General features: G+C 39.5%; 11 protein-coding genes, 42 non-coding genes and 4 pseudogenes across 64 annotated transcripts in view; 27 read left to right on the top strand and 30 right to left on the bottom strand.

Moving 5' to 3' along the window:
* Positions 1-6,122: 6,122 nt before the first annotated feature.
* jak3 (Janus kinase 3 (a protein tyrosine kinase, leukocyte)) lies at positions 6,123-21,517 on the top strand. 2 transcript variants are annotated; one of them, XM_074634638.1, is made up of 24 exons: positions 6,123-6,254; positions 8,224-8,430; positions 8,604-8,721; positions 8,992-9,109; positions 9,567-9,712; positions 9,905-10,208; positions 10,632-10,751; positions 10,873-11,030; positions 11,117-11,228; positions 11,718-11,898; positions 12,600-12,724; positions 13,564-13,695; positions 13,793-13,880; positions 14,297-14,421; positions 14,570-14,708; positions 14,969-15,120; positions 15,399-15,549; positions 15,869-15,996; positions 16,503-16,692; positions 17,386-17,510; positions 18,600-18,772; positions 18,876-18,993; positions 19,132-19,245; positions 19,698-21,517. In XM_074634638.1, exons 2-24 carry the CDS (start codon positions 8,232-8,234, stop codon positions 19,809-19,811), a joined length of 3,330 nt encoding a protein of 1,109 aa, XP_074490739.1. In that variant the 5' UTR covers positions 6,123-6,254; positions 8,224-8,231; the 3' UTR covers positions 19,812-21,517. The 2 variants fall into 2 exon arrangements, with proteins under 2 accessions (XP_074490739.1, XP_074490738.1); XM_074634637.1 differs by having other exon boundaries at positions 9,905-10,206; positions 10,627-10,751.
* Positions 21,512-24,025, bottom strand: LOC141767393 (N-acetyllactosaminide beta-1,3-N-acetylglucosaminyltransferase 3 pseudogene; annotated as a pseudogene).
* A 1,183-nt stretch (positions 24,026-25,208) lies between these two features.
* LOC141768691 (5S ribosomal RNA) lies at positions 25,209-25,327 on the bottom strand. Its single transcript, XR_012594185.1, has one exon. It is a non-coding gene; the product is annotated as a 5S ribosomal RNA (ribosomal RNA).
* A 602-nt stretch (positions 25,328-25,929) lies between these two features.
* LOC141768662 (5S ribosomal RNA) lies at positions 25,930-26,048 on the top strand. Its single transcript, XR_012594157.1, has one exon. It is a non-coding gene; the product is annotated as a 5S ribosomal RNA (ribosomal RNA).
* Positions 26,049-27,389: 1,341 nt separating this feature from the next.
* LOC141768673 (5S ribosomal RNA) lies at positions 27,390-27,508 on the bottom strand. Its single transcript, XR_012594168.1, has one exon. It is a non-coding gene; the product is annotated as a 5S ribosomal RNA (ribosomal RNA).
* Positions 27,509-28,032: 524 nt separating this feature from the next.
* Positions 28,033-28,151, top strand: LOC141768685 (5S ribosomal RNA). Its single transcript, XR_012594179.1, has one exon. It is a non-coding gene; the product is annotated as a 5S ribosomal RNA (ribosomal RNA).
* A 1,349-nt stretch (positions 28,152-29,500) lies between these two features.
* LOC141768693 (5S ribosomal RNA) lies at positions 29,501-29,619 on the bottom strand. Its single transcript, XR_012594187.1, has one exon. It is a non-coding gene; the product is annotated as a 5S ribosomal RNA (ribosomal RNA).
* Positions 29,620-30,143: 524 nt separating this feature from the next.
* On the top strand, positions 30,144-30,262 carry LOC141768689 (5S ribosomal RNA). The gene has a single exon (XR_012594183.1). It is a non-coding gene; the product is annotated as a 5S ribosomal RNA (ribosomal RNA).
* Positions 30,263-31,626: 1,364 nt separating this feature from the next.
* Positions 31,627-31,745, bottom strand: LOC141768646 (5S ribosomal RNA). The gene has a single exon (XR_012594142.1). It is a non-coding gene; the product is annotated as a 5S ribosomal RNA (ribosomal RNA).
* A 704-nt stretch (positions 31,746-32,449) lies between these two features.
* Positions 32,450-36,269, top strand: LOC141768580 (uncharacterized). The gene is made up of 8 exons (XM_074636974.1): positions 32,450-32,477; positions 33,592-34,293; positions 34,483-34,554; positions 34,693-34,931; positions 35,327-35,380; positions 35,495-35,605; positions 35,770-35,847; positions 35,955-36,269. Exons 2-4 carry the CDS (start codon positions 33,597-33,599, stop codon positions 34,755-34,757), a joined length of 834 nt encoding a protein of 277 aa, XP_074493075.1. The 5' UTR covers positions 32,450-32,477; positions 33,592-33,596; the 3' UTR covers positions 34,758-34,931; positions 35,327-35,380; positions 35,495-35,605; positions 35,770-35,847; positions 35,955-36,269.
* A 1,335-nt stretch (positions 36,270-37,604) lies between these two features.
* LOC141768640 (5S ribosomal RNA) lies at positions 37,605-37,723 on the top strand. Its single transcript, XR_012594136.1, has one exon. It is a non-coding gene; the product is annotated as a 5S ribosomal RNA (ribosomal RNA).
* Positions 37,724-39,090: 1,367 nt separating this feature from the next.
* LOC141768652 (5S ribosomal RNA) lies at positions 39,091-39,209 on the bottom strand. The gene has a single exon (XR_012594148.1). It is a non-coding gene; the product is annotated as a 5S ribosomal RNA (ribosomal RNA).
* Positions 39,210-39,811: 602 nt separating this feature from the next.
* On the top strand, positions 39,812-39,930 carry LOC141768653 (5S ribosomal RNA). Its single transcript, XR_012594149.1, has one exon. It is a non-coding gene; the product is annotated as a 5S ribosomal RNA (ribosomal RNA).
* Positions 39,931-41,298: 1,368 nt separating this feature from the next.
* Positions 41,299-41,417, bottom strand: LOC141768654 (5S ribosomal RNA). Its single transcript, XR_012594150.1, has one exon. It is a non-coding gene; the product is annotated as a 5S ribosomal RNA (ribosomal RNA).
* A 602-nt stretch (positions 41,418-42,019) lies between these two features.
* Positions 42,020-42,138, top strand: LOC141768656 (5S ribosomal RNA). Its single transcript, XR_012594151.1, has one exon. It is a non-coding gene; the product is annotated as a 5S ribosomal RNA (ribosomal RNA).
* Positions 42,139-43,503: 1,365 nt separating this feature from the next.
* LOC141768657 (5S ribosomal RNA) lies at positions 43,504-43,622 on the bottom strand. The gene has a single exon (XR_012594152.1). It is a non-coding gene; the product is annotated as a 5S ribosomal RNA (ribosomal RNA).
* A 602-nt stretch (positions 43,623-44,224) lies between these two features.
* Positions 44,225-44,343, top strand: LOC141768658 (5S ribosomal RNA). Its single transcript, XR_012594153.1, has one exon. It is a non-coding gene; the product is annotated as a 5S ribosomal RNA (ribosomal RNA).
* Positions 44,344-45,705: 1,362 nt separating this feature from the next.
* On the bottom strand, positions 45,706-45,824 carry LOC141768659 (5S ribosomal RNA). The gene has a single exon (XR_012594154.1). It is a non-coding gene; the product is annotated as a 5S ribosomal RNA (ribosomal RNA).
* Positions 45,825-46,426: 602 nt separating this feature from the next.
* LOC141768660 (5S ribosomal RNA) lies at positions 46,427-46,545 on the top strand. Its single transcript, XR_012594155.1, has one exon. It is a non-coding gene; the product is annotated as a 5S ribosomal RNA (ribosomal RNA).
* A 1,365-nt stretch (positions 46,546-47,910) lies between these two features.
* Positions 47,911-48,029, bottom strand: LOC141768661 (5S ribosomal RNA). The gene has a single exon (XR_012594156.1). It is a non-coding gene; the product is annotated as a 5S ribosomal RNA (ribosomal RNA).
* A 602-nt stretch (positions 48,030-48,631) lies between these two features.
* Positions 48,632-48,750, top strand: LOC141768663 (5S ribosomal RNA). Its single transcript, XR_012594158.1, has one exon. It is a non-coding gene; the product is annotated as a 5S ribosomal RNA (ribosomal RNA).
* Positions 48,751-50,112: 1,362 nt separating this feature from the next.
* LOC141768664 (5S ribosomal RNA) lies at positions 50,113-50,231 on the bottom strand. Its single transcript, XR_012594159.1, has one exon. It is a non-coding gene; the product is annotated as a 5S ribosomal RNA (ribosomal RNA).
* A 602-nt stretch (positions 50,232-50,833) lies between these two features.
* Positions 50,834-50,952, top strand: LOC141768665 (5S ribosomal RNA). The gene has a single exon (XR_012594160.1). It is a non-coding gene; the product is annotated as a 5S ribosomal RNA (ribosomal RNA).
* Positions 50,953-52,314: 1,362 nt separating this feature from the next.
* Positions 52,315-52,433, bottom strand: LOC141768666 (5S ribosomal RNA). Its single transcript, XR_012594161.1, has one exon. It is a non-coding gene; the product is annotated as a 5S ribosomal RNA (ribosomal RNA).
* A 602-nt stretch (positions 52,434-53,035) lies between these two features.
* LOC141768667 (5S ribosomal RNA) lies at positions 53,036-53,154 on the top strand. The gene has a single exon (XR_012594162.1). It is a non-coding gene; the product is annotated as a 5S ribosomal RNA (ribosomal RNA).
* Positions 53,155-54,519: 1,365 nt separating this feature from the next.
* Positions 54,520-54,638, bottom strand: LOC141768668 (5S ribosomal RNA). Its single transcript, XR_012594163.1, has one exon. It is a non-coding gene; the product is annotated as a 5S ribosomal RNA (ribosomal RNA).
* A 602-nt stretch (positions 54,639-55,240) lies between these two features.
* Positions 55,241-55,359, top strand: LOC141768669 (5S ribosomal RNA). The gene has a single exon (XR_012594164.1). It is a non-coding gene; the product is annotated as a 5S ribosomal RNA (ribosomal RNA).
* Positions 55,360-56,721: 1,362 nt separating this feature from the next.
* Positions 56,722-56,840, bottom strand: LOC141768670 (5S ribosomal RNA). The gene has a single exon (XR_012594165.1). It is a non-coding gene; the product is annotated as a 5S ribosomal RNA (ribosomal RNA).
* Positions 56,841-57,442: 602 nt separating this feature from the next.
* Positions 57,443-57,561, top strand: LOC141768671 (5S ribosomal RNA). The gene has a single exon (XR_012594166.1). It is a non-coding gene; the product is annotated as a 5S ribosomal RNA (ribosomal RNA).
* Positions 57,562-58,923: 1,362 nt separating this feature from the next.
* Positions 58,924-59,042, bottom strand: LOC141768672 (5S ribosomal RNA). Its single transcript, XR_012594167.1, has one exon. It is a non-coding gene; the product is annotated as a 5S ribosomal RNA (ribosomal RNA).
* A 602-nt stretch (positions 59,043-59,644) lies between these two features.
* Positions 59,645-59,763, top strand: LOC141768674 (5S ribosomal RNA). The gene has a single exon (XR_012594169.1). It is a non-coding gene; the product is annotated as a 5S ribosomal RNA (ribosomal RNA).
* Positions 59,764-61,125: 1,362 nt separating this feature from the next.
* Positions 61,126-61,244, bottom strand: LOC141768675 (5S ribosomal RNA). Its single transcript, XR_012594170.1, has one exon. It is a non-coding gene; the product is annotated as a 5S ribosomal RNA (ribosomal RNA).
* A 602-nt stretch (positions 61,245-61,846) lies between these two features.
* On the top strand, positions 61,847-61,965 carry LOC141768676 (5S ribosomal RNA). Its single transcript, XR_012594171.1, has one exon. It is a non-coding gene; the product is annotated as a 5S ribosomal RNA (ribosomal RNA).
* A 1,362-nt stretch (positions 61,966-63,327) lies between these two features.
* LOC141768677 (5S ribosomal RNA) lies at positions 63,328-63,446 on the bottom strand. The gene has a single exon (XR_012594172.1). It is a non-coding gene; the product is annotated as a 5S ribosomal RNA (ribosomal RNA).
* Positions 63,447-64,048: 602 nt separating this feature from the next.
* On the top strand, positions 64,049-64,167 carry LOC141768678 (5S ribosomal RNA). Its single transcript, XR_012594173.1, has one exon. It is a non-coding gene; the product is annotated as a 5S ribosomal RNA (ribosomal RNA).
* A 1,362-nt stretch (positions 64,168-65,529) lies between these two features.
* LOC141768679 (5S ribosomal RNA) lies at positions 65,530-65,648 on the bottom strand. Its single transcript, XR_012594174.1, has one exon. It is a non-coding gene; the product is annotated as a 5S ribosomal RNA (ribosomal RNA).
* A 602-nt stretch (positions 65,649-66,250) lies between these two features.
* On the top strand, positions 66,251-66,369 carry LOC141768692 (5S ribosomal RNA). Its single transcript, XR_012594186.1, has one exon. It is a non-coding gene; the product is annotated as a 5S ribosomal RNA (ribosomal RNA).
* A 1,536-nt stretch (positions 66,370-67,905) lies between these two features.
* LOC141768581 (uncharacterized) lies at positions 67,906-71,351 on the top strand. The gene is made up of 7 exons (XM_074636975.1): positions 67,906-68,004; positions 69,114-69,812; positions 70,002-70,073; positions 70,212-70,450; positions 70,842-70,895; positions 71,010-71,120; positions 71,285-71,351. Exons 1-4 carry the CDS (start codon positions 67,944-67,946, stop codon positions 70,274-70,276), a joined length of 897 nt encoding a protein of 298 aa, XP_074493076.1. The 5' UTR covers positions 67,906-67,943; the 3' UTR covers positions 70,277-70,450; positions 70,842-70,895; positions 71,010-71,120; positions 71,285-71,351.
* Positions 71,352-72,980: 1,629 nt separating this feature from the next.
* Positions 72,981-76,945, top strand: LOC141768582 (uncharacterized). The gene is made up of 8 exons (XM_074636977.1): positions 72,981-73,158; positions 74,260-74,961; positions 75,151-75,222; positions 75,361-75,599; positions 76,003-76,056; positions 76,171-76,281; positions 76,446-76,523; positions 76,631-76,945. The coding sequence occupies exons 1-4, from the start codon at positions 72,996-72,998 to the stop codon at positions 75,423-75,425; spliced, it is 1,002 nt and encodes a 333-aa protein (XP_074493078.1). The 5' UTR covers positions 72,981-72,995; the 3' UTR covers positions 75,426-75,599; positions 76,003-76,056; positions 76,171-76,281; positions 76,446-76,523; positions 76,631-76,945.
* Positions 76,946-78,281: 1,336 nt separating this feature from the next.
* LOC141768680 (5S ribosomal RNA) lies at positions 78,282-78,400 on the top strand. The gene has a single exon (XR_012594175.1). It is a non-coding gene; the product is annotated as a 5S ribosomal RNA (ribosomal RNA).
* Positions 78,401-79,767: 1,367 nt separating this feature from the next.
* On the bottom strand, positions 79,768-79,886 carry LOC141768682 (5S ribosomal RNA). The gene has a single exon (XR_012594176.1). It is a non-coding gene; the product is annotated as a 5S ribosomal RNA (ribosomal RNA).
* A 602-nt stretch (positions 79,887-80,488) lies between these two features.
* Positions 80,489-80,607, top strand: LOC141768683 (5S ribosomal RNA). The gene has a single exon (XR_012594177.1). It is a non-coding gene; the product is annotated as a 5S ribosomal RNA (ribosomal RNA).
* A 1,368-nt stretch (positions 80,608-81,975) lies between these two features.
* LOC141768684 (5S ribosomal RNA) lies at positions 81,976-82,094 on the bottom strand. The gene has a single exon (XR_012594178.1). It is a non-coding gene; the product is annotated as a 5S ribosomal RNA (ribosomal RNA).
* Positions 82,095-82,696: 602 nt separating this feature from the next.
* On the top strand, positions 82,697-82,815 carry LOC141768686 (5S ribosomal RNA). Its single transcript, XR_012594180.1, has one exon. It is a non-coding gene; the product is annotated as a 5S ribosomal RNA (ribosomal RNA).
* A 1,349-nt stretch (positions 82,816-84,164) lies between these two features.
* On the bottom strand, positions 84,165-84,283 carry LOC141768687 (5S ribosomal RNA). The gene has a single exon (XR_012594181.1). It is a non-coding gene; the product is annotated as a 5S ribosomal RNA (ribosomal RNA).
* Positions 84,284-90,388: 6,105 nt separating this feature from the next.
* LOC141768688 (5S ribosomal RNA) lies at positions 90,389-90,507 on the bottom strand. Its single transcript, XR_012594182.1, has one exon. It is a non-coding gene; the product is annotated as a 5S ribosomal RNA (ribosomal RNA).
* Positions 90,508-91,109: 602 nt separating this feature from the next.
* On the top strand, positions 91,110-91,228 carry LOC141768690 (5S ribosomal RNA). Its single transcript, XR_012594184.1, has one exon. It is a non-coding gene; the product is annotated as a 5S ribosomal RNA (ribosomal RNA).
* Positions 91,229-95,247: 4,019 nt separating this feature from the next.
* Positions 95,248-99,762, bottom strand: LOC141767381 (N-acetyllactosaminide beta-1,3-N-acetylglucosaminyltransferase 3 pseudogene; annotated as a pseudogene).
* A 3,607-nt stretch (positions 99,763-103,369) lies between these two features.
* LOC141767382 (N-acetyllactosaminide beta-1,3-N-acetylglucosaminyltransferase 3 pseudogene) lies at positions 103,370-107,871 on the bottom strand (annotated as a pseudogene).
* A 1,842-nt stretch (positions 107,872-109,713) lies between these two features.
* LOC141767383 (N-acetyllactosaminide beta-1,3-N-acetylglucosaminyltransferase 3-like) lies at positions 109,714-116,156 on the bottom strand. 2 transcript variants are annotated; one of them, XM_074634627.1, is made up of 3 exons: positions 116,035-116,114; positions 115,907-115,967; positions 109,714-112,038 (listed from the first exon to the last, which is right to left on the bottom strand). In XM_074634627.1, exon 3 carries the CDS (start codon positions 112,026-112,028, stop codon positions 110,892-110,894), a length of 1,137 nt encoding a protein of 378 aa, XP_074490728.1. In that variant the 5' UTR covers positions 112,029-112,038; positions 115,907-115,967; positions 116,035-116,114; the 3' UTR covers positions 109,714-110,891. The 2 variants fall into 2 exon arrangements, with proteins under 2 accessions (XP_074490728.1, XP_074490727.1); XM_074634626.1 differs by lacking the exon at positions 115,907-115,967 and having other exon boundaries at positions 116,035-116,156.
* Positions 116,157-120,974: 4,818 nt separating this feature from the next.
* On the bottom strand, positions 120,975-125,985 carry LOC141767397 (potassium voltage-gated channel subfamily V member 2-like; annotated as a pseudogene).
* Positions 125,986-127,739: 1,754 nt separating this feature from the next.
* On the bottom strand, positions 127,740-157,072 carry LOC141767390 (low-density lipoprotein receptor-related protein 8-like). Of its 2 annotated transcripts, XM_074634641.1 has the most exons (15): positions 155,768-157,072; positions 155,182-155,260; positions 152,413-152,547; positions 149,533-149,913; positions 146,819-146,938; positions 146,517-146,642; positions 144,972-145,143; positions 144,004-144,219; positions 141,417-141,535; positions 141,049-141,188; positions 139,097-139,238; positions 138,667-138,834; positions 136,300-136,460; positions 130,076-131,165; positions 127,740-130,040 (listed from the first exon to the last, which is right to left on the bottom strand). In XM_074634641.1, exons 2-14 carry the CDS (start codon positions 155,240-155,242, stop codon positions 131,130-131,132), a joined length of 1,977 nt encoding a protein of 658 aa, XP_074490742.1. In that variant the 5' UTR covers positions 155,243-155,260; positions 155,768-157,072; the 3' UTR covers positions 127,740-130,040; positions 130,076-131,129. The 2 variants fall into 2 exon arrangements, with proteins under 2 accessions (XP_074490742.1, XP_074490741.1); XM_074634640.1 differs by lacking the exon at positions 155,768-157,072 and having other exon boundaries at positions 155,182-155,335.
* Positions 157,073-157,365: 293 nt separating this feature from the next.
* On the bottom strand, positions 157,366-160,217 carry ndufa7 (NADH:ubiquinone oxidoreductase subunit A7). Its single transcript, XM_074634650.1, has 4 exons — positions 160,100-160,217; positions 159,791-159,840; positions 158,401-158,538; positions 157,366-157,584 (listed from the first exon to the last, which is right to left on the bottom strand). Exons 1-4 carry the CDS (start codon positions 160,148-160,150, stop codon positions 157,497-157,499), a joined length of 327 nt encoding a protein of 108 aa, XP_074490751.1. The 5' UTR covers positions 160,151-160,217; the 3' UTR covers positions 157,366-157,496.
* A 1,303-nt stretch (positions 160,218-161,520) lies between these two features.
* On the bottom strand, positions 161,521-202,915 carry mast3b (microtubule associated serine/threonine kinase 3b). 4 transcript variants are annotated; one of them, XM_074634632.1, is made up of 28 exons: positions 202,598-202,897; positions 199,337-199,426; positions 187,922-188,010; positions 185,693-185,765; positions 182,985-183,005; positions 182,590-182,668; positions 179,601-179,758; positions 177,840-177,915; positions 177,514-177,723; positions 175,048-175,149; positions 174,344-174,476; positions 174,022-174,083; positions 173,372-173,463; positions 172,413-172,621; positions 172,119-172,257; positions 171,651-171,783; positions 171,045-171,210; positions 170,637-170,738; positions 170,328-170,450; positions 169,984-170,096; positions 169,227-169,393; positions 168,808-168,929; positions 168,501-168,701; positions 168,155-168,381; positions 166,747-166,869; positions 166,492-166,628; positions 165,842-166,026; positions 161,521-165,594 (listed from the first exon to the last, which is right to left on the bottom strand). In XM_074634632.1, exons 1-28 carry the CDS (start codon positions 202,642-202,644, stop codon positions 164,507-164,509), a joined length of 4,467 nt encoding a protein of 1,488 aa, XP_074490733.1. In that variant the 5' UTR covers positions 202,645-202,897; the 3' UTR covers positions 161,521-164,506. The 4 variants fall into 4 exon arrangements, with proteins under 4 accessions (XP_074490733.1, XP_074490735.1, XP_074490734.1 ...); XM_074634634.1 differs by lacking the exon at positions 202,598-202,897 and adding an exon at positions 193,038-194,289 and having other exon boundaries at positions 199,337-199,400; XM_074634633.1 differs by lacking the exon at positions 182,985-183,005 and having other exon boundaries at positions 202,598-202,915.
* Positions 202,916-203,079: 164 nt separating this feature from the next.
* Positions 203,080-220,546, top strand: LOC141767394 (uncharacterized). 4 transcript variants are annotated; one of them, XM_074634648.1, is made up of 5 exons: positions 203,080-203,504; positions 214,074-214,391; positions 214,918-215,067; positions 217,893-217,942; positions 218,038-220,546. In XM_074634648.1, exons 2-5 carry the CDS (start codon positions 214,139-214,141, stop codon positions 218,188-218,190), a joined length of 606 nt encoding a protein of 201 aa, XP_074490749.1. In that variant the 5' UTR covers positions 203,080-203,504; positions 214,074-214,138; the 3' UTR covers positions 218,191-220,546. The 4 variants fall into 4 exon arrangements, 3 of the variants coding, with proteins under 3 accessions (XP_074490749.1, XP_074490748.1, XP_074490747.1); XM_074634647.1 differs by lacking the exon at positions 203,080-203,504 and adding an exon at positions 212,013-212,359; XM_074634646.1 differs by lacking the exon at positions 203,080-203,504 and adding an exon at positions 212,030-212,397.
* Positions 220,547-242,161: 21,615 nt separating this feature from the next.
* On the bottom strand, positions 242,162-254,605 carry il12rb1 (interleukin 12 receptor subunit beta 1). 2 transcript variants are annotated; one of them, XM_074634629.1, is made up of 16 exons: positions 254,510-254,605; positions 254,148-254,355; positions 252,702-253,657; positions 252,329-252,477; positions 252,039-252,181; positions 251,913-251,946; positions 250,118-250,240; positions 249,684-249,760; positions 247,298-247,526; positions 247,053-247,199; positions 246,132-246,230; positions 245,801-245,956; positions 244,620-244,775; positions 244,451-244,520; positions 244,004-244,079; positions 242,162-242,781 (listed from the first exon to the last, which is right to left on the bottom strand). In XM_074634629.1, the coding sequence occupies exons 3-16, from the start codon at positions 252,785-252,787 to the stop codon at positions 242,446-242,448; spliced, it is 1,881 nt and encodes a 626-aa protein (XP_074490730.1). In that variant the 5' UTR covers positions 252,788-253,657; positions 254,148-254,355; positions 254,510-254,605; the 3' UTR covers positions 242,162-242,445. The 2 variants fall into 2 exon arrangements, with proteins under 2 accessions (XP_074490730.1, XP_074490729.1); XM_074634628.1 differs by lacking the exon at positions 254,510-254,605 and having other exon boundaries at positions 253,510-253,657; positions 254,148-254,343.
* Positions 254,606-257,591: 2,986 nt separating this feature from the next.
* klhl26 (kelch-like family member 26) overlaps positions 257,592-264,581 on the top strand; it is an 8,764-nt gene continuing 1,774 nt past the window's right edge. The window contains exons 1-3 of one of the 2 annotated variants that reach the window (XM_074634642.1): positions 257,593-257,867; positions 261,039-261,221; positions 262,260-264,581. The exon at positions 262,260-264,581 is cut by the window's right edge and continues 1,774 nt beyond it. In XM_074634642.1, coding sequence (XP_074490743.1) covers positions 257,818-257,867; positions 261,039-261,221; positions 262,260-263,841 — 1,815 coding nt within the window. In that variant the 5' untranslated portion in view covers positions 257,593-257,817 and the 3' untranslated portion in view covers positions 263,842-264,581. Of the gene's footprint in view, positions 257,868-261,038; positions 261,222-262,259 lie in introns of both variants that reach the window. The other variant, XM_074634643.1, reaches the window with a different exon arrangement.

The raw sequence follows: 264,581 nt of genomic DNA on the forward strand, positions 1-264,581 counted from the left end.
GAATGATGATGGCAATAAATATGAGGATGATGATGACATAAAGCCAAGTGATAGCATCTCAGAGGTCATCAGTCGCACATCCAAGAGAAGCTCTGCGCTTAGCCATGCATCACAAGCATCCAGTGCAAGTTCTGCTCGTTTGAAGCTGCAGGCAGAGCGGGAAGAACTGTTAGCACGTGCTGCCTTTCTTAAGAAACGTCAAGACATTGAGATGGAAGAAACACGCTTAAAGGCGCGCAAAGAGCAAGTGGAGCTAGATGCCAAGATTGCTGCATCAGACGCCAAGATAAAGGTGTATGCAGATTATGAAGATGGTCAAGATGGCATGAATGAATATTACGAGTCAAAAAGCAAGTACAAAGTGGGTTTAAAGGACATGTATGTTAAAGATGAAGATGGTGAGACACAAGTGAGTTTCCCAGCACCTGTAGGCCCAAAGCACCCAGCTCAGACTGCTAATGTTCATCACAGAGCTTCGCCTTATAAAGCAGCCAGGTCAGCAGTACCTCCCCCTCAGAGAGCAGCTAGTTCAGTAGTACCTCCAGACCCCTCACAGCAAGCAGGTTCCTCTGATGGCATCTCCAAAATAATGCAGCGCCAAAATGAGATAACAGAAATGCTAGTCAAGCAGCAAAACATGTCACAACTCCCACAGAGAGAGGTTCCAACTTTCTCAGGAGATCCACTTAGCTACCGTTCGTTTATAAGGGCATTCGAACAGACTATTGAGAACAAGACTGCTACTGCACAAGATAGGTTGTTCTACCTGCAGCAGTTCACAAGTGGAGAACCTCTTAACCTTGTTCGTAGTTGTGAACACATGTGGCCAGATGAAGGTTACAGAGAAGCTAGGAGGCTCCTTCAACAACAGTATGGAGATGAGCTGCGAATCGCCACAGCCTTGACGAATAAAGCTCTTGAATGGCCTCAGATAAAATCAGAAGACAGGAAAGCATTAAATGCATATGCTTTGTTCCTCATAGGATGTCGAAACACTATGAGCGACGTGGATTACATGGATGAGATGGACAACCCTAGCAATATGAAGACTGTCATCTCAAAACTCCCCTTCAAACTAAAAGAACGGTGGAGAAATCGAGCATATGAAATCCAAACAAAAACAGGAAGAAGAGCCAGATTTTCCGACCTGGTGGATTTCATCAACTGGCAAGCAAAGGTCAGCAACGACCCACTTTTTGGAGATATTTTGGATGTCAGCGTAGAAGGAAAGGGGAAGCCTAACATAAACATTAAGAAAATTAACCCCAAGAGCATCAGTTTTGCTACATGTGTCTCTCCGGCTGGAAGACACAGTGGTGTTCAACAACCACAAGAGAAGAAGTATGGTTCAGCCAAACTATCTGAGGTTTTCCAAAAACCCTGCATGTACTGTCATAAAAGCCACACCTTGGAGTTTTGTGAGAAGATAAAAGAACAGACTCCCAAAGACAGAATCAAATTCTTAACATCACAAGGACTCTGTTTTGGATGCCTCACACCAGGTCACATGAGTAAATATTGTCGTAAGAGAATGCAATGCCAGGAGTGTTCAGGAAAACACCCAAGCATTTTGCATGTTGTGAAGGAATTCCCAGTTCTGTCCGAAAAGGATGAAAATAGGAATACAGAAACCACTAACGAGGTCACAAGCGCCTTCGTAGGAACAGAACACGAAAGCAGCAGAGACACTGGGGCAGGTAATGGAGAAAATATCCTCTCCATAGTACCAGTGAAAATAAAGTCCAAAAGAAGTGATAAGGTGATCCAGGTCTATGCGTTTTTAGACCAAGGAAGCACAGCAACCTTCTGTACCGATGAGGTCATGCAGCAGCTTAACCTCCGAGGAAGGAAAGCGGAACTCTTACTCACTACTATGGGATCAGAAAAGAAGGTGAGCACTCATGTTCTGTCAGATCTGGAAGTATGCAGCCTGGAAGGGAAGAATTACATAGACCTTCCGCAGGCGTTCACTCAACCAAGTATACCAGTGAAAAAAGACAACATTCCTCTCCAGAAAGACGTAGATCGATGGTCTTATTTGCATGAAGTTCGCATCTCGCATATCGAAGCAGAAGTCGGCTTGCTTATTGGTACCGATGCCTTTAAAGCTATGGAGCCCCAGCAGATAATAAACAGCAGATGTGATGGGCCGTATGCAGTGAAGACTCCTCTTGGATGGGTCATCAACGGTCCACTCAGAGGCACACCTACAGCCAACCTAGAAATGGTGAGTCACTCAGTCAATCGCATTTCAGTATCCAATGTGGAAAACCTGTTGACTCAGCTGTACAATGCAGACTTCCCAGAAAGAGGATACGATGATAAGACTGAGATGTCACAGGAGGACCGTCAGTTCCTTGACTCAGTGAAGGGATCAACACAGCTAGTTGATGGTCACTACTGCATCGGACTACCACTGAAAGACGAAGACTTAAAAATGCCTGACAACAGATCTCTAGCTGAGCAGCGCCTTACAAGCCTCAAAAGGAAGCTTCACATGAATCCTGACTTCCATAAGGAGTACAATGTGTTTATGAAAGATCTGCTGAAAAAAGGATATGCCACAAGAATACCTGAAGAGCAGCTAGACAGCAATGGTGGTAGAGGATGGTTTATTCACCACCACGGAGTATACCATTCCAAAAAGAAGAAATTAAGAGTTGTTTTCGACTGTACGGCATCGTATCGAGGAGTATCACTGAACAATCAACTCCTCCAAGAACCCAAACCATTTACTACTGATGAGGACACAGCCAAACATCCCCCCAGGTGTCTTTTCAAAGGACGACATATATGTTCGTCGCCGCTGGAGACAAATTCAGTATATGGCGGACCTATTCTGGCGCAGATGGACTCAGGAGTATCTGCCTCTCCTGCAGGAAAGACAAAAATGGAGCACAACAAGAAGGAATTTCAACCTTGGAGACGTTGTTCTCATCGTAGACTCCTCCGCTCCACGAAACTCTTGGCTACTGGGAAAAATTGTCAAGATAATGCCCGACTCGAAAGGAACATTCCGCAGTGTCTGTGTTCAGACGAAGACAAGCACATTGGAGAGACCCATAACTAAGATATGCCTCTTGGAGGAGGCATTGTGAAGATCAAAAGAGACGGAATAAGTTAAATACATTTATCTGTTAGGTTAAATCAAATATGTATCTTTAAAACCTGAAAAAAGGATTTATAGTTTGTTGTATAAGTATTAGTATTAGTATTGTATAAGTGGAAAATGTCTCTAAGCATTTATGTTTGATAATTGATATGCTAACAGCCTAGTCAATTAGGGGCAGGTTATGTTAGAGCCATTTGTTCAGTAGAAATATCTGTGGTTAATTTACATTTTGTTTTATTTGCTTGAGATAAATAACTCTGTAGTTTCACTGCAGTGTGCTCAATAAGGACCAATTGTGACTGCAGCCAGTCCTGTATTCTGATTGGGCGAAAGCTAAATTGTGCTGCATGTGCTCCTTAAACGATTCAGTTGAAGCCATGGAGCCTGGAGAGCACACTAGTCTTTGACCGTGCTTAATATATCGTGCTTAATATTACTGTTCTTACCTTTTTACTGCTTACGTTTTTGATATTTTGTTACCATTTTTGTATTTGAAGACTAAAGAAAGATTTTCAGTAAACGGTTGAAATGAAGAACATGGACTACGGAGTTTTATTGAAACACGCGTCAACTACATGCTTGGACTCTATAGCTTAAGTGGGCATCTAAAGAAATAGACGGAGCCACACTTACAAATAATAAAAGTGATCTTGTGGTTCTGAGTGCCTCTTTGAGGATGATACAAAGCTCCGAGTCTTTGACTATAAGACATCTGATATCTATGTTCTTTATCTTGGACCTTGAGATAACCACAACTCCACTGTTATCGGAACTAAGGCTGCATGTCTGTTACTGTAAATAAGGTGGGAGGAAAGGGGAGTGAAAGAGGGGTTATGTGTTAAATCTTGAAATCAATTATGAGTTAATAAAGCAAAAAGGAAACCATTGCAGTGAGGAAAAATTGACATATGATTCATATTGAATTGTAAAAGAGTGTAGGAACAATAAATAACTATTGGGATAGAGAAGGATATTGTGTGACCTTCCAGTGGTTGGCTGTTACAAACAGGGCGAATTAACTTCTTTAACAACCCCACTTCCTTGTAGATACTTTAATGATTGTTAGACGTAACTTACCCCTCCTCTGGTATAACATAAGATAAGATAAGATTGTCCTTTATTAGCCCCACAGCTGGATATTTGCAGTATTAGAGCAGCACAGGGGATAGTGCAAATAACAGAAGTATCAGGAAAAAACAAAACAAGATAAAATCAATAAGTAATACGTAATAAGTAAGACACCAGATATCTTCCCAACAAACCCCACCAAACAACAAGGCAAAAGTGAGCATGGCTCACATAACCCCGCTCACTGCTTGACCCCTACTAAAGTAGAAACCAAAGTGTGACACGCGAACGGAAAGACACACCGAGCGCTATATACCCCCGACTACTTTGTCGCGGGGGGTATAATTATCATTTTGAGGGCTTGCAGTGTTTCTAAAAATTACCAATATTTCTTACAAAATAACAGAAATCCTTCAAATGCATCATACATTTTCTGAAAAGCGAATTCATTTCAGGCCACAAGAGTGACAAAAAAAGTCTTCCTGGGATCACGTTGGGTCCTGTTGACTAACTGACCTGCAGAAGGTGCTAAAGAGAAGCATCCAAGGCAGCATAAATAGCAATAATTTGATGGCAATCTGCTTGTTAGATTTAGATAGTATGTACAAGTAGGACTACCTCTCAGTGGCACTAGATGAAAGACACACGGTTTCACCAAATCATTAGTCATGTTTAAGACCGACAGACAGACCAACAATGCATGGCAATGTGTTAAATGTAATGGTACCTAAAAGCTAAACTTGGACTTCTATGTTATGTTTCATGCTGACATGCTACATACCTGCTAAACATCAGCATGTTAGCATTTAGCTCAAATCACCATGCACTGTGCCTAATTACAGCCTCACAGAGCAGCTGGCACGGCTGTAGTCTAGCTTAAACTTTTCAAGAGAGAAAATATGACAGCTTGAATTGGGGATTTCAGGGTTTAAAAATGATCCAAATGATCATAGAAACATCTCAACCTACTCCTGCATCATAATAAACCCCTCCACTGTCCATCAGGGTGCTCAATGCCTTAGAAACAATCATTACTTTTCCAAAATCTATCTAAATATGAGAAATGGGTTGAACTGCATGAGAAGTTTGAAAAGTTTATGTGGATGTTGGGTTTAATGTCTTGATATTCAAAAGAGAGACTGTGGATGGCGTGTCACTTAAATATGTTTACCAAAACTATCATTTAATGTGTACCTTTGAAATATACAAAACAAAACATCTTCAAGAGGAATAACGTGAAAAAAAGTGGGACAAAACTGTAGTATAAAATGGATCTGAAGGAAATTAAAGGTGTAACTAAAGTAACATTTAATACTAACATTAAAATGTTTGCAGTTTAGACTAGGTGGTTTTCTAACAGCTACAACAGGAAACTGCTAAAAACTCTCACAGACTGAACACGGAAACCACAGTCAGCTGGTTATCTTTTCCTGTAATGTCAGATGAGACTGAACTGTATTCACTTTAGATTCACATTAAATACGTTAAAGTCTTCCCTTATGAAAGCAGTCCTTGAATGTACACATATCAACACTGGTGACAGTTTGACCACTATTGATTCAAAGACAGGTGTCTTTAATTGTGGCAGAGAGGATTTTTAGGATTTTAAGAATGTTTTTGAGGGATTTTTATCTAATTGGATTCATGTTTGTCTCTCCCCCCCTACTGTCCTTCCTCCCAAATAGTACCTACAAATGTATTTAGACTAAGCACCTGTACATGAAAGATGTGTGTGTTTTTGTGTGTGTTTTGCACACTGATTTCCTCCCAAATCAAGAAGCCAATGAAGATTTTGTTCTTAATCAACCTGTTAATCTAAATTAATGTAAAACAAGATTTGCGTTTAAAACTCCACTATGGGAGACTGATGAAAACAGTTTGGCAGAGATGACAAGAAACTGTTGATAGTGTTGCATCTGTTTGTGTAAATCAGGAAGTGAAGTCTTATTGAACTTCCTGTCAGAAACAGACGCACACACAAACATACAGCATCAACGTAGAAGTGAAAGAAGAAAGTCCTGGATTACAGGAAGAAATGATCGCGATTAGGATTTCTGCTGTATAAATGTAAAAGGTAACAGTAACAAATATCTACAATAACGTAATATTGATCTTTAGCTCTTAAAATCTGTAAGTTTAAAGCCGTGTGAAGCTGGTTTGTCGTGTTAAGAAATGACAGTTTCATTTTATATAACGACAAGACAAAACACTATGGAAAACGTGCTTCTATGTTTTAGCTCCGTCTGTAGCTACTTTGCTAAAGTGTTCACCGTGTATTGTAATAGGTTACAGTGATAATTCATACTTTATTATATTCATACTTTGTTTGTGTTGATGATTTGCCAAGTGAAAATAATCAGATCTGAATTGTTATCAAAGTAAACAAAGTAAAGTATTTGAAAGCCAATTATGGAAATGTGAAACACTATTATGTATTATTACAGAGTATACTGTGTTCCTGATTCAGCTACAGCAGATCACAGTATCGTCTGACATAATAATGGAAATCCCCACAAATCTACATTCGACATTCAAAACTATTTTAAAGTCATAGTGGCAACTCTCCACGTGTGATAACACAAACTTTAGTATACAAATGTACAAAGTTCTATACTTAAACAACATGACACTTATACACTGTAAACATTATGATACATGACACTACAGTAACAGTCTTTTGTGATTAGGTTTTTGTAGGCTTGCTCATAAAGATATGGTGGGGGACGTGACTCTGAATCACTTGTCCTTTTCTCAATAACTGGTGACGTGTCTGTTAGCAAGTCATACCACAGATAAATGTATGAATTCATATCAGTTCAGCAAACCTGCCAGAGCTAAATGATGTTGCAGAATGCTACTGAAAGAAGTTCAAATTAATGTGAACATTTGGTAGTAAAAGTACATTTACTGCACTTAAGTACAATATTAAGGTGCCTGTACTTCCATTTTTATGTTACTCTATCTAGTCCACCTTTCAAAAGGAAAATATTTTTTGTATTCTTACTCCACCACAGCTATAGTTACTAGTTATTTTTCAGATTTTGTAAAATCGTCAGATTAAAAAATATGCAATGTTTATTGGTACTTTAATTAAAGGTGCAATGCGTAACGTGTAGTCACGTGCTCCAAACAAATAGAGGTCAGCATTTCATCTCCACTTCTGGGTCCACACTATCTAAATTTACAATCATCAGTTATATATAAAAAAACAGCCAACTACTAACTAACAAAAGGGCAATAATTTGCAAAATTCAACCAAACTGCTGAAACTTTGAGAGCCGGTCAAAATAACACTGCTATCTTACAAAACTTCCGGCGGGGAACCGGGGCAGTTTCCCGGGATCAGACCCCTGGTGCTGGGGATTGCACTGGCTTAATTTGATCTAACTGCTAACCGGGGGGAACTACGTCGCTCGCTCTAATCCCGGCGAAGCAGCCTCCCGACGGCGGGAGGACGAGGCAAGGATGCGAGTTGTTTTCTTGTTTTTGCCACTTTGGATTTTATCCAATAAACAAACTTTCAGCTATTTAGCATGCTCATTTAGTAGATATATCTGCAACACAATACCTAGACATCTTTGACAATACGTCAACACTGTAACCTCTTCACATTCTGTTGATAACGTTAGTTCAGTTTTTGAATGAAAAATAATGAAAATGAATGAATGAAGAAGTTGAGACGGACGAGAACATCTGATAGTTAGCTACTGTTCACTGCGGTGACCGCCTGTAGATCGGAACTCTTTAACTCTGGAAAAAAGTGAAAAGTTGCAAACACACAGCATGTTTATTAAAGAAGCACTTGCTGCTGTTGCATTTTCCTCTTGTTTTGATTTCAGTTTTATAGCATTATCACTTCCTGTGGGCAGAGATGATGCAACTTTAACAAACTACTACAAATATTTACGTATTTTCATGAACCTTTGAATATATTTATGAATATCGAAACCACTCAAATTATATCACACCAATCTAAGTATCAGCTGTTTGAAAATGAATAGTGATGAAAGTGAATAATGAAAGTCTGTTGATTTGGTCCTCAGAAGTACCCATGAATCTCAGCGAGGAGGACTTGGCCCCTCTGGTGATCAGAGACCGGGGAGGCAGCCAGAGGTCCAGTTCTAGCACTGGTCCCAGTTTACAAGTACACCTCTACTTCTTCCCAGCCACAAAGGATGCCACAACAATTCACATTTCATCTGGCCAAATCTCTGCTGAAAATGTCTGCATTGAAGCAGGCAAAAAATGTGGTAAGATTTCACTGGCAAAACATGGATCTGACTGAAGGCTTCTTACCACATTATGCTCAAATATTTAAAGTTTCTCTTGTATTTATTCTTACAAGTGTGCAAAAGTCTAATTGAATGGGAAGTCATTATATCATTGCCTGGTCCATGATGATATTTGTGATCTCTTTCTCCAGGAATCTTACCCGTGTACCAAAGTCTTTTTGGCTTGGCATCTGCCGATCTTTCGTTTTGGTATCCTCCATCGCACATGTTCAACACAGAAGAAAACTTACAAGTCCACTTTAGAGTCAGGTAGGGGGAAAATAACTGAAGCATCATACATTCGCTCATTTACTTCAGAAACTAGTGTACATTATACTATGTTAAGATTGTGGAATGAGATGTACCCCTGATTTTTTTTTTTTTTTGGAAGACCGTAAATAAAGAATTTTGTAGTATCACATTCAAACCTGCATACACAATGTATGTCAAAAAGTCACTATGCATATTTTATGAAGTTAACTTAGTGGTTTATAATAATGTCATGCTATGCTGAATAATGGAGTTATTTTTGGTATGCAGGTTTTTCTTTGGAAACTGGTTTGGACAGGGACCAAGAACATCGTACCGCTACAGTCTGACCAGAGACAGTGTCAGTCCAGTGCTTGACTACAGTGTCATTGATTATCTCTTTACTCAGGTAAAGTATAAAACATTTAAAAACATGTTATTCATTGATTCACTGACATACATAATTTCATGGTATATTTTATTTTAATTCAGTACAATGCATATTCGGTATTTGTGAATTTTTGGGATATATACAATCTATATTGTTATAGCCATCCATCCATCCATCCAATTGACATTGATCTATAAGATGGCTTGATAAATCGTTATCACACTAAATTTGGGACACTGGCTTAATGTGCAAGACAATCCTGAACTGCTATACAAAACAAAGAATGATCACTTAAAGGGAGAAAGTACAAAATCGTATTCATTCCAATATCTCAAAATGATATTTGCTTCCAAGTGCATCAAAAGTGTCACTTGTTTGTAATATGTAAGTGTCAAACAGTTAAATGCCAGAAGTAGTTGTATGCATTGACCATATATTAAAGTCTACGTCATCACTGATTTCTTTTGGTACATAGTTGCGAAGTGACTTTATTGCTAGTGAGGCAGGAGTGTGTCCACCTTTGAGTACCCAAGAGGAATGCCTCGGCCTTGCAGTGCTGGACTTGTGGAGAATGGCTAAAGAGCGCCATCAGAGTGTAAGAGAGCTCTGCAAAAGTGTCAGGTATTTACATTTGGATAATGTTTCTTTTTGCTTAAGCTGTGCTTCACCAGTTAAAGTTTAAACAACCAAGAACTTTATAGAATTACATTTTTCTCTTTCAGAAATTACCTTCTTAGATTTCTTTTCAAATGATTTGTTATATTTGTTGTAGCTAGCAGTCATTATGACATCATTATACCCTTCATCTTTCAGCTACAAATCATGCCTTCCTAAGTCACATCGCCATGACATCCAGAGACGAAACCGCCTGGATCGTTATCGAATCCGAAACACCCTCAAGCGTTTCTTAAAGAAGCTTGGCAGCTGCTCGGTTGATGAGTGTTGCTTGAAGCTGAAGTACCTGATTGAATTGGCTGGCATCGAGCCCTCTCTAGGGAGCGAAACGTTCCAAGTGAATCCTTCTTCCTCCCCTTCAAAGTCAACTTTCTCTCATGTGCGGGTCACCGGGGAAGGTGGAATTGAAACCGGTGGAAGTTGTAATCCTGATGATGCCCTGGTAAGAAGACATTCAATTTAAGAATGGGTGGGAATGAGGCATAGTGGTTAGTTAATCTTTCATCCCACCGATGACCTGCATGGTACCCCGTTACAATATGAATCTATCTGGCATTGCTTTATTTTGCTTTGCTTTGTTATCTCATTTTATGGAAAATACTGTCTATTATATTGTTTTCTCCTGGCACCTATTGCACTGTTAGCCATCCAGGGGAAATCTGCTTTTAACTGGCAAACCCAAGGTTTTTACTTTCTTGTTTTCCTTGTAAACTGCATTGCACTGTTTTATGATTTAGTGTCCATATGCAAAATGTAACCCAACATGCTCCAGTGGCCATACTCCCTACCCTGAGTAAAGAGATGTTGTGGAATAATCAGCTTCCTTTTTTCTACTTATTCTTCTTTCTTTTTTTGTTTTTTGGAGTGGCAAACCTTCTGTGATTTTAAAGAAATCATCGACATCAGTATAAACAGGGTATGCCATGAGCAGGTTCCCCAAGACAGCAGGATGGTGACAATAACTCGTAAAGATGACATATGCTTGGTAAAAGACACATTTTACATTCAACATTTCCCCAATCATCATTCTAATATTTTTCCAAAGATTTTACTGTTTTGATTTGATGCAAAAGATGACGTCTAGTTATTCTTGATTTGCACAACAGGAAGCCAACTTCCAGAGTCTCAAGGAAGCACTTTCATTTGTGTCTCTTGTTGATGGCTACTTCAGACTGACCACAGACTCTAGCCACTACTTCTGTCAAGACATTGCTCCTCCAAGTATTCTGGAGGGGATCAAAAACCACTGTCACGGCCCAATCACGTGAGTCATTTTGATAAATACTGAATCCAATACCACCATTCACACGCACCTGTTTTAGTTATTTCCTTTATATCTTGTTTTATCAGATCAGAGTTTGCAGTCAACAAGTTGAAAAAGTCAGGATTTAAAGGTGGGACATTCCTTCTCCGACAGAGTCCCAAAATCTATGACAACTTCTTCCTCACTGTTTGTGTTCAGGTAAAGTAAAGGTTCCTGTTGAAGCAAACTAATAAACATAGAAAAAGACTGATTTTGAATTTTCTCTAAGAAGTAATTTACTAGTTATGTCTGTACATGTTTTATGTACTTCATGAACCTGATGACCAACAAAGATGTTCTGATACCCTTTAATTATTCAGTATGTGGCAAGTTTAGCACAATAACATTAATTTAAAAAGCTTGAGATTGCAAGTACCGCCTCTGAAAATCACAGGTCTCTGTCTGTTTCATAAAGGTTTATCAATATGCAGATGATGCACTTGTTTTTCCTGAACATTGTTTCTGAACAGAAATAAACTTGAGAGAAGTTTCTACATACTAAAATGTGTACAAAAGTAATTCTCACCCATGTCACTCAACATTTTGCACTCACAATTTTTGCATTTTTTCTGAAGTCTACTCAAGTATGTCATTATAACAACCTCTTCAGTGTTGTGAAGATTTGAAGTAACATTTATATTTCTGCAGACTCCACTTGGACTTGACTATAAAGACTGTCTCATTATCAAGAATGAGCAATACAGTCTTCCTGGTGTCCACAAATCATTTCCCAGCTTGAGAGAGCTCACCAGCTATTACCAACACAACAAGCTGTTACTGGCTGAAGTACCTGTCAAGTTGACCCGCTGCTGTCCACCCCGACCCAAAGGTGTGTTTCCAAAGCTACGGATATGGACTTGCATTTTTATATAACGTTTTTCTAGTCTTCCGACCACTCAAAGCGCTTTACACTACATGTCAGCATTCACCCATTCATACACACATTCATACACTGATGGCAGAGACTGCTAAGGTGCCAACTTTGCACATCAGGATCTAATCTAAATACTCATTCACACACTGATGGCTAAGCCTTCGAGAGCAATTTGGGGTTAAGAGTCTTGCTCAAGGACACATCGACATGTGACCCGGACATGTGACCCGTTCGTGTCCCTTGTTGTAAACAAGGGACACGAACAACGGTCTCCTGGATGAAAGCCTTGTGTTGTTGGACCCATAAAACTCCCCTCCCGCCTGCCCCGTGTGTGTCTTTCGCTCTTTAAACTATATCACCACAACATGTTGTGTCGCATACCGGCTCTAATTGAACACAGACAGATATTTTTGAGCATGTAGACATGGTCATAGCCACATGCTGTATGTTGTATGCATGTTTTGTGAAACCCAATACTAGCTACTGTATGTTATTTCGAAAGACACCAGCATACTGTTGCAATTGGCTTATAACTATTTAACTCACTATCACTCTATAATAATTACGTATCAAGTTAACACTTCAATTTCCTTGCTTTAACTGAGTTATGTGCCTTAGTATTTGCAACTTTAACATATTCTCTGCTATTTATACAGAGCTCACAAATCTGATCATCATACGCAGCAGCAGCTCTCTAGAAGCTCAAGGGTCTCCAACACCTGAAAGGAACAAATTCAGTCATATCCAGTTCCACATGATCAAATATGAAGACTTGGAATGGGTAAGTGTGTAGAGGTAATACTTAGGGCTGCAATTTTCAAATCGCAGGAGGTGCAATACTTGTTAAAGGGGAAATGGGTATAAAAATACCATTTTAAATTAAAATTATTTGTCGTGCGGAGATATCCTGGCGTACAGATCATATTCTACAGACTTAAGAAAACATGTTTGTTTTGTATAGATCCCCTGCAAAAAATCCCAACATAAACATTTTAATATGTTTTTCAATGAAAATGAGAATGATTATGTAAAAAATTATCATTCCCTCAGATATCACAAATCATATCGCAATGCAAAATTAGTCAAAAATAATTGCAATTATATCATTTTATTATGGACCGGGGTGATACGGAAGGGCTCTTCGGATCGATTTCATCAGTCACTCAGCACTTTAAGCGTCTGGATGCGGAAAAATTACAGCTACGTTGCCACCGGCCGCTGTGTACAACCTTGGTTGGCTGGGGCCCCAACTTCTCCATTGTGGTGGTCTAGGTTATAAAGAAGTAGATGGGCTGTGGCAACTAACTGTCACGGTAGGGTGTGCATTCATCGGGCTTCACCCATAGAGTCCAGTAGAGGGCAGAGCATGGGTGAGTTATAACGAAAGTACCATATAGTATAGTATATAGTATAGTACCACTTATATGAATATCAATACTAGTCAACATAATTTTTACAACTCTCTTTCCAGATATTCTACTACACTATTCTCACTGTTGCTCCAACTAATCCTACCACCATTACAACTACTATCATGCGACAAATGTTGCTATTTCTGCTACTATATATAATATGAAAGGTACTTCATGTTATCATTTAGTATGTGTTTTTTTCTGTTAGGATGAAAGCCTCGGACAGGGATCCTTCACTCGAATTTTCAAAGGCTACAAAACAGACATTCGCGATGGGAAGAAACACGTGACAGATGTTTTCCTGAAAGAGCTCGACAGCGGTCATAAAAGCTGCTGGGAGGTAGGTTTCTTCAGATTTAATATACACTGAAACATTAAGTATTTTTGTGGATTATTCGTAGATATAACACATTCATGCTGCTTTTTCCTTCTCTCAGTCATTCTTTGAAGCTGCCAGCTTGATGAGTCAGATTTCACACAAACACCTCCTCCATGTATATGGTGTTAGTATTCATGGAGTCAAAAGTAAGTTCAACCCAAACTGCAGGTTCTTCCAGACAATCTCTTCATTTGCTACAGTTTGAAGATTGTTTTCCTGTCAGCTTCATGAAGCTAATGTGCTTTATGTTTTCAAGATGTGTTAATGTTCTGTGAATAATGTACAGATATAAGTACAAGGGGAGATTGAAATCACATTGTATTTGGTGTCACTTTGTCTCAGTTACAAAGCATTTGCAGGCTCTGTTCCTCTATTCTGCAAACAACAAAAAAACAAAGAATAAATGAAAATATTCAATAATTCTCTTCATACTGAGCAAAAATAATTAACTTCACATGAAATCCTGACCCCTGACTCAGTCCCTTGTCTGTGGGTAAGCATTTCTGACCCGGTGTTTGGTTTGAAGTACAGCTGTAGAAACAAACAATGCTGTGCCTTACAGACATCATGGTGCAGGAGTTTGTTGAGTATGGGGCCCTCGACCTTTACTTGAAAAGAGGGAGATCTGTGTCAGTGAGCTGGAAACTTGACGTAGCCAAACAGCTCGCGTCTGTCCTCAATTTTCTGGTAAGATAAACCTTCTGATGTTACTGCTAGATCTTACAAAAGTAATGACAAAAAAAAAAAAATCTACAGCAGGCTGGTTAAACTTTGTCAAAGTTGACCCATGCAGCCCGCTATAATGAGTCAACATTAACATGTAACTGTCTTGCAGGAAGAAAAGAACATTGTTCATGGAAATATCTGCGCCAAAAATCTGCTGCTGGCCAGAGAAGGTGACCCATCGCAGGGCAGCTCTCCTTTCATCAAGCTGAGCGACCCGGGTATCAGTGTGGCCATGCTGGGCAAGGATGGTAAATGGAGGAGGGTTTTTCAATCCCACTGTAACCATGTCTGACACCATCAGGTCCAGTTCTAGTACATATACTGTATATAAGAGGAGAGGAAGAAATACCTGATGAATGATGTTGTACTTATAGATTAATTCAGTAACACTCAAATAAGAAATTTACAACATAAACAAAATTACATTTGCAAGTACAACATTTAAAAAAGCATACCTATTTCCTATTCATGTGTGTGTCAATATGCATTTCTGTGTGCATTTGTTTAGTGATCCTGGACAGGATCCCCTGGGTGGCACCTGAGGTGGTGGACAACCCGGACAACCTGACGCTGGAGTGTGATAAGTGGAGCTTTGGTGCCACTGTGTGGGAAATCTTCAACAGTGGGAACACTCCGCTGCGAGGCTGGGACTTGGACCTGGTACTCCCACTTCTTTCCTGATAAGTCAAATAAACTGGCAGGGTAACAGGTTGTCAATGTATTGTCCATTTAAACAAGCTGCCTGTGAGTCCAAGTGACTAGGACTATTTCGGAAAAAGGAAAATGTATTGAAGGTGTTGAGTGCTTATGGGTTTAAACCTGTAGAAAATATCTCAATTGCAAACATGCAGTTTACTATCTAGGCTTTTCGGCAAACAGACAGTAGACAGACAGTTAATTGCAGTGAATGATGTGAGCTACTGATGTGTTTTCTGTAGAAGCGGGAGTTTTATGAGAACTTCCAGCAGCTACCTCCCTCCCAGTGGACAGAGCTAGCTGATCTGGTCAGTCAGTGTATGGACTACCAGGCAGCCTTCAGACCCTCCTGTCGCAGTATCATCCGTCAACTCAACAGTCTGATCACTTCAGGTAATCATGCATATCACTACTCAGCTGATAATTAACACGGCCAGTATGATGAAAATGAAAAATGTCAAGTTCACTTTCAGTTCAATAAATAAACTGAATTTATAAATTGACCCAGATAAATGGGTGATCAGTTTCCTTTGATCGTTTGAAAATAAATCAGATCCCAGCCCATCATTTGCACAAATTAATTAATTAATTAATCTTAAATGCTTCTTTGTCCTTATGTTTTGTCCTAAATAACTCAAAATGAGTAGTGTTTTTGGAATCATGCTATTCAATTACATCAGAAAACCAAAAAAAATTACTTGTTTCATGGCAGACTACGTGATACTTCACGCCACTGAGCCCGTCACACAGAGCCCTATGTGGAGAACCCTCAGCCCTGCTAAACACGACCAGCCATTGTTTGAGGAGAGACACCTACGCTACATCTCCCCTCTGGGGAAAGTAAGTCTGCAGCACCATAACAACCAGAAGACCAAAATATTTATAATGGGCCAATCAGTGCACTTTAATAATCATGATCTTATGTTTTTAGAAGATCTGATAAGTATGGTCCAAGATACTGTGCTAGGTCATTGTCTGTATATGTATGCCCATGATGTATATGCAATTAAAATTACACTGCCTATTTTCTATTTAATATGACTCACAATAAACCCAGAATTTGTATTAATAATTCATTAGTGGTGTTCAAGACATTGTGTTTGATAGACCAACAGAATAAACAGGACAGAGCAGATATTGTGGAGGACAGGTTTAACTAAAGCCACTATCTGTTCATATAATGTAAAAAAAAAAGTATTTTATTATAAGCTGTCTCTTTGTACCTTTTACCTTAATGCCTCACAGAATCGTATCTATCATGTGCCCAGCAGTGGCAGGTATATGGTGAAGTTTATTTAAATATTTTTGGATGTGACCGAGAACTGATTGGATCAAAACTTTTGCAGGGAAACTTTGGCAGCGTTGAACTTTGCCGTTATGACCCGTTCGGCGATAACACCGGTGAGCTAGTCGCTGTGAAGAAGCTGCAGACCAACAAGCAGTTGACCATGGAGGATTTCAAGAAAGAGGTCCACACCCTCAGCGTTTTTCACTCTGACTACATCGTCAAATACAGAGGAGTCTGCTACAGCGCAGGTAATAAAAACACTCACTGCAAACATAGCACACAATGTACTAAAATAATCAACTTCAGTAAAAGAACAAAATTGTTAAACTGCTTAGATTTAAAAGTTGCTTTTTTTATTTTAATGTCTTCTGTTTGGAAAGAGTCTGTTTTTGATCACTGTTAAAAGATGTATGAGCTCTGATTTTTTAATATAAGTACTCATTAGCCACAACTGTATATTCCTCATACAGTTTTGTTTACCAATTGGGTGTTTAATTAAAAATATTTTAGCCATAAGCCCCCACGCTACAAATATATGCATTGTGTGTAATCTCATAATTCATTTAAATAAATCTACTCATCTTTTAAGATGAACTCGGTGCCGTTTAATAACTTTATCAGTTTCATGTCAGGTGCATTTTGGGGTTATTACATACATAGAACCATCTCAGAACTCAAGTTCAGTCTTGTAACTTAAAACATGAAAGAACAAAATATCATAATAACTAAAACAGTTGTTTGGTGAACTTGTTTTCTTCTTTCTTTATACCTTTAGAATATATGCGTTCTCTGTGTGATCCTAGATTTAAATCAGTGACACTGTTGTCAAGAGTGACTGGCTGATCCAAGGAATGAGATATGATTGGAAATATCTGTTTTCTGGGTTTGTAAAGTTTTCCTCTGCTGAATGATTTTAATGTTTAATGTTTGCCTGTTCACAGGTCGCCTCACTATGAGTTTGGTGATGGAGTACCTGCCCCACGGCAGTCTTATTGGCTACTTGGAGAGTAACCGACATAACGTCAACACCAGGCGGATGCTGCTTTTTGCTTCTCAGATCTGTATGGTAAGAGTCACATATGAGCTTAACTCCTGCAAATGGGTGTCATCACAAAATGTTAAAATAAGCTTTTGTTTGAATGGACTGATTTAATTATTGGTTGAAAAAATGTTGAAACTTTTAGATTGATCATTCAAGTACTGTGACTTTGAGTCATTTCCTGAACATGTATTCACTCTAATATTACTGTTGCCCAAAAATGTGGATGTCTCATTTATCAAAATGATGTGAATTCACGTGTCCCTATAGTCCTATAAGAACCCTCCAGAAAAATGTAAAGGTCATTCCTCCTGGAAAACTGTGATAGAAGTAATAATAAGTTCCATCCATCCATTTGCTTCCGCTTAGCAGGCTTAATTTCAGACGTACCTCTCCCCAGCAACGTTTTCCAGCTCTTCCTGGGGGACCCCGAGGCGTTCATTTTGGCCACTTTGACCATAGGTGAGGGTTGGAACATCGACGTTTGCCTTCTGGATCAGCTCCCTCTTCACCACAACGGTCCGGTACAGCGCCCGCATAACTGCTGACGCTACACCGAACCGCCTGTCCATCTCCCGCTCCATTTTAAATTCACTTGTGAACAAGACCTCGAGATACTTGAACTCCCTCGCTTGGGGCAGTGACTCACTCCCAACCCGGAGGGCACAGTCCACCGTTTTCTGGCAGAGAATCATGGCCTCAGACTTGGAGGGACTGACTGTCATCCCAACCGCTTCACACCCGGCTGCAAACCGCCCCAGTGATTGCTGAAGTTCACGGTCTGATGAAGCCAACGGCCAATAAATGATTATTTTTGGAGAAATCCAATTAAGACTGAATCCTGAAGGAACTGCAAATTGCTTTGGCAATCCCTGCATGACGGCATTCTTGAAAGGACTGTGAACCACCTTGCATGCTTCACAAACATTACATTCAAACCACTAGTAAAGAGTTCAAGGGTCAAGGCCACAGCTGAGCCTATATCTTATCTTGTGTATCCATAAATCAACTTCATTTTCACTACCTGTAAGATAGTACCAAAGATTGATTGCACCAAAGGGACAGGGACAAGATTATTTACATTTTCTTATGTTTTGTTGTTTTTCATTTTCCCAGGGGATGGAATACCTGCAGAACCTGCGTTATGTGCACAGAGACCTCGCAGCCAGAAATATCCTTGTGGCCAGTGAGTCGCTGGTGAAAATCGCTGATTTTGGGTTGACCAAGGTTATTCCTTTTGACAAGGAGTACTACAGAGTCGCACAGCCTGGAGAGAGCCCCATTTTCTGGTAGCTTTCCTAATGTTTGAAAAATTAATCCAAAGTGTTAAAGCAGAAATGTATAACTTTCTGCAGTTCGTCAACCCCTACATACACTGCTCATTAAATACAGGTATGCTCCAGAGTCCATCAATGAGTCCAGATTTTCCCACAAGTCAGATGTCTGGAGTTTTGGAGTCGTTCTTCATGAGCTCTTCTGCTACTGCGACACAAACTCCAACCCAAAAAGAGTAAGAAGGTTTACTATCGGTACATACATGCATGGACAATATTTCAATATTTTTAAATGATCACTAATTGTTTCATCACACTGCAACACCATTGTGGCTTTCCCCATTTTAAATGTTTCTTTAATGTCACTGTTTTAGCTATGTATGCAGGGGATTGGACACAATGTGCAGGGTCCATCCATTTCGATGCGTCTGGCAAATATTCTTAAGGATAACTGGAGGTTGCCGGCTCCTCCAAACTGCCCACCCAAGGTATGTTACACTCTAAATGGTTCAATAGTTGAAATGCAGTAGTCTTTTGAGAGGACTCTTATGTTGATCATAATTCAATTAAAGGAATTTGATTTGCCATTTTTCTGCATTCACATATCCATAACAAATATGCTGTGATGTTATGATAATTTCTCTGTAAATCACCATTGATGAGATGATTGTGGCCTCTGTGTTACTTCAGTAGCAATGGCAGTGGAAGGGTTTCTCAAAATTAAGACACTTCTTTTGCAATGATTTTATCTTTTGTCTTGACTGTCTGCTGTAAATTCTGGAAGAGGCTGACAATCTTCTTCGTCATGATAAACATTTTAAACATCTTATTTTAACCTTCAGCTCACCAAAGTAGTCACTGCAACTGTCATAATATACCACGCAAGTATCAACAGTTCTTTGCTCTGTCGATCATTGCATTTTTGTCATTGTAACACCAGGTGTACAGTTTGATGAAGCAGTGCTGGGCATACGACTTTGAGGAGCGGCCAAGTTTCTCTGACCTGGGAAACCAAATTGAAACTATCATGCAGGATGAGAGAGAGAACCTTTGAGTCTGACAAAGATCATTGTTGCACATCGCAGTTCAGTTCACACAGGTATCACACTCAGCAGTGGACAATATCCAGTTGTGTAAGCATTTACATGCTGACTTGTTATCGACCATCTTATAGGCCACTCCCTAAACACACAGGTATGCTCACTTTATGCCCCTCTCCCAGTCCTATAATGTACAAAGACCAGTGGTGGAATGAAACTCATTTACGCATTTACTCAAGTACAAGTACAAATTTGAGGTAGGCTACTTGAACTTTACTTTGTATTTCCATTTTATGCAACTTAATACTTCTACTCTACTACATCTCTGTAGTGTATATTGTACTTTTTACTCCACTACATTTGCCTGCCAGCAAATTAGTTAATTTACAGATTACATTTTTATTTTTTTGTTACAACTTTTCATGTCCAGGGGGAACAAAAAGAAGTTGATTTTGAATGTTTGTGATAAACTGAAGGATGAAGTGTTCCTTTATGTGTTGAGAAAATTCTCCTAGTTCTTAAGTTAAACTATTTAAAACCCCTTTTGGATCAGCTGGAAAATGCATTGCCACAAAGCTGAAAATGGCTGTTTTTTCTGAGCTCAGAAAAATTTGACTTTTTAGAGAGAAGCGGTTCTCACAGGACAGTGGCGCTACAAACATATGCTGATCGTATAGAATATGATGCAATGCTGCAGATTAAACTGCCCAACAGTAAATAAAGGAGTTAAAATTAGCACAAACTCTAACATCTACAGCAGTAAAATGCAATATACACTTTAACGCAGCAGTCATAATAATCCAAAAATACCATAATAGTAAAACACTGACAGGGAACATTTTGCTCAAGGCTCACATTTCTAAAGAATCAATTATGAAATTATTTTGGGCAACAACAGTTCAACAATGATATTTAGCTTGAACTCGTTCCTCAAGCCAGAATTATATTAGTATAAATACAATACTGTATATTTTATAAAATGCAAGGTACACTTTATTGGGCACTGCAAAGCATGTATTAGACAAAATGTATGACTTTTACATCGGTGTCTAAAGTGGTCAAAGTATTACAGAAACTGAAAACTGCATTGGCATTTAATATTTTCCTTTTTGCATTTATACTGTAGTAGTGTAGTATTGCAGTGAATCATTTGTTGTATTTTGTAGTCTTACTTACATCCTCTAATTTACACAGTGTTTTAAAAAAAGCAATTCTGTGGCGGCAGCGTTTGTAAATATTTATTGACAACACTGAATCCAGTTCTTCAGACTGGTCCAACAACACAAGGCTTTCATCCAGGGGCCCGCTGTTCATGTCCTGTGCGTCATGTTACAATCAGCTGTTCATTAGGGTCCCGTGCTCACAACGCTTAGTGTCATTTTCACTGTACAAACGTAGTAGTTTTAAGCCCAACCATGTCTTTCTTTCCTAAACCTAACTATAGTGGTTTTGTTGCCTAATCCTAAAGCGACGCCATGGGTAACTATAGTGGTTTTGATGCCGAAAATAAAGTGACGCCAAGGGGTGTAACAAAGCGGTGGTATGTGACGAGTTGGGATGAGAACGCTGCAACTACTGAAATCTTAACAACCAGAAGTTTTCACTTTGCATAAAGCTTTTCATAGGTTTAGGACCACTGACAAGAGACAATGTTCTAATATCTTATTATCCATTTTGTCATTGTAATACAACAAACAATAAAGATGATTATATGAATGAATGAATGATGAGTATGTATTAAATTGTGTCTATTTCAAAGAGCATTAAAATACAGTAGGTTAGATTGTGTGCCTTGGAAAGCCCTGAGCAATGATTCTGAGACATCATATTGTTGTACGACAGATGATACCACAACTTAATCTAGTACAGTGAACTCACTGCAAAGCTGAAACTCCACCAGTTACACAAATCAGTAACATATCATTTTTACATAAGTCAAAGAATAATTTTCTCTAGAGTGTCTATTGATACGCTAAAGCGCTTTGAGTGGTCGGAAGACTAGAAAGGCACTATATAAAAGCAAGTCCATTTACCATTTACCATTAATACCACATTTCAGATTTGGATCATCTATTTTGTGCCACATAAAATACATTGTAGCTGGTAGGAATCTGTGTACCAATAAAAGTTCTCTATAATAACAAGGGTCATATAGATCTACTTTCTTTGAGGGGATGTGCAGTCCATAAGTCTTGAAGCCCATGTGGGAAGCAGGGCCAAGTCCTGCTTTGGCCAGACACATTCCCATGTAAACATCGTCAATTGGATGAATGGTAATGGACTGTGACACATTGTATATGACCAAAGCTGTATAACCAGATAAGAGGAAGCCCCCACCCCCACAGTAAGGAGGGTATGAGTCTGACTCCTGCACCTGAACTGGGACATAGTACTTGCTCTTTGACCATCGAACAGGCCCTTGGTCCTGGATCAGATGGCCGGTAAAGAGGTGCTTGCTTCCATTGTTGTCCTTGAGGCCTTGGAGATACTCAACCATGATGTCTGTGTTGGCAAAGACGTCATCATCGCCATTTAGCAGGAAGCGAGCGTTTGGACAGTTTCTTTCCATCCATTCCAGGAACAGTATCTGCTTCAAGGTGAGGTTGTAGAATCCTTCATTGAAGTCCCATTGGATGATGTCATTGTACTCTCGCTGCTCCAGTTCGAGGATTGTGTTCAGTCTACTTCTCTCAAAACCAGTATCCATCGTTCCTGAGAGGAAGATCCTTCGGATCCACACACCATTGTGTAACCTCTCTTTAGCCCAGGTTTTACGCAGCACTTCTCGGCGGTCGTAGTTCACAGGGGAGCTTTTAATGACCAGCAGAAGGAAGACTTCTGCAGAATTATCAGCTCCTCCACATTTGTCAGGAAGGTCCAGTAGCATGGGGAAATGGCGACAGTGTTGATAATAGAGAAAGTCTTGGAAGTGCTGAGGAATAGTTCTGAAGCCTGTGATGTTGGCAGCAGACATATTTTGTTGACATTTTGGCCAGGAATAAACAAAGGAGTTAGTCTTTTGACTGTCCTCCCTTCTCACATTCACTTGTAAGTGGTTGGTTGCATGGTGAGTAAAAACATATTTCCAGAGATGGAAAACCAACAGACCAAGAACTCCAAATATTAGGACTGTTTTTACCCTGTTTGTTCTCATTCTTCGAACCCTGCAAAACAAAACACTCTTTTTTTATATCAAAACGTTTCACAACAGAAAAGCAATTACCATAGATATACATTTAAGAAATAAAGGTTCTTTTATGTAGACCAACACTTAACAATAGAGTCAACAAAATTCTGTATAATTACTAAGAAACACGTAAGAAACTTAAGTTCCTGAATAGATAACAGGTGTTTCCTGAATAATTCTCAATCAAAGACTGTACAGTAAATACTGATTACCTAAAGTAGATACTGATTACCAGAGCAGCTTGGAGGATACAGTGAATCAGTGACTAATGATTAGTTCCCTCTACTTTCTTGAATCATTTGTAATAATTCACTCTCAATCAGGTGCTAAATTGTACGATGATATTGTATTAATTGTTACCTATACATGAACGTGCATCAAAATCAAGGATAACAAATTATCATCATTCATTTGTTTAGAGAAGAATTAAAACCTTTTTCTGAGAACACAGCCTTTAATTATGTAAAGACTTTATTTACTACTTTTAACTATAAAACGTTAAAACCGACACAAATATGACCTGGAAGCATTTATTTACTGCTTCAAAGGCTTCACAACCTTAAACATATTACACATTTATCAGCAGCATTAAGATTACTATTTTACGTTTAAATTAAATTCTCTACTTATTTGAGTGTTGAAAAATCTCCTCATAAATGAATACGTTAATTTGATTTTAACTCCTTTAAAACGTAAAATTGTACAAACCTTAAATGTGTTGAGCTCTGATGTGATATGAAGCATCCGCTGGTGCTTTTAATAAAAAATTAATCCAATCTTGCATTTCCCACCACACATAGTATGTTGGCTACTGTTTGCCTGCTGCTTACTATAAAACAAATGATCGCTGGCATGAAGGTTTCTTCTATTGCCTCTCCCATAAGTTTATCATTAACTATGCTGCAGTGACTGCAGTGTTTGCTGTGTGATACATGAAGAGGCATTAACAATTACTGTGTATTGTAATGTGTTATGGTGTGGTGTTTTTTGAATGTGGAATGACGCACCGACAGCCAGGAGGAGTCCAAAAAACGGCACACAGAAGCCTGAGTGAAAGGAGAGAGGGACAAAAGCACACAGCAGTGATTGTGGGACATAAACAATAGAGGGTTATTGAGAGGCAGTGGCTTAAAGTTAATATTATTCTCGTCGGCAGGACTACTAGGTTTAGACACATACATTGAGACTGCGACCGACCCGCCAGACGAATAATAAAAGAATAATTAACCATTATCATATTACAAGAATGTTGGACGCTGGCCCTTTTATGACGCTGCTACACTCCCCTATAATTAATCACACCTGCCTTTATCTTGCACTACATCTAAACTGTACAATTATGCAGCTGCTGAGTCATTTCCATTGGCTTATCTTTATTGGATACAAAGTGTCTGGAAATAGTTAATAAATACAACATTTTAAGAGTTATTGATTAGGTTAATAGTATACTCTCCTATGCTTCTATTAACTGCTAGATAGACATTTTGGGAAATATGCCTATTCAACTTCTTGCCAAGAGAGACGATCAATACCCCTCTATACCTTTATATCTAGGGAGTGGTATCGATCTTCTCATCAGTGTTGGAAGAGTGAATATGTGTATTTGCAAAGACTAGTTTTGTTTTGTTTTATTTAAGAGAGCCATTGTCCCATTTACAGTTTAATGTATGTAGCCTACAAATGCATAGTAAATACACTTTTACAGTTTTTTATAACGAGTCAGTTAGAGATTTCCACAATACTCACAGACTTGCCATTTTTTTACAGAGCTACAATAAAGTTCCAGTGACCATTATCATGTCAGTAAAAGTCAGCTAAAATGAAAAAGCCTGATTCTGTTTTGTTATGTATTTATCAGAGACGCACTATTCGCTATTTTCTTGGCCAATTACGATTTCTTAGCAATATGACCTGACCTGAAGTCTGACCTGATTCAGATTTTCCCCAGTATTTTATTAGAATTGTTAAAACATACTGTACATATACTATTGGGTAAGCGGACTGCAATATGTAGCTTCATTTCAATATGCACACCGTAAGCTTCTGCATAGTAGAGGTAGATATGGTTTCTTTGTGAATGTTTTTCTCTTTTTGAAAAAGGAAGTGATTTTTGTAGGAGCGAAAAATGATGAAATTCAACGTCCAGAGACGAGCTGCTCTGATTTTCAAAGTGTCCACCGGAGAAGCAGCAGTGTCCTCTGCTGTTTGTAAAGAGAAGTGCAAAAGCTTACAGCACCTGGTATTCCCAGGCAGTCTCCCATCCAAGTACTGACCAGGCCCGACCCTGCTTAGCTTCCGAGATCAGACGAGATCGGGCGTGTTCAGGGTGGTATGGCCGTAAGCAACAACTGCATCAACAAAAGGGCCCTTTATAGATGCTGTAACACCAAGTCTTCTTATTCTGTCTATACAGGTAGCAGCTGCAGATTGTCAGGAACACAAACAAATATTCTCACTATAATGACAAAAATGGCCTGTGTAACAAACTCTGTCAGTGTTACCTTGTTACAGGCTGTGTTATAAAACTATTATTGGATTATTATCACTGATGTATTGCTGTGTAAGCAGCATTTTCAAGTATCACACTGCGCCATATTTTATGAAATAATCACATTTTAAATGTCAAATCTGAATCTGCAAAGTCACAATAGCAATCACAACCGTAGTGGAGTAAAAACTACAATCTATCCCTGTAAAATGAAGTATAAAGTAGCATAAAATTGAAGAAATCACCTCAAACCTGCACTCAAGCAGCTTAGTCACAATCTCACCTCTGTAATAGATAGTCTTTATCATTCATGTGGGGAAACTGTATCACTGTAATCAGAGCTCCTTGCCCACAACTTATAGAAATATGTTAACGTCCCTATGGACAGAAATGGACACAGGCGTTCACGGTGGGAGTGATCGACATCTATAAAGGGCCTTTTCTTACAAGTACTGTTGCTTACGGCCATACCACCCTGAACACGCCCGATCTCGTCTGATCTCGGAAGCTAAGCAGGGTCGGGCCTGGTCAGTACTTGGATGGGAGACCGCCTGGGAATACCAGGTGCTGTAAGCTTTTTCACTTCTCTTTACAAACAGCAGAGGACACTGCTGCTTCTCCGGTGGACACTTTGAAAATCAGAGCAGCTCATCTCTGGACGTTAAATTTTTTCGCTCCTACAAAAATCACTTCCTTTTTCAAAAAGAGAAAAACATTCACAAGGAAACCATATCTACCTCTACTATCTAGAAGCTTACGGTGTGAATATTGAAATGAAGCTACATATTGCAGTTCGCTTACCCAATATTTACTTTGTGATTCCCTTGAAAGTGAGAAAATAGCCCTATAACTGCACTGTAATTACAGTGAAAAAGGATGAAGGAGGGACTACTTTATTTCACAGCTTGCATACCCAGTTCTTACGCTGAACTACGGGGCCTTTCTCACACATTGTCAACGCTTTGTCCTGATGCTAGTGTGCTGTCACCAAAGAGTAACGGCCATTACTTCAGCTCGAATCACTTCTGCATGCTTTTCAAAAAAAGTTGAAAACTGACGTGTCGTTTGTGAGTGATGAATATCTTGCTGCACTATTCTTTACACTGTATGTTGTCCAATAAACTTAAATAAAGGTTTGTTTGTTTTTCTGAGTGAAATTAATCAGCTTCTAATTAGTTTATGATGTAATGATATGAAAGGACGAGAAAGGTGGCTTAGGTTCTTCTCTGAAATCAGTATTGATCGTCAGGTGGATGCTACGTTAGATCCCAAAACTGCCTCACTTTTCCCCAGTATTTTATTAGAATTGTTAAAACGTACTGTACACATATTTCTACAGATATAGCTGTAAAAGAAACACCCTTCTTGTTTTACTCCCAAGCACTGATAATGTACACTACTGTATATTCCTAACAATACGTACTCTACATTTGGAAACTTCTCACAATGTCATTTCCCAAATTATTTTTTTTTGTAAGCACATCATCATTTGAAAATAATATAAATGATACTATAGCTAATTTCATTGCAATATGGACACTGTTACCCCTTATTTTCCCTGCCTTGTTACCCAGTAACAACACGACTGTACCCCAGACAGATGTCTTGCACGTGTATGGACATGTGAGGACAGAGGCCCAAGAAAATTGCTTGGCCTTCCAGCATTTGATATTTACAGCAACACGACATAAGTAAATGTTTGCAAGGAAATGATCAGTGAGTTTAGGAATGCAGAAAGCATTCATCTAATTGGACTTCTATCTGCCATGTCTACACCTGTAACTCCTGATCTGCTCTTTGAAAAATATTTGAAAAGCATTGACATTGTGTGTGCACCATTCTCTTGACTTTCATCTGTGCCTGTCAGTGTCCAATGAAGCAGCAGCGTCCTCTGCTGTTTGTAAAGAGAAGTGCAAAAGCTTACAGCACCTGGTATTCCCAGGCGGTCTCCCATCCAAGTACTGACCAGGCCCGACCCTGCTTAGCTTCCGAGATCAGACGAGATCGGGCGTGTTCAGGGTGGTATGGCCGTAAGCAACAGTACTTGTAAGAAAAGGCCCTTTATAGATGTCGATCACTACCACCGTGAACGCCTGTGTGCATTTCTGTCCATAGGGACATTAACATATTTCTATAAGTTGTGGGCAAGGAGCTCTGATTACAGTGATACAGTTTCCCCACATGAATGATAAAGACTATCTATTACAGAGGTGAGATTGTAACTAAGCTGCTTGAGTGCAAGTTTGAGGTGTTTTTTCAATTTTATGCTACTTTATACTTCATTTTACAGGGATAGATTGTAGTTTTTACTCCACTACGGTTGTGATTGCTATTGAGACTTTGTAGATTGAGATTTGACATTTAAAACGTGATTGTTTCATAAAATATGGCGCAGTATGATACTTGAAAATGCTGCTTACACAGCAATACATCAGTGATAATAATCCAATAATAGTTTTACAACAAAGCCTGTAACAAGGTAACACTGACAGAGTTTGTTACAAAGGCCATTTTTGTCATTACAGCATCTTTAAAGGGCCCTTTTGTTGATGCAGTTGTTGCTTACGGCCATACCACCCTGAACACGCCCGATCTCGTCTGATCTCGGAAGCTAAGCAGGGTCGGGCCTGGTCAGTACTTGGATGGGAGACCGCCTGGGAATACCAGGTGCTGTAAGCTTTTTCACTTCTCTTTACAAACAGCAGAGGACGCCGCTGCTTCTCCGGTGGACACTTTGAAAATCAGACCAGCTCGTCTCTGGACGTTGAATTTCATAATTTTTTCGCTCCTACAAAAATCACTTTCTTTTTCAAAAACAGAAAATCCTTCACAAGGAAACCATATCTACCTCTACTATCTAGAAGCTTATGGTGTGCATATTGAAATGAAGCTACATATTGCAGTTCGCTTACCCAATATTTACTTTGTGATTCCCTTGAAAGTGAGAAAATAGCCCTATAACTGCACTGTAATTACAGTGAAAAAGGATGAAGGAGGGACTACTTTATTTCACAGCTTGCATACCCAGTTCTTACGCTGAACTACGGGGCCTTTCTCACACATTGTCAACGCTTTGTCCTGATGCTAGTGTGCTGTCACCAAAGAGTAACGGCCATTACTTCAGCTCGAATCACTTCTGCATGCTTTTCAAAAAAAGTTGAAAACTGACGTGTCGTTTGTGAGTGATGAATATCTTGCTGCACTATTCTTTACACTGTATGTTGTCCAATAAACTTAAATAAAGGTTTGTTTGTTTTTCTGAGTGAAATTAATCAGCTTCTAATTAGTTTATGATGTAATGATATGAAAGGACGAGAAAGGTGGCTTAGGTTCTTCTCTGAAATCAGTATTGATCGTCAGGTGGATGCTACGTTAGATCCCAAAACTGCCTCACTTTTCCCCAGTATTTTATTAGAATTGTTAAAACGTACTGTACACATATTTCTGCAGATATAGCTGTAAAAGAAACACCCTTCTTGTTTTACTCCCAAGCACTGATAATGTACACTACTGTATATTCCTAACAATACGTACTCTACATTTGGAAACTTCTCACAATGTCATTTCCCAAAGTATTTTTTTTTGTAAGCACATCATCATTTGAAAATAATATAAATGATACTATAGCTAATTTCATTGCAATATGGACACTGTTACCCCTTATTTTCCCTGCCTTGTTACCCAGTAACAACACGACTGTACCCCAGACAGATGTCTTGCACGTGTATGGACATGTGAGGACAGAGGCCCAAGAAAATTGCTTGGCCTTCCAGCATTTGATATTTACAGCAACACGACATAAGTAAATGTTTGCAAGGAAATGATCAGTGAGTTTAGGAATGCAGAAAGCATTCATCTAATTGGACTTCTATCTGCCATGTCTACACCTGTAACTCCTGATCTGCTCTTTGAAAAATATTTGAAAAGCATTGACATTGTGTGTGCACCATTCTCTTGACTTTCATCTGTGCCTGTCAGTGTCCAATGAAGCAGCAGCGTCCTCTGCTGTTTGTAAAGAGAAGTGCAAAAGCTTACAGCACCTGGTATTCCCAGGCGGTCTCCCATCCAAGTACTGACCAGGCCCGACCCTGCTTAGCTTCCGAGATCAGACGAGATCGGGCGTGTTCAGGGTGGTATGGCCGTAAGCAACAGTACTTGTAAGAAAAGGCCCTTTATAGATGTCGATCACTACCACCGTGAACGCCTGTGTGCATTTCTGTCCATAGGGACGTTAACATATTTCTATAAGTTGTGGGCAAGGAGCTCTGATTACAGTGATACAGTTTCCCCACATGAATGATAAAGACTATCTATTACAGAGGTGAGATTGTAACTAAGCTGCTTGAGTGCAAGTTTGAGGTGTTTTTTCAATTTTATGCTACTTTATACTTCATTTTACAGGGATAGATTGTAGTTTTTACTCCACTACGGTTGTGATTGCTATTGAGACTTTGTAGATTGAGATTTGACATTTAAAACGTGATTGTTTCATAAAATATGGCGCAGTATGATACTTGAAAATGCTGCTTACACAGCAATACATCAGTGATAATAATCCAATAATAGTTTTACAACACAGCCTGTAACAAGGTAACACTGACAGAGTTTGTTACAAAGGCCATTTTTGTCATTACAGCATCTTTAAAGGGCCCTTTTGTTGATGCAGTTGTTGCTTACAGCCATACCACCCTGAACACGCCCGATCTCGTCTGATCTCGGAAGCTAAGCAGGGTCGGGCCTGGTCAGTACTTGGATGGGAGACCGCCTGGGAATACCAGGTGCTGTAAGCTTTTTCACTTCTCTTTACAAACAGCAGAGGACGCCGCTGCTTCTCCGGTGGACACTTTGAAAATCAGACCAGCTCGTCTCTGGACGTTGAATTTCATAATTTTTTCGCTCCTACAAAAATCACTTTCTTTTTCAAAAACAGAAAATCCTTCACAAGGAAACCATATCTACCTCTACTATCTAGAAGCTTATGGTGTGCATATTGAAATGAAGCTACATATTGCCGTCCGCTTACACAATATTTACTTTGTGATTCCCTTGAAAGTGAGAAAATAGATCTATAACTGCACTGTAATTACAGTGAAAAAGGATGAAGGAGGGACTACTTTATTTCACAGCTTGCATACCCAGTTCTTACGCTGAACTACGGGGCCTTTCTCACACATTGTCAACGCTTTGTCCTGATGCTAGTGTGCTGTCACCAAAGAGTAACGGCCATTACTTCAGCTTGAATCACTTCTGCATGCTTTTCAAAAAAAGTTGAAAACTGACGTGTCGTTTGTGAGTGATGAATATCTTGCTGCACTATTCTTTACACTGTATGTTGTCCAATAAACTTAAATAATGGTTTGTTTTTCTTCTGAGTGAAATTGATCAGCTTCTAATTAGTTTATGATGTAATGATATGAAAGGACGAGAAAGGTGGCTTAGGTTCTTCTCTGAAATCAGTATTGATCGTCAGGTGGATGCTACGTTAGATCCCAAAACTGCCTCACTTTTCCCCAGTATTTCATTAGAATTGTTAAAACATACTGTACACATATTTCTACAGATATAGCTATAAAGGAACACCCTACTTGTTTTGTTCCCAAGCACTAATAATGTACACTACTGTGTATTCCTAACAATACGTACTCTACATTTGGAAACTTCTCACAATGTCATTCCCAAAGTATTTTTTTTTTTTAGCACATCATCATTTGAAAATAATATAAATGATACTATAGCTAATTTCATTGCAATATGGACACTGTTACCCCTTATTTTCCCTGCCTTGTTACCCAGTAACAACACGACTGTACCCCAGACAGATGTCTTGCATGTGTATGGACATGTGAGGACAGAGGCCCAAGAAATTGGCTACACCACCGGAGAATTGCTTGGCCTTCCAGCATTTGACATTTACATCAACAAGATATAAGTAAATGTTTGCAAAGAAATGATCAGTGAGTTTAGAATGCAGAAAGCATTCATCTAATTGAACTTCTATCTGCCATGTCTACACCTGTAACTCCTGATCTGTTCTTTAAAAAATATTAGAAAAGCATTGACATTGTGTGTGCACCATTCTATTGACTTTCATCTGTGCCTGTCAGTGTCCAATGAAGCAGCAGCGTCCTCTGCTGTTTGTAAAGAGAAGTGCAAAAGCTTACAGCACCTGGTATTCCCAGGCGGTCTCCCATCCAAGTACTGACCAGGCCCGACCCTGCTTAGCTTCCGAGATCAGACGAGATCGGGCGTGTTCAGGGTGGTATGGCCGTAAGCAACAACTGCATCAACAAAAGGGCCCTTTATAGATGCTGTAACACAAAGTCTTCTTATTCTGTCTATACAGGTAGCAGCTGCAGATTGTCAGGAGCACAAACAAATATTCTCACTTTGATGACAAAAATGGCCTGTGTAACAAACTCTGTCAGTGTTACCTTGTTACAGGCTGTGTTATAAAACTATTATTGGATTATTATCACTGATGTATTGCTGTGTAAGCAGCATTTTCAAGTATCATACTGCGCCATATTTTATGAAATAATCACGTTTTAAATGTCAAATCTCAATCTACAAAGTCTCAATAGCATTCACAACCGTAGTGGAGTAAAAACTACAATCTATCCCTGTAAAATGAAGTATAAAGTAGCATAAAATTGAAAAAAGCACCTCAAAAATGCATTCAAGCAGCTTAGTTACAATCTCACCTCTGTAATAGATAGTCTTTATCATTCATGTGGGGAAACTGTATCACTGTAATCAGAGCTCCTTGCCCACAACTTATAGAAATATGTTAATGTCAATATGGACAGAAATGCACACAGGCGTTCACGGTGGTAGTGATCGACATCTATAAAGGGCCTTTTCTTACAAGTACTGTTGCTTACGGCCATACCACCCCGCGAGGAGGAGTTGTTGTTTCCTTCGCCACTCTGGCAGTGTTGGTCTGGATGAGCTACACTTCTCATCGACTTGAGCTTGAGCTGCGCTGTGTGGACATTACGCCAAACGGTGAGTTATATTTAGATAAATAAAGATTACCGACATGTTACTATAATGTATCCTGGCGCTGTGTGGCGTGTTCTTGCTTGTGTGGACGCTATAAAGTTAACGTTAGCCGTGTTTCTTCAGTTTATTGTGTCGCCGCGGCCGTGTTGGCGACTTTGGGATGAACTACAAGCTAACGTAACATTATTAACAATGAACCAACATGTTATTATAATGTATCCTGGCGCTGTCTGACGTGTTATAAAGTTGTCATTAGCCGTGTTTCCTCAGTTTATTGTGTCGAGCTGCTGCGGTATATTCGGATGAATTACAAGCTAACGAAACTTAACATTCCTTAGGTTGAAAGCATCACGTTGTTAGTTAACATTAATGTCTAATGTAGCGTTAATTACGGTATATCAGCAGCTTACATCAGCAGTAAGGTTAGATATAACGTTACTCTGGACACACTAACGTTACTTTACATACACACATTGACAGAATGATAAATGAACAAGCTTCATATGAATCATAAAGTCGTCGTGTTTGCACTTAACGCTGTTGTCACAGCATGTACTTATACTTAAGGTTTTTAATGCAGGACTTTTACTTGTAGCAGAGTATTTCTACACTGTGGTATCAGTACTATCACTGAAGTACAAGATCAGAGTACTTCTTCCACCTCTGTTAAAATGAGAGAACACCAGAATATTGTTTATTAATTGAGAACCAATGTCTCAGGGTTTTTCATACTTTGTCATGTTGTGTACAACGTACTATTCATGCTTAATTTTAACACTTATTATATGCTTCTATACCATGTCTATCTTTGAGGTGTAAATAGTCTGCCTCAACAACCAGAGCTCATCGTTAAGACATACACAAAGGCAGGCACTTAATCAAGGTACTATACAAAGTAGTAAAGGTAATATTAAAGTAAAGGTATTTGATATCATTTTTTTTTTCTTCAAAACCCTGATAAATACAGTGAGAATATGTAGACAGTAAAGGGGCTAGAGCTGAGATGTGAACCGCCTAATTCCTGCTCTCCCTTGAGACCCTCACTATTAACATTTGTTATGAAAACAATGCCTGTCTATAACATATTAATAGATCAATATGCTTTTCTTCATTACAGGTAAAATGCAGAAAACGTTTTTTTTCCCTGGGAGAATGAGTGTCACATTCCGCAAGGGACCACTCGGATATCTCCGTCAGGATCCAACGGATGCAGCCAAACTCCTTAAAGACAACCCCTCTCTACAGGACAAGTCTGCACCCGTGAAGGAGGAGCTGGTCAGGAAAAATGCACTGACTGTGATCATTTTAAGAGGAGGGGATGCTTCAGATAAAACTGATGTGGCTGGAGAATACATCCTGCAGTTTGGGAAATATAAAGGGAAGTCCTTCCGCTGGCTCCTTGAAAATGACATTGGGTATACCATCTACCTAATCAAGAACCAGCAAAAGGAGGAGACTGCAGGAGTGTTCATGGCAGGGGGGCACATCAAGGACAGCCTGCTGTCATTTGTGAGCTATGCCCTCAGCTTTCAAGAAATCCAGTCTCTTCTCAATTATGAGGAACAAAAGCCAGTTGTGACAGCAGCAGCAGCAGCATCAGAGGATGACCAGCTGGTTGGTTTTGGCTCTCGTGCCAAAAGCACCTGGAGAGAGATTTGGGACAGCAGGGATGATGGCTATGCAGCCTTTATTATGAGGAAAAGCTGTGCTCCAGGAACAAAGATGCACAAACTACAAGTGTACCTGCAGAAGAAGCTGCCCTCCCCCTCTGGCTCCTCTCTGGTGACACATGCCTCACAGGCCCCTGCTGAAGCCATGGGTGGGTCTTGTTTTCCATTTGTTTTGTCAAAAAAATGTATATGCTGTCATGGTATCCAGTGTATTTTAGTACACCAAAGGGAGTAAACTTCGTCTTCCATTATTTCAGTGGTGATTTTATTCATACTATCCTAAGTGCAGTAAAGCCATATTTTTAGTACATTCTAATTCTTGTCTGTTTGCATCACAGTGATGGATGAAGATGAAGAGCTGGAGAGAGCGATGCTGGGTATCTGTCCTTCTAAGCAACATGTGCAGAGCTGTAAGTAAACATTTGTTGTCTTATATTGGTTTGTTTCTACTGCCTGAAGATTCAAAATAATTTACAGTTCAGCCTGTTTAATATTAATTGTGTATTCTATATAGTTTATATTTAATTGTTTTTGTTTGTGTTTTACAGCTGTTTCTGCACCATCAGCATCAACTGCCAGACGACAGGCTTCGGGAACAGAAAGAGGTTCTTAACCAAACAAAAACGTCCTGTCGTCGACAGAGACTCTGGGACCATGAATTCTTATCCCAAACCGAAGCATGACATAAACCGTTCCTTCTCATGTTGACCATGTTCTGGTCATGTTTGTGTTTTGCTGTTCAACTTGTTGTCCTAGTGACTATGAATTGATTCCAGTCATGGCGAGGGTAAGTAGCACTCTTTATTCCAGTTTTTAGACTTATATGATGAATATATATATATATATATATATATATATATATATGTATATATATATATATATATACATATAGGACTGCTGTGGTTACTAACACTTGTATGCATGTGTTTGCAGTGTGCCATGTTGCTTCCCCTGCTTAGGCTAAATTGTAATGACTGACTACTAAATATTTATCCATACAGAACTAAACTGCATGTGTATGAATGAAATTCTTTATACCTTAATGTAACAAACAGTCTGTTTAACTATATAAGGCTGAGATAAGCAGGTGAAGTAAAAGATGGATAATGTATGCCTTTACTAACACCAGTTTTTTTTATATTGTCAAAATATAAATGACTGACAAGATTTTTTCTGTTGTAGTACCATCTGCTACACTGTCCACACCAACTGAACTGACGGGTTCACAAGTAGATGGTAAATGCATTATATTTCTTTTTATCCATTTAAACCTTTCTGTCATATTCCCTCTGATTATGTCCGTTATAAACCAATAATTGATTACTTTTTGTGGTCCTTATCTCCTTGCAGCCCCTGCTCTGCCGATGGTAAAGAGACCTGTGCCCCTTCCTCAGGAGCTGATGTTCCTGATGCCAGAAACACCAGGACCCTTGCCAACAGAGACAACTGTCACTGTTCCAGGTGTGTATTATTTTAACTGTATTTGCATCTTAAAAATATCCATATGTAGTGTCCATCGGAACTGTTCTCATTGATGTAAATCAGATACTGGTGCACAATGTCATAGTCAAGTTTTTTATTTATCTTACTGTGAATAATAATGAAATGTTTAATATTCTATATAGTGTCAGAGGCACTTCCGATTTCTCCTGAGACGTCTGCAGAGCCCATTCAACCGCCGCTGCAACCGCCAAGAGCTCAAAGTAAGTATTTGAATGTTCTTGATTTGGTTGTGTGCGTGTCAAAGAGATAGAATCAAGTCAACACACAATCTTAATAATTTGCTATGTCTTTCTTCTTGCCTGACCAGGTCAGCCATTACCCAGGCCATCAGCTGTCCCCAGCTGTCCTCCTCCACAGCTTAAACAGCATTTGCATAGGAATGATTCTGTCCCAAGCTTTTTGATCCATATTTTATTTATTTGTTTTTACCTTTATTTTATTCAGGGGGAGGTTCACTGAGGGCAATGCTCTCTTTTTCAGGAACGCCCTGATCACATTCACACAGTTACACATTCACACCTGGAAGCTGCCCAGTACAACCACAGTCTGATCTGCTGGTCACTGAGCAACTCCACTGGAGCGGTTGGGGGGGCCTTGCTCAAGGGCATCTCAGTGGTGGTAATGAGGGAGGGCCACCACTGCCCCATATAAGCGGTTTATCAATGTAACCGTGATCACTGTAACTGGTTTCCACTGTATATACTGTATATTTTGCTCATGTAAATAATTATTACATTTATTATATACAATATTATATTTACTTTACCTTACATTTTTGTGTGATATATGTGTGACCTTGCAATATGGGCTCTGTTGAATATTTACTGTTACAGTTGTGGTTAATAAATACATTTCATTCACTAATGTCTACATGTCTCATTAATAAATTAATAATTTATAATGAACAGTAAAGTCTCTAATTGAAGTAATTAAGTAATTGCAATTTAAATGTTACACATAGGAAGAAAACTCTAATATAATTGGTTAATAGCTTTAAGTAAGTCAAGAACTTGATATAACCAGACTAGTCTAATCTAATGATAATCAGAAGAAGTAAATAACAAACTAAGACTCACATTTCTTGATTCCCAAATAGCTCATTATCTTTGATAATGTATCACAGACTTTGTACCAAGTGGGATTCGAACCAGCTCCAGATAATCATTCTTAAATATTCAGGAGAAAACTGCTGGACCAAAGCCGCGTTTTCAGCACCTTGGACAGCGTTAATAAGTCTGCAATTTCATTGGCTGTCAGTGTATGCCACCTATACGCGACTTGCCCCCGCGGCCCGACCCTGCTTAGCTTCCGAGATCAGACGAGATCGGGCGTGTTCAGGGTGGTATGGCCGTAAGCAACAGTACTTGTAAGAAAAGGCCCTTTATAGATGTCGATCACTACCACCGTGAACGCCTGTGTGCATTTCTGTCCATAGGGACGTTAACATATTTCTATAAGTTGTGGGCAAGGAGCTCTGATTACAGTGATACAGTTTCCCCACATGAATGATAAAGACTATCTATTACAGAGGTGAGATTGTAACTAAGCTGCTTGAGTGCAAGTTTGAGGTGTTTTTTCAATTTTATGCTACTTTATACTTCATTTTACAGGGATAGATTGTAGTTTTTACTCCACTACGGTTGTGAATGCTATTGAGACTTTTCAGATTCAGATTTGACATTTAAAACGTGATTGTTTCATAAAATATGGCGCAGTATGATACTTGAAAATGCTGCTTACACAGCAATACATCAGTGATAATAATCCAATAATAGTTTTATAACATAGCCTGTATCAAGGTAACACTGACAGAGTTTGTTACACAGGCCATTTTTGTCATCAAAGTGAGAATATTTGTTTGTGCTCCTGACAATCTGCAGCTGCTACCTGTATAGACAGAATAAGAAGACTTTGTGTTACAGCATCTATAAAGGGCCCTTTTGTTGATGCAGTTGTTGCTTACGGCCATACCACCCTGAACACACCCGATCTCGTCTGATCTCGGAAGCTAAGCAGGGTCGGGCCTGGTCAGTACTTGGATGGGAGACCGCCTGGGAATACCAGGTGCTGTAAGCTTTTTCACTTCTCTTTACAAACAGCAGAGGACGCCGCTGCTTCTCCGGTGGACACTTTGAAAATCAGAGCAGCTCGTCTCTGGACGTTGAATTTCATAATTTTTTCGCTCCTACAAAAATCACTTTCTTTTTCAAAAACAGAAAATCCTTCACAAGGAAACCATATCTACCTCTACTATCTAGAAGCTTATGGTGTGCATATTGAAATGAAGCTACATATTGCCGTCCGCTTACACAATATTTACTTTGTGATTCCCTTGAAAGTGAGAAAATAGCCCTATAACTGTACTGTTATTACAGTGAAAAAGGATGAAGGAGGGACTACTTTATTTCACAGCTTGCATACCCAGTTCTTACGCTGAACTACGGGGCCTTTCTCACACATTGTCAACGCTTTGTCCTGATGCTAGTGTGCTGTCACCAAAGAGTAACGGCCATTACTTCAGCTTGAATCACTTCTGCATGCTTTTCAAAAAAAGTTGAAAACTGACATGTTGTTTGTGAGTGATGAATATCTTGCTGCACTATTCTTTACACTGTATGTTGTCCAATAAACTTAAATAATGGTTTGTTTTTCTTCTGAGTGAAATTGATCAGCTTCTAATTAGTTTATGATGTAATGATATGAAAGGACGAGAAAGGTGGCTTAGGTTCTTCTCTGAAATCAGTATTGATCGTCAGGTGGATGCTACGTTAGATCCCAAAACTGCCTCACTTTTCCCCAGTATTTCATTAGAATTGTTAAAACATACTGTACACATACTTCTACAGCTATAGCTGTAAAGGAACACCCTACTTGTTTTGTTCCCAAGCACTAATAATGTACACTACTGTGTATTCCTAACAATACGTACTCTACATTTGGAAACTTCTCACAATGTCATTCCCAAAGTATTTTTTTTTGTAAGCACATCATCATTTGAAAATAATATAAATGATACTATAGCTAATTTCATTGCAATATGGACACTGTTACCCCTTATTTTCCCTGCCTTGTTACCCAGTAACAACACGACTGTACCCCAGACAGATGTCTTGCATGTGTATGGACATGTGAGGACAGAGGCCCAAGAAATTGGCTACACCACCGGAGAATTGCTTGGCCTTCCAGCATTTGACATTTACATCAACAAGATATAAGTAAATGTTTGCAAAGAAATGATCAGTGAGTTTAGAATGCAGAAAGCATTCATCTAATTGAACTTCTATCTGCCATGTCTACACCTGTAACTCCTGATCTGTTCTTTAAAAAATATTAGAAAAGCATTGACATTGTGTGTGCACCATTCTCTTGACTTTCATCTGTGCCTGTCAGTGTCCAATGAAGAAGCGGCGGCGCTCTCTGCTGTTTGTAAAGAGAAGTGCAAAAGCTTACAGCACCTGGTATTCCCAGGCGGTCTCCCATCCAAGTACTGACCAGGCCCGACCCTGCTTAGCTTCCGAGATCAGACGAGATCGGGCGTGTTCAGGGTGGTATGGCCGTAAGCAACAACTGCATCAACAAAAGGGCCCTTTATAGATGCTGTAACACAAAGTCTTCTTATTCTGTCTATACAGGTAGCAGCTGCAGATTGTCAGGAGCACAAACAAATATTCTCACTTTGATGACAAAAATGGCCTGTGTAACGAACTCTGTCAGTGTTATCTTGTTACAGGCTGTGTTATAAAACTATTATTGGATTATTATCACTGAAGTATTGCTGTGTAAGCAGCATTTTCAAGTATCATACTGCGCCATATTTTATGAAATAATCACGTTTTAAATGTCAAATCTGAATCTACAAAGTCTCAATAGCAATCACAACCGTAGTGGAGTAAAAACTACAATCTATCCCTGTAAAATGAAGTATAAAGTAGCATAAAATTGAAAAAAGCACCTCAAAAATGCATTCAAGCAGCTTAGTTACAATCTCACCTCTGTAATAGATAGTCTTTATCATTCATGTGGGGAAACTGTATCACTGTAATCAGAGCTCCTTGCCCACAACTTATAGAAATATGTTAATGTCAATATGGACAGAAATGCACACAGGCGTTCACGGTGGTAGTGATCGACATCTATAAAGGGCCTTTTCTTACAAGTACTGTTGCTTACGGCCATACCACCCTGAACACGCCCGATCTCGTCTGATCTCGGAAGCTAAGCAGGGTCGGGCCTGGTCAGTACTTGGATGGGAGACCGCCTGGGAATACCAGGTGCTGTAAGCTTTTGCACTTCTCTTTACAAACAGCAGAGAGCGCCGCTGCTTCTTCATTGGACACTGACAGGCACAAATGAAAGTCAAGAGAATGGTGCACACACAATGTCAATGCTTTTCTAATATTTTTTAAAGAACAGATCAGGAGTTACAGGTGTAGACATGGCAGATAGAAGTTCAATTAGATGAATGCTTTCTGCATTCTAAACTCACTGATCATTTCTTTGCAAACATTTACTTATATCTTGTTGATGTAAATGTCAAATGCTGGAAGGCCAAGCAATTCTCCGGTGGTGTAGCCAATTTCTTGGGCCTCTGTCCTCACATGTCCATACACGTGCAAGACATCTGTCTGGGGTACAGTCGTGTTGTTACTGGGTAACAAGGCAGGGAAAATAAGGGGTAACAGTGTCCATATTGCAATGAAATTAGCTATAGTATCATTTATATTATTTTCAAATGATGATGTGCTTACAAAAAAAAATACTTTGGGAAATGACATTGTGAGAAGTTTCCAAATGTAGAGTACGTATTGTTAGGAATATACAGTAGTGTACATTATCAGTGCTTGGGAGTAAAATAAGAAGAGTGTTTCTTTTACAGCTATAGCTGTAGAAGTATGTGTACAGTACGTTTTAACAATTCTAATAAAATACTGGGGAAAAGTGAGGCAGTTTTGGGATCTAACGTAGCATCCACCTGACGATCAATACTGATTTCAGAGAAGAACCTAAGCCACCTTTCGCGTCCTTTCATATCATTACATCATAAACTAATTAGAAGCTGATCAATTTCACTCAGAAGAAAAACAAACCATTATTTAAGTTTATTGGACAACATACAGTGTAAAGAATAGTGCAGCAAGATATTCATCACTCATAAACGACAAGTCAGTTTTCAACTTTTTTTGAAAAGCATGCAGAAGTGATTCAAGCTGAAGTAATGGCCGTTACTCTTTGGTGACAGCACACTAGCATCAGGACAAAGCGTTGACAATGTGGGAGAAAGGCCCCGTAGTTCAGCGTAAGAACTGGGTATGCAAGCTGTGAAATAAAGTATTCCCTCCTTCATCCTTTTTCACTGTAATTACAGTGCAGTTATAGGGCTATTTGCTCACTTTCAAGGGAATCACAAAGTAAATATTGGGTAAGCGAACTGCAATATGTAGCTTCATTTCAATATGCACACCGTAAGCTTCTAGATAGTAGAGGTAGATATGGTTTCCTTGTGAATGTTTTTCTCTTCTTGAAAAAGGAAGTGATTTTTGTAGGAGCGAAAAATTATAAAATTCAAAGTCCAGAGATGAGCTGCTCTGATTTTCAAAGTGTCCACCGGAGAAGCAGCAGTGTCCTCTGCTGTTTGTAAAGAGAAGTGCAAAAGCTTACAGCACCTGGTATTCCCAGGCGGTCTCCCATCCAAGTACTGACCAGGCCCGACCCTGCTTAGCTTCCGAGATCAGACGAGATCGGGCGTGTTCAGGGTGGTATGGCCGTAAGCAACAGTACTTGTAAGAAAAGGCCCTTTATAGATGTCGATCACTACCACCGTGAACGCCTGTGTGCATTTCTGTCCATATTGACATTAACATATTTCTATAAGTTGTGGGCAAGGAGCTCTGATTACAGTGATACAGTTTCCCCACATGAATGATAAAGACTATCTATTACAGAGGTGAGATTGTAACTAAGCTGCTTGAATGCATTTTTGAGGTGCTTTTTTCAATTTTATGCTACTTTATACTTCATTTTACAGGGATAGATTGTAGTTTTTACTCCACTACGGTTGTGATTGCTATTGAGACTTTGTAGATTGAGATTTGACATTTAAAACGTGATTATTTCATAAAATATGGCGCAGTATGATACTTGAAAATGCTGCTTACACAGCAATACATCAGTGATAATAATCCAATAATAGTTTTATAACACAGCCTGTAACAAGGTAACACTGACAGAGTTTGTTACACAGGCCATTTTTGTCATCAAAGTGAGAATATTTGTTTGTGCTCCTGACAATCTGCAGCTGCTACCTGTATAGACAGAATAAGAAGACTTTGTGTTACAGCATCTATAAAGGGCCCTTTTGTTGATGCAGTTGTTGCTTACGGCCATACCACCCTGAACACGCCCGATCTCGTCTGATCTCGGAAGCTAAGCAGGGTCGGGCCTGGTCAGTACTTGGATGGGAGACCGCCTGGGAATACCAGGTGCTGTAAGCTTTTGCACTTCTCTTTACAAACAGCAGAGGACGCTGCTGCTTCATTGGACACTGACAGGCACAGATGAAAGTCAAGAGAATGGTGCACACACAATGTCAATGCTTTTCTAATATTTTTTAAAGAACAGATCAGGAGTTACAGGTGTAGACATGGCAGATAGAAGTTCAATTAGATGAATGCTTTCTGCATTCTAAACTCACTGATCATTTCTTTGCAAACATTTACTTATATCTTGTTGATGTAAATGTCAAATGCTGGAAGGCCAAGCAATTCTCCGGTGGTGTAGCCAATTTCTTGGGCCTCTGTCCTCACATGTCCATACACGTGCAAGACATCTGTCTGGGGTACAGTCGTGTTGTTACTGGGTAACAAGGCAGGGAAAATAAGGGGTAACAGTGTCCATATTGCAATGAAATTAGCTATAGTATCATTTATATTATTTTCAAATGATGATGTGCTTACAAAAAAAAATACTTTTGGAAATGACATTGTGAGAAGTTTCCAAATGTAGAGTACGTATTGTTAGGAATATACAGTAGTGTACATTATCAGTGCTTGGGAGTAAAATAAGAAGAGTGTTTCTTTTACAGCTATAGCTGTAGAAGTATGTGTACAGTACGTTTTAACAATTCTAATAAAATACTGGGGAAAAGTGAGGCAGTTTTGGGATCTAACGTAGCATCCACCTGACGATCAATACTGATTTCAGAGAAGAACCTAAGCCACCTTTCGCGTCCTTTCATATCATTACATCATAAACTAATTAGAAGCTGATCAATTTCACTCAGAAGAAAAACAAACCATTATTTAAGTTTATTGGACAACATACAGTGTAAAGAATAGTGCAGCAAGATATTCATCACTCATAAACGACAAGTCAGTTTTCAACTTTTTTTGAAAAGCATGCAGAAGTGATTCAAGCTGAAGTAATGGCCGTTACTCTTTGGTGACAGCACACTAGCATCAGGACAAAGCGTTGACAATGTGGGAGAAAGGCCCCGTAGTTCAGCGTAAGAACTGGGTATGCAAGCTGTGAAATAAAGTATTCCCTCCTTCATCCTTTTTCACTGTAATTACAGTGCAGTTATAGGGCTATTTGCTCACTTTCAAGGGAATCACAAAGTAAATATTGGGTAAGCGAACTGCAATATGTAGCTTCATTTCAATATGCACACCGTAAGCTTCTAGATAGTAGAGGTAGATATGGTTTCCTTGTGAATGTTTTTCTCTTCTTGAAAAAGGAAGTGATTTTTGTAGGAGCGAAAAATTATAAAATTCAAAGTCCAGAGATGAGCTGCTCTGATTTTCAAAGTGTCCACCGGAGAAGCAGCAGTGTCCTCTGCTGTTTGTAAAGAGAAGTGCAAAAGCTTACAGCACCTGGTATTCCCAGGCGGTCTCCCATCCAAGTACTGACCAGGCCCGACCCTGCTTAGCTTCCGAGATCAGACGAGATCGGGCGTGTTCAGGGTGGTATGGCCGTAAGCAACAGTACTTGTAAGAAAAGGCCCTTTATAGATGTCGATCACTACCACCGTGAACGCCTGTGTGCATTTCTGTCCATATTGACATTAACATATTTCTATAAGTTGTGGGCAAGGAGCTCTGATTACAGTGATACAGTTTCCCCACATGAATGATAAAGACTATCTATTACAGAGGTGAGATTGTAACTAAGCTGCTTGAATGCATTTTTGAGGTGCTTTTTTCAATTTTATGCTACTTTATACTTCATTTTACAGGGATAGATTGTAGTTTTTACTCCACTACGGTTGTGATTGCTATTGAGACTTTGTAGATTGAGATTTGACATTTAAAACGTGATTATTTCATAAAATATGGCGCAGTATGATACTTGAAAATGCTGCTTACACAGCAATACATCAGTGATAATAATCCAATAATAGTTTTATAACACAGCCTGTAACAAGGTAACACTGACAGAGTTTGTTACACAGGCCATTTTTGTCATCAAAGTGAGAATATTTGTTTGTGCTCCTGACAATCTGCAGCTGCTACCTGTATAGACAGAATAAGAAGACTTTGTGTTACAGCATCTATAAAGGGCCCTTTTGTTGATGCAGTTGTTGCTTACGGCCATACCACCCTGAACACGCCCGATCTCGTCTGATCTCGGAAGCTAAGCAGGGTCGGGCCTGGTCAGTACTTGGATGGGAGACCGCCTGGGAATACCAGGTGCTGTAAGCTTTTTCACTTCTCTTTACAAACAGCAGAGGACGCTGCTGCTTCATTGGACACTGACAGGCACAGATGAAAGTCAATAGAATGGTGCACACACAATGTCAATGCTTTTCTAATATTTTTTAAAGAACAGATCAGGAGTTACAGGTGTAGACATGGCAGATAGAAGTTCAATTAGATGAATGCTTTCTGCATTCTAAACTCACTGATCATTTCTTTGCAAACATTTACTTATATCTTGTTGATGTAAATGTCAAATGCTGGAAGGCCAAGCAATTCTCCGGTGGTGTAGCCAATTTCTTGGGCCTCTGTCCTCACATGTCCATACACATGCAAGACATCTGTCTGGGGTACAGTCGTGTTGTTACTGGGTAACAAGGCAGGGAAAATAAGGGGTAACAGTGTCCATATTGCAATGAAATTAGCTATAGTATCATTTATATTATTTTCAAATGATGATGTGCTTACAAAAAAAAATACTTTGGGAATGACATTGTGAGAAGTTTCCAAATGTAGAGTACGTATTGTTAGGAATACACAGTAGTGTACATTATTAGTGCTCGGGAACAAAACAAGTAGGGTGTTCCTTTACAGCTATAGCTGTAGAAGTATGTGTACAGTATGTTTTAACAATTCTAATAAAATACTGGGGAAAAGTGAGGCAGTTTTGGGATCTAACGTAGCATCCACCTGACGATCAATACTGATTTCAGAGAAGAACCTAAGCCACCTTTCGCGTCCTTTCATATCATTACATCATAAACTAATTAGAAGCTGATTAATTTCACTCAGAAAAAAACAAACCTTTATTTAAGTTTATTGGACAACATACAGTGTAAAGAATAGTGCAGCAAGATATTCATCACTCACAAACGACACGTCAGTTTTCAACTTTTTTTGAAAAGCATGCAGATGTGATTCGAGCTGAAGTAATGGCCGTTACTCTTTGGTGACAGCACACTAGCATCAGGACAAAGCGTTGAAAATGTGGGAGAAAGGCCCCGTAGTTCAGCGTAAGAACTGGGTATGCAAGCTGTGAAATAAAGTAGTCCCTCCTTCATCCTTTTTCACTGTAATAACAGTACAGTTATAGGGCTATTTGCTCACTTTCAAGGGAATCACAAAGTAAATATTGGGTAAGCGGACTCCAATATGTAGCTTCATTTCAATATGCACACCATAAGCTTCTAGATAGTAGAGGTAGATATGGTTTCCTTGTGAATGTTTTTCTCTTCTTGAAAAAGGAAGTGATTTTTGTAGGAGCGAAAAATTATAAAATTCAAAGTCCAGAGATGAGCTGCTCTGATTTTCAAAGTGTCCACCGGAGAAGCAGCGGCGCTCTCTGCTGTTTGTAAAGAGAAGTGAAAAAGCTTACAGCACCTGGTATTCCCAGGCGGTCTCCCATCCAAGTACTGACCAGGCCCGACCCTGCTTAGCTTCCGAGATCAGACGAGATCGGGCGTGTTCAGGGTGGTATGGCCGTAAGCAACAGTACTTGTAAGAAAAGGCCCTTTATAGATGTCGATCACTACCACTGTGAACGCCTGTGTGCATTTCTGTCCATATTGACATTAACATATTTCTGTAAGTTGTGGGCAAGGAGCTCTGATTACAGTGATACAGTTTCCCCACATGAATGATAAAGACTATCTATTACAGAGGTGAGATTGTAACTAAGCTGCTTGAATGCATTTTTGAGGTGCTTTTTTCAATTTTATGCTACTTTATACTTCATTTTACAGGGATAGATTGTAGTTTTTACTCCACTACGGTTGTGAATGCTATTGAGACTTTGTAGATTGAGATTTGACATTTAAAACGTGATTATTTCATAAAATATGGCGCAGTATGATACTTGAAAATGCTGCTTACACAGCAATACATCAGTGATAATAATCCAATAATAGTTTTATAACACAGCCTGTAACAAGGTAACACTGACAGAGTTTGTTACACAGGCCATTTTTGTCATCAAAGTGAGAATATTTGTTTGTGCTCCTGACAATCTGCAGCTGCTACCTGTATAGACAGAATAAGAAGACTTTGTGTTACAGCATCTATAAAGGGCCCTTTTGTTGATGCAGTTGTTGCTTACGGCCATACCACCCTGAACACGCCCGATCTCGTCTGATCTCGGAAGCTAAGCAGGGTCGGGCCTGGTCAGTACTTGGATGGGAGACCGCCTGGGAATACCAGGTGCTGTAAGCTTTTTCACTTCTCTTTACAAACAGCAGAGAGCGCCGCTGCTTCTTCATTGGACACTGACAGGCACAGATGAAAGTCAATAGAATGGTGCACACACAATGTCAATGCTTTTCTAATATTTTTTAAAGAACAGATCAGGAGTTACAGGTGTAGACATGGCAGATAGAAGTTCAATTAGATGAATGCTTTCTGCATTCTAAACTCACTGATCATTTCTTTGCAAACATTTACTTATATCTTGTTGATGTAAATGTCAAATGCTGGAAGGCCAAGCAATTCTCCGGTGGTGTAGCCAATTTCTTGGGCCTCTGTCCTCACATGTCCATACACATGCAAGACATCTGTCTGGGGTACAGTCGTGTTGTTACTGGGTAACAAGGCAGGGAAAATAAGGGGTAACAGTGTCCATATTGCAATGAAATTAGCTATAGTATCATTTATATTATTTTCAAATGATGATGTGCTTACAAAAAAAAATACTTTGGGAATGACATTGTGAGAAGTTTCCAAATGTAGAGTACGTATTGTTAGGAATACACAGTAGTGTACATTATTAGTGCTCGGGAACAAAACAAGTAGGGTGTTCCTTTACAGCTATAGCTGTAGAAGTATGTGTACAGTATGTTTTAACAATTCTAATAAAATACTGGGGAAAAGTGAGGCAGTTTTGGGATCTAACGTAGCATCCACCTGACGATCAATACTGATTTCAGAGAAGAACCTAAGCCACCTTTCTCGTCCTTTCATATCATTACATCATAAACTAATTAGAAGCTGATTAATTTCACTCAGAAAAAAACAAACCTTTATTTAAGTTTATTGGACAACATACAGTGTAAAGAATAGTGCAGCAAGATATTCATCACTCACAAACGACACGTCAGTTTTCAACTTTTTTTGAAAAGCATGCAGATGTGATTCGAGCTGAAGTAATGGCCGTTACTCTTTGGTGACAGCACACTAGCATCAGGACAAAGCGTTGAAAATGTGGGAGAAAGGCCCCGTAGTTCAGCGTAAGAACTGGGTATGCAAGCTGTGAAATAAAGTAGTCCCTCCTTCATCCTTTTTCACTGTAATAACAGTACAGTTATAGGGCTATTTGCTCACTTTCAAGGGAATCACAAAGTAAATATTGGGTAAGCGGACTCCAATATGTAGCTTCATTTCAATATGCACACCATAAGCTTCTAGATAGTAGAGGTAGATATGGTTTCCTTGTGAATGTTTTTCTCTTCTTGAAAAAGGAAGTGATTTTTGTAGGAGCGAAAAATTATAAAATTCAAAGTCCAGAGATGAGCTGCTCTGATTTTCAAAGTGTCCACCGGAGAAGCAGCGGCGCTCTCTGCTGTTTGTAAAGAGAAGTGAAAAAGCTTACAGCACCTGGTATTCCCAGGCGGTCTCCCATCCAAGTACTGACCAGGCCCGACCCTGCTTAGCTTCCGAGATCAGACGAGATCGGGCGTGTTCAGGGTGGTATGGCCGTAAGCAACAGTACTTGTAAGAAAAGGCCCTTTATAGATGTCGATCACTACCACCGTGAACGCCTGTGTGCATTTCTGTCCATATTGACATTAACATATTTCTGTAAGTTGTGGGCAAGGAGCTCTGATTACAGTGATACAGTTTCCCCACATGAATGATAAAGACTATCTATTACAGAGGTGAGATTGTAACTAAGCTGCTTGAATGCATTTTTGAGGTGCTTTTTTCAATTTTATGCTACTTTATACTTCATTTTACAGGGATAGATTGTAGTTTTTACTCCACTACGGTTGTGAATGCTATTGAGACTTTGTAGATTGAGATTTGACATTTAAAACGTGATTATTTCATAAAATATGGCGCAGTATGATACTTGAAAATGCTGCTTACACAGCAATACATCAGTGATAATAATCCAATAATAGTTTTATAACACAGCCTGTAACAAGGTAACACTGACAGAGTTTGTTACACAGGCCATTTTTGTCATCAAAGTGAGAATATTTGTTTGTGCTCCTGACAATCTGCAGCTGCTACCTGTATAGACAGAATAAGAAGACTTTGTGTTACAGCATCTATAAAGGGCCCTTTTGTTGATGCAGTTGTTGCTTACGGCCATACCACCCTGAACACGCCCGATCTCGTCTGATCTCGGAAGCTAAGCAGGGTCGGGCCTGGTCAGTACTTGGATGGGAGACCGCCTGGGAATACCAGGTGCTGTAAGCTTTTGCACTTCTCTTTACAAACAGCAGAGGACGCTGCTGCTTCATTGGACACTGACAGGCACAGATGAAAGTCAATAGAATGGTGCACACACAATGTCAATGCTTTTCTAATATTTTTTAAAGAACAGATCAGGAGTTACAGGTGTAGACATGGCAGATAGAAGTTCAATTAGATGAATGCTTTCTGCATTCTAAACTCACTGATCATTTCTTTGCAAACATTTACTTATATCTTGTTGATGTAAATGTCAAATGCTGGAAGGCCAAGCAATTCTCCGGTGGTGTAGCCAATTTCTTGGGCCTCTGTCCTCACATGTCCATACACATGCAAGACATCTGTCTGGGGTACAGTCGTGTTGTTACTGGGTAACAAGGCAGGGAAAATAAGGGGTAACAGTGTCCATATTGCAATGAAATTAGCTATAGTATCATTTATATTATTTTCAAATGATGATGTGCTTACAAAAAAAAATACTTTGGGAATGACATTGTGAGAAGTTTCCAAATGTAGAGTACGTATTGTTAGGAATACACAGTAGTGTACATTATTAGTGCTCGGGAACAAAACAAGTAGGGTGTTCCTTTACAGCTATAGCTGTAGAAGTATGTGTACAGTATGTTTTAACAATTCTAATAAAATACTGGGGAAAAGTGAGGCAGTTTTGGGATCTAACGTAGCATCCACCTGACGATCAATACTGATTTCAGAGAAGAACCTAAGCCACCTTTCGCGTCCTTTCATATCATTACATCATAAACTAATTAGAAGCTGATTAATTTCACTCAGAAAAAAACAAACCTTTATTTAAGTTTATTGGACAACATACAGTGTAAAGAATAGTGCAGCAAGATATTCATCACTCACAAACGACACGTCAGTTTTCAACTTTTTTTGAAAAGCATGCAGATGTGATTCGAGCTGAAGTAATGGCCGTTACTCTTTGGTGACAGCACACTAGCATCAGGACAAAGCGTTGAAAATGTGGGAGAAAGGCCCCGTAGTTCAGCGTAAGAACTGGGTATGCAAGCTGTGAAATAAAGTAGTCCCTCCTTCATCCTTTTTCACTGTAATAACAGTACAGTTATAGGGCTATTTGCTCACTTTCAAGGGAATCACAAAGTAAATATTGGGTAAGCGGACTCCAATATGTAGCTTCATTTCAATATGCACACCATAAGCTTCTAGATAGTAGAGGTAGATATGGTTTCCTTGTGAATGTTTTTCTCTTCTTGAAAAAGGAAGTGATTTTTGTAGGAGCGAAAAATTATAAAATTCAAAGTCCAGAGATGAGCTGCTCTGATTTTCAAAGTGTCCACCGGAGAAGCAGCGGCGCTCTCTGCTGTTTGTAAAGAGAAGTGAAAAAGCTTACAGCACCTGGTATTCCCAGGCGGTCTCCCATCCAAGTACTGACCAGGCCCGACCCTGCTTAGCTTCCGAGATCAGACGAGATCGGGCGTGTTCAGGGTGGTATGGCCGTAAGCAACAGTACTTGTAAGAAAAGGCCCTTTATAGATGTCGATCACTACCACCGTGAACGCCTGTGTGCATTTCTGTCCATATTGACATTAACATATTTCTGTAAGTTGTGGGCAAGGAGCTCTGATTACAGTGATACAGTTTCCCCACATGAATGATAAAGACTATCTATTACAGAGGTGAGATTGTAACTAAGCTGCTTGAATGCATTTTTGAGGTGCTTTTTTCAATTTTATGCTACTTTATACTTCATTTTACAGGGATAGATTGTAGTTTTTACTCCACTACGGTTGTGAATGCTATTGAGACTTTGTAGATTGAGATTTGACATTTAAAACGTGATTATTTCATAAAATATGGCGCAGTATGATACTTGAAAATGCTGCTTACACAGCAATACATCAGTGATAATAATCCAATAATAGTTTTATAACACAGCCTGTAACAAGGTAACACTGACAGAGTTTGTTACACAGGCCATTTTTGTCATCAAAGTGAGAATATTTGTTTGTGCTCCTGACAATCTGCAGCTGCTACCTGTATAGACAGAATAAGAAGACTTTGTGTTACAGCATCTATAAAGGGCCCTTTTGTTGATGCAGTTGTTGCTTACGGCCATACCACCCTGAACACGCCCGATCTCGTCTGATCTCGGAAGCTAAGCAGGGTCGGGCCTGGTCAGTACTTGGATGGGAGACCGCCTGGGAATACCAGGTGCTGTAAGCTTTTGCACTTCTCTTTACAAACAGCAGAGGACGCTGCTGCTTCATTGGACACTGACAGGCACAGATGAAAGTCAATAGAATGGTGCACACACAATGTCAATGCTTTTCTAATATTTTTTAAAGAACAGATCAGGAGTTACAGGTGTAGACATGGCAGATAGAAGTTCAATTAGATGAATGCTTTCTGCATTCTAAACTCACTGATCATTTCTTTGCAAACATTTACTTATATCTTGTTGATGTAAATGTCAAATGCTGGAAGGCCAAGCAATTCTCCGGTGGTGTAGCCAATTTCTTGGGCCTCTGTCCTCACATGTCCATACACATGCAAGACATCTGTCTGGGGTACAGTCGTGTTGTTACTGGGTAACAAGGCAGGGAAAATAAGGGGTAACAGTGTCCATATTGCAATGAAATTAGCTATAGTATCATTTATATTATTTTCAAATGATGATGTGCTTACAAAAAAAAATACTTTGGGAATGACATTGTGAGAAGTTTCCAAATGTAGAGTACGTATTGTTAGGAATACACAGTAGTGTACATTATTAGTGCTCGGGAACAAAACAAGTAGGGTGTTCCTTTACAGCTATAGCTGTAGAAGTATGTGTACAGTATGTTTTAACAATTCTAATAAAATACTGGGGAAAAGTGAGGCAGTTTTGGGATCTAACGTAGCATCCACCTGACGATCAATACTGATTTCAGAGAAGAACCTAAGCCACCTTTCGCGTCCTTTCATATCATTACATCATAAACTAATTAGAAGCTGATTAATTTCACTCAGAAAAAAACAAACCTTTATTTAAGTTTATTGGACAACATACAGTGTAAAGAATAGTGCAGCAAGATATTCATCACTCACAAACGACACGTCAGTTTTCAACTTTTTTTGAAAAGCATGCAGATGTGATTCGAGCTGAAGTAATGGCCGTTACTCTTTGGTGACAGCACACTAGCATCAGGACAAAGCGTTGAAAATGTGGGAGAAAGGCCCCGTAGTTCAGCGTAAGAACTGGGTATGCAAGCTGTGAAATAAAGTAGTCCCTCCTTCATCCTTTTTCACTGTAATAACAGTACAGTTATAGGGCTATTTGCTCACTTTCAAGGGAATCACAAAGTAAATATTGGGTAAGCGAACTGCAATATGAAGCTTCATTTCAATATGCACACCATAAGCTTCTAGATAGTAGAGGTAGATATGGTTTCCTTGTGAATGTTTTTCTCTTCTTGAAAAAGGAAGTGATTTTTGTAGGAGCGAAAAATTATAAAATTCAAAGTCCAGAGATGAGCTGCTCTGATTTTCAAAGTGTCCACCGGAGAAGCAGCGGCGCTCTCTGCTGTTTGTAAAGAGAAGTGAAAAAGCTTACAGCACCTGGTATTCCCAGGCGGTCTCCCATCCAAGTACTGACCAGGCCCGACCCTGCTTAGCTTCCGAGATCAGACGAGATCGGGCGTGTTCAGGGTGGTATGGCCGTAAGCAACAGTACTTGTAAGAAAAGGCCCTTTATAGATGTCGATCACTACCACCGTGAACGCCTGTGTGCATTTCTGTCCATATTGACATTAACATATTTCTGTAAGTTGTGGGCAAGGAGCTCTGATTACAGTGATACAGTTTCCCCACATGAATGATAAAGACTATCTATTACAGAGGTGAGATTGTAACTAAGCTGCTTGAATGCATTTTTGAGGTGCTTTTTTCAATTTTATGCTACTTTATACTTCATTTTACAGGGATAGATTGTAGTTTTTACTCCACTACGGTTGTGAATGCTATTGAGACTTTGTAGATTGAGATTTGACATTTAAAACGTGATTATTTCATAAAATATGGCGCAGTATGATACTTGAAAATGCTGCTTACACAGCAATACATCAGTGATAATAATCCAATAATAGTTTTATAACACAGCCTGTAACAAGGTAACACTGACAGAGTTTGTTACACAGGCCATTTTTGTCATCAAAGTGAGAATATTTGTTTGTGCTCCTGACAATCTGCAGCTGCTACCTGTATAGACAGAATAAGAAGACTTTGTGTTACAGCATCTATAAAGGGCCCTTTTGTTGATGCAGTTGTTGCTTACGGCCATACCACCCTGAACACGCCCGATCTCGTCTGATCTCGGAAGCTAAGCAGGGTCGGGCCTGGTCAGTACTTGGATGGGAGACCGCCTGGGAATACCAGGTGCTGTAAGCTTTTTCACTTCTCTTTACAAACAGCAGAGAGCGCCGCTGCTTCTTCATTGGACACTGACAGGCACAGATGAAAGTCAATAGAATGGTGCACACACAATGTCAATGCTTTTCTAATATTTTTTAAAGAACAGATCAGGAGTTACAGGTGTAGACATGGCAGATAGAAGTTCAATTAGATGAATGCTTTCTGCATTCTAAACTCACTGATCATTTCTTTGCAAACATTTACTTATATCTTGTTGATGTAAATGTCAAATGCTGGAAGGCCAAGCAATTCTCCGGTGGTGTAGCCAATTTCTTGGGCCTCTGTCCTCACATGTCCATACACATGCAAGACATCTGTCTGGGGTACAGTCGTGTTGTTACTGGGTAACAAGGCAGGGAAAATAAGGGGTAACAGTGTCCATATTGCAATGAAATTAGCTATAGTATCATTTATATTATTTTCAAATGATGATGTGCTTACAAAAAAAAATACTTTGGGAATGACATTGTGAGAAGTTTCCAAATGTAGAGTACGTATTGTTAGGAATACACAGTAGTGTACATTATTAGTGCTCGGGAACAAAACAAGTAGGGTGTTCCTTTACAGCTATAGCTGTAGAAGTATGTGTACAGTATGTTTTAACAATTCTAATAAAATACTGGGGAAAAGTGAGGCAGTTTTGGGATCTAACGTAGCATCCACCTGACGATCAATACTGATTTCAGAGAAGAACCTAAGCCACCTTTCTCGTCCTTTCATATCATTACATCATAAACTAATTAGAAGCTGATTAATTTCACTCAGAAAAAAACAAACCTTTATTTAAGTTTATTGGACAACATACAGTGTAAAGAATAGTGCAGCAAGATATTCATCACTCACAAACGACACGTCAGTTTTCAACTTTTTTTGAAAAGCATGCAGATGTGATTCGAGCTGAAGTAATGGCCGTTACTCTTTGGTGACAGCACACTAGCATCAGGACAAAGCGTTGAAAATGTGGGAGAAAGGCCCCGTAGTTCAGCGTAAGAACTGGGTATGCAAGCTGTGAAATAAAGTAGTCCCTCCTTCATCCTTTTTCACTGTAATAACAGTACAGTTATAGGGCTATTTGCTCACTTTCAAGGGAATCACAAAGTAAATATTGGGTAAGCGGACTCCAATATGTAGCTTCATTTCAATATGCACACCATAAGCTTCTAGATAGTAGAGGTAGATATGGTTTCCTTGTGAATGTTTTTCTCTTCTTGAAAAAGGAAGTGATTTTTGTAGGAGCGAAAAATTATAAAATTCAAAGTCCAGAGATGAGCTGCTCTGATTTTCAAAGTGTCCACCGGAGAAGCAGCGGCGCTCTCTGCTGTTTGTAAAGAGAAGTGAAAAAGCTTACAGCACCTGGTATTCCCAGGCGGTCTCCCATCCAAGTACTGACCAGGCCCGACCCTGCTTAGCTTCCGAGATCAGACGAGATCGGGCGTGTTCAGGGTGGTATGGCCGTAAGCAACAGTACTTGTAAGAAAAGGCCCTTTATAGATGTCGATCACTACCACCGTGAACGCCTGTGTGCATTTCTGTCCATATTGACATTAACATATTTCTGTAAGTTGTGGGCAAGGAGCTCTGATTACAGTGATACAGTTTCCCCACATGAATGATAAAGACTATCTATTACAGAGGTGAGATTGTAACTAAGCTGCTTGAATGCATTTTTGAGGTGCTTTTTTCAATTTTATGCTACTTTATACTTCATTTTACAGGGATAGATTGTAGTTTTTACTCCACTACGGTTGTGAATGCTATTGAGACTTTGTAGATTGAGATTTGACATTTAAAACGTGATTATTTCATAAAATATGGCGCAGTATGATACTTGAAAATGCTGCTTACACAGCAATACATCAGTGATAATAATCCAATAATAGTTTTATAACACAGCCTGTAACAAGGTAACACTGACAGAGTTTGTTACACAGGCCATTTTTGTCATCAAAGTGAGAATATTTGTTTGTGCTCCTGACAATCTGCAGCTGCTACCTGTATAGACAGAATAAGAAGACTTTGTGTTACAGCATCTATAAAGGGCCCTTTTGTTGATGCAGTTGTTGCTTACGGCCATACCACCCTGAACACGCCCGATCTCGTCTGATCTCGGAAGCTAAGCAGGGTCGGGCCTGGTCAGTACTTGGATGGGAGACCGCCTGGGAATACCAGGTGCTGTAAGCTTTTGCACTTCTCTTTACAAACAGCAGAGGACGCTGCTGCTTCATTGGACACTGACAGGCACAGATGAAAGTCAATAGAATGGTGCACACACAATGTCAATGCTTTTCTAATATTTTTTAAAGAACAGATCAGGAGTTACAGGTGTAGACATGGCAGATAGAAGTTCAATTAGATGAATGCTTTCTGCATTCTAAACTCACTGATCATTTCTTTGCAAACATTTACTTATATCTTGTTGATGTAAATGTCAAATGCTGGAAGGCCAAGCAATTCTCCGGTGGTGTAGCCAATTTCTTGGGCCTCTGTCCTCACATGTCCATACACATGCAAGACATCTGTCTGGGGTACAGTCGTGTTGTTACTGGGTAACAAGGCAGGGAAAATAAGGGGTAACAGTGTCCATATTGCAATGAAATTAGCTATAGTATCATTTATATTATTTTCAAATGATGATGTGCTTACAAAAAAAAATACTTTGGGAATGACATTGTGAGAAGTTTCCAAATGTAGAGTACGTATTGTTAGGAATACACAGTAGTGTACATTATTAGTGCTCGGGAACAAAACAAGTAGGGTGTTCCTTTACAGCTATAGCTGTAGAAGTATGTGTACAGTATGTTTTAACAATTCTAATAAAATACTGGGGAAAAGTGAGGCAGTTTTGGGATCTAACGTAGCATCCACCTGACGATCAATACTGATTTCAGAGAAGAACCTAAGCCACCTTTCGCGTCCTTTCATATCATTACATCATAAACTAATTAGAAGCTGATTAATTTCACTCAGAAAAAAACAAACCTTTATTTAAGTTTATTGGACAACATACAGTGTAAAGAATAGTGCAGCAAGATATTCATCACTCACAAACGACACGTCAGTTTTCAACTTTTTTTGAAAAGCATGCAGATGTGATTCGAGCTGAAGTAATGGCCGTTACTCTTTGGTGACAGCACACTAGCATCAGGACAAAGCGTTGAAAATGTGGGAGAAAGGCCCCGTAGTTCAGCGTAAGAACTGGGTATGCAAGCTGTGAAATAAAGTAGTCCCTCCTTCATCCTTTTTCACTGTAATAACAGTACAGTTATAGGGCTATTTGCTCACTTTCAAGGGAATCACAAAGTAAATATTGGGTAAGCGGACTCCAATATGTAGCTTCATTTCAATATGCACACCATAAGCTTCTAGATAGTAGAGGTAGATATGGTTTCCTTGTGAATGTTTTTCTCTTCTTGAAAAAGGAAGTGATTTTTGTAGGAGCGAAAAATTATAAAATTCAAAGTCCAGAGATGAGCTGCTCTGATTTTCAAAGTGTCCACCGGAGAAGCAGCGGCGCTCTCTGCTGTTTGTAAAGAGAAGTGAAAAAGCTTACAGCACCTGGTATTCCCAGGCGGTCTCCCATCCAAGTACTGACCAGGCCCGACCCTGCTTAGCTTCCGAGATCAGACGAGATCGGGCGTGTTCAGGGTGGTATGGCCGTAAGCAACAGTACTTGTAAGAAAAGGCCCTTTATAGATGTCGATCACTACCACCGTGAACGCCTGTGTGCATTTCTGTCCATATTGACATTAACATATTTCTGTAAGTTGTGGGCAAGGAGCTCTGATTACAGTGATACAGTTTCCCCACATGAATGATAAAGACTATCTATTACAGAGGTGAGATTGTAACTAAGCTGCTTGAATGCATTTTTGAGGTGCTTTTTTCAATTTTATGCTACTTTATACTTCATTTTACAGGGATAGATTGTAGTTTTTACTCCACTACGGTTGTGAATGCTATTGAGACTTTGTAGATTGAGATTTGACATTTAAAACGTGATTATTTCATAAAATATGGCGCAGTATGATACTTGAAAATGCTGCTTACACAGCAATACATCAGTGATAATAATCCAATAATAGTTTTATAACACAGCCTGTAACAAGGTAACACTGACAGAGTTTGTTACACAGGCCATTTTTGTCATCAAAGTGAGAATATTTGTTTGTGCTCCTGACAATCTGCAGCTGCTACCTGTATAGACAGAATAAGAAGACTTTGTGTTACAGCATCTATAAAGGGCCCTTTTGTTGATGCAGTTGTTGCTTACGGCCATACCACCCTGAACACGCCCGATCTCGTCTGATCTCGGAAGCTAAGCAGGGTCGGGCCTGGTCAGTACTTGGATGGGAGACCGCCTGGGAATACCAGGTGCTGTAAGCTTTTGCACTTCTCTTTACAAACAGCAGAGGACGCTGCTGCTTCATTGGACACTGACAGGCACAGATGAAAGTCAATAGAATGGTGCACACACAATGTCAATGCTTTTCTAATATTTTTTAAAGAACAGATCAGGAGTTACAGGTGTAGACATGGCAGATAGAAGTTCAATTAGATGAATGCTTTCTGCATTCTAAACTCACTGATCATTTCTTTGCAAACATTTACTTATATCTTGTTGATGTAAATGTCAAATGCTGGAAGGCCAAGCAATTCTCCGGTGGTGTAGCCAATTTCTTGGGCCTCTGTCCTCACATGTCCATACACATGCAAGACATCTGTCTGGGGTACAGTCGTGTTGTTACTGGGTAACAAGGCAGGGAAAATAAGGGGTAACAGTGTCCATATTGCAATGAAATTAGCTATAGTATCATTTATATTATTTTCAAATGATGATGTGCTTACAAAAAAAAATACTTTGGGAATGACATTGTGAGAAGTTTCCAAATGTAGAGTACGTATTGTTAGGAATACACAGTAGTGTACATTATTAGTGCTCGGGAACAAAACAAGTAGGGTGTTCCTTTACAGCTATAGCTGTAGAAGTATGTGTACAGTATGTTTTAACAATTCTAATAAAATACTGGGGAAAAGTGAGGCAGTTTTGGGATCTAACGTAGCATCCACCTGACGATCAATACTGATTTCAGAGAAGAACCTAAGCCACCTTTCGCGTCCTTTCATATCATTACATCATAAACTAATTAGAAGCTGATTAATTTCACTCAGAAAAAAACAAACCTTTATTTAAGTTTATTGGACAACATACAGTGTAAAGAATAGTGCAGCAAGATATTCATCACTCACAAACGACACGTCAGTTTTCAACTTTTTTTGAAAAGCATGCAGATGTGATTCGAGCTGAAGTAATGGCCGTTACTCTTTGGTGACAGCACACTAGCATCAGGACAAAGCGTTGAAAATGTGGGAGAAAGGCCCCGTAGTTCAGCGTAAGAACTGGGTATGCAAGCTGTGAAATAAAGTAGTCCCTCCTTCATCCTTTTTCACTGTAATAACAGTACAGTTATAGGGCTATTTGCTCACTTTCAAGGGAATCACAAAGTAAATATTGGGTAAGCGAACTGCAATATGAAGCTTCATTTCAATATGCACACCATAAGCTTCTAGATAGTAGAGGTAGATATGGTTTCCTTGTGAATGTTTTTCTCTTCTTGAAAAAGGAAGTGATTTTTGTAGGAGCGAAAAATTATAAAATTCAAAGTCCAGAGATGAGCTGCTCTGATTTTCAAAGTGTCCACCGGAGAAGCAGCGGCGCTCTCTGCTGTTTGTAAAGAGAAGTGAAAAAGCTTACAGCACCTGGTATTCCCAGGCGGTCTCCCATCCAAGTACTGACCAGGCCCGACCCTGCTTAGCTTCCGAGATCAGACGAGATCGGGCGTGTTCAGGGTGGTATGGCCGTAAGCAACAGTACTTGTAAGAAAAGGCCCTTTATAGATGTCGATCACTACCACCGTGAACGCCTGTGTGCATTTCTGTCCATATTGACATTAACATATTTCTGTAAGTTGTGGGCAAGGAGCTCTGATTACAGTGATACAGTTTCCCCACATGAATGATAAAGACTATCTATTACAGAGGTGAGATTGTAACTAAGCTGCTTGAATGCATTTTTGAGGTGCTTTTTTCAATTTTATGCTACTTTATACTTCATTTTACAGGGATAGATTGTAGTTTTTACTCCACTACGGTTGTGAATGCTATTGAGACTTTGTAGATTGAGATTTGACATTTAAAACGTGATTATTTCATAAAATATGGCGCAGTATGATACTTGAAAATGCTGCTTACACAGCAATACATCAGTGATAATAATCCAATAATAGTTTTATAACACAGCCTGTAACAAGGTAACACTGACAGAGTTTGTTACACAGGCCATTTTTGTCATCAAAGTGAGAATATTTGTTTGTGCTCCTGACAATCTGCAGCTGCTACCTGTATAGACAGAATAAGAAGACTTTGTGTTACAGCATCTATAAAGGGCCCTTTTGTTGATGCAGTTGTTGCTTACGGCCATACCACCCTGAACACGCCCGATCTCGTCTGATCTCGGAAGCTAAGCAGGGTCGGGCCTGGTCAGTACTTGGATGGGAGACCGCCTGGGAATACCAGGTGCTGTAAGCTTTTGCACTTCTCTTTACAAACAGCAGAGGACGCTGCTGCTTCATTGGACACTGACAGGCACAGATGAAAGTCAATAGAATGGTGCACACACAATGTCAATGCTTTTCTAATATTTTTTAAAGAACAGATCAGGAGTTACAGGTGTAGACATGGCAGATAGAAGTTCAATTAGATGAATGCTTTCTGCATTCTAAACTCACTGATCATTTCTTTGCAAACATTTACTTATATCTTGTTGATGTAAATGTCAAATGCTGGAAGGCCAAGCAATTCTCCGGTGGTGTAGCCAATTTCTTGGGCCTCTGTCCTCACATGTCCATACACATGCAAGACATCTGTCTGGGGTACAGTCGTGTTGTTACTGGGTAACAAGGCAGGGAAAATAAGGGGTAACAGTGTCCATATTGCAATGAAATTAGCTATAGTATCATTTATATTATTTTCAAATGATGATGTGCTTACAAAAAAAAATACTTTGGGAATGACATTGTGAGAAGTTTCCAAATGTAGAGTACGTATTGTTAGGAATACACAGTAGTGTACATTATTAGTGCTCGGGAACAAAACAAGTAGGGTGTTCCTTTACAGCTATAGCTGTAGAAGTATGTGTACAGTATGTTTTAACAATTCTAATAAAATACTGGGGAAAAGTGAGGCAGTTTTGGGATCTAACGTAGCATCCACCTGACGATCAATACTGATTTCAGAGAAGAACCTAAGCCACCTTTCGCGTCCTTTCATATCATTACATCATAAACTAATTAGAAGCTGATTAATTTCACTCAGAAAAAAACAAACCTTTATTTAAGTTTATTGGACAACATACAGTGTAAAGAATAGTGCAGCAAGATATTCATCACTCACAAACGACACGTCAGTTTTCAACTTTTTTTGAAAAGCATGCAGATGTGATTCGAGCTGAAGTAATGGCCGTTACTCTTTGGTGACAGCACACTAGCATCAGGACAAAGCGTTGAAAATGTGGGAGAAAGGCCCCGTAGTTCAGCGTAAGAACTGGGTATGCAAGCTGTGAAATAAAGTAGTCCCTCCTTCATCCTTTTTCACTGTAATAACAGTACAGTTATAGGGCTATTTGCTCACTTTCAAGGGAATCACAAAGTAAATATTGGGTAAGCGAACTGCAATATGAAGCTTCATTTCAATATGCACACCATAAGCTTCTAGATAGTAGAGGTAGATATGGTTTCCTTGTGAATGTTTTTCTCTTCTTGAAAAAGGAAGTGATTTTTGTAGGAGCGAAAAATTATAAAATTCAAAGTCCAGAGATGAGCTGCTCTGATTTTCAAAGTGTCCACCGGAGAAGCAGCGGCGTCCTCTGCTGTTTGTAAAGAGAAGTGAAAAAGCTTACAGCACCTGGTATTCCCAGGCGGTCTCCCATCCAAGTACTGACCAGGCCCGACCCTGCTTAGCTTCCGAGATCAGACGAGATCGGGCGTGTTCAGGGTGGTATGGCCGTAAGCAACAGTACTTGTAAGAAAAGGCCCTTTATAGATGTCGATCACTACCACTGTGAACGCCTGTGTGCATTTCTGTCCATATTGACATTAACATATTTCTGTAAGTTGTGGGCAAGGAGCTCTGATTACAGTGATACAGTTTCCCCACATGAATGATAAAGACTATCTATTACAGAGGTGAGATTGTAACTAAGCTGCTTGAATGCATTTTTGAGGTGCTTTTTTCAATTTTATGCTACTTTATACTTCATTTTACAGGGATAGATTGTAGTTTTTACTCCACTACGGTTGTGAATGCTATTGAGACTTTGTAGATTGAGATTTGACATTTAAAACGTGATTATTTCATAAAATATGGCGCAGTATGATACTTGAAAATGCTGCTTACACAGCAATACATCAGTGATAATAATCCAATAATAGTTTTATAACACAGCCTGTAACAAGGTAACACTGACAGAGTTTGTTACACAGGCCATTTTTGTCATCAAAGTGAGAATATTTGTTTGTGCTCCTGACAATCTGCAGCTGCTACCTGTATAGACAGAATAAGAAGACTTTGTGTTACAGCATCTATAAAGGGCCCTTTTGTTGATGCAGTTGTTGCTTACGGCCATACCACCCTGAACACGCCCGATCTCGTCTGATCTCGGAAGCTAAGCAGGGTCGGGCCTGGTCAGTACTTGGATGGGAGACCGCCTGGGAATACCAGGTGCTGTAAGCTTTTGCACTTCTCTTTACAAACAGCAGAGGACGCTGCTGCTTCATTGGACACTGACAGGCACAGATGAAAGTCAATAGAATGGTGCACACACAATGTCAATGCTTTTCTAATATTTTTTAAAGAACAGATCAGGAGTTACAGGTGTAGACATGGCAGATAGAAGTTCAATTAGATGAATGCTTTCTGCATTCTAAACTCACTGATCATTTCTTTGCAAACATTTACTTATATCTTGTTGATGTAAATGTCAAATGCTGGAAGGCCAAGCAATTCTCCGGTGGTGTAGCCAATTTCTTGGGCCTCTGTCCTCACATGTCCATACACATGCAAGACATCTGTCTGGGGTACAGTCGTGTTGTTACTGGGTAACAAGGCAGGGAAAATAAGGGGTAACAGTGTCCATATTGCAATGAAATTAGCTATAGTATCATTTATATTATTTTCAAATGATGATGTGCTTACAAAAAAAAATACTTTGGGAATGACATTGTGAGAAGTTTCCAAATGTAGAGTACGTATTGTTAGGAATACACAGTAGTGTACATTATTAGTGCTCGGGAACAAAACAAGTAGGGTGTTCCTTTACAGCTATAGCTGTAGAAGTATGTGTACAGTATGTTTTAACAATTCTAATAAAATACTGGGGAAAAGTGAGGCAGTTTTGGGATCTAACGTAGCATCCACCTGACGATCAATACTGATTTCAGAGAAGAACCTAAGCCACCTTTCGCGTCCTTTCATATCATTACATCATAAACTAATTAGAAGCTGATTAATTTCACTCAGAAAAAAACAAACCTTTATTTAAGTTTATTGGACAACATACAGTGTAAAGAATAGTGCAGCAAGATATTCATCACTCACAAACGACACGTCAGTTTTCAACTTTTTTTGAAAAGCATGCAGATGTGATTCGAGCTGAAGTAATGGCCGTTACTCTTTGGTGACAGCACACTAGCATCAGGACAAAGCGTTGAAAATGTGGGAGAAAGGCCCCGTAGTTCAGCGTAAGAACTGGGTATGCAAGCTGTGAAATAAAGTAGTCCCTCCTTCATCCTTTTTCACTGTAATAACAGTACAGTTATAGGGCTATTTGCTCACTTTCAAGGGAATCACAAAGTAAATATTGGGTAAGCGAACTGCAATATGAAGCTTCATTTCAATATGCACACCATAAGCTTCTAGATAGTAGAGGTAGATATGGTTTCCTTGTGAATGTTTTTCTCTTCTTGAAAAAGGAAGTGATTTTTGTAGGAGCGAAAAATTATAAAATTCAAAGTCCAGAGATGAGCTGCTCTGATTTTCAAAGTGTCCACCGGAGAAGCAGCGGCGCTCTCTGCTGTTTGTAAAGAGAAGTGAAAAAGCTTACAGCACCTGGTATTCCCAGGCGGTCTCCCATCCAAGTACTGACCAGGCCCGACCCTGCTTAGCTTCCGAGATCAGACGAGATCGGGCGTGTTCAGGGTGGTATGGCCGTAAGCAACAGTACTTGTAAGAAAAGGCCCTTTATAGATGTCGATCACTACCACCGTGAACGCCTGTGTGCATTTCTGTCCATATTGACATTAACATATTTCTGTAAGTTGTGGGCAAGGAGCTCTGATTACAGTGATACAGTTTCCCCACATGAATGATAAAGACTATCTATTACAGAGGTGAGATTGTAACTAAGCTGCTTGAATGCATTTTTGAGGTGCTTTTTTCAATTTTATGCTACTTTATACTTCATTTTACAGGGATAGATTGTAGTTTTTACTCCACTACGGTTGTGAATGCTATTGAGACTTTGTAGATTGAGATTTGACATTTAAAACGTGATTATTTCATAAAATATGGCGCAGTATGATACTTGAAAATGCTGCTTACACAGCAATACATCAGTGATAATAATCCAATAATAGTTTTATAACACAGCCTGTAACAAGGTAACACTGACAGAGTTTGTTACACAGGCCATTTTTGTCATCAAAGTGAGAATATTTGTTTGTGCTCCTGACAATCTGCAGCTGCTACCTGTATAGACAGAATAAGAAGACTTTGTGTTACAGCATCTATAAAGGGCCCTTTTGTTGATGCAGTTGTTGCTTACGGCCATACCACCCTGAACACGCCCGATCTCGTCTGATCTCGGAAGCTAAGCAGGGTCGGGCCTGGTCAGTACTTGGATGGGAGACCGCCTGGGAATACCAGGTGCTGTAAGCTTTTGCACTTCTCTTTACAAACAGCAGAGGACGCTGCTGCTTCATTGGACACTGACAGGCACAGATGAAAGTCAATAGAATGGTGCACACACAATGTCAATGCTTTTCTAATATTTTTTAAAGAACAGATCAGGAGTTACAGGTGTAGACATGGCAGATAGAAGTTCAATTAGATGAATGCTTTCTGCATTCTAAACTCACTGATCATTTCTTTGCAAACATTTACTTATATCTTGTTGATGTAAATGTCAAATGCTGGAAGGCCAAGCAATTCTCCGGTGGTGTAGCCAATTTCTTGGGCCTCTGTCCTCACATGTCCATACACATGCAAGACATCTGTCTGGGGTACAGTCGTGTTGTTACTGGGTAACAAGGCAGGGAAAATAAGGGGTAACAGTGTCCATATTGCAATGAAATTAGCTATAGTATCATTTATATTATTTTCAAATGATGATGTGCTTACAAAAAAAAATACTTTGGGAATGACATTGTGAGAAGTTTCCAAATGTAGAGTACGTATTGTTAGGAATACACAGTAGTGTACATTATTAGTGCTCGGGAACAAAACAAGTAGGGTGTTCCTTTACAGCTATAGCTGTAGAAGTATGTGTACAGTATGTTTTAACAATTCTAATAAAATACTGGGGAAAAGTGAGGCAGTTTTGGGATCTAACGTAGCATCCACCTGACGATCAATACTGATTTCAGAGAAGAACCTAAGCCACCTTTCGCGTCCTTTCATATCATTACATCATAAACTAATTAGAAGCTGATTAATTTCACTCAGAAAAAAACAAACCTTTATTTAAGTTTATTGGACAACATACAGTGTAAAGAATAGTGCAGCAAGATATTCATCACTCACAAACGACACGTCAGTTTTCAACTTTTTTTGAAAAGCATGCAGATGTGATTCGAGCTGAAGTAATGGCCGTTACTCTTTGGTGACAGCACACTAGCATCAGGACAAAGCGTTGAAAATGTGGGAGAAAGGCCCCGTAGTTCAGCGTAAGAACTGGGTATGCAAGCTGTGAAATAAAGTAGTCCCTCCTTCATCCTTTTTCACTGTAATAACAGTACAGTTATAGGGCTATTTGCTCACTTTCAAGGGAATCACAAAGTAAATATTGGGTAAGCGAACTGCAATATGAAGCTTCATTTCAATATGCACACCATAAGCTTCTAGATAGTAGAGGTAGATATGGTTTCCTTGTGAATGTTTTTCTCTTCTTGAAAAAGGAAGTGATTTTTGTAGGAGCGAAAAATTATAAAATTCAAAGTCCAGAGATGAGCTGCTCTGATTTTCAAAGTGTCCACCGGAGAAGCAGCGGCGTCCTCTGCTGTTTGTAAAGAGAAGTGAAAAAGCTTACAGCACCTGGTATTCCCAGGCGGTCTCCCATCCAAGTACTGACCAGGCCCGACCCTGCTTAGCTTCCGAGATCAGACGAGATCGGGCGTGTTCAGGGTGGTATGGCCGTAAGCAACAGTACTTGTAAGAAAAGGCCCTTTATAGATGTCGATCACTACCACTGTGAACGCCTGTGTGCATTTCTGTCCATATTGACATTAACATATTTCTGTAAGTTGTGGGCAAGGAGCTCTGATTACAGTGATACAGTTTCCCCACATGAATGATAAAGACTATCTATTACAGAGGTGAGATTGTAACTAAGCTGCTTGAATGCATTTTTGAGGTGCTTTTTTCAATTTTATGCTACTTTATACTTCATTTTACAGGGATAGATTGTAGTTTTTACTCCACTACGGTTGTGAATGCTATTGAGACTTTGTAGATTGAGATTTGACATTTAAAACGTGATTATTTCATAAAATATGGCGCAGTATGATACTTGAAAATGCTGCTTACACAGCAATACATCAGTGATAATAATCCAATAATAGTTTTATAACACAGCCTGTAACAAGGTAACACTGACAGAGTTTGTTACACAGGCCATTTTTGTCATCAAAGTGAGAATATTTGTTTGTGCTCCTGACAATCTGCAGCTGCTACCTGTATAGACAGAATAAGAAGACTTTGTGTTACAGCATCTATAAAGGGCCCTTTTGTTGATGCAGTTGTTGCTTACGGCCATACCACCCTGAACACGCCCAATCTCGTCTGATCTCGGAAGCTAAGCAGGGTCGGGCCTGGTCAGTACTTGGATGGGAGACCGCCTGGGAATACCAGGTGCTGTAAGCTTTTTCACTTCTCTTTACAAACAGCAGAGGACGCTGCTGCTTCATTGGACACTGACAGGCACAGATGAAAGTCAATAGAATGGTGCACACACAATGTCAATGCTTTTCTAATATTTTTTAAAGAACAGATCAGGAGTTACAGGTGTAGACATGGCAGATAGAAGTTCAATTAGATGAATGCTTTCTGCATTCTAAACTCACTGATCATTTCTTTGCAAACATTTACTTATATCTTGTTGATGTAAATGTCAAATGCTGGAAGGCCAAGCAATTCTCCGGTGGTGTAGCCAATTTCTTGGGCCTCTGTCCTCACATGTCCATACACATGCAAGACATCTGTCTGGGGTACAGTCGTGTTGTTACTGGGTAACAAGGCAGGGAAAATAAGGGGTAACAGTGTCCATATTGCAATGAAATTAGCTATAGTATCATTTATATTATTTTCAAATGATGATGTGCTTACAAAAAAAAATACTTTGGGAATGACATTGTGAGAAGTTTCCAAATGTAGAGTACGTATTGTTAGGAATACACAGTAGTGTACATTATTAGTGCTCGGGAACAAAACAAGTAGGGTGTTCCTTTACAGCTATAGCTGTAGAAGTATGTGTACAGTATGTTTTAACAATTCTAATAAAATACTGGGGAAAAGTGAGGCAGTTTTGGGATCTAACGTAGCATCCACCTGACGATCAATACTGATTTCAGAGAAGAACCTAAGCCACCTTTCGCGTCCTTTCATATCATTACATCATAAACTAATTAGAAGCTGATTAATTTCACTCAGAAAAAAACAAACCTTTATTTAAGTTTATTGGACAACATACAGTGTAAAGAATAGTGCAGCAAGATATTCATCACTCACAAACGACACGTCAGTTTTCAACTTTTTTTGAAAAGCATGCAGATGTGATTCGAGCTGAAGTAATGGCCGTTACTCTTTGGTGACAGCACACTAGCATCAGGACAAAGCGTTGAAAATGTGGGAGAAAGGCCCCGTAGTTCAGCGTAAGAACTGGGTATGCAAGCTGTGAAATAAAGTAGTCCCTCCTTCATCCTTTTTCACTGTAATAACAGTACAGTTATAGGGCTATTTGCTCACTTTCAAGGGAATCACAAAGTAAATATTGGGTAAGCGGACTCCAATATGTAGCTTCATTTCAATATGCACACCATAAGCTTCTAGATAGTAGAGGTAGATATGGTTTCCTTGTGAATGTTTTTCTCTTCTTGAAAAAGGAAGTGATTTTTGTAGGAGCGAAAAATTATAAAATTCAAAGTCCAGAGATGAGCTGCTCTGATTTTCAAAGTGTCCACCGGAGAAGCAGCGGCGTCCTCTGCTGTTTGTAAAGAGAAGTGAAAAAGCTTACAGCACCTGGTATTCCCAGGCGGTCTCCCATCCAAGTACTGCGCGCGCGGCACGCCCTAAACACATTGCCGTTCATTCTCTATGGTAGTGCTGAACCACTACGGATGCAATATATCTTTGGCCGCTATTGTTTGTTTGGCGCCCTTTTTCCGAGGCGAGGAGGAGGAGTTGTTGTTTCCTTCGCCACTCTGTCAGTGTTGGTCTGGATGAGCTACACTTCGCATCGACTTGAGCTTGAGCTGCGCTGTGTGGACATTACGCCAAACGGTGAGTTATATTTAGATAAATAACGATTACCGACATGTTACTATAATGTATCCTGGCGCTGTCTGACGTGTTCTTGCTTGTGTGGACGCTATAAAGTTAACGTTAGTCGTGTTTCTCCCGTTTATTGTGTCGCCGCGGCGGTACTTTCGGATGAACTACAAGCTAACGTAACATTATTAACAATGAACCAACATGTTATTATAATGTATCCTGGCGCTGTCTGACGTGTTATAAAGTTGTCATTAGCCGTGTTTCCTCAGTTTATTGTGTCGAGCTGCTGCGGTACTTTGGGATGAATTACAAGCTAACGAAACTTAACATTCCTTAGGTTGAAAGCATCACGTTGTTAGTGAACATTAATGTCTAATGTAGCGTTAATTACGGTATATCAGCAGCTTACATCAGCATTAAGGTTAGATATAACGTTACTCTGGACACACTAACGTTACTTTACATACACACATTGACAGAATGATAAATGAACAAGCTTCATATGAATCATAAAGTCGTCGTGTTTGCACTTAACGCTGTTGTCACAGCATGTACTTATACTTAAGGTTTTTAATGCAGGACTTTTACTTGTAGCAGAGTATTTCTACACTGTGGTATCAGTACTATCACTGAAGTACAAGATCAGAGTACTTCTTCCACCTCTGTTAAAATGAGAGAACACCAGAATATTGTTTATTAATTGAGAACCAATGTCTCTGAGGGTTTTTCATACTTTGTCATGTTGTGTACAACGTACTATTCATGCTTAATTTTAACACTTATTATATGCTTCTATACCATGTCTATCTTTGAGGTGTAAATAGTCTGCCTCAACAACCAGAGCTCATCGTTAAGACATACACAAAGGCAGGCACTTAATCAAGGTACTATACAAAGTAGTAAAGGTAATATTAAAGTAAAGGTATTTGATATCATTTTTTTTTTCTTCAAAACCCTGATAAATACAGTGAGAATATGTAGACAGTAAAGGGGCTAGAGCTGAGATGTGAACCGCCTAATTCCTGCTCTCCCTTGAGACCCTCACTATTAACATTTGTTATGAAAACAATGCCTGTCTATAACATATTAATAGATCAATATGCTTTTCTTCATTACAGGTAAAATGCAGAAAACTGTTTTTTTCCCTGGGAGAATGAGTGTCACATTCCGCAAGGGACCACTTGGATATCTCCGTCAGGATCCAACGGATGCAGCCAAACTCCTTAAAGACAACCCCTCTCTACAGGACAAGTCTGCACCCGTGAAGGAGGAGCTGGTCAGGAAAAATGCACTGTCTGTGATCATTTTAAGAGGAGGGGATGCTTCAGATAAAACTGAGGTGGCTGGAGAATACATCCTGCAGTTTGGGAAATATAAAGGGAAGTCCTTCCGCTGGCTCCTTGAAAATGACATTGGGTATACCATCTACCTAATCAAGAACCAGCAAAAGGAGGAGACTGCAGGAGTGTTCATGGCAGGGGGGCACATCAAGGACAGCCTGCTGTCATTTGTGAGCTATGCCCTCAGCTTTCAAGAAATCCAGTCTCTTCTCAATTATGAGAAACAAAAGCCAGTTGTGACAGCAGCAGCAGCATCAGAGGATGACCAGCTGGTTGGTTTTGGCTCTCGTGCCAAAAGCACCTGGAGAGAGATTTGGGACAGCAGGGATGATGGCTATGCAGCCTTTATTATGAGGAAAAGCTGTGCTCCAGGAACAAAGATGCACAAACTACAAGTGTACCTGCAGAAGAAGCTGCCCTCCCCCTCTGGCTCCTCTCTGGTGACACATGCCTCACAGGCCCCTGCTGAAGCCATGGGTGGGTCTTGTTTTCCATTTGTTTTGTCAAAAAAATGTATATGCTGTCATGGTATCCAGTGTATTTTAGTACACCAAAGGGAGTAAACTTCGTCTTCCATTATTTCAGTGGTGATTTTATTCATACTATCCTAAGTGCAGTAAAGCCATATTTTTAGTACATTCTAATTCTTGTCTGTTTGCATCACAGTGATGGATGAAGATGAAGAGCTGGAGAGAGCGATGCTGGGTATCTGTCCTTCTAAGCAACATGTGCAGAGCTGTGAGTAAACATTTGTTGTCTTATATTGGTTTGTTTCTACTGCCTGAAGATTCAAAATAATTTACAGTTCAGCCTGTTTAATATTAATTGTGTATTCTATATAGTTTATATTTAATTGTTTTTGTTTGTGTTTTACAGCTGTTTCTGCACCATCAGCATCAACTGCCAGACGACAGGCTTCGGGAACAGAAAGAGGTTCTTAACCAAACAAAAACGTCCTGTCGTCGACAGAGACTCTGGGACCATGAATTCTTATCCCAAACCGAAGCATGACATAAACCGTTCCTTCTCATGTTGACCATGTTCTGGTCATGTTTGTGTTTTGCTGTTCAACTTGTTGTCCTAGTGACTATGAATTGATTCCAGTCATGGCGAGGGTAAGTAGCACTCTTTATTCCAGTTTTTAGACTTATATGATGAATATATATATATATATATATATATATATATATGTATATATATATATATATACATATAGGACTGCTGTGGTTACTAACACTTGTATGCATGTGTTTGCAGTGTGCCATGTTGCTTCCCCTGCTTAGGCTAAATTGTAATGACTGACTACTAAATATTTATCCATACAGAACTAAACTGCATGTGTATGAATGAAATTCTTTATACTTTAATGTAACAAACAGTCTGTTTAACTATATAAGGCTGAGATAAGCAGGTGAAGTAAAAGATGGATAATGTATGCCTTTACTAACACCAGTTTTTTTTATATTGTCAAAATATAAATGACTGACAAGATTTTTTCTGTTGTAGTACCATCTGCTACACTGTCCACACCAACTGAACTGACGGGTTCACAAGTAGATGGTAAATGCATTATATTTCTTTTTATCCATTTAAACCTTTCTGTCATATTCCCTCTGATTATGTCCGTTATAAACCAATAATTGATTACTTTTTGTGGTCCTTATCTCCTTGCAGCCCCTGCTCTGCCGATGGTAAAGAGACCTGTGCCCCTTCCTCAGGAGCTGATGTTCCTGATGCCAGAAACACCAGGACCCTTGCCAACAGAGACAACTGTCACTGTTCCAGGTGTGTATTATTTTAACTGTATTTGCATCTTAAAAATATCCATATGTAGTGTCCATCGGAACTGTTCTCATTGATGTAAATCAGATACTGGTGCACAATGTCATAGTCAAGTTTTTTATTTATCTTACTGTGAATAATAATGAAATGTTTAATATTCTATATAGTGTCAGAGGCACTTCCGATTTCTCCTGAGACGTCTGCAGAGCCCATTCACCCGCCGCTGCAACCGCCAAGAGCTCAAAGTAAGTATTTGAATGTTCTTGATTTGGTTGTGTGCGTGTCAAAGAGATAGAATCAAGTCAACACACAATCTTAATAATTTGCTATGTCTTTCTTCTTGCCTGACCAGGTCAGCCATTACCCAGGCCGTCAGCTGTCCCCAGCTGTCCTCCTCCACAGCTTAAACAGCATTTGCATAGGAATGATTCTGTCCCAAGCTTTTTGATCCATATTTTATTTATTTGTTTTTACCTTTATTTTATTCAGGGGGAGGTTCACTGAGGGCAATGCTCTCTTTTTCAGGAACGCCCTGATCACATTCACACAGTTACACATTCACACCTGGAAGCTGCCCAGTACAACCACAGTCTGATCTGCTGGTCACTGAGCAACTCCACTGGAGCGGTTGGGGGGGCCTTGCTCAAGGGCATCTCAGTGGTGGTAATGAGGGAGGGCCACCACTGCCCCATATAAGCGGTTTATCAATGTAACCGTGATCACTGTAACTGGTTTCCACTGTATATACTGTATATTTTGCTCATGTAAATAATTATTACATTTATTATATACAATATTATATTTACTTTACCTTACATTTTTGTGTGATATATGTGTGACCTTGCAATATGGGCTCTGTTGAATATTTACTGTTACAGTTGTGGTTAATAAATACATTTCATTCACTAATGTCTACATGTCTCATTAATAAATTAATAATTTATAATGAACAGTAAAGTCTCTAATTGAAGTAATTAAGTAATTGCAATTTAAATGTTACACATAGGAAGAAAACTCTAATATAATTGGTTAATAGCTTTAAGTAAGTCAAGAACTTGATATAACCAGACTAGTCTAATCTAATGATAATCAGAAGAAGTAAATAACAAACTAAGACTCACATTTCTTGATTCCCAAATAGCTCATTATCTTTGATAATGTATCACAGACTTTGTACCAAGTGGGATTCGAACCAGCTCCAGATAATCATTCTTAAATATTCAGGAGAAAACTGCTGGACCAAAGCCGCGTTTTCAGCACCTTGGACAGCGTTAATAAGTCTGCAATTTCATTGGCTGTCAGTGTATGCCACCTATACGCGACTTGCCAGTAATGGCCGTTACTCTTTGGTGACAGCACACTAGCATCAGGACAAAGCGTTGAAAATGTGGGAGAAAGGCCCCGTAGTTCAGCGTAAGAACTGGGTATGCAAGCTGTGAAATAAAGTAGTCCCTCCTTCATCCTTTTTCACTGTAATAACAGTACAGTTATAGGGCTATTTGCTCACTTTCAAGGGAATCACAAAGTAAATATTGGGTAAGCGGACTCCAATATGTAGCTTCATTTCAATATGCACACCATAAGCTTCTAGATAGTAGAGGTAGATATGGTTTCCTTGTGAATGTTTTTCTCTTCTTGAAAAAGGAAGTGATTTTTGTAGGAGCGAAAAATTATAAAATTCAAAGTCCAGAGATGAGCTGCTCTGATTTTCAAAGTGTCCACCGGAGAAGCAGCGGCGTCCTCTGCTGTTTGTAAAGAGAAGTGAAAAAGCTTACAGCACCTGGTATTCCCAGGCGGTCTCCCATCCAAGTACTGCGCGCGCGGCACGCCCTAAACACATTGCCGTTCATACTCTATGGTAGTGCTGAACCACTACGGATGCAATATATCTTTGGCCGCTATTGTTTGTTTGGCGCCCTTTTTCCGAGGAGAGGAGGAGGAGTTGTTGTTTCCTTCGCCACTCTGTCAGTGTTGGTCTGGATGAGCTACACTTCGCATCGACTTGAGCTTGAGCTGCGCTGTGTGGACATTACGCCAAACGGTGAGTTATATTTAGATAAATAACGATTACCGACATGTTACTATAATGTATCCTGGCGCTGTGTGGCGTGTTCTTGCTTGTGTGGACGCTATAAAGTTAACGTTAGTCGTGTTTCTCCCGTTTATTGTGTCGCCGCGGCGGTACTTTCGGATGAACGTAACGTAACATTATTAACAATGAACCAACATGTTACTATAATGTATCCTGGCGCTGTCTGACGTGTTATAAAGTTGTCATTAGCCGTGTTTCCTCAGTTTATTGTGTCGAGCTGCTGCGGTACTTTGGGATGAATTACAAGCTAACGAAACTTAACATTCCTTAGGTTGAAAGCATCACGTTGTTAGTGAACATTAATGTCTAATGTAGCGTTAACTACGGTGTATCAGCAGCTTACATCAGCAGTAAGGTTAGATATAACGTTACTCTGGACACACTAACGTTACTTTACATACACACATTGACAGAATGATAAATGAACAAGCTTCATATGAATCATAAAGTCGTCGTGTTTGCACTTAACGCTGTTGTCACAGCATGTACTTATACTTAAGGTTTTTAATGCAGGACTTTTACTTGTAGCAGAGTATTTCTACACTGTGGTATCAGTACTATCACTGAAGTACAAGATCAGAGTACTTCTTCCACCTCTGTTAAAATGAGAGAACACCAGAATATTGTTTATTAATTGAGAACCAATGTCTCAGGGTTTTTCATACTTTGTCATGTTGTGTACAACGTACTATTCATGCTTAATTTTAACACTTATTATATGCTTCTATACCATGTCTATCTTTGAGGTGTAAATAGTCTGCCTCAACAACCAGAGCTCATCGTTAAGACATACACAAAGGCAGGCACTTAATCAAGGTACTATACAAAGTAGTAAAGGTAATATTAAAGTAAAGGTATTTGATATCATTTTTTTTTTCTTCAAAACCCTGATAAATACAGTGAGAATATGTAGACAGTAAAGGGGCTAGAGCTGAGATGTGAACCGCCTAATTCCTGCTCTCCCTTGAGACCCTCACTATTAACATTTGTTATGAAAACAATGCCTGTCTATAACATATTAATAGATCAATATGCTTTTCTTCATTACAGGTAAAATGCAGAAAACGTTTTTTTTCCCTGGGAGAATGAGTGTCACATTCCGCAAGGGACCACTCGGATATCTCCGTCAGGATCCAACGGATGCAGCCAAACTCCTTAAAGACAACCCCTCTCTACAGGACAAGTCTGCACCCGTGAAGGAGGAGCTGGTCAGGAAAAATGCACTGACTGTGATCATTTTAAGAGGAGGGGATGCTTCAGATAAAACTGATGTGGCTGGAGAATACATCCTGCAGTTTGGGAAATATAAAGGGAAGTCCTTCCGCTGGCTCCTTGAAAATGACATTGGGTATACCATCTACCTAATCAAGAACCAGCAAAAGGAGGAGACTGCAGGAGTGTTCATGGCAGGGGGGCACATCAAGGACAGCCTGCTGTCATTTGTGAGCTATGCCCTCAGCTTTCAAGAAATCCAGTCTCTTCTCAATTATGAGAAACAAAAGCCAGTTGTGACAGCAGCAGCAGCAGCATCAGAGGATGACCAGCTGGTTGGTTTTGGCTCTCGTGCCAAAAGCACCTGGAGAGAGATTTGGGACAGCAGGGATGATGGCTATGCAGCCTTTATTATGAGGAAAAGCTGTGCTCCAGGAACAAAGATGCACAAACTACAAGTGTACCTGCAGAAGAAGCTGCCCTCCCCCTCTGGCTCCTCTCTGGTGACACATGCCTCACAGGCCCCTGCTGAAGCCATGGGTGGGTCTTGTTTTCCATTTGTTTTGTCAAAAAAATGTATATGCTGTCATGGTATCCAGTGTATTTTAGTACACCAAAGGGAGTAAACTTCGTCTTCCATTATTTCAGTGGTGATTTTATTCATACTATCCTAAGTGCAGTAAAGCCATATTTTTAGTACATTCTAATTCTTGTCTGTTTGCATCACAGTGATGGATGAAGATGAAGAGCTGGAGAGAGCGATGCTGGGTATCTGTCCTTCTAAGCAACATGTGCAGAGCTGTAAGTAAACATTTGTTGTCTTATATTGGTTTGTTTCTACTGCCTGAAGATTCAAAATAATTTACAGTTCAGCCTGTTTAATATTAATTGTGTATTCTATATAGTTTATATTTAATTGTTTTTGTTTGTGTTTTACAGCTGTTTCTGCACCATCAGCATCAACTGCCAGACGACAGGCTTCGGGAACAGAAAGAGGTTCTTAACCAAACAAAAACGTCCTGTCGTCGACAGAGACTCTGGGACCATGAATTCTTATCCCAAACCGAAGCATGACATAAACCGTTCCTTCTCATGTTGACCATGTTCTGGTCATGTTTGTGTTTTGCTGTTCAACTTGTTGTCCTAGTGACTATGAATTGATTCCAGTCATGGCGAGGGTAAGTAGCACTCTTTATTCCAGTTTTTAGACTTATATGATGAATATATATATATATATATATATATATATATATATATATATATGTATATATATATATATATATACATATAGGACTGCTGTGGTTACTAACACTTGTATGCATGTGTTTGCAGTGTGCCATGTTGCTTCCCCTGCTTAGGCTAAATTGTAATGACTGACTACTAAATATTTATCCATACAGAACTAAACTGCATGTGTATGAATGAAATTCTTTATACCTTAATGTAACAAACAGTCTGTTTAACTATATAAGGCTGAGATAAGCAGGTGAAGTAAAAGATGGATAATGTATGCCTTTACTAACACCAGTTTTTTTTATATTGTCAAAATATAAATGACTGACAAGATTTTTTCTGTTGTAGTACCATCTGCTACACTGTCCACACCAACTGAACTGACGGGTTCACAAGTAGATGGTAAATGCATTATATTTCTTTTTATCCATTTAAACCTTTCTGTCATATTCCCTCTGATTATGTCCGTTATAAACCAATAATTGATTACTTTTTGTGGTCCTTATCTCCTTGCAGCCCCTGCTCTGCCGATGGTAAAGAGACCTGTGCCCCTTCCTCAGGAGCTGATGTTCCTGATGCCAGAAACACCAGGACCCTTGCCAACAGAGACAACTGTCACTGTTCCAGGTGTGTATTATTTTAACTGTATTTGCATCTTAAAAATATCCATATGTAGTGTCCATCGGAACTGTTCTCATTGATGTAAATCAGATACTGGTGCACAATGTCATAGTCAAGTTTTTTATTTATCTTACTGTGAATAATAATGAAATGTTTAATATTCTATATAGTGTCAGAGGCACTTCCGATTTCTCCTGAGACGTCTGCAGAGCCCATTCAACCGCCGCTGCAACCGCCAAGAGCTCAAAGTAAGTATTTGAATGTTCTTGATTTGGTTGTGTGCGTGTCAAAGAGATAGAATCAAGTCAACACACAATCTTAATAATTTGCTATGTCTTTCTTCTTGCCTGACCAGGTCAGCCATTACCCAGGCCATCAGCTGTCCCCAGCTGTCCTCCTCCACAGCTTAAACAGCATTTGCATAGGAATGATTCTGTCCCAAGCTTTTTGATCCATATTTTATTTATTTGTTTTTACCTTTATTTTATTCAGGGGGAGGTTCACTGAGGGCAATGCTCTCTTTTTCAGGAACGCCCTGATCACATTCACACAGTTACACATTCACACCTGGAAGCTGCCCAGTACAACCACAGTCTGATCTGCTGGTCACTGAGCAACTCCACTGGAGCGGTTGGGGGGGCCTTGCTCAAGGGCATCTCAGTGGTGGTAATGAGGGAGGGCCACCACTGCCCCATATAAGCGGTTTATCAATGTAACCGTGATCACTGTAACTGGTTTCCACTGTATATACTGTATATTTTGCTCATGTAAATAATTATTACATTTATTATATACAATATTATATTTACTTTACCTTACATTTTTGTGTGATATATGTGTGACCTTGCAATATGGGCTCTGTTGAATATTTACTGTTACAGTTGTGGTTAATAAATACATTTCATTCACTAATGTCTACATGTCTCATTAATAAATTAATAATTTATAATGAACAGTAAAGTCTCTAATTGAAGTAATTAAGTAATTGCAATTTAAATGTTACACATAGGAAGAAAACTCTAATATAATTGGTTAATAGCTTTAAGTAAGTCAAGAACTTGATATAACCAGACTAGTCTAATCTAATGATAATCAGAAGAAGTAAATAACAAACTAAGACTCACATTTCTTGATTCCCAAATAGCTCATTATCTTTGATAATGTATCACAGACTTTGTACCAAGTGGGATTCGAACCAGCTCCAGATAATCATTCTTAAATATTCAGGAGAAAACTGCTGGACCAAAGCCGCGTTTTCAGCACCTTGGACAGCGTTAATAAGTCTGCAATTTCATTGGCTGTCAGTGTATGCCACCTATACGCGACTTGCCCCCGCGGCCCGACCCTGCTTAGCTTCCGAGATCAGACGAGATCGGGCGTGTTCAGGGTGGTATGGCCGTAAGCAACAGTACTTGTAAGAAAAGGCCCTTTATAGATGTCGATCACTCCCACCGTGAACGCCTGTGTCCATTTCTGTCCATAGGGACGTTAACATATTTCTATAAGTTGTGGGCAAGGAGCTCTGATTACAGTGATACAGTTTCCCCACATGAATGATAAAGACTATCTATTACAGAGGTGAGATTGTGACTAAGCTGCTTGAGTGCAGGTTTGAGGTGATTTTTTCAATTTTATGCTACTTTATACTTCATTTTACAGGGATAGATTGTAGTTTTTACTCCACTACGGTTGTGATTGCTATTGTGACTTTGCAGATTCAGATTTGACATTTAAAACGTGATTGTTTCATAAAATATGGCGCAGTATGATACTTGAAAATGCTGCTTACACAGCAATACATCAGTGATAATAATCCAATAATAGTTTTATAACATAGCCTGTATCAAGGTAACACTGACAGAGTTTGTTACACAGGCCATTTTTGTCATCAAAGTGAGAATATTTGTTTGTGCTCCTGACAATCTGCAGCTGCTACCTGTATAGACAGAATAAGAAGACTTTGTGTTACAGCATCTATAAAGGGCCCTTTTGTTGATGCAGTTGTTGCTTACGGCCATACCACCCTGAACACGCCCGATCTCGTCTGATCTCGGAAGCTAAGCAGGGTCGGGCCTGGTCAGTACTTGGATGGGAGACCGCCTGGGAATACCAGGTGCTGTAAGCTTTTTCACTTCTCTTTACAAACAGCAGAGGACGCCGCTGCTTCTCCGGTGGACACTTTGAAAATCAGAGCAGCTCGTCTCTGGACGTTGAATTTCATAATTTTTTCGCTCCTACAAAAATCACTTTCTTTTTCAAAAACAGAAAATCCTTCACAAGGAAACCATATCTACCTCTACTATCTAGAAGCTTATGGTGTGCATATTGAAATGAAGCTACATATTGCCGTCCGCTTACACAATATTTACTTTGTGATTCCCTTGAAAGTGAGAAAATAGCCCTATAACTGTACTGTTATTACAGTGAAAAAGGATGAAGGAGGGACTACTTTATTTCACAGCTTGCATACCCAGTTCTTACGCTGAACTACGGGGCCTTTCTCACACATTGTCAACGCTTTGTCCTGATGCTAGTGTGCTGTCACCAAAGAGTAACGGCCATTACTTCAGCTTGAATCACATCTGCATGCTTTTCAAAAAAAGTTGAAAACTGACATGTTGTTTGTGAGTGATGAATATCTTGCTGCACTATTCTTTACACTGTATGTTGTCCAATAAACTTAAATAATGGTTTGTTTTTCTTCTGAGTGAAATTGATCAGCTTCTAATTAGTTTATGATGTAATGATATGAAAGGACGAGAAAGGTGGCTTAGGTTCTTCTCTGAAATCAGTATTGATCGTCAGGTGGATGCTACGTTAGATCCCAAAACTGCCTCACTTTTCCCCAGTATTTCATTAGAATTGTTAAAACATACTGTACACATACTTCTACAGCTATAGCTGTAAAGGAACACCCTACTTGTTTTGTTCCCAAGCACTAATAATGTACACTACTGTGTATTCCTAACAATACGTACTCTACATTTGGAAACTTCTCACAATGTCATTCCCAAAGTATTTTTTTTTGTAAGCACATCATCATTTGAAAATAATATAAATGATACTATAGCTAATTTCATTGCAATATGGACACTGTTACCCCTTATTTTCCCTGCCTTGTTACCCAGTAACAACACGACTGTACCCCAGACAGATGTCTTGCATGTGTATGGACATGTGAGGACAGAGGCCCAAGAAATTGGCTACACCACCGGAGAATTGCTTGGCCTTCCAGCATTTGACATTTACATCAACAAGATATAAGTAAATGTTTGCAAAGAAATGATCAGTGAGTTTAGAATGCAGAAAGCATTCATCTAATTGAACTTCTATCTGCCATGTCTACACCTGTAACTCCTGATCTGTTCTTTAAAAAATATTAGAAAAGCATTGACATTGTGTGTGCACCATTCTCTTGACTTTCATCTGTGCCTGTCAGTGTCCAATGAAGAAGCGGCGGCGCTCTCTGCTGTTTGTAAAGAGAAGTGCAAAAGCTTACAGCACCTGGTATTCCCAGGCGGTCTCCCATCCAAGTACTGACCAGGCCCGACCCTGCTTAGCTTCCGAGATCAGACGAGATCGGGCGTGTTCAGGGTGGTATGGCCGTAAGCAACAACTGCATCAACAAAAGGGCCCTTTATAGATGCTGTAACACAAAGTCTTCTTATTCTGTCTATACAGGTAGCAGCTGCAGATTGTCAGGAGCACAAACAAATATTCTCACTTTGATGACAAAAATGGCCTGTGTAACAAACTCTGTCAGTGTTATCTTGTTACAGGCTGTGTTATAAAACTATTATTGGATTATTATCACTGAAGTATTGCTGTGTAAGCAGCATTTTCAAGTATCATACTGCGCCATATTTTATGAAATAATCACGTTTTAAATGTCAAATCTGAATCTACAAAGTCTCAATAGCAATCACAACCGTAGTGGAGTAAAAACTACAATCTATCCCTGTAAAATGAAGTATAAAGTAGCATAAAATTGAAAAAAGCACCTCAAAAATGCATTCAAGCAGCTTAGTTACAATCTCACCTCTGTAATAGATAGTCTTTATCATTCATGTGGGGAAACTGTATCACTGTAATCAGAGCTCCTTGCCCACAACTTATAGAAATATGTTAATGTCAATATGGACAGAAATGCACACAGGCGTTCACGGTGGTAGTGATCGACATCTATAAAGGGCCTTTTCTTACAAGTACTGTTGCTTACGGCCATACCACCCTGAACACGCCCGATCTCGTCTGATCTCGGAAGCTAAGCAGGGTCGGGCCTGGTCAGTACTTGGATGGGAGACCGCCTGGGAATACCAGGTGCTGTAAGCTTTTGCACTTCTCTTTACAAACAGCAGAGAGCGCCGCTGCTTCTTCATTGGACACTGACAGGCACAAATGAAAGTCAAGAGAATGGTGCACACACAATGTCAATGCTTTTCTAATATTTTTTAAAGAACAGATCAGGAGTTACAGGTGTAGACATGGCAGATAGAAGTTCAATTAGATGAATGCTTTCTGCATTCTAAACTCACTGATCATTTCTTTGCAAACATTTACTTATATCTTGTTGATGTAAATGTCAAATGCTGGAAGGCCAAGCAATTCTCCGGTGGTGTAGCCAATTTCTTGGGCCTCTGTCCTCACATGTCCATACACGTGCAAGACATCTGTCTGGGGTACAGTCGTGTTGTTACTGGGTAACAAGGCAGGGAAAATAAGGGGTAACAGTGTCCATATTGCAATGAAATTAGCTATAGTATCATTTATATTATTTTCAAATGATGATGTGCTTACAAAAAAAAATACTTTGGGAAATGACATTGTGAGAAGTTTCCAAATGTAGAGTACGTATTGTTAGGAATATACAGTAGTGTACATTATCAGTGCTTGGGAGTAAAATAAGAAGAGTGTTTCTTTTACAGCTATAGCTGTAGAAGTATGTGTACAGTACGTTTTAACAATTCTAATAAAATACTGGGGAAAAGTGAGGCAGTTTTGGGATCTAACGTAGCATCCACCTGACGATCAATACTGATTTCAGAGAAGAACCTAAGCCACCTTTCGCGTCCTTTCATATCATTACATCATAAACTAATTAGAAGCTGATCAATTTCACTCAGAAGAAAAACAAACCATTATTTAAGTTTATTGGACAACATACAGTGTAAAGAATAGTGCAGCAAGATATTCATCACTCATAAACGACAAGTCAGTTTTCAACTTTTTTTGAAAAGCATGCAGAAGTGATTCAAGCTGAAGTAATGGCCGTTACTCTTTGGTGACAGCACACTAGCATCAGGACAAAGCGTTGACAATGTGGGAGAAAGGCCCCGTAGTTCAGCGTAAGAACTGGGTATGCAAGCTGTGAAATAAAGTATTCCCTCCTTCATCCTTTTTCACTGTAATTACAGTGCAGTTATAGGGCTATTTGCTCACTTTCAAGGGAATCACAAAGTAAATATTGGGTAAGCGAACTGCAATATGTAGCTTCATTTCAATATGCACACCGTAAGCTTCTAGATAGTAGAGGTAGATATGGTTTCCTTGTGAATGTTTTTCTCTTCTTGAAAAAGGAAGTGATTTTTGTAGGAGCGAAAAATTATAAAATTCAAAGTCCAGAGATGAGCTGCTCTGATTTTCAAAGTGTCCACCGGAGAAGCAGCAGTGTCCTCTGCTGTTTGTAAAGAGAAGTGCAAAAGCTTACAGCACCTGGTATTCCCAGGCGGTCTCCCATCCAAGTACTGACCAGGCCCGACCCTGCTTAGCTTCCGAGATCAGACGAGATCGGGCGTGTTCAGGGTGGTATGGCCGTAAGCAACAGTACTTGTAAGAAAAGGCCCTTTATAGATGTCGATCACTACCACCGTGAACGCCTGTGTGCATTTCTGTCCATATTGACATTAACATATTTCTATAAGTTGTGGGCAAGGAGCTCTGATTACAGTGATACAGTTTCCCCACATGAATGATAAAGACTATCTATTACAGAGGTGAGATTGTAACTAAGCTGCTTGAATGCATTTTTGAGGTGCTTTTTTCAATTTTATGCTACTTTATACTTCATTTTACAGGGATAGATTGTAGTTTTTACTCCACTACGGTTGTGATTGCTATTGAGACTTTGTAGATTGAGATTTGACATTTAAAACGTGATTATTTCATAAAATATGGCGCAGTATGATACTTGAAAATGCTGCTTACACAGCAATACATCAGTGATAATAATCCAATAATAGTTTTATAACACAGCCTGTAACAAGGTAACACTGACAGAGTTTGTTACACAGGCCATTTTTGTCATCAAAGTGAGAATATTTGTTTGTGCTCCTGACAATCTGCAGCTGCTACCTGTATAGACAGAATAAGAAGACTTTGTGTTACAGCATCTATAAAGGGCCCTTTTGTTGATGCAGTTGTTGCTTACGGCCATACCACCCTGAACACGCCCGATCTCGTCTGATCTCGGAAGCTAAGCAGGGTCGGGCCTGGTCAGTACTTGGATGGGAGACCGCCTGGGAATACCAGGTGCTGTAAGCTTTTGCACTTCTCTTTACAAACAGCAGAGAGCGCCGCCGCTTCTTCATTGGACACTGACAGGCACAGATGAAAGTCAAGAGAATGGTGCACACACAATGTCAATGCTTTTCAAATATTTTTCAAAGAGCAGATCAGGAGTTACAGGTGTAGACATGGCAGATAGAAGTCCAATTAGATGAATGCTTTCTGCATTCCTAAACTCACTGATCATTTCCTTGCAAACATTTACTTATGTCGTGTTGCTGTAAATATCAAATGCTGGAAGGCCAAGCAATTTTCTTGGGCCTCTGTCCTCACATGTCCATAGACGTGCAAGACATCTGTCTGGGGTACAGTCGTGTTGTTACTGGGTAACAAGGCAGGGAAAATAAGGGGTAACAGTGTCCATATTGCAATGAAATTAGCTATAGTATCATTTATATTATTTTCAAATGATGATGTGCTTACAAAAAAAAATACTTTGGGAATGACATTGTGAGAAGTTTCCAAATGTAGAGTACGTATTGTTAGGAATACACAGTAGTGTACATTATTAGTGCTTGGGAGTAAAACAAGAAGGGTGTTCCTTTACAGCTATATCTGTAGAAATATGTGTACAGTACGTTTTAACAATTCTAATAAAATACTGGGGAAAAGTGAGGCAGTTTTGGGATCTAACGTAGCATCCACCTGACGATCAATACTGATTTCAGAGAAGAACCTAAGCCACCTTTCGCGTCCTTTCATATCATTACATCATAAACTAATTAGAAGCTGATCAATTTCACTCAGAAGAAAAACAAACCATTATTTAAGTTTATTGGACAACATACAGTGTAAAGAATAGTGCAGCAAGATATTCATCACTCACAAACAACATGTCAGTTTTCAACTTTTTTTGAAAAGCATGCAGAAGTGATTCAAGCTGAAGTAATGGCCGTTACTCTTTGGTGACAGCACACTAGCATCAGGACAAAGCGTTGACAATGTGTGAGAAAGGCCCCGTAGTTCAGCGTAAGAACTGGGTATGCAAGCTGTGAAATAAAGTATTCCCTCCTTCATCCTTTTTCACTGTAATTACAGTGCAGTTATAGGGCTATTTTCTCACTTTCAAGGGAATCACAAAGTAAATATTGTGTAAGCGGACGGCAATATGTAGCTTCATTTCAATATGCACACCGTAAGCTTCTAGATAGTAGAGGTAGATATGGTTTCCTTGTGAAGGATTTTCTGTTTTTGAAAAAGAAAGTGATTTTTGTAGGAGCGAAAAAATTATGAAATTCAACGTCCAGAGACGAGCTGCTCTGATTTTCAAAGTGTCCACCGGAGAAGCAGCGGCGTCCTCTGCTGTTTGTAAAGAGAAGTGCAAAAGCTTACAGCACCTGGTATTCCCAGGCGGTCTCCCATCCAAGTACTGACCAGGCCCGACCCTGCTTAGCTTCCGAGATCAGACGAGATCGGGCGTGTTCAGGGTGGTATGGCCGTAAGCAACAGTACTTGTAAGAAAAGGCCCTTTATAGATGTCGATCACTACCACCGTGAACGCCTGTGTGCATTTCTGTCCATATTGACATTAACATATTTCTATAAGTTGTGGGCAAGGAGCTCTGATTACAGTGATACAGTTTCCCCACATGAATGATAAAGACTATCTATTACAGAGGTGAGATTGTAACTAAGCTGCTTGAATGCATTTTTGAGGTGCTTTTTTCAATTTTATGCTACTTTATACTTCATTTTACAGGGATAGATTGTAGTTTTTACTCCACTACGGTTGTGATTGCTATTGAGACTTTGTAGATTGAGATTTGACATTTAAAACGTGATCGGGCGTGTTCAGGGTGGTATGGCCGTAAGCAACAACTGCATCAACAAAAGGGCCCTTTAAAGATGCTGTAATGACAAAAATGGCCTGTGTAACAAACTCTGTCAGTGTTACCTTGTTACAGGCTGTGTTGTAAAACTATTATTGGATTATTATCACTGAAGTATTGCTGTGTAAGCAGCATTTTCAAGTATCATACTGCGCCATATTTTATGAAACAATCACGTTTTAAATGTCAAATCTGAATCTGAAAAGTCTCAATAGCATTCACAACCGTAGTGGAGTAAAAACTACAATCTATCCCTGTAAAATGAAGTATAAAGTAGCATAAAATTGAAAAAACACCTCAAACTTGCACTCAAGCAGCTTAGTTACAATCTCATCTCTGTAATAGATAGTCTTTATCATTCATGTGGGGAAACTGTATCACTGTAATCAGAGCTCCTTGCCCACAACTTATAGAAATATGTTAATGTCCCTATGGACAGAAATGCACACAGGCGTTCACGGTGGTAGTGATCGACATCTATAAAGGGCCTTTTCTTACAAGTACTGTTGCTTACGGCCATACCACCCTGAACGGCAAGCCGCGTATAGGTGTAGAGGACTTTTTCTTGACCAGAAGCCTTTCAGAAAGGAAGCGTCTTCAAATCCCTCCTTACCCAAATATAATGTCACATACTTGGTTCAGAATATTTTGCTACATCTTGTGTGTATAATACAAAACAATTACATTTAACCTTTTAAAAAGTTTAAAATAAAATTAATCACAGATTTTTGGACAAATCATGTGGAAACAATTAATCTTTTAGGATGATGATAATAAGATAATAAGACCTTATGATTTAAAGATTATACATGCTACTTTTACATGCTGCTACTGGTAAAAGTTTATTTGAACTTAATAATATTGACAATAATAATAATTTATTTCTATAGCACACATGTATAAAACACAAAATAAAGTGCTCGACATCATAGAATAGAGAAACACCCTTTATATAATTATGTATATATATATATATAAGATATGTATGATATATAATAATATATAAGATATTATTTCCAAATATGCCAGTTTTAAGTAAAACTGGCATAATATTTGGAAATAATATAAGTATATTAAGGCACAACAACAGATGTTTATGGTACAGATGTGTCAGCATATGAATATAAATTTATTATTTAATTTCTATAAAGTAAAGAGAGTCACAGTGTTGCTTTCAAGATATTTTATTGAACAGCTGGATTCTTAAGAATTAAACACAATCAAAACTGACAACAATATAATATATAAAACAAATGAAAAGCATATGAAATATGAAGTATATATACAGTACATAGTGTATCCATAAACACATTTACAATATTAGTACTGAAAAAATAATCAATCAACTCTGGTTTCAGCTTCTCAAATGTTAGGATTGCTGCTTCTCTGTAAACTGCCAGATTACTACCTTTCACCTTATACTACAGTATATCTCATATCCCATACTATATCATAATTTACCATAGGACAATATTATAATGCTGTACTCTAGTCTCCAAATGCTCCTGTATAGATTCTATTTAGTATTATATTCTTATTTTTACTTGTATATACTTCTTTATTATTTCTGTATTTTACTTCTCTATTTATCTGTTTTTATTTCTGTCTTTATGCTGCAACAACCGAATTTCTCCGCTCTGGATCAATAAAGGTTTATCTTATCTTAATATGATTATAGTTCACAATATATACAGGATACAACTTACAGTATAACAGGGACACTAGTGTGCATGTAAAGGGGCAATTATTCTAGTGCAATAATTACATGTATTCTAGTGTAATACTTATATTTATTCTAATGCAATAATTATATTTATTCTAGTGCAATAATTATATTTATTCTAATGCAATAATTATATTTATTCTAGTGCAATAATTATATTTATTCTAATGCAATAATTATATTTATTCTAGTGCAATAATTATATTTATTCTAGTGCAATAATTATATTTATTCGAATGCAATAATTATATTTATTCTAGTGCAATAATTATATTTATTCTAATGCAATAATTTGGTATTTATATATTTAGAAGCGGCCCTGACGACATACAGTGTTACAGTGGTACAGTGTGTGTTTGTGTGAGAGGATATATTTGGGGTTTGGGGGTTTGGTGGGTTCACTTCCTCTTCTCTGCGACCCATCTGTCCCTTTCAGCCTGGTAGAAGTCAGACTGAGTGAACTCCATCCAGGTCATCTCGGTCTCCATGCCCTTAGCCTTGTACAAGGAGAACACTCTAGAGGGGCAGTAGATGTACTTCCCCGCCACCCCGGGGAAACTTGTATGAGTGTGAGGGCTGTGGGGACTCTGCTTTAGTGGCAGGTGACAGAACCGGCACAGGCGACCTGTTGGCAGCTGAACCGATGACTTCCTCTTGGCCCTCTCCTCTGCCACCTTCCTCCACTCAGCCCCCCTCTGCCTGGCGGCGTCCAGCTCCCGCTCAAAGAATGGAGATGCAGCAAAGTCCTCAAAAGTCATTCGGGGGTTTGTGAGGCCTTCATCTGCATATGTCTTAAAGACCTTTGTGGAGCAGTAAAAGTACTTCACTGTATTCGTCTGATAAAAAAAATGAACTGAAGAGCCGTCACCAAGATACCTAGACTTTGGCTGACCGCAGGCTAAACAGTTCCTGGTCATTTTCTTCTGCTGCTGCTGTTGCTGCTGATGTTGTTGTTGTTGTTTTTCCAGGATCTCGGTCACAATCTTCTCCACCGTGGCCCGGCTCAGTGACTCATCCTGGGAGGGAGTCACAGGTGGAGGGTTGAGAGTGGCAGGAGGCAGGGTTGTGACAGGCACACTGACTGTTTGGCTGCCTGTGGTCAAACTCTGCCACAGCTGCTGTGTCTCCAAAACCTTCTCTGGGCTGGTATTGAGTGAGGAGCTTGTGTTTTTTAATTTGGCCAGATGTTTTACATATCTAGAGATCCCGCTGAATGACTACAGTGAGAGCGTTGGTCTTCACAAGGTCATGTTTCTGAGGGGGAGACTTGTCCTGAAGCGAAGGATCCGTTTTAATCCTCATGGCTTCATCAGAGGGGTCCTGCCGCAGATGACCTGATGGGCCCTTCCTGAATGACACCTCCATCCTTCCTGGGAAGAAGTTGATGGTCTTCTTCATTATCTCCTGTGCGCAGCAAAACACAATGCATATTAAATACAAAGTTCTTCATGTTAACGTTATTCAGCACTTGTAATGACTAGCATTTGATATTACACAGATAGACAGACAGACAGACAGACAGACAGATTCAATAACATATTGCCATATCAACGTGATTGATTGGAATTTGTCTTAGTGAGCTCACTTATTCAGTCAAGACAGGGAAAGACAAAAATAGTAAAGCCACTGACTTACAAAGCACACAATACATTAATCAAAGTATAAAACAGCAAAACACAATGCATATTATATACAGAGTTATTAACAGTAATCATCATTTGTAATGACTAACTAACAGCATTTGATATTACACAGACAGACAGACAGATAGACATAAACCTGCATCTTACATGTAGGCTATAAAATAGACATACGTTACAGTATTTACCCATTCAAAATGTACACTGAGCTTGTCTAAAATACGACTGTACCAACATACAGTATTCACAAAGACAAGTGATGGACGTACACAATAATAGCACTGACGGCCTCAGTCTTAATATGATTCTTAGAGACAAAAAACAATGAAATAGTCAAAGAAAGCAGGATTTTGGAAAAAGTTAAAACTCGACTGACAGCTCTTCCACATGTGCAAAGTAATAAAATGAGCTACTGTTAACGCTGACATACTGTATACATACACAACGTAACATAACCTTAATGTACTTAGCTAACGTTACCTTATCCAACAACAAACCCGAGTTACAACCTGTCAATGCTAAAACAACAACATGTAAGCCAACTAACTATTAGAAGAACAGTTTGCCCATTAAAACAACTGAGAAGAGTTAATTTACTACTTGAAATAATGATCCCCACTTACGTTTGATAAGTTTGACGTCGTGATAGATGACAAAGCTGTGATAAAACACTGCAGATCGTCCGATCATGTAGTCGTGTATCTTCTCTATGCTGCTGCCGATGCTGTGAGGTCTGTCACTCAAAGGTGACAACGGGGTCTCCTTACTGGTATCCAAAGGGGTCAAACAGCGCCCCCAAAATCCCACTTGTGGCCAGAAATATATGACAGCCGTAGTGATAAGGACTACCATAGAGAATGAATGGTAAAAGTTAAGAGAGTTAAGCTTTGCTCAACGCCCGATCTCGTCTGATCTCGGAAGCTAAGCAGGGTCGGGCCTGGTCAGTACTTGGATGGGAGACCGCCTGGGAATACCAGGTGCTGTAAGCTTTTGCACTTCTCTTTATAAACAGCAGAGAGCGCCGCTGCTTCTTCATTGGACACTGACAGGCACAGATGAAAGTCAAGAGAATGGTGCACACACAATGTCAATGCTTTTCTAATATTTTTTAAAGAACAGATCAGGAGTTACAGGTGTAGACATGGCAGATAGAAGTTCAATTAGATGAATGCTTTCTGCATTCTAAACTCACTGATCATTTCTTTGCAAACATTTACTTATATCTTGTTGATGTAAATGTCAAATGCTGGAAGGCCAAGCAATTCTCCGGTGGTGTAGCCAATTTCTTGGGCCTCTGTCCTCACATGTCCATACACGTGCAAGACATCTGTCTGGGGTACAGTCGTGTTGTTACTGGGTAACAAGGCAGGGAAAATAAGGGGTAACAGTGTCCATATTGCAATGAAATTAGCTATAGTATCATTTATATTATTTTCAAATGATGATGTGCTTACAAAAAAAAATACTTTGGGAAATGACATTGTGAGAAGTTTCCAAATGTAGAGTACGTATTGTTAGGAATATACAGTAGTGTACATTATCAGTGCTTGGGAGTAAAATAAGAAGAGTGTTTCTTTTACAGCTATAGCTGTAGAAGTATGTGTACAGTACGTTTTAACAATTCTAATAAAATACTGGGGAAAAGTGAGGCAGTTTTGGGATCTAACGTAGCATCCACCTGACGATCAATACTGATTTCAGAGAAGAACCTAAGCCACCTTTCGCGTCCTTTCATATCATTACATCATAAACTAATTAGAAGCTGATCAATTTCACTCAGAAGAAAAACAAACCATTATTTAAGTTTATTGGACAACATACAGTGTAAAGAATAGTGCAGCAAGATATTCATCACTCACAAACAACATGTCAGTTTTCAACTTTTTTTGAAAAGCATGCAGAAGTGATTCAAGCTGAAGTAATGGCCGTTACTCTTTGGTGACAGCACACTAGCATCAGGACAAAGCGTTGACAATGTGGGAGAAAGGCCCCGTAGTTCAGCGTAAGAACTGGGTATGCAAGCTGTGAAATAAAGTATTCCCTCCTTCATCCTTTTTCACTGTAATTACAGTGCAGTTATAGGGCTATTTGCTCACTTTCAAGGGAATCACAAAGTAAATATTGGGTAAGCGAACTGCAATATGTAGCTTCATTTCAATATGCACACCGTAAGCTTCTAGATAGTAGAGGTAGATATGGTTTCCTTGTGAATGTTTTTCTCTTCTTGAAAAAGGAAGTGATTTTTGTAGGAGCGAAAAATTATAAAATTCAAAGTCCAGAGATGAGCTGCTCTGATTTTCAAAGTGTCCACCGGAGAAGCAGCGGCGTCCTCTGCTGTTTGTAAAGAGAAGTGCAAAAGCTTACAGCACCTGGTATTCCCAGGCGGTCTCCCATCCAAGTACTGACCAGGCCCGACCCTGCTTAGCTTCCGAGATCAGACGAGATCGGGCGTGTTCAGGGTGGTATGGCCGTAAGCAACAGTACTTGTAAGAAAAGGCCCTTTATAGATGTCGATCACTACCACCGTGAACGCCTGTGTGCATTTCTGTCCATATTGACATTAACATATTTCTATAAGTTGTGGGCAAGGAGCTCTGATTACAGTGATACAGTTTCCCCACATGAATGATAAAGACTATCTATTACAGAGGTGAGATTGTAACTAAGCTGCTTGAATGCATTTTTGAGGTGCTTTTTTCAATTTTATGCTACTTTATACTTCATTTTACAGGGATAGATTGTAGTTTTTACTCCACTACGGTTGTGATTGCTATTGAGACTTTGTAGATTGAGATTTGACATTTAAAACGTGATTATTTCATAAAATATGGCGCAGTATGATACTTGAAAATGCTGCTTACACAGCAATACATCAGTGATAATAATCCAATAATAGTTTTATAACACAGCCTGTAACAAGGTAACACTGACAGAGTTTGTTACACAGGCCATTTTTGTCATCAAAGTGAGAATATTTGTTTGTGCTCCTGACAATCTGCAGCTGCTACCTGTATAGACAGAATAAGAAGACTTTGTGTTACAGCATCTATAAAGGGCCCTTTTGTTGATGCAGTTGTTGCTTATGGCCATACCACCCTGAACACGCCCGATCTCGTCTGATCTCGGAAGCTAAGCAGGGTCGGGCCTGGTCAGTACTTGGATGGGAGACCGCCTGGGAATACCAGGTGCTGTAAGCTTTTGCACTTCTCTTTACAAACAGCAGAGGACGCTGCTTCTTCATTGGACACTGACAGGCACAGATGAAAGTCAATAGAATGGTGCACACACAATGTCAATGGTTTTCAAATATTTCTCAAAGAGCAGATCAGGAGTTACAGGTGTAGACATGGCAGATAGAAGTTCAATTAGAGGAATGCTTTCTTTATTCCTAACTCAATGATCATTTCTTTGCAAACATTTACTTATATCTTGTTGCTATAAATGTCAGAAAAGGCCGAGCATTTGGCACTGGCGCTGATCCAATGCCCGCCACTCGGCGCTCCGTGCTCCATCACTGTTTGACAGTTTGCGGACAGTGACTTGAAACAAAAAACCCGTTAGCTAAAAGGTCCTTATCAATTTAAATAGGATTTCCTCTCGCAAAAGCTCCAGTGGCCCACCTGGTCCCAGTAGTTTCCTAATCACTATAAATAATAAATAATTAAATCAAATAATTAAAAAGTTATTTTCAATCTTATCTTGATTAAAATATAGCATTACATCAACCATATTTATTTCAACATTCATCTTCAATTTCTTTTGTAAGAAGTTGGCTATAGCAATCCAGACCATTCTTGTATACTGTATATATAGTGGAAAAAAATAGAAAATATAGTATTCTCAGCAATGCTTTGCAATTAATTTCAGCTGTCAGCATTCCCACGCATTTTCAGCAGGAAATGCATTTTCTAGTTGTCATTAGTAACATGTTATTCCTTAAATGTTCCCTGAGAGTTTTTACTCTTGTGGAAAGTTGTAATTTTACATATTTGGACAAGGTACAGTAGTAAAAGTGGAGGTAAAAGTAGTAAAAGGTGCAGTTTACTTGCCCTTCGGTCTGTATGTTGAGCGTGAATTATCTGTGGGAGTATTGTGTAGTCATTTAGTACTGCAGTAACACATTTTGAATACAAGAGGGCACCACAGATCCATATTCCCTTTTGAAACCACAATCATTCTTTATGCAAACCCATATCGCCCTGATGTAAATTCAATGCATCCCCAAAAAAATCATCATTTCATTTGTATTTGGATTTAACTTCACTCTCTGATGTGTCGATGTCCTGGAGGGAAATATAAATTCCAGATATAATCTCTATCAAATCCAACAATATAGAAAATCAGTGAGAGGTTATCACATTGACCAAACTTCAAGGGAACAATAGCGGGAACAAGTAATAACATGCTTCACCTGGTTTCACCTTCCATATGTCCGTTTGAAAAAGGAGGAATAGTATGAGACAGTAAAATTACCACATATATCCTCTATTGCCTAAAAAAGGAAGGCCCCACATTCATCAAACTGAAAACTAGTGGGCAGGTTCTCCATTTTCCAACTCTAATCACTAAATGTGTCCAGTTCAGCAGGGCCTTTCAACCGCAAGCTGAGTTTCGCACTAGTTACGTGCCAACATTTACTAAAGAAGTTAAAACAAATCAGTTAACAATACTGGATTGTTTCAGTTTCCAGCTAGACAGCATGTCTCTTTTTGAAAAGAGGAACAAGAAGATGGAGCCAATAGATAATACTCTCATGTGGTTTCTGGAAGGAAAGTCTCACACAAGCAAACAGGAAGGAGTTTCATCTTTCAACACCCAAAATTCCTGCAAATAGGACACATCCTGATGGTGGAATATGATATTGTCACACAAGACTATAATAAAAAGATAGATATCTCAGAAAGCACTTGTCAGTTCAGCGCACTTTCATTCTCTTCTACAATATTAATAATCAACTCATCTGGTGGGTGTTTATCTCTAACTCTGACTTCACCCAGTATCTTATACGCACATTACACTTTAATCTACAGCCTGGTGGTTTCAGGCCTCTGGTATAAAAGTAGCTGCATGCATCTAATGGCCTGGTCGGAGTCAGAGTACTGGATAATGTGGTGGATGCTTTTGCACAGTAACTGGGGAGGAAGAAACACTCCTTGGTTAATGTGAGTTTATGGCTGGTTTATTGATTAGAGCAACAGTTTGGCACATAGTCAGTGAGTCTCTATTCAAGTTATCTGGCTGATAATTAACCTGTTGCCTTCAAAACAGGAATTTCATACAGGCTAGCAGTATTATGCAAAGAGGTCCCGTGTCCTTAATCTTTACTGCCCATTCATTTTCTTTAATTTGAGGTCCCTCGCAAAAACTGACTTCTTGGTGTTGGAATGTATACAGCTGTGTACAGGGCTATCGCATATATGAGTAAATACATACTGTATGTAAATACATATGTACACATCAGCAGTGTCCTGAAAAAGGTCTAAGAACATGATACGGACACCAATATTTTGATTTAGTTTATATAAAATACATGTTTGATATATGCAGTACACAATTTCACCCCAAAGCCATTAATGATAAAATATCACAATATACAGTATAACCTCTCCTTAGCAGCATGAAAATAAAATAAATTTTGACATTTCTGTATATATTCAACATATCAATGTTTTTTTGCGATTCTAACAGTTGTTTCTGGTTGAGAAGCACAGATGTAAGGCACAAAAACATACATTAATCTCTTTCTGAACACAAATACACTGGCACATACTGAAAACAAATCTTTAAATAGAAGAAAACTGTAAACTGATGATGTAGCATTACATCAATAGTCTTAAGAAAACCTGAGGATTTTTTCAATGATCTTTTTGCAAGATTGCGGACTCCACAGTCTACCTCATGACCCCATGTGAAGTGAGACATGCTCGTATATTCACCCATCCCAGCAGCTCTGAGAAGCTTTGGATTTAATTTGGTTGTTGTTTTTGTTTTGCATTTTATGGCCTGCAAATTTACTGTATGGTTGGATCTCACAGCTCTCATCAACCCTGTTTCCAACAGTAAGTTTGTGTATGGTGCCTTCACAGCAACAGAGATTAGACAAACTGGTAAAGAAAAGTGTTTCATTTTGTGAGCTACAAAGGCCAAGATATTTTTTTCTCAGCAGTCGATGGACTTCAACCAGTAAAGTCAAGACCAGTGAATATTACACTTTGTCAGGGGCCATAAATATGCTAATAATGCTCCATGTCTGCTGGATGGTTATGCAGGCAATCATTTTATAACACATCAGCCATAAAATAACAGTTGCATACGGGAATCATTTGTTAATGTATCACTCAGCTGACGTGTAGCCGACAATGAAACCTGATGCGGAGCAAGTTTTGCATTCCAATTTTTCATTCCAGTGAAAGCTGATCACCCATCCAGTATGTGGGGGAAAAAACACTACTGCCATGCTCATTTGAATCAGGCTGACTGCTCGCCCACATTGATGAGATGAAGAAAAAAAAAGTTGCCGAAGCCTGCAGCTGAACAGTGGTAGAAAAACAGTTCAAACCTTTTCTCATGATGTCATGAAGAAGGTCCTAACTGCACTCACAACCTCAGAGCAGGTGCAGGAAACAAAGCGTCAACAAGCCCCGTCACCACCTTTAAGTTATAGTTTGGTGCTGCTAAAGAATCTTGGAGAGACCACATTTCAGATTGGGATCGTGTATTCTGTGCCACATGAGGTACAAGTGAGCTGGAAGGAATCTGTGTACCAGTAAAACTTCTTTATAATAGCAAGGATCGTATGCATCAAGTTTCTTTGAGGGGATGTACAGTCCTGCCGTCTTTTCACCCATATGAGAAGCAGGACCTAGTCCTGCTTTAGCCAGACACATTCCCATGTAAACATCATCAATGGGGAGAATGGTAATGGACTTGGACATCTTGTATATGACTAAAGCTGTATAGCCAGACAGGAGGAAGCCCCCACCACCACAGTAGGGGGGATATGAGTCTGACTCCTGGACCTGAACTGGGATAAAATACTTGCTCCCTGATGATCTAATGGGCCCCCCATTCTGCATCAGATGGCCAGTAAAGAGGTGCTTGCTTCCATTGTTGTCCTTGAGACAAAACATTCTAATATCTTATTATCCATGTTGTTGTTGTAATACAACAAACAGTAAAGAATGAATGAATGATGAGTATTTATTAAATTGTGTCTATTTCAAAGAGCATTAAAATACAGTAGGTTAGATTGTGTGCCTTGGAAAGCCCTGAGCAATGATTCTGAGACATCATATTTTTGTACGACAGATGATACCACAAATTAATCTAGTACAGTGAACTCACTGCAAAGCTGAAACTCCACCAGTTACACAAATCAGTAACATATCATTTTTACAGAAGTCAAAGAATAATTTTCTCTAGAGAGAGTGTCTATTAATACCACATTTCAGATTTGGATCCTGTATTCTGTGCCACATGAGGTACATTGTAGTTGGTAGGAATCTGTGTACCAATAAAAGTTCTCTATAATAACAAGGGTCATATAGATCTACTTTCTTTGAGGGGATGTGCAGTCCATAAGTCTTGAAGCCCATGTGGGAAGCAGGGCCAAGTCCTGCTTTGGCCAGACACATTCCCATGTAAACATCGTCAATTGGATGAATGGTAATGGACTGTGACACATTGTATATGACCAAAGCTGTATAACCAGATAAGAGGAAGCCCCCACCCCCACAGTAAGGAGGGTATGAGTCTGACTCCTGCACCTGAACTGGGACATAGTACTTGCTCTTTGACCATCGAACAGGCCCTTGGTCCTGGATCAGATGGCCAGTAAAGAGGTGCTTGCTTCCATTGTTGTCCTTGAGGCCTTGGAGATACTCAACCATGATGTCTGTGTTGGCAAAGACGTCATCATCGCCATTTAGCAGGAAGCGAGTGTCTGGACAGTTTCTTTCCATCCATTCCAGGAACAGTATCTGCTTCAAGGTGAGGTTGTAGAATCCTTCATTGAAGTCCCATTGGATGATGTCATTGTAGTCTCGCTGCTCCACTTCAAGTAGTTTATTCAGTCTCTCTTTCTCAAAACCAGTATCCATCGTTCCTGAGAGGAAGATCCTTCGGATCCACACACCATTGTGTAACCTCTCTTTAGCCCAGGTTTTACGCAGCACTTCTCGGCGGTCGTAGTTCATAGGGGAGCTTTTAATGACCAGCAGAAGGAAGACTTCTGCAGATTTATCAGCTCCTCCACATTTGTCAGGAAGGTCCAGTAGCATGGGGAAATGGCGACAGTGTTGATAATAGAGAAAGTCTTGGATATCACCAGAAAGAGAGCTGAAGCCTGTGATGTTGGCAGCAGACATATTTCGTTGACATTTTGGCCAGGAGTATATGTAGGAGTTATTTGTGGTGGGTTGCTTTATTTGCACGTCATCCTCTTTCCCATCTATGATAAGGCGGATGGTTTTGTGGTCAATAAAATCTTTACAGAGATGGAGGACCAACAGACCAAGAGCTCCCACCAGCAAGAAAGTTCTTGCCCTGATCTTTCTCATCATTGAAACTCTGCAGTGACAAAACAAAACACAGTTTTCTTATCAAAACATCTCAGTATGGCATAAAACAACTTATAATCAGTTATTAATTGCTTAAGTAAATTAAGGTTAAGGATATCACACCTGCACACATTGCAGCCACAGTCACACTACATCAATTTAACAGAAACAAAGTCATCAACTCAATTTGACTGTATGTCCCTTCGTCCTCTAATGATCATGTGTCCATAAGTGTGAACATCTACATTTTGATTGCGTTTACAATCTGTGAACTGTAGAGAAATTAAAATACTTGGACCTAACATAGGTGAAAACACAGCTCATGATGAGTGTATGTGCATAATATTTGTTGTAATTGGGTAAACAGTGGCAACCTAATGACACAGGACAGCCATACATTTTCTGAACGAAGCAGCTGCTGTGGCACTTTGAGGTTACCTGCACTCCAACTCAAACATCCAACTCCACAGTTAACTTTAGAAAGCACCTGTTTAAACACTAACGTTAAAGTTAGCACACACCAGAGTACTTTGGTAGTCTGTTCCTGAAGTCAGTATGTTGCAACACTGCTCTAAAATGAGCATTACATCCACAGATGAGTGGAGCATCATTTCAACCAACAGAGGATGTACTGGAGATGCAACAGATAGTCTGGAGGTGATTTTAAATTGATACAAAAGATTTTTTTCTGAGGTAGGAGGCAAGAAATATAGACCGTGGAATTATACTTTTACATCTACAATATGAATCTGCACCTGAAAGCTTAGCTAAATTTGCCAATAGACGCACAGATTTTTTGCATCAGCTGTTGTATTGACCTGCCTCTCTGTGTTGAGATCGGTTGAGGAAATACCAACAGCCGGAGCAAACTTTCTCATTTTACAGCTAAACAGTACACTACAAGATGTTTCTGAAATCATTTGCTAGAAATAGGCATTATAGTAACAGAATATTGATTCATATTTGATCAGCGCTGCCTAGCTTGACTGTTTGGTCGGAGTTCGCAAGTGATTGACAGCTGCTCAGAGATGGCAAGGCTCCAGATCAGCTCTAACCGGTTGTTTTCTTCCTCTTGCAGATGCCATTCGGAGCACCCGGAGGACACAGAGGCACATGATTTTTTTTCAGATAACCTGTCTCATGCACTGCTGTCAGGATATAGTGACTTTTATATAAAAATAACTCATAACTGTTAATAACTGCTTCAATTCTACGCACTGCTGCTTTAAGAACTGTACTAAAGTAAAGCTTTGAGACACTTGTACTTTACTTGAGTATTTCCATTTTATAGGCCTACTTCTACTCCCCTACATTTCAGAAGGAAATATTGTACTTTTTACTCCACTACATTTATTTGACAGATATTAGTTACTTAAAAAATAGATATAAGTTTCTTAGACCCCTGTCAGATTTCAAATTATCAAATATAAAAAAAAAAAAAAAAAGGCAAAGATTACAGAAAAGTCCAAACAATTAAAACAGATTCGTGAAGCAGGACTTTGTTTTTATTCTTCTTCCACTAATCATCTCACAACTTATCTTTGTCCCCTCGGCTGGGAAGAACCACTGGACTAAACTACCTGTACTGTGTATAAAGTAAGTATCTCCACCTCCACCAGCTACAGTAAAATGCTGCTTACACACTGATGCATCAGTAATAATAATAATCAGCCTATATCAGTCACAGGGGGAATTTTACTGCAGAACAAGTACTTTTACTTTTGATACTTTTAAGTATGTACTTTCACTTAAGTAGGCTTTTGAATGCATTTACTAGTAATTGAGTTTTAATTGAGTTACCAATTGAAAAATAACTAACAACTAATTGAGATTAGTTGTAATTGAGTATTCCCCCCATCTCTTAACACCCTATACGCCTGTAAGTGGTCTGAGATCATCTGATCAGCTACTTCCTGCTGTTCCCAGGTCCAATTTTGTGACAAGAGGCGATCAGGCTTTTGCTGTTAGGGCTCCCAAACTCTGTAATGCAACTTCCTCTAGAGAGATACGATCATCTAACTCTGTACCAACTTTTAAAAAACTTTTGAAAACACATTTTTTTAGGATAGCATTCTTATAAGTAGAAGGGTATACATATATGTATGTACACATCCATTTCTGGACGCATGTGTAAATTTATACACATTTATGTATATATATATATATACTGTATATTTGTTTAATGAACTTGTCCTACCATTTTACCACTTCTATTATTAATGATATGTTTTGTGATGTTCTGTTTTAACAGTTACCATATCTTTTACTTTATTTATCTGCTTTAATTGTCTTGTGAAGCACTTTGTAACATCTGTTTTGAGAAGTGCTATACAAATACATTTATTATTATTATTATATATTTTTTCTTATTGAATTTGAACATAACACAAATAAATATACAGTCTTTATTAATATTTAAATAAATGTAAAATGTAATTGTACTTTTACTTCAGCTAAGTAAAGAATCTGAACATCATCTGATGCCATAAACCCCATATTGTTTTATATGAACCATACAAATATATAATGTAATAATAATATACTTCTTCAGGTTTAAGGGCACAAGCATTCGACCATTTCTACACAAATAAAACACTGTAATCAGGATATTGCACATTATCCTGTAAACAAATTGCACACAGTGTCATGCAGCAGATTGCTGAAAGGAAGTTTGAAGGATCAGGTGACATTTAACTCACGTAACGAAATATACATAACGATGTATTATTGAGAAGTCTCTGCAAGAGAGGACCGTAAAAAAATAATTTAATAAACGCTTTCATTCATTTAAAATAAGCTACTTCTGAGGCGTTGTTGTTTTTCCAAGCTGATTGTTGATCTGTTTTATGTGGGTATAATCAAGTATCCAGATTAGATGCAATGATAATGAGACGATTAAGCCTTGATGACAATATAAATGTTACTGTTACTGTTACTATATTTAACTAAGTGTAGATAACTTACCGTTAAAAGGAGATAGCTCCTCTGGTGCGTCTCTGTAGCTCCTCAGATTATTGATGAGTCCAGTGTGCAGCGGCATGACTCTGAGCTCCGGGCTGCTGTCTGCCTGCTGGGCGGCGCCTGCTACTGCTGCGTCAGAGAGAGTCCTGCAGGAGAGCGTCATCCATCCATCCATCCATGCATCTATCCATCCATGCATCCATCCATCCATCCGTCCATCCATCCATCCATCCAGATCTCTGCTTTCTAGTCTTCATTCCTTTGACTTTCATTATTCTTGGGCATTATTATGGGATCTCATCAGTGGCGTCTGGACAATAGAGGGCGCTAGGGCACCGCCCCTGAGTCACACACAAAAAAACATTACTACTACTAATAATAATAATAATTTTTTTTTTTACAAATTGTCAATATTTGTGTTTTAAATATGGAATGCACCCAGTAATATGTGTAATTTGATTGTACTGTGATTATATTTTGTATTAATAATCTGAGTCTGTAAAGTAACTAAAGTTGTCAGATAAATGTAGTGGAGTGAAAAGTCTAATATTTCCCTCTGAGATGTAGTTGAGTAGAAGTAGAAAGTAGCAGAACATGGAAATACTCAAGTAAAATAGAAGTACCTCAAAATTGTATTTAAGTACTTAGTTACATTCCACCACTGAGTACATTTTATACTGTTGTGTTTTTCAAAGCATTATTTACTCTTCCTGTTGGAATAAAATAATTGTTAATTATTTAACTGCAAAGTAGCAATGTGTTTTTGATACCTTCACTTTTTTTTGCATTAAATCATACCGGGATGTTTGCTGAAATTGATTGCCCCACCAAGAAAAATGTTCACCAGCCGCCACTGGATCTCATTATTGCATTGATTGCACCAAATACCTGGTGCAAATATCACAACTACCCCTTTCCTAACATTATATATTTTACTGACTTCATCCCAAAACATATTGCTGCTGCTCTTTTGAACTTTGCACCAGAATTAGGAGTAAGTATAATATAGTGCACAATGCATCCTGTACTGGTTCACGCCTTCATCAGCTCACACATTGACTATTGCAACTCTCCCCTAGCAGGCCTCCCAAACAAAACTATCCAGAGATTACAATATGTCCAAAACAGTACCGCCCGGGTCCTTATCAGAACTTAGAAATCACAGCACATCACCCCAGTCCTGCACTCCCTTCACTGGCTCCCAATAAACCAACGGATCATCTTCAATATACTCCTCCTGGTGTTCACCGGTCTCAACTACCTGCAGGAGCTCCTCACCCCTAAATCCTCACCCAGGACACTCAGGTCTGGCAACTCGAACCTCCTCACCGTGCCACGGACAAAGTTGACAACCATGGGGGATCGTGCCTTCTCGTCGCTGGGGCCACGTCTATGGAACCAGCTCCCAGGAACAACTAGGGCCTCAGGATCAATTTCTGTTTTTAAATCTAATCTTAAAACTCACCTGTTCCTTTTAGCTCTCCCCTAGGGTTTTATGATTAGTATGCTTTTATAGTATTTTTAGTTGCTTTTAAACTTATGTCATGAAGTAATTTGTCTATAATTTTATTCATCCTATTTTGACGCTTTTAATCGCATGTTTCGTGTGTAAATTGTCTAAACATTATATTGTGATTGTTTTGCCCTTTGTTCCGTGCTCCGTCACTCTTTCGGTGCTCCATTGACAGTTTATTTTTAGACATTAAACACGCGGACAGTAACTTGAAACAAAAGCTCCAGTCACCCACCTGTTCCTAGAAGTTTCTTAATCACTCCGGCAAACCCTGTTTCAAACCGGTCCGGCTTGGTAAACCCACCCCCAGCCAATAGGGAGATAGTGTGCCGTGACAGTATCATTTTTATATGCTTTCTTTATTGAACACATGCTCATTTACAGTGGTACAAACATATCATTTAAATATATTTGAAAAAAATACAAAAAGCTGTTTACAGAGCTATCGCATATATGAGTAAATACATACTGTATGTAAATACATATGTACACATCAGCAATGTCCTGAAAAAAGTCTAAGAACATGATACGGACACCAATATTTTGATTTAGTTTGTATTAAATACATGTTTGATATATGCAGTACACAATTTCACCTCAAAGCCATTCATGATAAAATATCACAACATACAGTATAACCTCTCCTTAGCAGCATGAAAATAAAATAAATTTGGACATTTCTGTATATATTCAACATATCAATGTTTTTTTCCCCTCCAAAACATCTTTTTGCGATTCTAACAGTTGTTTCTGGTTGAGAAGCACAGATGTAAGGCACAAAAACATACATTAATCTCTTTCTGAACACAAATACACTGGCACATACTGAAAACAAATCTTTAAATAGAAGAAAACTGTAAACTGATGATGTAGCATTACATCAATAGTCTTAAGAAAACCTGAGGATTTTTTCAATGATCTTTTTGCAAGATTGCGGACTCCACAGTCTACCTCATGACCCCATGTGAAGTGAGACATGCTCATATATTCACCCATCCCAGCAGCTCTGAGAAGCTTTGGATTTAATTTGGTTGTTGTTTTTGTTTTGCATTTTATGGCCTGCAAATTTACAGTATGGTTGGATCTCACAGCTCTCATCAACCCTGTTTCCAACAGTAAGTTTGTGTATGGTGCCTTCACAGCAACAGAGATTAGACAAACTGGTAAAGAAAAGTGTTTCATTTTGTGAGCTACAAAGGCCAAGATATTTTTTTCTCAGCAGTCGATGGACTTCAACCAGTAAAGTCAAGACCAGTGAATATTACACTTTGTCAGGGGCCATAAATATGCTAATAATGCTCCATGTCTGCTGGATGGTTATGCAGGCAATCATTTTATAACACATCAGCCATAAAATAACAGTTGCATACGGGAATCATTTGTTAATGTATCACTCAGCTGACGTGTAGCCGACAATGAAACCTGATGCGGAGCAAGTTTTGCATTCCAATTTTTCATTCCAGTGAAAGCTGATCACCCATCCAGTATGTGGGGGAAAAAACACTACTGCCATGCTCATTTGAATCAGGCTGACTGCTCGCCCACATTGATGAGATGAAGAAAAAAAAAGTTGCCGAAGCCTGCAGCTGAACAGTGGTAGAAAAACAGTTCAAACCTTTTCTCATGATGTCATGAAGAAGGTCCTAACTGCACTCACAACCTCAGAGCAGGTGCAGGAAACAAAGTGTCAACAAGCCCCGTCACCACCTTTAAGTTATAGTTTGGTGCTGCTAAAGAATCTTGGAGAGACCACATTTCAGATTGGGATCGTGTATTCTGTGCCACATGAGGTACAAGTGAGCTGGAAGGAATCTGTGTACCAGTAAAACTTCTTTATAATAGCAAGGATCGTATGCATCAAGTTTCTTTGAGGGGATGTACAGTCCTGCCGTCTTTTCACCCATATGAGAAGCAGGACCTAGTCCTGCTTTAGCCAGACACATTCCCATGTAAACATCATCAATGGGGAGAATGGTAATGGACTTGGACATCTTGTATATGACTAAAGCTGTATAGCCAGACAGGAGGAAGCCCCCACCACCACAGTAGGGGGGATATGAGTCTGACTCCTGGACCTGAACTGGGATAAAATACTTGCTCCCTGATGATCTAATGGGCCCCCCATTCTGCATCAGATGGCCAGTAAAGAGGTGCTTGCTTCCATTGTTGTCCTTGAGACAAAACATTCTAATATCTTATTATCCATGTTGTTGTTGTAATACAACAAACAGTAAAGAATGAATGAATGATGAGTATTTATTAAATTGTGTCTATTTCAAAGAGCATTAAAATACAGTAGGCTAGATTGTGTGCCTTGAAAGGCCCTGAGCAATGATTCTGAGACATCATATTTTTGTACGACAGATGATACCACAAATTAATCTAGTACAGTGAACTCACTGCAAAGCTGAAACTCCACCAGTTACACAAATCAGTAACATATCATTTTTACAGAAGTCAAAGAATAATTTTCTCTAGAGAGAGTGTCTATTAATACCACATTTCAGATTTGGATCCTGTATTCTGTGCCACATGAGGTACATTGTAGTTGGTAGGAATCTGTGTACCAATAAAAGTTCTCTATAATAACAAGGGTCATATAGATCTACTTTCTTTGAGGGGATGTGCAGTCCATAAGTCTTGAAGCCCATGTGGGAAGCAGGGCCAAGTCCTGCTTTGGCCAGACACATTCCCATGTAAACATCGTCAATTGGATGAATGGTAATGGACTGTGACACATTGTATATGACCAAAGCTGTATAACCAGATAAGAGGAAGCCCCCACCCCCACAGTAAGGAGGGTATGAGTCTGACTCCTGCACCTGAACTGGGACATAGTACTTGCTCTTTGACCATCGAACAGGCCCTTGGTCCTGGATCAGATGGCCAGTAAAGAGGTGCTTGCTTCCATTGTTGTCCTTGAGGCCTTGGAGATACTCAACCATGATGTCTGTGTTGGCAAAGACGTCATCATCGCCATTTAGCAGGAAGCGAGTGTCTGGACAGTTTCTTTCCATCCATTCCAGGAACAGTATCTGCTTCAAGGTGAGGTTGTAGAATCCTTCATTGAAGTCCCATTGGATGATGTCATTGTAGTCTCGCTGCTCCACTTCAAGTAGTTTATTCAGTCTCTCTTTCTCAAAACCAGTATCCATCGTTCCTGAGAGGAAGATCCTTCGGATCCACACACCATTGTGTAACCTCTCTTTAGCCCAGGTTTTACGCAGCACTTCTCGGCGGTCGTAGTTCATAGGGGAGCTTTTAATGACCAGCAGAAGGAAGACTTCTGCAGATTTATCAGCTCCTCCACATTTGTCAGGAAGGTCCAGTAGCATGGGGAAATGGCGACAGTGTTGATAATAGAGAAAGTCTTGGATATCACCAGAAAGAGAGCTGAAGCCTGTGATGTTGGCAGCAGACATATTTCGTTGACATTTTGGCCAGGAGTATATGTAGGAGTTATTTGTGGTGGGTTGCTTTATTTGCACGTCATCCTCTTTCCCATCTATGATAAGGCGGATGGTTTTGTGGTCAATAAAATCTTTACAGAGATGGAGGACCAACAGACCAAGAGCTCCCACCAGCAAGAAAGTTCTTGCCCTGATCTTTCTCATCATTGAAACTCTGCAGTGACAAAACAAAACACAGTTTTCTTATCAAAACATCTCAGTATGGCATAAAACAACTTATAATCAGTTATTAATTGCTTAAGTAAATTAAGGTTAAGGATATCACACCTGCACACATTGCAGCCACAGTCACACTACATCAATTTAACAGAAACAAAGTCATCAACTCAATTTGACTGTATGTCCCTTCGTCCTCTAATGATCATGTGTCCATAAGTGTGAACATCTACATTTTGATTGCGTTTACAATCTGTGAACTGTAGAGAAATTAAAATACTTGGACCTAACATAGGTGAAAACACAGCTCATGATGAGTGTATGTGCATAATATTTGTTGTAATTGGGTAAACAGTGGCAACCTAATGACACAGGACAGCCATAAATTTTCTGAACGAAGCAGCTGCTGTGGCACTTTGAGGTTACCTGCACTCCAACTCAAACATCCAACTCCACAGTTAACTTTAGAAAGCACCTGTTTAAACACTAACGTTAAAGTTAGCACACACCAGAGTACTTTGGTAGTCTGTTCCTGAAGTCAGTATGTTGCAACACTGCTCTAAAATGAGCATTACATCCACAGATGAGTGGAGCATCATTTCAACCAACAGAGGATGTACTGGAGATGCAACAGATAGTCTGGAGGTGATTTTAAATTGATCCAAAAGATTTTTTTCTGAGGTAGGAGGCAAGAAATATAGACCGTGGAATTATACTTTTACATCTACAATATGAATCTGCACCTGAAAGCTTAGCTAAATTTGCCAATAGACGCACAGATTTTTTGCATCAGCTGTTGTATTGACCTGCCTCTCTGTGTTGAGATCGGTTGAGGAAATACCAACAGCCGGAGCAAACTTTCTCATTTTACAGCTAAACAGTACACTACAAGATGTTTCTGAAATCATTTGCTAGAAATAGGCATTATAGTAACAGAATATTGATTCATATTTGATCAGCGCTGCCTAGCTTGACTGTTTGGTCGGAGTTCGCAAGTGATTGACAGCTGCTCAGAGATGGCAAGGCTCCAGATCAGCTCTAACCGGTTGTTTTCTTCCTCTTGCAGATGCCATTCGGAGCACCCGGAGGACACAGAGGCACATGATTTTTTTTCAGATAACCTGTCTCATGCACTGCTGTCAGGATATAGTGACTTTTATATAAAAATAACTCATAACTGTTAATAACTGCTTCAATTCTACGCACTGCTGCTTTAAGAACTGTACTAAAGTAAAGCTTTGAGACACTTGTACTTTACTTGAGTATTTCCATTTTATAGGCCTACTTCTACTCCCCTACATTTCAGAAGGAAATATTGTACTTTTTACTCCACTACATTTATTTGACAGATATTAGTTACTTAAAAAATAGATATAAGTTTCTTAGACCCCTGTCAGATTTCAAATTATCAAATATAAAAAAAAAAAAAAAAAGGCAAAGATTACAGAAAAGTCCAAACAATTAAAACAGATTCGTGAAGCAGGACTTTGTTTTTATTCTTCTTCCACTAATCATCTCACAACTTATCTTTGTCCCCTCGGCTGGGAAGAACCACTGGACTAAACTACCTGTACTGTGTATAAAGTAAGTATCTCCACCTCCACCAGCTACAGTAAAATGCTGCTTACACACTGATGCATCAGTATTTACAATCACTATAGTGCAATTTATAATAATCAGCCTATATCAGTCACAGGGGGCATTTTACTGCAGAACAAGTACTTTTACTTTCGATACTTTTAAGTATGTACTTTCACTTAAGTAGGCTTTTGAATGCATTTACTAGTAATTGAGTTTTAATTGAGTTACCAATTGAAAAATAACTAACAACTAATTGAGATTAGTTGTAATTGAGTATTCCCCCCATCTCTTAACACCCTATACGCCTGTAAGTGGTCTGAGATCATCTGATCAGCTACTTCCTGCTGTTCCCAGGTCCAATTTTGTGACAAGAGGCGATCAGGCTTTTGCTGTTAGGGCTCCCAAACTCTGTAATGCAACTTCCTCTAGAGAGATACGATCATCTAACTCTGTACCAACTTTTAAAAAACTTTTGAAAACACATTTTTTTAGGATAGCATTCTTATAAGTAGAAGGGTATACATATATGTATGTACACATCCATTTCTGGACGCATGTGTAAATTTATACACATTTATGTATATATATATATATACTGTATATTTGTTTAATGAACTTGTCCTACCATTTTACCACTTCTATTATTAATGATATGTTTTGTGATGTTCTGTTTTAACAGTTACCATATCTTTTACTTTATTTATCTGCTTTAATTGTCTTGTGAAGCACTTTGTAACATCTGTTTTGAGAAGTGCTATACAAATACATTTATTATTATTATTATATATTTTTTCTTATTGAATTTGAACATAACACAAATAAATATACAGTCTTTATTAATATTTAAATAAATGTAAAATGTAATTGTACTTTTACTTCAGCTAAGTAAAGAATCTGAACATCATCTGATGCCATAAACCCCATATTGTTTTATATGAACCATACAAATATATAATGTAATAATAATATACTTCTTCAGGTTTAAGGGCACAAGCATTCGACCATTTCTACACAAATAAAACACTGTAATCAGGATATTGCACATTATCCTGTAAACAAATTGCACACAGTGTCATGCAGCAGATTGCTGAAAGGAAGTTTGAAGGATCAGGTGACATTTAACTCACGTAACGAAATATACATAACGATGTATTATTGAGAAGTCTCTGCAAGAGAGGACCGTAAAAAAATAATTTAATAAACGCTTTCATTCATTTAAAATAAGCTACTTCTGAGGCGTTGTTGTTTTTCCAAGCTGATTGTTGATCTGTTTTATGTGGGTATAATCAAGTATCCAGATTAGATGCAATGATAATGAGACGATTAAGCCTTGATGACAATATAAATGTTACTGTTACTGTTACTATATTTAACTAAGTGTAGATAACTTACCGTTAAAAGGAGATAGCTCCTCTGGTGCGTCTCTGTAGCTCCTCAGATTATTGATGAGTCCAGTGTGCAGCGGCATGACTCTGAGCTCCGGGCTGCTGTCTGCCTGCTGGGCGGCGCCTGCTACTGCTGCGTCAGAGAGAGTCCTGCAGGAGAGCGTCATCCATCCATCCATCCATGCATCTATCCATCCATGCATCCATCCATCCATCCGTCCATCCATCCATCCATCCAGATCTCTGCTTTCTAGTCTTCATTCCTTTGACTTTCATTATTCTTGGGCATTATTATGGGATCTCATCAGTGGCGTCTGGACAATAGAGGGCGCTAGGGCACCGCCCCTGAGTCACACACAAAAAAACATTACTACTACTAATAATAATAATAATTTTTTTTTTTACAAATTGTCAATATTTGTGTTTTAAATATGGAATGCACCCAGTAATATGTGTAATTTGATTGTACTGTGATTATATTTTGTATTAATAATCTGAGTCTGTAAAGTAACTAAAGTTGTCAGATAAATGTAGTGGAGTGAAAAGTCTAATATTTCCCTCTGAGATGTAGTTGAGTAGAAGTAGAAAGTAGCAGAACATGGAAATACTCAAGTAAAATAGAAGTACCTCAAAATTGTATTTAAGTACTTAGTTACATTCCACCACTGAGTACATTTTATACTGTTGTGTTTTTCAAAGCATTATTTACTCTTCCTGTTGGAATAAAATAATTGTTAATTATTTAACTGCAAAGTAGCAATGTGTTTTTGATACCTTCACTTTTTTTTGCATTAAATCATACCGGGATGTTTGCTGAAATTGATTGCCCCACCAAGAAAAATGTTCACCAGCCGCCACTGGATCTCATTATTGCATTGATTGCACCAAATACCTGGTGCAAATATCACAACTACCCCTTTCCTAACATTATATATTTTACTGACTTCATCCCAAAACATATTGCTGCTGCTCTTTTGAACTTTGCACCAGAATTAGGAGTAAGTATAATATAGTGCACAATGCATCCTGTACTGGTTCACGCCTTCATCAGCTCACACATTGACTATTGCAACTCTCCCCTAGCAGGCCTCCCAAACAAAACTATCCAGAGATTACAATATGTCCAAAACAGTACCGCCCGGGTCCTTATCAGAACTTAGAAATCACAGCACATCACCCCAGTCCTGCACTCCCTTCACTGGCTCCCAATAAACCAACGGATCATCTTCAATATACTCCTCCTGGTGTTCACCGGTCTCAACTACCTGCAGGAGCTCCTCACCCCTAAATCCTCACCCAGGACACTCAGGTCTGGCAACTCGAACCTCCTCACCGTGCCACGGACAAAGTTGACAACCATGGGGGATCGTGCCTTCTCGTCGCTGGGGCCACGTCTATGGAACCAGCTCCCAGGAACAACTAGGGCCTCAGGATCAATTTCTGTTTTTAAATCTAATCTTAAAACTCACCTGTTCCTTTTAGCTCTCCCCTAGGGTTTTATGATTAGTATGCTTTTATAGTATTTTTAGTTGCTTTTAAACTTATGTCATGAAGTAATTTGTCTATAATTTTATTCATCCTATTTTGACGCTTTTAATCGCATGTTTCGTGTGTAAATTGTCTAAACATTATATTGTGATTGTTTTGCCCTTTGTTCCGTGCTCCGTCACTCTTTCGGTGCTCCATTGACAGTTTATTTTTAGACATTAAACACGCGGACAGTAACTTGAAACAAAAGCTCCAGTCACCCACCTGTTCCTAGAAGTTTCTTAATCACTCCGGCAAACCCTGTTTCAAACCGGTCCGGCTTGGTAAACCCACCCCCAGCCAATAGGGAGATAGTGTGCCGTGACAGTATCATTTTTATATGCTTTCTTTATTGAACACATGCTCATTTACAGTGGTACAAACATATCATTTAAATATATTTGAAAAAAATACAAAAAGCTGTTTACAGAGCTATCGCATATATGAGTAAATACATACTGTATGTAAATACATATGTACACATCAGCAATGTCCTGAAAAAAGTCTAAGAACATGATACGGACACCAATATTTTGATTTAGTTTGTATTAAATACATGTTTGATATATGCAGTACACAATTTCACCTCAAAGCCATTCATGATAAAATATCACAACATACAGTATAACCTCTCCTTAGCAGCATGAAAATAAAATAAATTTGGACATTTCTGTATATATTCAACATATCAATGTTTTTTTCCCCTCCAAAACATCTTTTTGCGATTCTAACAGTTGTTTCTGGTTGAGAAGCACAGATGTAAGGCACAAAAACATACATTAATCTCTTTCTGAACACAAATACACTGGCACATACTGAAAACAAATCTTTAAATAGAAGAAAACTGTAAACTGATGATGTAGCATTACATCAATCGTCTTAAGAAAACCTGAGGATTTTTTCAATGATCCTTTTGCAAGATTGTGGACTCCACAGTCTACCTCATGACCCCATGTAAAGTGAGACATGCTCGTATATTCACCCATCCCAGCAGCTCTGAGAAGCTTTGAATTTAATTTGGTTGTTGTTTTTGTTTTGCATTTTATGGCCTGCAAATTTACAGTATGGTTGGATCTCACAGCTCTCATCAACCCTGTTTCCAACAGTAAGTTTGTGTATGGTGCCTTCACAGCAACAGAGATTAGACAAACTGGTAAAGAAAAGTGTTTCATTTTGTGAGCTACAAAGGCCAAGATATTTTTTTCTCAGCAGTCGATGGACTTCAACCAGTAAAGTCAAGACCAGTGAATATTACACTTTGTCAGGGGCCATAAATATGCTAATAATGCTCCATGTCTGCTGGATGGTTATGCAGGCAATCATTTTATAACACATCAGCCATAAAATAACAGTTGCATACGGGAATCATTTGTTAATGTATCACTCAGCTGACGTGTAGCCGACAATGAAACCTGATGCAGAGCAAGTTTTGCATTCCAATTTTTCATTCCAGTGAAAGCTGATCACCTTTCTCAGTATGTGGGGGGGAAAAACACTACTGCCATGCTCATTTGAATCAGGCTGACTGCTCGCCCACATTGATGAGATGAAGAAAAAAAAAGTTGCTGAACAGTGGTAGAAAAACAGTTCAAACCTTTTCTCATGATGTCATGAAGAAGGTCCTAACTGCACTCACAACCTCAGAGCAGGTGCAGGAAACAAAGTGTCAACAAGCCCCGTCACCACCTTTAAGTTATAGTTTGGTGCTGCTAAAGAATCTTGGAGAGACCACATTTCAGATTGGGATCGTGTATTCTGTGCCACATGAGGTACAAGTGAGCTGGAAGGAATCTGTGTACCAGTAAAACTTCTTTATAATAGCAAGGATCGTATGCATCAAGTTTCTTTGAGGGGATGTACAGTCCTGCCGTCTTTACACCCATATGAGAAGCAGGACCTAGTCCTGCTTTAGCCAGACACATTCCCATGTAAACATCATCAATGGGGAGAATGGTAATGGACTTGGACATCTTGTATATGACTAAAGCTGTATAGCCAGACAGGAGGAAGCCCCCACCACCACAGTAGGGGGGATATGAGTCTGACTCCTGGACCTGAACTGGGATAAAATACTTGCTCCCTGATGATCTAATGGGCCCCACATTCTGGATCAGATGGCCAGTAAAGAGGTGCTTGCTTCCATTGTTGTCCTTGAGGCCTTGGAGATACTCAACCATGTTTTCTGTGTTAGCAAAGACGTCATCATCACCATTTAGCAGGAAGCGAGCGTTTGGACAGTTTCTTTCCATCCATTCCAGGAACAGTATCTGCTTCAAGGTGAGGTTGTAGAATCTTTCATTGAAGTCCCATTGGATGATGTCATTGTACTCTCGCTGCTCCACTTCAAGTAGTTTATTCAGTCTCTCTTTCTCAAAACCAGTATCCATCGTTCCTGAGAGGAAGATCCTTCGGATCCACACACCATTGTGTAACCTCTCTTTAGCCCAGGTTTTACGCAGCACTTCTCGGCGGTCGTAGTTCACAGGGGAGCTTTTAATGACCAGCAGAAGGAAGACTTCTGCAGATTTATCGGCTCCTCCACATTTGTCAGGAAGGTCCAGTAGCATGGGGAAATGGCGACAGTGTTGATAATAGAGAAAGTCTTGGATATCACCAGAAAGAGAGCTGAAGCCTGTGATGTTGGCAGCAGACATATTTCGTTGACATTTTGGCCAGGAGTATATGTAGGAGTTATTTGTGGTGAGTTGCCTTATTTGTATACCATCCTCTTTCCCATCTATGTTAGGGCGGATGGTTTTGTGGTCAATAAAATCTTTACAGAGATGGAGGACCAACAGACCAAGAGCTCCCACCAGCAAGAAAGTTTTTGCCTTGATGTTTCTCATCCTTGAAGCTCTGCAGTGACAAAAAAAACACAGTTTTCTTATCAAAACATCTCAGTATGGCATAAAACAACTTATAATCAGTTATTAATTGCTTAAGTAAATTAAGGTTAAGGATATCACACCTGCATGCATTGTAGCCACAGTTACACTACATCAATTTAACAGAAACAATTGTGGGGAGCCATAATCTCATAGATTTGTACACTACCTGCTCAGTGCAAAGTAAACCAGCAGCTGGTGAAGAAACATGTATTATCATGCTAAACAGACCCAGATGTGCACCCTGCACTCCAACTCAAACATCCAACTCCACAGTTAACTTTAGAAAGCACCTGTTTAAACATTAACGTTAAAGTTAGCACACACCAGAGTACTTTGGTAGTCTGTTCCTGAAGTCAGTATGTTGCAACACTGCTCTAAAATGAGCATTACATCCACAGATGAGTGGAGCATCATTTCAACCAACAGAGGATTTACTGGAGATGCAACAGATAGTCTGGAGGTGGTTTTAAATTTATCCCAAAGTTTTTTTGGTCGGAGGTAGGAGGCAAGAAATATAGACCGTGGAATTATACACATGATTTTTTTTCAGATAACCTGTCTCATGCACTGCTGTCAGGATATAGTGACTGCCATATAAAAATAACTCATAACTGTTAATAACTGCTTCAATTCTACGCACTGCTGCTTTAAGAACTGTATTAAAGTAAAGCTTTGAGATACTTGTACTTTACTTGAGTATTTACTGAGAAGCTGAGTATTGACCTGCCTCTCTGGAAAACAATGCATCAAAGCAAAATACAGAATCAGAGGAAGAGATATTCCTGTGCCAAAAACATTAGAGCTGGATGTTTGAGAACTGAAAGAAGTTGTTCTGGACTAATGAGACAACAGTTTTACTTTTTGGGCTTAGTCTCAGAGCATGAGGCACAAAGAGGATGAACGCCCATAATTGAAAGCTTTCACACATTTCATCTCACTTCTCTGAATAACAAGCAGAGACCAACAGGACCGAGCAGACATGAGGTGGCTTGGCATTTGCCTGCAGAATCCTCACATGCTGTACTATTACAGTAGTGTATATGGGGCGGCAACACATCAAATGCCGTCATGTCTCCTCAAAATGGGTGGAATCTTTGACATATAGATGATGTCAGACATGAAAGCATCAGAAAAAACTAAATACTCATTCAGAGAAACGTGGGGGAAAATAAGGACATGCCCAACCAAACATGTCAAATGTCAAACGCCTAGACTTAACACTAGCCTCACCCTGTTACTCAACATGAGGAAATCAAGCAGAAAATACATAACTGACGAACTGCATGAAGCCTTGAAATCTACCTCATCCAGGTTAATAGTCAATAAGAGAGCTTAAGAGTGCCTACTCTCAGGATATAGTGACTGTTTTACAAAAAATAACTCATAACTGTTAATAACTGCTTCAATTCTACGCACTGCTGCTTTAAGAACTGTACTAAAGTAAAGCTTTGAGATACTTGAATTATTATTTATAGGCTTACTTCTACTCCACTACATTTCAGAAGGAAATATTGTACTTTTTACTCAACTACATTTATTTGGCAGATATTAGTTACTTAAAAAATAGATATAAGTTTCTTAGCCCCCTGTCAGATTTCAAATTATCAAATATTAAAAAAAAAAGGCAAAGATTACAGAAAAGTCCAAACAATTAAAACAGATTTGTGAAGCAGGACTTTGTTTTTATTCTTCTTCCACTAATCATGTCACAACTTATCTTTGGATAAGAACCACTGGACTAAACTGCCTGTACTGTGTATAAAGTCTATTTTTATATTTTATACTATTAGTGTAACACTTCTGTTTATATCTATTTATGACATCTACTTTACCTATTTTATTTACTTTACAACTTTGTGTGTTTTACCTGTTATATGTTTTATTTGCCTCGTTTAGTCTTGTCAAGTATTTTTAGTATTTTAGTTTTAAAGCACTGACCAGAAGTGGCAACTGTGAATCTCGTTGTATTTAATACAATGACAATAAAGCTTTCTATTCTATTCTATCTCCACCTCCACCAGCTACAGTAAAATGCTGCTTACACACTGATGCATCAGTATTTACAATCACTATAGTGCAATTTATAATAATCAGCCTATATCAGTCACAGGGGGCATTTTACTGCAGAACAAGTACTTTTACTTTCAAGTATGTACTTACACTTACAGTAAGTAGGCTTTTGAATGATTTTACTAGTAATTGAGTATCACCCCCCATATATATTTTTATTGAATTTTACAGTTTTTCTCAATTGTTTACACACAAATACTGGTACTTGACACACAATGACCACAACATGTAACTCATGCACCAACCCCCTGAACCAATTCTGCTAAACTACAAGCACAATTCCTGCTTTACACTCAAATTGCAGTTCTAAAACACATTTTTTTCAGAACACTACACACAATTCTCTGCATTTGGCACAATTTTCATGAAGAAAATCTCGTTTTCACAAGGAACACACTGTCATTCAAAATTCTAAAGTCAATTGCCCTACTATGCACACTGACTCATCACATGGGCAAACACCTGTCACACAGTGTTACAATTAGCAAACAGTTGATGCTTTTCATGGCTGGATTCGACATGCTAAGCGATATTTCCCCCGCTGCTTGGCCAGGGAAAACATTGCTTGTGATGTGGATGAGGTGCTGTGGCCAGACCGAAACAGAAGAGAGGATGCAGCATAGTTTTTTTTACTGTAACTGTATACAGTAAATTCTTCTGTTGTTTTGTATGTAGACCACTGTATGTGCAACTTTGTGTTGGTTGGGATGTACACTGTGTACATTGTTTTTGTGGGGAAAATAAAATATATTTGTTACCATGTATTTGTGTGTTCTGAGTATAAAAACAATATTCTAAAATATTTTACAACACACTTATGTATGTACTGTCTGTAGTAAGTGTAACACTGAAGAAAAAAAGGGCCTAAGTCATTATGATGAATGGAGAAGAAGTGTTTTCCATTCATCATAGTGTTTTACATTGAGCACATCAGTGTTCAACTGGTTCTTATAAATGTCTATTCATATGATGGTTTGTGTGTGTCATTTGAAAACAAAATACCATTTTGAGAAGAAATAACATTGTTTTGAATGTAAAGTTTAATTTTGCAGGAGAATTGAGGGGTTTTGCCCATTGTGTGTGTGTTTTTTTGATTTGTGTGTAGAGTTCTGAGAGTATGAGGCATGCTTTCAGAAAATGTGTGTAAACAATCGAGAAAAACTGTAACATAACACAAAAAAATATGCAGTCTTTATTAATATTTAAATAAATTTAAAATGTAATTGAGTATTTCTACACGTTGTATTGGTACTTTTACTTTAGCTAAGTAAAGAGTCTGAACATCGTGTGATTCCATAAACCCCATATTTTTTTATATGAACCATACAGATATATAATGTAATAATAAAATACTTCTTCAGGTTTAAGGGAACAAGCATTCGACCATTTCTACACATATAAAACACTGTAATCAGGATATTGCACATTATCTTGTCTAGTCACACATTGCACACAGTTTCATGCAGCACATTAATTAAAAAGGAAGTTTGAAAGATCAGGTGACATTTAACTCCTGTAATGGAATATACCTAACGATGTATTATTGAGTAGTCTAACACTTTAATTAATTTAATTAACACTTTCATTAATTTTAAATTAGCTACTTCTGAGGCGTTGTTGTTTTTTTTCCAAACCGATGGTTGATTTGTCATTATGTTCGTTTTCAATCAAGTATCCAAATTAGATGCAATGAGAATGACACGATTAAGCCTTGATGGAATTAGAAATGTTATTGTTATTTGGCTGTCGGAAATATTTTCCGTTACCTCAAAACGGAAACTCACTCTTCAGTCTTTTAACTCCCAGAGAAGTGGATCTACAGCCAGCCTACAGTACAAACAGCATTATGCCTATGAAATTGGTTTGTATATTTAACTAAGTGTAGACAATTTACCGTTAAAAAGAGATAGTTCCTCTGGTGCGTCTCTGTAGCTCCACAGATTATTGATGAGTCCAGTGTGCAGCGGCATGACTCTGCGCTCCGGGCTGCTCTCTGCTGTCTGCCTGCTGGGCGGTGCCTGCTACTGCTGCGTCAGCGATAGTCTTGCAGGGGAGCGTCATCCATCCATCCACCTATCCATGCACCTATCTATCCATGCATCTATCCATGCATCTATCTATCCATGCATCTATCTATCCATGCATCTATCTATCCATGCATCTATCTATCCAACCATCTATCCATCCATGCATCTATCCATGCATCCATCTATCCATCCATCCATTTATCCATGCATCTATCCATCCATGCATCTATCCATGCATCCATCTATCCATCCATCCATCTATCCATGCATCTATCCATCCATCCATCTATCCATCCATCCATCTATCCATGCATCTATCCATCCATCCATCCATCCAGATCTCTGCTGTCTAATCTTCATTCCTTTGACTTTCATTATTTTTGGGGATTATTATGGGATCTCATTATTGCATTGATTGCACCAAATACCTGGTGCAAATATCAAGACTATCCCTTTCCTAACATTATATAAACTCGGAAAAAAAAGTTTGGAAATTTGTGTTTGGTGGATTATTTCTCTGTTGTTACAATGCTAATTGGCATTGTATTTTAAATCGTTGGAAAGCCTGTTTATTTACCTTCACAATGATGTCCAACTTGTAAGGATCATGCATTTGTGGGATGAGCAGCACAGCTGATTATGTGGGGAGCGCCCAAGTAAAATTTGCAAAAATGCTCTGCCAATGGTAAACAGTGTATTGTCCTGTTGGTATTGACTCTTGTTTTGAGTTGTTTGGTGGATTGGATGATTGAACTCTCCATCAGTAACAAGGAGCAAACAAGATATATTGGCTATTTTACACTTTATTCATTTAATACACCGTCAGGAGCCTCCCAGATTGTGGAGCAATGGGATCGCCACTGGCTGCAGAATCTCATCTATTTTACTGACTTCATCCCAAAACATATTGCTGCTGCTCTTTTGAACTTTGCACCAGAAGTAAGTATAATATAGTGCACAATTCATCCTGTACTCAGGTCTATGCATATAGCCTATCTACAGTATATATTAGGTAGGCCCAGTAGCGTGTAGACTTTGTACATAAGCATACATTTTACAGTAATTAATCCAGCTACTGGTTGTTTTTGTAGGTAAGCAGATCTAGCCAAGTGTTTTAAAAATCTTGCAAATCCAATTGGGGGGTCTACATTTGAAAGATATCCATCCATATTTGTATGCTTGTGTGCCGATGTATATGCGTATGTATGTCGATATGTAATTGTATTAATATGTTTATGCTTGTTTCATTATTTACCTATTCAATTGTTTTTATTTCTCAAAATGGGTGGAATCTTTTTAGATGATGTCAGACATGAAAGCATCAGAGCAAACTAAATAAGGAAGGAAGATTATGTGACTCGTGACTTTGTTGTTTAGCATACTGTCTGTACTGACAAGACAGTGATGATCAGCTGATTTGGGTCTTTGAGATGTCTAACTTCACAAATCCTAGATAATGATCTAAATTGTGACAGATTAAACTAAATCAGAAACCTGAATGGAGATGCTTCCATAAAGGGTGCACGGGGTCACAGGAAGTTTTGTCTACAAGTTTGAAAATGAAAAAAAATCTGGGTGTTAGAAGTGAGTTCACCATCTCAAATTGAGGTTAGCGGCTCGAGTCTACATTAGCCGCCAAGATACACCTGAATATCAAAACTGTCCGTGACCAAGTTGCATTTTGGGTAAAGTAGGCATTAGATTTGGACAAGGAAGAAGAATGTGTGGAATAAAAAACAAGATACATTGGGTAAAATAAGTATTGAACACGTCACCATTTTTCTCAGTAAATATATTTCCAAAGGTGCTATTGACATGACATTTTCACCAGATGTTGGTAACAACCCAAGTAATCTATACATACAAAGGAACCAAAACAAATAAGTTCAGAAATAAAGTTATGTGTAATAGTGTGAAATGACACAGGGAAAAAGTATTGAACATGCTTACTGATATTTATTTAATGCTTTGTACAAAAGCCTTTGTTGGTAATGACAGCTTCAAGACACCTCCTGTATGGAGAAACTAGTCGTATGCATTGCTCAGGTGTGATTTTGGCCCATTCTTCCACACAAACAGTCTTCAAATCCTGAAGGTTTCTATGAACTCTGATCTTCAGTTCTTTCCATAGATTTTCAAGTGGATTCAAATCAGGTGATTGGCTGGGCCATTTTAGCAGCTTTATTTTCTTTCTCTGAAACCAATTGAGAGTTTCCTTGGCTGTGTGTTTGGGATCATTGTCTTGCTGAAACGTCCACCCTCGTTTCATCTTCATCATCCTGGTAGATGGCAGCAGATTTTGATCAAGAATGTCCCGGTACATTTTTCCATTCATCCTGCCTTCAATTATGTGAAGTTTGCCAGTACCGTATGCTGAAAAGCAGCCCCACACCATGATGTTCCCACCTCCAAACTTCACTGTTGGTATGGTGTTTTTAGGGTGATGTGCAGTACCATTTGTCCTCCAAACATGGTGTGTATTATGGCATCCAAAGAGTTCAATTTTGCTCTCATCTGACAAGACTATATTCTCCCAGTATTTCACAGGCTTGTCCAAATGTTGTGCAGCAAACTTTAAACGAACTTCAACATGCTTTTTCTTCAGCAATGTAGTCTTGCGTGGTGAGCGTGCATACGGGCCATGGTGGTTGAGTGCATTACTTATTGATTTCTTTGAAACAATTGTACCTGCTAATTCCAGGTCTTTCTGAAGCTCTCCACAAGTGGTCCTTGGCTCTTGGACAACTCTTCTGATAATTCTTTTCACTCCTCTGTCAGAAATCTTGCAAGAAGCACCTGGTTGTGGCCAGTTTATGGTGAAATGATGTTCTTTCCACTTTCGGATTATAGCCCCAACAGTGCTCACTGCAACATTCAGAAGTTAAGAAATGCATCTGTAACCAATGTCATCAGTATGTTTTGCAACAATAAGGTTGCGAAGGTCTTGAAAGAGCTCTTTGCTTTTACCCATCATGAGATGTTTCTTGTGTGACACCTTGGTAATGAGACACCTTTTTATAGGCCATCAGTTGGGACTGAACCAGCTGATATTAATTTGCACTGACAAGGGGCCGGATTGCTTTCTAATTACTGATAGATTTCAGCTGTTGTCTCGGCTTTCCATGCCTTTTTGCACCTCCCTTTCTTGGTGTGTTCAATACTTTTTCCCTGTGTCATTTCACATTATTACACATAACTTAATTTCTAAACGTATTTGTTTTGGTTTCTTTGTATGTATAGATCACTGTGGTTCTTACCAACATCTGGTGAAAATTTCATGTCAATAGTAGTGATGGCGAGATGAAGCCTCATGAAGCTTTGAAGCTTTCCAGCAAATTGGTTCGGAAAAGGGTTCATTGCTCGAGGCTTCATGTGCTCACGAAACCACCTGGTGGTCAAAGAGTGTAAAACAGACAAATATGATCTTAACCATGTGATAAGATAAGATATTCCTTTATTAGTCCCGCAGTGGGGACATTTGCAGTGTACAGCAGCAAAGGGGATAGTGCAAGAAACAAGATGCATCAGCTAACACAGTAAAAAAGAGCTAAACAAAGTGTAACAAAATATGAACCAAGTATAAAGATTGGAAGTATAAAAATAGGAGTCTATACAGTATTGACAATAAACAGACTATTAACAAAATTGCACAAGTGGAAAATGATATTGCACAGTGAGAATTAAATGAAAATCCACCTGAAAATATCAGGTTATTGTCAGTTTGTCAGTTTTTGGTGTGTAAGTGCTCTACTGGGATCAGTGCTGGTTGTGGTCTACTGGGAACACAGATCTGTGATATACTGTATTTTGCGCCAGTAAAGGCTTTTGGGAATGACTATAAACAATGAAAAAAAATCTATTACCATGTAATCAATTTATATATATATATATATATATATATCATATTTAATAAAATGTCTATTTAGTAAGTATATTATGAGTATATAAGATACATGTATAATAAACTGTAATTGTTTTGTGAGTAATTCATCTTATGTGTGCAAACCAATCCTAAATTAATAATTGTATTGTAGTGGAGTGTAATATAATATAATAATTGCAGGAGGGTTAATATTAGTGTTCTGTGTCACTTCTGGAAAGCGGCATTGGTTGAACCAGTGAAGATCTGAAACACTTCATGAACCAGTGGGCGGTACGGCCGGGCAGCGAGGCTTCGGATGTCATCAATGACGTCATTGGTCTAAAACGATACAAGCCTCGATACACGCATCGCAGGAAACTTCCTGGATTACTCGACACACGCTCCGAAGCCTCGGCACAGCACGTAACATCACTAGTCAATAGCACCTTTGGAAATATATTTACTGGGAAAAATGGTGACGTGTTCAATACTTATTTTACCCGCTGTATCTCTGGTTCTGCTGCTTCGATTTTCATGACTTGATTTAATTGAAGACTATTTAGTTGATTAATGAAATGACGATTTGTGTTTTCTGCCCAGTGTTTCTCTCCTGATATGGACAGTAACTAAGGCACTTTATGACATTATGACAACTGATTCATTCACTGTATACCGTGATAAAAGCTCTTTTATATAGCTCTATAAAGTCAACTCCAAAAATGGATTAATACGCTTTAAGTTTGAGCTGATACCAGCTGGGCCAAACTTCAAGGTTATTAAAGATTGGGAGGAGGTGTCCAAGACAAAAATCCACCACACCCTAAACGGTCCGCCCTGATTGTACATTGATTATACAGCAGCAGTACCGGCTCATTGGTATTACAAATACTCACACTATCAGTTCACATTGGATTTTTATACAATATCTGATCACATGCAACGTGAACACATCCAGAGATGAAAATGATATATCAGACAATATCTCACTGGTAAACTCAGCTCAGTAGCCTATTATAATCCAGGAGGACAAACAAAATAGAACAAAAGCAGGTTGTCTGTTATCAGTAACTGTATTGCTGATTTTGCAGTGTAATAATGAAGACTCTTCACACACTGACAGTTGTGTTTACAGTTCATCAAGTCAATAGTCTGCTTTAATTGTTCATACGACAGAGAGTGATCGCTCAACATACATGACATTGATAGGAAACATGAGTGTATATTTATCACCTGGTACACCATACACAGCTGTTTACAGTTTTGACATTTAAACACTTGAAACATTCACTTTGGTGAAGAGTTTATTCATTAACAGGCACTCGTCGTTTACAGTTTGCACGTTTCAAGTTCAAGTCGAGTTAAGACTCAGTGTGGATGCAACTTTTTGTGCAACGTCATTGTGTATTTGAAGCCCTATTACTGACACTCAACCTTCTTTTAATCACACCATAACAAGTTGTTGTACAAGTTGAATAGAAATTTTCTTCTGTGGTTTTCAACTGTCTGATTATTGAAGTCATACCTGTGGTCAATGCAAAGGCGTGAAAGGCTGCAACTGCAGCTGTGCAAACTTTGCAAACTTATGCTTCATTTCTTCTTCCTCTCCTGCTTACCCACATCCTCTTTGTAGTTTTATTTACTGTGAGATCATTTTATCTGTACCTAACACATTGTCACTCATGTTAGTTTCATGTTTACAAAGCAACATGTTTCCCCTTAATACCCCCACATAAATAATCATTTGAAGTTTCACTCAGTGTGGGCAATCACAGTGGCTGTCTGTACTATTGTCTTCCTCCGAGTGATGAAAACACATGTCCATTCTGCGTCGGAGGCGCCTCTTAAGCTGAAGGCGCCGCTCCACTGACTTAGTGTTGTACTCCTCTGCTTTTAGCTTAGCATAGTAATCAGAGAACTTGTTGAAGAGGAAAGAGATTGGCATGCCGTTGAGGATGATACCAAATGAGGTGCAGCCAAAGGCCACAATGCGGCCGACAATAGTTACAGGAACCACATCCCCGTAGCCCACAGTGGAGATGCTGACTTACAAGAGAAGAGTAAACAGTCGCATGTTATTCAGTTTTCATTAACATTTTCTTCACTATAATAGGAGTCTTCATGATGATAAGAAGAATGAGCTAAAAGTGAATTTAATTAGTTTAAGGTAGGGCTGTCAATCGATTAAAATATTTAATCGCAATTAAATTTGATATTAATTAATCTGAATTAATCGCAAATTAATCGAACATTTTTATCTGTTCAAAATGTACCTTAAATGGAGATTTGTCAAGTATTTAATAGTCTTATCAACATGTGAGTGGGCAAATATGCTGCTTTATGCAAATGTATGTATATATTTATTATTATAAATCAATTAACAACACAAAACAATGACAAATATTGTCCAGAAACCCTCACAGGTACTGCATTTAGCAAATCAAATACGCTCAAATCAGAGTCAGTGTTACTTGACTATGACTTGCACAAAACTGCATAAAGTGGGTATGTCTGTAAAGGGGAGACTCGTGGGTACCCATAGAACCCATTTTCATTCACATATCTTGAGGTCAGAGGTCAGAGGTCAGAGGTCAAGGGATCCCTTTGAAGTTTGGGACAATATTATATCCCGACAAGCTAGTGTGACATGATTGGTACCAATGGATTTGTTAGGTTGTCTAGTTTTACATGATACCAGTATCTTCACTCTAGCTTTAAAACTGAGCCCGCTACAACCTAAAAATCTCAAGTTGCGTTAATGTGTTAAAGAAATTAGTGGCATTAAAACGACCTTTGACAGCCCTAGTTTAAGGTAATACAGGGCCCTGTTGGCCAACAACAGAGGCTCTGCCAACTGATGAGAGAATTTCTTTTCTTTATATCGTCGACACTTTTCAGGTAAAATGCTGCTAAACTGGCGTAACTGTAGGATTTCATCAATTCTTAATTGGGGGAATCAAATCAAGTACACTTGTTCCATTCTGAACGAAAGATCTTTGATAATGATTGCAGAAACGGTCTAAAATCATGCAGTGTATGCCCATCTTTAGAGACCAAACTTCCCTTGTACTGCAGTCCTTCACTGCTAACCCCACAGACATGTACTATCTCCACGACACATGGTGTCACTAACTGCTACACACTTGACAAGGACCTACAGTGGGGATTCACGCTGTCTTCCGTATATCCTACGTCCCTCCATGGAGGCACCCCAACAAAACAGAGGGAGTCACAAGTGCAGCAGCAACAAGGCCCTGGGGCATGTTTCATAAAAGAAATTAGCAAGAACTGCTTACACTCACATAGTGACAGCTATCCCACAGTGCCCGCGCACGAGTCACAAGTTTGTTTTAATTAGTAAAAATGTCAAAATGAACCCAAGAAGATTTGATTTCATGTTGCAAATCGCTGTTTGCATGTTGCAAATTTGGTGAAACAGGCCCCAGATCCCTAACTGGCTTCCCACTCAGTAACACTGTCAATTGAATTTGTTGGAAACACACCGACCTCTACAAGCAACAGCACTGTGAAATACACCATGTTTTTGTCATTTGTTATATGGCACTATTTAGAGTATAGTTTTTGTTAAAAGCACAGTTAGTTAATAACATAAATAGTAACATAAATGGTATTTTTTTTTTTAAATGTAAGTTTAATCTCGAGGTGTTCTTGAGCAAGGCCTGAAAAAGAGCATTTCTACCATAGTTCACTCGAATATATAAATTGGTCTCTGAGAGTTTTGTGCCTGACGATTTATAGAAACAGGTAAATTTTTAAGTTCAAATATTCATTTTCTGTGGAAGAGCCTGCAGGTTTTCTTTTCAACTAAATAACTTCTGCAGCTAAAATGAGATATAAAAGATTGTAACCAGTGAAACAAGCTGCTGTGGTGGCAGGTTGGAAAAATAAATATTACCGCTAAGTCTCCTTTCCTTAGTGGTAGTATTGCAGACTATATCACATATTTGTTCTCTAAAGCATGTATGCAGAGGTTGAAGACAGATGAGGGGCAGATGTTTTTGGATTAGGATAAAATGTGAAGTTATTCAGCTACTAGTACTCACTGCAGCCCACCACCAGGCATATGGGATACTGCTGATAGGAGATCCCTCGGTTTCCCTCTCGGCCGAGTGAAGGAGAGCAGAGAAAGTGAAGATTCCCATGGCAATGAAGAGGAGAATGCAAGAGGCCTGCTGGTAACACTGCCGCAGGGTGAACCCAAACGCTCTCATGCCGGTGGAGTGTCGAGCCAGCTTCAAAATCCAAAAGATGCTTGAGGACTTTGAGGACGTGGCTGAGCTTGCTGACCTGGGAAATGGCCTTGAGGTCTTTCTGTGCATTTGCGTCCTCAGCGTCAGCCAAGACTGAAAAGATGATCTGGATGAAATAAGGCATGACCGCCACCATGTCCACAAAGTTGAGTCCACTCTTCAAAAACATTGTGATGTTAGGAGTAGTGACGAGGCGAATTAAATATTCAAAGGTGAAGAACACAATGGTGATGATCTCCACCCACTCCATGTGCGTTTTGCCGTTGATTTTATAAGTTTTAAGCTCCTCAACAGCGTTGAGACTCATTGCGACGATGGAGAAGAGCACAAAAAGGTTGGAGAGCACGGAGAAAGCTTTCGCCAGAGTTGAAGAGTACGGATTCTCCACGATGTCCCACAGAGTCCTCTGCATATTCCCAAAGATCATGTCCTTGAAACACTCGTTGTCATACTTTACCTCTATCTCAGCCATCAGCTCCCTCTCCACCTTTAGGTAGTCCTTCACCTCGTCCAACTTCTCCTCGAACATCATCCAGCAGCAGCGCTGGGTGTCCTTTAGGCTCAGGCCCCAGTATGCGATCTCCTCCTCGAAGTGGATGGGGCACATTTCCCGTATGACCCACAACACTCCACTTGTGTAGAAATGGCAGATGTGGTGAAAGAAGGCAGGGTCACGGTCAAAGAAGAACTCGTTCTTGCGTATGGAGTAGTCGTCGCACAGCTTGAGGAGTTTTGCTCGGTCCCTGCAGAGGGCCAGCGAGCCTATCCGGGTGTGAGGATATTTAACGGCACACTGTTTGGGGATATGAAATACTTTCCCCCCAACATTAACACTAATGCTCTGTTTCTCTTTGGGTCTCTCCTCTGCTTTGCTGCCTTTACTGTCCAGATCATCCAGAGATGTCCATGCTTTGACTGTTTTCTCCTGAGAAAATGGAAATGTTTTGTTGTCCTCTACACCCTTCGACAGACAGTTGATAGTCGAGCGGCGGTTTTGCAAACATCTCTGCAGCTTAGCATTCTCCGAAATCATGGTGACTGTCGTTCAAGGCAGGAAGCCGGGGAAACAGCAGAAAGAGAAAAAAAGCATAACAGGAAACACTCCAAGAAAGTGATTCTAGCAACACATGGTATTTCGCTGAGTCATCAGATTGTATAACGTCCTGCAGGAACTGATATCCCAGTGAATAGCAGCTTTTCCTGTTTTTTTCTAGTTGTGGCTGAAATCGCAGTCCAGAGAGTCAGGGAGAGAGGAAGAGATTCCCCTCTCCGACAGTTACTGTGCAGACAACAAATTTGGTTCATCAGACTAGGAGATCAAGTGCGAGTAGCAAAGGATTTCATCCATTTAATCTCATTGGTGCCCTTCCAAGTTTCCTCAAGAGGTTGCAAATATAGGGGGGAGGTGGGATTAGGAAACAAAGTTGATTTAAGGATTTTAAAGTGACGAGACAAAGGGCCAGGTAAGGCTTTATGTTGTTGTGTTGGCTGTTTTCTTCTTACTGCTCTTTTCAAATAACATTTTCTTCCCTTCTTTCATTTCCTCTTTCTACTCTCATAAGTCTGAACTCATGAGAAATGATTCTAAATTAATAGTTTTAGTCTTGTTAAAAGGGGAAGCATGAACTGCTTACGCTCGCAAAAAAAGAAAGAAAAGAAAACATCTGATGGTTGCTTCATGGTTTCCATAAAGTGGAATTTATTTTGAAATGTAAAATATCATATGTCTGTATATCTACATACAGCAGGTGTTGGCAATTAGGTTCAACTATGGACCATTTTTTTCCAGCATTGTTCAGTTTTATAGGTGTGGTGGAGACAAATGCCTGTAAACCTTCAATATCTTAGGTATTTGCTCATTAAACAAAGTATTGGGCAAATTAAAAATGCACAATAGTTGTTGAGATATTTCAGTCTGGACCCATGCACCGACTGACTGACATTGCCATCCATTGTTATCAGCACATATAAAGTAGATTATAACATTTATGTGTCATTTATTTAGCAGGTTTATTAGACTTGATTCTAGCACCATGCTCTGAATGACCTTTACATGGTGCATTGATTATTATTAGATGACTCAGGGTCATGTTTATTGGGGTTTATATGAGCCTCGTATATTCACTCACCGGCCACTTTATTAGGTACAAGGTATACCTAATAAAGTGGCCGGTGCTAGTACCGGGTGGTCTTCTGCTGCTGTAGCCCATCTGCTTCAAGGTTCGACGTGTTGTGCGTGCAGAGATGGTATTCTGCATACCTTGGTTGTAACGAGTGGTTATTTGAGTTACTGTTGCCTTTCTATCATCTCGAACCACACAATTAACACAGTCTGTACAGAATCCAAAGCCAGCAGATCAAAAGAAAGAGAACCGATAAAGGTGATACCTCCGACCTGTTTGGACAGCTTTCAAATCTCTCAGGCTTAATAAGAATCATTATCATTATCAAGATAGTGGTGACGATAGCATCATTTTACAACACTTTTTGCGATCTACACATTTCACCTGAAACTTGAGGATGGAAAAAGGATGCAATAAAACTACATGCTCCATTTCCTGACTTGCACTAATGCACTCTGCCTTCAGTCTAAAGTGGTGACAACACTGCTCCAGGAAACAGAACATTAATGTGTTGGTCTACAAATTCTTCTCTGCATACTGAAAGTGTCAAGATAAGATGCTACATAACAGGAAATTCAATTTGTTGTCATGTTGATAACAGGGTTTATTTCGCAACAATGACCGTCTCTCTGTAGATTCTCCCGCTTATTACACGGCTACTTAATTAAGAAATCAATAATTTGACACAAAAATGGTCCTCCAGACTCCGAGATCAGAACTGCGTCCATAGCAACAGTCTGTTATGCATAGCAACGGTCTGCTTTAAAGAAATAACAGACCGTATAATGCTGTGATTGACCAATCAGAATTGAGTATTCAACAATGCCGTGTCATAAAGTATGTTATAACCCATTAATTAAATGCTTAGATTCAGATTACGAATGCTAAATAGGGGCCTTAAAGTAAAAGGGTTGACATGATTTTGATTTTATTGTTATCTTATACTTAACATTTGCTCTTATTTACTCTTTGACAACAGAAAAGAACAGAAAACAGTGTTTGATGATTGATTCTTTTTATCACGACGTTCGCCGATTGTGTCTTCTGTTGAATCGCTCACTGTGATTAATCAAAGACAATCCGCTACACGATTAAGTTTTAGAAATGAAGATTAAAAAAAACGGATAAAGATCCAGATTGTTTCCTGGTGCTGAGGCTTACAATGTACTGCGTTGGCTTAGTCATTCAGGTAGTAAATTACATTTGCACAGTGGTTAATCAACTACAGACTGTTGTTTCAATGTGACGCACTGAGATTTTATAGTCTCAGAGGCGGAAGAGAGAGGACTCAATGTGTAACAATGATTAATAGGCAAATATGTAGGAAAAAACATAAAATACTTTATTTGATTCATTTACAGCATTTAACAGTTTATCCATGGTGCAAACACAGTACGACACCACGGCTCAAAAATAAATAAAACCCTTCCTTAAAAATAAATACCAACCACACAACTCAGCAGTTTGAGCACACTTACAGAACAGTCTCTCGATTAATGCTGATGGATTTATATCGGTCCAACAGACTTGCGTGTTTCTTTGAGACTAAAATAACACAAAAAGAAAATTCAAACAAGGCAGGTCGATCAACCAAACATTCACTCCAACACCAGGCTCTGTGCACAAGAGCAAATCTAAACCTCCAGGAGATATTTCACAAAACAAAACACATAGAGTCCCATTGCAGCAGCATCTCATTTCTTCCAACATTCAAAGACAAAAAAAAAGGAGGATAAATCAAATTTTTTTTGGGGCATTTTCTTCTTGTCTGATGGAGCCAAAAAACAGTCTTAGTTTAGTATTCAGTAAAAAGTGTGAGTAACAAGGCGTACCTTATTGTTATTTGTTGGATGATTTTATCCAAAGGATGTTACTACAATGCCAAAATTCCAGATGTGTTTATTGCAGATGTGATGTCTCCTGTGAGAATTAAGAATGCACAGATACCGATACCGGATATCAGGCTGATACCGACTCAAATCAGGCATCGTTGACAATGGGGCCATCTATTAAATTCAATTCTATGTTTATATATAATAAACATTATATACTGGATTTTAATTCCTGTTGAAGTTTTCACCAATTTGTTGCTGCATTTAAAAAAAGGTTTACACTTGAACTGTTATTTTTGAAGTTTTCTCACCTAGTTCCTGGTGTAGGGTTTATTTTTTTAATGATAAATAATTCACTAAATTTACAGTATATCTATGTATTTTTTTGTTACATTCTGTTTTACAAAGTTAGGAAAACGATGTTTAAGTCCAGCCTGATGTTGTCATACACATAAAAGAATGATCCCAGTCACTTCCACACAATGAGACATACAGATTATGAATTAAACACTGGTATCGGTACTCGGTATTGGCCGATACCCAAAGCGCAGATATCGGTATCTGGACACATTGAAATATTCAGTCATTAGAAACATCCAAGTCGGATCGGTGCATCCCGAGTAAGAATCAAACCTACTGCATTGATCTATCGATTGAACTTTAAAAGGCCACTTTAAATGAACTTTTAGACTGCAAAAAGACACTGAATTGGTAGATCAATGCTGCATTAATCATCACAGCCAGCTTTTGAACATTTGATGATACATTACATGTTACAGGTAGTTGTGCGCACATCCTGTCCTATATATCCAAGGTACGGGATGGGGAGTAACTGCACGCTGAATTAAAGCTCCCAAAACTTAACTGGTCGGATCAAAGGCTTGTTGTTTTGACCATCTCGGGACGGATATGTCGGTCTGTCCGTCCACCTCTTTGGTCCAGACTCAGATTTCGCACCCGATTTGACTGTTATCAGACCATAGGCGTTATCGGTAGTTCTAAGCACCATAGATGTGGGTCAAGAGGGGCCTACTACACCAACTGCTTTGTAAAAGTGAAAGTGAAACTTTAAAGCAACACGTTCCAACACGTAAAACTGAATGTTATGTTTTGAACACAAACAAAAAGGCTTCTTTAGGTTTAGGCAACAAAACTACAACTACTTTAGGTTTAGGCAAAAAACCCTGGTTAAGTTTAGGGAAAACATTGTGTTTTGGCTTAAAATGACTACGAACACAAAGACAGATACACGTTGTTGCTTTCACACAGAATGTGAACTCCAGTCTCCTGGGTGAAAACCATGCGTTTCATGTCCCATCGATCGTCCCCGACCTCCACCTCTTAGAGTTTCATGCTGTCTATACTACAGCGTCTGACTTCCGCTTCTGTCATCATTACTACAGTTAAAGGTAGAGGTCGCTGTTGTGTTCTTTTATACCTTCTGTCGATGATCTACCATGTGAATGGATGCTAAAACCTACTAGTGGGTGGAGTAGGCCCTTATTGACCCACATCTATGGTGCTTATAGCGACTGCTAACGCCTATTTAATAGCCTGACAACAGTGTAATAAGCTGGATTTCTCAACAACTATTTCTTTGATCACCATTACATTTTGTACAGACATTTATGGTTGTCAGAGGACTTAATCCTACTGACTTTGGTGATCCACTGATTTTTCCTGTAACGTCACCAGTAGGTCCCATCAGGAAAAATCTGATTTTTGGGTCAAAATGTTGCCCCAGTTGTGGAAGCTTTAAAGGAATATATAAACATCTTGGGAAATACACTTATTTGCTTTATCACAGGGAGTTAGATGAGAACATTGTTACAGAGTGGTATCAATCTTCTCATCCAACTCTTGGCAAGGAAGTGAATAAGCATAATTTTCCAAATGAACTATCTGATTAGAGTGTTCATTGAACAAAGCATACATTCACAATGCAATAGTGCATTTCTTTTACTGACAAACCCAAGAGTGTGAAACTCCTGAAGGCCAAGAACAAACCACTGGAACGCCAGTTTTTAGTTACATTATTTTGGAAAGTAAAAAACATCTATAATATTGCAAAAGAATGGTTTGGATTGCAGTAAGAAGAAACGTTGAGAGATAAAGTGCAACTAGACAATAAAATAAAAATCTACAGTAGCACTGCACCTAAGATTTATCTTCAATCAATCGATTAACCGTTTGGTCTGTATAATCTCAGAAAATACTGAAAAATGAAAAGTGTCCCAGTTGCTTCTTTTGTCTGATCAACAATCCAGAAACCAAAATATATTTAGTTTACTGTCATAGAAGAAAAAGAAAAGCAGAAACTGGAACCAGCAGATGTTTGGCATTTTAACTTAAATGATAAATCAATTATCAATAGTCGCTGATTAATTTTCTGCCGATTGACTAAGCGATTGATAAACTAATTGTTTCGTACAGGTCACATTTCCACTGACCTACAGTTGTAACGTAACTGGTAACCTGCTGAGCAAAAAAGGTTCATAACAGGGTTCGAAAAATACGGCAAAATATACGAGTTCATCCGTGCTGCTATTCAAAGCACAAAAAATGTTTGTTCAACAGAATATAAAAAAAACATCATAATGAACAACAAAGAGAAATTCTGGAGGGGGGCACGAGGGCTGAAAGTAACACTTCTTCAGATCAGAAGTAACTGTTTGAACGCCTTTCCCCACATCTGAACTCTGATATCTACCACCGGGTCATTTCTCGAGTGATTCTACCCTGCAGAGGGAGTTGGGACACGACAGGGTGATGAGCTGGGTGTGTTGTCATGTCATCCTGTCAGCCCTGAGGTCACTGCAGGGGTGGAAACAGCATCAGGTGAAGCCCAGTTAGCTCGCCATCTGTGTCGCACCTTCTTCATTCACCGTCCAAGTCCAGCTTAAGCAGAGTTTCCTGGCGGCAGAGAAACATTCGGCTTAGTCGACATACTGCACCACAATAAGCCTTTAACCCGACGGGAGTGGGTCAAGTTGTGTTTAACTGGGAAGCTACTGGAGTGCTTTTTAAGAAAAACAGATATTAAAATCACAAAAAGCTAATTAACAGTAGAATCCAATTCATACTGGATTTGTTTTTATATTTGTGAGTTAAAGGGGACACATGAAAAGCTCAACTTTTTCAGTTGTTGTACACATACATTTAGGTATCTTTAGTGCTTATCAAAATACAACACCAAAAAAAACATTTAACTGTACATTTTTAACAGTAAACTTCACTGAAAATTAAAATACAATCACTACCAACAGTAAACAAAAATATACAAAATTTAGATAAAAATATAATTTTATAAAAATGCAGCCTATATAAAAATATATATATTTTTAATGGAACTATAATAAATTAAACTAATTAAATTAAGTGTGGACAAGACTGTATTATGAACATAAAATTAATTTAATTTATTATTTTCATTATTGATTAGTCTACTGATTATTTTCTTGATCACTCGAATGATCATTTGGTCTACAGGATGTCAGCAAAAATCTAAATTGCTCATCACAACTTCCAGGAGCGCGTGGTGATATCTTAAAATGTCTTGATTTTCAGATATTCAGTTTACTATCAAAGAAGACTAAGAAAAAAAATAGGAAATATTCACATTTAAATGACATTTAAGTACATTTTTGGTTAATAAATGATTTAAACAATTAATCATTTATCATATACCAGTACTCCTTTGGCATTTCTGTAATACAGCTTGTTACTTATCAGGTGACATATACAACTGTACTGAACTAAAATTAGCTGGTAATATTGGCCTGAGTGATGCATTGGGCGCGTTCTTATTAACAGTCAACAACATATTGAAATATTTATTCATTAGAAAACTCCCAAGTTAGACAGGTTATGTAGCAGTTAAGGCATTTCAAAGTTTAACGTTAAGCTGATCACTGTTCCTTATAAACATAGCTGCATTTCAATAACATGGTTTGTATCAATTAGACGTGATCGGGGACGATCCAGCACCTCTTAACGTGACCTTAACCTATAAAAGCACATTTATTAGACCCATGAATTTATCTGTTAAAAAGCTGGAACACAGTTTTCACCCCTCCTCCTCTCTCGTCAAAAACTACCCTTGAAGAGACAAGGCAGGAAATGTGGGTAAAGAGCGGAAAGGCATGCGGGCAGCTCTAGAGAGAACAATGTCGATCTTTTGGGCTGTGACTTTGGTCTAAGATTTCTCAACAACTATTTGCTGGTTCGCCATGACATTTTGAAGACATTCATGATCCCCAGAGGATGAATCCTACGGACTTTATTTATTTTTACAGAAATATCTTGACAACGTTTGGATGGATTGCTATGATTTTTTTTTTTTTTACAGACATTAGTTGTGTCTAGTGGGTGATAAGTGGAGCAAGAAAATATCGATACACTTGAGTATCGCAATATTATATATTATAATATTTGTGATACAGTATCGATTCTAAAAAAAAAAAAACATTGATTTTTTAATTAATAGTTTACATGCAAAGATTCATGGCAAACAGTGTTTCATTTGACTTACTTCATTTGTCTTCATTTCACAAAGAAGCAGCCCCCGACCGTGATCACTGTCCAACAATCGACATTGAGTATTATTACGAGTTTAAAGACACATTGAATGAAATATACAAGTTTTAATCCTGTGTGCATGTGTTGATTAATCATATATATCTGTTGTGAGATGCTGAATATGTATCAAAAAATCTGTTGAGTATTTTTACATCATCATATCTTCCTGTAGAAATATTTTTAATGATGCATAAACAATACATGTTGAACTTCGGGGCGTTACATAAATGTATCCAATCAAATGCGATTTGATATAAAACCGCAACTGACCATTAGCTAGTGGGTAGCCAGCAGTGCAATATCATAGATGTGTGTTTGGATTTCAGCTGGCAAAAACTTGTTTACATATCCAAAGAATGTGGTTGAGGTCTAAATCCTCCTGATCCAACAATGTGGGTGAGGTAAGGTAAGGTATGTAGGTGACTTGTTGCTCAAGCAGCAGTAATAAATCATCATGTAAATCAGCACACAGTATTCAACTCACTGAACAAAGGGTGACTAACGTCAGCAAGGATACAATGAAGAAGGAACCTTCTACCCTGTTGCTGCCTGCCCTGTAAACAAACTTGAGTGGATCCAACTTTATCTGTGTTGCAGCCAAAGCTCCTCTTTTATAATTGTTTCATAACGAGAGGTAAATGCCACAGGCTTATAGTCATTGAGTGATTTTGGTGCTTTAATCTTAGGCATTGAATCCTTGCAGAGACAATAAACTAGGGGTTTATATTGGGGAATATTGCGATATTCTGTTTTGTGATACTGTATCGGTTCTCAAGAACATTATATCTTTTAAGTAATAGTTTACATGCAAAGATTAACTCAGTCAATACTTTATTTGCAAAGAGATGTGCCCTCTGAAAGTAGTGCTATGATGCTGGATGTTACAGGGACTGTGATAAATGCAGATCCCACTGTTCCGATTGCATAAAAAAACTTATTTTACTCTTATTTTATGTATATGGTGGTGTGTTCTTTATACTATGATAGTTTTCCTAAAAGTTGATTTTTAAAAGAATCCCAATTACAGTATCGTAATATATTGAATCGTAACCCCTTTATCATGATACGCATCGTAGCGCCAGATTCTTGCCAATACACAGCCCTAGTAAAGAACCTTACAGAGTTGAAGTGACTTCATGAAGATGAAGGAAAATATGTCAGATAACCGTTCTGCACTGTACTTAAGAAGTCGACTGCCAATGTCTTGTGAACCGGGAGGTTTGTGTGGAGGTCAACAGCTCCATAGATCCATCCATATTTCTCTACAGGTCCGCATCGTACCGTAACCAACCACTTTTTACTTTTTAACTAATCCCCGTCCACATTACTGAAGCTAAAGATGCTATAAACTTCTGTTTCACTTTGACTTGAACACAAAAAACTCACCAGCCTCATCAGAGCTGTGTGGGTGTGATTGGATTTGATCGTCAGTGCAGCCTAACAACCCAACAACTGTCCTCAGATTTTGATTCAAACGTAGCTAAACCCAGAGATGTTTGACATCACTTTTTGCGAACTTCAAACCGGTGAGTTGAGCACAGACGGAAACACAAATACAGAAAGCTCTCATGCAAAACAGCCAAAACTGTTCCAACTTTGACAGAAAACTTTGTGTTCATGGACCCTTCAACTCATTATAACAAAGCTGATTGAGAAAATAAGTTTTCAGGGCCTTTAAAAACAAAGACATTCTAGAGACATCATATAAAGACATCTCTTTTAAAAGTTTTCTTCACTCGTTAAATGTGCCTGTCGTGTTTGTCCCGTGTACAACCCCGGTCACACTGGGAACGTCAGCAGCGCGTGATGGCTGTGGAACCTGTTTATCGCACAGTTCCTACATCAACTTTACCTGACCCTACATTTACTGGAAACCTCAGTAAAATCAGATTAAGAGTAACATGAGATGAGAGTAAGATTCCACAAATATTTTGTCAAAACAAAACTTCACCACATGGCCAGAAAACCTCCTTTTCTTATCTTATCTTATCTTTTTTTGGTGTGATCGCGGTTCACAGCAAACTTCTTTTGACAGTATGTTGGCATCATACCAGCAACTTTACAGTTTCAATGTTTGTATCAGTAAAATATGTCACAGACCCGAAAAAAAAGTTAATATTTAAAAAGGGACTGTTTGTAACTTCTTACTTGTATAAATCATTGTGGGTCGGTGTCACATGTGCGCTCGCGTGTGGCTACGCTGTTCAGACTCAAGACTCCAACACAAACTACACGGAAGCACCAAAATCGCAAAGTTCTATCTAGTGAAGCCCGTCTTGCAAAACAGTGTTGGCCGCGGTCGGAGGACGCGGGGGAGACCGTAGCTTTGGTCTCCAGGGTCGGAGTCTCTGCTGTACTCTGCTCCTCTGCCTGCTTTTCTTCACTCACACGCGGCGCTTGTTCTCACTCTTTCGCTCCACCTCACGTGCATGCGCGCACACTACACAATGCAGAAGACTTCGTAGCTCTGAGGATATCTAGTGAATGTACAGTGGACGTTTGTGCAGAAATAAATGCTGCAGCTCCTCCAGACCAACAGAGGTTTCCCGTGTCTTGTGAAGTGACGGGGCTCCGCAGCGAGTAACGTCATCGTCTCCGACCGGGTGCCGGTGTCTCCCCTGTTCCCTCCGGCCGCGGTCGGGAGGCTGAGGCAGGAAAAGCCAACACTAAGATCAGCAGTGATTCATGGAGAGACCTTCATCTGGTCAGCTAACATTACTGCCAAGCAGATGAAATATAGAGTGATATTGTGGTTTTAGCTGACGTGTGTCACCTCACTGTTTTGATGGATGCTCACTCACATTCACGTAGCCGGTGCACACGGGCAAGCGCGAGCAACAGGACGCTGACTTTCGTTGACTTAACGGCCACAGATGTCGCTGTGACAACCATTTTCTGATTCTCACAAACAGTCCCTTTAATTTGATCTCAACACTACCTGGTTCTCTTTCAAAATAAAAGCCCTCTTGCCTTTTTTCTGTGGACAGAATTGCTTCATTTGTTAACACAAGGCTTTTATTCTGAAATATTTGCAGGACATAAATAGGACTCCATAAATGAATAGAGTACCGGCTTTTAATTGTGGATTAATACAAATGAGCACACGCTCCTAACCCGTTTCTGTCTAAAAATAAATATAAATGACATTTATAATGAAATGAAATGGCCATAATAAAAGGCAACGCTATGTAGAAAAAAAGGGCTGGCAGTAGCAGTGCACGTTCCCAGTGTGTCCTGGATGTAAGAGTTTGCCACAGCCTCCAAAATAACCATGAAGTGGAAAATAAACACCTCTTTTAAACGGTTATATATATCTCAAGTGTACACATGTGAAGCTGAATGAATGAATGAATGGTATCTCCTCTCTGAAGACGAATGAAGGTGCCTGTGTCTGTGCTTATTTTATATTTGTGTGTGTGTGTGTGTGCGTGCGTGCGTGTGTGTGTGTGTGTGCGTAAACTTCTCTTGCCTTGACGAGACATGTGTTTGGATCCATGTGTGCCCCCTGGATGATGAGTGGGTCCTGGGACTCTTTGAGGGAGAAGCTCTGCTCAGTGAGAGACCTGGACGGCCTGAACTCCTCTCTCCACCACCACAGAGCCATTCCCACCAGCAGCACACTGAGGAACACTTGGAAACACACACAAGAAGTGAATCACTTCCTCTGCAGACATGACAGATGGTACCTAAAGAAGTCAACTTTCTGCAGGTCACCCCCCTCACCTCCTCTGAGTGGCTGTTATGACTGAATAAAGCTGCAATACCAGGAGGGACGTTTGAGAAAAAACTTCCCAACACATAAATATACAGTATACTATAACAATAATAATACACTTTACTTGTAGAGTGCTTCTCCAGTAACTGAAAGACGCTTTACATGATAAACTAGGTAAATAAATATACATGTAGCTCAAAACCAAGGAAGTAATAATATACTTAAAAAAAAAAGCCCGAAGACACAGACTGGTCCTTTAAAAGTTCAAAAGCACAAGGACTTTCTGTTGACTGTTCTGTAATGTTTTATCTACCAAATCGTTAAATGTGGCAATGTTTGCAACCATTGCGTCACATTGTTTTTCTTCTTTATAGTCTTTAGTAGTCGTTATAAACATATGTCTGAATTCTTAATACATCTGTATGTGGAATCAGTTGCGCAACAACTCTTTAAGAGTGTGAATGCACAATAACAGATGCTGATTGTTGCATGCTTATGACTCAGCGGGGAGTGACCATGTCGACCTCAGTGTATGGTGACGTCACATTTGTATCTCACAGTAGAAAAATTCAAGTTACATCAAACTCATGCAGCTGGGGAACTGTAACTAAAAGGGAATCTGTAAAAGATAAATATTAATGTAATTTTTATGCAATATTTGATTATGAGTCATTGTTACAGCAAAGATGTGCCATTAACAAGCTCTAAGGGTTAGGGCAGTGGTCCCCAAACTTGGGGGGTGGGACCCCTAAAGGGGGGCCCAGAGTAATAAAAGGGGGGGCGCGGCAAGGCTAAATATCAATGATGCATTGTTCTGCAATGGCCTCAGGGGGGATTGAGAACCACTGGGTTAGGGTATGTTACACCCGCCACAAAGCGGCGCACAGAGCAGCACAACTGTCATTAATAGTTTTAGACTGACACAGTTGTCATTTTCACGCCCACGTTGTGTAAGTATCAAATGTACTTGCGCCCATCTGTGCGCCCATGGGTGTGTTGGTCTTGAAATGTGGTGTGATCAGGCGCATTGCTATCCTGAGGCAGCAGAAAGCGATAGCGCCATTGACCAACAAAAACCTGGTCTAAAGACTGGCACGGTATTTTCCTGCTATTTAAGGGGCGCATTATTCAGATAGTAAGATGTGTCTACACAAGCAGCTTCACAACATGCGTACACTCTGCTTGTTACACACACACAGGGAGCGCAGAAGCACTTCTCCTCCTCAGTACTTCTCCTCCTCAGTTAAATACAGTGTTGGCGCTAGAACAATGTTTTTATTTATGTTAAGGAAAACTGAAAGTTTGGGCGGCAGGTGACAATTCAAAATCTAATGATATATAATGAAGTAAGGCTGACAGGCATACGGTATTGCTCAACCTGCAAGATCATGGTGCACACACGCCTCTGTGGCGTCTCCTCTCATCATTCCTCTGCGTATGCGAGTGTAGACGTAGGCTACTTCAAAAATTTACGGGCCCTCTCCCCCTAAACGGTGGTGTTTTGAGGCTGATGGTTCCGCACGTTATGCACCGACCCTACGGCAGTGCCCGGCAGCAAGCCCGTGCATAATGCAGCACCGGAGGATTCCGCTTAGCCGCATCGGAAAGCAGTACAGTTTTAATTTTTTATCAATACATGTTTATCATATTTAGCTTAGTGCTCATTATCATATAATGAATTTCGCCCCCCTGCGCCGCCTGCACCGGTTAAATAAGTAATCGGTGCATTTGCTCATATGCAGTCAAATGGAGTTGTCGATGGGCCAGAGGAACGGGAGCGGGCGGTGGCAGATGGTCCACCGGCCAGGCATCACATACATCTGCCCGCGCACTTCCACTTCAGGAACGAGCAGATCCGTTTCATCAGCAGAAAACGGCTCGTTTCTCCAATTTGCCAAATCTGCCTTTTAAATAGCAATGCGGCAACGCGCAGACTGAATTGGCAGACTTGTGGTCCTGTGTGACAGGAACGTGGACATTTCTAACAATAGGTGATAAGTGAAAGATAAGATGATAAGATCAGGAGATTTTCTGGACAAGATGATAAGATCAGGAGATTTTCTGGACATGTGGTGAGGTTTCGTTTTGACAAAATATTTTAGTAGAGAAAAAGTTTCTTACTGATAAGAGAGAGGATTCCAGCGAATGTAGGATCAGATAAAGTTGATGCAGGTACTGTGCGGGAAATGGCAGGAATTTGAGTGCAGCTGAACTCTGGATTCTCAGACAGCAGGTCGACAACGCACTCGTGCTCGCACACCGTCCTGGTATGTCCGCATACAGAAGACCCTAAGAACCAGGTGAAGGTACACTCAGTTGAGAGGAATCAATGACTGCAAGGTGGCATTACTGTGACTCAAAGGCCAGCTGCACCAAAAGAGCCATCTTTCTTCAATACATTTGCACCCATCTGTGCGCTCATGGGCGTGTTGGTCTTGAAATAAGGTGTGGTCAGGCGCATTGATCTTCTTACAAAAACAAAACTTTACACTCCTTAGCAAAATCAGCATTAAGTCTAAAACAAATAGTTAATTTATGTGACTGGTCATACCGTTTGGTTGGAGAACAGGCTGAATGATGACCACACCACCCGGTGAGGTGATGTTTGACAGCAGAACTTGGAGGTCGCCGCCGTTGTGTTTGTTAGCTCGGCAGATGGAGCGCGTCACTTCTTCACTCCAATATACAAAACCCTGAAGCAGAATGGTCAGAGTGAGCAGAACTGTTATTTCACAGCAAAAAAGTGTTACTTTTATTATCAGTTAAAGGTTGAATTAAAGGTGCCCGCGGTAAACAGTTGTGTTTATATACAGTGCTTCTAAACTGAATGCAGCGCATCCATCTTTGAGGCCTAACAAACGTGTTGAATCCATTTCCTTCCTTAAAAAGGTACAGTGTGTAGGATTTGGTGGCATCTAGCGGTGTGGTTGCAGATTGTAACCAACCGAGTGCCCCTCAGCTGCGGTGACGTGAGCCGCCAAGTGCAGGTTTGCACTCTGCGGTTCACGTTACCGCAGTTTCACAAGCGTGTCAGAGAACTACGGTGGCCTTCCGGTAATGGGAAAACACTAAAGTCTCTCTCTAGAGCCAGAGTTTGGTTTGTCTGTTCTGGGCTACTGTAGAAACATGGCAGAGCAACATGGCGGACTCCACAAAGAGGACCCGCTCCTTATGTAGATATAAACGGAAAACACAACGATTCTTAGTTTCAGGTGATTATACACTAATGAAAACATAGTTATGATTATTATATAGATCCCGAGAAATCCTTTAACCTGATTTCTGCCTGATTTCTTGGCGCCATAAACCCTTGACCGGGTTTCTGAGGATTAATTACGTGTGCGCAACTATACGACAAAGAGAGGAGAGGGATGTTTTGCAGTGGTAACGGTATGAGAGGGATAAAGGGATCCACATACTAGGTGGGCACTCACATTTTCTTTGTGCACTTTTCTTTTTATTAACCAACAGTCCACTACACACACAATGTTTCGGGCTCCGTCATCAACGCTTAACGTCCATGTGTGAAGTGATCGTGTATCATCATTTCAGGCGGCTGTGCCTCAGATGTAGCGCAGGTCGTCCTCTAGTCGTAAGGTCGGTGGTTTGATCCCCGATTCACATGTCGAAGTGTCCTTGAGTTTAACTTTTTCTTTTTTAAGATTTTTTTATTGATACGACTGTGGACAGTTTTAGAAAGGGGGAGAGAGAGAGGGGGTAACATGCGGAAATGGCCGCAGGTCGTATTCGAACTTGGGCCACCGAGGTCAGGACTCAGCCTTGTTATACGGGCGCCCGCTCTACCATCTGAGCTATCGAGGCTCTGTTGGTCTGGAGGAGCTGCAGCATTTATTTCTGCACAAACGTCCACTGCAGTGTGTAGTGTGCGCACATGCACGTGAGGTGGAGCGAAAGAGTGAGAACGAGCGCGGCGTGTGAGTGAAGGGAAACAGGCAGAGGAGCAGAGTACAGCAGAGACTCCGGCCCTGGAGACCAAAGCTACGGTCTCCCCCGCGTCCTCCGACCGCAGCCAACACTGTTTTGCAAGACGGGCTTCACTAGATATAACTTTGCAGTTTTGGTGCTTCCGTGTAGTTTGTGTTGGAGTCTTGCCTGAACAGCGTAGCCACACGAGAGCGCGCATGGGACACCGACCCGGATTGATGTAAGGTGTAAGAAGTTACAAACAGTTCCTTAAAGTTAACCACAAATTTCTCCCAAAGGCTGTGCGTGTGAATGAGTATTTAGAACCTGATGGAAAGGTTGGCACCATGTATGGCAGCTTCTGTACATTTCTCAGAATACTGCAACTTCATGCCAAGTGAGTTCTACTTTCTTGCGTGTGAACGGCACGGCTTTCTGTTATGGTTATTGAGGTCTTTGGTTTTATTCTACAGTATTCAACTTTTTTCCCAGCTAATGGGTGGCTAAAGCCTTTAAAAGGATGCATTGGGTGACATGGGTATACCATCATAGGACTGTAAAGTTGTTGTTTTTTTTTACCTCAAACACAGCCAGTCCAAAGGGCCGGTCCAAATATCCGTTAGACTCTACCACTGTTTTACGCTGACGACCCTCTAGATTTACTCTGGAGATGCTTCTCATTCCCTGGTCAACCCAGTATAGCAGCTGACGAGGCATATCTAGGGAAAGGAAATCACATGAACACATGACTCACACTATGAGCGGCCAAATTGAGCAACACTAAACAGTGATGGCAATCAGCCCTCTGACTTCTGCCAAGTGCCCACACACCCTTAAAAAGGGGAAGCTGAGGGTTTTTCCATCCGCATAGATGTGTAGCCTAACACCTTTTGCAAGTTCAACAGAGATCCACTCTACTATTATCCAGGTGAAATGTCAGAACATACCCAGAGAGAGAGCGGCAGGGTGGCGTATTGAGGAAGTGACCAAATCCATCCTGTCCCGACCGTCCAAGCTTGCTCTCTCAATCTTTGGGGAGCTGCCACACTGAGCCCAGAAGAGCAGCCTGAGAAAACAGAAGCAGCTGATGAAAAATGAAACAGAGTTTTTGCAATAAATTTCTTGCTTCTTCCTGTTTTTAAATATTCTTTTGTAAGGTCCCCTTTCTTGCATCTGTCTTTTTATGTGTATTTTTCATTTTCTTGAAACACATTGTATTGCACCTTTTTCTATCAAATGTGGTGTATAAAAATTGTATTAGTATTATCTAGTGCTGTCAAAATTTAAATTAGTTATGACGCCACTAGTTTCTTTAAAGCAATCGATCTTCCAGAGGGCTCAGCGGACTAGAATACATGATGAATCCATCATTACCAATCATGTCATACTGGCTTGTCGCTAAGGAGGTTGAATAACGCTCCAAAGTTATGTTAAATTTTGGCGAGGAAAAACTGGCATGGTCATATTCAAAAGCCATATACCTCTGACCTCAAGATATGTGAATGAAAATGAGTTCTCTGGGTACCCACGAGTCTCCCCTTTACATGCCCACTTTCTGATAATCACATGCAGTTTAGGGCAAGTCATAGTCAAGTCAGCACACTGACAGCTGTTGTTGCGTGTTGGCCTTGACTTTGCCATGTTAAGATTTGAGCATCTTTTTATGCTAAATGCAGTACCTGTGAGGGTTTCTGGACAATATTTATCTGTTTTGTGTTGATAATTGATTTCCAATAATAAATATATACATACATTTGCCTAAAGCCAACATATTTGTCCACTCCCATGTTGATAAGAGCATTAAATACTTGACAAATCTCCCTTAAGATACATTTTGAACAGATAAAAAATGTCTGATTAATTTGCGATTAACTATGGACAATCATGTGATTAATCACGATTAAATATTTTAATCGATTGACAGCCCTACTATTATCATTATTAAAAGGATAGCAGAAGCTCTAGGTTTTAAAAAACAGGTCGGAAAGTCATTCAGACTGCTTTTTTAATCCAAGTTGCCAAAAGGTGCTTTAAAGAGGACCTATTGTGCTTTCCCCCTTTCCTTTAGTGTGTTATAGTTTTTTATGCATGTAAAAGGTCTGCAAAGTTATAAAGCCCAAAGTCAATGCTGAATGGAGTTACTCTCCTCCACAGAAACAGTGCTCCTGAACTGCCTGAAACGCCTCGCTTGAAGTCCCGCCTTTTCTTCTGTAACGTGGTGATGTCACCAAATAACACATTTGACGTGTGTTATTTGGTGACATTAACGTGGGGATGTCACCAAATAACACATACGCACAATACCTGCCTAGTGGCTAGTTTGGCACGCTCTTAAACAAAGCTAGTTAGAGCGGAGCTGGAGCGGAGTACGAACAGTCTGGTTCGGTTGACCAATCACAACAGAGTGGGTCAACTGAACATTAAAGCTTGTAAACATGTTCTAGTAGAAACCCAAAATACAAGTATGCACCTGAAAATGACCATAACAGGTCCTCTTTAACAAAGAAAAAACAAACTATATTTGAGTTGAGAACAAAAAGCGCAACTACCATTACTGTGCAGCTGCCATCTGTTAACGTATGTATTGCTATGAACCATATTGCCTCTCCCTGGGTAAACATATGCTTAAAAGACGTGTGTTTAACCACCTCTTAAAACCTGGGGAAAAGCTTTTAAACAAACAAGCAGTCATTTAAAGGTCATGACGCAACAATATGTCATCATAGCTAAAGCTTTTAATAATCCTTCTGACGTGAGTACACTGAACCTCCTTGATAATGCTGTTAACTTTTAATGAAATAATACATTTAAAAGGGACTATTTGTAACTTTCAGAAATGCTTGTTAACAGCGACACCTGTGGCCGTGAAATCAACGAAAGTCAGCGTTGGGCTCGCGCTTGCTCGCTCTAAATATACCTGAACGAGCATCGCTCAAAACAGTGAGGAGACACACGTCAGCTAAAACCACAATATCACTCTATATTTCAGCTGCTGGGCAGTAATGTTAGCTGACCAGATGAAGGTCTCTCCATGAACATGATTTAGATCTGATCCTAGTGTTGGCTTTTCCTGCCTCAGCGCAGGCTGAGACAGCGGGGCTCTGCAGCGAGTCTTCCTGCTCTCTCCGCCCGCAGCCGGAGAGAGCAGGAAGACACCGGCACCCGGTCGGTAACGAGACAACAACGTAACTCGTTGCAGAGCTCCATCACTTCACAAGACACGGAGAACCTCTGTTGGTCTGGAGGAGCTGCAGCATTTATTTCTGCACAAACGTCCACTGCAACTTCACTAGATATTCTCAGAGCTAAACTAACTCTTCTGCAGTGTGGAGTTAGCGTGCGTTCACGTCTAGAGGTGGAGCGAGCTGAGCGAGAACGTGCGCTGTCTGAGTAAAGGCAAGCAGGCTGAGGAGGAGAGTACAGTGGCCACACGCGAACGCGCATATGCGAGCGCGCATGTGTCCCGACACGGTACATTTATACGCTTAAAAAGTTACAAACAGTCCCTTTAAGTAAACGCCTGGGCCCTCCTACCCTTGGAGAGGATCCACAGCCACCGCAGAAGGTTTGTCCAGTCCTGTGATAAGCTGACGCTGAGCCGAACCGTCCAGCAAGCCAACGCTAACAGAACTGCTCTCCATACTGGTCCAGTAGAGGAGCTGGTGGATCCAGTCCACAGCCAGGCCCGACACTGAACCCCGAACTTTCAGCACCAACACCGAATCCTGCGGCCTTCCATCCACGGAGACCCTGACAAACATCCAGGGGTGAAAGAAACAAATATAAAACATGGTGTTCATTCAAAGTTCTGTTCAACCAAATCCTGACTATTACGATGCATGACTGCATCCTTCAAAGGGTTCATTCATCTCAAAAACTTTATAGCAAAATGCAACCCAATTACTACGGTCTTCCACGTTTGTTTTTAGCCGTGCTAGTGGCTCGAGGGATGGCAGTGTTGAATGATCGGTTCACCACTTTCACCCAGACTGAAATATCTCATCAATGGATGGGCACATTTTATACAGATATTCATATTCAGAGGATGATTGATGAAAAATGAATGAATGAAAACTGATGAATATTAGCCCAGTTTATTTACACAAGTTCACACTAGGCGAAATACTCAGTTTTCTTTCCTGAGATTTAAAACTAAAATAAAAAGTAGGCCTATATAACATAAAAAATGCTGTTGCGGCATACTTATTATTTTGTTATTTTTATTCTGAAAAAGTCACCAGAATCTAGAAAACAAGCTCTCTGAAACCCAATTTTTGTCTGTCCCTGTCAAATAAACTAATAAAAGAAATAATTATAAAGTAAATAAATGCCCCCTGTAGAGGTATTACAGTCATGTCCAGGTATGAAAAGACCCTGGAGGAAATTACCCCCATCTGCCTAGGGAATATTGAGTTGCGACGGTCACATCCCCTGAGCATTGCTTTGGCTTTGGAAGGTAATATATAGAGCGGTGTGTGGTGGCTACAGCTCCGCTCTGTTACCTGTATACGGAGCCTCGTCCTTGCCAGGCCCAGTACAGTGTTCGGTTAGAGGCCAAAGTCGCCACTGGTCCTGGTCCTGGTAAATGCGGAGCCAGTTCCCTGTACTCAGTGCCAGTGGTGCTTATCCATTGTATTCCTTTAGAAGAGGTGAAAACCAGCGTAGCCTTATCCCCTGGAAAGACACACAGAAAAAAACAACACATTATGTTCTTGTGTCATTTATCATAACTAAAGATGACAGAAATGTATTTAAAAAAGCATTCACATCCAGACGATAAATACTGACTAAAAAATATGTAAAGGACGGAAAAATGGAGTCCGCACACTTGATGCTGCTCCCATGAACATTTAATTGATTACCACCAGAGAGGTTTCGAGCGTTTAAAGAAGAGCCAGATGCACAAAACGTCACCGGTGGTAATACTGTAAATGAAATGCTCATGGGAGCAGTACGTAGTGCGCGGACTCCATTTTTCCGTCTTTCATAAAAAAAGATGTCCTGAGCTGACATTGCATCGATTTCATTTTATTTAAATGTAACAATGCCTACATGTATTGTCCCTGTCAAATAAATGAATAAATAAATTTGAAATTCAAAGTGTAAGGGCTCCTTTTCTCCATGCTAGTTCTCAGATGTGTATCAAACTAACATCTATTCAGAATGGAAGCGAGGCATGCTTTTATTAAAAGTGGAAGAAGTTGCTAAAATATCTGAAAAGATTTCAAAGGGAAAAATGAAAGCAGCACAACCTGTTAGCCACAACACTGTCAAGTAACACGTTAACAGGAAAGAATAGAAGGAAGTCACTTAGGTAAAACAGAGACTTTGGTAATGTAGGAACTCTCAGGTTCATGTTTTGGCATCACATAAAAAAAAAAACATTCTCTAACACAATGGAAAGGACGTCATTCAGTGGACTGATTGATGTTGTAAAACATATTTGTACAGCCACACTGTAAAGGAGTCAAAGTTAACTAAAGGTGGAACCAGTCCTGACTGAGTGTACTTACCAATCATCAGGTCTCAAACCTGAACAAACCTCCACTATACCCCACTGATAAAAGACACCATGTGCAAACATGCATTCTAGAGAGTTCTTGTGCAAATATAATGACTTCATGTATTTATGGTAGGGCTCTCAGCTGTGTGATACCAACCCTTCACACCATGTGCTCTGTTAGTCCGGTTTTGAGGGACATGTTTAGTGAAAATGGTTTCAATAATGTAGAAGTTCTATGTTGTTATTAAACCAGACACTCTACGCAGTAGTGATGTGAAAAATATCAAAGTTTGATACTGAATAATTGAAACGGTTTCAATACTCATTCTTTTATGTATGTACACAATGTTATGTACACAACCTCCAGTTTTCAATGGAATTGTGACTTGTGTTTTCCTCCATTCACACCACCCTCACACCCTGCAAATAAAACAAATACGAGCAGGAAAGTCCTGGTATCAAACCCCGGACCTCTGTGGTCAGAGAGACAACCTTCGTGTTGTCAGTGGCTGGTTACCAGGTGCATTGTTAAGTTGTTTCTCACCTTTGGCCTTGCACTCTCTGGTGGTCTGATTCATCTGGTAGTCATGGTTGCAGTCGCAGGTGAGGCTGCCGTTCATGTGAACACACAGCTGATCGCACACATCGCTCACCAGGCATGCGTCGACCTCTAGATGAAAGAACGGACACTTGAAAAGGAGTTTCAGGGACGGCACATAGGAATGTGTTCAAACAGTGTCCGGTTCCCATTATCTCATAGCAAAAATGGTAATTTTGTGCAATGGGTCAGGACAAATCTTTATAAACTGGTGATGTAAAACTGGTATCAAGCGGGCTGCCTCTCACCCTCACACTGGCTGTCCCCGACCAGCCTCATGTTGTCGGGGCAGTCACAGTGGAAACCCATTCGCAGGTCCACACACCGATGAGAGCAGCCGCCATTATTGACCTGACACTCGTTCTGATCTGCAAAAAAAAACAACATCCCATCATCGTCAGTGATTTCATACAAGGACGGGTGTGTAAGCTTTTTTTGTTCATGTTCAAAAATGAATATCAGATGTTGATTGGCATTTATGGAAAAGCTAAAGAAAAGTAAAAGTAATGATGTGTGCATAATAGAAAAGTCAAATAGAAAGACACTACTCATATTTATAAAATGTGGAAATAACATTCCGATACACTCACTACGGGAAACAGCTTCCGAACAAACCTATCGAAACCTATTGTTCGTAACCACAAGCGAATTCCGGTGTAATTGCTTTTTGTGCTGTTTTTTTGGCAGTGAGTAAAAAGTATCCATCCACAAATCATTAAACAGTGCTTGCTTTGTCGTCAGGGATGAGCAGTAAATAAGGCTAATCTCATCCAGTTGGCTCAATAAACCAGTTGGCTCAATAAAAGGGACAGATTGTTACAGTTATTTATAACTATAATTACTGTATGTCTTATTGTTCTTTGCACCTGTTCTTGTTTGTGTGAAGCACTTTCAAGTGCACTGGTGCTGAAATGTGCTATACAAACAAAGCTGCATTACACTTGTACACATAAAGGCTGCAACTTATGATTTTGATTCTCGATTAATCTGCTGATTATATTTTCGAATTGTTTAGTCTATTAAATGTAAAACAAATGTCAAAAAATGTCAAAAGGTGTTGTCTTCAAAAGTTTTGTTTTGGGCGACCAACAGTCTAAAACCTAAAAATATTCTGTTTAAAATTATGTAAAACAGAAAAACAGCAAATCATCACATTTGACAAGTTGCAACTGGATCATTTTTTGTATTTTTTCATTATTTTACGGATGCGCCGATCCGACTTTTTCAATCCCAATACCGATAGCGATACCTGGGCTTTGGGTATTGACCGATACCGAGTACCGATCCGATACCAGTGTTTAATTAATAAGCTGTATACCTGACGTTGTAGAAGGCAACATCAAGCTTGACTTAAACATTGCTTTACTAACTTTGTAAAACAAAACAAAATAAATTTACTGAATTGTAATTTATCATTGAAATAATAAATCATACACCAACAACTTGGCAAGAAAAAAAACCTTCAAAATTAACAGGAATTACAATTCAGGTGTAAACATTTTTAATGTTGCAACAAATTGGTCAAAACTTAAACAGGAATTAAAATTACAATATGTATATAGTATATAAACAGAATTGAATATCAGCCCGATATCTGTGCATCCCTGACATGCATTAGTAAGACTGCTGTGCTGCCTTATCACAGAAATGCAAATGTATTCTTTCTGTGGCGGTTTTAACCTTAAGTTCAAGCTCAAACTGTGTTTAGGAAAAAACTTTTTCTCTACCCACAGGAATTAAAGTTCAAAAAGATTTACATATCTTGATTTTGCAGCATTTCCTGATTGAGGATTCAGATTAGTTAATGACCCTGATACACATGTAAACAGGTAACAGAAAAGTCTGAGTGTCCCAGGATGCTGGAAGCCCTTCTGTAAAGCCAAGGTGTAGTGTGGAGCAGTATTACTCTGCCCTCTACTGGTTGATTAGTAAATCATCAAGTACTACATGTGGGCACTCGACTACAGCATGTGGTTGTTTAACATCTCATTCCAAAACCGCCATGGAAAGGCCTTTCCAAGATTTTAGATCCTGGTTGCAGGAACTTGTTCTCATTCAGCCACAACAGCATTGAAGGTGTCATATATCAGTATGTCAATATGAAGTGCTTGTCGAATGTTCGAACAGCATCTGAAACCCTCTCCCCCTCCACAACGTTTTACTTCCGTCGCTTTCATGTGTACAAGCCTCTAGGTTACATGGTGGAGAGGAGGTCGTGTTGCTCAGCCTCAACTGTTTGGCGACGCCTGGAAGCTGCTTGACATCCTCCTGGATCTATCTCTTCATACAGTATATGTTCACATTATATGTATACATTTTTTTTTCATATGGATTGACTATGTTGTATTTTCATTCATTGTATTTTTCCCTGTTAAAAGGTTTCTTTTGGTTAAATTGTCCTTATCCAATGAGAGGGCCGCACTGTAAAGGACAGCAGGTGTCGTATCCTGTACAGATTGTAAAGCCCTCTCGGGCAAATTTGTGATATTGGGCTGTATAAATAAAATTGACTTGAAATTGGCTACAACCAAGCGCAACAGCATAAATTACTTTGAGGAGAGACTGTCCGAAAGTGTGCTCCGTTATCCTCATTTCAACGATTATGAATGTGTTGCACAAACTAGTTTACTTGGAGCATACCTCTGCCTATAGTTGGCTTCCAACGCTGATGTTGGACTGTGCTTTTCTCAGTTTGGTGTAGAGGAACTTAACTGCACATCTATTTATGGCTTTGTGCACGGCGGCAGTCACGTTGGAACAGGAAAGGGCCTTCCCCAAACTGTCACTACAAATTTTTTGTATGCAGTACTATTAAGATTTCCCTTATTGGGACTGATAGTCAAAGCCATGTAGAAAGAGCCCCAGACCAAAAGTACACAGAAGTAAGTGCACAAGGTTGTCGACATACTTTTGTATAGGGTACTTGATACCCCACTGATCAGTTTTGTCAAAGGTCACTCACCACAGTTGACCTCGTCGCTGCCATCAGAGCAGTCTGGCGAGTGGTCACACCTAAAGGTCTGGCGGATGCACTGGCCATCTCCACACTGAAACTCAGACGCCGTACACGTGGGAGAAGTCTGCAGGCATGGCGGAGACAAATCGCACAGCTGACGAGACTCGTCCCGCCCGTCTTTGCAGTCGGTTCGCCCGTCACACAGCTTGTTTCTGGGCAGACAGGTGTCCGACGGCCCGCAGGAGAAGGAGCCAGGGGTGGTGCAGTTCTGGCAGGAAGCCTCGTCACTCCCGTCGCCACAGTCGTCCACGCCGTTGCAACGGAGATGTGGAGATATGCACCGTCTGCTGCGGCACGCAAATTCATCTTTCTGACACCGCAGGTGACCTGTGAAGATACATCAATAATTAAGTTTGTACAGCTGTCAAAAGGCTTCACTATGAGTGTTTTTACAGTATAGAGTTAGTGAAATATCAGCTTTTTTCAGACCACTAACATTACCAGAAACACTGGGGTTTCCCACATCTCGGGGTCTGATTTCTGTTTAGTGTTTTCAGTAATAAATCTCTTCAGAGCAACTCAAGAGAGCAACAATTATGAAATTATGCAACGTCAGAGTGAACTCAATTGGAGAAATGATAAGAATATGAAAAGAAAAACTGTTTGGCGAAGGACAATCGATGCAGGCAGACTAATAAATGATATATTTGTGAACACAATAAATTGATAAAGTGAAATTGACTATTAACTATGTGACTAACAACAGATCGTATCCATTTGCTCTTTTTCCTCTCAGTAAAACCAGTCTGTTGCACTCCTGAGGGGTAGAAAGTAAAAGTAAATCTTCTTAACTTTTTTCCTGGCCAGCATTCAAAGCAGTTACTTTCAGGTCTAAGTCTCACTTCCCTAACGTTTACGCAACACTGTCAATATTCATACCTGCTGCTGGCATTCCTCACATCAACAGTGCTTATCTTTAATGCCTGCAATAACATTAAATCCTTTTAGGACACTTTCTCCTGCAGAGTTTCTCTTTGCCAACGTTATGCAGCTTGTGATTCACGCTGAACACCAAATCCCTCCGGAATTCAATATCAGAGTCTCTAATTACTCCAACAGGATTATAAAACAAAAATCTGCAATGGTATTTTCCCACACGGTGCAAGAAAATGAGACGATAGTCAGTTATAATCAGCTAAAACTGCATTACACAATACTGTATGCTGAATAAGACGAGTGTAGGTAAAAGGGCACACACTCTCCAACACAATAAGTGATTGTCTGAACCTTTGACACCATTTGTGAAGGTGATGCCACTGATGGAGCAGAAACTGGGAAAATCCCCGATAATCACCTCTGATTTACAGTCCAGCTGGTGTGGATGATGTCAGTCTTGCATTTACCTTCATCATTGTCAAAACAATCATCCATCTATCCGTCCGCCTATATCTCTCAACTAAAAAGGGAAGTGCTGCAGAACTACTTAGAAAACCCCTTTAGTTAATGGGGCTTTGCTCCAACTTTCAGTTCTTTTAAATCAATGCTTAAAACCTGTCTGCAACTACCTTTTCTTGTCTGCAATAACATTTGGAATAATCCCTTCATATATTTTCATTCTCCTGTTTAATGTTGTATTTTAAGCTCGGGTTGGTAGTGCTGTTCAACATTTGCTTTTGTTAAATTAGTTGAAATTCTCATTACAGCAATGAATAAATCAAATGGTCTGACAAAAAAAGGAAAAAAAATTAATAAACCCATCCAATCATTTCATTCGGAACAAATGTAATGATTGGACGGGCTACCTACCTACCTACCTGTCTGTCTGCCTGTCTGCACGCACTCAGCCCGTGCTCTCATTGCGCGTCACTGGAGTCTTCCACAAGCTGCTAGTTTGACAGCTGTGAGTGCTAACAATAGCCATGTTCACCGTTCATTTTCATTATGATATGCTTATGTTCATAATGATATGCTTATGTTAATAATGATAAATGTGGAAAAGTGGTTTTGGAGGGAGGCCTGAAGGGACGGACTGTCAGTGTTGCCTACTTGGGGACTTTCTCGCTATATTTAGGGACTTTTGGAGCTCGTGTTGTGAGCTACTTTCATTGGAAAAGAGTTGTCAACACTGGGCTCAGTTTTTCTGTTGGATCATTTTTAAAGGGAACCCACTATGCTTTTATGCCTTTTCCTTTTCATTTAGTGTGTTTTATAATTGTTTTGTGCATGTAAAAGGTCTGCTAATTTACAAAGCTTAAAGTTACTCTCCCCCCCTCAGAATCACCGCTCCTGAAGTCCCGCCTTTTTCTTCCGTAATGTGGTGATGTCACCAAGTAACACCCTTCCATAACGGCTAGTTTGGCACGCCCTCAAACAAAGCTGATTAGAGTGGAGCTGGAGCGGAGTCCGAAGAGTTTGGTCCGGTTGACCAATCACAACAGAGTGGGCCAGCTGACCAATCAGAGCAGACTGGGCTTTTCTGAAGGGCGGGGAATCAGGAGCTCAAACAGAGCGATTCAGACAGAGAGGGTGAAAAGAGGTGCTGCAGCACAGCCAGTATGAGAAAAATAAAGCATTTTTTTAACATTAAAGCATGTAAACATGTTCTAGTAGAAACCCAAAATTCAAGTATGCACCTGGAAATAAGCATAATAGGTCCTCTTTAAAATCTAGTGTACTCTTACTAGTTTCTCAAAGCACTTTGAATTGCCTTGTGGCTGAAATGTGTTGTATAAATAAACTTGCCTTTCCTTGTCTCAAATTACTAAATCAAGAAATGCCAGTTTTGTTTGGTTTATGCTGCCAGAGGAAGAGCTTGTGAAAAAATGTGTGTGTGTGTGTGTGTGTGTGTGGTTTGGGATGGGATCACTTTGTCAACATTTTACTCACCACAGCGGTGTTCATCTGATCCGTCCTCACAGTCTGTGTGCCCGTCACACACACTCTGTCTCAGGATGCACGAACCATCGCTGCACCTGAACTCCAGCTGCTCTTTGCAGGTGGGCAGAGAGTGACCTGCAGCACCTGAAACACATACAGACAATTTACCATTACTGTACAGAGAGTCAGTGGATAAGATAACTAGTCAAAGACATCACAAAGGACAAGAGGAAAAGTCTGAAAAATCCTGACAGTTTATGTTTTGTCTTATACCATATGTTGCATTTTATTAAAAAAATATGAGCCTATAAAGTTGTCAGTACACAAAGAAAAAAATTAACATATGCTAAACCACAAAAAGACATTATCATCAAAATTTGGTATTTACTACAAAGCTTGTATATTTTTACATAATACATGCTGATATACGTTTTAAAAAAGGCCATGCCTCTGCACATGCCTCCTCCTCCTATCACCTGTGCCCAATCATGCATTGTGCATGTGCCATCAGTGTGCCTGCACTGAGTAGGCCCCCAAATACAGCAATAAGGGAGAAATACAGATGAGGAGATAATGGCTGGACTTTACTTGCTATTGATGCCTAATGGACATTTCTTTTCACGTGTGCGTCCATGGAAAATGTGAGTTTGGGTTACGTTTAATGTATTTATATTAGACTGGTGTTAATAATTAGTATCTCTGTATTTAAGCCTTTTTCTGTTTAGATAGATGCCTGTGTTATCTTAGGCTCACTTTTTGTTGCTAATGTTGATTCAGTTTTAATACTTATCACTCTGTACTGTTGTGCTTTATTGTTACAGAACCACACAAATACCCACAGATACAGAAACTGTGATGGACCTTACATTTAACACTTTGATTTCTCATTAGGGCTCATTACACACACACCATTAGCTGTCATCCATGATGGAGAATGACTCCCACCCCATGCAGGACACCATCTCAGCACTAGAGAGCTCCTTCAGCGACAGGCTGCTCCACCCAAAGTGTGTGAAGGAGCTCTATTGCAGGTCCTTCCTTCCTGCAGATGTCAGACTCTACAACCAGCACTGCTCCCAGTAGACCACTTACACACCAAAAACTGACAAATACCTGATATTTTCAGGTGGAATTTCATTTCATTCTCACTGTGCAATATCATTTCCCACTTTTGCAATTTTGTTAATAGTCTGTTTATTGTCAATACTGTATATACTGCTCCTATTTTTATACTTCCTTCTGTTTAAATGGTTCATATTTTGTTACACTTTGTTTAGCTCTTTTTTACTGTGTTAGCTGATGCATCTTGTTTTGTGCACTATCCCCTTTGCTGCTGTACACTGCAAATTTCCCCACTGCGGGACTAATAAAGGAATATCTTATCTTATTATTTTGTATGCTTTGATCTCCATCGAGATAAACAGCCTTAACTACTGTATACACTTGGACTCTGCATCTCTTCCTTTTTCTACTCTCTCACCGAGCACAACATAGCGTCCTGATCTGACACCCTGAGGCGATTGCTGCCACACCTACTGATCCATAGAACACACACATTCTCTCACACATACGTAACATACATGGTGACATAATGCCTACAAGGTAAGACTTAAGCTATTCCATATGGACAAAATAAAACCTTTTTTTCTCTTTAGTTTTGAGCTCTTCACCCGAATTACATCACATTTTCTATCATAAAAACACAAAATAATAAACAATGTCATTCCTATCAAATCAAAGTGTTTCTGTAAAGTAGTCATGCTGTAGAGAGCAATCATTCCTCTTATAGAGCTATAATGCTCAAACTTGGACTCATGGGACTGACACTTGCACAATTTCACTTACAAATGCATATTACATTTGCATATTTAGATATTAAAGTAGGTTTATATTTATAATTAATAAATTAAGAATATTTATATTTTATAATTTTTTTAATAGTCTGTTTATTGTCAATACTGTATATACTGCTCCTATTTTTATACTTCCTTCTATTTAAATGGTTCATATTTTGTTACACTTTGTTAAGCCCTTTTTTACTGTGTTAGCTGATGCATCTTGTTTTTTGCACTATCCCCTTTGCTGCTGTACACTGCAAATTTCCCCACAGCTGGACTAATAAATAAATATCTTATATATAATATATATTATATTATATATAATATATATTATAATATATATAATATATATAGTATATATTATAATATATATAATATAATATATATATATAATATATAATATATATATATATTATAATATATATATATGATCATGCTTTAGAGAATAATAATTTCTCTTATAGAGCTATAATGCTCAAACAAGGACTCATGGGGCTGACAGAGCTACACTGACACTTGCACAATTTTAAAAAAAAAATCAAATTTAGATATTAAAGTAGGTTCATATTATATATATGCATATACATTTGCAAATGCAGTTATGTAGCACTGCACTGCAGCGAAGGGGGTCTGCTAACATCCGGGATGCCCCCTCTTGTTTAATCTTTCTAGCTTTATTGACACATTTTGCACATATATTTCAGTCCAAATCTAATTGCATTATCTGGAGCAGAGTTTAGACAGGCTTCCTGTAACAATATATATTCGTTTAGCAACACTAAAAGTATGAAAACGTAGGAGTTTGTTTGTTTTGTAAACAGACTTCATTCATACTGACAGCAGGTTACTTTCCTCCCATATGGTCCCTCCTTCTAAAACAATACCTGTAAATACAAGCAGCTCTTTAACATCACATACACAAGTCATTTCAGCATCTTACCCCAGATATGACAGCAGGTTAGAGGCACTAGCAGCAGAAACAACCCTCCAAGGTGTCCCATGCTCGATGTCCTCCACGGCTGCATCGCACCGGCGCGGAAATATGACGCAATAAGTTGATTCTGTCAGTTGCGTGAAGGAAAAGTTGGTTGTTACGGTAACGGTCGTTACGGTAACGGTCGTTACGGTAACGGTGGATACCAGTTCTACTTTATAATCCATTAATAGTCACACAATTAAATTAATATCTGCTGTTTGTCATTTATTGTATTCAGTATTTTGTTTAATTGATGATGTGCAACATTTCTGTCTTAATGCACCTTTTTTTTTTTTTTTTAAATGACATGGATAATATTTTAAAATGAATTTTGTTTAGTTAAAAACACTTCCTAAACATCTCTTTCTGTTTTTATTGCGCAAATAAATTAATACACAAATGCTCCTCAATGTCAGTATGACCTTGAAACATTAGCTAACAGCATTCCCCTACTTTAAACAAGTCTTTTTCTAGTAGTAGTCTAAATATTTTACATTATATTTTACATAAATTCTTGGATATAAAACTCCTTTGTCCTAAAACTGCTCACCTTTTTAAGAGTGAAGTGTTGAGTGACTTGTCATCCAACAGCTTATATCAGTGCATATAAATGTTTGCACACCTACACAGGTGTTTCTAATCACGTGTTGATTACACCTCCTCTCAGGTTGAAGGTGAATAGCTGCATGTTGCTAAAGTCTTCCCACTTTAAACAGTCTTTGAGATGTCAGTGAAACATGCTCACACCCTGCTTACAAGAGCAACTCAAATCATCTGTGCAGGTGTCATGCAACACAAAAAAAAAACTTTGCTTTTCATTTTCAAAAGAAGTTTTTCAAGTATTCATATTTTCATGTTACATGTGTTACGGCTGCATGTGTTTCCTGCGCTTTTGTCCCTTTTCCCTTTCCAGTATCTCCGCCCAGGTGTGCTGCACTCCTCAACAAGGTGCCCAGATGTGCTGCATTTGCTTAACGAGGTTGGGAAGGAAGTGCTTAAAAGCTCCGGTGCCAGCAGCAGAAGAGGGAGGCTTCTGGTGTGGGGACTGCTGGTTCTGCTGCCTCTCAGTTTATGACTTGTTATATGTCTAAGTTAATAAATCCTATGGATTTTGAGAGTTTTAAAGGTGTCTTTTGTGGTTGGTTTGGGTCAGTGTTTAAGTGTTGTTCGCCCCAATAGGGCTGCCCAAGGGTGGGGCGTAACAAATGGGGTCAACATTTGGGGACAACAGCACAGGAAACACATACAGCCGTAACACATGGGACATAATCCAAACTCAAACTGACAGTCACAACACTTTAAAATGACAAGAAGCACTTTCTTTAATGGAAGCCTTGCCAGGTCCATCATAACAAACTTGGAGGCATTCATTTCTCACACCTGATGCTAGTTTTAAATTACAGATACTTAATATGCCAAATAAAAGGACATGAAGTTATACGAATGAGAGGCATGAGACGTCTTGCATTTCTACATGTAATGGCAGTTTACCACTAGTATCTATCTACACTGTCAGACAATTAAAGGGCAATTTTCATGTGATGCAATTGAAATTATTTTGTGGACGTTGAGGCTGGACTGTCTCATTTTGGAAGAGAGAGAGCAGGTTCAAGCCTAGCGTCTAGGTCAGGGGTCAGCAACCTTTACTATCAAAAGAGCCATTTTATGCAAAAAAAACTGTCTGGAGCCGCAAAACAGTTGAGCATTATGATGAAGGTAACACAACCTATAGTCTAAGTATATAATATATACTGTAAGTCTAATGCAGAGAGGGACTACTACGGAGTAATAGGGCCACATTGAGGGGGAAAAAAATCTGAGATTTCGAGAAAAAAGTCACAACTTCACGAGAAAAAACAAATAACTACTTTAAAATATTATGACTTTATTCTCGTAATATTACGACTTTATTCTCGAAATCTTTTTTTTTTTTTTTTTCCTGGTCTAGGCCCTCAGCTCTTTGGGCCTCAGCCCCTTGGAGGATCCAGCTGCTGCACTGGAACACATCTACGTAGTCCTCCCTGCGATCAGGCTCACAACGCACCCAGGATTTCCAAACTATCTCACATTGCGGCATATCTATTCACACAGTTCACACTGATGATTCAGAATCCATTTCACATTTGTTCAGTTAATGACCACAAGATCTTAAATAGAACACATTTTATTCACATTTTCTATAGTACAGGATACAACCAACACATGCAGTGGTCAGGTCTCTGCAGCAGGTTTGGATGGAGAAATTAGGTTGTTGATGCTGAGGGGGTTAATCCTCCTGTTCAGAGGTATGGCTGGTCTGTGGAGATCAGTGGCTCCTTATATGTAGCACCTGGGGTCACATGAAGCTTTGGGACTTCAGCAACTTGACTAGAAGAGATCAGAAGAGTCAAGAAAATACCACAAGAACTTAAACATTCACTACAAATATAATATTTCACTTATCAGGGGGTAAATAGAAGTAATCTAGTTCTATTATTATTATTAACTTCACACTTCAGCTGTAAGAGGTTACTGCTCACATTAGAAGACGTCAGATCAATACATAGCTCTGGCAGGTGTCAGCTGGATTAAAGTTTGTGTACTCCGCATATTTTACTGAAGCTACGCTTACTGCAACTATGGACATAACTGCATTAACATCATTTTATTATGATTGTTTACATGGGGCCCATATTACTCACATTACTGCCATAATTATGATGGCTTACTGCAGGTCAGAACAATACTTTTCTGTCATCAGTCTGTTGTTGGTTTCCCACAGTTCTCTCGTGAAAAAAGATAAATGCGCTCCATTGTACACGTCACTCAGCAAATATTTTTTATTTGGTCTGCTTTAATTTGTGCACTGTGAAACTGAACCAGACTAAATAAAAAACTATCGAATTCAAATATCTCATCCACATTGTCAAAATCATCTAAATATTCAGCCATGACATTGAAAATATTTTAGATAACACTAAGCTATGCTTTCTGTACTACACAACAAACTCTGCCCGTCTAACCCTCGCGTTTCCACCATGAATGTATTCCACCGTTGTCTTCTGGCAACACATCACATACACAAGCCAGATTTCAGAACGAGACTTCTCCTTGAGCGAGACTCTTTCCATAATAAGAGTAATGTCCTTATCAGGTTATAATCAAATAATTACTGTACATGCAAATGCATTGACAGTCATTTACCTGCCAGCAGTGAGAGCCTTATGAGAAGACATGATGACTGTGGCGGGTACTGACTCTCTGCGTCCATCTCTGGTGAAGTAGTAGTTAAAGGCATACTTGTGGCTGGGGCCTACTGGCAGTTTGGGTGGTGGCTGTGTCCTATAGAAAAAAACATTGTAAACAGAATGTAGCTGTATCTCTGCTGTGAAAACAGGTCTACTTAAAGCTGTGCACAAGTGAAAAGATGGACTTTAGTGCAAAGAATTTGCAGCGCCAGTACTTTCTCTCAGGTTGCATACGGATGATACAGGTTCTGCACTTTGCAAGGATTGTCAGGCCCCTAATTTATCACAATTTAACACTTGCATTTATTGCATATGTTATTTCAGGTAGTGATGAAATGATGAAATTGGATACGGGATGGTCAGTTCGAGTAATAGTTCCATGATTATTATCTTATTGGATGCTAAAACACTAAACGGTGTTTTAAGCCTTACAACGCATTCAGACGCATTTAATTAGATTGACTGGAACAGTACATGGTCTGCTAGCAGGTGCTGCTTGAGAGCCCAATTTCAAGGCACATAAATGCCAAAACTAGTCTACTTTTGGGCAAAAAAAAATGAATTAAATTCATTTTTGCTTTCAGACCCATGACCTTACATGGGTAGTAGAAAAATCAGGTGGCAAACCATCTGTTGACAGCACAGTGGACAACATTAAATGAGATTATTATTACGGTTATCTACAGGAGAATAAATATTTGAAAGCAATAACAATGCCGGAGAGCTTTCCTGCATTATATTCCATTAGCTAGATTTTGAATTATCATCTGCTGCCTGAATGTTGTGTTTTCCTTTAACATACATAAAGACATTTACACCATAAAGAGTTACCCTGCACTATACTCATTTTTAACAGTTTCTTCTGCACTATATTCACTTTTTTAATAGTCCTGTATCACAGCTGTTACCCTGCACTATATTCAGTTTTAACAGTTTTCTTCATCTCCTTGTATTTTTATATCTGGTATATTTTTTTTACTGCCTTTTTACTAACATGTTTTGCACTATGGAACTGTGATGCTGGAAACTTGAATTTCCCTCTGGATCAATAAAGTTACTATCTATCCATCTATCTATCTATCTATCTATCTACTGTATCTACTATATGTATCTATCTATCTACTGTATCTACTGTATCTACTGTATCTATCTATCTACTGTATCTATCTATCTACTGTATCTATCTATCTACTGTATCTATCTATCTATCTACTGTATCTACTGTATCTATCTATCTATCTACTGTATCTACTGTATCTATCTGTATATCTACTGTATCTATCTATCCATCTATCTAAATTGGTGCATACAAAATGAGCCTAATAGTTTCACAGGGTGAGTCTTACCTTTTTGCAATTTCCCCATATCTCAGCTGCAGTTTGGATTGCAGGTCGTGCTGAAAAAGAAACATAATTACTGAAAGTTGCAGATCAAAACATCAAAACATCAAAACATGAAAACACACTAGTTCCTCTTCTTCCTGCTAGCTACCATCCAGCTAACGTCAGCTAGCATCAGCAGCTTCTGCTGGTGTAATTAGTCCTGTTCCTACATCTGTTCTGCGAGAAACAACCCGGTGATACACTAATATAATATATAGTAACTCACAGTATGTCCTGGCTCGGGTATACAGTGTGTCTGTGGTTGTTTCTTACCCCTGAGAGGAAGTTTCTGAGCCTCTGGATGATTCTGGTCGCTGACGCCATGTCTGCTGTTGTGAAGGACACGGGTCTTCTTCTGTGGTGTTAAAGGGAGTTTCATCAGCACGTCACAGCGACACCTGGAGGCTTAACGGAGAACTGCAGCATTACAGATAGATAGATAGATAGATAGATAGATAGATAGATAGATAGATAGATAGATAGATAGATAGATAGTAACTTTATTAATCCAGAGGGAAATTCAAGTTTCCAGCATCACAGTTCCATAGTGCAAAACATGTAATTTAGTTTAGTAAAAAGGCAGTAAAAAAGTTGGTAATACAAAAAAATATACCAGATATAAAAATACACGATGAAGAAAAATGTTAAAACTGAATACAGTGCAGGTTAACAGCTGTGATACACGACTATTAAAAAAAGTCCTCCTTTGTGTACAGTAGACTCACAAATGAATGAAAATTCAATTATTTTGAATTATAATTATAATTACAGTGAGTTATGTATTAGTGCAGCATTTATTATAGTTCCTTACCTGATTAGAGATTTTAACCTTGCCATTATCTGAATTACATATGTTTACTGTAATGTCTGATAGTGTAAAATAAACTGGGAAAAAAAAGTTCGGAAACTTGTTTTCGGTCGATTATTTATCTGTTGTTACAATGCTAATTGGCCTTATGAGAAAACACTGTTTAGCATTGGCAGAGCATTTTGGCAAATTTTTCTTGGGCGCTACCCACATAATCAGCTGGGCTGCTCATCCCACAAATGCATGATCCTTACAAGTTCGACATCAGTGTGAAGGTAAATAAACAGGCTTTCCAACCATGTAAAATAACATGCCAATTAGCATTGTAACAACAGAGAAATAATCGACCAAACACAAGTTTCCGAACTTTTTTTCCCCAGTTTATATACGTGTAGGCCTTTTTCACGGAAGACATTTTGACATGTCACAGCAGGAAAAGCACAGGTGTAGATAATGAAATGAAGAACGGCTGAATTTCCATTCAGCTGCTTTCATTTCAGGTCCATGGTTTTGTGCATGCTGGCTCACTGTCACTCACTGAACACTTGAATACAACAGAGCCTATTTTTATAAAATGGTCAATATGTCCTGACAGTAGTGCATGAGACAGATAGAATTAGAGACTGGAAGTCTCTCCCTTCCTGTTCCCACTTTGTATTATGCTCCTTTGTACGCTTTTGTATTTGAGCTTGGAAAACATCTTTGAGATTATTGCTCTTTTGTCTAATTTTTACATCTTTTTAACTCTTCTATTTTTCTTTCTCTCTCTTTGTGGGCATGGGATATGTTATTTTTTGTTTACCTTGTTTGAGTATGCAAGAAAACTCCTACAAATAAAACAACTCTCTGTGTGGTATAAAGTACACAAAACACCAGCGGAGTCAGATTAAGGATGAGTCAAAGAGAAATACAAATTTTATTTGTCGCACAAGAAAACACAGTACAGGGCGACAACGCCGGTATACCATGCGATCAAGTAGTACAGATGTGTGCTTGTCTCATGCAGCATGCACTGAACGGAAGAGTCCACAGGAGAACACATGCACATGTACAACAGTTTGACCTGCCAGTTTGTTCTTTATGAGCAAGTTTAACACCAGCTGAGTCTTTGATGACCTCCAGTGGCTGAAGTTTTTTGATTTAACCAAACAGCTGTCACATCACTGTTAGGTTAGAGGTGCCAAACAGGCTTTCAGCCAGTAGAGATCAATCTAGCATTGCTTACATTTACATTCACATAAGGAACCAGGTTATTCGGAGATATCAGGTATACATGCACTGCAAAAAGTAGGACTGGCATATTTTATGTGTTTTGATGTATTCTTTAACTATGAAGCCTTTCTATAGCACAGATTAGAGTACAAGTTGTCCCTTACTGTGACACTTGTATCTGCTGTCTTAGTTTGTTTGACTTGTATCCTATTATTTTATTTATATAAACCTCTGCAGCAACTGGAATCTAGCTGTGTTAACCTGGTTTCCTCTCATCTCAAAGTCCAGTTAATAAAACAGAGTTTCTCCTTTACATGACACCAGTTATTTTCAAAAACCAGTTACTTAAGTGCATGTAAAAACACTAAATGCTTCTCAGCTTGGTGCTAAATTACTCTTTATGAACATTTTTAAAAGAACAAAAACAAAAACAGATATGTTACTTCTATGAGCGTTGTTTTCTTTCGTGGTATCAAAGAGGGTAGTTTCATCGTACAGTATACAGCCACAGGATAGAAAATGTTTGTACAGTACACAGCTTGTTTGTTCGTTGTAAACAATTCTGTCAGACTGCAAAAATAACTGAGCCATTCAGCGACAGAATCTCATCCTGTAAAAGAGAGGGATTTAAGTAACACATCAACAATTATGATGTTTTAGAAACAGAAGACAAAAGGATAAAATCGGTACAAAAGCCAGGTGCAGTCACTGACAAATAAGACAATAAACCTCAAAACTCGGGAAGTACATCCAGAATACTAACAGCCCATTCCCTCAAGTCGGACTTCCCAAAACCCCGGTGCCTCAATTAGTCATTGTGCATATCATGTCCTTCAACACATCTGGAATTAAACACATCCTTGTTATCAAAATATACATCAATATTTGTACAATACAAAGACATAAAACATTTGTTCAAAGGAGCCCTGGGTTTGGATTCAATGTAAGGGAGCCATTTACCTTTAACATTCACTTACAAAATTCATGGCAAAATACATTAGTGCACTTTTCCCCTCGATGTAAACATCACTACACAGTAAATTAAGCAGGAACAGGTCTTGTAGGCATGGTGTCTCTTACATGCTCATGTGAAAAAAACAAAGCTACTGTTTCAGGAAAAGATACTCCAAAAAATACACAAGGATCAAACGCTTTTCCAGGTACAAAATGTCTTGTTATTATAGGTAAGAAAAGGCCAAAAAACAAAATGTTTTAAACAAAAAAGATATTTCCCTTCAGGCTCTGAAGAAGACGTAGACTTCAATTTGGCTGCTCAATGTTTTTTTTTTCCTGCAAATCGCATGCTTTGAGTAGAAGTTATTACAGCGAGACGTAGAGCCATGCTGAATCTGTTTACAGATGACAAAAAGGTGAGCAGGAAAACACAAAAACTACATCTGAGATAACCTCTACCATATGGTATCACACTGAGTTTATATCGAGTAACAACAAAGGAGAGTGTGTCCTGTTGTGTAACATCCAGGACTTCTTCCTCAAATTCATTTTTCATGAGATGTTATGATTGCAATACCAGTGGAAAACAACGCATACTTAGAAACATCTTCATGTTGAGTTGAAATTGCAAACAACGAAAATGATTTTCAACGATATGGCTTAGAGGACACTGCACTCACTGACATAATGGCACATAATACCCTTTTGGAGTCGGCTTCATCATAACAGATTGTACTTTGAGTGTGAAATATAACCCTGCACTGACCGGTTCCACACTGTGCGACCATGAATTCACACTGCAAGGAACATGACAAACAAGTGAATGGAAGAACTTTTGTTTGTACAAATTTGACGAAGTTGTCAGAGACACATGGGTCACAGAAGAACTAATTTCTTTTATGTGTGTCTTCTGTCAGACAACCTTAATTCATCGCTGCTTCTTTCCCCACCAATGTGATTGTTTCATGAACAATAGCTATGTCTGACGAGTGCAAGGTGGAAGAATCCCAGCTGTGCAAAGCTTCTCAGTTTTGAGCAAATATCAAACTTGAGCAGTTTTTTTCCTACTTGCTAATTAGTGCTCGGTAGCTTTAACGTGTTCTTCTAGTTTGTAGTGTCGAAGCAAAGCCACAAAAAAAGAATAAATCTGTGTTGTAGTTGTATATTGTAGATACAACTCCTGACAATTGATGAGAAAATGACACATGAACCATGTTGCTCACAGTGTGAACCAAAGGTCATTCTTAGGTTTATGGAGATCTATATAATAGCAGTATTAAACTACTGGAAGCTGCACTGTTCAAATCTAAACTGACACTAAAAAAACAAAACTTCTCGTACCTTTTGGTCCTAATTATGCCTAGCTTTATCAAACTAATCTGTACTGAGACAATTTATTCAAAAAATAGACATTTATACAAAAAACAATCCAGTCAAAAGACAGAAAACCACATTTTATGGATACAAAAATGTAGAGCCTTGGCTATTAAACCAATGAGAACTTCCCACTTTCCCCATTACTAACTCATCGTGGTTTACAAATGTAATAAATAAGACCAGAATGTCTGCAATGCCTTCTGGCAAATATTTACAATTAAAAAATTCAAGTAAAATCTTCTCCCCTTTTCTCTCAGCCAGAGTTTGCAAATGAGTTTTGACTTGAAAGAAAAGATAAGAGCAGTTGAACTGAGTGCAGTGGTGAGTTGTCACTTTCTCAGATGCCCTTTTTGTGTTGTTTCTTCTCTGAACTCTGCACTCTTCTCTGTTGACGGTCCAACCTGAGGACCAGTGGAGGTGGTTTCTGCTGCCTGACTGCAGCTGTTGTCACTGAGAGGACGTCCCGCCTGTTGTGGCTGAGATGAAGTGACGGCCACCCCCGGCTCAGGCGTCTCGTTGGTCTCCTCTCCATCTGAACATGGCTCCCACTCATCCTGCTCGCTCTCTGTTGAGCCCTGCACGGCGATCTGGGGCACCAGTGTGAACTTCCTCACCACCGGCACTTCTAGCTCCACCTCCACGCTGCTTTGGGGTCGAGTGACCATCCAGGCCGTCCTGTGCTGCTGCTGTTGTGTTTGGGCTCCTGGAGCTGTGGCGGTCACTGTAACCGCGGTGCTGGTTTTCTCCTCTGGCTCGTCAAAGCTCACCTCCTGCACCGCCTCCTGTTTCTTAAAAGAGTCTCGCCGCTCTGACAGGTTGAGCTTTCGCATCACGACCAGCTGCTCCGATCGTTCAATACCAGAATCCCTCAGCCTCTGGCTGCCGATGTATCCCCCCGACCTGCTGAGATCGGCCCCAAAGTAGGAGCCTCCCCAGGTACCCTCTGCCTCCAAGTCACCCAGCAGGTCCCCCTCACAGTAAAACGGCACTTCCAGCGTGTGCCTGCGGGAGGTGTACGACTTCTTATCAGCATGATACACACCAGACAGCTTCTCAGCTGACTGTACCCTCTTCAGGAGAGGAGACCGAGGCGGCTCGGCACTGCGGGGTCGGACAATGTGTCTAACGATGGTGGGTGGGGACAGGGTTTTGCCGTGGAAGCCGTGAAAGGTTTTGGCGAAGCCTGACAGCGGAGAGGGAGAGCGCTGTGGAGAAAGAGGCTGGGTGGAGGATGAGGAGGAGTTGCAGGCCAAGGGCGAGGGGGGGATGTTGCTGGTCGACTTCCGGCGGCCCACCTTGGTGTAGCGCTGCGTGTTGAGTTTGGAGCCCAGGCCGTGGAGAGAGCTGGGCCGGATGTGTGCAGCGGGGGAACTGGGAGAGCTGGAGCAAGGAGATGTGCTCTGAGGAGAGTTATTGTCTGGGAAGCAGAGGTAAAACTGTTTGAAACATTGTACAACACAAGTTGCAGAAACCTCAATATTTTACCATATTTATGCACAACTAGTTCTCTAAAAGATGCTCACAATGGCACCATCTGTGGATGTTATGAGATTATAATGCATCTATAAAGCCTCTACTGAACCCTAGTTTTCAGATGTTAAGTCAAGAACCACAAGAACCATTTAATTTCCTCACGAACAAATCTGAGGACACACTGAGCTCACCCAAGGCCTGATGGTCGGGTGCGGGGCTCCGGCAGGGTGTGGAAGGGCCGGGGGAGAGGCTGTGTGTCGGGGAGCCTGGAAGACTCTCGCTGGAGGAAACGGAGTGGGTGAGACCTGAGTTGAAGCTGCGACTGCTGTGCATCACCGTGCTCTGCTTGGACAGCTTCTTCAAGATGCTTCGTCGCCTGGAGGAAGAAGAGCAAGAGTCAGATATGTGATATTGTGTGGTTCAGTGAGTTAAGTTTGGGGGTATTCTGATGGCCCCTTCAGAGTTTTTAGGCATCTCTGTTAGCATCACAACATCAACATGCATCTTGAATTAAAAAAATACATACTACTAATGTGTATATGTACATTTTTGGTAATACATTTTGTATATCTTTTTTAGAAGTAAAGTCCATAAAGCTTCACTGACATAAATGTTGAGGGGAAATATTCAGCAGTACAATAGAACAAACCATGCAGTGAATGTAATCAAAGTAATACTAAATTGTTACTTAACTTCACTTAAGAGTCTAACACTAGGGGGAGACAGAGCACCGACTTTTGCAGCTTAGTTTTTCTGCTGACATCCACCAGTTACCAACCTCACAAAGTAAACAAACGATGAGTAACACTGCAGAGCTGCAGGGAACAAGAGAAAACCAAACCTGTCATAGTTATCTCTCCTCTTGCTCTTCTTGCTGCGACGAGCCATCTTCCCTTTGTGTTTGGTCTTTCGAGCTGGACCCACTTTGATCGACGTGTTCTCGAGTGCTATGGTCTGAAGCGCCACCTTGGTGCCACTCTGCACATTTCATAGGGAGCACAGAATGATTCATTTGTGTTACAGACATAAAAAATGCATCTTAAACTAAAACTGAATATCAAACACAATGATAACCTGCGACAGTGAGATGCTGTACCTTCAGTAGCAGTTCTATCATCTCAGGGTGGACCAGGCCTTGGACAGACTCCCCGTTCACGTGGGTGATGAGGTCTCCAGTGTGGAGACCTGCCTGGTGAGCCGGGCTGCCCTCCTCCACACTCTGTTAAAACAGCAACACAGTGAGTGTGAGGAGAGGAGTACAATTTGAGTATTACATAACCACCTTTTTATACCTCTCTCTTCTGTCATCAGAGTAAAGCACATTACTCGACATGGACACATGACATTTGAAACGCATGAGAACTAGTTAAAGCCAGTGGTGGTACTCAGATCTTTTACTAAAGTAAAAGTAGTAATACCACATGTAAAAGTCATGCATTCAAAACTTTGCTTTACTAAAATTACAAAAGTATTAGCATCAAATATACTTAAAGTACCAAAAGTAAAAGTACTCAATATGCAGAATGGCCATTTTCAGAATAATGTATATTATATTATTGTATTATAATTATTGATGCATCATTTTAATATTTTTTTATACTGGCTAGCTTAATCTATCATAATATATCATTATTTATTTGTTGATTATGTTTTGCATGAAATCTGCAAAGTAACTAAAGTTATCAAATAAATGTAGTGGAGTAAAATGTACAATATTTCCCTCTAAAATGTAGTGGAGTATAAAGTAGCAGAAAATGGAAATATTCAAGTAAAGTACAAGTACCACAAAATTGTACCTAGGTACAGTACTTGAGTAAATGTTAGGGCTGTCAAAGTTAACACGATAATAACGCAACTTGCGATTTTAGGTTGTAGCAGGCTCAGTTTTAAAGTTAGAGTGAAGATACTGGTATAATATTAAACTAGAAAACCCAAGTCATCTATGTCATACTAGCTTGTCAGGAAAGAGGCTAAATAACGCTCCAAACGTACACTAAATGTTGGCGAGGAAAAACTGGCATGGCCATTTTCAAAGGGGTCCCTTGACTGCTGACCTCAAGATATGTGAATGAAAATGGGTTCTCTGGGTACCCACGAGTCTCCCCTTTACAGACATGCCCACTTTATGATAATCACATACAGTTTGGGGCAAGTCATAGTCAAGTCAGTACACTGACAACTGTTGTTGCCTGTTGGGCTTGAGTTTGATTTCCAATAATAAATATATACTTACATTTGCATAAAGCAGCATATTTATCCACTCCCATATTTGATAAGAGTATTAAATACTTGACAAATCTCTCTTTACGGTACATTTTAAACAGATAAAAAATGTGTGATTAATTTGCAATTAAACGTCATTAATCATGGACAATCATGTGATTAATCACGATTAACTATTTTAAGGGATTGACAGCCCTAGTATCTGTACTTAGTTACATTCCACCACTTGTTAAAGCTGCGTATCTTGTTAGGCAGACACCACTTTTAAGTCTGACACCCACCGCCACCATGTGATGCACTGTGTAGACATCGCTGTCGCCCATGTAGACCCGGATGGCCTGCAGGGTGAAGCCGAACTTCTTCCCTGAGGTGTGGATGACGATGGGAGGCCTCAAGCTGCAGGGGCTGAGCGACACGTCCCGGCTGGGGGAGGAATCACGGGACGATGGGTTGGAGGACAGAGAGCGTGGGGAGATGGGACTGGGCTGGAGGCCGCCGGGCGAGTCGTCTGAAACAAACACAGGACCGTCCATGTTAGCATGTGTAGCACACACCAGTCAGTAGCACACTGTCACGTTAATTCTGTGTTCTGCTGGACATTGAGGTGTTGATGATAACATTCTGTACCTGTAGTGATGATGAGAGATAAGGCTGAGACGGAGGCTGACTTGGGAACCTTCCCTCCACAGGGAAGCCTCTGTCTGTCCGGCGTCTCCAGCTGGTTACCGAAGCGTCGGGGGCCGGCCGGGTCCTTGGGGGACGAGTGTTTGGCCCCGGTGCTGTTGCTGCGAATCCTGATCCTCCGAAGGTTGGACACAACCACCTCAGCTGCACGTAACGCGGGTTAAAAAGGTAAACAACATGTAAATATGCTCACTGTGAATGCCTCTAACAGAAGCACTGATACATGTTGTGACATCCAGACTGGATTTACCTTCATCATCAGTGGAGAGGGCAAAGCGGGGCATCGTCTCCAGGCTGTGGGTGCTGCTCATCACCAGAGGACTGGTGCTCCTCTCAGACTGGGAGGAGCTGGAGGACGCCCGAGGCCGAAGGCTGCAAACAGTCAAAGACCAGTTGAACGGGTAAATCAAACTGGTACAAGAGTCCAAGCGATCACACAACACCACACTGTGTCTAGACTGCTTACTGCTTTTACACAGACGCACAATAGTGCTTATAATGCAGATTATGTTTTTCAGATGCAATTTTACATGTAACCTAGCAACAAGGTGCTAAACAAAAAAAAGAAAACAACAAAAAAGCATTAAGATGAACTCAAGACACTTCAAAAAGCTATGACAGGAGCAGCTTATGATATTATGGTATGACACATCTTAAACCTGTCTGTACCTGGCCATGCGTCCAGCATGTCTGCGCTCCATGCTGCCCTCTGTTGGGCTCAGGGAGGAGCTGAGCCCTCCCAGGTCCCCGCGGTCCTCCTTCTCCTCACTGTGGCTGCGGTCAGAGGAGAAGCTCAAGTTGGACGGCGTTGCCAGATGTTCTGTGCTGCTGTAAACCTGAAAGGTTGAACAGGATAGAAACAGAGAGAGCTTTCACATGATGCGGTGCACCGTCTGGCAGCACTAGAGACCCTCCACTCTTTGATAAACATGTAACTTTGTTTTCTCAAGAACATAACACAGTGGGACAGCCTGGAATTAGTTACCTTTTTCTCAATTCTGTCACAGCATGAGGTCTTTTAAATATGAATATTGACATACTTAGTTACTGAGAGGGATTTTTAACTGGTTATGAAACAGTCTCAATTTAATACTGATGCCTCTCTATGACCTACATGAGTAAACAAGACCATCAGCAAGAAGATTGGCTATTATATAGTTGTCTGGGTCTGTCCGACTGTCAGACCCTGCTGCAGTCAAATGAGAGGTTTTTGAAAGGGAATCTGGTTCTTGGAAACACATACCGCTTTTGTCCACAGGGGCCGCCAAAATCAACATGAAATTGAAGTTTCCTCATACTAGCTTTTTCAAGCAAACATTGTAAATATCAATAGAAATAATGCTGGAAGTGTCTTTTTTGCACCAATTTTTACAAAGTGCTGACCACTTTTTGAACTTATAAAGCTCTTGACTTTCAACACCCTTACCTTGCTGAAGCGATGTGACCAGGAAGAAAACTGTCTGATTTCCAAGGAAGACTCTTCATCATTTGTTTCCTCATCCTCGTCAGACGCCAAATGATGGTAACGCTCTGAACGGGCTGAAAACAGGAACAGGAGAAGACACTCAAATTTTCAGAGAAGTGGAAAATATAGGGAACCCCGTCTGTAGAGTTTGAGTTGTCAAATGTCATACATTTATGCATCGCAATAGAGGTCTGAAACAGCCACCATAAATGCTGTTCTTTGCTGTCACTCTAGTAGTCACTCTAATGTGTTTTAAATGTGGGAGAAAAACGACTCTTTAAGCCTGAAGTCAGGATGTGACTTACTGTCGAAGTAGCTGGTGTCGTCCTCCGCCTCCAGCTGAGGGATGAATTCAGCTTTCTGCCTCAGGAGTCCATTCCAGTCCAAACCTATGAAGAAGGGGTGCTGTTTGACCTCCGGGGCTCCGCCTGCAACCACAGATTTTCACAGCCAGTCAAATACTGGATAAAGTTCAATGACACTCAAGAGGCAACATGTAAAATACAAATAAAAATTTTAGGATTGAGAGAAAACACCCTTATTTTTTAGTATCAGCCTATATCAAACACCATCTGCAGCTTTTCATGAGTTAATCGCAGTAAACTGAGCATTACCAGTTCCTAGTCGGTCTAAAGGACTCTGTCTGAGCAGGCGGGTGATCAGATCCTGGGCATCAAATGGTAAGGCATCGTCTCCTTCTGGCCAAATGATATCATCTGTAAGAAAAAAACAACAACAGAAAAACAAGCTAGATTAATCACCACAAATAAAAGCTCAATATAACATAACATAGCTTCTGGAGGTTTTGCAGTGCTTGAAACAACATTTTGTAATTCAAATACAATCTCTACTGGCACTAAAGTATTACCATATCTTGGCCTTTGGCGAACAACATGACATTGTTTTATATGCAAAAAAAAAATCAATGCCATGATACAAGTTTATTCTCACAAAGATTTTCTAACAACATTAGAAAACAGTAGACTCCTCTATTTCTTCTAATGGCTGATTTCAGCACTCACCACTGACAACTTGTCCAAAAAGCTCTTCAGGTGTGTCTCCAAAGAAAGGAACGCAGCCGACCAGGAATTCATACAGGATGACTCCCATCGCCCACCAGTCCACTGGCTTCCCATAACCTTGCCTGAGGATCACCTCCGGGGCGATGTACTCCGGAGTGCCACACACCTGCACAAGCAAACCAACTCAGGTAAGTTAAGGGCAACAGAAACAGCTGCTCCCATAATCAGTGGTGTTCAGAGCTGCAAGGATAAAATCGATTAGTAGTCAACTATTAAATTAATTGCCAACTATTTTAAGAAAAAAAAAAAGTCAAAATTCTCCGATTCCAGCTTCTTAAATGTGAATAGTTTCTGGTTTCTTTACTCTTCTATGACAGTAAACTGAATATCTTTGAGTTGTGGACAAAACAAGACATTTGAGGACGTTATATCGGGCTTTAGAAATACTGATCAACATTTTTCATAATTTTCTGACATTTTATAGCCCAAACAAGTAATCAATTAATCGAGAAAAAATCAACAGGTTAATTGACGATGAATATAATCGTTAGTTGCATCCCACATGCAAAAAGTATATTTTGTCTCTTACATTCAAACCAGTCTCACCTGTTTGTCTATAAACTCTCTTGTGTCTTGCTCCATGTGACCCTCATACATGTTGGTGGTCATGTTCATCAGGCCAATTTTAGACAGGCCGAAGTCAGTCAGCTTGATGTGGCCCATGGATGTAATCAACAAACTGTTGGGTGGAAAAAGACAAAATAATCCACGATCAACAAGAGCAGTTTTCCCCCAAGGTGTACTTTACTTTTGAATAGTCAATACTTTCGCCAAATTCTCCAAGCAAATGCAAGAACCCAGATTGAAATATAAAGGGAGGAGGACTGAAAAAAAAGAAATCTGGACTCTCTTGGTGCCTCATCACAGACCAGATCATGTAAGTTTAGTAATTTATTGATGTTTAAAGCAAGAGTGCCGGGTCATACTCAGTACATTTCCAAAAGAGAAGCCAGTGTTAGTACAGAAAGGACTGGTCCATGCAAAAACAGGAATGAAATTGGGTTGAGTTCTCACTTGTCAGGTTTGAGATCCCGATGCACAATACCATAGTTGTGAAGGTACTCCAGGGCCAGGACTGTTTCAGCAAAGTACAGCCTTGTCATTTCTACAGGCAGTGGGCCCATGTTCTTGAGCAGGTTGGCACAATCTCCACCTTAACGAAACAGAAAAACAGAAAACCATGGGCATTGTGTTCATTTTCATTTCTGTTGCCTGGACTAATGTTCCTTATTTCTAGTTCTACATTACCACTTAGTGTACACCGCTGTAGATTAGAAAAATTAAAATGTCAGTCTTTCTCTACTTTACCTTCCACGTATTCCATGACCATGCAGAGGTGACGTCGTGTCTCAAAAGAGCAGAACATTGAGACGACGAAGGGGTTCTCTGCAAACGTCAGGATGTCTCGCTCCACGAAAGCCTGCTGGATCTGGTTCCTCAGGACCAGGTTCTGCCGATTTATCTTTTTCATGGCAAACCGTTGGCGTGTCTCCTTGTGACGGACCAGATACACGGCCCTGTCAAAAACCACATGAGCCACATTAGACACATAACCTTCACACTTAACAGGAAAAAAGGGCTTCAAGAAACCTTTAAGGGATATTCTCATTGAAAACATGGGCAAACACAGGGTTGAAGTCTTCACTGACTACTTGCAGCTACTTTTGAAGTGTAACTTTTACTTCTGAGATTTAGGATTCCCATCACCTTATTCTACTTCAACCCACGACTGCATAGATACACGTTGCCTTTGCTGTGTCATGATCAAACCACAGCCACCATTCAAGCCAAAGAGGATGAAATTTGAGTGAAATTTCAGCACCCTTCTCTTTGAAATTTTTGCCTTTCTCACAACTGCAGCGCTCCGTGAGCTGTTTTCTGTTCTGACAGTCTGAAGGAGTCATGAAACTCCTCATCTTTATTAAACCACAGTCAAAGAATAAGGCGATACGCTGCTGCGTAATTAGTTGAAAACCACCGTGACGATACTTTGGATGGTTGATAAAAAAGAGGAAATTGTTTTCTGACAAGATAATTATATATAATGGATGAATTTAATGAAGCTGTTCTGGTTTGCTGAAAGGGTTTCATTGAACTTCTTGCATGCAGTAGATTTTTCAAGAAATCTCTTTTGACTTGTTTTCAAGTTTTTTAGCTCTTGGTATAAAAGAGAGAAACAAATCTGTGTGTTTGCAACAAATCTTTTGGAAAACTGAAACAATGCCAAGAAAAAGCAAAGTAAGCTGGAACAAGCTTTTCATTCTTACCCGTAAGCTCCATTACTGATGAGTTTGATCGTTTCAAAATCACTCTCAAAAGGTTTCCTTCGAGTCGGCGTCAGCGTTTGTGGGGCCTTATTCTATAAAGAGAGAAGCAGACACGTGATGCCAGAGGCTGTTTGTTGGAATGGTAAAATGCAGCACAGTACTGTTATCGGGATGATTAGGATTATTACAGTATAATAAATGTTCCAGGGCCTGTTCTACAGTCTGCTACATGAACTACCACTGTGCTGACACATTTTGTCCATATATATGAATTTGGGATTTCAGGCAATATAACTAAAACCTGCGTCATTTGCAGCGACATATTCTGTAGCAATTTTGAGATTTACTTAACCTTACACATGTCTTGGCTTCCTGTAGCCCACCAAATGAAAAGAACACTCTGAATTAAAAATATTTATGGCATCCTTTCACACAAAAATGGGTCACTGGAAACCACAAAAAAATAAAATATCCCGAGACACATTTAGCACGACATTGAGAGGTGGCTAAAAAACAATTTAAGATAAGGGTTAGAAGAAAATATCAGTTTAGAGTGCACCTATTCTTTTAATTTTTAATCTGAAACCATATCCTCTTCCAATATGAAATACTGTTACAGGTAGTCAGTAATAATAAAAGGGAAAGCTTACCTCCACATTAGCATCAGTTTCCACTGAAGGACTGGCATCATACTGTTCAAGCTGTACCATGTCTGGAAATAACAGAGAAAGACTGTGGTTAACATTACTGCAAAGAATACCCTCTGCTACTCATTACTCAACTGATTTCACACATAGTGGATAGTTCTGTTAGACCATCTGAGGGTTGTCATGTGTTGTAAATGGTGTTCAGCTGTACAGAAACTGGTTCCTAAAGTCTGTTTATGTGACACAAAACAAATTTCTTGAACCGACTGAACCTGAATTTCAGGCCACATAAGTGTGAACAGAGTGTAAGGCTTCACTTCTTTACCTTCCAATGGGTCCCGTGTGAGACCCAGCTGACTGATGATGTAGCGAGGGATGTCCGTCTTGATTCCCTGGCCGACTTTGGCGTGACCCTCTGCTGCCTCAAGCAAGTGATAAAACTCCTCCGGGTCAAACTCCTGTAAACAGCAAACAGCATCCAAGACTCATTAATGTGGACTGGCTGAAACCAATATCCTGTCAGACTGAGCTCAAAGAAGGAAACAGCAAAAGCAAGTGTTTAATCTGAATCAGTGGTACATGTCAAAGGCAACAGTAGTCACAAAGATGTTCAGCTTCTCGTCAAAGAGGCTTCAAGTCCAGTCGCTTTTGATTGATTCTAATAGTTATCCCCTTAACTGGATGACAAAGTTAAGGGGATAACTTTTAAAAAATAGCATTTAAAAAATAGATTTAAAAGTTCAACAATATGTTTTTGCAGAGACAATGTCCTAATTACTCTGGATAATCCATAGTCCTCACTGACAACGGTTTCATTCGGAACGTTTATCTACTGACGGGAAAACGTAGTGAAAGTTTAGTACTATTATCTTCCTTCAAAGATCATCAACTTCATGTCGTCCACTTTCTAAGAGAGAATTGAGGTCAGGAACTCATTTCAGTCCTACTTTAACGTCTACTGACTTCTACTCGTTTCATCACATTAATCTCATTTTCAATTAGGAATAGATTTTCTCCTCCTCAGCTTACCAGACACTCCAGGAGGCGAGCCGGCCGTGAGATTATGATGAGGATCTTCCTCACAAGCTGGATGATGATGGATACCTCCTCGCTTTCAGAGCGCTCGTAGGCCTGGAAAACAGTAATGGGAGCAGGGGCAAAAATAAATGTCAAGTTTATTTATGCAACCAACTGGCTCATTATAAAATGCCCAAAAGAGGACGAAACACATCAACACAGATTCAAAATCATACTTTAAAATCAGAAAAAAACAAGCAAATATATAGATAGATAGGATGATGAAAAAGTTAAATATCATGACATTTCTGACCAAATATGGTGCTATGTCAAACTGTGCACACCCTTCAGTTTTTGTTTTTTTGTTGCACTGTGGAAATATATTAAAATCAAATTAAATTGTTAATAACAAACATTTGTAATATAAAAGGGAAATAAATGTAAAGGAAAAATAAGCAAAAGGGGAAACAGTCATTTCCATTTTGGCACATTTTGAGTTGTGGGATAAAAGATGGCATATAATGCATCATGGATAATCTATAATAAAAAGAATCAAATACACTAAATCATGTGTATTTTTTACTAAGCCGATAAAATGGTTACAAAATGGAAAAATTGGGTGTGCAAAAAGGATGTGAACCTCTTTTGTCATCAAGGCATAGTTGCGTCAGTGGAAAATAATTGATCAAAGGGGGGAACACACTTTTCCACCCCTGAAAAAAGCACTGTTGCAGAAGCACTGCTTTGTTCTGCAACAGGAAATATAAATATATAAAAAACTGTGACTTCAAAGCAGATGGGTACGGTACTAAAGAGAAATATGAAAACAGACGCTGTCTGGAAGAAATGCGTCACAAAAGACATCACTTTAGACCAAGAGGAATTATTAGAATAATCACTGGGTGGGTGGGTGGAGTCTGGATGAATCATCCACGACCTTTCTTGTAGATTGCTGTGACAGTGTGTACTAGTGACACACTGGCTGCATTGTATACTATGCATTTGTGTCCAAGTCACATGCATGTACAGCCTGGACCATGACAAGATCAGGCCTACTCTCATCTGTCTGTTAAATATAAGGCTACAGTCAGCAGCCGGTTATCTTAGCTTAGCATAAAGACTGGAAACGGGTAGCCTGGCTCTGTCCAGGTAACAAAAACCTGCCCATCAGCTACTCTACAAAGTCAAACTATTCCTTTAACTTTCTCCAACCCAGTGGTTGAGAGAACCATGGTCTACCCGTGTGATTATCTGTGTTATCGTATCACCCTCTGGTCATACCAGACCCACAATCCAATGTGAATGTCACAATGCGGAAATGTGAGAAAGACAGTTTTGTTACTAGAGAGTCACAAGGCCAACTCCTCAAACAGCTGTGTCCTACTATTAAAACACCGGATCCTCACATGCTTAAGTGTTAAGTCATTTGAGAGAGTCTGGTTTAAAAAGGTATAGTATAATATGCAGGAATTTCCTAAAAAACAATAGAGACTCATAAAAAGTATTCCCTTTCACTTATGACCCACTATATATAAAGTGTGTGGTGGTGTCTGTATCTGCAGAGACCCTGCAGCCCTCTGCCTGTATTTTCTCTTTTCTTATTGTTTTGCTGTGTTCAGGACGTTTCTGGGCGTCAGCCTTTGGGCAGCGGGTGTGTAGCCCACTTTTGTTGCAAAGATCAGAAGGCAGTGCACAGGAGGTTTTTCAATATTTGCTGCCAATAGCACAAAATGGGTCACTTTCTGTACACCAGAGGACATTTCCCAGGCAAGAGCAACCAGAAAATAAGTGTTTAAAACATAAATGTCGTAGCTTTTACAAACTGAAAGTAATTTGTATCACTACCTACATTAAACCACAAATTAATAGAGAGAATTTAGATGACTGAAAATGTAGTTTTATCCTTGAAATCGTTTTAAACAAAGTGGCCTTGGCACACAAAGTGAGTCTTCAGGTTTGTGTGTGTGGCTGTGTGTGTGTGTGTGTGTGTGTGTGTGTGTGTGTGTGTGTGTGTGTGTGTGTGTATGACAGCATTTGTTCCACTGTATGGGAACAGACTTATCAGTTCAGCTGGAGGTACAGCGAGTCGGCCGTGCCTTCTGTCTGACAGCATGCAGAGGAACAGGGGAAGAGGTTGCTATAGAAACTAACATTTTATCACAACACAGATAAGATCTGTAACAAAAGCACCTCTCACCATCGCTGACAATTTCCACAACCAGATCTATTGTGTGTGCCTTTAGCGATCAGACGGTTATTGAGCGACTGCCTGATTGCACATTTCACCCTGGCTCTATCAATCCCCTTTCATAACATCCGAGTGTCAAGATGAAGAGTTCACACGTAGTAGCTCATCAGCTGATGCTGAAAGCTGTAGCATGCAATTATTATGTTTTTGCAACTATCGAAACCCAGTTTGACCCATTTCATTTCTACATCAGTCCCGCTGGACCCAAATCAGCTGGCTGTTCCCCCCACCTCGTGAAGCAGCTTCTCCAGCTTCTCCTGCAGCTCGGCAAAGTAGCGGGAAGTAACCAGGCCTTTCTGGGACTTGTCCAGGCAGTCTCTAACCAGCTCGACCAACTGGTGCTGGATGAATCCCAGCACCCCGTCAGCCAGCGGGAGGGAGCTGTCTGGAGAGCAGTGGGTGATAATCTCAAACAAGCGCTCCTCCATCTGGGCTGTGGCCTGCAGGGAGGACAAGCACACAAAGACACAGTTAGTAATTATGATTTTTACTCTACGCAGCACCAAATGTCCAAAATATTTCTGTGGGTGGGGTCATATGGTTTTCTGGTGCATACCTTTGGAAAACGTTCTCTGTAAACATGGTTCATCATGACGATCTCATTATCAAAGGAGACACTCGATCGCCCGGGGCTGCAACAGAAACAAAACAACAGGTTAGTGTATTTTTAATTGATCAACAAATGCATTCAGATTTTTACCAATACACAATCAAATCCACTAAGCTAGGATGGGGTGTGAAAGCGCTGGTTATGTCATCGAGGCCATCGCGGTTATCTAGAGATGATTCAGTTCAGCCCACCCAAACGTACACAAATCAACTCTAAAAATCATAGTTTGGGTTTGACTGAAAGATTTTTTTTAGGTCAAATCTACACTTGTATTTTTGATCTCAACCTGCCAAAAAGCAATACTGTGAGCCAACATTCGATTTTGGTAGCTCTTAAGGTGGTAAAGCTACAATCGGAGTGGATTTCACTGTCAGCTTTTGATGTTTCTACATCGACAAGCAGAGGTTTCTTCTGGCCAAACAGTGTGAATCATCAACATCCCTCAATTAGTCATTTACTGCAACACCACTTCAGCGTTTAGGCCGATGAGACGGGTGTATTTTTACAAAACAAATCTTGTTTGATGAAGCTTCAAACGGAACAGATGGAGGGGAAACCTATCACATGCAAACAGGCTCCCTAAGCCTTTTTTTGTCATGAAAGACGCCTCTGTTAAACTGGATGGCTGCTGCCCAACACACACTGCTGCAGCTCATCGTGGCTCTCTGCATCAGCCCCCCCATCTCACCATCCCCCTAAACCACCCCCACCCCTTGACTACAGTTCAGCAGCTAGATCCCTGAGGCGCTCTGTTAGCTAGCATGCCCACGCACGGCACACCATGGTGCCAGAACACAGAGCACTCAGCCATCGCACAAACAGCACAGAGCAGAGCCAACAGACAAAAGTTGTCAAAAGCACACAGCTCAGCAGTCAGATCTCCACCTGCCTGCCGGCCAACAGGCATGTGTGAGGCTTCAGACGCCAAATGCCGTGTTTGCTTGTGAATTTGTCTTGGTCATACTGAAGCACAGACATGTTGACATCTGACAGTCTACCAGTACATAATGACACCAAGGACCTCATGAGCAGTGCAAAACATGCTTCTTAAATGTTGTTTTCTGCAACAAAGAGGAAGCTAATCCCTCGGGAAGAATTACTGCATTTAATCTGTATAAAATATCTATTTCATTAGCTCAATGACAGGCCAAGAAACAATAGAAAACAGATGTTTAGGCTTGGTTCAGACTGGTTTGTGGTTTTGATGGGAATATACAAGTGGTAAACATAAGTGTAACCCACTAACACTTCCCTCTTCTCTGCGTAGATCTATGGCGCAAGAATGGACACTTTAAAAAGGTAAAATTCAGCATCAAGAAAAGAAGCTATCCCACACTTAAGACCAACATTTGAGGAATATGTAATAATTAGGGCTGTCAATCGATTCAAATATTTAATCGGGATTAAATTGCATGATTGTCCATTATAAATCGTGATTAATCGCAAATTACTCACACATTTTTTATCTGTTCAAAATCTACCTTAAAAGGGAGATTTGTCAAGTATTAATATTAATATTAATATTAATACTCTTATCAACATGGTAGTGGGCAAATATGCTTGTTTTATGCAAATGTATGTATATTTGTATTATTGGAAATCAATTAACAACACAAAACAATGACAAATATAGTCCGGAAATCCTCACAGGTTCTGCATTTAGCATTACATTTATAAAAATATGTTCAAATCCAAAGGACTGGCTACCTGAGGCTCCGAGACCGGGGCCGTATGACCGTCGAGTGCCGCCCATCCTCGTCAGTCATGCTGTCCGTGCTGCGGAAGTGTTTGAAGAGGAAGTGCAGCTCATCTTGAGTCGGCTGGTAGGGAAGCTGGTGAAGACGCTCCTGGGAGGACGAGGAGGACTGCGGACACAAAGAGGGACCCATCAGTCGACAGAATGATTTCATTTCTACACCGCAAACACTGGACTTAACCCTGGGAGACCGCTGGTCATGTCCCATGTGAAACTAAAAGTCAACGTTAACTTACAAAGTCATTTTAAGTCATACCATGATGATTTTCACTAAACCTAACCCAGTAGTGTTACTGCCTAAACCTAACCAAGTATTTTTGTTGCCATCTTCAGATTCATCTGCTGGTATTTTAGCCAAACACACAAACCACGTTTGTCATCTCTTCAGCCAAACTGAGATACTTGTTTTGATAATTACATGATGATAATGACAGTTGCTCAGGTAAATTGAGTTTAATGTGGTGCAGCTGCTGGTACCTAACTGCGTTTAAAGCCATATCTGGAGGACAAAAGAAAACTTACATTTTTTTGTGGAGCTATGACCCAAAATAAAACTAAAATTGTTTTGACAACGACCTTTTATCCACATAAAAGGACAACTGATTATTGAATAATTCTGCACATTTATATTTAAAGAATGTTTATTTATACAGTCCTTAGACTTAAAAGGCCTCATAGAGACAAAAAGACAGAAATATTGGGATGTAACACATGTTCTAAAGACTAACGGCTTCCCAAACTGAACTAATCCAGCCACGGGTTGTCAAAGTGGATGATTAGCGACACCAAGTTAAGCCAAAGACAAATTTAAAATGGTGCTAAATGTAGAATCTTGTGTTTGTCAAACTGAAGATCACAGTTCCAGTAAACCCTGCTACTTCCTTTTGCAAAGAGGATGTTGCTATTTGTCAGTCATGCCCTTTTCAGTGGCATCACTCTGTTCACTCCTGCTAAAAAACCACAGGCAGATCTGAAGTCTGTGCCGTTTAAAACATTTAGATGCATGAGGTGATAATTTATTGATGTTAAATTACTCCATATAGCACCTTTAAACCAGCATTTGAGAATATTTCACTCACATATTCTTATTTACTTTCTAGTTTATGACGACAGCAGCATGGGCACAGAGTGGCACAACAAGAGGCCCTCATAAGCCCGACTAACACATTTAAACATTTAAATGAGGCACAAACTTAGCTGGTGTATGAATTTAGAATAGTAGTCAAACAGTGAAAGATGAACTTAACATCTCTCCTGCCAATAATTAAAGCATTTCTTCCAGTAATGATGTATACAATAGTGAGGCCCACATAGGCATCGTTATTTACAGAAAAAAGTTATTTTCAATGTCTACTGAGGCACTGAGTGTCTTTTCAAACTGAATGTGGGACACAATGTACATTACCAGCAATCTGTAAATTGTGCGGCCCATGTGTCCCGAACAGAAGAGGGACGGCATCTGTGAAGTCTCTTTCTAATGCCGTAGTATAAAGAGGGCAGTGAGGGCCACTGAAGAGCCCTTTTGTCCCTCCTGACCTCTGGCTCTGCACCCGGGTCTACCCCCTAAACTTCCTTATAATAGCTGCACATGGCAGACTTCACCACAGACTCATTTCAATGCTGTTTCTAGGGCTGCAACTAATGATTACTTTCATTGTCGATTAATCCGTTGATTATTTTCTCAATTAATCGATTAGTTGTTGTTAGTTGTTTGGTCTATAAAATTTCAGAAAATTGTGAAAAATGTCGACCAGTGTTTCCTAGATGACGTCCTTAAATGTCTTGTTTTGTCCACAACTCAAAGATATTCAGTTTACTGTCATAGAGGAGTTAAGAAACCAGAAAATATTCACATTTAAGAACCTGGTATCAGAGAACTTTTACAGGTTTTTCTTAACAAATTACCCAAACCGATTAATCAATTATCAAAAACAGTTGGCGATTAATTTAATAGTTGACAACTAATGGATTAATCAATTAATCATTGCAGCTCTAGCTGTTTCATTACGTAATTATATAAACCAATACAATTACAGCTTTATTCTAAAGTAAGATATTTGATATATAAATTATAATATTCTCAAAAATCTCTTTTTGATAGGATCTTTTAAGTAAAATCGTGGTCTAAAAAATGCTTTTACAGCCTGTAGATTTTTACATTTATTAGGGATGCACCAATCCTACTTTTTCAGTCCCCATACCAATAACAATACCTGAGTTTTGGGTATTGGCCGATACCGAGTACCGATCCGATACCAGTGTTTAATTAATAAGCTCTATGACTCACTGTGTGGAAGTGACTGGGATCATTATTTTATGTGTAAGCCAACATCAGGCTTGACTTAAACATTGCTTTCTTAACTTTGTTAAACATAGAATTGAATTGAATAGATCGGTCCCATTGTCACCAATACCCGATCCAGCTATCTAAGTCAGTATCAGCCCGGTATCGGTGCATTCCTAACATTTATCCTCCCAAAACGCTTCAAGTAATTCAGGAAATCAGCTTTTCAGATACAAAACAAAAAACATCAGATTTAAGGTCAAGTTAACATAATTACCAGCTGATGTTAAAAAGAAATAAAAAATAAGGTCTCAGTAAATTGTTAATTGTTTGTTGAAAAGCCAACATAAAATAATGTCACTTTAAGTATTTAATTTAATAAATAAAACAGCGAGGGCTTTACTTCATCTCCTCATTAACATGCATACACGCAGACTGTGTGTAATACTGCTAACACTGAGTTCCACAGACTGAGAGAATGACTAATTCAAGCAGATGATGGAGGAAAACAATTAGCAGTTTGTCATCTGGGACTTGGCATTCGCTGTCCCTTATTGCATAAACGAATGTGCTATTTGGGCTGAGCGAGGTGTTAGAATTGCCTGGCCGCCATCTATCGAACGGGGAGGACGGTGACATGTTTCGGGATGACTTACCGAGACAGTGGAGCTCGGCGGGTTGGTTCCATAGCCAGACGAGGGGAGGGATGCCAGGGACCATCTCCGGCCCTCAGCTCTGAGAGAAACGGACATGCATGTTACATAAGCCTCAGCAGCATTGGCATTAGTTAGCAATTCATATGTGATACTCCTTACATAACAGGCGACGGAGGAGTCCTGTGACTACAAGAGCATGAAATGAATGTCTCTTTATCTAAATCATATATAAACAGGGTTCTCTGTGTCCTCACTTGATTCAGAGCAGCTCTTTAAGCCAGCTATAAGCTTCACATAAAAGAGACATTTTCTAGGAGGAGCATTTTGTTTGTGCAAAACAAATAGAAAGCTTTTAAAGCCGACAGACAGGGTGCAAGAATATTAAAAGAAGCTACCTGTCGGCGCGAGCCAAGTGACTGAGATCACGACAGCAACGGAGAGAAAGAGAAAAGAGAAAAGAAAGAGTTTCTGTGAGTTTTGGGAGTCTTGCGCAAGTGATCCTGTGACCCCTGGCATTCAGCTGAGGGATTAATACTGACAATGTTGCCTCCCTTGCCAGTTTTCATTTGCCCAGATACAAGCAAGCAAGCAAAACTAAATTAATTTGAGGATATAGTTTACATAACAGAAACAATTCTTCACTTTAAGGCATGACCACAGAAAATATCTTCTCTCCAGTTCCATGAAATAATATAAAACACACAAAAACGTAAGTGAAAAAACAACAACTAAAGGTTATGTGTTATAACAATTGGCATGTTGTTTGCAAGCAGAAGAAACAATAAAGTTATCACACAAATAACAGCTTATGTTTGCCTGTAGACCTAGGTGTGAATGCATCAGTTTGTCCTAAGATAGGACTGTGAATGTTTCTTGTAGGGCTGTCAAAGTGAACGCGATGACAATAATTCTTTTTAACGCCACTAATTTCTTTAACGCATTAACGCAACTTGCAATTTTACGATTGTATCGGGCTCAGTTTTAAAGCTAGAGTGAAGATACAGATACATGAAACTAGAAAACCTGAGGAATCCATTGGTACCAACCATGTCATAGCAGCTTGTCTCATACGAGGCTAAATAACACTCCAAACTTGCGCAAAATTTTGGCGAGGAAAAACTGTCATGGCCATTTTCAAAGGGGTCCCTTGACCTCTGACCTCAAGATATGTGAATGAAAATGGGTTCTCTGGGTACCCATGAGTCTCCCCTTTACAGATATGCCCACTTTATGATAATCACATGCAGTTTGGGGCAAGTCATAGTCAAGTCAGCACACTGACACACTGACAGCTGTTGTTGCCTGTTGGGCTGCAGTTTACCATGTTATGATTTGAGCATATTTTTATGTTAAATGCAGTACCTGTGAGGGTTTCTGGACAATATTTCTCATTGTTTTGTGTTGTTAATTGATTTCCAATAATAAATATATACATACATTTGCATAAAGCAAGCACATTTGCCCACTCTCATGTTGATAAGAGTATTAAATACTTGACAAATCTCCCTTTAAGGTACATTTTGAACAGATACAAATGTGTGATTAATTTGTGATTAACTATTTTAATCAATTGACAGCCTAGTTTCTTGTAAAACTAAAAGATTTAAAGATCCGAGATGTATTCATAATTGCCTTTCATCTTGATAGTAAGCTACTGTATGATGTGCTTTACACAAATTTTCTCAGAGGTGTCGTTTTTTTTCTTTCTTGTTCCCGTTGTACTGAAGGACAAAGCACCTGAACTGCTCATGAGTTTTTAACGACTGTTCTTGGGTGTCTTCAAGGTGCCGCCTCACTTGTAGACTACACATGCCTGGAGCGAGGCAAGCGCGTTGCCATGGGAACCGGGTTGAATGATGTGTGAGTGGGCTTCGGGGGTACCCTCTATCTAGCTGCACTCATCCTGCTGAGGAGCAGAGGGGGGGGTGGGGTGTGAATGCTCCAGGCTGAGTCAGCCTCAGTCATCTTGCTGCTGTTTCTCTGCAGCTTCCAGACCGTCTGCCTGTCCCAACAACACGCACCGAATCTCACAGGAAACCCTCACACTGTGATTACGCATTTATTTTTTCTACAAATTAGCATTTGGTTCATTTGGGTTCACGTTACATTATAATGATTGATGGTTTGTAGGGCTGAATGATTTTGAAAAAATATCTATTTGCAATTATTTGAACTGATATTGCGATATGATTTAGGATATTAGAGGGTATGATAATCTAAGTCTAAGTCTGTAGAATGTGATGTGTATGATGTGCAACAATATTGAATTTAAATTGGTGTTTTGACACACATTTCACCTTTAACAAATATTGCTCCTTCTGCGATTTGAAAATTTCAGTACACCATATTTTGATAATATTTTGATTAATTATGCAGCCCTAATGGTTTGTTAACTGGAGCTACATTAAATCGGGAATCAAAATGGACTGCGGATCTTGTAATCTTGTAATCGTGAACATGATTTGATAAACCAAATCCAAACATTTTGTATAGTGCCCTGAAAATGTATTTTGGCAGGGATGCCAGACAAATAAACAACTAAATGGCAGCCAGTACTTCCAGTTCATGTTATCCTGACTTTCTGTGCACTGGAAAATGGCCATGACAGTTTTTCCTCGCCGGAAATTAGCACAAGTTTGGAGCGTTATTAAACCTCCTTCCCGACAAGCTAGTATGACATGGTTGGTACCAATAGATTCCCTAGGTTTTTTAGTTTCAAATGATGCCAGTATATTCTAGCTTTAAAACTGAGCCCGCTACAAACTCCAAAAGATCGACTGCGTTAATGCGCTAAACCAATTAGTGGCGTTAAAACGAATTTGCGTTAACGCGTTATCGTGTTAATTTTGACAGCCTTGAATTAAACTTACTTGCTTTTAAACATAGGCTTTAAAGGAAATTCCTATTCACACTATAGTTAGTACAAAATTGCATATTTAACTCCAAGAAACTTTCTAAATAATCATTATAAAATTACAGACCTGTAAATTAAAGTGTTAGCATTTTTATTAACTGTATAAATGGAAAAAGAGATTCCTTATATGTGTCAAAACAAATATAACGCTCCGAGGGAAAAGGATTCAAGTGAGCAGTGCTGACATACCTCCGGGCAAATGGAAAGTTGAGGCAGGCACTGGTCGACACATTTCGAGGGCTGTCCAGAGGGCTGCTCGCAGCTGAAAGAGGAAAGACAAAAGTTACAACTACCGGTACTATTCACAACTGTAATAATAAACTCATGGAAATAGAGCTGAGAAGACCACATGGTTGCGTTTACAAAGTGGAAATGTTCCAGAAAGGGTGACATCATGTCTATGCAGGAACCATCAATTACTGCAAAACCCAGCGGCATTAACCAGCACCTCAGACGGGTCCAATCTATCATCTGGGTATTACTTTTCCAAACATTACAGCACCTATCTACAAACATAAGTTAATTCAGTGCCAAGCCTCATCCAGTTTGGTCTCTCTAGAGTCTGGAAGTCTGGGCGCACTAGAGACTGTGGTTCGTTTATATGCAAGTGGTTGAGTAGTACCAATTAGAACACAAGAGAGACCCAATTAGAGCCCGACTGCACTCTGTGATTAGATAATCCTCGGCATGATTGAGTTCAAAAGGGAGCACATCCACATACTGCTGGTATGAGGAGCTCTTGAGCAAAACTCTTTTCATAGAGTGCAGCTGCTTCACGGCATTAAGAGGCTGTACACTGTCTGGACTATTGTTGATTCAGATCAGAAAGCTGAAGACACCAACTATTTAGGCATTCAATTATGGGTGGGCGATATGGCCAAAATCTTCTATCACGCTCTATGTAATTTAATATTCTTTTATATTGGTATATATCACAATACAGTACTTGTTCTGCCTCACATGAGACAATACTTGAGTTAAAAACAAAGACTCAAAACAACAGTAAAACTAAAATGTGTGTATACACTAGGCATTACGGTAAGAGCGTGTAAAAACTGACCTTCTGGCGACCTTCACATTCATTCAATAACTCAGTCAGTCAGTCTGTCAATATTAAATTTAAATAAATACATATTAAATATTAAATAATAAATAAATTGAATGATAATTTTAAAAATACCGCCAGCACACTGTATTTCAGAGAATTTTTTCAACTGTGTGAATACTTAGTCAAACTAAATAATAAAGAACACATTTCCAAATCTGCAAAATGACAGTACACCACCTCAGTGCGTTCAGATTAGTTTACTAGAATTATCACGATGGTACGATCATACGCATCAAAGAGTTAAATCAAACAGTTAGTATGAAATATATGAAAATATCAAGATATTTATCGTATATCACGCCATAGCCTAAAAATAGAGATATTATTTAGAAGACATATCACCCATCCCTAGCTCCAGGTCATCTGACTATTCTGCAGGGTCAACCAGATGCCATGGTGCGGCTTAATAGTTGGGAGTCAAGCCAGCTTAATCTTGTATTAGTGAGCGTGTGGTAACGAAAGGTGCCCTACATCTTACAAATATTAACATGAGAGGAGCTCATACTTTAGCAGCATACTACGTGACTTGTGAGAAACAGTGATGTGTGTATTTGTAACTTCATTTGATGTAATTAATCAAACACGGTGAAAGTTTTCATACTGCCAAATTCTACATTTAGATAACCGTGAAATTCTGATTTCTGAGAAGTTCTAGTACTGAGAGTGTGTTCACATCAAACCTGTTTGAAGCTCACAATTTTATCTCCAGTGTTTGGGAAGGTGAGAACGACACCATTTAAACCTCCTTAATAACACCAAGGCACCTCAACATATTGACAGTATCAGTATCAAATACTGACTCTGATCTGGACTGACTCATATTTAGCAATGTCTCAATGTGTTCTTAAACAGTATGGACATGCAGAAGAGCACAGATGACTGTCCATCCTGCTGAGTGTGAATAACAAAATCTGGACTGGTTTCATCAACAGCCACCTGCTGCCACCAACGTCTCTGACAATGCAGTCACATGGCAAAATAATGCAATGGACTGCGTTGGCGTGGACGTGTTTCTTCAGGGCATAGTTCCAATACAAACCAGAAGTTAAAAGGTTAATGAAATGACAAGACACAATATGGCAGTTTATAATTTTTGAGGCAAGATTACGCAAAACATGCAAAAGATGAAATGTAAATGATTAGCACAGTGCCATCGGGTATTTTAGCTTCTGTGTGCACACTTGCATTAACATGCAGTGTGTTGCTAGATGATACTGCAGCTGAAGTAGAGCCAACACCAATACTAACACAGAGGTCCTGTTGGGACCTGTTGGGGTTAAAAGGACACCAAACGTTGCAGTAGATCTTACCAGTGTGGAGTGAGAGCGGGGAGAGCGGCCGGGACAGCGTGGGTGACGGCGTCCCGATACCGAGGCTCTTCCTGTTGCTGCTGCGACAGCTGGAGCACAAACAGGAAAAAAAGAAAGAAGTCAACAGACCGCCAGCCTCGTCACACATCACTCATCTGAATCTGTATGAAAATGTCTCTGTGGTAGTTTTCATGACCTGTGAGTCAGTTAAATCTGTTTTAACACCATGGTGGAATTCCAACCGTTAAAAAACACCAATTAAAAAGAGCATCCTTTCTTGGTGTGTATTCACATCTTTCTGTCAGGCTAGGTTGCCGTATAGGTCGCAGTGTTTCTGTGACATTCATTATCACTGCTTAGGGCTGTCGCAATAATCGCTATCACAACCGCTACGTTCACGTTTCTTCTTTTTAATTCTTTGCAATGATGGGAGCGCGGCGTATTTACATCACGCTACAAACGCCAGCAGTGTGACGAGGTGCTGGGCGTCTATCCTGCTCTGAGTGCTGCACGTATGATGTTTTTTTCTGATAGCAGAGAGTGAACAAATGTTAAAATGCTGCGCCCAGCCGTCCAATCACAATATAGGATGGGCGGGAAAAATAACACGAAGACCAACCGTCACATCCTACATGTAGGCTACAAATGCTGAACAACAACAATGGTGGAGAAATGGATACACATAGACCGGCAGGTCCGTCCACTCTCCCTACGTGCTTCAGCTTTCCCTTCATCCAGAGCAAGTACTCTACCTTGTGCCACCATTTTTACTTCCGCAGATATTCCCGGATATCATGGCGGATGTCATAGCAACCAGACGCAAACAAGAAAAGAACGCTGCGCCTTCTGTGTTCTGTATTTAAGAATAAATAAGTACTTAATTAGTTTTAAAATTGTCGCCGTTGTCATTTAAAAAGCAACAATATACCTAGCATTAGCATAACAATAAAGCTTAGTTATAATTCTAGGCAATAACATCACATATCGTGCTGTTGAGCCAATCATTGTTACCGCAGGGGAAATTCCTTCATCGCAACAGCCCAATCACCGCCACACCAATCCTTGTGCACAACAACATAACCTTATTTCTCATCATCATTTTTCTAGAGAACTAAAAAGTTCTAATTTTCTCACTTCTAAGTTGATATCAACGACCTAAAACTGTCACTTAGAGCACTGTGTCTCTGCTAAGATGTTAGCATTGAGCACTGGAGGAAACTATTTACTGGGGACTCTTTTTTCTCCCTAAATAGTTAAACTGAACGATAAGACGATCTAGAAAGAAATAACCCGGTGTGCCCCTTTAAGCTGAGCGTAATCATTTTGGTTTATCCACCTATAATTATATGTTTGACTCATACAATGCTGTATTTACAAAGCTTGTATTTACATCAAAGTGTGTGTTTGGGTGTGTGTATTGAGCAGCAGTTTGAGTACACAAAGACATTTTATGACAGCTTAGGAAGACACTTCAGACTGGGATCCACTTAACTGGATCTTCTTGTTGTACCACACTGAATAAGCCTGAATAACACCGAAACACATCCGGGTTTGTGTGCCAACGGGAAAGTACGCTAGCTAGACAGGGAGTGGTGGAAATAAACAGGGATGTCCAGTTTTGTGTACAACAGTTTGCTATCCTCACCTTAACATCTAAAAATCACACTTAGCGAACAACTTTAAGGTCATTTAAACACTTTAAAATGTTTATATAATTTCAGAATTTCATTATACTTTTAATTTAGTTATAATTTAGTTTAGTTGCAATTTGTTTTATTTTAGTTTCCTGACTTAGTGAAATAGTTTTTTAGACGGCTAAACAAAAGGAGACTGAGAAAAAAGGGATGAAAGATTAAGATGTTTGTTTTATTTCAGTTTATTTCTATTTTAATTTAGTTTTTTTTAATTAACAAACAAACTGTAGCATGGAGACCGGTCGTCAAAAGAGTGCAAACCAGTTCCCATAAGATCACTGTGTTTATGGAGAAAAACCCATATGTTCATTTGTATTGCAGAAGCTTTACTGGGTAAATTACCGCAGTGCATCCAATATCCAGTTTACTGACCTATTTCTCCAGTAGTTATAACACTACATCATCAGAGAAAATGCTCCTTTTGTCCCAAACCTTTGGATTGGTTTTCAAATGTGTCTCATAAATCATCACATCCATCTACACACACTGTCGTCCAGTTAGCGGTGCTCATTCAGCTCAGTTATCAAGCTGTCAAAACGCTTCTGAAAATGCTTTACTGTTTCTGCAGTTACCAAAAATACACACTTTATGGTTTAGTACAGATGGGGCTTATGATACTTTGCAAGAAGAACTGAGACTTCTTTGTCTCTGCCCACTGAGATTTAACTCCACCGATGAGATTATTTCCGCCTTCTGAGCAGCTCTGCCTTGAGAGATGTTTATATAACTACAACTCTAATCTGCAGGCAAATGCATGACACACCAGCACGGCCGTGTCAGCTGGAGAGGGGAAACCGATGAGAGCCAAAATACAAAGAGGAAACCTCCCGTCAACAGACTCAAGGCTAAAGGGAGTGTGTGTGCAAAGACAGCAACAGCAGGCCCAGCTTGAGCTACAGATGTCCAGACTGTGTGTGTGTGTGTGTGTGTGTGTGTGTGTGTGTGTGTGTGTGTGTGTGTGTGTGTGTGTGTGTGTGTGTGTGTGTGTGTGTGTGTGTGTGTGTGTGTAAAGGGCGGGAGGGAGTGTTAAATAATCCTCTGGTCCTGAAAAGAAGAGGCAAACTTTGACCAATAGCATTCAACTGAGCAGATTTTAATGTGACACCAGGGTGAACGGTCCACAATAGCACTGAATTTATTAATTCAATTAATTGATTATTAGTCTTTCAGAACATTAACCAACTATTCTGATAATCGTTGAATCGTTTGTGTCATTTTCTAAGGAAAAATGCTCAACATTGTCTCGTTCCAGCTTCTCAAATATTTGCCGTTCTTCTCTGTTTTATGGCCGATAAATTGAATGTTTGCATTTTGAACGGTTTGTTAGACAAAACAAGTAATATGAAGACCTCGGGCTTTGGGAAATTGGGATTTTCTGACATTTCGCAGATTAAATCTAGAAAACAATAGATATTTTTAGGGCTGCAACTAGGGTTGTAACGCTATACCAGTATCAAGGTATACTGTGGTATGAAAGTTCACGGTTATCATACATGTTGCTTATCTACAATCTTGAAAATAACTGACATAAGTGAGTGTGTGAGTGAGTTAACGGTAGAGACAGGAGCAGTCTGGCTGCGCTGGATCATAGGACATTATCTTGAAAAGCTCACAGCTGATGTTATTTTTCATTTAGTAGTTAATTTAACATGCTATTGTGCTGCTAACATGTAAAGAAACAAGCATTAGTTATATAACATACTATAGTTACATGTTATTTTTTATTATGTTTATAATTCTGTTTTTTATAATTCTGTTCTCATTCCTTTAAGGGTCATTGTAAATGATAATAATAATAAAAATAATACTATTACTACTACTAAATAATAATAGTGTATTACCGTATAACGTGATATTTTCTGAGATGGTTATCGTACCATAAAAATATCATTACAACGCTATCTGCAACCAAACATTTGCAAATTCCAGCTTCTCAAATGTGAGGATTTGCTATTTTTCCTCTAATTTATATGACTACAAATTAAATATATTTGGGGTTTGGACAACTGGTCAGACAAAACAACATTACCTCGGTCTTCTGGGAGATTGTTGAATTTCTAACATTTTATAGACTATGAACAATGAAGATAATTGACACATAAATCAATAATAAGACTAGTTAGTTGCCGTCCTAGTCCACAACAAACAGGCTGAACATCAGTTCATCCATCCAGTCTTGTGGTGGCCTCTATATCAGCCAGTGAACAGCTGCAGGTTTTATCTCTAACAGTCATCTTACAGTAAACATGACAAACTATGACCTCCAGTCAGTAACTATCCAACACCAATATACACCAATATAAACAGTGCAAATATGGGCTTTTCATAATTTTTTTTCAACTTTTTATGTCACAGTTGTTGGCTGATTTGAAAAAGAACATTATAGACCTGCTGTACTGTTAACTACATCTAATTTAAACAAAGAAAACTATATAGTGGCTGGTATTTTTGAGGCATTATATGTGAAAACATGCATTTTAGAGCACATATTAACAGCAAACCTCCTCCTCACAAACACTAACCATACACTTCCACGCAACACACACACTTGTCTTTTTTTTTTATATATTTACTGTATTGTTATAGTTGTAATTAAATATATCTTGTCCTAATTGTTTGTTATCACTATTATGTAGTCATATTATTTCTTTATATATATATATATATATATATATATATATATATATATATATATATATATATATATATCTTGTCCTAATTGTTTGTTATCACTATTATGTAGTCATATTATTTCTTTATATTAATCTTGTCTCTAGGTGAAGGCTTCAGATAAGCCCAATGTTATTTTTTGCCTCTTTCTGCACTGTATATTATTCACTTATGATTTGATATATTTACTGTATTGTTATTGTTGTTAGTATATATATATATATATATACACATATATATATATATGTATATAAATATATATATATATATATACATATATATATATATATATATGTATATATATATATATATACATATATATTAATCTTGTCTCTAAAGTGTTTTTTTTTTTTGCCTCTTTCTGCACTGTATATTATTCACTTATGATTTGATATATTTACTGTATTATTATTGTTGTTATTATATATATATATATATATATTATTTCTTTATATTAATCTTGTCTCTAAAGTGTTTTTTTTTTCCTCTTCCTGCACTGAATATTATCAATTTATTTTTGTGTTATGTTGTATAGTCTTAAATTGTGCAAAACAAATAAACAAATAAACAAACAGCATTAGCTACTTTCAGTGAAGTCATTTTCTGGGACAATAAACTGTATCATCAACACAAACAACCCAGTGAACTAGCAGGACTAACTAACTGGAGCAACCAGCTCTGTGAGAGCAGCAGAGAGGAGCTAGTTACTGTTAAACACGCTAATAAATAAAGCTAGTTTGAGTGTTTGGTACCTTTTTGATCGCTTCAGCAGAGCTCCAGGAACAAAATGTGACTTGTTGTGGTTTGGCACCGCAGACCAGTGGCTCGGATCCGACATGCTGGAGGGTTTTATAACCCAGTTTCAAAGTGAATGTTGATTTCAGAGAGTCTGTGTGGAGCTGCTCCTCTCCACCATCACCATCTCCTCCTCTAGTCTCCTCTAGTCGGCTCTCCGGGTCCTTTTGTGTGGGTCCGCCTCGTGTTAGTTACATCCTCCGGTCGGCTCTCTCACCGTGATCCTGTCCCCAGAAACATATCCTCCGTGTCGGGTTGTATTGTTGTGTATTACCGGTTACAGCATCAGCAGCAGCAGCAGACTTTAGTTTGGTCAAACAGACGTTGCTGCTGGTTGTGTGTTTGTGTCGGTGTGAGCAAGTTGGAGCCAGATGCTGCGTTCAAGTGCTGCTCGTTATCTCCAGCTTCTTCTCACTGCTTCAAAAAAATGCTGCTGTTTTTAGGTACTGCAAAAAAAAAAATTTCAGCATATTGTGATTAAAGTTTTCTGAGAGAGACTTCTTCACCTCATCATGGCTCTGTTTTCAGGCTTTAAAAAAATCTATAGACTTTGGCCAATCACAGGTCATTTCAGAGAGAGAGAGAGAGCGTTCCTATTGAGCGTTCCTATTGGTTGTGCTACGGCTGGTGGGCGGTGCTTGGCATTTCTTCAACAGATCTCAACATGGCTGCCCGGTCACAAACTTTTTCATTTAACAGCTAAACCCAAGCCCCCAGGAAGTGCGCCGGTCGTTGATCCCGACTATCGTAGTGGCCAAACGGTGGTACTACAACCTCCATGTCCGTCATGTTATGCCGTTTGGCCCAAAAATACTTTTTCCCCATAGACTTACATCGGGAAAGAGACGTCTGTAACTCAGCGGATACATTTTTTTGAGGTGAATCAACTCCCCAGTATGAACGCTAGCCCTTATTTAAATCATTAAAACGCACTAATAGCTGAATCCAGAGTTATTTCCCTTCCTCCGTTCATGTGAGTGAGACCCAGACCACGGCTGGAGCGCCAAGCCGTGACGACGGCATGCCATTGGGACCCCGTGACCGAGTTATGTGACCGAGCGGACGCTACTCCGCCAAGATCCGGGTACTTTTCCAGACGGAAGTCGAGCCATTTAGGCTTCATGCGCCAATGAGCAACTCTCATAGGAATGGCCGAGGCCCCGCCTCCAACGCTGTATCCAGTTCTTTTAATACATCCATGGTTTAGGACTGCAAAAAAAATTCCATAATAACCTTTCAGCATATTGTAATTAAAGTGTTCTGAAAGAAAACTAGACCTCTGCACCTCCTCATGGTTCTGTTTTCAGGCTTTAAAAAATCTAGCCTGTGACGGGAGACTTTGACCAATCACAGGTCATTTCAGATAGAGAGCGTTCCTATTGAGCGTTCCTATTGGCTGTGCTCCGGCTGGTTGGCGGTGCTTGGTATTTCTTCAACAGATCTCAACATGGCTGCCTGGTCACAAACTTTTTCAATTTACAGCTAAACTGTGCACTACAAGATGTTTCTGAAACCATGAGCGTTTTATAAAAAAATGACCTTTTTAATCTTATTTGCTCATTTTATACCCGCTGCAGCTTTAATGCTCATCACAGTTTAGCAAAGCCCAATGTGAAAACTTCAAATCGCTCAGTTTTGCCTGTCCAATAGTCCAAATCACAATGATATTCAATAATCAATGCTATGAGACTTGGTAATTGGTATGAAATCATTTTTGAAATATGGAAAAGTTGATTTATTCTTTGAGGATCCAAAAAGGCAAATTTTTTAAGATTTGGAATAAATGGATACAGTTTATAACCCCATTACGAGCAGACTTTGTACGACTTTACTGATGTGTTCAGTTTGATGGAGAAGGATGCATGGGCATGTAGGCTGTATACGTGTGAGTAATGCAGATGAATACTGATGTGTATGGGTTAAATCTGGTCAGTTAATAATAGTCAGAACCATTTCCATAGAAACACTCTCTTTACCTCTTTGGTCACTCATGTGCGTTCATATCAGAGTGGCAATTTCCTACAGAACCTGAAAGCAGCGTAAAATGCTGTTGGGTTATACCATGAGGAGTCTAGTAGAGGGAGGATCCCAGCCAAACTTTAAAACAATGGTACATTCCATTGCACATAGTACCTCTAGTGTTAGTGTTAGTGTGGCCTATCTATAGCCTGTATGTATGTATGTATATTCATTTCATATAATATCAGAACAAAAACACTATGCTATGTTACACTATATACTGTAAGTGGAATGCTGAATCTGTAACAGCATACAAAATCAAAAGACATGTATTTATTTGAATTGAGAATCCTAAAGCGATGCAGATGGTTGGTTGGTTGCTTTGCAGACATTTGCTAGAGGTCAATGCCTATGAGTTGCAAGGGGTCTATTCTCATAATCAAGTCTCTCACTTTTGGAATTGAAGTAGATGAATTACAAATGCAGGAATAATAATAAATAAAAGTGAGGAGTACTGTAATAACTGTATGTGTGCTTGGTATTATGACTATTATGACAATGCTGCACATTTGTGGAGTTCTCTAGCTTTCCTTTTATAAACATTATAACATTATTATGATACTATCAGCATTACTCTCACTCGTGTCACATGATCCCCTCGCTCCCCCACCCTATTCATCCTTCTCTGCCATCAACAATTCCCTGATATCTCGTTGTAACAGACTATCTCCTCCCGTCTAAACAAATCGTTACTCTTCCTCGCCTTACTAGTGAGACTTGTCTGTGCCTCAGACAGCCTGTTATAGACATTTCTTTTGGCCAGGCCTTGACTTTTGAGGCACATTTTAAATGTTTGGTTCATGGAAATGATTACTCGTGTTCATTTGATCTCACTTTCCCTCTTGTAGTTTCCCATGGTGGCTCCCTATCAAATTTAGTAATCAGTACAAAATTACCCTCATATCTGCGTGGTCAGGTTGCGTCATGGTTATCTACTACAGCTGTACATCAGTAGTAGGTCACTGAGGTCATCAGGTCATGGTTTATTAGTTGTGTGTAGATTGTGCCATTATAGTTGTGGCTGCTAAACTATGGACGTTTTAAAATAGCATTTGTTACCTCCGCCAAGGCCGAAGGCCTAGGAAGGAGTTAATGTTTTCACCGCCGTGGGTTTGTTGGTTTGTTGGTTTGTTTGTCAGTTAGCAGGATTACTCCAAAAGTCTGCGATGGAAAGAGTAACGACTACAGTTTAGGTGAGTTTTATTTTGTATATGCATACCTACATTTGTTTAGATTTTATGTTTATATTTTCATGTTGCTTTAATACCTTTCAGGCCTTTTCATTTTAGAAATCTGCATAAAGGTGCCATAATAATACAATGCCTAAAGTTTATTATATGCTGCACTCTCCTCATAATATGAATCCGGCACCAGGTACCACGCAGCTCTTGTGTCATCTCTGCATTGATGCCATCAAGACGAATCTCGACATATTCAGTGTATCAGAATCAAAGGTTGATGCCGGCAAGCGATTTACGTTCATACAAATATAGGATCTGATGCAAGAGAATAAACATGTTGCTGGATGGTGGAACAACACATACAGGGGCGGTCTGTGATGCAAAATGCTGTGAAGAATGATGCCAACAAATGTGCAATCTGCCATACTGTCGCATCAGATTACTGTGTGAAAACTGCGTCGTGTTAAGGAATGCATGTTTATCTCGTTTGATTTTTTTTTGCATTCCCACTCAAAAAATTTGCTCATTTTTCAGCCGAGCAAATGGGATTCATTACTGTACAGCGCACGGTGTGACAGCCGAGCGCTGCTCACACATCCAGAGACATGCTGGATGCAGCCGCCTCTGTTTGCAGTGTTGCCTTCCTCCACAGCACCCAGCACCGTTGCCAAGCAACCCACATAGACTTAGAGACAACTAATAAATGATGGGTCTTCACTGGTGAAACAGAGGCACCTTAATATACAAAAAAACAACTCAGACTTATCGCCTATTTCCTTTTTCTATTCCATGTATATTTCACACTTTTTATGAAGTTATACTGTATTATCTGTCATTAGAAAACCATTTAGCAGAAAACACTGATGTAAGCTGTTAATTTGACTATTGTTTTTCAAAACGCGTTAAAGGTCCCATATCATGCTCATTTTCAAGTTCATACTTGTATTTTGTGTTTCTACTAGAACATGTTTACATGCTGTAATGTTAAAAAAAACATTTATTTTCCTCATACTGTCTACTTGAATTTACCTGTATTTACCTTCTGTCTGAAACGCTCCGTTTTAGCGCATTTTAACGGAATTGCAACAGAATTGTGTTGCTAGGCGACAGCTTGGGTCCATCAGTACTTCCTGTCAGCTGATGACATTCACATACACTGCAACCGGGAAATAAACTGGGACACATTAAGAATGTTTACGTTTAAAATTGTGTCAAGGGTCTAAATATTGTATATTTCTGACATCACAAATGGACCGAAATCCTGACAGCTTGTTTCAAATGCAGAGTTTCTGAATACAGGCTGTGTGTATTTCCCTGTGGATTGAGTGTTTCGATACTTTCACAGTATTTATATAGGACATAAGCCTGCTTTATAATATCTCACTTTTTTATAATATGGGACCTTTAAAGTAGTTATCAAAACAATCACACCACATGGTCCATTTAGTAACTATCTTCCTCAGCAGATAGAGTTTGCCCCAGCTGTCATATAAATGCAGATGTTCAAATCACAAAATCTTGTGATACGACTGAAAGCACCGGAAAAAGCTACTAAATGGACCTTGTGGTGAGGTTTGTCAACTGCTATTTCAAAGGTCAATAATTACTACTTTGATCTTTTTTTACCGAATAAGCAGAGATTTAAAAAAAATATTAATTTGAAGCAGCATCTATGACGTGACCAAAGTCTTATGACTTCACTACATTTTTTTTTACATATGGCATTTCCCTAGTGGGAATTAGTGGAGGTAAAACAGCTGGGCACTGTGGTTTTGAGCAAACATGATTCAAACAAGAGTAAACAGTTCATTTGTTGAGGACTATTTTCTAGGGATGCACCTCTTATGAAATTCTGGGCCGATACTGATACCGACGTGCAGTATAAAATAACAATTTGGCCAATAGCCGATAGCCAATGGAGATACTGATGTTTTTGTTGTTGTTGATATTTATTCCTTTTTAGTGCCAGGGAAACAGAAAGACCTCTTCATTATGAAAAAATAACTGGCCTGTTTTAAAGTCATTCAGCATTTCATTACAATGTCTTTAAATGAGCACAAATTCAATCATACAAATGTATGAAACAACCTTTAAAATATTATTTTTCAAATTTGTAATAGCCGGCGCAAAACTGATGCAATACAACAGATAAACATCGACCACTGCCGTCAGCGAATGTCATCTTATTTGCCGATAGGCCAATGGCAGTCAACAAGGCGAACATCGGCCAATACCGATCTGTGCATCTCTACTATTTTCAGCAGCGGATTAATACGTGTTTGGTGCTCTAGCAAGTATTTGCGCCAACAGGATGGTGTATGTGGGATTGAATTCATGGGGACTTTTCAGCCAGTGCAAACGTGTGGGTCATTTATCTGGTTTTAATGAAGCTTATGCGTAAATTCAGTCATGAAGACTAAGGGTGCAATCTCATTCATTCTCATTCATTCTTGGTCTCTCTCTCATAGGCTATTACTATGTCAGCTGATTATGGGCGTCTCTCTTTTCAGTGACCAATCAGATCTTGCCATATCTCCCTAAACCAATGACATTGTTGTTGTTAAAAGTTTAAAACTGTTCTCCTCTATGCTGCTTTCAGTGTCAGTATCAGCACAAACTGGTGCGACCCTCCACCACCCCATCACCTCCAGATTCATCACATCAGACTAATCCGGCTCCACTTCATTCATCGGATCTGCATCAATCTTTTCACTACCACCATCACCAGTGTCTAGACCCAGGGGGAATAATCTTAATCCAACTACGGCATCACTTCCCCTTATTATGTCACATTGTGTCTAAATCGCCAAAGACTGTTACTATTCATAAATTTGTGCACATTGTAATAAATTACTATTCAATTCATACGAGTCTCTCCTGATTGAAATAGTTTTTGGACAAATTAGCTTCATCAGGCTTTAGCTGCAAAATCAGTGTTATGTAGATCAGTTACTTGTTGATTTTGTGGTGAACTGACTCATTGATGAAAGACTTTTAAAAGACATTTAACATGTTGAGTTGATAGAAACCATCTGCGTGTGACCTGGCGGTCTTACCTCCAGGGATGAAGGGTTTGTAAGGGGCTGCAGGGACTGCAGGGGCTGCACGGGCTCAGGAGAGTGGGGCTCTGGCATGTGGGCGACAAACTGTAAGGCAAGACATGTTTGCATGGATTAGTGAGTCTGTCATCAGTCAGCAGCAGAGCTTCGTTGAGGGTTAGAGGTTGATGGCTGTCTCTCGGTGGCAGACATCAACAGCGGATGGTGACAGACACTCAGCGGCAGTGTGTAGGGTGGTGCTGCTGCCTCTCTAGAGTTTGTTACAGGGTGGCTGGATGCGACACTGGGTGCATTCGATTAGTCGGCTTTGTGAGCTCTTCCACCACGGGAAGTTGGCAGCTGGGTGTCAACACACCAGAAAGGAAATTACATCGCCCAATGCATGTTTACTGAACATCTAATGCAACAGTGTTAGGGAGTGTCTCACATCTGGCAACACGTTGTATGTTATGATGTTGAGGATGTTGAAGATGTTGAGGACAATACAGTTCCTGTGAGCCCTATACGTCCTCAGACTGTACTTTATTTAGAATACATATCGTCTACCATTTCACATCTTAATTCTCTATCAAAATATGCATGCTCAGCCATCCTATATCATCCTGATGCTGACCCAGCACAGAAGCTGTTTTCTATTGATTTTCCTGCTCAGATGTATAAGCTGTGCCTTGTGGGCACCACAGTGCTGTCTCAGTGCTGCAGAGGCTTCTCGGTGCTAAACACAGCACCGGCTACCAAAGCACTAATGAATGTGTTGTCATAGTAATGCAGGGAGGACGGTAGGGAAAACAACTCCTTGCACAAAGGCTCCTCATTCTGTAGTGTCGGCTCATAATTACACAACACATGCAACTCATTACGTTGTATTTCATCTTAACACATTTCCTACTTCAGACCCCTAAACCAAAGCTCTCGACGGCGCTCTAGTGAGTAATCGGCCGTCATTTCCATTTTGCATTTCCATTTTGTCGGCACTTCATCAACACGGAGTGTAAACTGAGTAGAAAATCTCAGACTGACTCATTGGTGACATTCACACTGAATTTCTGATTTGCTCAGATGTTCAGGTCGTTCAGGTGAAGTTAATTGCAGTGGCAGCTACAACCTTTCGGTTGCAAGATAGCAGCAGGATTGTCTTTACTGCCAAAATAACAAGTATCAGCATATTCAAAGATATTCTAGTCATTCTGTTGCACATCACTTACAGAGTAAATGATTTAGACTGTCAATAAAAATCACAAAATAATCTCTACTAAGCATGTGCATCTTGCAAAAAGTTGATTGTGTACTTGTATACTTGCAAAGCACATTTTTCTGCAAACAATTTTCTGCTATGTTTGTCATTTTTGCACTGCTGGTGGTGTAATTTTCATGTCTTTTCCTACGCATGTCTAGCAACATGTGACACGTGTCAATTTCCGCTCCAGTCTTCAAAATAAAACTACTTAGTTAGGTTTAGGAATAGATCAACTTGGTTAGGCTTAGGCAACAAAACTACTTAGTTAGGTTGAGGAAAAGATCGCGGTTTGGGTTAAAATACTGTAGCCCCGGAAGTGCTGTAATTTAGGTAAGGAAGAGCCCATCATGAAACCTGCATGTCACAGATGTGTTTCAAGCAGATGTGTGTCTGGACTGATGCATCCATCAGCAGCCAACCAGTAAAACCCTGAGCCCCTCCCTGTGTGCAGAGCGTGAATCCTCCTCTTTGTCTCTGTGCGGGAGCAGTTAAGTGCCTAAAAATGAAACAAAAACAGCGCATGCTCTGCTGAGATCATCCACGGTGGAGGCAGATGGATGGATCAGAGAATGGGGATGTGAGCAGGGAGCTCCTACGCCTTATGGATCAGCATCTAGTGGATCAGCATCTAGTGGGCAGCAGGTACCCCCTCCTCCTTCCTCCTCCTTCCCCACAAAAAAAGGGCTACATTCACTCAGGAGGAAGCGTGGGCGGACATAAGACTGCAGCCATATCCTTTGATGGAGGGAGGATTCACAGATTGTCAATTATATAGAAATAACATATATTTTCTCCTTAAAGACTGAGAGCCATTTGTCTGTCTTGGTGCTGCGAGGGGGAGCGTGTGATTCATGCAGAAATGGTTCATGTGAGATTAAAAAAGAAGGAGGCAATAGAGCTGGGAAAAACACAAAACAACATGAGGACAGAATTCACACTGAGGCATGAGATTTACCTCAGTTGAAACATTCGGTCGGATTAGTATATGACACATTGTAAATGCAATTTGACAATGAAAAATAGAAACATGCATAAAACCTAACTGTGAGTAATTTAATGACGGATAAATAAATAAATAACAATTGAAAAAAATACTATTGAATGCATTTTGCTGTGTGTATTTGTCAGTGTGTTGAATGTGATGTGAGTGAAGAAAACGTGTAAACAGTGTGGAGAAACTGAAGGAAGTGATATTATAAGTGCCGTAAACTTTAAACAAAATAACTTCCTCATCTTCACGAGTTCTCTGTTGTTCCAGCAGTTTGGTTTTTCAAGTTTAACCAGCCATGAATTGTGCAAACACAGTGAGGCTATACACTTCAAGGTTGGAAAGTTGGATTTCTCTGCATCCAGTATGGGGTAAATTAGTTTAAAGATTAACAGGCAGGCAGGGAAAGTCTTACTGATAATACTGAGAATTCTTACAATTAATAAGACTTATTGATGAGACACCTGTAGCTTCATCTATACTAAATACATTCCTGCTTTAAAAAATACAAAACACAAGAGCAAACTGAGAGCAGATAATGAAGCCTGAAGAAAATGTCATCACCCCTGGGAGAAAACATGAGGGATTATTTGCATTTCCATCAGAATCAACAGCCACTATGTATGGAAAAAGTCTGCTTGTTGACACTAGAGTACACCGATATGAGTAAGTAAGTAAAGTAAGTTATTTGTATAGCACCTTTCACAGATACAAAATCACAATAATAAGTGCTTTACAATAATAAAAAAAATACATCAGTCAATATTAAAAGTAGCAATGACAAGCAACAGGGCTGTCAAGCTAAAAACACAACAAAACAAACACATGAGGACACATAAACAGGTAACAAATACAGTCAAGAAAAGGGCCAATAAAAGCAATAAACTAAGTGGAGATGGTTATTCAGATGAATTAACAAAAAGCCTGTCTAAATAAAAACAAAAATATGAGCACATAAATACTCACTCTTATTACAACTTTAAAAAAAAAAAACAGTTTCACATGAGGATGAAAATAAAAAAGCAGAACTTACTCCAGGGTCAGAGAGGGGATCTTCAGTTTATCTCTCCTGGACTTCATGGTTGCTGATCACCGAGCTTCTCTTCACCACAGTGCGGCACCAGGCGCTCTCTCTGCCGGCTTTAAGACACTCATCGCTGCGGTTGATGACTAAAAATAACCCGGTTAGCAAGAGTATCGTTTATCAGCAGCTTCAGCGGATTCCGGAGAGGTTGTTTTCTTCCCCCGTATAGGAATAGCTCCTATAAAACGCAGTTACATTTAAAAAGAAAACGACGCGCCCAGCAGGCAGAGTTGCGCGTCTCGTCTGTCTCCAAGGCGCACTAGAGAGATACTGAGGCGCACTAGAGAGCTCTACTGCCACAGAGCAGAGAGAGCGACGGGTCTAACCTCCATGTGACTGGTGGGGAGGGAGGAAGGGAGGAAGGGGGAGTCTATTGGAGGGGGTGGCTAAATCAATTTGGGCGGTGGGTGGGTGACAGTCAACACAGGCGAGGTTGGCTGAGGACGAGGGGAAAAGTTGTGCGTTTTTGTTAAAAAAACAACAACAAACAAACAAACTGGGGTTTGTTCAGTTCTTAAAACATAATCTCTTCTTTGCTTCTCTGCTTAATATCACAATGACACGACGCCAAAATAAAAGTTTTCACTTGTGCATTGTGTGATGATGAGATGATGTGATGATGCTTCACCTATAAATCCGTTGTATTTGTCTCTGTGCGCTGAAACAATGAAATGAAGCAGAGTCGTGTAGGCTGGCAGGCTGCTGGTCGGGTCGTGATGAGGCTGGCTGGGGAATACCTCCGCTGCAAACCGAGACAGGCTGACAGCTGACACACATCATGCGTTTCTCTCTCTCTGCCACGCATACTGCACGTGTGTGTGCGTGTGCGTGTGCGTGAGTGTACAGGCTCCATCGTGTAAGTCTTTATTTTTTTATTATAGGAAGTCATTAATTACACGGAGAGAGTCAATTTCCCCAGGAAGCAGTGTCAGTGTGTGTGTGTGTGTGTGTGTGTGTGTATGTGTGTGTGTGGTTAAAACACATTTCTGAGCATCTGCTTTATTCCCAGCTCCTCGGGTGCGTGTGCGCGCACGTGCAGACTTGAGTTTTTTTACACGTTTTTACAGCATGATTTCCCAAGCATGTGTGGGAGTGTGTTTAGCTGTGTGTGTGTGCGTGTGTGCGTGTGTGTGTGTGTGTGTGTGTGTGCTGGTGGATGTGTATTTGCAAGTGCATGCTTGAAAGGCAATTGTAGGCTGCAGCAGGTGGGTGTGTGAGTGTGTGATATCCAATAATTGCATTACTTGAAAGTCAATTTGTGAACATCCAATCTATAGGCTGTGTGTGTGTGTGTGTGTGTGTGTGGTTGTCACTATTTGCACCTCAGCTTTGTTTCTATGCCTGCATCTCCAATGGCAACCGGTGACAGCGATGACACCAGTGTCTTCCTGGTTGCTAGGGAGCTGGCGATGGTTTGCCATGGTTGCTAGGACATGAGCTTGATTCAAGTTAAGCAACAGTGACCAGCCTGCATGCACACACACACACACACACACTCACACACGCACACACACACACACACACACACACACACACACGCTCACACACACACACACGCACACACGCACACACACACACACGCTCACACACACACACAGGCTTCCTCCAGCAAGACTGACATGATACAGCGTATTTACTTGTTGGAAATATTTAACTCTAATGCAATATTGTAAGTTTTACATTATGTGCCATGATGTTCTTATTCGTATTATTGTTGCTAGGAGTAGCAGTAGTGCCCTATGACTCTCTACATTTCTTTAGAGAGGATTTTGCATCCTATTAGGGAAAACAAGATCAAATAGGATCAAATTTAAACCTGCAATAGCTGATTAAATTGGCCACTTGGGGAAAGCTGTTAACACAACATTGACATATTACCTTCTGAGTTGTTATGGTTAGCAAACAGTTGCTTATTTACACATCCAGCAGTTACAGAGCAACATTATTATTTATTTTAAGTCATGTTTTTGGCCACCTGATGAATGTAAGTCCAATACTGACTCTCTTTTAGCTCTGTTTTTAGTCTCCACCACCTCATGAGAGAAATATCTGTCTCTGTAGCTGGTAAATGTTTCACTATGTTTAACCAGCTTGTCTCTAACTGTGTGTACAGTGGGGATTTCAGAGCTTTTTCTCTGAAAACAGCTGCCTGCTGCGGCTCAGTGAGAGTGAACCAAAAGTGTAAAGTTGCGGGGCGGACATCTTTACAATGAGCGGAAACTCACTTTAAAGCTCCGCAAAGCCGATTGGAGCTGCAGGCTCAGGTGATAATTCTCTGTAGGTTCATCATTACGAGTGACCCCTTAATTGTCACGTTCCGATTTGATATATTGTTATTATAAAACTTTCGATTATAGACAATTTTAGATTGTCAGACACCAATCAGAAAACATCCTTAACAACATACAACAACACAAAACAGATTCTTCCCCTGTATTGCTCCTCAACATCATCAGCTTCTGCATTAGCTGGTCAGTTTTTTATAGTTTGCTATATAGTCTGACCACATCCCAACAAACCAAATGTGGGACAAAGAGTATGTTTGTGTGGGACAATGTGGGACACGTTACCAAGGCTGAGAGGTAGTCTACAATTTTGATATAATGTCTATCTAACTTAAATAATAAAACATTTCTATTCTGCCCCTTATATCTTGTAACGTCTCTATGCTTTGCCCGAATGCATCCATAGATCGCCACATCTCTTTTTGAGCCGCACGTTTCTTGTGAGACTCACATGAACTGCGTCGCTTCATGTTGGGGAACAACGGAGCTGTTGTCTGGAGAGGTAGGAACATATTGGGACTCAACACCATTTAAAGATGTATTTCTGCCTTGAAAATCAAGAGAAAGTCAGATGATCCAGTCCAGCCACACGTTGGAAGGCTTCAGTCGATGTCTCGAGAGAGAATGGTGAATCATCTGTTGTACAACCAACATGAAATGGCATCTGTCTCAAGCACGGGGTCCGAGATCACAATAAGAAAATTATGTGTGTGTGTGTGCGTGTGAATGTGTGTCTGTGTGTGTGTGTGTGTGTGTGTGTGTGTGTGTGTGTGTGTGTGTGTGTGTGTGTGTGTGGTGGTGGGGTGTTCCCACTCCCGTTTGCTTGGTAATTGTTTTGGTAGAGCAGTAGTTAATAGGAGAGTCGGTTTCTCAGTTACCATGGCGATGAGGGCTTTCCTGCTCTTCCCTTCCCATCAGTCTGTGTGCTTCCTCCCATCTCTGCTGTGTGAGATGAAGCTTAGCTAAACGATGTTTCAACAAGCAAATGGCAGCCAAGTCAGATTTCGGGTTTAATATGCTTTTAATCCAGTGAACTGGACTGTTTTTTAATATCATGTTTTGTTTTGTTTTCTCATAAAACACAGAGTACCTTAAAATGTGTTACACTGAGAACACAGTTAATGATTGCAAAGTGCAAGTTAGTACTATATGTTACAGTACATCTTTCTGTTACAACAAAAACAACGGCAGAGCAATGTAGTAAAACTGAATGTATGCTACATCACACTAAATATGTTTTCATTTGTGCAAGCTGTTTTTACACACAATATGTCTTTAGGCAACCTAATCAGCGAGGGCTGGAGTCTAGGGACACTCAAAGATCGGACATGATGTAACCAGAATTAGGGACAGAGAGCCAGATGTTTCCACCAAAGAAAAACTTTATTCTAGATGAACTTTCCCTTTAATATCATTAAATGGTGTATTTTAGACGCACTGGATTAAGACAGAGGAACTGGTCTGGCTCGTAGCATGGCAAACAGAGACATGTTCTTCCTCCTCCCCTGCTAGTTATAGGAGCACTATACGATTATCGACTGTACGACACGATTGTGTGCAGATTGAGTTCACCTATAGTTGTCTATAAACAGCACAGGTGAGATCAGGATGATGGCAGACATGAAACACTTTCGAACTATAAGTGTGTTGTTGGAAAAAAATTAACAACAATCTATGTGATACAGCAAAAAAAATAATAGTTTAGAGTTCCTCTTTAAACGTGTTTCCACAGAGACTTAGATTAAGGCTTTCAGGGGCTCTCACACACATCCAAAAATCCCGCCCACAGATACTGAAAGCTTCAATAACAAGTGAGAGGAATCACTGCGCACCAAGACCTGAGCAACGTGAGGTGAGGCAGGAAAAGAGGAGACCGTGTGGAGATTGATGCCATAACATGACTAATAACTCATGAACACATCAGATGATTAATGCTAACAGGAGTAGATTAACAGTATGCAAATAGTCTGAGCTAAACAAAGGATAACAACAGCCCAAGTGTACACCATATACAAAACAGGCAAAGCATGAAAGCATGTTGTTTACACTGCTCGGTAACATCCATGTGCAGGTTTATCTGTCCTTTACGGCCATACAGCGGATGCCTCCAGTTTGAAAAGCAAGGCCTCCACATGAGTAAATGTCTCAGCGATGCCAAATATACTCACACAGCAAACTGAAGATGCTTCCCCTGATGACATAATAATGGCTCCAGCCTTCAGCGGAGGCACTGGAAGCATTTACCCTGAGGCCTTCATTTATTCCTTCACTGACTCTATTACAAAACCACTGAAAGCTAGTCTGTTGTGTTATTTGCTGCAAATATACTGCAGAGTGAGGTCGTAAATGGATGCTGCATCAGGATACATGGTAAGATTAAAAGCTGATGAAAAGGACGTGCACAGACACCCTATTTAACAACAATAAAATATTTTAAAATTCATGAGAGTGTGAGCAATTATTGTAAATTGAGCAGCAACAAGCGATGAAACTTGAGGAATATCACAAAAAGGTTGTATTGTCATTGCTGGATGATAGAAACAGAGGTGACAACAACACATAAAGAGTTGCACAACGGAAATTATTTCAATAAATTTAGATGCAGGAAATGAGGAAATAACATCATGGAGGAAGCAAGTGGTGATAAGTGTGAGCATGCACGTTTCTATGTTTCTGTATGAGTGAGTGTCAGAGAGAAAAAGAGGGAGGTGTGTGATCACGTGTCTGGGGTTTGCAAGTGATTTGCATTGTACTATTCAGTCCACAAGATGGTGCAGAAATACAATGATGAGAGTGGAATAATCACATCAGTATCTAGATCTACAGTATTTGGTGTCTCTTTTTGCTCAGGAGCACTCTGATTGGATTAACCTCTAATGGACACACGTTGACGGATGTAGGAATCTAATATGTGGCCTTCTGCAGCAAAACAAAACACAGCTCTACTACACATTGAGCTATATTTGAGTCATTATAAGAGAAATGTTTATGTCATAAGAAGAGCATTGGTTTATCTGTTTTAACATCCTGATAAAATATGTATTTATTTATTTCAGCAGCATCAGCAACAGTACCAACGTGAGGATAAGACGTTCAGTTAGCTCACCTGGTAAAGCAGGCCGGGGGTTCGAATCCGACCCGCGGACCTTTGCCCCATGTCATCTCCTCTCTCCCACAACTGTCACTGCCTCTGTCAAGTCAAGATAAAAAGAGTCGAAACACAAAGAAAATGTAGATTAACAAAAATGTAAAAAGAAATAAAAAAATACATTTTAAATTTGTATTTATTTCTGTATTTATTAATTTACTCTTGTATTTATTTATACATTTATTTATTTATTTTCTTTCTTTATTTATATGTATTATTTTATTCATTTATTCATGTATTTAGTTATACAATACAGTTTTCTTTTTTATTTATTTATTTTATTTCATCAATATCAGCATCATTGCATATACATTTATTCTTTTCATTTCTTTATTTATATTTACTATTTTATTTATTTATTTGTATTCATTCATACATTTATTTATGCAATTTTCTTTTCGTTTTTTCAGAATTTATTTATTTATTTATATTAATTATTTTAATCATTTATTCTTGCATTTATTTATACATTCATTAATGCAATTTTCTTTTAATTTTTCAGAATTTATTTATTTATATTTATTATTTTATTCATTTAGTCTTCGATTTATTTATACATTTATGTGCAATTTTCTTTTCATTCTTTTTAATGTATTTATTTATCATTTTATACATTAATTCTTGTATTTATTTATACTTTTATTTATGCAATTTTCTTTTCTTTTTTCTGAATTTATTTATTATCAACAAAATACACGTGAAGGTGGGATGCTCATTTAGCTCATCTGGTTGAGCAAATGTTTATTCATTTATTTCCATATACACTTCAGCATTTATTTATTCTTATATCTCCATGTGTTTATTTTATTTATTTATTTTTATTGATTATTTTATTCATTTATTCTTGTATTTATTTATACATTTATTTATGCAATTTTCTTTTCTTTTTTCTGTACTTATTTATTATTTATTTATTTATTATCTATTATTTATTATGTATTATTTATTATTTATTATTTATTATTTATTATTTATTATTTATTATTTATTATTTATTATTAATAATTAATTGTTAATTATTAAGTAAAGTCTTTTGGGCCCAATGGCATCACACAACAGACACGGAAATCATAGTACCGCCGTTTGGCCACTACGAAGATTGGGATCAACGACCGACGCTCTCACAGAGATTTTACCTCTGGCAACTGTGAAAGAAAAAACAGGCATCTCTTGAGGAGGCAGTAATCAGCTTAAATCTTTATCACATGCTGGTCAGCAAACAGCAGGGGAAAACAAAATACCACTAGATGCTGATCACAGTACTCCAAAACAGAAACACCAGGAAATCCTGGAAAAAAAAATACAGAGGTTAGCCACCAACACTTGAGTTCTTCTTCAATAACTGGTAAACAGCAAGGCATTTTTTTTTTTTTTTGTCATTTTATGTTGTGAAACCAGTTTTTATTATTGCATGGTAGCAGTCACTTTCAACTGGTTCGGTGAAGAGATGCAGGCAACAGGCCCTTTCTGCAACTCCTACTTATCAGGTGAGCATCTCAGGTAAGCAAAACCTTTTACTCTACTATTCCTGTCGTATGGAAAACCAGGCCCTATAAATCTGCGTCCGCCTCGATCTCGTGAGGTTATCGTTGCCCTTGTGTGCATGACGTCAGAGCAAGTCGGCATCAAGTCGGACACAAATCTAACTGGCATGCATTGCGCGGCGATCACCAGTGATTGATTCTGCGCAGGCCAGAATCATCTCGAACGAGCCTAGTGTTTACCTAGGAGGGTGGGTGCTACTCTTTCGCAACGCAGAGTCGGCGTCAGAGTATTAGGAACGGATGGGCAATCAACTTTGACAGGGAGGGCATTTGTTTTCACCTCGCATTGCCTTTATTAAGTGTATAATTAGCATTATGATAATAATATAATAAACATACTGTTACTTATGCGCACAGGCACGGACACACGCACACGCACGCATACACATGCTATTACGTCCACAAAAACAGAGTTTATAAACTAAGATGCACAGCGGGAAATCCGTTAAATGTTTTGCATTTAATAAACCTACACATTGGGCCACCTTCACATTATCATGCGTCATGAAAGAAATAAACTAAGACAGAGAGGCACAGGCGCTCATCTACAGTGTCACTTCCTGTTTCACATCTAGACACGTATAGCCACAATTACAAACGTGCAAATAATACCACTCACAGTGTAGCCTACTAAGAAGCAGGAGAGACGTTTTATCAAGGCGCATGAGTGGATTTATAAACTCACCACTAGAACAGCTGGAGTCTCCGACTTTGAGTGCAGAATCTCCTCATCAAACTTCTTTCCATTTGTTTCGCAATGTTCGAGTGAGATCATGCCCATTGGCTGCTCATACAATGTGGATATATAGTTGTTTTTAACTGGCTAGGGAGGGGGTGTTTTATAGGCTAGTACAATAACAAATTGTTTCCTAAATGCAAACTATCACTGTTCTGTGCTTTATTTTGCATTGCGGTGTAAAGTCCTTCCATTACCAAACTGTATGACTTAATTTTACTTATCGCTGTAAAAGTATTTCAGTTTAGTTTGTTTTGTCAGGAGAGAATTCAGCTGAGGGGGCACAGTGACCATTTTGGACGGGCCTGGAACCCCAAAGCCCTCACCTAACGCCGATGCTGCCGCAACGTCAACCACCTTAGACATTACTCCTCTACATCTTTACATAGCAAATAGTTGTTTGTTTCTATATTAATGCTCTGGATATCACATAGAGAACCTTTAACAAACATCTGCAAGCGTAGGAGCCATATTTCAATGCAAATCAATTTGTTTCAATAATTTTCTAAAAACAACTTTCCAAATAATTCTAGTGCAGCGACGGCGATATCGTATAGCGCACCTTTAAGTTCAAAATTACTTTGTAAAATAAAAAAAAAAATGTGTGTAAAGAAGAATATTTCCTTTTCCTCTTTCCGGTTGTGCTCTGTTTTACAAAAACAAATCAAATCAATGTATTTGTCTCTTTTTAAATACAGAAGCTGTGGGCTGCATTTGAAAACACATTCAGCTGTTTACAGATTTTGCCCACCAACATAGCTGTGATTGACAGAAGGCACATTACATCATCTCAAAGTTTGTGCCCATCAGCTGAGACATCAGCTTTAGTGGTTCAAGCAACTGGGTCTTCCTCTTCCGTGGTTTGCAGTGCTGATACTGGGGGTAGAATGAGCTGCAAAATGCCCAACTCCATCAACCACCGAAACCAAAATATCCCCCCTGTGACACATGCTATTTTATCCTAAAGTCATCAAATTGTGACTTCAAAGCCCCCCAACTTCCTCTGCTGCGGTTAAAGTGTTGCCTTGTATGTGTGTGTGTGTGTGTGTGTGTGTGTGTGTGTGTGTGTGAGTGTGTGTGTGTATGTGTGTGCGTGCATGCATGTTTATCCATTAGTATAGCAATATCTGTAGGTAATGTTAACAGTATTTGGAATGATTATTCTTTGTTTTTCTCAAAAAATAAAAAAGGATGGAAACAAAGTATTTTTAACAGTACAAAGTAGGTAAAAAAACAAAACAAATGTAAGAATCAACAATGCAAAAATAAATTAAAAAAAGTCTGTAAAAATACCATTTGCAACATTGAAAATGGTGAAAGCACAGAAAAAAGGGATGGACATTGAGGACAGTTGAAGGTTGGAAAGACATTACAACAACTGAAACATGAATGAAAGCTTGCTGTCTGCTTGCGGTTTCAATAAAAACAACTGTCGGATGTCTGGGGATTATCTGACGTAGTGGGACCATTGTTTCTTAAAAGACAAGTTGCTGTTGACTTTCTTAAATGTAATTTAAAAAAGTGTTTGTATCGTCTATGCGTATGAAACCTGACTTGACCCAAGTCCACTGTATACCGTGACAGTTGAGACCGTTTTCTGTGTGTAACATTTCTGCAAAGTTTCCCTTAAAACATGAAGGAAACTACTTGCTCATCTTCCTGAATTTCCACACATGATGTGAGTGACAGCGTCCTCAGCTGAGCTCCTCACAGTCTGCACCACATGTCCATGAAGCTCTTTGAAGACTTCCGTTACAGGAGGTGCTTCTGATGCTGTAGGTAGATAAATAGTGTTTGTGCAAGTTCCTGTCTACAGTTTCCTCCTCCTCTCAGGCACACAAACACCTACATTAGTAGAAATATCAAACCAAAGGATTCAACACACCAAGGCAGCTCATATAAATCAGAAATATCAAAGACTGGAGGGCCACCTCGCCGGGCCTGCAGGCAACACAGTTCTTCTATCATGGTTGACAACATCGTCTCAAAGCCTTTCGGGTTATTTTTGATCGTCGCAGCTCACTTGGTATTCAACGGTAAGCTGTCTTCTTTTAGTGCTTCTTTAGATGTTTTACATGTTTGTGTGTTTTCACCTGCTAGAGGTTCATTTTTACTGCTCTCTGTAATTGACTTTTTGTATTTCTTCTTTGTTCTGTTAGGATCACAGTATATTGCCTGTTCTTATAACACAAGTTATTATGCTGCTAATGACACCTCAGTTTCCACACAGTTATGGTGTTGTGCCACAATCCCTGTGATTTTTGAGGTTCTCAGTTTGGTGTCAGTTGTCGTTTTGCCACTGCACATTGAACACATTAAAATGGGCACAACGTGCTTATTAAAATGTCAAGTACACTCATTTGTAACCTGCTTGTGGTAAAAAAAAAAGAGAGAGAGCATGGCCTTTGTAATCTAGTGAATATTTTCCATTAAATCTCAGACATACGTGAAATCAGGTAATAGGAATAAAAAAGTCCACAAGAGTTAAGATGATGTCCTTGAATCCTTCCTTTTTAAGTAATGTGCTATAATGATAGTGTAGGTAGTACTTTAATATATTAGTTACAGTATAATATTATATACAGTTTTAACATTACTGACATCCATGACACATAAAAAACAAAAACCTACACTATGACACACAGTAGACTATACATTGTAAACAGATATAAAGGGTGTGATGCCTTAATAATGTGTTGCTTCAAGGCTTTTTAATTTGCCCCAAAAATGTCTTTCCTTTCTGTCCATTTTAACTAATTTGATTATTTACAGTTAATATTTCATAGGAATTAAATGTATCTCTGTTTAGTTTGCCAAATAGCCACTAGCTTTAGCTTAAGTCAAAACAAAATTACCGGTTTCTGTAGTTGAAAAATACGAACACACTTTAATAGGCTACTCTATCAAAAAGTAAGCACAACTACAAGTCAAGTACACCTTGCTTTAGGCCTATACGGCAATACTTATTTATACTTTTCTTAAGTATATCTCGATCAAATGATTAAGTACAAGTAGGCCTAAAAGCTAAGTATACTTAGACTTTTCTGTATACTTGTCAGTATGAGCCAGCTATACTTGTATGTATACTTTTGTTAAATATATCTCTGATAAGTACATGAAAAGTCAACTGAAAGTATACTCTCTTATTTAAGTTTAAAAGAAGTATACTAATAATACACTTGAATAAACTTCTTGTTGGTAAGGGCTAGTCTATACTATTAATATTTAGCCTACACTGAAATAGCCTACATATAATGACTTATTTGCATTTATTACATTCATTACATTTAATATATGATTTAACAGCAAATCCCATGAATTCTACCAACGTCTAGAGCTGAGATGGCCGTTACGGACACTGGTCCAGCTACTTCCCCATTTAGATATGTGGGTTAACAAACTGAATTATAAAGATGTTGTTCATGAAAATGGATATTTTTTAACTACAGAAACCAATAATTTAGTTTTGACTAAATCACCAGCTAGCTTTCACTTGAAATAATGTTTCTCTGTGGCAGCTAGAGCAGTAGTGAGGGATAGAGGCCACAGATTAACGAACCACAGTGCAACCTGGGCAGAAAGACACGGCCAGAGAGCAGTTACTGTGGTTTAGTTTGGCCCTGTTTCGTAGTTACTGCGTTTTGCTTTTATAAGACAGAATACTCATTGCAATCTCTTACTCATACACATCCCTTGTTTTGTCTCCATACAGGCCCCACCCAAGCAGAGGTCATTGGGATCCTCGGCGACAGAATCACCTTTGAGTTCACATTTGACATGAATGTCACACAAAATGTTGCAATTTATACAAACAACACAAAGATTGCTCAGTATACACAGGGCAAAAGTCCCTTAAGAGAAGGCGATTTTTACGTCTACCTTAATAATACTTCTGTGGTTGTCGACATTATAAATCTCAAACTAAGTCACAGTGGAATTTACTCGGCCAGTTTGTTCACGGATACATCCGTCATAGAGAGTAACAATAAGGTGCAGCTCATCGTCCGAGAGGACAACAGAAGCACTACAGGTAAGATCAGATCTCTATGATTATTAAATATTATATCCTTTTGGTACCATCTAGTTTTTATTATGGTCGGTAGATTTACACACATTCAAAATGAAATGTTATTAACTATATTTAGATACGGATGAACAACCACCTTCACCTCCTATGCAAACAGAGAGAGTAGTCCCTTCACAATAGTACTATTATTATTGTTTGTTTCATTGTTTTTCTAATTTTTCAAATAAATATTTATCAGTCCGACAATGGATTACTAGACCATTCCCAATATTGTTTAAAGGATACAGGATACAGGAAATGGCGATCGAACCACCAACCATTGAGAAACCGCTTATGGATAACATTCACAGTCTGATTATTGCAAATGTAGTCAAACAATACAGTTTTTACTGGGATATACAGTAATTTAGTGTCCTTTGAACAATCACATTATTAAATAACCATTTGTTATAGACATGTTGGTGAGAATAAATAGCTTCCTGCAGAGATATGAGTGCATATTTTCATAATTTCCTTTTAACTCCTACAGATCTTCCAGTGACGAATGACAACACAAACAATGAAGAAGGAGGACGTTCCAGTTCCTTCTCTCACATCGTCACTGTCCTTGTGGTTCTACCCGTGGTGCTGTTGGCTGCAGTACTTCCCTTGTTGATCTGGTGTCTCTTGAGAACCAACGGTAGGGAAAGTGACGGCCTGAAAATACTCTTCTTCTCTGTATTTGTTTTACTTTTTTGCCACGATGGATAATCCGGGTTCTCAGAGACATTATGTTGTGTCTGTTGTCAGGTTTGACCTCGGTTGCTTGTAATGAATCTTAATTTAAGCTGTAGTCTGCACATAAATGCCAGTTGAACTGTTAAAATCTAAGATATAATGTTAATGTTCGACCTGATACACCTGGAAACATTAATCCAATATTGCATGCAGTGTTAAATAAATTATTTAGAGCAATTGTCAGTCATATTTTCTACATTTTTTCAAGCGAGAAAAGGGGAATACTTGTTATTCTGTGGAAAAAATGTGCAATTGTGCGGTTAGACGCTAAAAAATGCTAACCAGATTGCAGTTTCACATCCTTTTGTAACATGATGATTCACAGCTTTTGAAAAGAAGTCCTCCTTCAGTGCATGCAAATGTGAACGTATCTACTATCACAATGGGGTGGGTGGAAAAAAAATTCAGCTGCATTATTTGTTCACTATCAGATCACAGAGCACTTTCACTTCAGCAATAAACCCCTCTGGCCTACTTTGAGTAGGAACATCGCCTTTGTGAAATATTTTGACAGCCTGTGCGACCTCAGAAACCACATTATCAATTCCCGTATACGTGTACACAAATGCAGGGTTTTGCTGACTGTGCGTTCCTGCCTCATGTCATGCTAACCTGGTCCAACCGTTGTCCACAGATAAGGCTACGAATCTTCAAATGTCACAACTCAGCAAAACTGACAGATGCTGAAGATTAACTGCACTCTTCTGCACCTTGTCGAGCCTTCTTGCACTGCCAGATGATACTTATTATGTAGAGCTCGTACCGCTGGTGCAGATGTGTATGAGAGCTAAAAGCAAAAGAAAATCAAGGACAAAGTCTTACTTAATAAAACTATAACAGAATAAATAGATTTAACCTAAATATAATCATCAATATGACCACTAATTATTTAAAAAAATAAATTTAATAAACCTCTGTATAATTAGTTAGTTTGTTGTTTATCATTCAGAATGGCCGTTATTCTTTTAAACTGATTAATACATTTACTGATAGTAGCATTTTTGCAGATAGTTAGTTAAGACGATCAATACAACTCTCATGTTTGTGCGTTAGTACGGACATGGGCTGCAGTCGAAAAGTCTTTTTTGCTTAGGAATGTTCCTAACTTGAGTGAAATGACCCGAAAGTACCTGGCAGCAGCCGTGATAAGAGCTGGTCGAATTCTCTAAATGCTGAGGAAAGGTGCTTCAATGCTTCCTTTCTTATCTCCTTTAGCACAGGATACACTGGAGCATCCTTTACCAAATGAAAGGAGATAATGCCGTCCACAATGCGGCCACAACATTTAAAGCGACGCACCATTCTGCCGTACATGAAAACAAACAATATGCTTATCTTGCATAGATTTAACAATTATTTTCATACAGTCATCTACTAATTGGGATTCATGGTGATTAATATGAGTGGACGGTGACAACCATTTCGTTTCACTTTGTTTTTGTAATAAATAGGTAAAAACAAAAAAACAAGAATAACAATTGTGTTTTATTTTAGTTTAAAAAGTGAACAGTAAACATATAGCAAACTGTCAATAAACAAATAATCAACAGAAATAAATATTATGTCAGAAAAAGGGGTAGGAAGGAGTCCTATAGACTGAAATGCTTCTACCCCGTCTCCATAACTCAAACAATTAACTCAATATTTATCATATAAACTTTTGTGACTGGTAGCCTATGATCCTTTTTTTAATTTCAATTCCAACCTTGGTAAAGAAGTGATATTTTTCAACAGGTTGCCCACGTTTAAAAAATAATTTTTTATTTTATGTTGATGGTAAAGTGTGACAGCAGCAGGAAGGAAATGTGGTATCTCTCTTTCACACACCACAGAGAGTCACTGAAGGAGATGTTTTTATAGCCTGCATGTGAAATAAAATGGTAATAATGGTTGGCATGGGGCGAAGATGCTCTTTTTTGTAGTCCATATTATATATTCGAAATATAGTAGTTTCACCATGATCATAATTACAGATCCTAGTGAAAGTGCAGTCGGATTCTCTTAACGTCAAGGTTGTCTTTTCCTAAGTCCTTCTGAATTGTCCTTCTCATCTTTCCTTGACCTCATGATGTTTTCCATCGAGGTCAAGGAAAAGTGGTTAGGAAAAGACATTAGGACGTCATTTTTTTACTCTTCGACCGCAGCCTTGTAGTCAGGAGACAATTTGCTTAGCCTAGAATAAAGACTGGAAGCAGGAGAAGCAGCGAGCCTTGCTCTGTCCAAAGATAAGAAAATCTGCCTCACTTTGTAACTCGTTTGTTTAATTTGTACAAAAACAATTTGTGGTTTTATGGGAAGTTACATGCTGGCACTATTTACGTGCTGGACAAACTACAGTTTATCTGCCCTGTACGTCTGTGCAGCGTCTCCAGTTGCTAGATATGGTCACTGAGCAACATATCGGTATTAGCAAAGGTCCTTATACATGCATGATGATACCAAGACTCCGGGTATTACTGCATTAGCAAACTTCTCATGTAACTCTCAGAAAGAAATTGAAGAAGCGTGTTGGCTAAAATGTTGAACTATCCTTTAAACAATTGTTTGTGCCACCTGCTCGTTCCAGCTCAGCTCTGTTTCCTACTCTTTAACCAACTAACTTAAAAGTTTCAGACCTTATAACAAAGCAACGCTGTTGAATAGTGGTAAATTCAAATCCTTTGCAGTGATTAAGTTGATTATTTGCCCGACTGACTCAGTATTTCACCTGTTTTGCTTCTTATACAGACGAACAACAACAACCACCACCACAAGAAAACTCCAATCCCACAGTACAAGTAAGAACAAACTCGTCTTTAAAGACGTAAACGCCAAAGTAAATATTTAAAACATCTACAGAAATTCTTCATGTTGACTCTGATCGTCTTTGCAGGAAACCATTGAGGCGTCCAATAATGTGCCGGCATCCCAGCTGGTCTACAGCGTCCTGGACTTTCCCAAAAGACCTCAGACAGTTTTGGATATTAATCCAAATGATACTGAATACGCTGCTGTCAGCTATCTCCAGGAAAAGCGACAAGTGTGACATGCTGCTGAATGTTATCCGGTTGGTCCCTCTTGGTTTGGGTAAAGGTATGCAAGATGACGTCTAAAAATATATTTCTAGTAAGTGTGATGAATGCTTTTGATAACACCATGATGAATCCTCACAGCCTGTAGGCTCCTTGCAATTATGTACGAGCAAAAGAGTTTGGAGGGGAAGAGTCAATGTTGTGCTTGGGCCATAAGTATGCAGGTGTCACTTTGTTTTTGGTGGTCGTGAGATTGAAATGTTGACAATTTCTGCGGCACACAAAATGTTGTATTAACAAACCAATGTTTTAATTTGATTTGGTTTTTGTTTGCTATTAATTTTTCACAGGATCATCTGTCCACTAAACTCTTAAAGGCAAAGTCTGGTGCGATTTTTTGTTATCATTAACAAATGCCATGAGAAGGCCAAAACATTGCATTGATCCTACTAACACGTACTGTATAAAGTCTGATATATCTTATTCCTCTGTGTCATAAACCTGGAAACCCGGAAGTTAGAATTGCACTGGTTCTATTGACAAAAAGCCAATGGGATTTTTCCATTGGCTTTTGGATTATTGCAGAAAATAAGCTCTGTGGCAAACAAACATTTACGATACTTCCACGTTTTTTTCAGCAAGATAATCTTCACAAATGAACACCACTTTTATGATTTTTGAGGCGTGAATGCAATCACCAGAAGCAAAAAAGCTAACGTTCGGCTATAAACAAACAAGTTTACACAACGAGACTGTAAAGGCGGACGAGACTCTAAAGGCGGATGAGTTGGTGTGATGACGTTTAGTAGTCTCATTTAGCCACTTGTCATCTACCGCCTTTTTTAGGACACGTAAAAGCTTCAAAATTCACCGGTGGAATATTTACTGACGTATTTTATGTCGTAGAAGAAAATCTTGAAATCTCTTAAGCTTGTGTTAACCACAGACCTTATTTCAGGCATCTAAATAAAAAATGTTTTGGTAAGTTACTGCGCCTTTATTAGATATTTAAAAAATTAAACAATACATGTTTGAGCTGTTTTTACATATACTTATATTTTAGTAATCAATCAAATAGGCTTGCAGCTGAGTGCCACAGACTAGGTAGTGAAGTCAGAAAGTATGGAGAGATGGTCTAACACAGTGATGGTTTTGGTCTTTTCATGGGATTTATTGATAATAACAAAAATATAGAATACGGTCAGGCTTATCCTTTAAGCCACAATAAAAGTTAAAGTACATGCAGCTAACATGACAACATATTATAATATTTATTCAAGCTATCTCAGACCATAAGTCTTAAAAGTTCACTGACATTTAACTAAAAAATAAACCATTCAACCTTTCCACTTTAGATTAAATTTAGACTTTAATACTGAACTTTGCTGGCGTGACATCTATGACTTGTTTATTAATACTCTTATCTTCAGTATGGAGGTGTGATACATGTAGAAGCTCCTTTTGGGTTTCAAGTTGAGTCATTTTTATCTTTTCTATCACTTACTATTTTTTCCTGATTGCGTTTATCACGGTTTTTGACTCATTGTTTCCACTGTTGAAATACACAAAACTAAGAACCATTAGTGAAATGAAACAGTCGTAGGAAATGGTGAACTTGTATTTGTAGTTTAGAGATCTCAGCTCAACAGTACTGTATATTCACAGGTCGCAGGGGTGATTTTCCATTTACTGTATAGTGTGACAGTTTGACACCGTCACACCGGTTTTATACACACGAATCTCTGACACTATCTCACTGCCCTTTTCCACTGCATGGCCTTTGAAGTTCTCTTTTGGCAGGTGCTTATTGACATTTTGATAGATTTGTCAGTTTATGTTCTCAATGCCACATGTTGACGTCCTTAATGTGTGATATTCATGTATTAGAGTTAACCTCAGTCAACATATCCGTTCACCAGTGGCAGACAAGCAGCTTGATTATTTACCGCAGATGTTGTTACCGGGTGTGGTAAATTATGATGTGTGTTTTTTAAATAGGTGGCCACAATGGCACGCTATCAAACACAGACTGAAGTTTTTTTTCTCTGCTCTGAAGACCTTGTTGGTAAAATAGCAATAGTGCATTTTGAATCTACCAAGTTACTAAGTTTCTTGTCTTGTCAGGTGTTATTATTTCACATGTACTGAACTGTTTCTTCTTGAAATGCAGGAGTGAATGTCAAAATACAGTAGTAAACTTTATTTTTTGTGCAAATGTTCTTCGTTCATCGATGTTGGATCTACGGGTCTCATGTTAGTAACGGACATTACATTTTGTTTTGGTGGTTTGTTCAAGGAATTGTTTGATAAATACACACATTGTGTGTATTTTAGTTGTAAAAAGAAAATAAATGTTAATAAAATGTCTCACAGTAACGGTTTCCTCCTGTGCCTTTGTCTGCATGTGTACCAGGGTTTCAGTGTCAGAGTTAATGCTGCTCTCCAGGCAGACATAATCACACTGGTTGAGTTAAACTTCAAGCACATGGAGCTTAAAGCCCACCATTCTTTATGGCTCAAGTATTGCCAACCAAGCCTTCGGTATGTAAAATCACGCAGTACTTATCCGTCGTACTAACAGGGCTGTTCTTACGCAGGAGCTAATTTTAGTGCGTCATTGGGGCTGGCCCACGTAAATCACCTACAACTCCACCATTTGTTTTTCTGCGGAGCCTATATGGTGTTGTCGCTCTGATGTGGCATACAGGGTCCCAGACATAGATGCTAGTTCAGCATTTAATACAGTGAAACCTAGATATGAACACCGCAAAGTCTGTGCAATTAGTACTTTCGATTTCACATAAACCCCCCCAAAAAGGCTGAAGTCGACCCTGTTGCAGCGTGGCTCGTGGCAGTTTGTATGGGTTCATTTATCTCAAGTTTCAGCCAGTACATAAACATGACAGTTTCATTTCATGGTAAAACTGGATAAACCGCTCACGTAACGAAAAGAGAAAAAGAGAGAAAGCGAATTAAATGAGTGGCAAGTCCTTTCCTCTCACAGCTCAGGCATGTAGAAGAGCGTAAAACCTCAGGAAAATGTATCACTTTCCTATTTGATGGTTTCAATAGTCATCCGAGAAAGCATGTCAGTTACAATGTCTTACAACGCTGCACAACTACTGTGTAATAAAAACTGAAAAAATGAGATTAGATTAGTATTTCAGTTGACATTATGCTTACCTGATGTATATTCCTCAACCAATTTGTGTTTAATCAAATTACCAAATAACTGACACACAGCAGCTTGTGGTCAGAGAGTACTGAGGAAATACTGGTGGTTCTCACTCAAAAAGGCACCAGCTGCATTCAACGATTCAAGGATTTGTTATTGTCATTGCACAATACAGGATTGCACAATGAAATGTAGTGGTGTAGCCCCCTCCACGCTACACACACAGAACATTTATAAACTGATATTCAAAATGTTTGAATTAGAATAGAATATGAACAATTACATATGCAATAAAATAGGAGGAACTGTAGGCTATAAAAGTAGCACAAAAGAAAGAAAATATAGATATATGTATAGATATATAGATATCTACATATATGAAAATGGGTTCTATGGTTACCCATGAGTCTCCCCTTTACAGATATGCCCACTTTAAGATAATCACATGCAGTTTGGGGCAAGTCATAGTCAAGTCAGCACACTGACACACTGACAGCTGTTGTTGCCTGTTGGGCTGCAGTTTGCCATGTTATGATTTGAGCATATTTGTTATGCTAAATGCAGTACCTGTGAGGGTTTCTGGACAATATGTATCATTGTTTTGTGTTATTAATTGATTTCCAATAATAAATATATACATACATTTGCATAAAGCAAGCATATCTGCCCACTCCAATGCTGATTGAGTATTAAATACTTGACCAATCTCCCTTTAAGGTACATTTTGAACAGATAAAAATGTGCAATTAATTTGTGATTAATCACGATTAACTATTTTAATCAGTTGACAGCCCTAAAATATATATATGATGAGTATATATGATGTTCATACAGTATATTCATATCATATATAGCCTGGGGAAAGAAGCTGATCTGTAGTCTGGTGGTATGGCAGCGGATACTATATAACGTATAACATAAACTATTATATTTGTCATATACATTAGGAGCAGTGGGCTGCCGTGAAGCGCCCGGGGAGCAGCTTTGGGTGAGGTGTCTCACTCAAGGACACATCGATATTAGATATGCAGTAGTAGCTGGAGATTGAATCGTCAACCTTGCAGTTAAAGGACCACCTTCACCAGTTTGTTACCTCCTATTTTAATCTTTTGTCCTCCATGTGAACAAACAAGCCTAACCTACAATCATGGGTAATTTAATTTCTGTGACACTATCCATTTTGTAGAATAAAACTGAAATATCTGATGTGTCCGTTCAGTATGTGAAGGAGCAAAGGCCTCAACTAAGTGATATAACCCTTAAGATAATCACTCAAGTGAACTGCTGCTGTCTCACACTTCTCTGAGGTGAAGCTGGACTTCACTGTCTTTTTGCTCGTGTGCATGCTTGCTGCTGTGCTCTACCGATTGCACTTTGCACGACATCACACCCACCTCTACCGTACCGAGGTTTCTCATAAACAAACCAAACCTCGCTTTTCCATAACTGTGCTGTAAGCTGTTGCATCTTCTAACAGCAACATTTAAATGATGGATGACAAACAGTTCAACTGTAGAAGGATTTTTTCCTTTCGCGTTCAGAGGCCTGAAGTGGTGAAAGCAATCAATATTTTGCTAGAAAAAGCAACTTTATAAAAGTAATATATACTTTTATACATTCAATAATCATGTTATCCCTGTAATCTTCATGTGACCACTCACATTTATCTATAGTAGACCTGGGGGTCCTCAGGTTGGGAACCAATGGTCTATTGTGCCGTTTCAGCGTTTCAGCCTCTATTATTACATAAAGAGTGTAATTTTTTAATATTGGAACGAGATAAAACATAATTATTAGAGTAATTTTTAATATTAACTCAATTTGCCAGAGGTAGAGACCAGACGACATTTTTTATTTTATTTGACCTTTATTTAACCAGGTAAAATCAATTGAGAATCAATTCTCATTTACAATGATGACCTGGCCAAGAGGCAGTAGCAAGAGTATAAAGACACAGTCCACACAAGCGACACAAATAGCACAGATACAGTATAGCATGACAAACATACAGCATGCCATGACAAGACATGAGAAAATGGCTAAAAACAGCATAGGTAAATAAATAGGTCAGAAATTAATAAACACTATGTACAAAAAGAGACGGATTACTGGATGTTCTTTGTAAAAATGGAAGAGAGAGAGAGAAGTGAGGGCTTGTCAGCAAGTACAGCAGTCAGCTATGACTTGTTGCAGCTTTTGTTTGAACATGTTGAGAGAGGTGAGAGCTGTTAGTTTGAGCGTGTTTTGTAGTGAGTTCCAGTCATTTGCAGCGGCAAAATGAAAGGAGTTATGACCAAAGACAGTACGGACTTTTGGAATGATGAGCCTAATGAAGTCACTGGATCTTAAATGGCGATTGCTGTCGGAAATGTGCTTACAAATGAAATAAATGAATATGCCGTTGCATGCATGCTTATTAGCTAAAAATTGCTATATTAACATAAATCATTAGATTAGAGTTTCCGTAGGTGTGCGGTTAACAGATAGATCCTGTTTTCCGCTTGACATCAGCAGAAAGAGCAGCAAACTCTCCACTGAATCTAAAAATGGGAAGGTTTCAGAAGTCAGTGAACGGAAATTCACGTCATTTGTTCAGAGCCAATTTTCCCCTCATTGTCCCTGAATATTCTTATTTGACCTTCAGCTAACTAGTATGAAAGTCTGAGTAATTGATCAGTGTAGTGTCAGCGGTTGGGAGGACCCAAACCTATCTGCATCTGTATTTTATTTCCAGGACAAGAGACATTTTAAATACAATACAGTATACAAAAATCTCCTTTACTGCAATGCCACAGTCTGGTTTCTCCACAATACTGTAGTAACAAAAGGAGCAAAGAATACTTTTTTTTAAAAATAATATTAATTTTTATACCCTCAAAATCTCCCCACTCAATTCAAGAGCAAGAGTTCTTCATAGTTTGGATTTGACTGCAGTGTTTGCTTTATGAGCATTACCTGTTTTTCTTTTCTCCCCTGTCCCCTGAGCAGCAGCTCATCTTTCGTGCGTTTTCCTATGAATGTCCAGGAACACATGACACACGTGTCAATTTCCACTCCAGACTTTAATACACTTCCGTCTCACAGGAAACAACTTAGTTAAATTTAGGCAAGAAAACCACTTAGTTAGGTTTCGGAAAGATCATGGTTAAGTTACACCACACCGGAAGTGTAGTTCTTTCTGTGCGTATGGTGACCACCGGTAACTGGGACTCAGGGTTTGATTGCCTGACTGTTCTGCTGTGCAAATCATATCACATTTCTGTATTTCCAGCAATGCTTTGAATTTTCTTCTAGCTGTCAGCATTCACATTACATTTTCCGCAGGAAATGGGTTTTCTACTTATATTTTGTAGTGGAGTATCTGCAGTATATCTTAGACTGGTTTCACACCTCTGAATTGCACAATCTCAAACAGTACAGGAGTTGAAACCAGATACACTCCTGCTAGAGGCCGACTGCTGCATCATTTTGCAAAACAATCATAATTTAGCGAGTTAATGTTGATACTTAAAGCTGCAGTGGGTAGAAATGGAGCAAATATGATTAAAAAAAGTTATTTTTTATAAAAGGTCACTACATCCTGACAGTAGTGCATGAGACAGGTAATCTGAAAAAAATCATGTGCCTCTGTGTCCTCCGTTGCTCCTAATGGCATCTGCAGGATGGAGGAAAACAACCAATCAGAGCCGAGCTGGAGTCTGCCGTCTCTGAGCAGCTGTCAATCACTTGCAAAGTCCGACCAAACGGTCAAACTAGGCAGCGCTGATCAAATATGAATCAATATTCTGTTACTGTAATGTCTATTTCTCGCCTAAAATGTTTTCAGAAACATCTTGTAGTGTACTGTTTAGCTGTAAAATCAGAAAGCTTAAGACCTGGCAGCCATGTCGAGATCAGTTCAGGAAATACCAAGCAACACCCACCAGCCAGAGCACAGCCAATAGGAACGCTCTCTCTGAAATGACCTGTGATTGGTCAGTGTCTCCTGTCACGGGCTAAAACAAATTTAAGCCTGAAAACAGAGCCATGAGGAGGTGTAGAAGTCTAGTTATCTCTCAGAACACTTGAATTACAATATGCTGAAAGTTTACTATGGCATTTTTGCCCAATGATGCCAAACAAATGTTGCCTACTGAAGCTTTAATGGTGCTGCTCTCTACTTCTATCTTCCCTTCCCAGATGCTTTCCTCTCTCTGCCTGGTTGTGTCCACTGGAGGCTCAAACACCAATAATAACTCCCTCCAGTTCCCTGCAGCTTTCATTGTGAATTAAAAACATCCAAGACTGCCCAGAAATGTTCTGTCTGCTTATAAACCTTCAGACTGTGACAAAGTCAGCTGGAGTGACAAGTGTCTGATTTCAACTTCAAACGATATTAAGCAGTCTGTGAGATATCTACAGAGTATTATTTAAGAACTTCTCTTTTCACATATATGAGTCACAGTACAGATGGGAAACCTCCACAGATTTAATCCACCATGAAGGCTGCAGTTTTTCATCCCGCTCTCCTGTCTCTTAAAGTATAAGAACACATTTTTAATTTGACAGACACAAGCTGTGTGTTACTTTGCAATATTAAACTTAGGAGAGTAAATGTGTCTGTGGCAAAGGCAAACTACTGGTAGGATCATATGAAGATATTTGTTTTTAAAGAATGAGAAGTCAGTAGAAATGTATGAATAAAGTGAATAAAGTTCAGCAGTGACATAAATACCAAGACAGTATAAAAACAGTACATATATGATAGATTAAGAAAAAAGAAATCCAACCTTAAAAACTGAAGAAAGAACTAAATCATTATCAGGTGCAACATGTGCTTTAAGCCATGTCAACCTTCTACATCCAAATGTTTGACTTTTATATGTTCATCAAAAATATATATTAGGGCTGTTAATCGATTAAAATATTGAATCACAATTAATCACACTTTTTTATCCGTTCAAAAGGCACTTTAAAGGGAGATTTGTCAAGTATTTAATACTCTTATCAACATGGAAGTGGGCAAATATGCTGCTTTATTCAAATGTATGTATATATTTATTATTGGAAATCAGTTAACAACACAAAACAATGACAAATATTGTCCAGAAACCCTCATAGTTACTGCATAAAGCATAAACTATATGCTCAAATCATAACATGGCAAACTGCAGCCCAACAGGCAACAACAGCTGTCAGTGTGTCAGTGTGCTGACTTGACTATGACTTGCCCCAAACTGCATGTGATTATCTTAAAGTGGGCATGTCTGTAAAGGGGAAACTCATGGGTAACCATAGAACCCATTTTCATATATGTATAGATATCTATATATCTATACATATATCTATATATATTTTCTTTCTTTTGTGCTACTTTTATAGCCTACAGTTCCTCCTATTTTATTGCATATGTAATTGTTCATATTCTATTCTAATTCAAACATTTTGAATATCTGTTTATAAATGTTCTGTGTGTGTAGCGTGGAGGGGGCTACACCACTGCATTTCATTGTGCAATCCTGTATTGTGTAATGACAATAACAAATCCTTGAATCGTTGAATGCAGCTGTTGCCTTTTTGAGTGAGAACCACCAGTATTTCCTCAGTACTCTCTGACCACAAGCTGCTGTGTGTCAGTTATTTGGTAATTTGATTAAACACAAATTGGTTGAGGAATATACATCAGGTAAGCATAATGTCAACTGAAATACTAATCTAATCTCATTTTTTCAGTTTTTATTACACAGTAGTTGTGCAGCGTTGTAAGACATTGTAACTGACATGCTTTCTCGGATGACTATTGAAACCATCAAATAGGAAAGTGATACATTTTCCTGAGGTTTTACGCTCTTCTACATGCCTGAGCTGTGAGAGGAAAGGACCTGCCACTCATTTAATTCGCTTTCTCTCTTTTCCTCTTTTCGTTACGTGAGCGGTTTATCCAGTTTTACCATGAAATGAAACTGTCAGGTTTATGTACTGGCTGAAACTATTACCAAAAAAGTAAGGAAAGTGAGATAAATGAACCCATACAAACTACCACGAGCCACACTGCAACAGGGTCGACTTCAGCCTTTTTGGGGGGGTTTATGTGAAATCGGAAGTACTAATTGCACAGACTTTGCGGTGTTCATATCTAGGTTTCACTGTATTAAATGCTGAACTAGCATCTACATCTGGGACCCTGTATGCCACATCAGAGCGACAACACCATATAGGCTCCGCAGAAAAACAAATGTTGGCCATGTCTGTAAAGGGGGGACTCGTGGGTACCCAGAGAACCCATTTTCATTCACATATCTTGAGGTCAGAGGTCAAGGGACCCCTTTGAAAATGGCCATGACAGTTTTTCCTCGCCAAAATGTAGCCTAATTTTCAAGCGTTATTTAGCCTCCTTCACGACAAGCTAGTATGACATGGTTGGTACCAATTGATTCCTTAGGTTTTCTAGTTTCATATGATGCCAGTATCTTCATTCTAGCTTAAAACAATTTTGCATTAATCGCATTAACTTTGATAGCCCTAATATAAATATATGGATGTTAGATTTCTTTTTTTCAAAGCCCCTGATCTATAATCCAAAATGATAGTGCTCTCACTGATGATGAGTCAAAAACTTTGACAGGAAATTCTGACTCAGATACCCTCAAATATAACAAACATCTATCCTGCCATCTGTTGGACAAAATCTGTTACAACATTGTTGTCCATCAGATTGTCACATTGTTACTACGACAATGTGACATAGAGCAAACCACTGAAGTATTGTAGTGTATTCATGGAGGAAACCAGATAGAAGGGGGGCAAGGCAAGACGCTGTGTTTAATTTATTAACCTGTACAACGTGCATTAAAGCTTAAAGGCAACATTGACAGTCTTATTGTGTGACATTTTCTCCTCATCTAAGTGTTGTTGAGAAAGAGAAGAAGTGTATTTCCCAAAATGTCAAACTATTCCTTTAAATGGTTGCATCTTTACGAGCTTCTTTTGTGCTCCGTCATGCTTCTCTGGATGTTGTTGTTTTATTACCCAATAGAGGAATAGCATAAATACTCAAAAAACAATTGCTTGTTAAATCTCCCATATATGCAGACTTTAACAGTTAAAGGACCAGTGTGTAATATTTAGAGGGATCTATTGGCAGAAATGGAATATAATATTAATAAGTATGTTTTCTAATCACCTGAAAATACGAATTGTTGTGTTTTCGTCACCTTAGAATGAGCCGGGTCCTCTTCACAGAGCCAGCCGCCATGTCTCTACAGTAGCCCAGAACGGACAAACTACTGTGTTAACTTTTCCTGCTTGGGCCGGAGTCGATAACGTTACTCGCTCCGGCGTTAACCCCCGTCACTCCACTCAGCCGCCGGAAAACAAAACACAGGAAACCTCTGTTGGTCTTGTGGAGCTGCAGAATTTATTTCTGCACAAACTGCAACTTCCACTGAACATTCACTTGATATTCTCAGAGCTAAACTAACGCTCTTCTGTTCCACTAGCTCACTTGTTCGCTCACACACATTCGCCGCCGCTCTCTCTCTCTCTCTCTTGCCTCACCACTCACTTCCCATGTAACACACGCACTCTACGCACTGACTCTGCTATTCTCTGTGACCTACGCTACACTTACAACAGCTCCAGAGAGGGCCATTTGCTTCCTCACATGCAATCTGCAACCTCACCGCTAGATGGCGCCAGATGTTATAACATTGTACCTTTAAATATAGGTATACCAATAAATGTTGATAAAATAAGCACTGGAAACTCAAAGTCCATATGTCCTGCAAATGCATGTCCTTACTGTACTTAATGGATACACACTGTTCATTTCTTCACACATCACGTTTATCAGATGTTGTACCTGCTGTCTGGGATCAGGACAGTTGATTTTAAGATAAAACTTTGACTATCATCTGTAAAACAACAGAATGATGTTCTCCTCAAGCAGGCCACAACCAAACAATGCAGGAATCGGGTAAAAGACCTTGAGGGGTTCACATTGTTAGTTCATTTGAAAGAAGACTCAGTTCTGTTTCTGGTCCACTTCAGCTCTAATGGGGCCTCAGTCCACTTTCTGTTCAAACTATAGCTGATGAAGTTGAAGTTTTAATTTAATTTTTGCATTTTGTTTATTTTTTTTAATGATTTTTTAATGATTTTATTTCAGCTACTTTAACAAATGCAATACATTTAAACAGACACTGAAATGCTGTTAAAACACATTCACTATTCACAGCCTATTTAAAAAAAAAAAAACTCATTCTGCAGCTGCACCACCATCCTGCTCATTATATTATACAATATTAACAGATAATCTACAATATTATTATGTTCCATCAGTGCGAGTGCGACCAATCACATCAGGAGTGATAGAGATCATTATTCACTGATTCTACGGGTCTAAGCTTCATACTGATTTTTAGTATATAAACTGAGATTACACATTATGTGCAATAAACATTTTAGTGGAACTGCTCTAATTGACAGCTGTCTCAGTCACAGTGTTATTAAAGGGACTATTTGTAACTTTCAGAAATGCTTCTTAACAGCGACACCTGTGGCCGTGAAATCAACGAAAGTCAGCGTCGGGCTCGTGTTTGTGCTCGCTCTAAATGGACATGAACGAGCATCGCTCAAAACAGTGAGGCGACACACGTCAGCTAAAAGCACAATATCACTCTATATTTCAGCTGCTTGGCAGTAATGTTAGCTGACCAGACGAAGGTCTCTCCATGAATCAATGCTGATCCTGTGTTTGCTTCTCCTTCCTCCGCGCAGGCTTCAGCAGCGGGGCTCTCCAGCGAGAAACTCGTCTCCCTCCGCCTGCAGCCGGAGAGAGCAGGAAGACACCGGCAACCGGTCGGTAACGAGACGGTAACGTTTCTCTCTGCGGAGCCCCGTTACTTCCCAAGACACGGGAAACCTCTGTTGGTCTGGAGGAGCTGCAGCATTTATTTCTGTACAAACGTCCACTGTACGTTTACTAGATATTCTCAAAGCTAAACTAACTCTTCTGCAGTGTGGAGTGAGCGCGCGTCCACGTCTAGAGGTGGAGATAGCTGAGAACGCGCGCGCTGTCTGAGTGAAGGCAAGCAGGCAGAGGAGACGAGACAGCGGCCACATGCGAGCGCGCATATGCGAGCGCGCATATGCGAGCGCGCATGTGTGCCGACCCGCTACATTTATACGCTTAGAAAGTTACAAACAGTCCCTTTAAATGAATGTCGCAAAAGAAGGACAAGCAGAGGTTTTATTCTGAGCTGAGGGGGACTTGATGCTGTGATAGATTTAAATGTGAGGGCAAAAAACGCTGTTCAAAGAAATGACTGACAGCACATAAAAACTGTAACTTTAAAAAGTCCTGAGTAACAAACTAATATCTTTCAATTTTTCTTCACGCGCAAAAAATGCTGACTAATCGCTCTGAGTTTGTTTGGAGGGCTGAAATGGACCAAGTGTGAAAACACCCTAAATGTGGTGACAGATAAAACTTTGACTGTCATATGTAAAACAACAGAAAGATGTTCTCCTCAAGCAGGCCACAACCAAACAATGCAGGAATCGGGTCATAGACCTTTTTTTCTGCAGATAAAGTAAAGTGCAGTGTGGTGGAAAATGCTTTAAGACACTTCATCACTTTTTAATAATCAACATGACATGATCTAGTTTGAAGGAGGTAGATCAAAACACCACAGAAGTCCCGTTGGTAATGAGTAATCTAGCATTTCACCTTGCATGAGCTACCTTTTTTTTAAGGACACTGTTTTTTTTTGTGACCACTTCCTGTCACATGTTCACCCCTTGACAATCTCACAGTTGTGCTGCTCAGCCATCACACGCACTGGTTCTTTGTTCTTGCAGTTTCAGGCTTCATTTTACACTGGCCAACAATGGACCAGAGTCTTTACAGAAAAGCTGATATTTTATTTTCACATTGCTCAAAAAGTCACTGTAATTTTGACGATAGTTTCTTTCATTGATTGTATTTTACTATATTTTATTGAGTTTCATGAAATTTGATTTAGATGTAGCTGCTAACAAGACCAGGAGCTTACAGCGACGCTAGCAGTGATGTATGTTTATTGTAAAGAAAACCAAACTGTTAGATAGTTCACAGTTCAGGTCTAAAATCTGTTCTTCTAACACAGTTCTTGGTTTCAATACTGAATCCTTACAAACTTCCAGTTATAGCATGAGAAATTACTATTTCCTTTGTTCATGTATTAGGCTATTTGTTATCAAATTTAGTATTTCAGTTCATGAACAGAACATGAACAGAAGGATTGGACGAATAAGACATTTTGACCTGATGATGGAGCTAGATGAAAAGTTAAAGATGGTAATCCATCAAACAGTTGAGATATTTCACTCTCAATCAAAAAAATGTTTACCTGCTGGTGGCGCTATATTAAATGTCAAGGCAAAGATTTAAGATTTGTGACGCCCCTCCCACTGTGTTGGAGGTTGTCCTGGCCAACCTCAGCCGGCGGTTGGCTGATGAGGGAGGGTCGTTGGCTCAGCTAAGCTCACCTGGGCCTTCCCGCCTATAATGGTGCCTTCAAATGAAACTGGTGAGCTTGTGTTTACAACATAGGAAGTCGTGTACACGATATGCTTGGTGTTCAAGTGGTTAAGTCGTAAGAACACCGCTGTTAAGCAAAGGCAATATTAACGTTGCTGTCGGCATCTAGAAGCCACAGAAGCTAACAATTTAGCAAACCAACAAGTGGGTAACATAATGCAGTAAATGCAAAGGCATAATGACAGAGGAAACAGATGAGGCTGTTGGGAATATCAACATTTTTCTCAGACCTAATATATAATTACTAAGAAAAACAATATACGACTAATATTACAATATATTCACTTATTATGCAGCGAAAAATTAACTCCCACGGCCTCCGCCATTTCTGCCAACGTCAAGAAACAGTCACAAGTCGTGAACTCGGAGCTTTCAGAAACGTTCCACTTACAAAGCGTGAATACCACAAGAGTGGGGCATTCATATGGACACGGAAAACACGACAGCAATTGAAGGCACCATAAAATCTGTGCCTTGTGTTATTTCTTGCCCCGTCCCACAGCCACATCCACCCGGCGTCACCTTCTTTTGGTTCTGCACCTTCAACGCCTCCACAGCACATAATGCCACACAACCATGCTCTACTTTCATTTGCTGACATTGCTGATCTACACACTCCATTATTCATTTGAGTTAACCCTAGTTTAATAAATTGTGTTTGGTTTTTATGTATAACCTTGAAAGGACTCCATTTTTGTCACATTCCCCGAACCAGTTTGCAACAGATTCATCCTCTAAGGACCATGAATGTCTGAACAAAATGTTCAATTCATCTAGCAGATATTGAAATATTTCACTGGATACGTGAAACTTTGACCTGCTGGTGGGGCAAAAGGAAAAAACAGAGGATCACTAAAGTCATTAGGATTCATCCTCTGGGGAAAACTAAACTTTATATGATGCGGCAGATTGTAGACCTTCTGTTAGATCAGCGGTTATCAAACATTTTGGTGCTAGGAGAAAGTTATCCAAGGACCCCTCATAATAGTAACACCGATTAAGCATATGCTTAGCTTACTACCTTTTGTACTCTTAGAAGCCATTGGAACTATTAGTAGTCTAAAATCCATTCAACCTAAATACTTCAGATCTGTTTCATAGTGATAAACAGAAACGCATTTCAATTTTAAATCATGTTAATTCCACTTTGTTTCTGCTTTGTAAACGTAACTTTACAAACGTAATTTCCATACTTAAGCTACACCACTTTTGGCGTTATTTCAACCCAAACCACAATCTTTTCCTAAACCTAAGTAGTTTTGCTGCTTAACCAAGTTGTTTCCTGTGAAGACGAAAGTTTAATTTGAAAAGACTGTAGCGGGAATTGACACGTGCGTCACATGTTTCTGGACAATCGTAGAAAAATGCATAAAAATTGAGGAATAACTTTTCTTAAGATATCCTATGAACCGTTGTATGACGACATGTTGCACTGTGAGGCGACTTGCGTAGGCTACAGTAGTGTTTGCTAATGTTAGCATGCTATCATACTCACAATGACGATTCTAACACGCTAATGCTAAGCAGGTATAATTGTCACCATGTTCCCCATCTCAGTTTAGCATGTCGGCAGTTTAAGGTTCGTATCGATGCTATTGTTACACGACACATTCATCTGTACTGAACTGAGCCGTGATGAGCCACTGCTCCATGACTTGAACACTGATGCAGTTGAGGTTTGGGGTTTGATTCCTACTGTGTCCCGCCACATTGTGTTGAAAATACGACAAGAACTTCGGGAGAGAGGGTGAGTCACAAGCGTTGAAACACTCCTGATTAATGGAGAAGTGTGGCGAGGACGCGTCCCATCAGCTCATTGGTGTTTTAAAGGCAGAGCACCTGCTGTCCCTTCTGATCACACACCAGCGTTGCTGCCTCAATCTCATTCTCACTTCCTGCGTGCTGCATGGCAGGAGATCCGCCAGGTGATAAAACAGCCAGCTGCTTCCTCTCTGCTGCTGATTGGCTGGAGGGAAATGTGTCATTCAGCTAAAAAAACAACATGTTGAAGGAAACCAGAAAGGTGCTGTTGTCAGGTGAAAATGTCACAAAATGTGTTTGAAAAACAGCAGCAATAAATAAAACTAATGTTAATCCAGTAGTGATGGTATTACTGGCTTTGTTTTGACACAAATATTCAGTCAGTGTGCCAGAAAATAGAAAAACACCTGTACCACACAAACCAGTGTGGTATAAAAGAGTCAATTATTTTTATATGTGTCGACCTGAAACCAGCAATGTGTTTACATGCACCTGAGTAACCGGGTTACGGTCTGATACTCCAGAAAGATCATTTTTAAAAATGTTATGCGAACAAGAGACCCGCTTTCTGTAATCGTGGTAGAGGATTAGAGAGACCTCATTTCCACGGCTCTATCGATTCTCCTTTATACTTGTGATCGTGTAAAAAGCCAAAGACTTAAGGGAGAATAGAGTTGTGACAGCTGATTGCCTACATGAGAGAGAAGATCGTGAACCTGCAGCGAAACATCCTCGTATTAAAAATAGTTCCAACCAAAGTCAGACTGAAACTGAGGCCTCTAGAAATCTAAATACGTAAATCTTCACTGTTGAACATTTGACAAATGTATGCCATTATCCCTATATTTAAATGATATCGTGTCTCCCCCTTCTTGATGACCACCAGCTTTTCACCCCGCCTTCAAGAAGGGCCGTTCGGATCAGGTATGAACCATAGACTGTATAAAATAAAGCGCTACTGGATATGAGTCCTAAAACCCGGAAATTAGTTAGCATTTTAGCACTTCTGGTTCCCTTGTCTGGAAGTTAATGGTTTTTTAACGTGTTTTTAGTTAGATGCCTGAAATAAGGTCTGTAGTTAACACAAGCTGAAGAGATTTTAACGTTTTTCTTCTGCAACATAAAATACGTCAATAAATACCCCACTTATGGATTTTGAAGTGTTTTTGTGTCTTAAAAAAGGCAGTTGCTAACAAGAGGTTAAATGAGCGACAAGTCAGTGATCTGAAGTCAAATCCACTCAGAGTGTTTTAAGAAAGTTGCATTTTCAGTGGAAAAAAGCTTCTGAAACAAAATTTTCTGGGGAAAAGAGAGAGTTGAAATTCCCTCTTTGTGGATGTGGCTTCAGTGTCAGTGCCTTGTTGTCTGAGCTGTTCATGTCTGCAAGAAGACATTCTCCTTCATTAGCGACTATACTGTTTAACATCCTTCTAAATTCTAATTTTAAGGAAGCTCTAAAGTGCATAAAAACTAGGGCTGTCAGTCGATCAAAATATTTAATTGTGATTAAACGTGTTCAAAATGTACCTTAAAGGGAGATTTGTCAATTATTTAATTCTCTTATCAACATGGGAGTGGGCAAATATGCTTGTTTTATGCAAATGTATGTTTATATTTATTATTGGAAATCAATTCACAACACAAAACAATGAAACATATTGTCCAGGAACCCTCACAGGTACTGCATTTAGTATATAAAAAAAAGCTCAAATCATAACATGGCAAACTGCAGCCCAACAGACAACAACAGCTGTCAGTGTGTCAGTGTGCTGACTTAACTATGACTTGCCCCAAACTGCATGTGATTATCATAAAGTGGGCATGTCTGTAAAGGGGAAACTCGTGGGTACCCATAGTATCTTGAGGTCAGAGGTCAAGGGACCCCTTTGAAAATAGCCATGCCAGTTTTTCCTCGCCAAAATTTAGTTTTGAGCATTATTTAGCCTTTTTCCCGACAAGCTGAATATATGTATCATGCATCATATGTTGCCAGTATCTTCACTCTGACTAAAACTGAGCCCACTACAATCTAAAAATCGCAAATTGCGTCAATGTGTTAAAGAAATTAGTGCCGTTGAAACAAATTTACGTTTTAACGCGTCATTATCACATTAACTTTGACAGCCGTAATAAAACAAAAACTTTCATGAACATTTGACACAAAATGTCTAAATCATGATTATTATACAATAAAGACTGGAATGAATAATAAAATGCTTCCGTCTAATTCTGATGGATGGCAGAAAGTAACCATTATGCTATATTATTGATTTCTGACTGGTGTTTTCTGGTTGGATGCAGCAGAGTTACTCTCGCTCAGCCTTTTTATATTTATTATCACAGACAAGTTTAGCTAACTGAGCTGACACCAGTGGGCAACCTGCGGGGCTGAGAAGTGAAGCCAATGCTGAAGTGCCTTAAACTTGTATTCTTTCTAATAGCCAGCAGGGGGCGACTCCTCTGGTTGCAAAAAGAAGTCTGATTGTATAGAAGTCTATAAGAAAATGAGCCTACTTCTCACTTGATTTATTACCTCAGTAAACACTGTAAACATGAGTTTATGGTCTCAATCGCTAGTTTCAAGTCTTCTTCAATACAGCATGATCTCCATTCAGTACATTATGGTCCCATTTAGAGTCAAATTGACCATTAAGCAGGGTATGCTTCAGGGCGTGGCTACCTTGTGATTGGATTTTTCTAGGCGGCCTTTGGTTTAAATGTAACTCTAACCCTTTTACAGTGTGTTTTCAGTTCATGAAAATTTTTGGTCGGCTAAAAATGTCTTATTCAGCGTTCGGTTGTACTTAGCTCCACCCTCTTGTGTCACTTCTGGTTGCAAAAAAACAACATAGCAACAATTGAATTTCCGAATTCGAGGCTTCAAAACGGCAGTGCACAAACCAATGGGTTCACTACGTTCATTTCTCATATACAGTCAATAGCTGACACACATGTAACCATAAACCCCTACAGATTTACCCCCGGCTGCTCTATAAGTTAACTTTTTGAGTGCAAAACCTCCATCTTTCATGAAAACATTCTGTTTCTGTCTGCCTGCAGACTTAATCATGGCACACACACGCATACAGAGAGAGGTAGAGGGTTGATTGGAGACTGGCTCTATTTATGGAGCGACGCTAATCACACTCTTTGCACCCCCGGGTGTCATTATACATACAGGTGGATGTTTTCAGCTCTGCATCAAAGGAACAGGCTTCTTCTGGCTGGATGTTGTTATATGCTCACATACGTTACACATCACTCGCACAGTGGAAAGCCTTATCCAGCACCGCTCCCCTCACCGTTAGGATGAATTAATATTAATTTTCCCAATTAGGAAAACAGCGGAGGCTTTGATTGATCTCATGAAGGATCAACGTGTCCTAATGAAATGCTCTCTGATCACATCATGACGCTGTTAAAAGTCAGAGCTTCTCTCATTATGTGTTTATGAGTGTGTGTGTGTGTAGTAGAGCAATAGTGCACTGTATGTGTGCAGTCTTTATCTGTAAGCATATGTATACCTGCGTTTTATGCATTGGAAGTGTCTAGATAAGTGTATATATGCTGTGCAGGGTAGTGGATTGTGGAATACCTGTGGCGTTAAACTTTAGATGCATGTTGGATCGTGGTCAGAGCAGCAAGATGTCTGAGCTGCCACCGTTAGCACTCAACACACGCACACACTAATACCTTGGATGGCTTAATCCTCCACACTTTCCTTTTTATATTTTGACCAAGACGCCTGATTCTAGCAGAAAAACCCCGCTGTGGGGAGCAGACAGGCTTCAGCCATCGGTAACAGACAACATACAGATCCTAAATATTAAGCTCTCCGCTCCCCTGATGAGGCGAAACACCCTTCTGACACTCATCAACTTGTTTATTCTGAGCACAAAAGGCTTAATTATGACAGCAATTTTCTACTCTAGAGCCAAATCACAAGGATCTTTGATTAACTGCAGTTAAGCAATTGCCACATTTACACAACAGGCTCATCGACTAATTTGCAAAAAAATGAGATCAAGAGGTTGAGAGACTGAAATAGCAGAGAGCAAGATTAATCAGACCATAAATCTGAGATGAAAAATAAAATAAACTGTCATAATGGAGAAAGAAATTAAGAACGAGACTTGCTAGAGAGGCTCCAACTGAACTAAACTTTATATGATGCGGCAGATTGTAGACCTTCTGTTAGATCAGCGGTTATCAAACATTTTGGTGCTAGGAGAAAGTTATCCAAGGACCCCTCATAATAGTAACACCGATTAAGCATATGCTTAGCTTACTACCTTTTGTACTCTTAGATGCCATTGGAACTATTAGTAGTCTAAAATCCATTCAACCTAAATACTTCAGATCTGTTTCATAGTGATAAACAGAAACGCATTTCAATTTTAAATCATGTTAATTCCACTTTGTTTCTGCTTTGTAAACGTAACTTTACAAACGTAACTTCCGTACTTAAGCTACACCACTTTTGGCGTTATTTCAACCCAAACCACAATCTTTTCCTAAACCTAACTAAGTAGTTTTGCTGCTTAACCAAGTTGTTTCCTGTGAAGACGAAAGTTTAATTTGAAAAGACTGCAGCGGGAATTGACACGTGCGTCACATGTTTCTGGACAATCGTAGAAAAATGCATAAAAATTGAGGAATAACTTTTCTTAAGATATCCTATGAACCGTTGTATGACGACATGTTGCACTGTGAGGCGACTTGCGTAGGCTACAGTAGTGTTTGCTAAGGTTAGCATGCTATCATACTCACAATGACGATTCTAACACGCTAAGCAGGTATAATTGTCACCATGTTCCCCATCTCAGTTTAGCATGTCGGCAGTTTAAGGTTCGTATCGATGCTATTGTTACACGACACATTCATCTGTACTGAACTGAGCCGTGATGAGCCACTGCTCCATGACTTGAACACTGATGCAGTTGAGGTTTGGGGTTTGATTCCTACTGTGTCCCGCCACATTGTGTTGAAAATACGACAAGAACTTCGGGAGAGAGGGTGAGTCACAAGCGTTGAAACACTCCTGATTAATGGAGAAGTGTGGCGAGGACGCGTCCCATCAGCTCATTGGTGTTTTAAAGGCAGAGCACCTGCTGTCCCTTCTGATCACACACCAGCGTTGCTGCCTCAATCTCATTCTCACTTCCTGCGTGCTGCATGGCAGGAGATCCGCCAGGTGATAAAACAGCCAGCTGCTTCCTCTCTGCTGCTGATTGGCTGGAGGGAAATGTGTCATTCAGCTAAAAAAACAACATGTTGAAGGAAACCAGAAAGGTGCTGTTGTCAGGTGAAAATGTCACAAAATGTGTTTGAAAAACAGCAGCAATAAATAAAACTAATGTTAATCCAGTAGTGATGGTATTACTGGCTTTGTTTTGACACAAATATTCAGTCAGTGTGCCAGAAAATAGAAAAACACCTGTACCACACAAACCAGTGTGGTATAAAAGAGTCAATTATTTTTATATGTGTCGACCTGAAACCAGCAATGTGTTTACATGCACCTGAGTAACCGGGTTACGGTCTGATACTCCAGAAAGATCATTTTTAAAAATGTTATGCGAACAAGAGACCCGCTTTCTGTAATCGTGGTAGAGGATTAGAGAGACCTCATTTCCACGGCTCTATCGATTCTCCTTTATACTTGTGATCGTGTAAAAAGCCAAAGACTTAAGGGAGAATAGAGTTGTGACAGCTGATTGCCTACATGAGAGAGAAGATCGTGAACCTGCAGCGAAACATCCTCGTATTAAAAATAGTTCCAACCAAAGTCAGACTGAAACTGAGGCCTCTAGAAATCTAAATACGTAAATCTTCACTGTTGAACATTTGACAAATGTATGCCATTATCCCTATATTTAAATGATATCGTGTCTCCCCCTTCTTGATGACCACCAGCTTTTCACCCCGCCTTCAAGAAGGGCCGTTCGGATCAGGTATGAACCATAGACTGTATAAAATAAAGCGCTACTGGATATGAGTCCTAAAACCCGGAAATTAGTTAGCATTTTAGCACTTCTGGTTCCCTTGTCTGGAAGTTAATGGTTTTTTAACGTGTTTTTAGTTAGATGCCTGAAATAAGGTCTGTAGTTAACACAAGCTGAAGAGATTTTAACGTTTTTCTTCTGCAACATAAAATACGTCAATAAATACCCCACTTATGGATTTTGAAGTGTTTTTGTGTCTTAAAAAAGGCAGTTGCTAACAAGAGGTTAAATGAGCGACAAGTCAGTGATCTGAAGTCAAATCCACTCAGAGTGTTTTAAGAAAGTTGCATTTTCAGTGGAAAAAAGCTTCTGAAACAAAATTTTCTGGGGAAAAGAGAGAGTTGAAATTCCCTCTTTGTGGATGTGGCTTCAGTGTCAGTGCCTTGTTGTCTGAGCTGTTCATGTCTGCAAGAAGACATTCTCCTTCATTAGCGACTATACTGTTTAACATCCTTCTAAATTCTAATTTTAAGGAAGCTCTAAAGTGCATAAAAACTAGGGCTGTCAGTCGATCAAAATATTTAATTGTGATTAAACGTGTTCAAAATGTACCTTAAAGGGAGATTTGTCAATTATTTAATTCTCTTATCAACATGGGAGTGGGCAAATATGCTTGTTTTATGCAAATGTATGTTTATATTTATTATTGGAAATCAATTCACAACACAAAACAATGAAACATATTGTCCAGGAACCCTCACAGGTACTGCATTTAGTATATAAAAAAAAGCTCAAATCATAACATGGCAAACTGCAGCCCAACAGACAACAACAGCTGTCAGTGTGTCAGTGTGCTGACTTAACTATGACTTGCCCCAAACTGCATGTGATTATCATAAAGTGGGCATGTCTGTAAAGGGGAAACTCGTGGGTACCCATAGTATCTTGAGGTCAGAGGTCAAGGGACCCCTTTGAAAATAGCCATGCCAGTTTTTCCTCGCCAAAATTTAGTTTTGAGCATTATTTAGCCTTTTTCCCGACAAGCTGAATATATGTATCATGCATCATATGTTGCCAGTATCTTCACTCTGACTAAAACTGAGCCCACTACAATCTAAAAATCGCAAATTGCGTCAATGTGTTAAAGAAATTAGTGCCGTTGAAACAAATTTACGTTTTAACGCGTCATTATCACATTAACTTTGACAGCCGTAATAAAACAAAAACTTTCATGAACATTTGACACAAAATGTCTAAATCATGATTATTATACAATAAAGACTGGAATGAATAATAAAATGCTTCCGTCTAATTCTGATGGATGGCAGAAAGTAACCATTATGCTATATTATTGATTTCTGACTGGTGTTTTCTGGTTGGATGCAGCAGAGTTACTCTCTCTCAGCCTTTTTATATTTATTATCACAGACAAGTTTAGCTAACTGAGCTGACACCAGTGGGCAACCTGCGGGGCTGAGAAGTGAAGCCAATGCTGAAGTGCCTTAAACTTGTATTCTTTCTAATAGCCAGCAGGGGGCGACTCCTCTGGTTGCAAAAAGAAGTCTGATTGTATAGAAGTCTATAAGAAAATGAGCCTACTTCTCACTTGATTTATTACCTCAGTAAACACTGTAAACATGAGTTTATGGTCTCAATCGCTAGTTTCAAGTCTTCTTCAATACAGCATGATCTCCATTCAGTACATTATGGTCCCATTTAGAGTCAAATTGACCATTAAGCAGGGTATGCTTCAGGGCGTGGCTACCTTGTGATTGGATTTTTCTAGGCGGCCTTTGGTTTAAATGTAACTCTAACCCTTTTACAGTGTGTTTTCAGTTCAAACTATAGCTGATGAAGTTGAAGTTTTAATTTAATTTTTGCATTTTGTTTATTTTTTTTAATGATTTTTTAATGATTTTATTTCAGCTACTTTAACAAATGCAATACATTTAAACAGACACTGAAATGCTGTTAAAACACATTCACTATTCACAGCCTATTTAAAAAAAAAAAAACTCATTCTGCAGCTGCACCACCATCCTGCTCATTATATTATACAATATTAACAGATAATCTACAATATTATTATGTTCCATCAGTGCGAGTGCGACCAATCACATCAGGAGTGATAGAGATCATTATTCACTGATTCTACGGGTCTAAGCTTCATACTGATTTTTAGTATATAAACTGAGATTACACATTATGTGCAATAAACATTTTAGTGGAACTGCTCTAATTGACAGCTGTCTCAGTCACAGTGTTATTAAAGGGACTATTTGTAACTTTCAGAAATGCTTCTTAACAGCGACACCTGTGGCCGTGAAATCAACGAAAGTCAGCGTCGGGCTCGTGTTTGTGCTCGCTCTAAATGGACATGAACGAGCATCGCTCAAAACAGTGAGGCGACACACGTCAGCTAAAAGCACAATATCACTCTATATCTCATGAATGAGATTTCATGGCAATCCATCCAATGGTTGTTGAGAATTTTTTTGTCTGGAAACACCTAAAAAATGACAAAAATCATAAAAGTCTGATCCAGGATGTGCTATCCAAAGCTAGAAAAAGGTTTACTGACAGCGTGCAATGGCAAAGACTATGAGTGATAAACCTGCACTGGCAAAATTCAACATACATGAACATTAAACAAAAATCTTCCTCATAAGTATATGATTCTGCAGATCCTTTTTCATTTCATTTGATCCTTTTATATGCTCAAAAAAAGATAAAACTGTTTGTCTAGTCTTTAGTATAAATCAACAAATATGTCGACCCTTGACATGTTTGGTGCTGTGAGGTGGTAAAACCCTCAGTTAAATCCATTTCAAGGCGAGTCCGTCTTCACATCAAAGACCAAACCATTCTTGTATATCAGCATGGCGATCTCGTTGTCCACCTGTTCGAGATCTGTCATTTCTCCTTCTCCTGAGCTCCTCAGTGCCTCATCTGTGGAGCCGGGACTCACACACTCATCACTGGTTCCTCCTGACATCCTTGAATCCCCCCTCTCGTTCTCCACATCCTCGTCAGTGCCGTCGTCCCACTCTCCTGTGAGGACAGTGGTCTCCTCTGCGTCCTCAGGGACAGACTTGCTCTCTGGAAACTGGTGCAGTGTCAGCTCATGCACTTCCTCCACCTCCTCCTTTCTCTCCAGGAACTCCTGATGTAGGTCACATTAGCAGATTCAAGATTCAAAACTTTATTGGTATATGCACAGAGAGCAAACAGCACAATGAAATTCTTTGCTGGGCTACAATGGGAGTGAGTTATTCCCATCAGAAAAACAGTTGACAGCGATTTCGGGTACACTCTCTTTGCTGTGTCTGATGAAATGATCTTTCTGCTTAAATCAACAGATTTAAGCAGAAATCTGTTGATTTAGAGAACCAACAGTTTGTGGTTCTCTCACTACGTCTTTCAACAGATTCATGAGGGACTTTCCTCCGTTTCATCTACCTTCCTGAAAAAAAATGAAATACGTGCAACTCATCCAGTCACACCACCTGCCTTCTTTCATCTGTTTTCACTTTTCTAATTACGTAAGCCTCCACACAACCAACACACGCACGCACGCATGCGCACACACACTTATTTCTCTGCTGTTGAATGTAGGATAATTTAAACATGAATAAATCATTGATATATAAACTGTGAGATATTTGCACAATAACCTTAAATAATCAAGACTGCATTTTACAACTATGAGCCACCAGGTTTATGGTTGCTTTATGGCACAAAATATTAACAAATGGTTAACAAGAGAACACAATCTTTATAAACACCTTTTCGCCCAGTGTTGTCAACTCTTTTCCAATGAAAGTAGCTAGCAGAACTAGCTCCAAAAGAGAAAGTGGGCAAAACTAACAGATCACTTCAGGCCTCCCTCCAAAGCCACTCCCCCAAAATCATCATTATGAATGTAAACCACGAACGTGGCTATTGTTCGTACTCACAGCTATCACATCATTACATTCGGGCCGAATTAAATGATTGTTTACCGTCCTGTGACAGCCACAAATACTGGATTTTTGTCTTATTTTTGTCAGAACATTTGATTTATTGATTGCTGTTGGGGTGTAATTCCAACTAATACAGAAAAACGTTTCTAAAATATTTTTTTCTTAATGTTTTTAGTGCTTTAACTTCTTTTTAACTGACAAGCTGCGGTTGAAGAAAACTTCCCACCACTGTAGACAATAAAGTTGCACTTCGTTGTATATCAGTGGGAGAGGAGCGCAAGTCATTAACCAAAAGGTTGAAACTTTCCCAGAGGCACTTGGGACTCTACAGTGAAATTCTACAGTTTATAAGTGACTAGAAGATCCGGGCTGTCAGGGTTTCAGAAAGAGCAAAAACTCCACACATGCGTCTCAGTCTCTTACCTGACACTCTGCTTGATAAGGGCTGAAATCTGGAATAACAGGTGTCGGCACAGGAGGGAAGATCTTGTTTTTGATTCTAAGTGTTAGAGCAAAAGTTAAAAAAAAGAGCCACCCAGGATGAACTGCTGATTTACAAATTGCAGATAAAACAGAAAACTCAGACAAAACAAATTCCTGAAAGCGGCTATGACAACCATTTATTCTGTAAAACGGAGTGGGTGATGAATAAAAGCAGCACACATACTGCCGTAATGTTCACCAACTTAAACCATCAGAGTACTTTAAAAGGTACTATGATTGCAAAAACAATTAGCTTTAAAGGTAGTCAGAACATGTTAAATTCACCATAGCATTAGTCTTACTGTGAATCAGCTTTCAGTCCTTATGCATACTTTAGGCTTATTCATATCTCAAAACTGTAGAATATTTACAGTTCGGGTCACCTACCTCTTCAAGATACAGGTGCCCATTGTTGTGATGAAAAAGAACAGCAACAGCAAGCCGAGACTCCACCACACTAATTTGGGGAAAAAAGGGAAAATGTGTTCGCACCCGCATGTGGAAAAACTGCTCCATTGACTTTATACTTTACAATTACAAAGCTGTTTTAAGATACCATTCACAGGGTTCTCTGGGGACGTGCTGATAGTTACTGTGGCTTCAGGTCCCTGTCCCACTCGTGTCACTCCAACCAGGCTGATGTTGTATTTCGCTCCCGGTGTCAAGTTTTCCAGACGGTGTTTTGTCAGTGAGGCTGATATGTTGCGGCACTCTGATGAAATGAGATGTGCAGAAAGTTACAGAAAGTCACACACCGCTGTCATCACAGTCAAACACATGTGGCTGGGTTTTTGGTAAGTTTAATTTTCTCACATAATACAAATGAAAGTTCAGCAGGAAAAAAAGGTGTATGAATGCCACAATATTGCGCAAGGCATTTAGTGTGCAATAAGACGCTAAAAAAGAAAGACGCCTTTCTTACTTTTGGCGTGTCATTTGTGCGCCATGTAGTTTGTACTGACTGCAGTGTAAACGCATCAGTCTAAATATGCTTTGCTCAGAGCTAGCCCAACCATGACGTTTTTCCTAAACCTAAATAAGTGGTTTTAAGACCTAAGTGAATGGTTTTGGTGCATAAACCTAACTGCCAATGTTAGACCTGGTTGGAAAGTTAGTTTGTTATTTTAAAGCATCAAAAGTTGGTAAAATATTGCGCATTTGCAATAAAATATATAATAATCCATCCATCCATCCATCTATCCGGGGCCGGGTCGCTGGGGCAGCAGGCTTAGCAGGGAATTCCAGACGTCCCTCTCCCCGGCAACGTTTTCCAGCTCTTCCTGGGTGACCCCGAGGCTTTCCCAAGCCAGACGAGATATATAATCTCTCCAGCATGTTCTGGGTCTACTCCGGGGCCTCTTACCAGTTGGACTTGCCCGGAAAACCTCCAAAGGGAATTTTCCAGGAGGCATCTTGATCAGATGACACCTCAGCTGGCCCCTTTCGACGCGAAGGAGCAGCGGCTTTACGCCGAGCTCCCTTCGGATGTCTGAGCTCCTCACCCTATCTCTAAGGCTGAGCCCAGCCACCCTACGAAGGAACCTCATTTTGTCCGCTTGTATCTGCGATCTCATTCTTTCGGTTACCGTAAGCTCATGACCATAGGTGAGGGTTGGAACGTAGGTGGACCGGTAAATTTAGAGCTTTGCCTTCTGGCTCAGCTCCCTCTTAACCACAACGGTCCGGTACAACTAACGCATAACTGCTGACAGATGAATAAGAAAAGGGACTTCACACCTTTGGGCTCATCCTGTGAGCTGATTTTCACGCTGCAGAGGCTGTAGTGTGTGAGGAAACCTCGCTGGTCCACAGAGGGAATCGCTTTCCAAGACAAGTTAGCAGAAGTGTGTGTTTCACTAAAAGTCCTGAAGTCCTGAGGTTCTCTGAGTGGAACTGAAGAGAAAAGGAAAAAATGTAGGTCAAAAACAATTTTTTTTTTCTTCTACAGTATGTGGAGACAAACTTAGCTGTACTCTATGACCTCGATGCACCAATCAACACTGGATCAGTATCAGCACCACAACTCATAAATACTCCTCACGAGACAGATCACATTAAAGACACTTACCTCCCTCTTTTTGATAAAAGAGGCACATTTTAACCGTCTGTGGTCTCCCACCATCACATCTGTGTTCAAAGTAAAGGTAGCGAACGTAGTCCGTTATGTCTGTAACAGAAACAGATTCATAGTTTTACCAAATATTTCTAATCGGTCCCATTACGTGAACAAGATGAGAGTTAATTACAGAAACAACTGATGAACAGCAGAGTCCTATTTTATAGAGTGCTGCAGGAATGAATCCGAAAACCTAGAAATGAGTTCGCATTTTAGCGCTTCTGGTTCCCTCGTCTGGAAGTCAATGTTTTTTTTTTTAAATTAGGTTTTTAGTTAGATGCCTGAAATAAAGTCTGTGATTAACACAAGCTGAAGAGATTTTAACATTTTGTTCTACGATAAATACGTCAGTAAATATCCCACTCCACAATTTTATAGCCTTTATGTGTCCTAAAAAAGGTGGAAAATGAGACTACTAAACGTCATCACGTCGACTCGTCCTCCTTCACAGTCTCGTTGTGTATATGTATATACGCTGTGTAGTTCGTTTATAGCCTAACGTTAGCATTTTACTTCTGGCGATTGCATTCACACTTCAAACATCATAAAACTTGTGTTCTTTTGTGGAGATGATCTTGCTGAACAAAACGTGTAAGTATCATAAAGGCTTTTTGTCGAGGCGATGCTAACTTCCTTGTTGGCCTACAAAAATACGTCATCCCTGCAGCACTCTATTATCTTTGCCCTCGTAAAAGTAAATGTTTGTACCAGTTTGTCTTATATCCATCAATGATATTTGGTGCAAAATTAGTTAGAGGATTAACTTTGGTGTACTGTGTACAGTAGTTTTTGTTTTTATCAATGTATTAAGCCCTTTGTAAAGAACCACGGTGATGAAGCTGTGCGGTTAAAAGCACTTTAAATACAACTTACTCATTCTTATTTGCTTCCTCTTTTTTTTCTTCATCCCTGCCGTTAAGGTGTTCACATTTTCTGGCCTTGAATCTCCATCTTGAAGCTCGTACCACTCAAGGCAAGTTTTGTCATTTAACTTTTCATGCAGTAACGTTTTGTCACAAACTGAGAGGGGGGGAAAGAAATAACAAGCTTTAAGTTTGACTGAAAGATAAATATACGTGATATGTGACACACTCAGACACACAAACACTTTGGCCTACTTTTTAAATCTGCAGCAGGTTCGGCCGCTACTTGTCTGATTTCTGGTGGAGAATACCCTGCTGCGTTTCTGGCGATAACAGAGATGTTGACGGCAGAGAGCGAGACATAAATAGTGTGTTTAGTCTTGTTGATGGGATGTCTGTTTTTCTCACAAGGACATCCATTAGAAGACTGTGTGTCCTCCAGGCTGTACGTCACTCCTCTGACTGCAGCTGCACGTGGCATCGGCTGAACGGCGGAAGAGACAAACACAGCAAACTGAGCCAACTGAACAAGGCAGCTGTTAACACATAATCGATTGGTCCATCCCAGAAAGGAGGCAACAGGTTAATTAGTGAAGTCCAAGAAGGAAACACCACTATGACACACATTCTCATCCCAACATACTGACGCTAGACCCCTCGGCATCACTTTTTAGTCGCATGTAAACACATGCTTAATGTTGTGAATTAAAAACACTTGCTTGGGTTTAGGCAACAAAACCACATAGTTAGGTTTAGGAAAAAACAACATGGTTGGGCTTAAAAGTACTACGTTTCACAGTGAAAATGTGATTTGATTCCACCTCTTTAGACTATGTCACCACAGCATTTTCCCTGTGCATTTACTGTTGCCGCGGATGAGTTTACGTTGTAGTTATTGGAAAGCCTGGTGCGTCGCATACTGGTGCTAAAGGGTGCATTGTGCAGCGATATCGAAATCCGACGGCCATGACAAAGCATCAGTATTAGACGCCCTGGGAATGAGAACGAGTTGGTATGACAAACACTGTTGTTCGTGAATCAAAACAATTAGAGCAAAAAGGAAGCTTTATACCAGGTTTCATATCACTTGATATAGTGATGTTGAAATTTTTAGGTAGTAAAGTTTTTTTTCTTACTTGTGTAGTATCAATCAGTGTTTTTTTTTTAAAAATGTGGTGAGTAAATGGTGAAATGTAACATTTTCAAATTGTTAAATTCTGCTAAATTATGCATGCTGCTTCCAGTGCAATTAAACATCTCTCATAAAATTGTCTGAATTAAAGTACAAAATATTCATACTTGGTGCATAATTGGCTGTACTTTAAGATATTATAAGATTTTGTAGCTTCTGATTTTCTTGTTTTAAGACAGATATCATGATGCACTTTAAGATCAAACAAACTGTTAAAGGTTCTCTATTAGTTAGTAGTTGCCTCCTGAGCAGAGAATGAAGCCACACTCCCTCTAATCAGAGTGTCTCTGTACTGTGTTTATGTAGTTGGTTACATAACTTTGCTTTGCTCTGTGCTCATATGGTGGTTACCACTGATGACGCTGTCGGTTGCAGAAGCAACACCCCAGGTTAACACCCGTAGCTCTGTCAGCACTGTTAGCACCGTTTGCTGCTGGCTGCCAGCTCAGCCATCACCATCTTGAGAGCCGTGTGGAGGCAATCCATCAATCATAGATTTGCTTTGAATTCCTAATAGAGCTCCTTTAAGACAATGTTTTAGTGTTGTGATTTTTAAAATTGTAATGTTTTATTATTGTCATTGTTGTTATTGTTATTTAGTAGAATTAGAAGCCTACAGGTAGTAGTTGTAGTAGATAGTAGCACTGTAGTAGAAGGAGTAGAAGTAGTGGTAATTGTTATTTCTGCTGTGGTAAACAGGTACCATTATAACGTTTGGGAAAAGACGTTAAATGCTTGGGCACTGATATGTTAACAACTCATAATATAAAGTAGCTCACTGGAGAAACCGTTAACAGAAAACATGGTGAAAACACCTCTGACCTCTTTTCCACTCTGTTCAAAGCGCTAATTATAAAGTTCTAAACGCTTATGAATGAATTTCTAACATGAAACATAATCCGACAACCTGACACATATTTCACTGTATGTGTCAGATTGTCAGATAATGTTTTTCTCACACTTTCTTTGAACTTTTCAAATGTAAAGTAATTTTTTTGCTCTCTTTGGCCAACTGCCTGCTAAACAAAAAAAAGAAAAAAAAAGAAAGGAAACCTGAAGCTAAAGTTCTTGTGTAATAGACATTAACATTCAATAACAATTAACGGTCAAAATGTTGAAGGTCGCAGTTTCCCACCAGGTTTTGTAATTTAGTTATTTGTATTGCTCAATAATCTAAAAAGCAATTCAGTTATTTGCATCAAAATTTGAAATATTTCATGGCATATTTTTCTCTGCTGTATGAAAAATTCAACTATGTACATTGTGAACATGAGAAATTTACAGTTGCATATATCAGAGACTGGAATAATTGAAATTTAACGCTATTTGTATGCAGCACATCATTGCACAATATTGGACAAAGTCAGTATGTGATGGTGAAAAGTAATACTTTTTAAACATGTGAACAAGTGTGAATGTGTTGGTGTTGTTTTCCTGTCACTGGCTTACCTTCCATGTTAGCGTCACCTCTCGAGTGCCATTTAAAAGTCGTGTTGTCATGTTGACTTCAGGTTTTTGTTCAAGCTCTGCAGTAAAAACACAAAACATTATTGCCTACAAGAGAAAACGTGTTTTAGAGTGGAATAAGTCTTAAAGCTGCGTCTGTTCACATGTTTATCATCTGAAGCACCTGTATGCATTAAAACCCCAGAAGTGTAAAATAATGTAGAGTGTTGGAGTGGGAGTGGTGAAGACTCATATTTCTAAGATATATATTTGTGTTTGGATTTATGATATCCAGTGTGCACAGACCATTACAGTCCAGTAATCATACCCAACACCACAGTTTATAGAGGGGAGAATCAGTTACTGCTATCTAGTCATCAGGACACTGGATTTAAAGATTATTTAAAGTGTTAACATCATGAAATCTATGACTTCACCTGCAGGAACAGTCACAACTGGAGACCAGTCACTCCACAGTGGGTTAAGGGCCTCAGTGGACCGATGTCTGATTTGAACCTGGAAAGCTGAATCCTTCAACAGACTCACAACAATGACATGGTCTGTTTAGACAGAAAACAGAAACATTTCATAAATTTGACTTTTCAAATTCTTGTTATTTTTCTTATTATTACATGTTTTTTTCCTATTGTCAAGCAAATTACATGAACCAAAACCAGAGCCAACATTGAATTCAACCAATTATCTGATTTATATTTTTCTTCCGTGCCATAGCTCTCCATTGTTGTCATATCAGTGAAGCTCACTGTTGCACTGGGTGACATCTTCCTTCATTGGAATTAACCAGGGCACTGCAGTTTATTTTGAGTCAATCACACGGTGCACCTGATTCAACTGTTATCAGGCCGTTAAATTGGCATTATCGGTCGCTATAAGCACCACAGATGTGGGTCATTAGGGGTCGACTATGCCTAAAAGTGAAAGTGAAACTTAAAAGCAGCAAGTTCTAATACGTTGTAAAACTGAATGAAACGTTACGCTTTGAACACCAACCAAAAGTTAAGGGAAAACATTGTGTTTCAAAAAGACAACTGCAGGTTTTTGGTTTAACAGAGGATGTGAACTCCATTATCCTGGGTGAAAACCGACCCCATATGGAGTTTCACGCTGTCTATACTACAGCGCCTGACTTCCGCTTCTAATCCTGTCATAATTACTACGGTTGCTAGAGGTCGCTATTGTGTTCTTTTACACCTTCTTTATGTGATCTACCATGTGGATAGATGATAACACCTACTATTGGGTGTAGTAGTACCCTATATTTACCCGCATCTATGGTGCTTATAGCGACTGATAACGCCTATTTAAAGGGACTATTTGTAACTTTCAGAAATGCTTGTTAACAGCGACACCTGTGGCCGTGAAATCAACGAAAGTCAGCGTCGGGCTCGTGCTTGTGCTCGCTCTAAATGGACATGAACGAGCATCGCTCAAAACAGTGAGGCGACACACGTCAGCTAAAAGCACAATATCACTCTATATTTCAGCTGCTTGGCAGTAATGTTAGCTGACCAGACGAAGGTCTCTCCATGAATCAATGCTGATCCTGTGTTTGCTTCTCCTGCCTCAGCGCAGGCTTCAGCAGCGGGGCTCCCCAACGAGAAACTCGTCTCCCTCCGCCCGCAGCCGGAGAGAGCAGGAAGACACCGGCAAGCGGTCGGTAACGAGACGGTAACGTTTCTCTCTGCGGAGCCCCGTTACTTCCCAAGACACGGGAAACCTCTGTTGGTCTGGAGGAGCTGCAGCATTTATTTCTGCACAAACGTCCACTATTCACTAGATATGTTCAGAGCTAAACTAACTCTTCTGCAGTGTGGAGTGAGCGCGCGTTCACGTCTAGAGGTGGAGCGAGACAGCGAGAACGCGTGCGCTGTCTGAGTGAAGGCGAGCAGGCAGAGGAGACGAGACAGCGGCCACACGCGAGCCTTTGTGTGCCGACCCGCTACATTTATACGCTTAGAAAGTTACAAACAGTCCCTTTAACAACAGGAGACAACAGGAATCAGCAGAACTAATGTACAGTAGTCAGGAAACAAGACTAAAAACTTGGTTGGCAGTAATGTAAATATGAGAAGTGAAATTAGGGCTAAAACATATAAAACCACTGGTATGATCCTTCAGTGTATCTCAGAGATAGATCCCTAAGAACCAATTCAAAACAAGGCTGAAAGAACTTTTTCATTCAAGACCACAAAAACATCAAAGACTACTCACACATAACATTGTCACTGGTGGTGTTTGTTGTTCTCTGTAACAATATGGATAAAAAGGATAAATATGTTAATTAATGTGGAAAAACATCTTCAGATACATTAAATTTGGTATCAAAATCTGCATCACTTTTTCCCATGATTCTGTGGGGTGTTCATCGCGTCGGAACCAGATCTCGGCTAAAGCTGGACGCTTCTCTGCAGCTGGCCAGCTTAAGTTGAGGTTGTTTTTTAACCAGGACATGGAAATATTTTGTGGTGCTATATACTTAACTATTGAGGAAAAACAACAAAAAATCACATTTATTTACAAAATATACTTTTGTACTTAATCTATAGTAAAATTCTCAGTTAACTTGTTACTTAAAAAGGACAACAGTATGTTTTAATCTCCCATGAGATGAGAGGAGCATCCAGTACCTGTGTGCATGAGTGTAACAGACCTCCTGGTCGACGAGCAGCTGGAGTTTCCTACGTGAGCTTTTACCGAAATGTTAACAGAGCGTGAAGTGATAAGTTGTTCCTCGGTGAGCTCACACGTCTTCTTGTTGCTCCTGAATTTTTTTTTACTGCGAGAGAATATGTAGAGCTAGCTTTTAGTTCAATGAAAATGGCAGAAACACATCTCACATGTCCTCAGCATTAGACTGAAGGTGTATATTAACGCCTTTACGTCCAATTTTGACCATATGTTTCACTTAAAGGAACAGTGTGTAACAATTAGGGGGATCTATTTGCAGAAATGGTATATACAGTAATATTAATAAGTATGGTTTTTTTTGTGTATAATCACCTGAAAATAAGAATCGTTGTGTTTTCGTTAGCATAGCATGAGCTGTTTATATCTAGGCAGCGGGTCCTCTCCACGTAGTCCACCATGTCTCTACAGTAGCCCAGAACGGACAAACCAAACACTGTTAACTTTTCCTGCTTTTTCCTGAGTCGATAACGTTACCAGTCGCCGCTGCTCTCTCTCTCTCTCTTGCTTCACCACTCACTTCCCACATACAAACACACTCTACACACTGGCTCTGCTCGGTCACCGTAGCTCTCCAACAAGCTTGGCACACGGGAAAGGGTTCAGTTGGTTGCAATCTCCTCACCTCACCGCTAGATACTGCCAGATCCTACACACTGGACCTTTAAGTTGCTTTCAGATTGTTCAAAACAACTAGCCTGGCTGATATCTTATTTGTTTAATCTGTATTTTGTTGCAGATTTTGTGACCTTCAGACAGAGCCAAGTTGGCTGTTTCCAGTATTTAGCCTACGCTATGCTAAACTAACCATCTCCTGGCTGTACCGTAGAGATATAGAGAGTGGTATTGATCTTCTCATTTAACTCTTAGCAAGAAAGTTTGAACAAAGTTGGGACAAACGACATGAGTTTGTAATGACTGGCCCAGTGGCAGACCGCTGCCTTTTAAGAGGTTCAATTTGGAGACAACTTTTTCATTTGCACACCGAGAGAACTGATGTTTTTTCACTATGGCTAATATTTGTTACAGCCATACTCATTCACAAAATACTAAAAGAAATCACCATGGACAAGCTGTCGGTTGATAATGTCACCATTTAAAATTGTTGCAGAACAATACTCACTCAAAGCGAAGGTCAAATGTCACATCGCTATCAGTCGTATTCATGCTCCATTCACATATGTAAACGGAGCATTCTTCTGCGTTTCTTCCGGAGCATTCTGTGTTTCGTCTGAAGCACTCAGGAGTGGAGGGAGCCTCACATGCTGACCCTTAGGAGTGACACATTTCAAATGATCTCACTTATTTATTTTAACATTTATCTTACTGAGACTAGAAATAAACAAATACATTTTCTTCAGCAATAAATCTAAAGCAGAAATATGAAAGGCTGCAGCTGCAGCTTCCTTATTCATTTTAATCTTTTAAATTGTCATTCCACTTTTAAAGTTACCTCTTGATTATATTCTTTTAATTTTCTCATTTTATTTTAGCTCTACTGTGAAGCACTTTGTAATACGTTATACAGACAAGGGTTCTTTTGTCCTGTATTGCACAGGGCGGATGCAATCTAACCACATGATGCTGATAAGCTAACCAACATGTTGTGGCTGATGCTTAACTTTTACGGCTAAAGAATTGCCACTTTCACATCGCTGATTAGTATCTGCACTGTGTTTTGATATGATCGGATAGAGATTAAGCTATCATCAGGTAACACAAATGAAGTAAGAAAAGAAAAGATTAAGGGTATTTATTTACCTTTGCTGACTGTTATAAGGAACATAAACACAAAAATGTATTCATGTAGTGAACTCCAGCATTTCAAAGTTTCCATGAGGTATAGTGGAAAGTCTCGAAAGCTCATTCTTCAGTGTGTGAGAGTCCATGTATTCAACCTGCCTTCATGTAACTCAGTTGTCTTTCTCAGAAATGTCAGACAAGTTTCATGTCTCTCAGGTTATATGAGCTGCAGCAAAAACCACAAGTGTCAGGGGCGGGGGGGAGGTTTGTATTTGACACACTGGCAGACAGACACAACAGCAATTCTGAAACACTTTGAAGTCATTTTGTTTCTGGATCAAAAATATGTTTCATATCAAAAATAAGTAGGTCTACCGTACTTGGTTTCACACGGGTCTCCTGGGTGAAAGTCCTGTGTTAGAGCAGGTGGAAACTAAATACAATTTTTGTTTGATGTTTGACTTCCTTCACCTGTCAGCGGTTTAAAGCGTTAGTTCGTCTCTCAATACTTCCTGATTTACGCTTAGCTCCAACGCCATTGGTTCCTACAGAAACAAATCTCCAGTCTTATCCTTTAATTTTTCTCTGCACATTTGTGTTGGACAAGTTAGCTTGTTCTAAAGCTGCAACCTAGAAGTGGCTGAATAACTGCAGAGTTGAATGTTGATTCTCTGTGCAGGATAGTGACCTTTTCATATAACATAACTGGTGTCATTTGGATGCAATGTTAATATCAAAAATATATGTTAATTGCGCTACACCAGTGACCTCTTTACACAGACAGGATAAAGGAGGTTAGGACAGCATATGTGGTCCAGGTTTCCATGCTGAAATAGATTTTAGACATGGTTGTAAAGAGAAGTGGAGTGGATGGAGGAGGTTTCCCATCTTTCCTATAATCTCAAATTGTGTGTAGCTCTGTACATGTGAACGTTTTAAATCTGATGATTTGGGACGTAAAAAAAACCGATTTAAAACTATCTTTACGGCTCATGTTGTGGTCTTGGAGACGGTCATTCTCTTGTAACTCCTCCTCGTCTTACATCCTCATTCTTTTCCCCAGTTCCCACTTATAGAAGGTTACAGTTTCATAACAAATCGCTTGCACTTTCATTTTGAAAAGGGGACTTCTGTACAGGAGGAGCACTGGAGAGGAGTAACGGATTTAGTGCAGATCACTGGTGAGGAGTAACGACAGGTCATGACAGGTCAAATGCTTTACATACTGTATTTGATTTGCCCTTCATTTAATTGTTATGCATTCATGTTACATAAATACCGTAGACCTTCTGAACATTGAATTCTACAAGAACTGAAGAAACGAAAACAGAAGACATAAAGTTTATTTGCAACAACAGCATGAAGGCAGTTTACCAGTTTTGATATTTGCTGAAATAGTTGCTCTGAAAGTATTTATGATATTACTTCATAGTATACAGCTTGCTGAGCAGTATTTAAATATGTTATATGGATATGTAAAATAGAACATATAATCTTTAAGAACAAAGGAACCAACCATAGATATTTCAAATTATTTTTTATCCAATATTTATTATCTATACAGGTCACCAATCTATCATAGATTACACAAAGATCTAATGATATTGTGTATAATAAAACACTCATTTACATTATCAGGGCCCAATTTTCTGCATAACAAGTGCTTTAACTTTTGACACCTTGAGTACATTTTGCTGATAATACTTTTGTACTATTACTTCAGTAAACAGTTGAATGTCAGGCCTTTGTACGGCGGCCCCGAGAGCTCAACGCACGGCATATTAAGACAACACATAGAAATAGACAATACACAAGCAAATTAAGGGACATTAAAAATGATGCACACGGCTGGGACACGCTTGTTGTTGCCATGGTTTGTGGCTGATGAAGTTAATTTGCTTATGTTTTGTCTGCATGTGCTTTCCTAATTTGCAGTGCGTTGAGCTCTCAGGGCCACCGCACTCTTGTTTGTAATTCAGATTTTTTTACATTATGGCAGTGGTACCCAACCTTTTTCCTTAAGGGACCCCTTTTCTCTCATTGAGTAAACTGACGACACCTAACATTTTATGGATATTTCATATTATATTCAATGCATGACAATAATTGTACAGAACAACTGATAAACTGTACAATTAACCCAAATAGTGAACGCAATAACTGCAAGAAGTTTGTGTAAAATTAACAATTTTTTATGAATTTTGAGCAGATTATTTGAGATTAGTTGAGTTTTCCTGTTATTCTTAGGAACTTTTAATACAATTCTCTGTCTGTATTATGTGTTTTTAATTTTTATTTGGAATGATCATACACACTTAACACTTTTGATAAATTCTGTGTTTTCTTCTCCCTGACGCTTGGCCATTGTTAGCTCTTTGGTTGTTTATGTACTTTTCTAATTTTTAAGTTTCTTTCTATCTTAAATAACAATTCAAACCTTAAAAATAACATGTTCATTTAGTTTTTTTTATTATTATTTTCAAAGAAATTAATAAAATGCTAATATATAGGCCAACTTAGGCCTGTTGTTTTCAACCACTTTGGGTGGTATGTCCCATTGGGATTTGGGTACTTCTAGTCCATACTGGGTACAGATGTTCCTGTACACTATCCCAGACACTTGGTTGTGCCTCTCCATGTACGCTGATCCAGCTTGCATCTTACACCCTGCTGCTATGTGTATATATATATATATATATATAAAAAGTCTTACATCCCTTAAAATCAAGAGGGCCTTGCAACCCCCCATGAAGCTTTGGCGAGCCCTGGTGGGGGTTAGGGTCCCCAGGTGCGGAACCAATGCATATAATATATATATATAATATATATATAAGTATATATAATATATATATATATAAAGTATATATGATATATATATAAGTATATATATATATATATATGATATATATATACTTTATATATATATCATATATATACTATATACTTCCCATGAAGCTTTGGCGAGCCCTACTGGGCATTAGGGTCCCCAGGTGGGGAACCAGAGCATGTGCATGTGACAGTGGCCCATCAGAACACACCTGTACATGTGACAGTGGCCCATCAGTACACACCTGTACATGTGACAGTGGCCCATCAGTTCACACCTGTACATGTGACAGTGGCCCATCAGTTCACACCTGTACATGTGACAGTGGCCCATCAGTACACACCTGTACATGTGACAGTGGCCCATCAGTTCACACCTGTACATGTGACAGTGGCCCATCAGTTCACACCTGTACATGTGACAGTGGCCCATCAGTACACACCTGTACATGTGACAGTGGCCCATCAGTACACACCTGTACATGTGACAGTGGCCCATCAGTACACACCTGTACATGTAGCAGTGGTCCATCAGTACACACCTGCACATGTAGCAGTGGTCCATCAGTACACACCTGTACATGTAGCAGTGGTCCATCAGTACACACCTGTACATGTGACAGTGGCGCCCCTCAGTGGCCAGACACGGTCAGTACAGAGGACGGACGTGCAGCAGACAGCCGGTAGGAGAGGTCATCATCACCGTGTTCAGCACCAGACCTGAGACAGACGGCTGTTCTCCAGTCCGGGCCTGATAAAACAGGCTGTTTATACTGTTATAAAGCATCATGAACAGGCCTGTCTGTTGACCTTCTGGTAACATCACTGAAGATGCTCCATGCGTGTTGCTCTGTGCTAGAAGATGGCCGAGTCGGATGGCGGGGATTTTGCTTCCAAACAGCCGCAGAGCAGGTGAGTGCAGCGGGGTGAGGATGTGGTGTGTGTCCGGTGGGGCTGGACTGGTTGTTTTTAAGGCTCCACGGCTCCGGGACTGCAGCCCTTGTTCGAGCCCGCTGGAGCGAGCCGGCGTCCCGGCTTGACTCCAGGAAACACCGAGGATCTGTCCGGGGCCTCCGGGCATCCACTACTGCCTGCTCTGTGTTTATATCTGTGACCAGCTGGAGAAATAAAGTAAAGACCTAACAATGTTGTCCATTTAGAGAGTAAACACACTGAACCCAGACTGCTGTTTTATAGCAGGACAACTTCAACACATGTGTTGACTCTTTGGTAAAGTATGTCTCTTATATTTGAATGTCTAAGTTAATACTTTCAATACTTTTTTGGCAATGTTGATAACAGCCTTTCTAGTTAATGTCACTGTTATGATTAGTTTACAACAGTAAACCTTCAAAACACATTCAAAGTTAGGTGCAGACAACTATGTAACATTAATATACAACTATGTAACATTAATATACAACTATGTAACATTAATAGACAACAATGTAACATTAATATACAAATATATAACATTAATAGACAACTATGTAACATTAATAGACAACTATGTAACATTAATAGACAACAATGTAACATTAATAGACAACGATGTAACATTAATATACAAATATATAACATTAATAGACAACTATGTAACATTAATAGACAACTATGTAACATTAGGCCAAACTGGAAACATTTTGACAAATAAAGTTGCAAATTATTAACAGAAAAGTGAAAGTCTGTTTAGCCTACTTTTTTTTTTTTTTTATTATTATATTTTATCACATTTATCACAATTTCAATATAATCAGATACAACACCTTGACTGATGTCAGTGCTGTAGAAAGCCAGACCGATACTGGATTTTTGAGGCTGATACTGATATCGCTGAGAGATTAAAAATCCAATTATTAATATATTGATATTGTGATATGAGACCAGATATCGTCTTAGATTTTGGATATTGCGATGAAGTGCTGCTTTTCCTGGTTTTAAAGGCTGCATTACAGTAAAGTGATGTGGTATTATGAACTTCTATTATTTGCCTTTACCCACTTAGTCATTATATCCACAATACTAATGATTACTTATCAAAAATATTGTGTAACTATTTTGTGGAAGCACCAATAGTCAACCCTACAATATCATCGCAATATCGGTATCAAGGTATTTGGTCAAAAATATCGTGATATTTGATTTTCTCCATATCAACCAGCCCTAAATATCAGGCCTATCAGCCGATAGTTTAACATAAGTGCACAACAATTTTGGATCACTTCAATTTGGCTGTTTTCCCACAGTCACCGTAGGAAAATCACAGGTGTAAATAATAAATTTCGATTTGATTCAATTCAGGGGCCTGCGATCAATATGAGGCGATATCATATGTCCATTTAACACAATTAGTTACATTTACATTAGGGCTGTCAATCGATTAAAATATTCAAACGCAAATTAATCACCCATTTTTTATCTGTTCAAAATGTACCTTAAAGGGAGTTTTGTCATTGGAAATATATTGAAATCAATTAACACAAAACAATTACAAATATTGTCCAGAAACCCTCACAGGTACTGCATTTAGCATAGAAAATGTGCTCAAATCATAACATGGCAAGCTGAAGCCCAACAGGCAACAACAGCTGTCAGTGTGTCAGTGTGCTGACTTGACTATGACTTGCCCCAAACTGCATGTGATTATCATAAAGTGGGCATGTCTGTAAAGGGGAGACTCGTGGGTACCCATAGAACCCATTTTCATTCACATATCTTGAGGTCAGAGGTCAAGGGACCCCTTTGGAAATGGCCATGACAGTTTTTCTTTGCCAAAACTTTGGAGCATTATTTAACCTCCTTCGCGACAAGCTAGTATGACATGGTTGGTACCAATGGATTCGTTTGTTAGTTTCATATGATTGCAGTATCTTCACTCTAGCTTTAAAACTGAACCCGGTACAACCTACGGAAGATCAATTGTGTTATTGCGTTAAAGAATTTAGTGGCGTTAAAACAAATTTGCGTTAGCGCGTTGTTAACGCGTTAACTTTGACAGCCCAGTCCCTTTTTGGATTTAGCTCTTGAAACACTTCTTATTGAGGTTGCAACAAAATTAACGGAGGAGTAAAGAAACACATTATGACGTAAGATGACCACATTGACTTACATAAGATCAGCACGTACAGTAGGTCTGGAGAGTATGGAAAAGTTGAACAGAAAAAACCTATTGGGAGTGTTGGATATTACAGGCCTAAATGCTTCAGTGCTTTAGTCCATTTTAATTTAATAATTCATGACCTAATTTCTACCCAGTATTAAACTTTGATCTGACTATGAAATTGTTGGACTTGAACAATAGGATCACTTCCATGTGGTGTGTTTTATCATCTGTAATCTGCCTTCTATGTGATTGGATGACATTTTTGGGTCTCATTTAACAAAGCAGGTTGGCAGAGGAAGTGCCGACAGCATGGCAGCTGTCACAGTACAACTGTCTGATTTAATTTCTACTTATGGTGTTTAGTTGGGGAAATATTTCTACTTGAAGTGTTGTTTAATACTCTTCTATGTGTTTTTTGACATTTCTGTCCCTGGTGATGTCCCTTCTGCCCAATGCAATGGGGTTTTCTACCCTACATGTTGTTTCTGCACACTGAGGATTTGTTAAAACATGTGGTAGTGTTGTTTCCACCTACTGCTATACTGACAGATTAATTTCTGTTTTCTCTGTGCAGCAACAGCTGCATCTAAGTCAGTCTAAACAGAGTGATGACATTTCTATTGATAGCAATGTTGTTTCTCTCCTGTGTGCAGATTTGCTCTCACTAATGCAAAGACACTGTACGCTACAGATTGCATTTCCCCCTGGCCGACAGATTAGATTAAATTTCCATCACAGTATTGTTGTGTGCATCTGCGCCTTGAGTTAACACCAGACATTAGATATCCACATACAGATCACATTTTAATATTCCTGAGATATACAGCCTGCTCGGCCAGAATATTACAGCTTGTAGCTGTATACGTTATATTGTAAAAGTCTCCAAGTTAAGAATTTAAGCCCTGGAAAATATAAGTGAGTTTTATTCTGTAGGATCCCTTGATTTACTGATTGTGACAAGGCCCTTTTTTTCTTTCCAGTATGGCTAACAAGAATAGCACCCTGCGCTGTACATTCTCGGCCTCAAACCACAGCGCCACCCTCCTCCAGGGCTTGTCGGTCTTGCGGGCTCAGGGCCAACTGCTTGACGTTGTGCTGGCCATCAATGAGGAGCGCTTCCAGGTCCACAAAGCTGTGCTGGCCGCCTGTAGTGATTACTTCAGGTTAGTCTGAATCACAAGACTTCTCACCGTCCATTTACATTTTAAATTGGAAGCACTTAGCCGATGCTCTTATCCTTACACTGAGTGCACTGTTAGAGTTCGCTGCAGTTCACAGATCAACTATATTAAAAGATTAAATTTAGTTGGGGGAGGAAGGTAAAAGAGGGAGAAATGCGAAATGATGCATTCACTTGCTCTTGTTTTCTTTTAGGGCTGCAACTAACGATTATTTTCATTCTCGATCAACCTGTCCATTATTTTCCGGATTAATTGATTAGTTGTTTGGTCTATAAAACGTCAGAAAAATCAATTTAATAGTTGACAACTAATCGATTAATTGTTGCAGCTCTATTTTCTTTCATTTTGTTTTTAATCTGAGCCTTTATACTTCACTGAATTTATGTTTACAGAGATGTCGGGAAGATTTATTCCAGAAATGTAAAGTGAGGACGTTTTAAATTAGAAATTATTCAGCATAAATTAGATAAGTGAACAAATGGGTGACATATAAATGTAAAATACTGATATGTTCCTTTCTGTACCATCATCTTTTTATGTACCTCTCTGTAATCTTGAGATACTATCAGTGCAATGTCAACCTAATGTCTAATATATACTATATTGTTAATATTTGATTGATTATGTGAAACAGGTGTGGTATTGTCACATGTGCAACTCTCTGCACTCATCAGAAGTCTGAAGAAGAGCCTGGTGCTTGAAACGTTACAGTATAATAAAAATCCCTCATGCGGGAGCTATTTGGTGTGCGGATCTATCTGTTTTATTCTGACATAAAAATATAGCCAAATATACTTTTCACTTTGTTTCGCATACTTTTCTCATTAGATAGTAGTTTTCAGTTCATCTGCCATGGAAACCTAAACAAAACAGAAGTCCAGAAATTGGAAAGCTTTTTCACATCATACAAGTGCTCTGACTTCGTTATGGAAAGTTGTACAAAATTCTTGCCTTGCATTTAGAAGAGATGGATTTATAATTAAATGTTATGTAGTTCACGGACTTGTTGTTGTGTTACAGAGCAATGTTTACCGGAGGCATGAGGGAGTCAAATCAGGACACCATTGAGCTGAAGGGTCTGTCCGCCCGCGGGTTGAAGCACATCATTGACTTTGCCTACAGTGCAGAAGTCACTCTAGACCTGGACTGTATTCAGGATGTCCTCGGAGCAGCGGTGTTTCTGCAGATGGTCCCAGTCGTGGAGCTCTGCGAAGAGTTCCTCAAGTCAGCGATGAGCGTGGAGACTTGCCTGCACATCGGCCAGATGGCCACCACCTTCAGCCTGTCTTCCCTCAAAGAGTCGGTGGACGCATTCACCTTCCGCCACTTCCTCCAGATTGCGGAGGAGGAGGACTTCCTGCACATTCCCATGGAGCGCCTCGTCTTCTTCCTGCAGAGCAACAAGCTGAAGAACTGTAGCGAAATCGATCTCTTCCACGCTGCCATCAGGTGGCTCCGGTACGACGAGTCTCGCCGGGCCCAAGCCAGCAGCGTCCTCTGCCATGTGCGCTTCCCGCTCATGCGCTCCTCGGAGCTTGTGGACAGCGTTCAGACGGTGGACATCATGGTGGAGGACGTGCTGTGCCGCCAGTATCTCCTCGAGGCCTTCAATTACCAGATCCTTCCCTTCCGACAGCACGAGATGCAGTCTTCACGGACACTCATACGCTCTGACGTCTTGTCAGTCATCACCTTTGGCGGGACGCCCTACACCGACAACGACCGCACCGTGAGCACCAAGGTGTACCACCTCCCTGACATCGCTTCCCGCCAGTTCAAAGAGCTGACAGAGATGGAGGCGGGGTGCAGCCACGCTTGCGTCGCCGTACTCGATAACTTTGTGTACGTCGTCGGTGGACAGCACTTACAGTACCGCAGCGGCGAGGGGGCAGTGGACAGCTGCTTCCGCTACGACCCGCATCTGAGCCTGTGGCTGCGCATCCAATCTTTGCAGGAGGCTCGTATCCAGTTTCAGCTCAACGTGCTGCGCGGACAGCTGTACGCCACTGGAGGGCGCAATCGATCCGGCAGTCTGTCATCTGTAGAGTGTTACTGCCCAAAGAAGAATGAGTGGACTAATGTGGAACCATTAAAACGCAGGATTTGGGGTCACGCAGGGACACCCTGTGGAGAAAAGCTGTATATCTCAGGGGGTTACGGCGTCTCGTTGGAGGACAAGAAGACTCTTCACTGCTACGACCCGGCGTCAGACCAGTGGGACTTCAGAGCTCCCATGAATGAACCCAGAGTGCTGCATGCCATGATCAGCACCAGGGATCGTGTTTATGCTCTGGGCGGTCGCATGGACCACGTGGACCGTTGTTTTGACGTGCTCGCGGTCGAGTATTACATTCCAGAGAACGACCAGTGGACCACCGTCAGCCCCATGAGAGCAGGCCAGTCTGAGGCAGGCTGCTGCTTACTGGACAGGAAGATCTACATCGTCGGAGGTTACAACTGGCACCTGAACAACGTCACGAGCATCGTGCAGGTGTACAACACAGAGACAGACGAGTGGGAGAGGGATTTACACTTCCCAGAATCCTTTGCTGGCATTGCTTGTACACCAATTATTATTCCACAAAACACTACACAACGCTAACCCTCTGACCTGTGACTGTGAAGATTTTATTCCATGTGCTCTTTCTGCCGACCGTTGAGTCAACATATTATGTAAGCTACTGTGCGTGCGTGCGTGCGTGCGTGCGTGCGTGCGTGCGTGCGTGCGTGCGTTCATTCATTTGAAGGAATGACCTGAAAAGCTACTAAGCAACATTACTCAGATTAGTGTATTATTTTCTGTCTTTGTCTTGTTTTGGACAAGATGTGTTTAATCAACAGACAAACCTTCATTAATGGAGTAAATTTTGATTCGAAATTTCTTTCATGTGAAAACTCTTAAGGATCTGAAACCGATTATGAAACCGATACCAACTTTTGAAATTACAATTTTGATGCGTTCTAGGGGAAAAGCCTATAGCAAGTTGATGCTCCTGTGTGAATTCTATAATGAATTGACTGGTATTATCTCCAAATGAACTGTGAAGATATAAGTTCTCTTCCAGAGTAGCATTACCTACATTTTATAGCACTTCTTATCTGAAAGATAATCATAATTCAGTCTGTAAAGGTGTAATTTTACCAATCAAGGGCTGAAGTTACAGACGGCACAAATTCTCTCATTTTTGAATGAAAGTTTGCAACGGTCAACTTTTATAACATTAGACATTTTGATTGTACAGTTGTGAATGTTTTATTCGTCTGCTCCTTTTTATGTTGTAATATTTTCTTTATTATCATTTTATTATTCAACCATGATGACTGAAAATCTCACTGTTTTAT

The sequence above is a fragment of the Sebastes fasciatus genome, chromosome 5 (assembly GCF_043250625.1).
Source record: "Sebastes fasciatus isolate fSebFas1 chromosome 5, fSebFas1.pri, whole genome shotgun sequence".
NCBI classification, from domain to species: Eukaryota; Metazoa; Chordata; class Actinopteri; order Perciformes; family Sebastidae; genus Sebastes; species Sebastes fasciatus.

Bases quoted from the DNA above. Each gene is read 5' to 3' on its own strand.
- jak3 (XM_074634637.1), top strand. From the start codon at position 8,232: ATGAATCTCAGCGAGGAGGACTTGGCCCCTCTGGTGATCAGAGACCGG. The intron at 9,713-9,904 runs GTATTTACATTT...TTCATCTTTCAG, and splicing joins GAGCTCTGCAAAAGTGTCAG to CTACAAATCATGCCTTCCTA. The intron at 19,246-19,697 runs GTATGTTACACT...TTGTAACACCAG, and splicing joins CTCCAAACTGCCCACCCAAG to GTGTACAGTTTGATGAAGCA.
- LOC141768580 (XM_074636974.1), top strand. From the start codon at position 33,597: ATGCAGAAAACGTTTTTTTTCCCTGGGAGAATGAGTGTCACATTCCGC. The intron at 34,294-34,482 runs GTGGGTCTTGTT...TTTGCATCACAG, and splicing joins GGCCCCTGCTGAAGCCATGG to TGATGGATGAAGATGAAGAG. The intron at 34,555-34,692 runs GTAAGTAAACAT...TGTGTTTTACAG, and splicing joins TAAGCAACATGTGCAGAGCT to CTGTTTCTGCACCATCAGCA.
- LOC141768581 (XM_074636975.1), top strand. From the start codon at position 67,944: ATGAGCTACACTTCGCATCGACTTGAGCTTGAGCTGCGCTGTGTGGAC. The intron at 69,813-70,001 runs GTGGGTCTTGTT...TTTGCATCACAG, and splicing joins GGCCCCTGCTGAAGCCATGG to TGATGGATGAAGATGAAGAG. The intron at 70,074-70,211 runs GTGAGTAAACAT...TGTGTTTTACAG, and splicing joins TAAGCAACATGTGCAGAGCT to CTGTTTCTGCACCATCAGCA.
- LOC141768582 (XM_074636977.1), top strand. From the start codon at position 72,996: ATGCAATATATCTTTGGCCGCTATTGTTTGTTTGGCGCCCTTTTTCCG. The intron at 73,159-74,259 runs GTGAGTTATATT...TCTTCATTACAG, and splicing joins TGTGGACATTACGCCAAACG to GTAAAATGCAGAAAACGTTT. The intron at 75,223-75,360 runs GTAAGTAAACAT...TGTGTTTTACAG, and splicing joins TAAGCAACATGTGCAGAGCT to CTGTTTCTGCACCATCAGCA.
- LOC141767383 (XM_074634626.1), bottom strand. From the start codon at position 112,028: ATGAGAAACATCAAGGCAAAAACTTTCTTGCTGGTGGGAGCTCTTGGT.
- LOC141767390 (XM_074634640.1), bottom strand. From the start codon at position 155,266: ATGCAGCCGTGGAGGACATCGAGCATGGGACACCTTGGAGGGTTGTTT. The intron at 136,461-138,666 runs GTAAGAAACTTT...TGTGTTTCCAAG, and splicing joins TGGAATCCTCTCTCTTATCA to TGTTCCTCAGTGTGCTGCTG. The intron at 131,166-136,299 runs GCAAGAGAAGTT...CTCTGCCGCCAG, and splicing joins CAAACACATGTCTCGTCAAG to GAAACTCTGCTTAAGCTGGA.
- ndufa7 (XM_074634650.1), bottom strand. From the start codon at position 160,150: ATGGCGTCAGCGACCAGAATCATCCAGAGGCTCAGAAACTTCCTCTCA. The intron at 158,539-159,790 runs GTAAGACTCACC...TTTTTTCTATAG, and splicing joins TATGGGGAAATTGCAAAAAG to GACACAGCCACCACCCAAAC. The intron at 157,585-158,400 runs GTAAATGACTGT...GATCTCTTCTAG, and splicing joins AAGGCTCTCACTGCTGGCAG to TCAAGTTGCTGAAGTCCCAA.
- mast3b (XM_074634632.1), bottom strand. From the start codon at position 202,644: ATGAAGTCCAGGAGAGATAAACTGAAGATCCCCTCTCTGACCCTGGA. The intron at 174,084-174,343 runs GTAAAGAAGTGA...TGTTATTTCCAG, and splicing joins CACACGGGACCCATTGGAAG to ACATGGTACAGCTTGAACAG. The intron at 171,211-171,650 runs GTGAGACTGGTT...TTGCTTGTGCAG, and splicing joins GAGAGTTTATAGACAAACAG to GTGTGTGGCACTCCGGAGTA.
- LOC141767394 (XM_074634646.1), top strand. From the start codon at position 212,328: ATGGTTGACAACATCGTCTCAAAGCCTTTCGGGTTATTTTTGATCGTC. The intron at 215,068-217,892 runs GTAGGGAAAGTG...CTTCTTATACAG, and splicing joins GTGTCTCTTGAGAACCAACG to ACGAACAACAACAACCACCA. The intron at 217,943-218,037 runs GTAAGAACAAAC...TCGTCTTTGCAG, and splicing joins ACTCCAATCCCACAGTACAA to GAAACCATTGAGGCGTCCAA.
- il12rb1 (XM_074634628.1), bottom strand. From the start codon at position 254,253: ATGAGCTTTCGAGACTTTCCACTATACCTCATGGAAACTTTGAAATGC. The intron at 252,182-252,328 runs GTACTGGATGCT...TTTCCTCAATAG, and splicing joins TGTTACACTCATGCACACAG to TTAAGTATATAGCACCACAA. The intron at 246,231-247,052 runs GTAAGTTGTATT...TTTCTGTTACAG, and splicing joins GAGGAAGCAAATAAGAATGA to ACATAACGGACTACGTTCGC.